The sequence below is a fragment of the Pteronotus mesoamericanus genome, unplaced genomic scaffold (genome assembly GCF_021234165.1).
Source record: "Pteronotus mesoamericanus isolate MK-2021 breed Mesoamerican mustached bat unplaced genomic scaffold, CSHL_Meso_final contig_20, whole genome shotgun sequence".
Classification (NCBI taxonomy): Eukaryota; Metazoa; Chordata; class Mammalia; order Chiroptera; family Mormoopidae; genus Pteronotus; species Pteronotus mesoamericanus.
In genome coordinates, this window is record NW_026555085.1 from 12,912,777 (window position 1) to 13,194,891 (window position 282,115).

The following is a 282,115-nucleotide window of genomic DNA, read 5'->3' on the forward strand; positions in this document are numbered from 1 at the left end:
TAAGCCAGGAATCTTGAGGTGATTTCTCATGTGCAGTGGCAGAAAACTGAAACAAAGGAAGTGACAAAATGTCAGTGGTATTCACTGGGTAAATCCCAGGTTTCTGGGCTCAAGTTTCCCTTGTAAACAGCGGGCCTTAACTCAGTGATCTCTAAGGATGGTTTCAGCCCTGACGTTTGGTACTTATTCATAACATCGCCACACTCCCGCTGTCCATTTCCACGGCCTCTTTGATATCCAGTCAGTATCCCACCATTTTGTTACTCCTGCAGAAAAAAACTATAACCCCTGGGCACCAAGGGATGTCTGTGGATCTGCTGAGGAAAAGAGGCGGGCACCTCAGAAAGTCTCCTAGCCTTTTTGGGGCTCAGTTTCTTCATGTGTGAAATGGAGGGAGTAGTGCCAGCCTTAACCTCTAACAGGGTCATTGTGAGGGTGGAATGAGAGACTGTGTGAAAAAAGTGCAGTTCTGTGCGCAGGACGTGGCAGAGTGGGGGCTGGGGTGAGTGACTGCCGAGGCTTTAGGACGAGGGTCCCTGGGTAAAGTCCGTTTCCTGCCGTGGAGTAGGAGGGGGATCAGCGACAGGAGCCATGATGGGAAGTTGAACTGGGCTCTTTGGGGCTGTGATGGGGCTTGTTTAGCAACTGTTTCTTTTTAAATATCTTTCAGAATCCATCCACTACTAGGGGTGGAAGCCCCGTGATGTAAAAGTGATGTAAAAGGCATCGTGATCACAAGAACTGATAACCAAAGTAGCGACAATAAAATGAATAAATGGATAGGTTACAAACTTAATTTTATAAAACACACAAGAAAGGAAGAGAGTCAGGTGTAATATCAGAGAATTCAAAAAAGGAAACACTTTTACAGAGGAGGAGTGGGAGAGCGAAGCGGTTCAAGCCTATGCTTTGGCATCAGGCTGACTTGTACCTGACCACCACCTCCAGCTTTAACTAGCCCTACTTCCCTGGGGCAGGTATTTCTGAGGAATGAGGCTACACTCTAGATTAGTTAAGCACAGATGAACTTTGGAGGCATAAATGTCACAACTGACGCCACCTATCAGCTATGTTATCTTTGACTCTCAAAGCCTTGGTTTCATCACCACGGATAATAATATTTTGTGTCCTTATTTATTATCAGTTACTGTTCATGGGCCTGTTTTCTTTTGACATTGGCAAACATATTATTATACACTATAAATTGAAAATGTAAAATTATGATAAATGTTATAGAAGATACTTCTTGTGGTGAAAATAAAATAAAATAAAAGGCATCCTGTAGTCCAGGCTTCTGTCTCTGCAAAACAGTTTCTAACATATGCCTTCTCCATTTAACAACCACCCAAGAAAGAGGGCTGTCTCATTGCTTGGATTTCCAAGAACACCCTCATCCCAATCATCTGTCTCTGGCAGAGGCCTTGCTATCCCCTGGGTAACTAACTGATGCTTAAAACTTTAAGGCCATCCTTGCCTCCTCTCTAGGCCCCATTTCCTTGTTCCAGCTGCTCACCAAATTTTGTCTGAGTTCTCTCTCACTGCTTCAGCCCTCGTCAACTCCTTCGTCACCTTACTGGACTCATGACAAACGTTTTCTACGTGAGGACTCAGCCCCAGGACCACCCCTTTCTCCCATGCACCCACCTGCAGGGGGCCTTGAGGTTATAAGTTCTGATCCACCATCACTGCCATCTCATTTCCTGGCTCGTCAGCCTGGGACCACTCTTATTTCTCTGGCTCCATTGCCCATAGCCGGGTGATCCTCAAGACATATTTAACTTTTCTGAGGCTCAAGGTCCTCAGACAATATTCTATGGTAAACAGACAATATCCTATGTACCAGGAACTGTTCTAGCACTTTACATGCACGAACTCATTTGAGCCTCATGACAACTCCGTGAGGTAGGTATTATGCTTAACCCATTTTATAGATGGAGAAAGTGAGGCACAGAAAACTTTATCATTTGTCCATGTTCATGAAGCTTGTTAAGTGACAGAGCCAGGATATTAACCCAGGCAGTCTGCTTCAGAAACCCTGCTTTTAATTGCTGTCCTACCTTTGGGGAAAGAGACTGGTATCGGCTGTGTGGTGAGAGGGCCCTGGCTGATGCTAATCAACTCCGCTTTCATTTGGGAGACTTTAGAAACAGATTGGGCTGGAAGCCTGGTGACTTTAGGGTCTTCCTAAGCCTGCCTTAATAGTGGCCCTTTTTGGGGAGGGACTAGTAGACATATGAGGCTCATTTCTAGCTTTGATCCCAGATAGTAACTACTGCTCTAGAACACCCTAGTCTCACAACCCTCAGGATTCCTTGTTTCCCTGAGCATTTCTTTTCCGAGTACCTGCCAATAAATCCTTCTTCCCCAGCCACAGGGGTTCTTCCCCACCCCTTACCCAGAGGGGTTGGGTTCTCAAGTTCCCTTCTTCTCTCCCTAGCCTCCTTTCCAAACAAAAAGTTATGTGTACTACCAACACTAAATGAGGGTACAGAGGCAAGAGAGTGGGGAGAAGAAGAGACTCTTATTTATTTAATTATTCATTAAAGATTAAAAAAATTTACTTTTAGAGAGAAGAGAAGGAAGTGAGAAAGAGAAGGAGAGAAACACAGGAGAGATACTTCAATCAGTTGCCTCTCGCTCGCCCCCAACTGGGGACCACACCCGCACCCCAGGCGTGTGTCCTGACTGGGAATCAACCAGTGACCTCTCGGATTCACAGGCTGGCGTTCAATCCACCGAGCCACACCAGCCAGGATGACTCATTCATTTACACATTCATTGACCCACCCACTCCCTGTCAGAGCCTAGCACCATCTTAAGCACTACGGTCAGGAGCGGTCAGGAGCGAGGAAGGGATCCCAGACACCCAGTAGCATTAGCTGAATGAGTGGATGAGTTAATATGAATGAAAAAAGGTACTGGCCTTGGGAACTTATAGCATAGTATGGCAGATATACCCACTCACTGTTCACATACTCTAAGTAAACATGGGACCAGAAGTACCTGTGGGCTCTGGGTCTCATGAAGACCAAGGGACATGCAGGCCTGGCCCTTGTCCTCACCAGGTAAAGGGCAATAATCTACCTACCATCTCTCCAAGCCAACTCTTGCCGACCCAGCAAGAGGGGGCCCCAGGGGGGAGCTGAGTTAGAGCAGGTAGGGAGTCGATCCCTCACTGGGTTTTCTGCCAGCACAGGGACCTTTGGGTTCTGAAACAACTGTCCTCCCCCTCCGCTTGCTGGTTTCCTGTCCTCCACCCCCACCCTTATGGCAAGGCAGGAGTTGGAGCCAGCTGCTCCAGGGCTGAAATCCAAACCAGCCATTGTGCCCTACCTTTTGGCTGTGTTTGACTCTGTGTGTGTGTGTGTGTGTGTGTGTGTGTGTGTGTGTGTGTTGGCAGGGCTTATTGTGTGCCTCAGGGGTTGTTGTGTCAAGTCTTAGGCTCTGGATGTCGTGTTTGAGGTACCTGGAGATACCTGCCCAAGGAAAGGGAGGAAACTGGGCGAGGGCAGATCCCAACTGTGGGTTAGCTGAGAAGTGGCAGAGGGGGACACTTCACATACTGATGGGCCCAGTATGCAGTCATGTAGATAGTGTCCTAGATGTCAAGAGAAGGAACATGTCCATTTGGAACCATGAGAGTGTGCAGACACATGTGCGCAGGCCTGGAAGGACAAGGGGCTCACCCCCTCCAGAATTATGAGTGTAAGGCACAAACAGTTTCAAGGTTTCACATGCTTGTGAAGCCCCTGTCACCCTGGAACCACCCAGCAGCCATGAGGAGGCGGGGAAGGCATCCACAGCCCAGGCATACCATGCTCCGGCCTCTTTAGCAATGGCTAAAGGAGCCATCCCTGGAGGTTTACTTGAAGCTTCTGGAAGCTGAACCTCCTCTGTTAACCTTTTATGTATAAACAATTACTTAGTCTATTACATTCAAGGCCCAATTTCAGGTAATCATCCGGGATGGAGGGAAGCTCTCCTCATTCAGCAAAGAGATTTGGGACCGCAGACCTACCCAGTCTCTCCTGGGTCAGAGTGAAGCAGGACCTGCCAAGTGAGTCCCAGTGTGGTCCAGAAGGCAGAAGTGAATTGCTTCTTCGGTACTGCCCAAGCTTCCCCAGAACTCAGAATTAAAGTCTGAGAGGGGAGGCACAGGCTTTCACCTCAGGGTGCCCAAACTCCGAGAGGGGAGACAAGTCCCGCCCTTAGGGAGTCCCTGCCTTAGAGCTGGGAGAGGCAGGACCCTACCACATTCCAGAGAACAAGACTTGGAATCATGTGAAGATGTACGGGATGTACGTCCTTTTCACATGAAATAGTTTTTATGGTGCGTAACATTTACCATTTTAACCACTTTAATTGTAGAGGTCAGTGGCATTAACAGAGGTGGTCAACATTCACAGTGTTGGGCAACCATTGCCGCTATCCAGCTCCAGGACTTTTTCCTTTTCCCAAACTGAAACTCTGTCCCTATTAAACATAACCCCCCGTCCTTACTTCCCCCAACACCTGGCAACCACCACTCTATTTTCTGTCTCTATGAATTTGACTACTCTAGGTACCTCATATAAATGGATTCATACAGTATTTTTCCTTTTGTGACTGGCTTATTGAACTCAGCATAACATCCTCAAAGCTCATCCATGTTGTAGCATGTGTCAGAATTTCCCTCCTCTTTATGGCTAAAAAATATTCCACTGTATTATATACCACATTATGTTTATCCATTTATCTGTCAATGGATGCTTGTGTTGCTTCCTCTTTTGGTTATTGTAATAATACTGCTATGAATAGCATTATTGCATATATGGGTATACAAATACTTGTTTGAGTTCCTGCCTTCATTATCTTTTAAAGGTTAAGTGGTTTTAAGAATATTAAAGAATGAGAGATCTCACCAACTTTCGGGGTCTTTAAAATTGCATTTCTTGCCCTGGCTGGAGTAGCTCAGTTGGTTGGAATGTTGTCCTGTAACCACAAGGCTGCAGGTTCAATTTCCGGTCAGGGCACATACCTAAGTTGTGGATTCAATCCCCAGTCTGGGTGCCTACAACTCCCGGTCCAGGAGTGTACAGGAGGCAACTGATTGATGCTTCTCTCTCACACTGATGTTTCTCTCTCTCCCTTCCTCTCTCTCTAAAAAACAATTTAAAAAAAGTCCTCTGGTGAGGATAAAAATAAAATTGTATTTCTTGAGCTCTTATCAAATTCGACATACCAAGTTAGGAAAAGGACGGTTACACATAATATTAGTTTATCCCCCAGGGTGGCAGCTGTGGACTTCTATTAATAGAAAGAAGAATCAGGAGATGTGTATAACTTAAATCTACGGAAGCAGACTAAGTTATTGCCTCTCGAAGTTTTGAAGTCATTGTCAAAACAACCATGTAACTAGGGTTCTGCCTGTCCAATCAGAGTCACAGATAAGAACATAGGCAGCCTCCTGGTTTCAAACTATCAGTAGACAATGTCAAGTGCAACTATAAAAGTTGCATATGGCTTTAAGGCCTTTCTCGCTGTCTTGATGAACAGCTCAAAGGACTTTGGGGTTGAGCCTAGGGTGGTTTCAACTCTTTAGCAGTTCTCTCCAACATCTGGAGGTCAAATTTCCATCTTCATTCAGGACCCACTTCTGTTCCAAGGCCCTGGACTGCACGCCAATGCCTCCATTCCAGCCGGGAGGCCAGGTCTCCATGAATAAAATCAGGAGAAAGAACTGTCTTCAGCCTGGGTGGACTGTGTCCTGGGAAGTACTTGACCATGCTTGTGCAGGTGGGTCCTGCAGCCGCTGCAGCCCTGTGGACACAAGGCAATAGCATATGAAAACTGCCATCAAAACGCAGTGAGCCTCTTTTGCCAACTGCAGCTACTTCATAAAATCCTGAAAGCCTAGAAGAGGTCTTTAATCCTCACCACCTTTCAGTTCTCTTCAGTGATGGTAAATAATTATGTAATTGTGGTCTAAGGAATATACAGGTATACATGAATCCACAGAGGGAGTGATGAGGTAAACCAGTCTCTTCCAAATAAAAAGATGTTTATCTCACGTATCCTAAAAGTTCAAAACTCTGGAGAACTGTGACTTCTTTTCTTTCCAAAGGCATGTTTATGTTTCCTGATACTTTCCCTGTTTACAAAATATGAACTTGGACCACTTTTCAAGTTTATATACCATAAGTTTTTTTACCTGACAGTTCATGGGTGTCCTTCCCTCTGTGGATCACAAAACAATTTCAGAAAATGTAAAGAAGAGGTCAGCCCTAAAAGGAAACCAGCTTCCTCATTTCTTCTTTTAGGCAGACTCCTTTTAGTAAACAGTAAAAGTCTTATTTCCAAAAAATCTGAGTTTGTGGTCTTTTCTTTTTAATTTTTAAAAGATTTTATTTATTTATTTATTTATAGGGGAAGGGAGGGAGAAAGAGAGGGAGAGAAACATACATCTCTTGGCCCTCACATGCCTCCAACCCCAAACAGGGGACCTGGCTTGAAACCTAGGCATGTGTCTAGATGGGGAATCAGAGCCAGTGACCTTTGGGTCTGCAGGATGACACCCAACCCACTCAGCCACACCAGTCAGGGCTGAATCTGTGGTTTTATATCACAACAAATGTCACATTTTGAAAGTACTGTACTGGCAAATTAAGAAGAACGATGCTGAAATGTATAACAATTAGGACCCCTTATTTTAAGCTCTCCAAGAACCAATATGATCTATTTGTTTAGTGAACTTTTATTAAATTAACAATAATAAAAAGTTGTATGAGATTAAAAGTATGGACAGGATGGGAAATAAAGGTGGCTGAACTGTCCCTCCAGGGACCTGGGAGTCTCTGCAAAGGTTTGGTGTGTGTTGGTGGAGTGAGTTCTTCAGGCCCATTCCACCGAGGGACAGACCCAGATCCCATTCCCTAGGCCCAGGGAAATGGGACACCTCTCTGCTCTGAAATGTTCATGAGCTGTGGAGTGAAGAAGGGCAGGGGAACAGATGGAATTCCTGGACAATTGTTCCGGCTGTCACCAGAGAGGACAGGCAGGAGGGAGCACTGGATAATTTACAGAGGAACAGATGCTGAGGCGCCTCCGGAACCATCTGGCCAAGAGAGGCCTGGGCGCAGGGTGGATGTTGTCTTTAGATCTGAGTAAACTCCTCAGCCTCCAGCCCACACCATTTCCTCTACCTAAACTGTGGCTTTCCCAGGAGGACTCTGCTCCCTAAGGACCCAGTCCCCGAGTTCCACCTGGCTCTCATTCCACTCCTTTCTTTTCTGTTCTGTCTTTGCTACCATTCTTGATAGGTCCAAGTCTGGCCTTGAGGGCCTGAAATACATTTTATTCTGTAGTATTCTCTCTCTCTCTCTCTCTCTCTCTTTTTTTTTTTTTTTACTAATTTTTGAGAAATAGAGAGAGAGACAGGGACAGAGGCATCAATTTCTTGGTCCACTTATTTATGCATTCACTGGTTGACTCTTGCATGTGCCTTCACCAGAGAACTAACCCACAACCTTGGTGCATCAAGACACTGCTCTAACCAACTGAGCTATCCGGCCTAGGCCTATTTTGTAGTACTTTTAACCTCTCTCCTCACCACCCCCATATTCCAAAATCCCTTTGTCACTAATCTCCATGATATTTATTAATTCAATAACCATTTATTGAACACCTACTATGCTAGGAATTGTTTTAAACACTGGGGCTACCGTAATGAGAGAGAAAAAGTCCCAGACCTGTGGAATTTGCATTATAGAGGGAAATGGTAAATAAATAAAGATATATTTAATATGTCGGGTAAGAATAAGTGTTATGAAACAAAAAAATTAAGGCAGGGTAAGAAAGTGTGGCTGAGGATGCTGTTTAAGGTAGAGTGGCCAGGGAAGGCTTCTCTGAGGCAGTGACATATGAGCAGAGACGTGAAGGGGAGTGAATATCTGGAGGAATAACATTCCAGGCACAGGGAAGAGCAAAGTTAAAGCCCCGGAGGCAGAATTATGCTTAGTGCACTAGAGGATGTCATGCTATTTATTCGTTAAGCAAGTACTGTGTGCCAGGCACCCACTGGGAAATGGGAAATATGAAGATGCAATCAGACACAGTCTGCCTTGCAGGAGCGTCAGCTTAATAAGGGGTACAGCATGTAAATTAATAATGACAGCACAGGTCAACTACGATGAAATTTTGTGCAAGTGCAAAAGAAGCACCAAATCCAGGGGGTTTGGGGAAGGGTTTCTGGAGGAGGTGACAATTTGAGTTGAGGGCTGAAGGAGAGGCCTTGGGCATTTTGAGACCTGAATGCACACGACAACTGAGAACCTGCAGTCCCCGGGGGGGAAGTGGAAAATTAGGCTGGTGAATGTGAAAGAGGCTGGATTATGCGGATCTCTGTGTGACAATCTGAGAAGCTACTTTTATTCTTTGGATAATGGGGAAACAGTGCTAAGACTTCCCCACCATATTTTTATGCTGTTTTCCCCTATTCTCCCTCGTTCTCTCTCTCTCTTTTTTTTTTTTTTTGTGATTACCAGAATCTTTCCTCATCTTTCCCGCTATTGCCCTACTTCTACACTACCTTCCTGCTTCAGCGGCCAGACCTTCAAACCCTGCTCTTAGGAGGTACCTACCTTTCCGTAGCACCGGGTGCCCAGGCCGGGGCCACGCCCCCTACCACGCCCCCTACCACGCCCCCGGTGACGCACGGCGCCTAGTGCGTGGGGATTCCCGTGTCGTGGCTACTACCCGGCCTGCCCCGCGAGAAGATGGCGGCCTGAAGGCAGCGGGCAGCGGCAGAAAGTTTGTTGTGGGATTGGAGTAGTCGGGCTGGGAGGCTGGGGCTAGGGGAGGAAATTGTGGGAACACTAGCATGGAGTAGGGGCAGAGAAGAGACTAGCTCCGGAGTTGAGAAGAAGAAATGGAGTGGCGGAATGTTCTAGGGGGCAAAAAGAAAAAGGAGATTGGGTGGGAAGGGAGGGGCCCTAGGATCTAATGGCAGCCCTGGGGGAGGGGTCCAGGGCGGGGTACGAGAAGTAGGTATGCAGGCTATGGAGAAGCAGAGGCACAAATTGAAGGGGAATTTTTTTTTTTAACCGAGATTAAAGAAGCCTGGAGCTTGTGGCCGAGGTCCGACTGTACCCGGCTGGTGGGAGAGGAATGGGGTCTTCCCCGTGGAGGAGCTTAGTGGGGAAGGGGAAGGAGAAACCTGGAGGATGCTGGGTAGGTTTGGTAAGGGAGGAACTAAAGCCAGTCAAATGAACCTCTTCCACACTTAAATCAGCCTTTCCACAGTTCTTATAGAAGCATCTGTCCCAATTTCAGCCGAAGACTCAGGGGCCCCAGGGACTGGAAGAATCTCAGTGCCTGCTTGGAAGAAGAGGTAGCGACTTGCCCAAGCCCAACCCCAGAGCGGGTAAGGTGGCCTCTGGTGACAGGCTGTCATGCACCCCGGAAGCAGGATGCATGGGCTCCGAATGATGCTGAGAATCATTTAATCTGAGGAGGGCGCTCTTCTATAGAGGTTGCCCTTTGCCTGTGGTCCCTAAATTAGTGTTCTGCTTAGATTGCATGGTGATTTTTGAGAATTGGATGTAGAATTTAGCCTTGTGTGCCTTTAGCCATGCAAGCGAACATGGGCAAGGGCCTAGAGATCAGGTTGAAAATATTTTCATACATCCCTGTCACAAGCAGCTTCCTACATGTTCACTGTATCTTCTTCAGTCTTCCCGTCACATCTTCAGTTTGGCATCTTGCCTGAAGTGGAGATTTGTGGGTGACATGGGGATTCATGAGAAAACATTTTTGATGGTGTTCACTGACCAATTAAGTACCCACTGTCACCAACTCCTGAATTCACTCTTGCAGCATTTTTACTTTTTTTGATTTTTTTTCTTTTGGTAAGAAGGACTCATTAGTGTTCTTGCGAATGTGGATTTGGTGGTAGGTTGGGTCAGAGGAGGAAGACAGACAGGCAGGGATTAGGGAGACAAAATCCGGGTCAGTTAATGGTAAGATGTCACGCTGATTGGTGTAAAGCTCTAGGAATGTTTATTACCTAACTCTCTGAGACCCCTGTTACTTGAAAACTGCTTTACAGCCTGGATCAATGTGATGATGGAAAAAAAGGACTGTGGAACTTGCCCTTTTCTCTTCTGGTAGCTTGTTTTTCTTTTGTATTCTCCTCATCAGACCACATTTTTAAAAAACTCAAGTTTATTAGCCAGACTAAGCCTGGCTTTAGAGCTAGTGGACTTGGGGTTGGAGGAAAAGAAAGGGGTCTGGAGCCACAGAATGCAGTGAGTATGGTCCTCACTTGCTCTGATGCTGTGTTATTATACCCAAGCCAGAGTTGAAAGTAGGCTTCTTACTGAAGTCTGTTTCAGGGCTGACATCTGTTCTGTGACTGGACTGGAAGGTCAGGTTTGATCTAGGACATCTCACTAAGCATCTCCTGCTCCCTGCTCCCTCTCAGAATGTCTGACTCCAGACAGACCAGTGCAAATCACTGTTACTAGGCTAGCTTCGGTACTTTCAGGTACCTGAAGCACTGAAGCTATTTAGCTGTGATCCATTAGGAGGTTAGGAACCTTTGCTTTCTGAGGAAAGTTTGTGAATGTCCTCTTGGAAATTTTGATCAGCAAGGACAGTGTATTGAGTGCACCTATAGGTTAAGAACAGTGACTTAGGAGCCTGGCTGCGTAGTTCATGTCCTGGCTTTGCCATTTGTAGCTCTGTGACCTTTAGAAATTACATAGTGCTCTGTGGCTCAGCTTTTTCATCAACCAAATGGGTTTGGTAAAAGTACCTATCTTGTAGAGTTGTTATGAAGGTTAAATAAGTTAATACATTAATGCATTTAGAACAGTACCTGCCCCTCAAGATGTATTTGTTGTTTTTATGCTAGATCTCAGCACTAAATTCTGCTTCATGATCGAACTTGTAGTCTCTCTGTGAAGAACCTGTATTTGTTTGGGCTGCCATCCTGATGTTAGAGGAAGTACAGCTTTTTGATCTCTTTAAAGTGATGTTAAAATGCCAATGATTTCTTGCTGAAGCTTTGAAGCTGTAGAATTATCTTCTTTGCAGGTGAGAGATAATAATAATAGTGCTGATTGAGCACATTTTATGTGCCTGGCACTGTTGTGAGTGCTTTAAGTGTATTAACTAATTTTTTTAGCAACCCTATGAAGTAGATACTGCTATTTTCCCCATTTTACAGATGAGTAAATAGAGGTGCAGAATGGTTAAGTAATTTGCTCAAGATCCACAGGCTAATAAGTGGCAAATCTGGGATTTGATACCAGGCAATCTGGCTTGGCAATTGACCCCCTTTTTTGGGATCTACTATAAAGTGGACTTTTAAATATGCCTAGTGGCAGTTTGCCTCTGTGTTTGTAGTGATGGTTAGATGTATACCCATATGGTAGTAACATTTTTTTTGTTATTTAAAAAATGTTTTAGCCCTGGCTGGTGTGGCTTAGTGGATTGAGCTCAGGCCTGCAAACCAGAAGGTTGCCAGTTCAATTCCCAATCAGGGCACATGCCTGTGTTGCGAACTGAGAGGCAACCCATCAATGTTTCTCTCTCACATTGATGCTTCTCTACCTCTTTCCTTTCTCCTTCCACTCTCTCTAAAAATAAATAAAATATTTTTAAAAATAAAAAATGTTTTAGGAACTGAGCTCTTCATCACAGCTGTCTCCTTCCTCTTAGAGATAATAATTGTGCTGGGACTGTGGTGACAGAGACCTCTGTGCCATGTAAGCCAAATCTGGACTCTGTCTTCATGATTGAGCTCGGCCTGTGAAGAACCTTGGGCCTGGGTCGGGTGAGCAGACTGACGTTAGGACCCACTCTCAGCATGGCTTAACAGAGAGAGAGAGTGAGAGAGAGAGAGAGAGAGAGAGAATTAATGTACATATACATATAAGGCTCATTTCTGACTTTCATTACTGACATGAGCAGTTGAAACAGCTGTAGTGTTAAATTCACGAGCAGTCTGGAAGCATCTTTCTTTTAAAAATAGCAAGTAGCAAACGATATAGGAAAAAAAAACTACATGGCATTTTAAACAGTTCCTTCCTCCCACCTTAAAAGGAAAACGGAAAATGAATGTGTCTCTGCTGAGGCTTGTGTTGCTGAGAAAGACCGTGGCTCAGTGCTCAAGCCTTTTTTCCTTTAGCCAGGTGGGAGGCCTTAGTGCAGCCTTGGGGCAGAGGTGTGCCCAAGGTTTGATAGACTGGCTTTCCTTTGCCCTGTATTGAAGACTCACTCTTCCCGTCCTTCTGAGTCATGTCCTGTCTATTTAACTCACCCGCAGGGCCCATCTTTTTCTTTAGTAAATGACTCTCCACCCTGCCACGAGAGTAGGCACACGCCCAGTGTCTAACCAGATTTCAGAGAATTGGGGGGTCAGGAATTAGGGCTTTCCCTAGGAATTCCTACGCAGCCCTGTGATGAACTTTTTGTTGTGGCGCACGTGATTTTGTCAGTCTCTGCTGCCCTCCTCCATCAACTTGGGAGCCACATATCTCAGGATAGTGTACTTTATCTTGTGTTGCAGGAAGCATGCTGAGACATGTCATCTCCATAGAGCACATCTTTTTGTTTTGGTAGAAGCCCTCAGACTTTCTCAATTTGGGTCACATTTTAGCAAATAATTAAACTACAGGGTGAAGTCTGATGGATTTTTGAGCTGATTCTCCCCCTTTACTGTTTTCTTTTAGTTGTCTAAATCAGTTTCTTCCCATAACACCCCTTATTCATGTGTTAGCTTTGAATCTATACATTCACATCCTTACCACTTTGGGTGCCAAGGACCTCTGAGTAAACCAGCCCTTCATTTCTCACCTGGATTCAGCCTCTTAACAGTGCTCTGAACTTACCTCATTCTAGGTTCTGGGCATCTGCGAGTGCCGGTCCTGCTATCTGGAATGCATTCCCCCTCTTCCCTTTACTTTCCTTTTTGTCCTTCACATCTCAGTTTAAATGCCACTTCCTTTGGGACCCCACCCCCCATTAACTGCCCTTTTTCTGTGCTTCCGTTTTTAACATTTAGCCTGTATTGTAATTGTCTATTTACTTATCTGACTCTTATAAGACTGTAAGTGCCCTGAGAAGAGACTGTATTTTATTCATTATTGTATTTTCTTTTTTTAAATACGTATTTTATTGATTATGCTGTTAGAGTTGTCCCATTTTTTTTTCTCCTCTCCATTCCCCTCCTCCCTGCATACCCCCTCCCCGCTTCCACCAGCATGTCCTCCCCCCTCCCCCGCCCCCCAAGCCTTAGTTCAGGTCCATGGGTCCTACATATAAGTTCTTTGGCTTCTCCATTTCCTATACTATTCTTAACCTTCTCCTGTCTATTTTGTACCTACTATTTATGCTTCTTATTCCCTGTACCTTTTCCCCATTCTCCTCCCTACCCTCCCCTCTAATATCCATTCTGTGATTCTGTTCCTGTTCTAGTGGTTTGCTTAGTTTGCTTTTTTTTTTTTTAGGTTCAGTTGTTGATAGTAGTGAGTTTGTTGTCATTTTACTGTTCATAGTTCCTGATCTTCGTCTTTTTCTTAGATAAGTCCTTTAACATATCATATAACATGGGCTTGGTGATGAACTCCTTTAATTTTACCTTATCTGGGAAGCACTTTATCTGCCCTTCCATTCTAAATGATAGCTTCACTGGAGAGAGGAATCTTGGATCTAGGTCTTTGCCTTTCATGACTTTGAATACTTCTTGCCAGCCCCTTCTTGCCTGCAAGGTTTCTTTTGAGAAATCAGCTTATAGTCTTATGGGAACTCCTCTGTAGGTAACAGTCTCCTTTTCTCTTGCTCCTTTTAAGATCCTCTCCTTATCTTTAATCTTGGGTAACAATTATGATGTGCCTTGGTGTGTGCTTCCTTGGGTCCAAATTCCTTGGGACTCTCTGAGCTTCCTGGATCTCCTGGAAGTCTTATTTCCTTGGCCAGACTGGGGAAGTTCTCCTTCATTATTTTTTCAAATAATTTTTCAATTTCTTGCTCTTCCTCTTCTCCTTCTGACACCCCTTTGATTTGGATGTTGGAATGTTTAAGGTCCCAGAGGTTCCTAAGCCTTTCCTCATTTTTTTGAATTCATGTTTCTTCATTTGTTCTGGTTGAATGTTTATTTCTTCCTTATGCTCCCAATCGTTGATTTGAGTCCTGGTTTCCTTCCCTTCACTCTTGGTTCCCTAAACATTTTTCTTTATTTCACTTTGCATAGCCTTTACATTTTCCTCCATTTTGTGACCATTAAACTAATTCTGGAGCATCCAGATTACCAGTGTTTTGAACTGTGCATCTAATAGATAGGTTGGCTATCTTTTCATTGCTTAGTTCTATTTTTGGAGCTTTGATCTGTTCTTTCATTTGCACCATATTTTTTTGTCTCAGCATGCCTCTTACATTGGGAGGGACGGAGCCTTAGGTATTTATCAGGGCGGGGCAACCCAGGTCGCTGTGTTGTGGCACTGTATGTGGGGTAGGGGTCCGAGAGGGAACAATGCCAGTTGCTTGGATCTCCTCCAGCTTTCAGTCACTTCCCCTGCTACCCACAAGCAGAGTGGGCCCTTCTGGTGCTGATTCCTAGCTGAGTGGGTTTGTGTATGTTCTAGGACCCTGTGGATCTCTCCAGTGAACTCTCCTGTGAGGCTGGGAGTTTCTCCTGCTGCCGCATCCCTCACAGGTTTTTTATCTCCAGAGGTTAAGAGGCTTTCTTTTCTCACACAGAACCCTGGATTGCATGGTCTCTCTCACTCCCCAGCTGTTCCTCCTGGTTTATCTGCATACAAATGTGGGAGCACCCGGACTGCCAGCTGCCGCCTTGCTTGTCTGATCCTCCAGCCACTGCTTGGCTACAAATCCTCTCTGCTCTGGCCGCCTGTCTCCACCCCTCCTACTGGTCTGGATGAATGTTTCTTTAACTCCTTGGTTGGTAGACTTCCATACAGTTTGATTTTCTGGCAGTCTGGTTATTTTTTGTTGTTAAGTTTGCTGTTGTCCTTGTTTTGATTGTGTGAGGAGGCAAGGTGTATCTACCTACACCTCCATCTTGGCCGGAAGTTCATTATTGTATTTTTCTATTTAGGATAGTGCAGGGCACATGATGTGTGCTTTATAATGCTCTGGTGCATATAGAATAAATGAAATGTCAGGCGTAGTCGTGCCCCACTCCAGTCTGTTGTCTTTGCTGAAGTTATTTTTCTATTAAAAAAAAGATGTCTTTTCCCTTAGAGGTGCCATGAGTTCTACTTTTTTAGGACAAAGTCCATACTCTGGCTAGGCATGCAAAAACAGTTCTTTACACTCTGGCCTAAACCCCACCCTGTAGCCTGAGTTGCTGCTACTCCACTTCATCTGTCCCATTCTTCATTGCTTCTAAATTTCCTGCTGCTCCTGAACCTGTTGTGGCTATCCATTTATTTTATTCTTCTTTGCGTGTGCGCTGTACTGGCTGCATAATGCTCTCCATGTCTCTGAAACTGCCCATTCTGAAGAGCCAGCTTCTTGTCACCTTCCGTGAGAAGACTTCCCTGCTTTCCTTTCCTCCTCTTGGCTTCCAAAGCACTGTGGTTGAGCCTCTGTTCTGGTACTTACCTTGTTGTATGGTGACTTCTCTGTTTACCTGTCCATCCCTTTCCCTGAGTTGACCCCCTGGAGAGGAGGGACTCTCCCTCGTCACAGAGTGGGAGTAGGTAGATAGGGAAGGCTGGGAGTGTGGGGGTGTGTGGAGAGTTGGGAGTGCGGTGAACAGTGTGTGTAATAGAGTCTGATTTTAGAGCTAGGCAGGCCTGGTTTAAATCCACACTCTGCTGCTTACCAGCTATGGGAGTGAGGAAAGTTGCTTAACCAGTACAGTCCTTGGTCTTGTACCTTATAAAGTGTGACATTATTATTATTATTATTATTATTTTTTTTTTTTTTCTGCAGGAGTATTGAACATTAGAGAAAATGAGTTTACAGCATATTGCATGGTGCCTGGCATATGAAAGATAGTAAATATTTGTTGAATGAATCAATTCCATTTTGAAAAACTCAGTGTATAAGAAAAACCTTTGTTTTAGTCAAGCTAGAATAAGCCTTTTGCTTTCTGCCAGGTAGCCAGGAGCATTTTTGAGGTGGGAGTAAAATTGAGAGTCTCCTTTCTTGTGATGAAGCAATAAAAAAGGTGAGTTTGGGGACACAGTCAGTGAGTAGTCTGTGCAAAATAAGATTGTTGATGCTTCTCCACATTCTTGTGTTGTAATGACTCCTTTGATGGGTCATGACATGCATTCAAGATTTGTGGTGACTTTGGTGAATACAGGTGGGGGTGGGTAGATGGTGGATTTGTAATGTAGTTAAGGCTGTGGATGACTGGATGGCTCATTTGAGGATCCATGTCTCCTGGTGTATTTTTTTTCTCCTGGGTTTGTTAATTTTTTTTTTCCTCCTGGTGTTTTATGAACTGAAAAGTGTTGGCTGAAGCAGGCAGAACACACCTAGGCATTGAGGAAGCCAGATTTTGGGGGGCCTAGTTTTCTTAGATCTTTTTTGTTGTCATTGTTTCACTTATTTATGCATTCATTGGTTGATTCTTGTGTGTGCACTGATAGGGGATCAAATCTGCAACCTTGGTGTATCAGGACAGCACTCTAACCAACTGAGCTACCCAACCAGGGAATTAAGGCTTTAATGATCTTGTGCTACAGAACTGGCTTAACTCAGATACTCCCCAGAAATGGGACTAGTAGCTAAGAGAGTTGCTGTCTTTCCTTTGCCTTTTTATTTTTCATGTAGTTGATAGGGGATATTTCTTAGGGCACCAGTTCTCAGCAGACACCAAAGGAAGTTTTTTCCAGAAGTCTAGATCTCTTAATTGTATAATGCGAGGTGTTACTTCAGGGTGAATTGAAAATCAGAATGAGCCCTGGCTGGTGTGGCTCAGTAGATTGAGTACCGGCCTGCAAATCAAGGAGTCACTGGTTCAATTCCTGGTCAGGGCACATGCCTGGGTTGCTGGCCAGGTCCCTAGTAGGGGATGTGCAAGAGGCAGCCACACATTGATGTTTCTCTTCCTCTCTTTCTCCCTTCTTTCCCTTCTCTAAAAATAAATAAATAAAATATATTTTTTTAAATCCGATGAGGAAGCTGTGAAAGAAAAATGGAAAAAGGGAGGAAGTTTGGGTGGGAAGAAGCAAAGAGAAAAGGAAAAAAAAGGAAAAGAAGAATTGGGAAGGACAGAGGAAGAGAAGAAAAAGAAAACAGGTGGAAAGGCGGTAAGAGGAAAGAAAAAAGCAGAGTGAAGAGTGATGAATAAGAAACAAAAAATATGGAAGAAAGAGCAAGTGAGGAAGAATTTGCAAGAGGGAATAAAGGGGAGTAGTTTCTTGCTAGCTTCCTTTACTTTTTGATAATATCTTCATAAGGCTGAGAAACAAGTCTGCTCTGAGGCAGGCCTTCCTGCTCTTCACACTTCAGGTCCTGGGCAGGCAGGGCAGGCCGCCCTCAGAAGCTTCTTCATGGGCACTGACCCAGAAAGATCGCTGTGTGGCGATGCTCTTGGTATCCTCTTCAAATCAAACTTCTGCCTGTGTTTTATCTTGTCTGAATAGTACATCTCAAACTTTGTTACAAATGAATTAGAATGTTGATAAAATAATAGGTATTGCAAATACGACCTAACATTAATTCAAGTACTATGTTTATTTCAGAAGATAAATGCCTTTTTTTTTTTTTTTTAAAGAAGCTTTATCCTAAGGAATTGAGATCAAATATTCGTGTGGTCTCCAGTCTTTTAGAAGAATAAACTCTTTAATTCATCAGCCTTACTTCAAAACTCATCATCAGATTGCTTGGAACTTACTCTATTGTGATACTGTGATATATTAAAAAATATACAGGGTCCAGCAGAAGTAATGCCTGCTTGAGTATGGTCCATAGAGTAATAATATAGCTGTGATAATTTATAGTTTTAATTTGAACATTTCACCTAAAATATATGATGTGGCTGAGTGTAATATTGTTATGTTACAGAATTACATGCTTATGATTTTGTAATAAAGGATTTTGTTAAAAAAAAAAAAAAAAGACCTTCTCAGGAGGGCAGCCTTCTTGTCTGGTCCTTGAACCCCTGCCCCAGCCAGGCATCTCTCCTCCTAGCCCTCAAAGCACTGACCACACTCTAATGCCAGTGGTTCTTAACTCGTCTCTCCCCCATTAGGGGCAAGGTCTCCTATCTCTGAAGCTTTTTAGGGCCACGTTCTTTTACTGAAGGCATTTAGGCCCTACGTACCATATTTTGACATATATGATGTGTACTTACTTGTCCAAATTTTTGAGGGAAAAATAATGTGCATTGAAAAAATAAAGATGTGCTTTAAATACAGGTAGTACCTGAAATATCTTGTATCTGTTCTTGTGTTTTGTTATTTGTTACGTAAAATTTCTTGTACCATAGTATGTTAAAAAAATAAATGCTGAAATTCCTTTATAATATAGAAAGACAGGTATCTAAATATAAAGAAGTAAATAATTGAATTAATTAAAATGAAAGATTTTTTTCCCTAAAAGTTTGGGCCAAAAACATTGGTGTGCACTATACATGGGAGTGCATTATACACAGAAAAATACGGTAGTAGGTGCTGAACTGTCCTGGTTACAGTGTGACTCTACCCAGTCCTTAGGGAGACTAAAGCAAATAGGATTTATCTGGCACAACATTTTGATTTACTTAGGAAGAAAAGCCCTGCATAAACAAAAAGTGACAGTGTTAACAATAGCATTACTAACTTTTTCAAGGTTGAGTTAATGTGATTAAATGACCTTCCAGTTGCTTGGCTTCAGCCTTCACCCTTTTCAGCCTTCGTATTTCATCCGTAAGGCAGCAGGACAGGGTTAAAAGAGGAGGTGAAACACACCAGTTTGTTTTCTGTTTTTTAATCCTCACTTGAGGACTTACTGATTTTAGAGAGAGAGGAAGGGAGGTGGGGGGAGAGAGGGAGAGAAACGTCACTGTGAGAGAGAAACATTGATTGGTTATCTCTCCTGTGTGCCTCGACTGGGGACTGAACCTGCAACCTCTGCCCTGACCTGAAATTGAACCTGTGACTCTTCAGTTTACGGGATGATGTTCCATCCAACTGAGCCACATCAGTTAGGGTCACACCAGTGTATTTTCTTGCTGAATTAGCATCTTCAAGTCTGGCTGCTGGCATCCTCTTCGTTATTATCCTTGCTTTTCTGGTTGTAGCACTAGTCCTAGCTAGGTGTGTTCCAAGATCACACCCAGGTCTTGCTACAACCTCATAGTGCCTAGATAGTCAAAAGGATGAAACCAGTAGCTAAAAGTGGAGTCTCAGTTTGGGAGTGCACATTGCAATGTTACACATCTTCGATGATCACATCTTAGCAGGAGTGATAAACTACATTGTATGTTAAGCAGATTTGCGAGTCATTTGGGCAAGCCACCTGGACTAGGTCGTGTTGTATACTTTTAGCCTTCAAAGTGAGTCTTCTGGACTGGCCATGAGTAGAAGAGTGGGACCTCTTTGTTAGTTGCTGTCTCAAAAGTGTCAACTGTCTGCTCTCAGTGACATTTGGAATCTGTAAAGGACATGACAGAATTGTCACGGCTTTTCTGTTGCTCCCTAGGGATAACAGCTCTCTATCCTTTGCACTGGAATTGGAAACACAGCATTCTGTCCCAGTCTGTGGTTTTAGGCAAGTCACTTACCCTCTCTGTCACTTCAGAATGGGAGAACTCCGCTTGTTCTGTGGGCCTCATTAGGCTACAAGGATCAAAGGACACGTAGTGGAAAGGAGCGCTGTTCCAGAATGGCAAAGTGCGGTGCGGATAGAGGGCTTTTGTCTGTCTGTCTAGCAGTTGTATGTTTTTATCATAAACATATGTCCTTGTATAAAATACCAACCATACAGAAAAATGAACAAAATAAAAAGTAAAAAGACCTCCCCATTGCCCCTTTCTAAACCTATTCCCCGTAGACAAGGAACTAGTTTTAACAACAGTTACCCATTTATCACGTATCCTTCTAATCTTTTTTTTTGTACTTCTGGACAGTCCTAATAAGGTATTACTTATAAAATAAACAAAACTCAGTAATAACACATACTGTTCTTCAATTTGTTCTGTTCACCTATCAAGTTACTTAGGGTTGAGTAGTCCCTGTTGGAACATATGAGAAGCCTGGTTGTAGCCTCCTTCCCAGCTTGGGGTTTCTCTTTGGGGTAGCTAGCTTGTCGGATGGGATGCAGAGGCTTTCCTGCAGGTTCTGGGCACAGCAGCCCTCTGGTTACCTCTGAGGGACTGTTTTTGTTCTGAGCTGAAATTGTACGCAGGAGTGCCTCTGAGTGGGATTCAGAGTGGATATAGGCATCATGTGGGCATCAACACTTCATCTTATGCCTGTTTCCCCCTTCAGTCCTCTGTCATTTCTTGCTGGGAAGAGAGTAAAATTGCCTGATTTCTCAACCTCCGTTTCATTGCAGAGAGAGTCCCTGGTTTCTGAAACCTTGGATTAGCCAGGTCACTTGCTGCTCTACCTTTTGAAAGCAACGCAGTCCGACCCAGCTGGTGTATTATTATTAATAGTAGTAGTAGTAGTATAATTTTGTGGGTGAGGCTTCTGACGCTGGTGTGTCCGTGGCCGTGCTTTCTTATCAGTCCAAGGGAGAGGTCAGAGCCCACGGGAATCGTTCTTTCTCTTCTAGATGGTTATCTCACCCTCCGTGGTCAGGCCTTTGCCTTTTGAGCTTTGGGGCAGTTGTCACAGCAGTACGGGGAACCCCGTGAGTAGGCAGTTGGAAGCCTACTGGAGGCTCTCCTGCCTGCTTTAATCATTAACCTAGGCTTGGGAGCAGAGCCAGGCCCATACGTGGACCAGGGTGGCCACTATTCTCCCCTTTCTGTCCCAAGCCATCTCATCATCTGCAGTGCTGTCCGGACAGAAGGGGGAATCCCTCCCTGTTTTTTCCCCTAACAACATGGTGTCTTTCTCTTTTAAGCACAGGCAGTATTTGCTGATCTATTTGCTGAAGTTTTCCTATCCTGCCGCTCCAGGGGCCCCTTCTTGTGGGGTCTCTTGGGCTCTACTGCTGTCGCTGCATTTGTGTTGAGATCTGTAAGCCAAGGCATGTCATCTTCCCTTTGGGTGGTTCTGGGCTTGTTATGTTAAGAATGCTTGTCTTTCTGATCATTGCTCATTCTGAAAGGGTAGACTAGCCCCTGTTGGAGTCTGGGGAGGCCTGGCTGTAGCATAGCCTTTATCCTTGCTCTGTAGGATCCTTTGGGACCAGCTCCCTGGGAAGAGCCATCACCCTGGCCCTTTCAGAACTGAAAGGTGGCAGTGTTCTGCCCTTTCCCTTGACTGGCCCAGTGCTGGGCTGGGTCATACACAGCCCCATTGTACTGTGCTTTCCATGCAGCTCTTGTTGCAGTTTTGATCCCTGGGCAAGTTCTCTCCCAGTCCCTTTCCTCAGAGCCCGTGGGAGGTGGTGGGGTGGACTCTTCTAGCACAGGCATGGGATGGGTAGCAGCTGCAGCTGTGGGTGGCTTTGTTCTTAAGAAAAAAGCTTTAACAGAGCTTTCAGGGCTCTGGTGTAGCCTTGCGTCAGTGTTGGGGGAACAGGCAAGATAGGAGCTGCCCACCCCCAAGAAGTGACCTTTTTGCAACAGGTGACCTCTCTGTTGAGCAGCCAAAGAGCCTTGTTACGTGGGGTGAGCTGGACTCACTGGGTGGCAGGGGAGTGCTGCACCTCTGCCTGGCATGATTTCTGGGTGGGAGAAAGCCCCTGAGGGTCTAGTGCTAAGTCCAAAGGAGCCCTTCCTGTGAGGACAGTGTGGTGTGTGCCCTGGGCACCTGCAGCCTGGCATTCCTTCTGTTCTTTCTTTGCAGCTCCAGAGTTGGGAGTTGCACTGCTCACAAAGCAAGCTGTCTGTTTATATGGAGTGCCTGGAGGGTGTCTGCCATGAATCTGTCATTAACCGTGCTAACCAGGAGAGCTGGCTGGTTGGGGAGAAGACACTAACCCTGTGAGTCTGACCTGGGACAGCTAACCTACCCTGAGAATGCCACCAGCAGTGCCCCGTCCTCGCTCCCTCCCGACAGCCTAGCTACCTCCTCCTCCTAGCTTACCTAATGCCAGCTCCTCTGCTCTCTGGTCCTTATAACTGGGTTCCCTCCATCTTTCCCGTCTCCTTGCTCTGGGTGGAGACGTGCGCCCTTCATGGCCAGGAGAAGAGGTTTCCTAGGCATGGCCACCTGCGCATCGGCCATCCTGCTGCTGGACTTGGCCCCCCCTCAGTCTGTACCATGACTTCCCATTCTTTCTTAAAACAGACTTGAGTAGTTTCTGTTTAATATGCCTTTAGCACCATGGAGTTCAAAAATATCCCTCAGTTAGCATTCTGTTTCTCTTTCATGCCTCAGAGACAGATGGGAATTTTCTTTTAGACTGAATTTTTTTTTTCCCTTTTTCAAGAGGAGGAGATTGGATGGTGTCCCCATTATTCTCACTCCAGGTTAATAATTTAGAGTTAGCTGCAAGGTTCTCCTTGGGCTTGGGGAGGTTGAAAACCTTGGCCTGGTTGTGAGAATTTCCTTGGACAGAAGTGTGAAGCTACTTAAACTGAAATCTGGAGACCAGAACCAAGTACCCATTGGACTGTTACTCTGGGAGGTAGAGTGGGTGGAGTTTGGTCCCCCACTGTTTTCCATGGCTGGAGCTTCAGGTGGACTTTAGCCAAGAAGAGCTGGGAGGGGCACCTTAGTCCAAGGAAACAGGACCTGCTTTGGATTCGACAGTGGGCCTAGGAGAGGCCCTGGCCTCAGATTAGGAGACTGGTGAACGGCTTGCCATGGAGAAGCTCCCACCAAACTCCTTTCTCCCTCTAGGCTTGGAGAGGAGAAGGGGACTCTGGAAATAACAGGAAGGCTGATTGCTTGGAGCCTCTCGGTGTTCTGCACAGGTAACTCTTCAGACAGACTGTCTGTCTCCAGCCTCTGGAGACAGTACAGTACAGGGTAGTCTGGATAGGGAAGCTTGAGACCTGCAGACCCTTAAAATGGTTCTGTACCATGGGGCCAGAAGGGAAAAGGCAGGGGGCTGTGTACTAGCATGGGGTGGGAATGTATAAATATGAGGGCTGGTAGATGCTACTCAGACGTTTAGGGACCCTGAGTAGGGAGTGAGCAAGCTGGAGGGTTCGTGGCTTGACCCTGACCAGGAAAGCCAAAGGAGGCTGGAGTGGAGCCTTAGTTCAGGGCCTCTCACTTTGCTTTTCCAGGCTAGGGGAGGGTATGGGGACTAAGGTCAAGTGCTGGTTATGATCTTGGGGATTTTTTTGGCCCTTCCTTTATGAGGGGGGAGGTTTGGTTTGCTTGGATCTTCATCAGTAGTCTTCAGCCCCCTTATTCCGGTCTAGTGTTTGCTTGGATGAGGTCAGGTGACAGACTTGAAGTATTTGCTCAGGTGGGGAGCCAGGTGAGCACTCAAGGTCAACAGTGCTGGTTCTGAGTCCTCAGGATTACTCTGTGGCAGAAAAATACCCACCCTGTTGGCTTTTAAAAACTTGTCAATCTGTTCTCAGAGCAGGCAAAAGGCCAAGTCAGGGCTGCAGGCAGCTTGTCCCAAGCGGGTGAGGTTGCACTTGCCCAGAGGGGTGGCAGGCTTGGCTGTCGGAGGGGCAGCAGGGCTGGTCTGGGCACAGACTGGCATCTTCCAGCCTAGTCATCAGCCCAGAGCAGAGCCTGCCCAGGCCCCACCCTGTGAGCTGCTGGCTGCTTGCCTGCCACGCGCCCAGGATTGCTGAGGGCTTTGCTCATGTATCTCAGGAACAGCTGCATGCCGGAAACTGGGGGCTGATGGCAAGCGGGAGGGGCACCGGGGGTCGATGTGGGAAGACTGAGCCCCAACAGCTCCGGTAGGATCCACTCACTGTGCTGGAGGGCTGTTTTGCTGTTCAGTGAGAGCCCAGGTGGGGAGGGGCTGTGTTAATGGTAGTGGGGGTCCCTGCCACGTTGCCTGGTTACAGGGCTGGGCCTTGCAGGGTGGTAGTTTGTGCTTTTGGGCCTTGGTTGGAGGTAGAGCCCAGATTTCAGGGGCTTTCAGTGCAGCTTCCTCCAGGCTTACAGAGTTCAGAGACTACTTAAGCTGAGAACAGTAGCTTGTAGGTGAGGACAGCTCCCACAGGGGAGGCAGTAGTCCCGGTGCGATCAGACATTCATGCTTTAGCAGTTGCTTAGGGGTTTAAGGAAGGGCCTATATTTATTTTTATTGTTTATTTATATCTTGCTGGGTTCCAAGAGAATTAAGGCAGCAAACGGCACAGCTGGGGTATTCTGAAGACGGGCTGGTTTTCCTTTCACTTTAAAAGCAGTAGTGATTGCTGACTTGTTTGAATTTTCTTTCTTTCTTTCTTTCTTTTTTAAGATTTTATTTATTTATTTTTAAAGAGGAGAAGGGAGGGAGAAAGAGAGGGAGAGAAACAGTAATGTGTGGTTGCCTCTCATATGCCCCCTAATGGGGATGTGTCCTGCAACCCAGGTACGTTCCCAGTGGGAATCAAACTGGCAACCCTTTGGTTTGCAGGCCGGCACCCAGTCCACTGAGCCACACCAGCCAGGCTCTGTGTGAGTTTTCTTGAGTGAATTATGAAGAAGCGCTCTAATGGCTTTGGTGGTAACTTACTGGCCCTTCATGATCGAGAAGATTGCGTTCATTGACCCCCGAAGGTGCCCCACTTGCCTGGTTTGGTGACAACTATGATCAGAAAGGCATATTGTTAGGATCGGAAATGGCCTGAGCTCAGGTAAACTGTTGGTGCCATAATTTCCTAAAGAGAACATGGGTAATGTGGCAAGTGGGGTGGCATCCCGGCTTTCTAGGTCAGGGCTGTGGAATGAAGTCATAGAGCAGAACTTGGAAGCTAGAGGAGACGTCTCACGGGGGAAGGCAGAAGTTTGAAAAGCCGAAGAACCACACCCATTTTGGATTTAATCCAGTCTCCCTCTGCTGGGCCAGTGTTGAGGAGGTGGCCTCTGAACCCTCAGAGGGAAGCTTGGACCTCCCTTCCTCTCCTGCACCTTTAACTTTGCCCTGGGCCTTGAGCAAACCCACAGAAAAGATGGCAGACGGAACTGTGAGGGTGTCCTTGGCTCTTGAGCTTAAACCTTTTTGCTGTTGCCTCATGTGGGTCTTTGCTGGGAGGAGGAGTAAGGATAGCGGTTTAAAGAGAATAAGGACTCTGAAGAGTTTTCTCCTTATCTTACTCCATGTCTGGCAGCGGTGATCCCTGACCACAGTGGAAACCCTTGGTCACAAACACATACTTCATATCCACAGAAAGGAGCAGGTATGCTTGGCAAACTTTTTGTCCTTTGATTCAAGGATATTGCTCAGCCTACTTTTGGCACATATTTTTCCTTATATCTGTCTCTGTCTACACTCTCCGCTCAGCTGTTCAGGTTCACAGTGCAGGTTCACTGTGCGTGCGAGTCCCACTTCTAATGAAAGCAGACTTTGTTCTCTGGAGGCAGCTAATCGTGCCCCATGGGCTGTAATCAGGGAGAAGGTATTTAATACAGGACAGGCGGCAACAGGCAGCCTGCACCAACTGGCAGATTGCAACATGGCAATTAGGAAGCTAATCACCCCATTCCCCACCCCAGCAGATATGGGTTGAGTCTCTTCTCCAAACTGATTTTGAATAAGTGAAGAATGAGTACTATGCAGAAGAGGAAGGAGGGGGCGGGGTTGGAGGGGGCAGTAAGGGGTGAGGAGAGCTGCCTTTTCTTCGCACCTCACCTCCCTGAGATGGGGAGGGTTTCCTGCTGCTCTGGGTGTCCTCCTCAACAGTGCCTGCAGGTCCAGGCCAAGGAGCCTCAGGCCAGGCTGGGTCAGCCAGAGGTTTTTCCCCTAGGCCTCGGCCTCTCTCCCAGGGCACAGCTGTACTTGTAGGGCAAACCCAGCACATGATCTGGTAGCTTCACATCCTTAGTCATCTGCCCCCAATTTCTTGAAGCTCGGGTAGTTTAGGAGTGGGATTTTTCCCTGTCAATTTCTAGACCTTCCAGAGGACCATTTTCTTGGAGGCGGCCTGAAGGTGGGCACCGAGAGGCCCCAGAGGCGGCTTGTGGCTCGTGGCCCATTCTGAGCACCCAAGCTGCTTCCCCTGGAGTTCTCTCCACGCAAGGTTGGAGTCCTCCTTGGGCTGAAACACTACGAGGCCACCCGGCAGCCTCTGGGTGGAGGACATACGGCCAGTGGAGGCCCTACCTGGTAGCTGGGCTTCCTGGAGGGTCTGCTCGGCTGCCTTTCAGTGCGCCTGTCATCTTCTCCCTGCCTGTGGGCCTGGGGTCCAGCTGCTGCTCGTTTTGTACTCCACCTGGCATTGCTCTTACCCCAGCCTGTCCTTCCCTGTAGTGCTTCTGGTCAGGGACAGTGGCTTGCCGGGCTCTTTGGTCCCGCTCAGTGCTGGAATAGTGGGCCCCGGCAGGCTGCTCTGGGACACTTAGCAGATCTCAGGAGTTGGAGCAAGGGCCCGACATGCACTGGTATTTATGGACATAGGGCGGGGAGTGGCACAGTCTCCCGCGGACTTGTGTTGGCGACACTGCACGCTTCCTGTGGACTGTCTCCCTAGCGGGCATTGCCTGCGCTTCCTCAGTTAGGAGTGGCTCCCCTCACTGTGACTGACATGCGTGGAAAGAGAAAGCTTTGGCTGGGTGAGCGAACCCCTCCCCCCATCTCCCCACCATTCATCCCAGAGAGTCTGTGCCTGCATTTACTCCCTCGCTCACTGCCACCTGCATCCACACTGTCCCTCAGCCAGCCAGGCTGCCTGGCTGTGGAAGCCCTGGGAATACGTGCTGTGGGCTGTTGGCCAGGGAGCGGGGACTTGAGGTCAGGGTGAGGCAGGATGAGCTGGAGGATGTGGCAATTAGAAGGAGGGCTGCAGGGTGTGGAGTGAAGCCACTGTCCTTACAGGTAGAAAAACCAGATACCTGAGCGGTCAGTGTCCTCCCTGTCCACCCACTGCCCATAAACATGTCGTGGTGCCTAGAGGACAGTGCGGGCATCAGCAGGAATAGGGTAGGGAAGAAAAGCAGCAGCTGAGAATGGAGGAGGGTTCACAAAGGGGCCTGCAGGGAGAAAGGGGCCACTCAGCTGACAGGGTGAGATGGGGAGCAGTGGCCTGGACTCTCCACAGAGAAGGGGAGCAGGCAGAGGCCGGCACAAGAGCCTCCCCTGGGTTTTGCAGAATCTCTGGCCACCTGAAACGCTTACTCCTTTGCCTCTGGCTCTGCCCCTCTTCCAACTTATATACACACCCCATTTACACCCTCTGAGTATCACAACCCAGGTACACAGGCCGGTTTGGGCTTTCTGGGCCTCTCCCCGAGACCTTAGGAAGTCTCACCCTGGGGTTACCTGGAGGGGTGGCCCCGGGGAACCTGTGGGGGAGACTTGTTTGCTCCCACACCCCAGGAATGTACTGTCCCTTCAGGCCCGCCCGGATTCCTGCACAGGGAGTCAGCCCAACCCAGCATGCTGCTTGTGCCCTGTGGGGACACGTTCTGCCACACCATCGCAGGGGTGGAGGTTGGCGGCTCGTGCCTACTGTCACACCCCGGCTCCCCTAGAATCGCAAGCCAGAGCCCAGACTGTTCAGAGGAGGGAGGCCACTCCTGCTTCCCCGCGCTCTCTACCCCCTCCCCATTCCTCCTGCCTCAGGCCCTGTTGGAATGTGACAGGAGTCATGGCCAGGGCATGTCCCAACAGCAGGAACACACGCTTTAGCCCGTAAGGCTTCCCTCAGCTCCCAGCTCTCTTTAGGTGGATGGCAGCAGGAAGATTGTGTATGCCCAGAAGGCCGCCTGAGGTTACTGCCTCTGCTGGTCCCTGTGGTGGCTGCTGCCCCCCTGCTGTAGCCCAGCTTATTACAGGTCGGGGCAGAGCTAGGAACCCCAAGAACCTGGAGGGGGTCAGTCAGTGCAGCCACCTCGTGCAGATGACACACAGGCTTATCCAGCGAGGAAGGGCCACACAGTGTGTCAAAAGCACCACTGAGCCTGGAGCCTAGGTGTCTCAGCTCCCCAGACTTGGGTTTTCTATACCAGGGTTTCTCAGCCTTGCCGCGGTCAGCATTGTGTGCTGATACTTCTTTGTTGTGGGGACTGCCCTGTGCATTACAGGATGTGTAGCAGCAGCCCTGGCCTCCACCCATTAGCAGCCCTGGCCTCCACCCATTAGATGCCAGGAGCACCCACTTCTGTTGTGATAACCAGAAATGTCTTCAGACATTTGCCAGATATCTGAGAATGGTCAGAGGGGGATAAACATCACCCCGTTTGAGAACTGTAATTGCCCTAAACTGCTGCCTTTTTAGATTTTCTCTGCTGTAGCCAGCTAGCCCTCCGCATCGCAGAGTCTGTTTACCACCATTGAACACAGAGGTAATCTGTGGGCTCCTTCTGGAAGCATTGCAAGAGCTTTCTTTCCAGCATCTCCTTACATCTCTACTAGGCTTTTTCCTGGTATTCTCTTCTGCCACCCATGTTCTCCAAACCTCTTAGTTGTTTCTAGACTCCGAGAGGCCTGGGAGATGAACAGGACAGATGTGGGGTAGGATCAGGACAGGACCAGACGTATTTCAAAATTGGGCATGTGGGCACGCTGAGACCATGAACACACACACAGACACACTTGTGACAGTGCTCATGGAAACGGTAAGTGCTTCCAGCCGTCCCCACCTCCACTTCTTCCCCTGTAGCGCCCCGTCCGTGGCTCTCCTGCCTGACTCTCCCTGGGGGGCCTTCCAGGTCCCACACTGGGCAGGGTGGCCTGTGGCACTGACAGGCGGCTGACACCTGGTTTCCACTTTCTTCCCTTCTCCAGTTTCAGAAGCTGTTGGCTAGAGGAGGACGTGGCGGGGCCGGGGGATGCAGAGAGCCGAGGGCTAACTCCCGGACAGTGGAACAGAGCGAGCTGCCGACAGACAGACGGTACGTCCCTGTGAGGCCTGCGCTCCCCGTGTGGCTCTCTTCTTGGGAGGCCGGCAGGTGAGGGGGCAGGCAGGCGGCCCCTCCTGGCCAGCGGTTGGTGAAAGAAGAGTGGTGAGGCCAGTGGGGCTTGGCCTTTAGCGCGTTCAAGCTCAAAGACCCTCACCAAGGAGCATAGGTTGGTTGAATATCCTCAAACCCTTACTTTCTGGTTACAGTTATTTTTTAAAGCTAACGTTTATTGACCATTTTCTAAGTGCCAGGTACTGTTCTTAGTGCCTTACATAATGTCACAACGACCCGATGAAATGGGTGCTGTTCTCACCCCAATTTGGAGTGGAGGAAGCTGATGCATAGAGAGTGTTCCCTTTGGGGCTTTCTTCTGAATGAGGGCTGCCTTCAGACTCTGCCCTCTTGGGCCCAGTGCCCTCCTCCTGGTGCCCAGGCCCTGTGTCCTGCCGTTCCCACCCTCCGTTTCCATTGGACCCATGCCCCCCTGCCCCAGCGCTCTCCTGACTCCATAGGAACCAACACACCAGAATCCACCCTTGTAGTGGCCCCAGCAATGCCCAAGCCTGTCTGCCTGCCTAGTGGCTCCTGTATGTGTCCCCTTTTACCATCCTTTTCCTTTAGTCCAGAGGCCTCCTGTCCTTGTTTCTGAGGCTCCTCCTTCCTTGCTTTCCCTCAGCAGGTCACGGAGCCCTCACCTTCCAGAATGACCAGTGCAGCCCCTGCTAAGAAACCCTACCGTAAGGCACCGCCTGAGCATCGGGAGTTGCGCCTGGAAGTTCCTGGATCCCAGCTGGAGCAGGAGGTTAGCAAGGCCGGTAGCCCCACCCTGGCTGGCAGAGGCAGGCCCCTGAGGCTGGGTGTCTGGCTGACTTCTCTCACATGAGGGGACTTCTGGCCCCCAAAGTTGGGGTGAGAGTAAGGTATTGCTGGTGGGAGCTGTTAGGCTCATAGGGGTGTCCATGAGCACGTATTCCCATGTCTGGGGGTCCTAGAGTCTTGGTAGCTTAGTGGAAATGACCCCACGCCTGCAGTATTGTTCTTCCTGCAAGAAGCAACCCACCAGACTGAGGAGTCCTTACCTGCTGGAGGCTGGGCCTCTGGGCCTCCCCTAGTGGAGGAGAGCCATTCAACCTGCAGCCCCTCTGGGAGTTGCTGGGAGGCGGTGCTCTGGCTTCTTCCACCAGACCAGCTGTTCCTCACTGTCCCCAGAAGTCCGGCCCTTCCTCCAGCTTTGCTTTGTTTGGTTAGCATTTGTTAAATACATCAGTTCTCCTCCCACATTAGGCTTACTAACAGGAGGACAGAAATGCTGCAGTGACTTATTCTCCTTGCTACCAGGTTTCTATCCTATTGTAGTACATGGAGCACACTTATAGAACCTGAGAGATTGTCAGCAGATGCTGAGCAACAGGCACACCATGGCCACTTTGGTCAAATTCAGGGCACAGATGCCATGATTTACCCATTTCAGCTCAGAGAACAGTAAATGAAAAGGCCAGGTATTATGCTAGGTGCCATCCAAGGGGCCTTCTCCTGGTTTTGTAGATGAAGACCCTAAGGCTCAGTAAGGTTAATATAACCAGTGTGTGATAGAAAAGGATCAGATCCATGTATTAGTGGCTCCAAAGTCCCTGGTGTGGGCCACCCACCTCATTTTCTGACCCTGACTGGCATTTGGAGCAGTCAATTCAATCTGAAGTGGGCCTGTCAGCATTTCCCTCTTTCTGGCACATGCCTGCTCTGCTTTGTGTCTGGCTGAGCCCTGGCTCTTGGGCCATGAGCAACGAAGCGGTTTCAGGAGGATGGGGTGGGAGGTGAAAAGCAAGACAAGACACTTCACCCCTCAGTTGGAATTAGCCCGGCAGTTCTCCTTTACCCGTGCGCTTGTTCCTCCCAAGCCTCTGTAAGGTCCCAATTCTGCCTGATTATCAGAGCTCAGAACCCTGCTATATTTCAGCCGGATTTTTTCTCTGGCAGGTCTCTGCCGTGCCTGCAAGGCTCAGAGCATCCCAGTGAACAGCTGAGAGGCTCTCTATCCCTAGGAGAGGTAGCAGGGGTACCAGGATTTATGTGCAACTGGCTCTGGGCCTAAGAGAGGGATTGGAGCTGATATATATATAAGGGTGAGGGTTGGAAGGGGTTCCTGAATCTTCTAGTTGGCATGAGAGAGAGTGATCTAGGCTTGTTTGGGCATTGCTGGATTGCCTCCATCTCTGCAGGGCACTTACTCAGCCTGGTTCTGCTGTGAGAGTCTTTGGGCTTCAGAAATGTTCCTTTATAGGGCTTCTTGGAGGGTGGGCCAGCAGGAGGCCAGTGGTCTGGAGCTGAGCCTCAAACTTCTGTTCTTTTGTGTGCAGGAGTCCCTGACTGATGCAGAGAGGATGAAGTGAGTATCTGCTGCCTGAGAGCCTGCCCTGCCTCAACTCTGTCCCTCTTAGCTCCGGGAAAGGCTATTGGGATAGGTGGGCTTTTCCTTGGATTAGGTAGAGGTAAATGTTGGGGTGGGGAGAGGGCGTTTTAGGGACCCTGGGAGGAGGCTTGCTGTGGATATTCCTTCTGGAAAAAGAGGTTTGTTCCATGGGCTCCAAAAGAACTTGAAATCAAGGAGGAGATGGCTCTGAGGGCCTGTTCTTGGCAGCGAGCCCTTCCCCAGCTCCAGGCCCTCCTGTGCCAGCTGCCTCTCTGGAGCCCTCTCCGTCAGCCACGTGAGGCCTCTGGAGAGGAGGGCAGTGCTGGGCTGGATTTCCAGGAGATTAATAATGGAGCAGCCTGATTGTACTGTGGGGAAACTGGAGCTGCTGGGGGCTTGGTGGACGGCTGGCTTGGCTGTAACCAGAGACAGACTGGGAATACTGTCTTCTTATTCTTCTCTAATGAGTGGGGGGTTAAACTATCATCTACTGTCCCCTCTGCCTCCCCGACCCCCCAGCCAGGCTGTGTTCTCAGGGCCAGCAGGCCTATGGAATCTGCTGCCTCATACTCTGACCGAATCTAAAGGAGTCCCCTGCCCCCAGTTGTCTGTCTTCATGTCATTCCTACTCCTTCCTTCCTGACCAGCCTGGGGCTCCAGGGATGGTCCTTCTATCTCTGATGCCCCTCTGCCCTTGACCCCTCACCCTGCCAGGCTGTTGCAGCAGGAGAATGAGGAGCTTCGGAGGCGCCTTGCCTTGGCTACCAGGCGCACTGAGGCCCTGGAGCGCGAGCTGGAAATCGGACAGGACTGCCTGGAGCTGGAGCTGGGCCAGAGCCGGGAGGAGCTGGACAAATTTAAGGACAAGTTCCGCAGGTATGGGCATGAGGGGCTAGGACACACATGCATGCATCTTCCCATTCCCTGGGGTTAGCTGGAAGAGGCCTCAGAGATCATCTGATTCTGGCGAGAAAACAGAAGTTCTGGGAGGAGAATGACTTGCTCAAGATCCATTATAAAGGAGATGCTGAACAGGGTTTGAAGAACAGGATCAAGACCCAAAGGCCCACCTTGTATTCCTTTGCAGGCTGCAGAACAGCTACACAGCTTCCCAGAGGACCAACCAGGAGCTGGAGGACAAGCTGCACACGCTGGTAATCTGTCCAGGAGGGCAGTTTGGCTGGCACTGTGCTCAAAGCATAGCAGGGGGCTAGGACTTGCCAAGGGAATGCCATTCTGCCCTGGGGCTTGGGGAGGGGAGAGTGGCCAGTGGTGGGGAGGGGACCACAGTGTGCTGTGCAAGTTGGTACTGTCTTAATGCTCACACTGTTTCTCTTCTCTCCACGTCTCCCCCTCATGCTGCCACCGTTGCTGCCGCACTCTCCTCTCAGGCCTCTCTTAGCCACAGCTGGATTTTTGCAGTTGCGTCTGAGTTTGTGTGTTTTCTCCCTTATCCTGGCCGCCTCCTCTGTTGAGATCTGGGATAGCTGGGGCCCTGATCATTTCCCTCTGCCCATTCCTTTCCTCTTCCTTATGTGAGGCCCATTCAGTCGTCAGTGCCTCCTTCCTGGGGGACAGCTGGGAGCCTGCTCTTGGCCCAGGCAGAGGTACTGATTGATGTCACCGCTGAACACTCACAGCTTCTCGGCTGCAGTGGCAGCAAGCTGAAGCCACTGGGGGGAGGAGGGCTGTAGATCCGGTCTGTGAGCTGAAGATCAGAAGGCTGCTTTTGGGCCTGCAGCTCCCTCCCAGCTCAACTAGGTAATTTCACCGGCTCCCCCAGCTGCCACCCGGCCTACTCCTTCCTCCCTCTTCCTAACCTGGTCCTGGAAGCAGCTCCGTACATAGGCTTCAGTGCCTGGGTTTGTGGTTATCGCCTCTCGGGTACCAGCTGCCTTGCCCGGTATGTAGGGCTCCCTCAGCGGATGGGCAGCTCTTACACTGCCTGTTCTACCGCTGGGCCCAGGTGGCAGCAGCCCTGCTCAGAAAGCCCCCACCTCGCAGTCAGCCTGGAGAACAGGAGAGGTGTTTTGTCTCCTTCTGTCTGTTCTTTGTCTCTGTTCCGTTCGCCTTGGCTGCCCTAGCACCTGTGGCTTCCTGTGTCTCCAGGCTGGGAGGGGGTGGAAGGGCTAGCTAGGGTGTGGACCTGGTTCATCCCAAGCCTTGTGCCTCAGATCAAGAAGGCTGAGATGGATAGGAAGACACTGGACTGGGAGATTGTAGAGCTGACCAACAAGCTGCTGGATGCCAAGAACACCATCAATAAGCTGGAGGAGCTCAATGTATGTGCACCTCTGGGGCCGTCCTCGCCTGGGGCTGGCTCTGTCCTGGCCCAGCCCTGCTCCCTCGGGCAGGGCTGGACACTGAACCACATCTGTATCCGCAGGAACGGTACCGGCTGGACTGCAACCTGGCCGTGCAGCTCCTCAAGTGCAACAAATCCCACTTCCGTCACCACAAGTTTGCTGATGTGAGTACAATACCCGCCCCAACAATACCAGTCCAACCTTTTGGGGACTCCTCTAACTCCAGTTTCTACACCTCTCCCCATCCCCCTAGCCTCCATGTCTCCTCTCAAGTCAGTCAACTCTGTCACTGGCTGGTGTCCTCTGTGCTGTCCAGGGCCTATCACTATGGCTGGGGGCTGGCCCTGTTGGTATATTTGGAACAGAGACAGGGAGAGAGGGACTCCAGGATCCCATGCAGGAAGGAGGGAGTGGCCAGAGCTGTCAGCCATAAGAATATCGAGAGAGGATTAGGCTCAACTGACCCCCAACCCCAAGGGGCAGACTCTAGCCCCAGGATCCTCAGGCCCACGGATGAGGCCTATGGAAGGACTGAAGGTCAAGGCCGCCAGTCATTACAGATCCTCCAACTTATGTCTGGTTTGGGCAGAAGCTACTGCTAAGATGGGGCACATAGAAGTTTGAGCACGTATGGGCCTTAGCACCAATTCTGGGCTCAGATCTTGGCAGTGTTAATAAAAAGCTTCAAGTTATTTTACCCCTACTGAGCCTCAGTTTGTCTGTGAAATGAGGATATACCCTGGCATGCCGCAAGCACAAAACATAACAGTGCCGAGCACACAGTGGTACTCATACTCGTACGTGGTACCATGACTTTTGCCATAAGTCAGCCAGTCTTAGGTTGGGACCATTCATGTCTCTCTTCCTTTCTGCTCTTTTACCCTAGCTGCCCTGCGAGCTACAGGATATGGTCCGGAAACATCTGCACAGTGATCAGGAGGCTGCCAGCCCAGGCCCTGCCCACAGCCTGGCACCAGGGGCTGTGGTACCCACCTCGGTCATTGCCCGGGTGTTGGAGAAGCCAGAGTCTCTACTGCTCAATTCGGCCCAGTCAGGCAGTGCAGGGCGCCCCTTGGCTGAGGATGTCTTTGTGCACGTAGACATGAGTGGGGGTGCCCCAGGTGACCCAGCCAGCCTCCCTGTCCCTGGCAGCCCCATCCCCCAACCCAATGGGGAGTGCCACTCTCTGAGCACTGCTGGGGGCTCCCCAGAGGAGGACTTGCCTTTGCAGGCCTTTGAGAAGCTGAGCCCCTACCCGACCCCGTCTCCACCAAACCCTCTGTATCCTGGCCGAAAAGTAATAGAGTTCTCTGAGGATAAAGTGCGAATCCCCCGCAATAGCCCCCTGCCCAACTGCACTTACGCTACCCGCCAGGCCATTTCCCTGAGCCTGGTGGAGGAGGGGAGTGAGCGAGCTCGGCCCGGCCCCATGCCCAGCAGCCCTGCCTCAGCCCAAGCCTCACCGCACCACCAGCCCAGCCCTGCTCCCCCAGCACTCAGCGCTCCTGTCAGCTCCGCCAGCTCTGAAGAGGACCTGCTGGCCAGCTGGCAGCGGGCATTTGTGGACCGCATTCCACCACCGGCCACTGCGGCCCAGCGCACAGCCTTTGGACACGATGCACTGCCTGAGCTGCAGCGCCATTTTGCTCTTAACTCCGCTGACAGAGATGAGGTGGTTCAGGCACCTTCTTCCCCACCCTGTGAGAGTGGGCTTTTGCTGCCAACGGAACCTGACACTTGCCTGCCCAGGGAGGAGGAAGAGGAAGAGCTGAATCTGCCGGTCAGTCCCGAGGAAGAACAACAGAGCCTGCTGCCCACTGATAGTAGCACAGAAAAAGGGCCTGGCACATCCCACACTGAGGGCAGGACCTGGGCACTCCCCAGCTCCAGCCGCCCCCAGCGCAGCCCCAAGAGGATGGGGGTTCATCACCTGCACCGCAAGGACAGCCTGACCCAGGCCCAGGAGCAGGGCAACCTGCTCGACTAGGACCCCTGCTTGCCTTCCTGCCAGCGCTGCACTGGGACTGCAAGGACACCCGTACCCTTGCAGCTCAGGGCCCTCCACCCAGCCCGAGCCCTTGAACTTTCCTCCCTCTAGACCTGCACAGCCCTGTTCCCTGTGCGGTAGGGTCAGGCCGTGGGCCACACCAGGCCTTTCAGCTGCGTTGACTGACTGGCAGCAGCTTCCCTCATGGTTTACCCCCTTTTTGAAATATTTATTCTCCAAAGGTAACATGCAGCTGAGTTCAAGACCTTTCTTCAAATTGGTCCAGCCCAAATTAGGCTGTTCTGGGCAGCAGAAGGGTTTTATCACATCAGTGTTCGTCCTCCATCATCCGTTCATAGCCATGAGGGGTTTTTTTAGGGTGGAGGGGATGTCTGTGGGATTATTAACCTCTGTTTTCTGTTTTCTATTAACCTCTCTATTTTCTGTCTGTCTCCCTCTCTCCCCAAACCCTCTGCACAAGCGGTTGCCTTCAGGGGGCCTGGCACGGTGGGCCCTCCAGGGAGAGGGAGAGGGCTGACTCAGGGCTCTCTTCAGCTGTTTCTTCCTCTCTGCAAGGGAGTATGGGGTGGGACTCTGGGGCCTCAAGATGGGCTCCAGGTGAGGCCTGGCCCCCTCCCAGCCTTGGCTCTAGACTGTTACTCCCAGCTTTGGGAAATTTTCACATTGATGACTATTTTAAAATTAAACTATTTTACTGGTATGGACTAATTTGTCTATTAAATGATTATCCTTTACCCAATTCTTGAGTATTCCCGGTTCCTGTGATGTCCTACTCTTTTCTAGTGATCCTTCCTTGCCCCAACTCTGCCTCGGCCTTCCCTGGGCCCAAGAGCATCAGGCAGTTGGGAGAGGCTGCACCTTAAAAAAACGATGAGACCCCTAGTCTCCTTGGATGTAGGGTCCAGTCCAAACCAGCTCTGGAGATAAGCTCTTTACCTTAGTTGTATCTTTATAGAGCCTGTGTAAGGTGTCACCTCAGAACCCTAGGTTCTGGAAGTCCTAGGCCTGAGACTTTGAGACATTTGGGGGGGGGGGGGGGGGGGGGGTGGTCAGAGGACACTTTGGCTGTGGAGTGGCACTGCCCCCTAGTGGTGCTTAGCAGTTCCAATTCCTCCCCTACTGCCAGCCCCCAGTGACCACAGCCACACGCCAGGTTGCAGAGTTGATAAAATCTCTTCCGAGCCAGCGGGCTGCAGCCAGAGCTGCCAACAAGTCCAGAGCCAGTGCCTTGGGTTCAAGGCGATTCACAGCTTCCAGAGCCTCCCACCCCACTGCCGTGAGCTGCCAGAGCTCCAGGCCACCCCCTCCCTCCCAAGCCTTAGGGCCCGACCCTGGTATTTGGGGCAAAGTGCTCGGGACAGAGACAAATGTAATGATGTGCAGAAGCCCAAGTGGAGAGTCACATCTCGGTCTCAGCCAACAGACTGTCCCCTAGTCCTGACGTCATTAGCACCATCTGAGAGCTGGGATCTGTGGAAGGGCAGAGGGGTGTTCAGACGACCATTTGTTCCTCCAGTGGGGACCACAGGTAGGGAAAACAGTGGCCTAGGTTTCCCACACCCATCCTCCCAGGTCCCAAGCCTCATCAGGCCTGGTTCCAATTAACCCACAGGACTCTTACCACTAGGGCACATCCAGGAACTGCTTCCCCTCTGGTGGGCAGCAGGCTCCCGCCCCCTCTCTCGTTCCTGGGTGTCACCAGACCCTCCTGCCACCTCCTCCTCCTCCTCTCCCTCAGAAAGGAGGTCACAGATCTGTTGCTGCAGCTCTGGGCTAATGCTGTTCTCAGCCAACACCAGGCTCCGCAAAGCTGTGGGGTAATTTTCTACCATATCCAGCAGGGTCTGGGGCAGAAAAGAGTATGGAAAAGGATAAGCAAAGTTTTTAATGTGGCTTCCCCAGCTCCGACCTGCCACCCCTTGGGTATGACCACAGACACCCTGACTAACTTCCATTGCAACCCTTGGCCTTTCCCAAACATGAAGACGTCTCACCTGAGCTGACTGGTTGGTGAGCCCTGTGCTCTCCAAATCTAGAACCTCTAAGGTTCGACTGGAAGCCACAGCTACAGCCAGCATCCCTGCCACATGGTCACCTGGGGAGACAGCACACACTCACACACACACACACTCACCCGAGTTCATGCACAGGCCTGCTAACCCTTCCTCCCTGACAGCCTCCCCATTGCCCTGACAACCTTAGATCCCACCCTCAGGCCAGGAAATGCTGACAATTGGTAGATGGCCAGGAGGGGAACATTGTGATTTGTGAGTGAACGCATAAAGCAAGCCAGGCCCAGGGGTGGTGATGGATGCTTTGATCTACCTGTGATCATCTATTTGGTCATCTATTTGGTCCTCTACACAGGTGGCTCCTCTATTACTTTCCAGACCCCCCTCTATCTTCCCTCCCCTAATGTGGGGTTACCATGGCAGCTGATGGTCCCAGATTCTTGAATGGGGATGGGGTAGTAAGAGTCTGAGGGGGTTTTCTTGAGCCTCACCCAGGGGGTTGTAGTCCAAATTGAGGACGCGGACCTGGGAGCTGTGGGCCACAGCAATGGCGAGGCGACTCCAGCCCTTAGGGGTGATGCCGGGGTTAGCACTCAGCGTTAGCTCCTTCAAACCTGGGCAACATCATAAGGAGAAGCCAGGATGGAGAAGGTTAGGCCCTCTTAAGCTTCTACCCTGCCCTGGGTTTCTGGGGTGTCCCTAGTGGCTAGGAGCACCCCAACCCCCACCACAGAACCCCAATGCCCTTAGGGACCCTGCCTTCACTGACCACCAGAACTGGATTCCAGATTCTCCATCCTGCTCCTGCTCGGCCCCTAATCCTTCTCCTTCCCGAGGGGATTTAAAAACCATTCTCATCCACACTGTCAGAGCCCTCAGCTCTGGGCCAAGAGACCCTGCCCCTGCATTTAGTTTTTCATCACGGCTACACCAGCCCCTGCCCTTAGGAGGGCCCTGCTCACCAGACTTGGCCCCATCTGGGGGGAGGAGGCCACAGATGAGGTTGATGGCTTCATCACCCAGCATGCAGTCCCCCAGGTCCAGAGCCACAAGGGCAGGGTGGAGGGCCAGGGCTGGGTTCAGCAAGGCCAGCCCGGCATCTGTCAGGGGGCTCCCATGCAGGCTAGGGGGTGAGACCAGAGAGCAGAGGTTACCAGTCATCAGCCCTATCTGTAGCAGAAAGGGGTGAGCTCTAGGGATGATAAGGACACTCAGTCACAGTACTGAGGAAAGGTCTTGGAAAGGGAGATAGAAAATTCTAGATTCTAAAGGAATACAGGTAGAAGGGGAATTTGCTTTCTTTTCTGTAGCAGGGACTGGGACCCAGGACAGAATACAGAGAAGGAGCGGGTGGTGCATTAGGATTCTTCAGTAGGCAGAACATAGGGGCAGGGATCTAGTCCTCAGGGAAGTGTTCCTTCTTGGGAACTGAGAAACTGCCCCCAGAAGACAATGCCGGTGATTAGGTGGGAGGTACACCTGCCCTACCAGGAAGGGGTGGGTATCCCATCTCCTTTAGGGTAGCGCTGCGTGTGCGAAGTCGGGAGAGAAGGAATGTGCTGGGAGGGTTTTGTGGAGGCATGGGCAGAGCAATGAGGGGTGTGTGTGAGGGAAGAGGAAGGCTGGCGGAAAGAGGTACAGGAAGGTGTGTGGAGGAAGAGGTGGTGGCAGGGAGTGCGAGAAGGGGTGTAGTGCCCGGGACCCACTTGCGAGGGAGTGCACTCACAAGAGGGACTGGATGGAGCGGTTGGTCCGCAGCGCCTCCGCCAGCTGCTTGATGCGGCTGGGGCTGGACACGACACCCAGGTTAAGGTTGAGCTGCGCGAGGGACGTGGCCCCGGCCAGGGCCCGGCAGATGCGGCCGAAGTCGCGGTCGCAGAGGCGGCAGCCGCGTAGGGAGAGCAGACGCACGGCGTTGTCGCGCAGGCCGCGGCAGATGTCCCGCACCTCGGCGCCTGACAGCGGCTCCCCTGAAATCTGAATGGAGCTGGGCAGCATCGTACCTACGGCTGGGCCTCCGGGGCCGAGGCCCGGGCCGCGGGCGAGGTTGGCAGGGCGGCGGGCGGGGTTGGGGCTCAGGTCGGGGCCCGGGTTGGGGTCGCGGCCGGAGCGGGGGCAGAGGCGGCGGCAGAGGCGCAGGCGGCGGCGGAGGTGGCGGCGGCGGCGGCCACGAAGAGCGCCGGGGCCCAGACCGAAGCCGGCCGGGATGGGGCAGGCGCGGAGGTCGCCGAGGGGGCTGAGACAGCGCAGCGCTGGTGCCGGGGCGGACCGTGCCGTCTGTGTCAGGGCGGGGAGCCGGGGCAAGCGATCCGCGATCGACCGGGAGCTGCTCCGCGCTTGTACTCGTCCCTCGCAATTGCGGCGGCGGAGGCGGCGGAGGCTAAGGGGCCTCGGCTTAGGACGCACGGGACCCGTCCCAGCTCGGAGGCCGCATCTGCTCCCTGCCTTCCTCTAGCCTGGCTTCTCCTGCAGCGCCCGCAGGGAGAGCCCGAAGCGGGCGAGAGGGACAGCCGGCTGGCGGGCTGCGGGCGGCCTCTGGATCTTCGGCTCCGGAGCCGGAGCGGGCGGCGAGTTCCCATGGCAACGGCCGCGTCACTGCCGCTCGCCCCGCCCCTTGCCCGTCCCAAGCCGAGAGGGCCCACCAGGCTTCTGCGCGCCGGGTGGTTGAGGAGAGGTGGGCATACTCTTTCCCTAAATGTGGGGCCACGCAACAGGTAGAAAGGTATCAAGGTTGAGGCCAGCGACTGCCAGGGGTGGGGAGGGAATGGAGGCACGTGACATGGAGATAACCGGGCTCTGCTGCCCGTTCCCCAGTCGTTCCCCGTTCCTAAGGACCAGACCCTCTGGGCCTCCGCCTGGGTCCCAGGCGCGCCCTCCTGTCCTGTTTGGAAGTATCCAGGGCCTTTTAATCCTGGCTTTGCCCCGCCCCCGCGAGGGGAGGCACTGCACGCGCGAGGTCGAGCCCACGAGCACTTCCCGCGTGTCCCTCGCCAAGATGGCGGCTTCCCAGCTGCGGCCCCAAGGGTCTGATCAGGTAGAGACGGCCTGAGCTACTAGACACAAGGGAAGCCCAAAGGCTTTTTCCGGGGCAGGTGAACCGCAGGTAGATGCAAGATGCTGGTACTGCCCCTTTCCAGGTGCGTGGGGCACTGCTGATGCCGTGAGGCTCAGTACCAGTGAGACTGGGGTAGCCAAAATAAACGGGGTATCAGGGCCAGCGACCTGGAGCGGTGGTGAGGCCAAGGAACGAGCGCTGGCGCTTTCAGGGACACACACGACGGAGGCAGTAACGTTGGAACTTTGTCCAAGGGTGATAGTGTGGGGGACCTCACAAAACAGGCGGATGAAGGGCACGTCTTTCTTAGTTCCTTTATTAGGAAGGAAAGATACTGACCTAGATTTACTAGGATGACTTTTCTTTTTAATAAGTAATAGAAATGTAGTGAAGAGAGGTCAAAAATTACATTCCCTGTGAACGAACAGAGAGCAGATTGAATGAGTGGTGGAGGAGGTTTTTTAACAGTAGCCAGCACTCTTGCCTCGGCTGGTGTGGCTCAGTGGACTGAGTGCCTCGCAGCAAACCAAAGGGTCCCCGGTTCAATTCCCTGTCAGGGCACATGCCTGGGTTGTCGGCCAGGTCCCCAGTGGGCAGTGGGTGAGGCAACCACACATTGATTTTCTCTACCCCTTTCTAAAAATAAATAAATAAATAAATAATAGAAAAGAGTAACCAGCCTCCAAGAGGAAGGACAGAACTGGAGAGCTCTGTTCCTCTGGCCCCAGTATAACCCAGGCAAAGCCGTTTGGCTCCAAATATGAGCTCCCACAGGAAAATTATCCCTACACGATGGCCCATGTCTATAAAGGTCTTGTAATGACATGGGGTTGAGTCTGGAAGTTTTTGTCCAATTGCCATTGCCTCACTGGTGTCTGAAAAGTGCAGCTGAGCCCACACTCAAGCTGGGTGCCCTGCTTCACCACACTTAAAAGCTGTGTTCAAGGCCCCCTTGCTGCTCTGTGGGTGAGGTGTCCCCTGCAGTGAGGGACAGATTCCACATTCAATCACTGCCTTCAGAGTAGTCTGGGCTGCCCTACCTTTATCTTGCCTCTCTCACCTTACATCCTGAGGGTATAAGGGAACACAGGGCATTACCACCACTGACAGAACAGGAAAGTGTACAGGAAGTAGGGTGCCAGGGAGGACCCCTGGAAGGGTAGCTACAGTTCCAGACTTCAGTATTTTAATTGCCAAGTCTATATTTAGCAAGACAATGTGGGAGAAATAAAGAGGATGGTAAGGGTAGGTGGTAAGAGGGCCCCAGAGGCACCGACCCACTTTGTGCACTGGCTGCAGAGCCCTGCAGTCCTTGCCAGGGGTTCCTGGCCTGGTGCCCTTCAGAAGCCCCGACAGGTGTCAAAGGAGGTGCTTAAGTGGCTACAGTTCTGTGGCAGCTGCAGACCAACAAAGAGACATATGTCATCGGTTCTGTCCTTTAGTCTTCCTTCACTCTGCAGCTGGGTTAAAGGGGGCTGGCCAAGGATTTCAGGTGCGCTCAGTGTGACTGCAGGGTCACCACGGCAGCCTTGACTGTGGCGTTGAGCAAGGTGGCTGGAAGCCTAGCAGCAGGGAGCGCAGCGGGGATGTCTCTGGGGACCCTCTGCATGGGTGGGATGTTGGGGCCCTCCAGTGTGTCCAGGATCCCTGAAAGGAGGATGGAAAGTGAGCCAGAGTTGGGTGGACCTTGCCCTAGGCAGCTGTTCTCCCCTGTCCCCGTACCCAGACCTCCTGTTACTTACCCTCCACCACCTTGTGGTAGGCAAAATGCAGATAGAGCAGGAAGAGCATATGCAGGGCAGCCAGGGTGCCACAGAGGAGCAGCCGCTGTGTGGGGCCCACGGTCCGTGACACCAACACAGCCACCTAGGGCCACAGGAATACAGCTCAGAGGGCACGGCTCCAAACTGAGCAGTGTGAAGGAGATACTCCTCCCCAGAGCAGGGCCATCTTTGGGCTCTCCCCTGCCCGCCTCCCACTTCCTCGGAGCCCTTTGTGAGGCCTGGGCTGAGCTCTGGGCTGCTTCCCCCAACTCCCCAGGAGGATGGCCAGCTCCTGGAAATCTGCCCAGCTTACCATGCGCAGGGTGGACAGGCCCCCCACCAGCAGCCAGAAGAGGTAGAAGAGGGCATGGAGGTGGATGTTATAGGTGATGAAGAGGACGATGCAGTGCCCGAAGAGGCCATAGCCCTAGGAAGGAGGATGGTGGAGAGGAAAATCTCTCAGGTTGGGCTGGCCTCTAGAACCTCACAGAGACCCCGAGACAAATGGTCCACTGTCCAGCTTACCCCATTCCAGGCCCTGGAGCCCCCAGGACAGATGCAGACCAAGGCGTGGCTACTATTGTAAGGTCACCCTTGCCCACCACCATGCTGGACTCCTTACCAGCAGTGCCAGCATCTGGAGCATGGTGATCTGGGCGTTGCACAGGTAGGCGAGGAAATAAATGAAGGATGAGACGCCCAGCCAGTATCCAAAGCAGGTGCCAATGGCTGTGCCCATCAGGGTGCCCTCCCGCTGTGGGGTGAAGGCTGTACTTAGTCCTGGGAGGCCTCTGATCTCAGCCTCACCCAGGGGTGTCCTCAGGGCTGCTTCTAAGTCACTCCACCACCTCCTCCTTGGGCAGCTTTCTACTTAATCCAGCCACCCCCCAAAGTCCTCTGTCCGGCTTACGATAATGGTGTCAGATGTCTTCATCCCATGGAGGAGGATGGCAACCAACGTGAAGACCAGCATGAGAGGTCCGTAGAGCTCACCTGCGATTTTCTGTCAATATACCAACTCACTCAGGCTGGAGAGTACCCTGGCTCTTCTGTTTATTCCTTCCCAGGCTTTGCCTGGTGACCCCACCCTCTGCCCTAAGGCTTTCCCCCTGCTCTTCCAGTCATGCTACCCTCTATTCACCTGGGGGAAGTTGACCATCTTGATAGGGATCATGGACTCCAGGAGCCTGGGAGAGGAGAGGAGAGATGAGAGCAGAGGCAGCACTTATGAGGTTCTGGAGGGCCTGAATCTTATTCATCTCTCTAACTCCAGAGAACATGCTAGATGGTAAAGGGAGAAGAAGGTAGTAAAGACAGGCAGGGAATGAGGAAATCACTTCCTTTCCCCTAAACGTATTTCCAGGAAGGACAACCCTCTGATGCTGTGCTGACTGATGCAGCGGCAATATGGAGAATTCAGGGAGCCTAGCTGGGTCTTTGGAAAGGGCTTGACAATTTACCTATTTGACCTGATCCCCTATAAAAGGCCGACCTCAGCAGGGAATGCCCAGAATGCTGAACTGTGATGGTGGAGCCTGGGGAAAGGTTTCAAAGGAAAGGTAGGATTTGAGGGAACCAGTGTGCCTCCTGCCTCTTCCCGCTTACCTTTCCTCCAGGCACTGCTGAGCATTTCCTTGAAATATACTTGAAGTGGTATGAAAATTCCAGGCAGAAGAAAAGAAAAGTCCAAGTCCCCATTCTCTTCTTAAGTGGCTAGCTCCTAATAATACCTTGCAATTTGGCTAGATTTTACTCACTCTAGGAAATTCACCCTATCCCACTCTCCAGCCTACTCTGGGTCAGGTGTCCCCACTGTGTGTCCCTTTATAGCAAATGAATGCTGTACTATAACTACTGGAGGGCAAGGCTCCCATCTGCCTCCACCACTAACTCAGACGCAACCAGCAGAGTGCCTGGTGCAGACCAAAAGCTTAATAAGTACTTGTGGAGTATACTGGGTATTTGGTAAGCATTGGTTACGTTAAAGGATGAACAAAGAACCAAACCAAGATTAATTCCAGTTCTTGAAGTCATTCAACAATTATGTACTGATACTGTGGTTCAGAGACTGTTCTTGTGCTGGGAATAAAAAGATAAAACATAGAGTCTCCTTTTGAGGAGGTCTCTGAGGAGACAGAACCAAGAAAAGAAGTACAGCATTGCTGAAGTGCTATCCATAAGAGCAAAGCAAAGGGCTCTGTGGGAGCACCAAGAAAGGACAAACTGGGGAAGGGGTTGAGGAATGCAGAACAAAGGAAATGACATTTGAGCTAGGTTTCGAGGAAGGATGAGTAGTTTACTGGATGGAAAAGAAGAGGAAGGCGATGTGTTATCACCAACTCCTGTGCTGGGACTGTAAGAGGAACGGTGTAGCTGGAGTACGGACATAATGCTGAGGGCTGGTGAGGTCAAGGAGAGGGGAGTCCAAGGGCATGGTCTCGGGCTGCAGTTTGGATGAAGGACTAGGTGTGAGGAGGGTAGCTTCTGTCAGGAGAAGGATCCTCACCTGCTTCGCACCTGGGCAGGCTCCACATCAAAGTAGGGTCTCAGGATGTCGATGTTGGCATACAAGCTGAAGGCCCTAGAGGCTTGTCTCTTCCCTGCCTGCCACATCTGAAGTAAGGAAGACAAGGATGGGTGGGTGGGTATTGTGACACTGTTAGCTCTAGGCTCTGTTGCTTATTTTCTGTTGGATTTCTACATGGTTCTAACTGGACAAATGGGTGACCTTCACCAACATCAGCTTCAGAACCTGTGGCCTCCTAGCTATACTTTTATACCTGCCAGGGATCCAGTTTTGCTTACCTGATCAGCCACCTGCCGGCTCAGCTGTCCCTTAAAGCCCTTCATGCCCAGGAACTCCCCATCCTCATCTTCAGCAGCAGCTGCGTCAGCATCTACTTCTTCCTCACGCAGGCGCTGGTGCAGCTCACCCATATCCTCGAAGCTAGAGCCTGAAGTATCGTCCATGTTCTCCATGTCAATCACAGCTGAGCCCCCACCCTGTGAAGACAATAAGCTCCTAGTGTTCAGGACCTTTCTGCTCCATCCATTAAGTCCTTCTCTGTTTGTCCCTGGGCTTGAGGCTCTATTCTTCCACTGCTGGGGATATGGCTTGGAATCACCAGAGATCATGCCATTCCTTCCCCTCATTCGCTCTCAGGACTTTGGTTGTCTCCCTTTTCTAGCTTAAGAAACCTACTCCCTGTCTCCCACACACGTCTTTCTCCTACCTTCTCTATCAAAGCTCTAAAGGACTATGAAATTGTCTACTTCCTTTGTCTTTCCCAACCCCCAAACAAGACTGTGCACACAGTATGGTTTTAGCCAGTGCAATACTCCCTCAGCCCCCGCCATGCCTGACCCCTATCGACCTTCTAAATTGTCCCGAAATAAAGAGCGGGTGGGCCCACACACCCGAGGCCCTTTGGCTGGAGTGCAAGTCCGGCCCCTTCAGGTCAGCACTGGTTCTACTGACTTTCGTGTGCACGAAGAGCCAAAGAAGAGGAAAAGTGCTGCAAATGGAGCAAACTTCCAGGCCCCGGAGAAGAGTCCCCACGACACTTCAGGACGACTGCCAGCCCTGGGGCTGGGGCAATCGGAACCTTGAGGCCATTACCTGGATGTTTTCTTCGAACCCTCCCCATTCCGGGGCAGCCCCATTTCGGGAGCCGCCGGCCGGCGCGGCCGTAGTTGCCATGTCCCTCAGGGGCTCCCGTCGCTGAAGGCCGCGCTACTCCCGCACGCGGAGGAGGAGTGGGAGAAATGTGGGCCTGGTAGAAGAAGAGATATAGGGACGAGAGAAAGGTGGGATCAGCCGGAATGCAAAAAAACAGAAACCCGGATGTTTGGCCCATACTAACTTCCGGAAGCTGGGGCCATGCACGTAGACAGGTCAAAGTCTCGCGATATTTAACCTTCCCGGCGGTGTTGTGTTGCCACGGACACGGAGGAGGTCGACTAAAACGCAAGCGCCAGTTGCTACCTTAGTCACGTGGAGGGTCGAAGATGGCGGCTGCTCAGGCGGTGGAAGAAATGCGGAGCCGCGTGATTCTAGGGGAGTTCGGGGTTCGCAATGTAAGCTGTGTGGCCTTGAGGTCGGGAAGAGAAATGAGAATGGAAAGGGGATGAGTTGGGGTCGAACTAGGGATGGGCTTGTCCTCCCTGCCTCTTCGAAGACAACCTCGTCTCTCTTTGCTTTAGGTTCACACCACCGACTTTCCCGGCAACTATTCGGGCTATGATGATGCTTGGGACCAGGACCGTTTCGAGAAGGTGGGTGGAGCTGGAGGTGTCCAGAGAGGGCTGTGAGTCTCGGACCATGTGGTCAGAGCAGCCTGTGCCTCAGAAGCTGTCTTTGGGGTTCTCTCCGTTTACACAACGTTTATTGAGCACTGTTAGGAGCTGTGTGTATACACGGTTTCCAGCTTGTTCTGCGCTGTTCAGTCTTGTTGGAAAAGAGCACGCGCAAACAAAAGGTTACCGTATAATATGGTAAAGGCGGTTGGTGGCCGTAAGGATGACGAGGGATGGGCTGCGGTGGGGGTTATCCCTTCCCGCAGAGGCACTTAATCTAGAATGAGAAGGAGGGCATACGTACGGAAGTGTTCCCGAGAGAACATCCGAATTGATCCTAGAACGATGAGAAGTTGAGAACAGCGAAGGGTGAGGAGGAACTAACAACAGAAGCCAAATCACAAAGGCCTGTGTGATCTGTGCTGTGGGGATGTCCAAACAGTTCGTTGTTGCTAAAATCTAAAGTGGGTGGGCAAGAATGGCAGGCGAGATTGAAGTATGTTTTAAGGACTGTAGGCGATAGAGCAGAGGGGAGATACAAGGTAAGTTTGGTGATTGCTTTGATATGGGTTATGAGGGGGTAGTGTAAAACGATCTAGCTTGGGGACTTGTGCATCATTTATTGATGAGAAATGGGTTTGGAAAATGATGCATTCAGTTTCCTACAGGTGGAGAAGTCTGTCAGGCTAGTGGAATGTATGTTTGAATTGAGATCAGAAATAATAAATAATTTTGGGAGTAGTTGGTGCAGGTAGTTGCTAAAACCATGAGTGTGATTGAGGTCACTCTGGAGGGAAAAGTAAAGTTAAAGTTACTTAAGGTTCTGGAGGGAAAACTTGGGAGATAGTAAGGTGAGTTTAGAAAGATTCATCAGACAAGGAAAAAACCCAAAAGATTGGTGCTCAGAAACCAAGGCACTACATTTTGAAAATGAGGGATCCTATCAGCAATGCCAAATACTATACAACAGAATAGTCAGCAAAATAAGGATCGAGTAGTGTCAGCTGGACTAAGCAGTATGGAAGCATGTTCTCTAGTAGAATTTTCTCTGGATATTCTGGCTAGAAGCCATAGTGCAGAAAGACATGGAAACAACTGAAGTGTCCGTTGATAGATGATTGGATAGAGGAGATGTGGTACAGATATACAAGAATACTATGTAGCCATAAGAAAAGATGAAATTCTGCCATTTGCGATAATGTGGATGGATCTTGAGAATATCATGCTAAACAAAGTAAGACAGAAAAAGTTAAGCGTATGATTTCATTCATGTGGGATAGAAAACTGAAAACAACAGATGAAGAAACAAGAAAAAACTCAGACAACAGTATGGTGATTACCAGAGGAAAGGGGGTGGCGAGGGGATAATAAAGTGTAAAAGGGGTCAAACATATGATGATGGAAGACGATATGACTCTGGTTGGTGGGCACACAGTGCAGTGTACTCATCATATATCACAGAAATGTACACTTGAAACTTACATAACCTTACCATTGTCACACAGTAAATTTAATAAAAAAAGAATATGCAAAGAAAGTCCTATTAAAAGAGATTTAATTTGACCAAATAAGGGGGAGGGGACTGCAAAAACAAAACAAACTAATAAAGGATTGGAGGAAGAAATGAACATCTAATGAGGGACATCTAGGCAAAGGAAGGCTTTTGGATGAGAGGGAATGTTAATACCTTAAGGGAAGTATCCGGGGAGGGGGGCAGGTATTGACTATACTATACAGAGAGGAAGCATCATGTAGTGTTTTTCCAATTTTTTTAGAATTTCCACGTGGATGTGATCCACATGGATGAAAACACACTGGAGTTTGACATGGTGGGAATTGACGCAGCCATTGCCAACGCTTTTCGACGTATTCTATTAGCTGAGGTATTGGTGGGCACGGTGGCAGGGTGGAGTTGTGTGAGGAAACCTTGCCATTACCCCACTTGTAGAACTGTCTCAAGGTTTATTTTTTTTCTGGAATTTTGATGAGCATTTCTCCTGCTCATTTGTAAACTTTTAATCAAGCATTCTTCTAGGAAGCGGACACAGATAGGGAGTAGATGGGAAATCTATAGGGTCTTGGTAGATGAGTGATTGTTTCATTGGGCAGGTGCCAACCATGGCTGTGGAAAAGGTCTTGGTGTACAACAACACATCCATTGTCCAGGACGAGATCCTTGCTCATCGCTTGGGACTCATTCCCATTCATGCTGATCCCCGTCTTTTTGAATATCGGAACCAAGGTGAGGATTTGAGTAAATGAAATTTTGGGAAAACGGGAGCAGCTCTCTTCTGTAGTTATTCTGGAATCAGAATGGCTGTTTTCAGATCCTGAATTGATTACACTGTACGACCTTGGCAAGTTACTATTCTTTTGGTGCATCAGTGTCCTTGTATGTGAGAACACTTGCTCTGGTCTGTCTTTAGTTGGTTAAGAGGGTTAAATGAGAAGTGTAATGAATGCACTCAGTATGGTGCCTGGCATTCAAATGTATACTAGTCCTCTAAAAATGCATGTCTTTGTGCAGGGGATGAAGAAGGCACAGAAATTGACACACTGCAGTTTCGTCTGCAAGTCAGGTGCACTAGGAATCCCCATGCCGCTAAAGATTCCTCTGACCCCAATGAACTCTATGTGAACCACAAAGGTAAGTACCGGTAGGGTGAGAAAGAGGGCCCACCTGTTTGTGGGAGCTAGTTTTAGGGGCCCAGGTCTTCTGCTCTGCTTCTTCCTCCAGTGTACACCAGGCACATGACATGGGTTCCCCTGGGGAACCAAGCTGACCTCTTCCCGGAGGGCACCATCCGACCAGTGCACGATGATATCCTCATTGCTCAGCTGCGGCCTGGCCAGGAGATTGACCTACTCATGCACTGTGTCAAGGGCATTGGTGAGAATCCTCTGGGCTGCCCTGGGGAGTAAGGTGGTTCGAATACAGTGGGGTAAAGTGTGATTAAGGGACCCAGCTAAGATGTCACTACAGGCAGAGAGAATCAGTGGGCCTTTGGGAATGTCAAGAAGGGCTTCCCCAGAGTTTCTGATTTCCCTCTAGGCAAAGATCATGCCAAGTTTTCACCTGTGGCAACAGCCAGTTACAGGCTTCTGCCAGACATCACCTTATTGGAGCCAGTGGAAGGGGAGGCAGCTGAGGAGCTGAGCCGGTGCTTCTCACCCGGTGTTATCGAGGTGCATGAAATCCAAGGTATGGCATTTGGGATGCTGTTCAGGTCAGGACCTAAAGCATATTTTCTTTGAAGATAGCAGAGAGAGATGAAAACTCTGAGCTTACATGTTTATAACATGGTTTGTTTTCATTAGGTAAAAAGGTGGCCAGAGTTGCCAATCCCCGGCTAGATACCTTCAGCCGGGAAGTCTTCCGGAATGAGAAGCTAAAGAAGGTTGTACGGCTTGCTCGTGTTCGGGACCATTATATCTGTAAGTGTGCAGTTGGCGAGGGTTAGATCTTTGGTGCTACAGCTTTCTTGCAAAGTCCAGATGTGAAATCTAGCAGTAACTTGTACGGGGGCTTTTGCAAGCCCTGTCTGGGCTGAAATGTCTCTTTGCTTCCCAGTCTCTGTCGAGTCAACGGGAGTACTGCCACCAGATGTGCTAGTGAGCGAAGCCATCAAGGTACTGATGGGGAAGTGCCGGAGGTTCTTGGATGAACTAGATGCAGTTCAGATGGACTGAGGCTTGCACTAGACTTAACTGGCTTGGCTGGGCTTGGCTGCTCCTGAAGCTGAAGATTTTGGGTTCTGACCTGCCAACAGGACTGCTATGGAGAGCCCAGTATGACTGGATGTCCTGAGTTTCTGGGACAATTGCAGCTTTATTTCAGTCAATACATTTTGTTAAATGTGCCACAAAATGTGACTCTGCCTTTATAAGGCCTTCATGTAAATAAATTCATGTCCAAACACAAACTGTTTTGTTTGAAACTTCTTCAGCTTTGATCCACAAATACTGGGCCTTTTCTCAAAGCATGTTTGGCATTAGCAGTTAGGAACATTGGGCTCAGAAGTCACTGCAGGTTTGGGCCAAGTCCCTCTGAAACCTTATAAGAAATGCCAAATTGAGGTGGTCACAATCAGACCTTACAAAAATACTTTGTGCCAGTTAAGCTATCTCTTGGATACTGGAAGAAGTTGCTTATAGAAAAAAAGGGTGTTCCTAGCAGTCAGGTTACACTGTTATCAAGAAATACGAGGAAGAGCAGCAATTCCCTTTGGACTGTCCCAGGGTCAGATCCAGAGGCCACAAAGACAATGCTGAGAATAGTATGGGCTGCGTGGCCTACATGTGTCAAGGATAGAAGTCTTTTTCTAGCTGGCATACTGGTTCAGAAAGCTTGACAGAGCAGGTCCATCAGTCCACTCGAGGAACAGTGACCCTGAAATATGTCACTAGTTTGAAAAAGACAGATGGGGCTCTTTCCATATGAAATCGAGATTTTTACTGACATGCAGATGTGCTTTAGAGTTATGTTTCTACAAAAAGTTTCTATAAACAATAGAAAACTTCTAGCATGAAGTCACAAGATGTTAAAAATAGTACAACACAATAAATACAACTATGCCCTCCACAGCCCCAACTACAAGAGAGAAGTAGGCAGCTAACAAGTTTGGAGGGAACCGTGCTTTGAGATGGTCTTCATAGCTGCTAAGCCCAGAGCACCACTCAGCAGGGTATAGGACAAGTCTGTGCCACAGAAACAGCTACACTGGACACCAAGTTCTGCTTCCCCAGCTTCACCCCTTCCTAAGCCTCTGCTGCCTGGGGACCAACACGAGCTAAAAGCTGTAGCTTCTGTCCATGCTGCTCCACTCAGTCCTCACTGAAACCCTCTCCAGTGGGTTGGACTGATGACGGGCCTGTCTTTGTGCAGAGTACATGGACACACACACCATATGGTTTCTGTAGGAATTAAGCTTGTCTATGGTGAGCAGCGACCTCAAGGTTAGGGTGCTGCATCCATGTCTCACGCTTATAGGACCATCCAGTGATCTCTAGAATGGGCTGGAGACTCACAACAGGAAGGCATATTTTCTTTTGGAAATGGCCCATGAGAGAAGTGACCAGGGACCTGAAAGACTATGAGATTTTTGAAGGCACCTGGACTCAGCTAGTCCTTGGAGAGACCAGTGGCTTTGCTAGCTGCTTGTCACAGATGTAGCCTAGCTTATCCTCAGATGTCAGTGGCATCACGTGACACTAGATAGGGTACTGTGGCTCTTGTGCCTGAGTGGACCCTGGGGCTGGAAAATCCACATTGAGAGGTCATTCATGGAAGGGCATGTGTGGGTTCTAAGCGGGACGTGAGCACTATAGATGCTGACTCAGCCCCAGTCCCTGGAGGTACTACACTTAATACTGCGTCCAAAGCTTAGAGGCCTGACCACGGATCCCACTAGCTGACCAGATTCTTGCTTAAAATAGGGAACTGGCCAAATTCAGTTCAGTACTCAGCACCTGACCTAGACATGCCCCTGGGGGACAGGAAAGACTCCCTGTCAGCCCAGCAGCATACGGGCTCAGTGGGACTTGCAATGGTCCAGGAGAAACACTCGAGCACAAGTACTTCAGGGTTGAGCCCTTGCCACAAGGCCGGCTAGTTGCAGTGCTGGGTATAGCACCCTTAGTTACCACTCTGCACAGGTGTATGGCTGCATGGGGCCGCAGGGCTTGGGGAGAAGGGCTGCTCTGCTCTAGCTCTTCTCTCTTGGAAAAGCCAAAACTCCAAGTAGAATGGGAGATACCTGGGAGGTCTAGACAGTGTGGTGTAAGCCCTGACTCCCTTTCTTGATACTTGAGTATAATTACTTCTGGCCCTGCACAGGGCCCACTCTCCAGCTCCAGACCTGGGTCTCTCCAGGCCAACAATGGTCGTAAGTGGGGTGGCAGTGAAGAGGGGCCTAGAGATCAGCTACGAAGGAGAAGAAGAGATGACAATAAAGGCCAAGAAAGGATGCCCAAAAGCTTGATTCAGGGTTCAAAGATGGTGGCCAGGCCACCCTCCTCATTGTCCAGCACCTCCGTCTCCAATACTGGCTTTGATTTTTTGAAAAGTGAGGGAAGATTCTTAATGTGAACTTCTTTTCGGAACTGCTCTCCCAAGGGTTTCTGTGGAAAACAAATGAGAAAGAACTAGTTCTGGACCCTGAGTAGTGGGTTGTTTTGAAGATCATCTCACCATAATGGCCAGTAACTACAGCTGGTTTCTGGTTTGCCTGAACCCATGGTCTGAAAAGACCACAAGGTGTCGGGAGCACAAAGGAAGGTGCATGACCTACCCCAATGCAACCAGCAATGAGGCGTTTGAATTGGTCCTTCCGGCGCTTATCAGCAGCTTTCTGCAGAGAGGGGTTCAAAAGCTTGCAGTCAAACTGGTCCAGAGAATCTTTCTGTATTTCAGGGATCTGCTCCATAACAGCTCTTATCTCCAGGTACCTAGGACGCTGAGAGGTGAGGACAAACCCACTCAGTGGAGTAGGTTTGGGCCTTGCCACTTTCCCCATTCTGTGCCACACCTGCTCCTCAGGCAGCACTGGCAACTTGGCAGCTGCCTGCATTCAGGATAAGGCCCCTAAGAGTGGGAGCAGCTGTGAAGGGTGAAGCCATGGCTGTCCTCCCCCACTCACCAGTGCCTCGTAGATCTGGAAAGCCAGGTGCACCAGGGAAGCCATGCAGCCGTCGTGCTGCCCATGCGTCTGCAAGCCTTTCAGCACGCTGCTGAAAAGCCACGTCACAGCATCTGAGAGCAGTGTCCCTGACAACACCTGGGGAGACAGCTGTGCTCAGGTCCAAAGCGGGACTCTGAAGGCCCCAGTAACCCCAATTCTTCCAAATGATTCAGTCAATCCTTATGACCCAAACTTTTCAAGAAGTGGCAAATAACCATACTTGTTTGAGGAGGGGCCAGCAGAGCTGTGTGGTCGTCCTCTGGCAGGACAAAGTATCCTTCCAGGCCAGGGAATTGAAGGCTGTAATTAATAGCGCCGTACAAACATCCTGATGGAAAAAGGATGAAGGATTACCATGGGAAAGTAAGCACAACTTTCTGAGTATTCTTAGGCACCAGGAGCTGGCGTTTTAATACTAGGTGAGCAGAAAAATGATAAAAGTGAGTTTATTTCCTCGCTATGAAATCAGGCAGTCAAGGCCCTGGCTGGGTAGCTCAGTTGGTCAGAGCATCGTCCCAACATGCCAAGGTTGTGGGTTCGATTCCCCGGTCAGGGCACAAACAAGAGTCAACCAATGAATGCATCAACAAGTGGAACAACAAATTGAAGTCTCTCTCTGTCCCCCTTCCTCCCCCCCTCTCAAATCAATAAATAAAATTAAAAAAAAAAAAATCAGGCAGTCACAAAGAAGAAAAAGCAATCAATAAAGAAGAGGAAACCGGATGTGAGGGCGATCTGGCTGCGACATCTGTCACCCCATTGATCGCCAGGGTTGATTAGGCTGATCTGGCTGGCTAGGCGGGTGTCCCTTTCCTCCCTCACCGATCCATGTGCGTCCCTCCCGAAGCTGCGCGCTCGGTCGAAGAGGATGACCTTCCCAACTAGAGGAGAGGACCGGTCTTCGGTCAAGGGTATACGAGTAGCTGCGCTCCCCTGCTAGAACCTCCAAACAAGCTCTCAAGAAGAGGAAACCTATGTGTAGGAAGGAGCCAAAGCTCGGGCTTGGAAGAGGCCAAATATGAGAAACTGGCATCAATGTGCCACTGAGTTTTTCTGAGAGTCTTTGCCCATATCAACAGGGGAGATACCACAGCTTTGCATTTTTACCACTGCTCTCTGGGGCTTTAGGAATCAGGAACTTAACTCATACAAAGGAGCATCGCCCCCAAAACTTTTTTGAAGGCATCACAGAGTGAGGATAGTGGAAGCTGGCTACGCAGCCAGCAGAGGAGGAAAACATCACCTGTGTCCTCCACCCACCTCATGCTTCATTAGGCATTTGCCCAGGTCTGTAAGCTCCGCCATGGTTGAGGGGGTTACCTCTGTGGCCATCATCTCTTCATCTGTAAGCAGAGAGCAGAACGTTAAACTCCGTCCTCTTAGAACAGAGAAAAATATCCTGTCCTGACAGAAGCCCACAGAGAGTTGAGTATGGAAAGGGTATGGAAGCCATTGTCCATGGTATGGAGCTGTACATTTTGGGAAACAGTGGGAAATGAGGTTTTCTGGACAGTTACTTAAAAAGGTGCAAATGGGCCCTGGTTGGTGTAGCTCAGTGGTTTGAGTGCCCACCTGCAAACTCAAGGGTTGTTGATTTGATTCCCAGTCAGGGCACATGCCTGGGTTGAGGGCCAGGTCCCCAGTAGGGGGTGATCAAAAGGCAACTACACACTGATGTTTCGTTTTTTCTTCCTCCCTTCCCCTCTCTCTAAAAATACATTTTAAAAATCTTTTAAAAAAAAAGGTCATTTGGAAAAAAAAGCTGCAAATGGTGAGGATCTTTTGTCATTGAACAAGCATTTGACGACCCACTGTAGTGGACACTGATTTAGTTACTGGGGCTGTTGACATTCTAGTGAGGGAGTCAAATAATAAATGAATACATAAATAAATTGTAATATCATTAAGAAGTCATTAAACAACAACAAAAATGTAATGTCAGGTAGTGATAAGTGCCCTGAAGAAAAATAGAACAGAAGGGAATATAGCATGGCTGTTTGCTATTTTTGATAAGTTGTTCACTGAAGGCCTGTCAGAGGTGACATTTGGGCAGAGACACAAATAAAGCAAGGGAACAGGCCATGTATGTAGTTGAGAAGACAAAGCATTCTATACAAAACAGCCAGTGCAAAGGCTCTGAGGTGGGAGTATAGTGAAGGAATGGAGTAAAAGGGCCAGCAGAGATGAAAGCTACATGTACAAATTCCATCCACATCAGACTGAAGGAAAAAGTTTCTACAGGAACTGACCTGGCTACGGAAAGGACAATATTTAGGAGCCTAAGTTAAGGGCAGGCCTCCGAGAGTCACGCAACAGACTCACCATCTCCATCTGCTGGGGGAGCAGTATTATGATCAGCACCTTTCTTTGAAACACAGCACACCGCTAGAGCAAGAAAGCAGAGTTACTGGGCTTGCTACCACTAAAAAAGTTGCCTCAGACCAACAGATCCCAAACTGTCCCTGGGCAGGTGAGGAGGAAGGTGGGGTACTGTCCAGGAACAGCATCAGCTTCACCAACAGAAACAGGCATTTGACCAGACTGCTTGGTCCCTTTTCAAGTTCAATTAACTGGAGGGAAATTACAGAATTCTTTGAGACTAAGTGGCCTGGAGAGGATATCTGATAACTCTTTGGTCTACTCTGTATTTCAAACCATCAACATGACAAAAATTAAAAGAGAAAATTAACCACCTTCATGTCCAAGAATTAAATTTGTTCCTTATTTTGATAAAAAAAAGGAAGTTTTCCTACCATTAATCCAAATTCCTCCTGCTATTTTAGACCATTTCCTTATATTTTGGCCTTAGTATGAACAAATACAATTCAGATTGCCACTTAAAAATGTCTATAGGTTGATTTAAGGACTACCTATTTTCTACCTAGTTTATTTTCTCTCATCAATCTGTTAGTATTGCTGCAAACATGCCTTAATGGGGATGGGTGGCTGACCAGTTCTTTCTCCAGAAAAATTCTTCTCTAGTAGTCCTGGTTTCCATATGTCACTTACTGATTAGGTCCATGACTTCTCGGGTTAACATCCTCACCAGTTGTTCCTCTAGCATTTCTTGAGACTCTGGGTTTTCATCTGCAGTCTCATCTTCTCCACTGCAGACCACCAGGGGGCCAAGTTCCACGGGAGTGCAAAAAAGGGAAGGACAAGGAAAGCAGGGACCCTTACCAGACTTTCTGTGCCCAGTTCCTTCTCTTGGCTTCCTTCTGGCCTACATTCCATACAAATGTTGGGAATGGGCAGCAATGATCCACTGAGGGACATTATGAGTTGTGACTATATCCAGTTGGCAAATGGCACTGAGTCAAAATCCTAAGTGGGTAAGGTGTTTCAGCATTCTCCTAAGGCAGCTGAAGGTACACCCTGTGAAGTCTGAGTCTGACCTGAGTCTGCCTAATGGTCATCTAGGCTGAGAACGACTATAACCTACTGCTGTTCTAGTCCTGGGACAGCAGAAAACGCCCTCCCTGCTTCCGACCTTCTCCCACCCCAAGACTGGCTCCAGCTCATCCACCAAGGAGAAGAGATGTTCCTTACCACAGCAGGCTCCTCTGGTTGATGACTTGCCATTTTTGGGAAAGCCTCTGGGAAAACAGAAAGGAAGTAAGTGCTAGTATTGGGGAAAAGGTTGGAACAGATAACATCTACTTCATGATTAGAATTCGCCAAGGATGATTGCAGTTATCAATGACAGAGCCCTGGGAGGCCCACAAGGCTCAAAAACCAGGGAGAGTTTCTGTAACCTCCTATACCCATAATGAGGGCAGCAGATCAAACACTTCTTTGCTTGGAAAGGATGAACAATTTTAGAATTCCTGGGTCAGTCTGGGCACATCTGTTCTCCACCCAGCTGGTCCCCCTTCTTAATTCCAGAGTCAGTGAAACAGATCCAGGGGAAGCCCTGGTCACCTTCCCCCAGATAACAGGACGTCAGGAGCAGAAGCTGACTCTGCAGGTGCTTCATAGACAATTAAACCAGTTTAGTTCTTGGGGGCTGCTCAATCTGCTGAAGGAAAGGTGGGACGGCTATACAGCCATCCTGCTTGCAGGAGCTCCTGACTTGCAAGACTCATGAGAGGCCAGGCACCCTAGGAGTCCACTTTGTTACCCTTTCTTGACTAATCTCTTACCATATGGAGGTAGGTGAAAAGAGGTCCAAGGATGGGAGACACAAGGGCTTCATAGTGCTCTGGGGGACAGAAGAGCACCAGAGGCTTCACAAAGACCCATGCCACAGCAGGTTAAGAAATTTTAGCACATGAGCACACATCCCTTTCATTCTAAAGTACCCCTTATCTGACAGGCAATAGGTTGAGCCCTTGGACAGGGTCAACCCACAATGGACTTGCAAGAACATACTGTGTTAATCTTCATGTTCTTTTCTGAAAACTCTAAGCTGCATGGATACTCATTTCCATTATATTTTTACCTTCACTGTCCTTTCTACCAGGCTGCACGTTATGGGCAGTGGGTTGCCTGAAAGTAGGGAGGAAAATAGGAGGGGACCCTTGTCATAAACTCTCCTTTACCAGTCTCCTTATAACTCAAGGAAAAAAGATATTAAAAAAAAAAATCCAAATGATGATGAGGTATTAGAGTGCAATTTCAAGGAGGAAGCGCCTGTCAAAATATATAAATGGGATGAAAGTAGGACGGTAAAGAGTTGCTCCTAAGAAGAGCTTTCAAGCCCCCTGGACTGCCTTACTGTTTTTCCTGCATTTACTTCAATTTTCTTGCCCTTTTAATGTGGTGGTTATACACTTTAGATATATGATTCCATCTGTTCCATACAGCTCAGCTCTGCCTCCTCTGGTGCCTATGAACTGCTCCTGTGTTCAGTCTTCTGGGTTACCTAGGGACCTTTGAAAGGATATGAAGCATGGGTCTGAGTCGATAGTCAGGAATATTGTTCAGATTGACGAAGGCTGAGCTGAGAAGCTGGGTTGCCAGGTCCTCCACGGTGTAAAAGTCCTGCTGCATGGAAGGGCCTGCCTTCCCCAGGATATGGAAACTGCAAGGGAAATCAGGGCAATGAGAAATCCAACATCTATTACTGCCAGCAATGACTGCCCCAGGAAATCTCTGTGCTGTGGTGGTACAGAGACTTCTAGTATACAATAAGCTAGAAAAGTGATTGTATTTACTTCTTAAGAGAACTTTAGCTAATCAGTATATTTTAAAGGTGTGGACTTAATCTTTTGTCAAAAGTGAAAGTAACACTCCTTTGCTTCCCACTCTTAAGGAAACTTCCTGATAGCAGATTCAGCATCTTCTGAAAGTCAGCTTTTGGTATATTTTGGTACCCAAGATCAGCAGTAGTCTTTATTACTTCGTAAGTAATACGGACTTACCACGGAGTATCTTGTTAGTTTGGCTGATTAGGCTCTGGGTTATGAGGCCAGTGGCCTGGGTAAGGCAGTGCAGAGGAGGGCCTCTTTGCCTCCCCATTCCACAACCAGGACCTGGAGACAAAATCTGACCAGCCCCGTCCCATTGCCCCATAAAAGGCAGGCTTTGAGTGGCGAGGGATATGAGAAAAGGCATCCCCACCACTGTATCTTCTGCTTGGTCTCATCATTTTATGCACCAGAACGGACAAGTTGTGCATAAGATATCAAGTCATGGCTAGGACTGGGACACATATGACAATTATAAAAAAGCAACTGTAAGAAAACTGTTAATTTTAATTGAAACTGGAATTATTAGTTCCCTGTCAAATTCTTGCTTCATCTTACCTGACTTTAATTCTAGATCAAAAGTCCAACCCATGGTCATTCCTATACAACACATGCCTAGGAAGAGAATGTGAAGAGGCTGCATTGGTTCATTACCAGTTTTCATAGAGAGTGGAGAAGAAACGCTGCATTCTCTCCAAGACTGTTTTGTAAACAGGAGAATCATTCAGTTCCAAGAGAGGCTGAGGTAATCCTATAGAGAAAGAAAGGTCAGGTACACACTGCTCCACTTCCAAGAGTCTCAATGTACCAACCCCTACTGCAGGCATGGTTTGGGGGTGGGGGATGGGGAGTGTTATAAATGCCAAGCAGCTGGCCAAGTCTTCCACCAGCTGGAGGTGCCAAGAGCTACACTGTCTGGGTAGGAAAAGGCGAAAGCTATTTAAGTACTCAGGACTTCAGACTAGACCGGGGTACTCCAACTTTTGCTTGGGATTCTCCAGGCAAGGTGATGGGAATTGTACCAAAACACACAATGAGAGCTCAAAATGATCTCTCCATAATGAAGTGGGGCCTCCCTTTTTAAGCTGTAGAACCTCTTTTTCAAGCAAAATTTAACGCAAAGCCCAAGATGTGTAACAGATCAAAATGAAACTCACTTACCTCAGTATAATAATTGCCTAAAAAGAGCTATACTTCTAATCAGAGGAAATTTTATATTCCAAGTCTTGTTCATGGTTGGAAGCTGTCAGAAGGAACTGTCTGTCCATTCTAGTATGTTTGGCTGGCCGTACATTTCTATAGCAGGAGTTCATGGTTTAATTTGAATAATAATTGAATGTGTGTGTGTGTGTATGTGCATGCGTGTGTGCGCGTGCACATAGCAACACCTACTTTTTATAACGGCAAGACATTCTTTGGAAGTTTTATTTTTACTGGTTTCTGCAACATGGACCTTAAGTGTAGTGGTGCCAAAGGAAATGGCCAAGGACTTTGTAGGCCCAGACAGACCTAAGCTCTGGAAAGGTAAACTAACACCCTTCCTTTCATTAACATGCTTACTGGTTTGCTTAACCACAGCCAGGCCCAGGCAGAGGTTATGGGTGGGAATGAAGAGATACTGTGGGAGGAGTGATGAAGTTTCAGAGCCAGCATGAAGCTTCAGAGATGGGCACAAAGTTTACACAAGTCTGGATGTCTCTAGCTCTAAGTTCTAATTATCATGGCCTTGCTCCCTTTGGTTCCAGCCACGCGAGTCACTCTCTACTCCCTGGACATACCGAGCTCTTTCTTGCATGCCTCAGCATCTTGTTCCTGCCAGTCTGTTTGGCCAGAATGCTCAGCATCTCCTCTTGCCCCCAACCTGGTGAGCTCCTACTGATCCTTCAAGTCTCCACTGGGGGGACAATCTTCTGGCTCCTCCCCAAGACACAGTCTAACAGTCACTTTCCTTCACAGCACATGTTACAGTTAGGATTGCATAGTTACTTGTTAATGGGAAAAATGAGTTAAGGCAACATTCTAATCCAGGAAACATAGCTTAGAAATGATTTCTTTAAAATTTTTGATATATTACTGCTAAGAGCTATCTAAGCTTAATTGTTGTAATACCTTTTTAGCTCCATACATACAAGGCAGGAAATTATGTTAATATCCTTCAGGTCAAAAAAACCATGGTTTCTTTATAACCTAAAGACTCTGACACGCACCCCTCCCTGGAGGAGTTACTATGGGGTAGGGGGTGGCAGTGGGGAAAAACTGCCTCTGAAGACCTTCTCTGCTTGCTACGATAATGAAGTAAATGCACTTGTTCCAAGAGAGGCTGTAGGAACTCCATACATGCATTTCTGAACAAACAGGTAGTCAAGGTAGTGCCAGGTGACAAAGAGGAGACAGTGTGCCTTCACACTGAGGCTGCCTGAGGAGCCCATTAGAGGTAAGGTGAGCTTCAAGGAAAAAAAAAAAAAGGCTAGATTTCTTACCTAAAATAGCAGATTTTTCCACTTCAAGCATATCCAGAGCCTTTGTGAAAGGCTCTACCATTTTGGCTAGCATTTCTGGTGCATATAAAGTATTGTGAGTTCTAAAAGAAAAAAAGGATGCTATGTGAACTTTTCCTAGTCTGTTGCAGAAGGCCAAGACCGGGTTTCACCTTGTCATTCAGTGATACTACACTTCCACATAGACAAATCTCCCTGTCAACACTACTCCTGGCAGGGGAAAAAAGGACGGTATAAACATTTAAATATTTCCCTGGAAAAGAGAACAGACTCAAAGCTATTAAGTACAGTTGTATAGTATACCAGCCTAAAAGCAATCAAGATGAGAAACAAATCCTGAGATAGCTGGATAATATCACAGTCTGAACTAGAAAGCAAAATTCTTTTAAACTTGAGACCATGCTTGGCGCTCTATTTTCTGATTGCCAGCGATACAGGGTGCAATGTCGAGGCACTGTGCAGCCACCGACAGGAACAGAGAGCAAGTGGTAATATTCTCCCATTTTTTCAGATGTTCTGTCTCCATCCCAAGAACAAAGACTATTTGCTCTGACAGCTGTCTCAGCGTCCTGAAGGAACATCCACAATTCCCACAGGTGCATCTGTTCCCCAGCAAAATGACTTACCTGAGCAGTCACTGGCTTTGTATGACTGAGGAGGAATGACTGTGGACCTCATCTACCTGCCGCCCACAGTAGTCCCTCTTAACCACAACAATGGCACACTGAACAATCTATAGCCAGAGAACATGACTACCTATTTTTCTTTTAAAAGTTAATTATAAAACATCTTAAACATACAGAAAATTACAAAATATAACAGACACCAGTAAGGTTACATATTTAAGATGCACACTGACCAGATCTTTTTAGACTGTGCTTAAAAAAAAAAACAACAAAAAACCTCAACATTATTTTTAAAATCTAACCATGTACACTTATTAGTACACTCAAACTGTCTTTTAGAATGCCACTTAGTATTGTCTCCACTCTTTTGCTTACACAAAGAGCCTAATGATGAGCTTTTGGCAGAGGTCTCCTTGGGTACACATGTGAGTTTCCCTATGGTGGACATAAACACATAGAATCACAGGCAACTGGTCCTTTGCAACTCACAGGTGCAAATATGTTCTCCCAGTCAGTGGCCTGACTTGCTTACACTGACATCTGCAATAGGCTATGCTTTTTTTCTTTTTTAATTGTGCTAAAATAAAATACATACAACACAAAATTTACCATTTTTAAGTGTAGAGTTTAAATGGTATTACTCAAACTGTTGTGCAATCATCACCATTACCCATCCCCACAACTATTTTCACCTTGTAAAACAAACTCTGCATATATTAAGCACAAATTCCCCATTCCTCCCTTCCCCAAGCCCCTGGCAACCACCATTATTACACTTTCTATTCTTATGATTTTGTCTATGTTAATTACCTCATCTAAGTGGAATCATACAGTATACGGACAAAAATGGGGCTACTTGTAAGCCTAGCAGGATCAGTAACCGAATGTAATACACAGGATCATATAAAATTTCCTAACTCAACAGATTTTAATGGGAAGTCATGTCCTAAAGCCTATATAATAAATTCATCTCTACCTTGAGCAAGTCCTGTCCATTGTTTTTATCCATAACATACTTAAAACACCAAAATGATCTCTTCTCCAAACCTCCAAAGATAACCACCGAGTACGGTGGGGCAATCCCAACATTCTTCATTATGATCTTTGATCTGCACACCTCTGCAAACTATGTGTGTTAAATGTTAACTATCCTGCACCCACCAATGTAAAAGAATTATGTATTTCTCTACTTTATTTTGTACCTAATCCTAGAGATTTGCCTTGCTTTACTTTCTCCCTCCTTAATCTGCCATCACTGCATTTCCTGTAACCTTCCCTATGTCTTCTTTGATTCTAATGTACAAAATGAACTGCAAAACTGCTTACTCCCTGGAGCACTGTATCTCAATCCTTTAAGATTTTGGTTCCAGGACTGGCCCCAAAACCTTTGCTCCAATAAACTCTTTAAACCTTTCTTTAGGTTTGGAATTTCTTTCATTGAACATGTATTTGTCTTTTTGTCACTGGCTTATTTCACTTAGCATTATGTCCTCAAGATTCATCCATGTTGTAGCATATTGCATAATTTTCTTCTTTTTATGGGCTGAGTAATATTCTATTAGCATATGAATGCCACATTTTGCTTATCTACTCATCCATCAGTAAATAACTTAGGTTGCTTTCATGTTTTAGCTATTGTAAATAATGCTGTTATGAACACAGACATATATATCTCTCTTTAATATCTTTTCTTTTTTTCTAAAGGCAATACCAATGGCTTTTTTAAAAAAAAAGATTTTATTTATATCTTAGAGACAGAGAAGGGAGGGAGAAAGACAGGGAGAGAAACATCATTTAGGGGCCTCTCAAAGCCCCCAACTGGGGACCTGGCTTGCAACCCAGACATATGCCCTGACTGGGAATCAAACCTGTGACCTTTTGGTTTGCAGCCCAGTGCTCAACCCACTGAGCCACACCAGCCAGGGCACTGACACCCTACTTTCAATTCTTTTGACTATGTACCTAAAATTGAAATTGCTGGATAATACGGTAATTGTTTTTAATTTTTTGAGGAATCACCAAATATTTTAGGAACCATTTTCCACAGTGGCTGTACAATTTTACATTCCCACCAACAGTGCACAAGTGTTCCAATTTTTCCCCAACACCTTTTTCTGATTCTTTTGATAGTAGCAATCTTAATGGGTATGAAATGATACCCCATTACAGTTTAAATTTGCATTTCCCTAACAATAGGTGATTTTTAAGCATCTTTTCATTTGCTCATGGCCTTTCTGTTCAAGTCCTTTGTTCCTTTTTGAATTGTTTTGTTATGAAGGAGCAGACGCCATGCAGAGGAAAGGGTATAGAGAAGGGCGCGGTCTGCCATGAGGTCTGAGGGTGTAGAGAGAAGCCATACAGGTTGAGAGAAAGAAAGAAGCCATGCAGGAGGAAAGGGTGTAAGAAGAGAGCTGATGGAGCTGTGCAAGGACCTGTCTAACCAAACACGGATTTGTGGGAGATGTCTGGAGCTGAACTGACCAGGAATGCTGACTTCTGCTTCTCTGACAACATACAGAGAAGCCACTCTCTTGGGATATGTGCCTCCCTGGACTCCACTATGATCCAGTGTAACACGGCGCATGTTTTCCTGGACCATTACATGAAGGCTGAGAACAATGTACCCCAGATCCTGAAGGAGAGAGCTGCTGCGAGAGGATGGAGACTCTAAAACCCAGAAGTGCACCTTCCTGAAAGGATGGAGACCTGTTTGCTCAGTGGGCTTAAAATCAGATAAGGGTATGGGGAACTTCAGGGGATGGTGTTGGCTTATAGCCTTTGGAGAGCGTGCGAAGTGCTGGGTTTCGTGGGAGAACAGGGCTCTGAGCAGGCGTGCTCTCAGCCCCCCGAGATTGGAATCCTATTAATAAAACACCTTTTCCTTCAAAAAAATAAGACAAAAAAGTTTTGTTGTTAGGGTGGCATATATAGAAAATATATTCTGAACATTAATCTCTTATCAGATATGTGATATGTAAATATTTCTCCCATTCTATGGGTTGCCTTTTTATTTTGCGGAATAATGTCTTTTAATGCACAAAATTTAAAATGTTCTCATGAAATCTATTTTTTTCAATTTTTATGTTACCAGTGCCATTGGTGTCATAGCTAAGAAATCATTGCCAAATCCACTGTGAAGTGGATTTCTATGATTTCATTGAAGAGTTTTATTGTTTTAAGTCTTATATTAGGTTCTTGATCCCCTCTGACTTAATTTTTGTACATGGTGTTAAGTAAGGGTCCAACTTTACTCATCTGCACGAGGATATCCAGTTCTCCTAGCACCATTTATCGAAACTACTGTCCTTTCCCCATTGAATAGTGTTGATATTCTTATTTTTTAAAGATTTTATTTATTTATTTTTAGAGAGAGGAGAAGGGAAGGAGGAAGAGAGGGAGAGAAACATTGATATATGAGAGATACATCCATTGGCTGCCTCTCATATGCCCCCAACTGGGGACCTGGCCCGCAACCCAGGCATGTGCCCTGACTAGGAATAGAAGTGATGACCTCTCGGTTCTCAGGCTGGCACTCAATCCACTGAGCCACACCATCCAGGGCTTGACATTCTTGTCAAAAATCATTTGACCATATATATGAGGGTTTATTTCTGGGTTTTTTACTCTATTCTATTGGTCTGTATGTCTTTATGCCCATATTATGCTGTTTTGATGATGGTAGCTTTGTAGTGGTTTTTGAAATCAGAAAGAGTGAGTCCTCCAATTTGTTTTTCACGATTGTTTTTGGGGACTTCCAGTCAAGATAGAGGTGTAGGTAGACATGCTTCTCCTCTTTGCACAAACAGAGAAAGAATTAAAACTAGATCTCAAAACAACACCCATAACTGTCATAAAATTGAACAGTATGGAAGTCCAACAACCAAGGATTTGAAGACACATTCATTTAGATGGGTAGGAGGAGGGGCAGAGTAGTGTGGAGAGGCAGTGGCAGCAGTGGAATGAACCATCCCACATTCATGTGTGGTGGATGAAAATTGGGAGGGATACCTTGGGAGCAAGTGATCCCAGCCTCAGGCCAGACCACACAGCCCAGAGTTCCAGTGCCAGCAAGATAAATACCCATAACTCCTGGCTATAAAAACCAGTGGGGGTTGGGGTCGTGGAAGAAACTACCAGATTTTCAGGAGACTCAGCTTAAAGGGCCCTAATGCATTTAGAACATACACAAGTGCACATGCTCTGGGATTCACCATTAGGGCAACAGCTGGAAGGGCACCGATTGCCACCACTGTCCCCTCTTCTAGCCCTCCTCCCACACAGAACCACAAAGTGGTGAAGTGGGTTGCCTCACCTTTGTGATTGCCTAAAGCTCTGACTCACACAATTTACAGGTGCCTTTTCTACAATAGGCCACACTACTGAGACAGGGAGTCAAAACAGCTCTACCTAATACACAGAAACAAACACAGGGAGGCTGCCAAATTGAGGAGACAAAGAAATATGACCCAAATAAAAGAACAGAATAAAACGAAATGGAGATAACCATCCTCTCAGAGGTAGAGTTCAAAACACTGGTGATCAGGATGCTCAAAGAACTCACTGAGTACAGCAACAACATAAAGGAAGAAACACTAAGGTTACACTAAGTGAAATAAAGAAAAATCTACAGGCAACCATCAGTGGAGGGAAGGAAGCTGGAATTCAAATCGACGATTTGGAACATAAGGAATATTCAACCAGAACAGCCAGAAGAAAAAAAGAATTAGGAAAAAAAAAGAGGCTAGTATAAAGATTCTCTGGGACTTCTCCAAATGTACCAATATCCGAATCATAGGGATGCCAGGAGGAGAGGAGAAAGAGCAAGAAGTTGAAAACTTATTTGAAAAAATAATGAAAGAAAACTTCCCTAATTTGGTGAAGGAAATAGACATGCAAGTCCAGGAAACACAGACAGCCCCAAACAATTTGGATCCAAAGAGGACCACAGCAAGACACATCATAATTAAAATGCCACAGGTTAAAGATAAAGAGAATCTTAAAAGCATCAAGAGAAAAGCAGTTAGTTCCTACAGGGGAGTTCCCATAAGACTGTCAGCTGATTTCTCAAAAGAAACTTTGCAGGCAAGAAGGGACTGGCAAGAAGTATTCAAAGTGAGGAAATGCAACCTAGACTACTCTATCCAGCAAAGCTATCATTTATAATAGAAAGTCAGATAAATGCTTCCCAGACAAGGTAAAGCTAAAGGAGTTCATCATCACCAAGCCATTATTACATGAAATGTTAAAGGGACTTATTTAAGAAGAAGAAGAGCAAAACTATTAACATTAAAATGGCAACAAATTCACAATTATTAACAACTGAAACTAAAAAAAAACCAAACTAAGCAAACAACCAGAACAGGAACAGAATCATAGAATGCGGGGAAAAAAAAGGTGCATGGATTAAGAAGCATAATTGGCCCCGGCTGGTGTGACTCAGTGTGTTGAGTGCCAGCCTGCAAACCAGTTCAATTCTCAGGGCACGTGCCTGGGTTGCAGGCCAGGTTCCCGGTTGGGGGCAAGTGAGAGGCAGCCAATTGATGTTTCTCTCCCTCTCTTTCTCTCTCTATTCCCCTGTCTCTAAAAATATATACATAAACCCTAAAAAAAAAAAAAAAAAAAAAAAAGAGAGAGAGAGAGAGAGAGAGTCATAATTGGTAGGTACAAAATAGACAGGGAGATGTTAAGAATAGTACAGGAGCCCTGGCTGGTGTGGCCCAGTGGATTGAGTGCTGGCCAGTGACCTGAAAGGTTGCTGGTTTGATTCCCAATCAGGGCACATGCCTGGGTTGTGGGCCAGGTCCCTGGTTGGGGGTGTGCAAGAGGCAGCCAACTGATGTTCTTCTTGCACATCAATGTTTCTCTCCCTCTTTCTCACTCCCTTCCACTCTCTCTGAAAATAAATAAATAACATCTTAAAAAAAAAATAATAGCATAGGAAACAGAGAAGCCAAGAGTTTATATGCACAACCCAGGGACATGAACTAAGGGAAGCGGGTACTGGGTGGAGGAGGGCAAAGGGGGAAAAATTGGGACAACTGTAATAGCATAATCAATAAAATATATTTTAAAAAAGAGATTGTTTTGAGTATTTGGGGTCCCTTGAAATTCCACATGAATTTCAGGATGAGTTTTTCTATTTCTGTAAGAAAGTATTATTGGGATTTTGAAAGAGGAGAGTGAATATGTAGATCGTATTGGGTATTATCAACATTTTAATAATATTGTCTTCTAATCCATGAACATGGGGTGTGTTTCCATGCACATGGCTTTTTAAATTTTTTTCAGCAATGTTTTGTAGTATTCAATGTGCAAGCCTTTCAACTTCCTTGGATGCTAATTCCTAAGTATTTTATTATCTTTGATGTTATTATAAATGCAACTGTTTTTGCAATTTCCTTTTTAAATTGTTTCTTTTTAGAATATAGAAATGCAACAGATTTTTGTGTGTTGATTTTCTATCCTGCTACTTTGTGAAATTCATGTACAGTTGATCCTTGAGCAACACAGGTTTGAACTGTGCAAGTCTACTTACACACAGATATTTTTCAATTGGGATTTTCTTTGTCATTTGTGAATAGAGATAGTCTTACTTCTTTTCCACTTTGAATGCCTTTATTTCTTTTTCTTGCCTAACTGCTCTGTGTGGGGTTTCCAGTACACAATGTTGAATAGCAGTGGTGAAAGTGGGCATCCCTGCTTGTTCCTGATGGTAGGGCGAGAGCTTTCCATCTGTCACCATTGAATATGATAAAAGCTGTGGATTTTTTATAAAAATCATTTTTCATGTTGAGGAAGTTCCTTACTAGTCCAAGTTAGCAGAGTGTTTCTTTTTTCATGAGAGGATGTTGGATTTTGTCAAATGCTTTTTCTGTGTCAGTTAAGATGTTTGCATGGTTTTTTTCCCCCTTCGTTCTATTAATATGGTATATTACACTTATTTTTGTATGTTGAACCACTCTTAACATCCCCAGGATAAATCCTACTTGGTCATGGTGTATAATCTTTTCAACATGCTGTTACTGTCAGTCTGCTTGTACTCTATGATGCTGTCTAAAACTCTGCCTTAGCTTTTATATCCTGCTGTGCAGAGCCCAAAGATAGGTAACAAGTGCCATTTACTTTCAAAAACTGCAGTGTGTCATTTTTTTAGTTCCTGAATTAAGGTTTCTTTGGAAGATGTCTGATACTATGAAATGATTTCTGATAAAATCAGTTTCCAGAAAAAATTCAGTGTAAGTTTGACAGAGAGCAGATGAGCAGTTTCTTATTCTTTAACTGTGTCTGTGACCCAAAGAGATAACTTAGAAAACAGAAGTTAATGGGTCATATGTCAAATGTCCCTGGAGCTACAACAGAATCTTGTATTCATCATATCCTTTCCTCCTCCTCAAGGAGGTGGTACTATGGTAACTGCACCTCTACCTCATAAGCAGAGGAGGACTCCGAGTACGGACTGCTCTGGTATCTCTGACTCCAGGTCAATTTTTCATAAGCAGAGACACCTACAACTCTTAGTTATATTCAGGTTCCTGAAATATCACCCTTCCTGACACACTTGCAAGTCAGAGCTCTGTGCTTCCACATTAAGAGGGACCAGTTAGTGCTTGGCAAAGAAAAAGACAACTACCACATTTTGCCATGTATAATGTGCTCTCACGTTTTCGGCCCAAACTTTCAGGAAAAAAAAATCTTTTGTTTTAATTTTTTAATTCAATTTTTTATTTACTTATATTTAGAAACAAAACTGATTCCCATATTCCAGGGTATTATTTTGCATACAGAAATCGCTATTGCTTTCTAGAGTTACACTTTTAATGCACAAGCATAAATAAAAGAATTAAAAACATTTATATAGATAAGGAATTAGTACTACCCATGTATAATATGCATCCTTATTTTTCCCTCAAAAGTTTGGTCAAAAAAGTGTGCATTATCCATGGCAAAAAGTGGTAGGTAATAAAAGTTTTAAGTTTTGGACAATCTGTACCTATCTGAAATACAGGAGTTGGCAAAAATAGGTTTACAGTTGTAATACAAATAAATAATACAATGATTAATACATAATAATATCAGAATAAACTGTTTCATGTACTCAGTATTGTAAAGTTCCTTTTGCCAACCCCTTTATTCTTAGTATCACCAGCTAAGAGTATAATCCTTATGCTAAATAAGACTTTACACACACAAAGATTTCAGCAGAACATATAGATGACATATAGAAACAATGTAACAAACTTCAAGTTAGCAGAAAAGCTATAATTATAAACAGATATTAATGACAATGTACCTTTCAGGATTCAGAGAGTTCTGTTCCCCACATTTGTCTTTTGGTTATGGCAAATACTTAACCAAATGCAATACTTACTTTTTGGTTATTTCTCTACCAACCCAATAGAAATAACACTGTCCAATAGAAATACAATGTAAGCCACATAAGCCACTGACAATTTTCTAGCCAACCAAACTTAAAAATTTGAAAAGAAACAGGTTAAATTAATATTTTATTTAATCCAATGCATCAGAAGAAATCATTTCAACATGTTATCAACAATTCAAAATTACTGAGATATTTTATTCTTTTTTTTGTAATAAGTTTTCAAAATCTGATGTGTATTTTATACTTACAGCTTATCTCAGTTCAAACTAGCCATATTTCAAGTGCTCAAGAGCCAACTACAGTAGTGGCTACCACACTGGATAGCATAGCTCTAACACCTTCTTTGCTTATCAGACAACTTGACACAGAGTTAAACCTTACAGCTCCAGTATACAACTGGTAGAAATGTACATTGTAACTTAATTGGTTCTACTGATGAAAACTGAAAACAGGCATGCATACCTTATAAACCAGGAATTCTACTCTTACCTGTAGGATTCTACTTCTGTTCAACAGAAATGAAGTATTAAGTAAGTATTTGCATAACCAAAAGACATTTACAAGAATGTTAGCAGCACTGTTTCTAGTAACAAAACACTAGGAACTACCCAAAAGTCCATCAACACTAAATGGATAAATAATTTACAGCATATTCACACCATAAAATACCACTCAAGCAATGGGAATAAACACACAACTATGTGCAATAACATGGATGACTCTTACAAATATAATATTGAGCAAGAGAAGCCTGACATGAAGTAGTGCATGCTTCTGACGCCATTCATTAAAGGTAAAACAACCAGGCAAAACGTTAAACGTCAGAACAGTGATTACCCTTGAGGAGCAGGTAATGATTTGAAAAGAATTGATGAATACGGTTGTTTCTTGATCTGGGTGCTGATTACATAGGTGTATCCACTTTGTGAAAATCCATCACACTCTTAATTTGTATCCTTTAATTATATATTTTGTGTCCTTATGTTATACTTCAAGATAAAATTTACTACAAAACTCTAACTACTCAAAGAATCTAACTGCTCCATAACTACAGTCAACATTTTTCAAAATACCTTTTAACCGACTTTGGGATTTCCCCAAAGCACTGAACACTTAGAAAAACATCAACATGACAACTATGCTGTTCTTGTGGCCTCCTCGCGCAACCAGGAATGAACCCTATGTCCAGGTCTGGGTTCTCAACACATGGGCTCTGGCCATGGTCCAAAAACGGCTAGATCGTTAAGTCTGTTGATATCTGACTTAATCACTTTCACATTTCTCTAAGCTAAAGAAGAGCCTTGTGGTTTTAAAAACAGTATGGGAACAAACCTTTCCTTGACTAAATATTTCACTGCCCTCTCGACATGCAAGTCATATTTCTTCACTGAAATCTTTTTTTCTTTATATCAGTACACAAAATATTGCGTATATTTCCAGACACACCCATAACAACAGCTCTTTCAGACACTCCACACTTCCAAAGTGGTTAACAAGCTCTTTACACCTTTGATTCTTAAGTTTATGATCTCAAGTGTCCGTTGCCAGCAGAGCGTCTCTGAGACATGAGTAATTTGTTTTGCTCAGTTGAGACTCTGCTCTTACACCCTGTAAAAGAGGCCAAAAAGCACTGTAACACAGCTCTAACCTGTAACTCAGAAATAATGATTATGAAAAGCAATCAAATTTTGCTTTGGCCAGTAAGAACTGAATTCTATCCAAAGCCTATCTTTCTAGAGAGCATCTCTGAATCATCAAACATACATCAGGTAACTAACAAGGCTAGACTTGGCATATTTCAATTTGAATATACTAGCTCATGTGATTTATAACGGTGATTCTGAACCTTTGATATGTGTAAGAACCACCTTGGGATCTTGTTTTAATACAGATTCTGATATAATGCCTGGGGTGGGACCCCAATTCTGCATTTCAAACAAGCTGATGCTGCTGGTCTGAGGACTCAACTTTGAGAAGTAAACACCTAGGAAAGGGAGGTGGAACAGGTATCATGCCTTCCTTTGGCATGATCAGCCACTGGATGTTTGGTCCATTTGACATTGAGTCATTATTGATTAATTCAGATTAGCTTATTTGAATATCACCCAGAAAGCATCACTAGAGAAAGCAACCGTCCTGTTCCCAATGAGTAATTTCTTTAGTGGCAAAAATTTAGACCAAATAAAACTTAGCAAAAAAGTTAAGGATAAGGTATAAAAAAGTAGGAAAAAAAAACACAGAGGAGATTTAAATTGAGAAAAGCCATTTTGGGATTAGCACCCATGTGTTCACTTGAAATGCAAGATTTAATGCAAGTGAGAGCTAATGTTATTTTTAAAAAGAAACTTTCCCCCCATGGAAGTAAACAACACCTAATGCCTTATTTACCACCATCATGATCTGAAGAAATATAAACAGACTTTCAACTTTTGAGATTCTTAGAGAAAAAAAAAAAAGAAAGAAAAACCATTATTCTGACTCACCTTATAAGGGCAAGCAAATTGTCAAGAAGTTTCAGAATCTGCTCTGTGCAGGGGTTACGGAAGATTGGATTTCCAGTGGGCGTATAACCCACCACAAATCCCCCAGCTTTGGCCTCTTCAAGGTCGGTGGGCCAGCAAGTTCGTTTCACAACACCCAGAATGCTATACACACAAAAGCTCATCTACAGAAAAACAAAAATGAAAGGTATACATAAAAGGGGAAGAAAAGACAAAAGTGCTATTAGATATATGCAAGGTGATACAGAGACCAGAAAGAAGGAAAAGACTCCTGCCCCCATCCCTGTCCCTTCCTTTAGGGTCAAGTCCTTTCACTGCCATCTTCAAGTGCAGTGGTAGGCTCTAGAAACTTCTCTGTCATGAGGAGGTCCTTCCAGAGGCTGCAGTGGCCCTCTCACAGGACTCCAATTAGAAGGTGGCTTAGACATGCTTCAAAGCAAAGTACTTAGACAGACATTTCATCTACTCTTTGAGTTGACCCTATACCCTCCAGCTTAAGCCTCGACAGTTTCTGACCCCCACTCATGGTATTCTCAACCAACCTGTTACTTGCCAGGTTAATTAACGTGATTTTTGCCATAATAGAGACAAAAACAATGCTTATTTGAATAGCAAAGAACTGAAAAATCTCAGATTTGCAAGTCAGATCATCATTTAGGATTTTACATGCCAGAGAGCAATGGCAGGGAGGACTCACCCTGCTGACCAAGTTCTGACCTACTTCCTCATTACACCTTCAGTCTTCAGAGCTATTTAGAGATCCTTAAAGCCAAAATAATGACTTCATAGAAAAGACCATCTGCTCTGCTGTGGGAACTAACTCAAGAATTCAAGACTAAAGAAGAAAAGAAAGGAGAAGCTTAGGAAAGTGAAGAGCCCAGGTTTCTGACCCATATAGAAAAAACGTAAATGACAACACCCCTACTCCTACCCATGTCAAATTCAACTTCCCATTCCCAGGAAAGGCTTACTCACTCGTGCACGGTTTAAGCCACAGGAATCCTCCACAGCAGGGTCACAGCTTTTCCGATCTGCACCCACATAGGCAAGAAATGCATCAACATCTGACAGCACTCTGAAGGTTGAGGGGAAAGACAAGCTATACCATGATTTTAAGCAAGGACAGTTTCTTCCACAAGAGCTATGGTTATTTGGCCCCAAAGAACAGTTGTTAAGAGTGAGAGCAGCTTAATCATACTGTCAGCTTTCATTTGACAGTTTAAACTCCTCTTCTCACTTCTAAATGTTATTAGTGACACTTTTAAGAATACAAGCTTGGACCCTGGCTGGTGTGGCTCAGTGGATTGAGTGCCAGCCTGTGAGCCAAAAGGTTGCCTGTTTGATTCCCCATCAGGGCACATGCCTGAGTTGCACGCCAGGTCCCCAGCTGGGGGTGTGCGAGAGGCAACCGATCATGTATCTCTTGCACATCGATGTTTCCCTCCTTCTCTTTCTCCTTCCCTTTCCCTTTCTCAAAAATAAACAAAATCTTAAAAAAAAATACAAATTTGGCCTAATTGGTTAGAGCATCATCTGATAGAGGTTTGATCTCCAGACAGGGCACATACAAGAATCAACCAATAAATATACATAACGAAGTGGAACAACAAACCTATGTTTACTCCTCCCTCCCTCCCTCCCTCCCTTTCTCCCTTCCTCCCTCCCTCCGTCTCCCTCCCTCCCTACTTCCTTTCTTCTCTCTAAAATCAATTTTAAAAAATAAAAAGAAAGAAAGAAAAATACAAGTTTTGATGGCACTCTTCCTCTTGGGAGCACGCCAGCACCTTCCCCTCCTCTTTCCCGGTGTGGTGTGCTGTCTCTCAGGAGTGTGCCTGTGCCTTTCCCTTCCCCTTCTTCTTCCCACCAGGTGCGGTACCTTTGCCTTTCTCTCTCCTAAGCTCCAAGGGCCCTTCTTTTGTCTCTGTAATTTGTTTCCTGGGCCTAAGCAGCCCAGTTGGCTCACTTCGACTACCTATGTAACTTTCTAAATAACCTTTCTCTTATTAAGAAAAAAAAAGAATACAAGCTTGAGAATGCTATGTGGGCACAGGTGAGTGTCTGTGCGGCTCCTACTCAGTACTACCCATAATGGCTGTTCTTATTTTTCTACATATACTGGTGCTGCAACACAGACACACTGCAGATTTCACTGTGGCCTCCCAAACCATACAATCCATTTTTTATTCTCTCTCCCCTACGCCTCTGCTCAGCAAGGGGTTATTTTCAACAATTAGAATACAGGCTGCTTTCATATATCACTGATTGTGCCATTACATCTTGATATCCTTACCCTCCCGTTCTGGGCATAGCATGCTCACTCTCTCTTTTTTTTTAGTTAATTACAGTTGACATTCAATATTATTTTATATTAGTTTCAAGTATACAGCATAGTGGTTAGACATTTATATAAATTATGAAGTGATCCTCCTGATGAGTCTAGTACCCACCTGGCACAATATTACTGACTATATATTCCCTATGCTGTACTTTGCATTCCCATGACCAGCATAGCTCCTGAAAGAGAATGGGTACTTGAGTGCAGTGCCAGTCAGCGGCAAAGGATCTCCTCTACCTGTGCATGTCTTCAGAAAGCCAGATGCTGGCCACTGGTGCCATCAGCTCCTCTAGGAACATCTTCTGACGCTCATAGTTCTTGAATTGGTTGCTAATGAGAACCAGGGCTTCCATGAGGGCACACTTCTCCATTTGTGTCAGGAGTAGCTCATTGGAGAGGAGTTGTTTCACATGGTTATAAAGCATGTCAAAATTGGGCTGCAGATCACAAAGGAAAAAAAAAGTACTAGAGGTGGTGAAGGGGTGATTTTCAGGGAGAGGTGAGTCACTCAGGGAAGCTGGAAGGAGAACCAAGGCACTCATTCCCAAGAAGGTCAAGCTTATAACACTGTCCTTAGTAATTTAGCTATAGCGTTCTTTTCCTTGAGCAAACAAGGCAATTTAGGCAGAGGGCGCTTATCTTGAGTATTTGTGTAACTGCAATTTCCCATACTACAACTGTAAAAACAATTTGTCTGTCTTCTACATCAACTTTTACAGTATGTTCGCAAAGATCAGTTTGTTTTCTACATATACACACATTCATACAACACCGCTATTTGTTCATAAATTTATGGTTAATTTGTCATCTGGAGTAGTGCTAAATTTCTTCTAAAAACCATCCAAAAATATTGGGGTTCACATCTGGCTTCTCTCAAAATTAGGCACATCATTTGGCAGTAGTAGTTAAGAACATCACATAGTACAGTAAAGAGGTTTATACACTGATGGGAAAAATTTGGTCTCATCTATATGGAAGAGAACTATTTATTTCAAGGGAATATTTTGCATTTTTAACTCCATTATTAAGTAGAAGAAGACACCCATTCAAGGATGCTTATCTTAAGCAACAACATAGTTCCTAGTTTTCCATTTATGTGAGGTAAAAATAAAACTGAATTTACAAAAAAATATAACCAAACTCAACACGTCTCAGTGACTACTTGGCCGAAGCCCAGTGGCTTACCAGAGCGAGATGGGGGTAGTCTCGACATATCTTGATGATGGAGGAACAAGCATGTCTTCTCACGTTCCTCACTGCCCGGGTTCTGGGGGCCTGGGAAGAAATATTCAACAAACGTGGAGCCATTTTTAATATAATTTACAGATCCTGCATATTACCATGTAAGTATTTCCTTCAGAGGCAAATTCACAATCATATTGTACAACTGTAAGAGTATTAAGGAATGACGTTTATAGTCACCATGAATCCACATATTTACTGTTTGTCCTAGGGTATCTCTGGTACAACACACCTTATCATATGACCATCTCCTGCTTTTACTTACCCTTTCTACTTAATAAAAAAAAAATCTAGACTGTTAGGTATTCATACTTTTGCTCTCAAGAACAATTTGTTGGTTGAATTAATGGTCTTACCTTACTTTCTTCAACAGTTTCAAAAGTGACAGATGAAAATAGCTAAGAGGAAGGAGAAAAAGGTCATTTATCAATAACAATTCTGTGAAGTTTTTTTAAACAGTAGTTATAAAATTTCCAAAAAAAAATCCTACAAGTGTTACAATATGGCTGTGAAAGGGCTTTCAACTGGTATTACAAAGTTTTAGATGTTTGTTTTCTCAGCTAAGTAGAAAGGATTTGAGGTTGACAATTTTACCATCAAACATTTTACAAAGATAAAGGCCACAGAGTCCCAGAACAATCCATGACATCACGCAAACACTCAGCTACAGTGATGCCTCTCCCTTCTCCACTTTTTATTAGAAGTTAAGTGATCGACTTCCCTAACTCCACTGCATAACTTCCCATTTACTCTTTAGCCCAATGCAATATGACTACTGCCCTAATCACTATAATGGAATAAAGCTCCAACAAAGGTCTAATAGAGAAACCTAATGAACCTTCTCCAGTTCTTAAGAGAATTTCAGCTGCAACAAATGAGTCCACCTTGTCAAAGTTATACTGGCCTTTGTCACACATTTTCTCCACTCCTCTGGCTCTTCCCCCACCCCTTTGGGGCTTCTTATTCTTTGTTCCCTTCCTCCAACGATAGTGACCTCCAGGGTTCCCTGCTTGAGCCACCTGTCTAACTCTACAGATCCTCTTCCCTAGGGCTTCACCTCTACTCTTGGTACTTCCATGATGACACTGTCTTAAGTTTATCTTGTAACTTTCTAAAGTCTAGACCTTAAACCTCAAATAGCCAATTTAATTTGAGGTGCCTCCATCTAGCTATTGTACATATATTTCAAACACACTATTGCAAAACAGAACTCACTCCCTTTTCTTCCTTACTCCTACTTCGCCTAATGATCCACTATTCTCCCTCAGGTGGCACTCTACTGCTCACCTTGTCACCTAACTGGAAACCCCAAAACCCTCTCACAAATCCTCTCTCAGACTGACAGCATTCTCTGATACCCTCTCAGGAGTGTCCAACCTTTTGGCATCTCTGGACCACACTGGAAGAAGAGTGGTCTTGGGACACACTTTAAATAAACGCTAACAAAAACTTGTGAGCAAAAAAAGGTTTTAAGTAAATTTACAATTTTGTATTGGGTCACATTCATAGCCATCCTGTGCTGCAGAGCTGCAGATTGGATGCCCCTGCTTCTTTTCCACTGCTCAGTGTACACGTCTATTAATTGCAGTGCCACACGGGTACACCTGTTTATGTGGCTTTCTTCCCAAACAGAGTGTTCCTAAAGGATAAGGCTTTTCCACTAGTATGGTGCCTGATCCACAGTAAGTACAGAGTAAATATTGGATAAACAAATAAATGACTATTTGTTTATTAGCTTGTTTCACACATTTTCAAAAGCAATTTACATATATTAGCTTAGAAATGCCAAACTATTTACAAAGCAGTTGAAATTTACCTTAGAGAAGACCTGGGGCAGGAACTCTGGTCTGTAGGTGACAAATGGAAAGAGCGCTGAGACATCAGTGAGGACACAAGACAGAATGAGAGGGTCCTTGGTGTCAAAGTTCAGGACCATCTGCAATAGCTCTAGTCCATCAGTAACAGGGATTGCCTGTAATACAGACATGAAAAGGCATTTGACATGGCTGATAACTTTTCCTTTGGACTCTAGTTTATAATTACATATTATAGTTGCCACATATGGTCTTACATACACAGCTTTTTAACTCTTAAAATTTGAAGCTTTACTCAAATTATTAAAAAGCATTATTATTTAATAGCATTATTAAAAATTTTCATATATGCCATCTTAAAGATACAGCATCTCCTACTACGAGAAAAGGAGACTATTTTTAGTTCTTTATCATTAGTAAATAATGCTAATATAGATCTTTGCCAAAAATTTGGCTACTTCTCAGTTATTGCACTTGAATAAAAGATTTCTGGGGATGGTTAGAATCACTGGATCAAAAGATGTAAATATATTTAAGTCAAGTTGCTTTTCTTCTTTACAGGTTTTATCAATTGACTTTTTAAAAAAATTTATTGATTTTACAGGGTGGGGGGGAGAGAGAGAGAGATAGAGAAAGAGAGGGGGAGAGAGACAGAAACATTAATTTGTTGTTACCCTTATTTATGCAATCATTGGTTGATTCTTTTATGTGCCCTGACTGGGGACTGAACCCACAACCTTGGCATACTGGGACGACACTCTAGCCAACTCAGCTACCCAGCCTGGGCATCAATTGATTCTTGATCCATTAATGTGCCTTTCTTACCATGTTCTCAGAAGCAGTAAGTTAATTCTCTAAAACTTTTACTTATTTAAAAGTAAAAAAAGTTTATTTAAATTTGCATTTCTTAAATTACTGAGGCTTTTTTCATATTTATTAACTACTTTAGTTTCTCCTCTATATATTATCTGATCACATCTTTTATCTATGTCTCCACTGGATTCTAGTGTTTTCATCAATTTACACAAACCTCTTATTTTGTAAGTAGTAGGTACAAAATAGGCAGGGGGAAGTTAAGAATAGCATAGGAAATGGAGAAGCCAAAGATCTTGTTTGTACGACCCATGGACATTAACTAAGAGGAGAGGGGTACTAGTGATGAGGGGGTGCAGGGCAGAGGGGAATAAAGAGGAGAAAAAATGGGACAGCTGTAATAGCATAATCAATATATTTATAAAAAACCTCTTATTGTGAAATATCTCAGGTCTTTAAAACAGTATAAATAATACTTTTATGACCCTCTATACAACTACTTTGAGAAGTACGATGTTACTGATACAGTGGTTGCTTAATGCACATAACCTCCTTTTCAGCCATACAGGCAGCCCCCATCCTGAATCTGGCGTTCATAATTTCAGATTCCTTCATTTCTGTATACCTTTGCCCCAAATGTATACATTCCTAATTACACAGTATTGTATATTCACTTTTGTAGCTTGCTATTTTGGGTCAACGTATGTTTATGAGAATTATCCCTATTTCTTGTATAATCCTAACTCATTTTCACTGGTCTATAATAAATATATTACAATCTATTCTATACAATATATTGGTGAATATTAAGTATTTTTCTTGGCTTAACACACAAGGCCTCTACACGGGTCACTCAGTACACATGTGGGGTTTCCCCTGAGTCCAGACTTAGAAGTAGAGGTGCTCGGTTGTAGGGCTACATGTCTTCAACTAGATATTGCCAAATTATTCTCCAAAATTGTGACATCAATTGTACTCCATAAGTGATGATTAAGATATAAGCTATTTTTTTTAAATCCTTACCTGAGGGCATTTTTTTTCATTGTTTTTTAGAGAGAGAGGAAGGGAGGGAGAGAGACTGATTGGTAGCTTTCTCGTATGTGCCCCAACTGGGGACCAAACCTGCAACCTGGGTATGTGTCCTGACCGGCAATTGAACCCACAACCTTTTAGTCTGTGGGATGACAATCCAACCAACTGAGCCTTACTGGCTAGGGCAAGAGGTAAGCTTTTTAGGGTAAGAATTATCAACCCCATAAATACTTATTGCAAATACTGTTCCCAGTTTGCCTTTTAAAAGTTAATTTTATAAGTTAAAAACCATATGCAATTAAAGCCATTAATTTTTGGGGGATTACTTAAATTGTTTTTCAACTTTTAGGAACCTTTCCCTAAGCAGTTAACTTTCCCTAATGCTATTTATTAAATGATCCAATCCTTCTCATTCATCGTATATGCTCCAGATTGTTTCTGGACTTTACTCCAATGAGCTGTGTCTAATGCCAGTTCCACACTGCTTTAAAATATTGTAGGTTTACATTTTACTATCTCAGGCAAATCAATTTCCATCTCTTTCAAAATGTCATTTTTTTCTCCTCCAAATCTCTTCCCTACATTAATCCAGTGCTAAAGCAACTAAAGTAGGGTTTTACCCAATGTTCTTGGATCCATACAAATGGGAATACAAGCTCAGCTAATGTCACTAAGAACAAGATGAATAGCTTTTCAACCTTTTTAGCCAAAGAAGCTCTCAGTCAAATTCTCACATAATAGAAGCTGATCTGCTCTGACTGACCCATGTTTAGAGTAGGTATTGAGGGCAGAAACTAAGTAGTCTGTAAAACCATCAGACTTAGGTAATACTCTGCCAAGTAAGAAACTGATAACAACAAGTGGGAATGTACCAAGCTATCTGTCACATGCACAGTCCTGAGACATAAAATTGTTACAACTTCATTAAATAAGCCGGTGAATAATTTAATAATATTTTCAAATATTCATCTCTCTTGATTAGGAATGCTTATTCTGACCCATCTGTTTTTGAAGGGGTGGGGGGAGGTCTTAGAGTCAAGTTTACTTTAAGTAATTAACATGCCTAAATACCACCACCTAGGATTCTCCTGAAGAAAAAAGTATTTATTGCTATTTGTTTTTCTCCCTACCACTGGTTATGAATCTTACCAAATTTCTAATTGTCATGTAGCCCACATCTTTCTTGTATATACATTCCAAACTTTTTCTGTATATTTCAACTAACTAGTATTTAGTATTTTCACCAAATACCATCATATTCAAGGACTTACTGCAAAGTCCAACATACAACCAACCAGACACTCCCCTCTCACCTCCCCCAGTATTACCAGTCCCTTGCATACAACTTAAAAACAAGTGCTTGACAAACCCTGACCTTCTCTTTCTCCTGCCTTCAAGCAGGATTATACCAACATATCTGGATCAATTTCAAGATGTCTAACTTAAAAAAATGCCAGGCAAGGAAACAGCAGGGTCATTACCATTGATTTAATAAAGGGCTTTTTTGATTTGCCATACTTACTAATATAAGTCTCATCTAAACGTAAAAAAGTACTAACAGTGAAAAACACAGGATCCAAGTAGGGTTTTCCACTTACATTTTGGAATAAACTCAGACTGCCATCATTTCAAACTGAAATGAATCAATATAAAAACTGATGAAGTTAATGACCTTAAGATTTAATATCTTATTATGCACTTGTAAGAGAAAAACACTATATCCACCTTTCTTCAAGAGACTTAGATTCTTTCTACAACTAACCTAGGATACACTAAAATGTAATTAATGCCAAAAGACTGATTCAGTCATTTTAATTTAATTAACATAATTAATATATATGTGCTATTATCCAATTCATTATAGCTTCAGCTAAGGTAATGTTTTAAGAGGGTGATAGGTGACAAGAAGTATAGAAAAACAAGACCTATTTATTCAGTTATTCAGAGAAGAAAGACACTGATCATCCAACATGAATATTCTGGTCTATCTGCCATAAACTGAAAAAGAGGCTTAATGACAAGTATTTCAAGATTTTCCAATTCAAGGTTTGGAATAGTTACCCTACTTGTGGTTCAATGTACTATCAGGGTCATATCATGCCCTTAAAATGAACACTAAACATTGTAGGGCTTAGAGTCAGGGAGACCTGAGTTAGCTCTGCTATTGACTAGCCATCTGAACTTGAGTATGTTATTTAACCTTTCTGAATCTCAGTTCCCTCTTCTGTAAGATCCACATCCACAGATTTTCTGACCCTTCTGTAAGTTTTTTTTTTAAAAAGATCCAAATCATTACACAATCAGCATGGGAAACAGTTACTTACTTCTTTATCTAGTGTTCGAAACATCTGGTTGATTACACTTTCCAAAAAAAAGGTCATGGCTTCCCACTGCACAAAGGAAGGTGAGAAGATGGAGCAGAGGCCACCTTCTCCAGTTCCAGCTGTAGGAAAACAGGGTTTTAAAACACACTCACAAACACGCCAACACTGTACGTGGGATCACAGAACGCAAAGAAAGACAATGGAGCCTTAGGGACTACTTAGTAATTTCACAATTAAAGGTACAAAATAATCTAATCCCTCGCAGTTTAGAAAAAGAACAAAAAGGAAAAGGAGTCTTTATCCTGCTTCCACCTCTTCTAACGAGCTGTCTGAATTCAGCTCTGTAAGCCTTGTCTATAAAACCATTTTGAATACTGAATGAGAATATACATGTAAGCATCAAAAACAGTGCTTGGCCAATTACAGGCAATTGATAAATATTAAGTTCTCCCTTCCTCTTCCTTTATAATCTGTTCATGGGAATCTAACTAATTAAGATATTTGAGACCATAAATAATTCTTCCAACAAAGAACTGATGTAAGATACAAAATGCTGCCTCACATCTGAAGCCTCAGGACAATTGCAAGGGCTATGTCTAGAGACCTGCGCCACCCTCCAAGATGACAAGAATCATCAACCCACATCACTCAAACAGCAAGGCACAGGCAAAAAGAATTACAAATTACTTTTATTGCTTCCATTAACGTTCCTATTTACTAGCTTCATCTTGGTGCAACAGACTGAGCCACTGCAAACATTCAAGTTACTACATACCTAGGACCTTCAAAATCAATTGTGAATATGCAAAACTGAAAGCTAAGTCCCTTGATTGTTAATTAATTAATGTACTTGGTAATTGACCATTACTATGGACCTTTTTTTTAAAAAAGATTTTTTTAATTATTTATTTTTAGAGAGAGGGAGGGAAACATCAATGTGTGGTTGCCTCTCCCATGCCCCCGACTGGGGGCCTGGCCCACAACCCAGACATGTGCCCTGACTGGGAATTGAACCAGCGACCCTTTGGTTTGCAGGCCAGCACTCAATAATCCACTGAGCCACACCAGCCAGGGCATTATGGACCTTTTTTAAAGCAGTGATTTACAATTCTCTCCTGCTCTATAAGTCCCACTGCCCACAGTATGCATGCATTAAGGACAGACAGAAGATACGGAGAACAGAGAAATTACCTCACTTATGCATTTGGGTAGAGGGGGGTGATTTTGATTTTATATAAAGTGGCATTTTCCAAAGGCTTTGAAGTGGCCAAGTGGGGAGGCCTTGTACTGCTCCTGTTATACCTGACTAACAGGACATCCCTTCTGAGTTTAGGAATGGTGTTATGCAAAGCTTGGTTGAAAAGCTTTAAAAAGTTAGGCCAAGACATGCAATCTAAGATAGTACCTGAAGTGAAATTATGAAATCAACAGTAAACAATTAGTTGATTTAGTTAAGAAAGAAAAATGAAAGCAAAACTGAACACAGATTTACATTTATTTATCTATTTATTTATTTATTTTACCCTAATTTAAACAGACCAAAAATTTGGTGTTATTTACTTTCTCTGTGTGCAAATGAAAAGGCTCACTTCTGAGAATGGAACTGGGCAGTGAGCACAGCTATTTTTGAACACTATTAGCATATTGTTCTGAAGTGTTACTCGGAAGGTTTACTTTCTATGTAGTTTTGATACAATATTTCACTAATGTTCAGACATTTAAAAAAAAACACAACTTACAGTTTATGGACCCAGTATCAACAGAAGTTGACAGTTGATATTTTAGCCATTCCCCAGCCATCTGGAAGCTAGTCTTGGGATCCAAACGACACGCTAACCTCATTACCTCTCCTTGTTGGGCCCGGGAGGCTGCCAAGAGAAAGATAACTCTGGAAACTGATATATAATAGGTACTTTGTTAATGTTCATTCATTTATCCATCCCAGGGGGAAAATGTTTGAAGAAACTGTTTTGTAGACTTGTGCTCTGAATGTAACAAATATTCAATAAAGCTTTGTTAACAAATCCAGACATTTCTAAATATAAACCATCTCTGGAAACTGCCCTATAAACTAGCTCCTGTAAGTGGCAAACTAAAAATGGTCTCTCAATTCTTTTGGAAATTAAAAGATCAGGATGCTACAGATGTAAAATGGTGTGACTGCTGTGGAAAAACAGTTTGACAGTTCCTCAAATCATTAAACATGAAATTACAACATGACCCAGTAATTCCTTTTCTAGGCATACACTGAAGAGAAATAAAAACATATGTATACTAAAAAACTTGTACTCCAATGGTATAGCAGCATTATTCTAAATAGCCAAAAAGTGGAAACTCAAATATGCATCAATTTATGAATGGATGGATAAAAGGAATATATCCATACAATGAAATATTGGAAAAAAGAAATGAAGTACTGATACATGCATGCCATACCACATATGAATATTTAAAACATTATGCTAAGTATAAGAAAGCAGTTATAAAATAACACATTATATAATTTCATTTATATAAAATGTTCAGAATAGAGAAATATAAAGTGAATTAGTGATTGATTGAGGCAGGGGAAGAAAGAGGTGATTGGGAGCTGACTGCTAAAGGGTACAGGGTTTCCTGGGGTCATGAAAATATCCTAAAATTTTGGTGATGGTTGTACAACTCTGAAAATACTAAAAAGCATTGAATTGTATACTACAAATGGATGAACTGTATGGTAAATGAATTACATCTCAATAAAGCTGGCATTTAAAAAAAAAAAGGGAAACCAGACTACGGAAAACTCAGAATGTAATTAGAATATTAAGTTATATGGGTTTTCTTTTCTTTCTTAGACTACCCACAAGGTAAGATGGTATTTAAAAAAAAAATTCAAGACTTACATACAGTTACTATCTTATAAAAATCAACATCCTAAGGCAGTATTTGTGCACGTGTGTGTGTGTGTGTGTGTGTGTGTGTGAGAGAGAGAGAGAGAGAGAGAGAGAGAGAGAGACACACACACACAATGACAATACTAGGCTTTTGAAATAACTGCAGTTCCAGCACTCTCTGCAACATGAAACTAGAGATTAAATAGAATGTTGTCCAGTTTTGGGGCTCCTGAGTATAAAACCCTAAGGGTCATGCACCATGCTTTGCAACACTAGATACATTCTGAGACTGTTGGGAGGAATTCTGGGTCACTTACAGTTGAAGAAAGCATTGAAGTCCTCATCACTGTCAAAATCAAATCGAGAATATTCACAACTAGGGCTATCTGTTTTAGAAGGAAAGCCCATCTGGAAAACGAAAAATATTTGGGGTAAGGGACGAAAACTGATCTACCAAGAGTCTTGAACTGCAGGAATTCAAGCACTTAGATGAGTTACAGTTTACATGAGATATTTTATGACAAATAACTGCTCTCGCCCTTCTGCTATGTTAGGACACAGTGAGGAGGTGGCCACTATGAACCAGGAAGTGGGTTCTCATCAGACCCGAGTCTGTCAACCCCTTTGATCTTTGACTTGCAGATCCCAGAACAGTGAGGAATAAATGTCTGTTGTTTATGGGGAAAAAAAAACCCCCAACTGCTTCTGGTCTATCCCAAGCCCACAATTTGCTCCTAATTCCAATAATTGTAAAAGTTGTAGAAAAGAGAACACTTTTATTTGGTACTCTTTTCCAGATTCCTCAAGGAGAATTTCAACTACAGATTTTGTTAAGGGTCTGAGTACAAAAATGTCCCAACATAAAGTGCTAATACAGTATGAAATCGGTAAAAAAGAATTGAGAACTATTTGTTTCCTTAAATGTTGAACACTGAGAATAAGCATGGAACTTTTTATGTTTCATTCAAAAAGTAAAGAAGACCATGGCAGACAAGTAGGACCCAAGTGCTACGTGCTAAGCGAATGCCTTGAGGAAATAAAAAATTCCTTGAGCAAAGCCCATTCTCCAATTTTACAATTTAAGATTAAGCACCTGTCAGCTGCAAGAGACCTTAGCAGGTCTCGGGGACTGCATAAGTAACACTCTACTGCGGTAATGAGCAATTTGGTTGCCATCTCCCTTCCTTTACATTCACCTTCCTCTCACTTGACCTTCAAACACAACCAGATATTAATTCCTCTTGGAATCTTCTTCACTCCACTCTTTCCACTTGTAACCTCTGAAAAGCAACTACCCCATCGCATGGTCATGGTCACGATCACTGCTCTTGCCCTATCACTTCTTTTCCATAGCATCTAGTCCAAGAGGTGGTATATAAGTATTCCAAGACAAAGTAGATATAATAATCAGTACGGATTGCTTTCTTCTTGAGGAATAAGAGAATACACCCAAGGAAGGGATCTTAGTGACCAAGGTAGGGATGGTAATGATGTCAATCTAAGTCATATTCTGTGTGTTCATCTACATCCCACATGTTTAGATTCCCACTACATACCTTGACCAAATTCGTCATAGAAGCACGAAGATATTTTGGTATTATTGCTAATAGCAAAGGGTCACGGGATAGAATCTCATGCCGAAAGAGGGCTCCCCAAGTCATTTGAGTTGAAGAACGCAGAAACTGAAGGGAAAAAAAAGAAAAGTAAAACCTGTTTGCCCTGACTGGTGTGGCTCAGTGAGTTGGGTGTGGTCTCGCTAACTAAAAGGTGGCCAGTTCAAGTCCCGGAAAAGGCACATGCCTGGGTTGTGGGACAGGTCCCCAGTTGTGGAGTGTGCGAGAGGCAACCAATTGATGTTTCTCTTGCACACCAATGTTTCTCTCTCTCTCTTTCTCTCTCCCTTCTCTTCTCTCTAAAAATACATAAAAAATCTTATATATAAAAAAATATAAAAAGATCTGTTTAAGGATTTGGACTTTATATAACCAGGATTGTTGCTTAGCCCGGCAATTATCAAGTTTATTTTTACATGGAAATAAACATTTATAATACTTTGAGCTGTCCATACTATATACATCAGTAACGACTGACCATTCATTATGAACCATACATTAATAAGACAGACTGTGTGTCAGGTGGAATTCCTGGAGTGTGAGCTGAAATCTACTACTTTCTCTTTTATGCAAGAAAGGTCATAGGAATCTCAGGGTGGTATTATAAGAAAAATATTGAATTGGATGAAATTAATTTGTATTTAAATTATCTTTAGTAGCAAATCACCTGCGACATACCTCATATCTGATTGAGCATTATCAAAAAGGTATTACCAGAGGGGAAAAGCTATTGACCTTGATGGTGCAATGGTGGTTCAGGAAGAAGATTCAGTAATTCTCTTAATGAAATGATACTACAGGTATTTTAGCCCTGGCTGGTGTGGCGCAGTGGACTGAGTGCTGGCCTGCGAACCAAAGGGTGGCTGGTTCGATTCCCAGTCTAGGGAGCAACATGCCTGGGTTGCAGGCCAGATCCCCTGTAGCGGGGTATGCAAGAGACAATCACTCATTGATGTTTCTTTCCCTCTCTTCCTCCCTCCCTCCCTCCCTTCCTTCCTCTCTCTAGAAAAAAATAAATAAAATCTTAAAAAAAAAAAAGTCATATTTTATATATGAGCTGCTAATTACTGCAGGCCGAAGTGCTTGGTTTTGGCTTACCTAACAAGAATTTTTGAAAAGTTACCTGCATAAAGTTTACCTGACTTGGATGAGTTGTGAAAGCAAGAAAAGATTCCAGGTATTTCCCGAAGTTTGCTGGTGTTTCTACATTAGAATCCACACCCTGTTGGACAAAAGTCCATTACATTAATGATACTGATTAGGGGAGGGGAGTGGGAAGAGTGGAATAACAAATACAGATAACTTAAACCCTCAAAAAATTTCAGTTCTGAAATGACTATATACTTTGTTGTGGTCTGAGGAAGACCTCCTTTCAGGACTTAAAAACAGAAAAGTTACTTTACCTCCCTAATCATCATTAAAATCCATCTTGTGGTCAAACAGTAAAATAAAAAAAAGTATTCATTTCAGAAATCACAGAAAGAAGAAATCCATATTATTTCTTTATATCTGGTCTACTTACATCTCTGTGACCCATTAAATAACCACCCAATGGTATGTGTTTTATGCCTGAAGCTGTATCCTCTAACTATTCAAGCTACCACAAAAAGACATAATATCAAATATAAATGTCTGTACCAATAGCCTATCTTTCAGCTTATAAGACTGAGTACCAAATATTTCCCTAAAGATATTTATAGGTAAAGCAGACTAAATCTATACTGTTTCATAATCTAATAGGACTTTAAGGGATAATGCACTTAGCAGACTGTTTTTTACAACTACCAAAATTCACAAGAATAGCAATGCTGACTTTATGGAATAACATATGTGGATGTCTGCTGTTGATATTAATAATTGACCTGTGAAAAGAAATTTATATCATCTAAACCCTGTTAAAAGAATTTAATCTATAGAGCCATGTGAAACAGTCCACAGGGCAATGTTCCATGAGGCTAAAATCAATGGCATGTGTCAGCCCTAACACAAATACAACTTTCTAAATGCTCTCCTCAAACAGCTCTGAAAGTAGTGCTCCAGGAAGGAAGCGCTCACCAGCAATGCACAGAGCTGATTGCCCAGGGCACACAGCACCTGACAGAGTCTCTTCAGGAAGACATAGTGTTTTTCCACCAAGCCTCCTCCGTCAGCAGTCCTGTAAAGATGAGAAAATAGTGTGATTTGTTGCACATCACGAGAACAAAAGGGATTCCCATCAAATGGAAATGCATGTGGTCTATGCTTCAACATTGAAATTTGTTATTAAAGTTAAAAACAAAACAATCAAAAAAAGACCGTCCAAACTGAGAGATCAATGAAGAATAGTATTCAATGCCATCTCATCCCTTAAGAGACACTCTCATTTGGGGCATTATATGGTCCTTGGGTATTCTGGAATAGTAACATAAACTCTGAGTATGACTCCAGATAACAATGTATATACTTATATACATAAAAAAGCTGCACAAAGACATTGGTTGATACCTAGTGAGAACTCAGAGAGATCCCTAAGGGAGCATGTGTAACAGCTTCTTTTACCATGACAAAATTAAAAGGACTATAATCCAGAGAATGAAAAGACAAGTCACAGACTGGGAAAAAAATATTTGTAAAAGATACATCTGATAAAGGACTATTTATCCAAAATATACAATAAACTCTTAAAACTCTACAGCAAAAAAAATAACCTAACTAAAAAATGGGCTAAAGGCATCTCCTCAGATACACAGATGGCAACTAAATATATGAAAAGATGCTCCACAGACTTCTGACCAAGATAGTGGCATAGGTAAACAAGGCTTGCCTTCTAACACAACCATATCAAAATTAAAACTAAAATATAGAACCACCATTACTCAGAATGGTCAGAAATTGAGATGAATGGAAGCCTGACAATTTCAGAATTAAAGAAACCATATCCATCCAGACTGGTTTCACATCCATGTGTGGTGGATAAAAATTCAGGAGGGATATCTTGAAAGCAAGTCCCAGCCCCACACCAGGCCACCCAGCCCAGGGTTCCAGTGCCAGAAAGTTAAGTCCACATAACTTCTGGTTGTGAAACCAGCAGGGAGTGAGTTGATGGAAGAACTACCAGAGCCCTAAGCAGTTCCTCTTAAAGCACCCCCACACGCACTTACTCAGACTCCCTCCCTCTGAGCTCCAGCACCAGGGTGGCAGCTTGAAAGGCACCAGTGGCATACTGGGAGGAACGGAAGTATCTGGCATCAAGGTGAGAGCTGGGGACAGCTTTCTCCTAGACAGACAGGCAGAGGCCATTGTCCCTTTTATGAACTCTCCCCCAACAGAGCCACAGAGCTGGCAGGCTGCCATATCTGACACTCTATCAACCTGGCTAACACTGTTTGCCTCACCATGGAGATTCCCTGAGGCTTGGTCCCAGTCAACTCACAGCTGTTAACAGTGGCTTTTCCACATGAATGGCTAGTCTTGGCTCAGGCTTCACAACTCTTAAGTAACAGCTGGTGTAAGTGAGCCCTCAGCTCTATACTTATAGCTAAGTGGCCCCAGGCACGACACTAGCAGCAGCCAGACTAGATGCAGAGCTTGGCTTCAACTGGGTATCGCCAAGCCCTGCACAAGTAGCAGCCATCTCAGATTGCTTTATAGTTCAGGCAAAGTGGTCCCGACAAAACACAAGTTGGGGCAGACCTTGGCCTGTACCACCCAGGAAGCTCCAGGGCCTGAGCACTCAGTGGACAGCCACAGACCACATCGGAGCACAGCTGCTCTGCACAGCTGGTCCTTCACGGAGGGCAGAGGTTGGTGGTCTGTGGTCACAGCCAGTCCTTGCAGCTGATTAGAAGGTAAATCTTTCCCATTGACCTGCCAATAGGAAACAAGGCTCAACTACAAGAGGAGGGTATACTCAGCTCACATGAAGGGTGCACCTCAAGTACCCAACTTAGATGATGGGGAGGCTGTGCCACTGGACTCTACAGGACACCTACTACATCAAACCATGCTACCAAAACCTAATAACATAGAAACAAACACAGGGAGACAAAGAAATATGGCCCAAATGAAAAACAGATCAAAACTCCAGAAAAAGAACTAAACAAAATGGAGATAAGCAAACTATCACATGTAGAGTTCAAAACACTGGTTATAAGGATACTCAAGGAACTTAGTGAGGACCTCAACAGCGTAAAAAAGATCCAGTCAGAAATGAAGGATGTACTAATTGAAATAAAGAACAATCTACGGGGAAACAACAGTAGAGTGAATGAAGCCAAGAATCAAATCAATGATTTGGAATATAAGGAAAAAAGACCAACCAACCAATCAGAACAAGAAGAAGAAAAAAGATTCTAAAAAAAACAAGGATAGTGTAAACAGCCTCTGGGGCACCTTCAAGAGGTCCAACACTCACATCATAGGGGCACCAGAAGGAGAAGAGAAAGAGCAAGAGATTGCAAATTTATTTGAAAAAATAATGAAAGAAAACTTCCCTAATTTGGTGAAGGAAATAGACATGCAAGTCCATGAAGCACAGAGTCCCAAACAAAATGGATGCAAAGAGGTCCACTCCAAGACACATCATAATTAAAATGCTAAAGGTAAAGATAAAGAGAGAATCTTAAGAGTGGCAAGAGAAAAGCAGTTAGTTACCTGCTGGGGAGTTCCCATAAGACTGTCAGCTGATTTCTCAAAAGAAACTTTGCAGGCTAGAAGGGATTGGCAAGAAATATTTAAAGTCATGAGAAGCAGGAACCTACAGCCAAGGCTGTTCTATCCAGCAAAGCTATCATTTAGAATGGAAGGGCAGATAAAGAGTTTCCCAGATAACAAAAAACTAAAGGAGTTCATCATTACCATACCATTATTATATGAAATTTTAAAGGGACTTACTTTATAAAAAGATCAAAACTATGAAAAATAGAAATGGCAATAAATCCATATCTATCAACTACTGAATCTAAAAAATAAATTAAGCAAACAAGAACAGAGGCAGAATTATGGATATGGAGAGTATTTTGATGGTTGCCAGATGGGAGAGGAGTGTAGAAGAACAGGTGAAGAGGTGAGGTGATTAAGAAGTACAAACAGGTAGTTACAGAATAGCCATGGGGATGTAAAGTACAGTATAGGAAATAGAGTAGTTCAGGGAAGGAAGTAGCCAAAGAACTTATAAGCATGACCGATGGACATGAACAATGGTATGGGTATTGCCTAAGGTAGTGGGGGTGCTGGGTGGAGGATGGCAAAGGGGGGAAAATTGGGACAACTGTAATAGCATAATCAATAAAATATAATTAAAAAAAAAAAAAGATGTTCCATAGGCCATCAGAGAAATGCAAATTAAAACAAGATATGACCCCACATCTATTAGAATGGCCAAAATCCAACAATGAGAAACCAAATACTGTCAAGAATGTGGAGCAATAGAAACTCATTGCTTTTGGGAATGGTATACCCACTTTGGAAGACTGTTTGACAGTTTCTTACAAAACTAAGGATACTCTTACCATATAATCCAGTAATCATCCTTCTTGGTAATTACCCAAAGGAGTTGAAAACTTGTGTTCACATAAAAGCCTGCATGTGTATAGCATCCTAAATTTGGAAGTTTTTAGCAGTTTTATTCACAATCCCCAAAACTTGGAAGCAACCAAGATGTCCTTTGATAGGTGAATGGATAAATAAACCCTGGTATATCTAGACAATGGGATATCATTCAGTACTAACAATCTATAGAACATAAAACACCAAGAGTAAACCCTAAGGTAAACTATGGAGTTTTGATGATTTTATGCATCAATGTAGGTTTTTCAATTGTAACAAATGTACCACCCTGGTACAGTGATGTGGATAATGGGGGAGACTATGCATGTGTTGAGAGAGGGGGTATAGGGGAAATCGCTGTACCTTCCCCTGAATTTCACTGTGAACCTTAAATCGCTCTAAAAAAGAAAGTTTTTTTTAAAACTATAATAAAAGCATGACTTTGTGTCTCATTTTCATTTAGTTCTGATTGTAATCCCTTATCTGCTATTTTAGACTCCAAATAACTCTTAAAAAAAAAAATAAAAGTTATAACTTACTTAGTGGCAAAACCTGACCTGTAGTGATGCAAAACTACTTACAGTAACAAGAATTAATAATGAGGCCCTGGCCGGGTATCTCAGTTGATTAGCGCATTGTCCCCATACACCAAGGTTATAGGTTCAATCCCTGGTTAGGGCACATACAAGAATCAATGTTTTTCTCTCTCTCCATTAAATAAGGGGGAAAAAAAAAGGAATGAATGATGACTACTGTGGACAGCAGCCACATTAGCTGTGTTCTGGAGATAGTAGAGTATAATGTAAAAAGTTGTGGCCTTGAAACAAGTAAGACCTAGGCTATAATAATACTGAAGGACAGTATGGCATTATGGTTTCCAATGCAGGCTTTGGTGTCTGATTGCTTGGGTTTGGATCATAGTTTTGCTAATCATTATCAGCAGCACAAATGGAGATACAACACCTCAGGGTGCATCTCATGGTCTCTACGTAACTAATGGGTCTTGAAGACAGTAACTACAGTGGCTACTCAAAGACCTATATCACTCATTTAATTAACAGGACCCCTTAAAAACAGAGCAGTAGTCTCCATAGGAAAGCCATCATAAAAGCTACCTTAGAACAGACAGTAAGAGATTTTAAGTAATACATATGTGTCTCATATCTTTTCACTTGTCCTTGGGACTAAGAATCAGTGATAAGTATTGAAAAGATACTTATCTTAGTCATACAACAGCTTCAGCTATTGGTAGGACATGGTTCTACATGACTCTGGTAAGAAACATAGTATCAGGAATGCCTTAATATTTTCCAGAGCAATGGGAAGAAAACAAGCAGAAGCCACTATTTTAGGACATTGAATATGTTTATAGGTTTTATGCACACATTTCTTATTGAACACATTTGCTCCTGCTGTTTCCAAAAGCCTCAACACTTCAGGCATTAACTATTTTGATAAGGAAATCAGGGAGGAATGTCTGAAGTTCTATAGTTAAAGCAGGCCCTGGGACAGACTCACATCCAGATCTAAGCAGTCTCAGGCATAGTCACCAAGGCGACTAGGAGGCTTAGGGATCATCAGAAGCAGACAAAGAGAATCATGGAGATGAACTGTCTGGAGAAAATGGGGGAAATTATGACTGTGAATCGGTGCTGAGTCAGTGGCCACAACTTATTTCCAGTATAATGTCTTCAAAAAGAACCAACAGTCCTTTTAAGACTGCCTGATTTTCTTATTAGAAATACTGTCAATTCACTGCCAGCGTTCAGATAGCAACTTCAGATATATCCAGGAATGATATAGGAATAACAAAGGAATTAGAAAAAACATACAAAAGTAGATACTCACTGTGCAGCAGAGAGTATATAATGCATGGCAACATCTCCAAATAAGACCATTAAGGGCTTCCGGTCTTCCAACTTGCCCTAGACACAATTTTAGGGAAACACAGGTAGTACAAAAACTATATTATTAAAAGCCTCCAATTACTAACATCTTCTTTATATAATCAAATATAATGTCTTCATAATTTCTCATATAGTCCCTGGGCTGGCTGAACCCTAGAGCAAAGCTGGCTTTTCAAAACCTAAACTGGAGCCTTGACTGGTGTGGCTCAGTGGACTGAGCACCTGGGAACCGGAAGGTCACCGTTTGCATTCCTAGTCAGGGCACATGCCTGGGTTGTGGGCCAGGCCCCCAGTTGAGGGTGTGTGAGAGGCAGCCAGTCGATATTGATGTTTCTCTCCCTCTCTTTCTCCCTCCCTTTCCCTCTCTCTAAAAAGTAAGTAATAAAATCTTTTAAACAATTTTTTAAAAACTTAAATCTAGATAAAACTTATATTTTTAAATGGGATATGACAGCAAATATAGAAACAAAGTAAGTGACATCTGAAGATAGCATTCCTATGGGGAAAAGAGTCATAGTCATGGTCCCATTAGTTAGTGGCCACCATCTAAGATTCTTTGACATAAACATTGAGTTTTAAACTTTATTCTACTTTTATCTCCTAAGTGTGAAGTGCCAAGATTCACAGGTGTTTCAAGAACCAACTAGCCTGACAAACCTCTGCATATTTTGCCAATAAATGCCTAGAATATTGGCAAACTGTTGTTCGAAAGGGTTGAAGAGTTAGTTGACCAAAAAACAAAAACAAAACAAACGTTTAAGTGTTTTTCTGCCGCAACAGACAAGCACACAAACACACCACTCAGAGACTTCAAGGATAAAAGTCATTTCGAAGTGGTAACCTACTTTTCTGCTGACTGCAATGAGAAGACATTCAGCTGCTCCCAACTGAAGCTCCTGTTCATTCAGAAGCAGGCACAGCACCTCCAGGAGTTTACAGTTTTCAGCAGTAATGTGACTCATGGACACCCAGTCAATGTAACCTGCTAGGGTGTTTAATGCTGCCACTCCTACTCGACAGTTGGCTTGAGCCTGAATAAAGAAGAAGTAACTTTTTAACCATTAAGTTCTCACTAATAGACAAGGAAGCAGTGGTTATACCTGAGCTCCTTCTATTTTCTAATTCTAAAAAGAAAATGATTTTTTAAAAATATACTCATATAACAGTCGCTAATAAGAGATTAAAAAGTATTTTTTTTCCTGATGAAAACTTTCACTTCTTAAACACTGGCATTCTTAACAAATCAATAAGACCATGTTGATATAAGTCCACTAAATTTCCTTCAAGAAATCTCAAATATTCTAATTTTAACTCCCTTCCACCTTAGCTCAGTAATCAAATAAACCAGGCTAAGGGCATCCTCCACTAAACGGATACATCCTGTACCTCAAAAAAGTCTCCTTCCAACTCCACAAAGAGCTCTTACCTTTGGCTCCTGAGAATTATCTGTATTCTGAAAGAAAAGAAGTATAAGGATCCAATGTTTTTAATGAGTAAAAGGCTATGTAATAACTTTCCATCCCCATAATCAAGGCTTTCAAATAGATTCTCAAATATAGACTCAACTTTCAATCTTGGAAAGAATATGCCTTTACCAAGAACACATAACTGATATCCCTCCTAAGAAGAACAAGTCATTTTAATTTTAGCAATATGACTAAAAGTTAGTATGTAAAGAGCTTACACAAATTTGTCAGAACATTCAGATCTGCAAATATAGTTTCAAAGCACACGATTTACAAAGAAAACTGAAAGATGAACAATAAATAAGACTCAACATTGCTAGTGATGAAAGAAATACAGTTTAAAACAATGTTTTAGCATGTTTTCCAAGTTAAAATAAAGACAAATTATAACGGGCAAAGGTACATTGAAATGATGTAAGTTAATGGAAAAAGCAAGAAACGAGACTGAATCAGTACAATGTATTACCATGTATGAATGGACAAAAAGGAAAAAAGCGTGTACACAAAAATATTAGCTGCTAATCAAAATGTTTAGTAAATGTACAATTATGACTAATTTTTACTTATATTCCAAATTCTGTAAAAATATTACATGCCTATAATTTACAATTGTATAAAATTAATATTTTCCTGAGGAATTTTTGAAATTAAAATTAAGAGTAACTCCTGAAGACCATTAACAGAAAACTACAAGCAGGCATAGCAACTTCTGAAGTACCTGAAAACTTTCCACCATGAAGATCATAAAGGACTTGTTTTACAATTCCTTTTCTCAACTATCAAAACTACTTTTTTCGCCCTAGCCTATGTGGCTCAGTTGGTTGGGCATCGTCCCGTGAACCAAAAGGTTGCCAGTTTGATTCCCAGTCAGGGAACAGGCCTGGGTTGCAGTTTGCTTCCCAGTCAGGCTGTGAACACTGTTTCTTTCCCTTTCTCTCTCCCTTCCCCTCTCTCTAAAATCAATCATGTCAAGTGAGAATAAAAAAAGTTTTTTTTCACAAAGAACAAATATTAAGCCTTCATTATTAATAGTGATCATACAGATGTGTAAATAGGGTAGAGATGAATAGAACATCATCTTTCTCATCAGCATCTACTAATGCTGCCCAAGGAGCAAAAGGGATCCAAGTGACAAGAGCAAAGTCCAGTCTCTCTTCTCCACTCCTACCAATCCTTCATTCTTGTCTGGGTCCTCCACACCCCTGGGACCAGTGCAGGAGCCAGATGATGGGACAGGGAAAGTGAGCCTACTCATCCCATCATTGTTTACCATTCAACCTACTCTCCAATTGGGAAGGTGAAAGGATAGAAGAAGAGAAGCAAGTACGAGCAAACTGAGAACTTCAAGGTCAAAGAGATGGCTCTGGGTGTGCCCTGGTCCTGTGCACAGGTGGTAGCCAGTCTAACAGATGACAGAAACTAAAACCGAGGCTAAAGAAAAACCCAACAGTAGGTGTTTCTAACATATTTCAGACTGTCACTAATCAGCCCTGTTATGGCACATTGGCTAGTTTTCTAGGGCAACTAAGTTTTCATAATTTGTTCTCTATCTCCTAGGTATTAAATCTCCCAGGAGAAAACAAAAGAATACCTCTTCACCCTCAATACATAGGTGTTTTGTTTTCTTTTTAAGAAAGAAATTTTGAGTTTATTTATTTTAAACAATTATTTTTCTTCTTGAATGAATGAAATAATCGATCCCTTTGGATCCATGCCGCCAAATCCAATCAGGCTTAGCTGTGGGCAAAGAATGTGAAAATACTGAAACTTTTTCTTTTATTAAACAATACACAGCCAGGTCAGTTCAGTTGGTTCATATTAAAGAAATTCTGAGAGGGAGAGATCCTTTCATTCCCTGAGGAGGGCTGGAGGTTCAGACACTGGGAACTCCAGACTAATAATCTCGGCACAGGCTCCAGGCCTGTGTGATATCATCCAACTGATATCAGACGGGAACCTGGCCCAGAGCAGGTCTGCCCAGGGGAAGCCTATATAGTGTGTGGGTTCTTGACTTCATGAAGGAAAGATTTCACAGCACGATCCCAGGTGATTTTGACAGCACATTTATTAAACCTGGGGACAGTGAAAAAGGAAGGGCTCAGAAGAGGAGAAGCAACAGGAGAGGGCCTAGGTGGGTTGCTTTGGCTCTCTAGAGATGTTATAGGAAAGAAATGAGCCTAGGCACAGCTTCTTTTGCTCACTGGGAAGTCAGAGAAAAGGGGGCCTTGGAGACAGGCCTGGGGAGTTAGTACGCAATGAGCTGCTGCTGCCCACTGTGCCCCCGGTTGCAAGTCTCATTGGGCCTTTAGAGTTTAGGAGATGCATGTCTCAGAGGGAAGAAAGGCATGGGCATGCTCCCGGGAGGGAGAGTGTGCCCATGTAGGATTTTAATGCAAGTATTTCCTTGATACTTTCTTTTGAAAAATCTCAGAGAGATTTTTTTTTTTGTGGAAAAGTCCATTCTAATAAAAAAGAATGGGGCTTGAATTCTACCCAAACCACTTATTAGGAGGTCTTTCATAATTACCCCCTGAACCTTGGTTTTCCTCATCTGCAAAATGGAAACAATATTTTCTGATTCTTAGGGCTGTTTTGAGGATTAAATAACGTAGAAAGTGTAAAGAAGTACAGGGGGTGGCAAAAGTAGGTATACAGTTTTTCTTATGGAAAATAATACAATAATTAATAGCCTTGGCAACCCTATCTGGAGACACGTTTGTTGTGGGGGCAATGCACCAACCACAGGCAAGACCATTTCACAGACAAGCTACACTGGCATTCAAGAACAAGGCTCCTGGCTTCAAGTTTAAGATGGTGGAGTAGGAAGATCCTCTGACTCCTCTCATCGACACTAAAACTGCAACTACATATGGAACATCTATCTCTAAGAATGACCTTAGAAGACTAGCAGAACAGATTTTCTATAACTACATATATAAAGAAAACACCACACTGCAACAGGTAGGAGGAGTAGAGACTAAGTCTAGTTGGGATCTACCCTAACCCCTACTCCCCATGCAGTGACTCACAAGTGGGAAGAATATCACAACTCAGAAATCATCCCTGAAGAGCAAGGGGGTCCGAGTCCTAGCCTAGGGAACCTGCATCAGGAAGATAAACCCCCAGTGGGGCTTACACCTGGGAGAGACAAAGGGTTATGGGAAACTTGCATTGCATTCTTTTTGAGTCCTGGCACGGAGGCAGCAGTTTGAAAAAGCACCTAGGTGACATGTGAATGTGATAAATTGACTAATTTTAGGGTGTCTGCTAGAGGGACAGGGATCTGTTGGAACTTTCTCCTTAGTCAGAGGTGCCAGCAGGCACCATTTCCCCTCTTTTTCTTTACTCTAGATGATCTGACACTGGCAGGCACAACTTGTGACACTCTCCATTAACCTTGCTAATGTTGTTCACCCCACGCTGGCATTTTCCTGAGTTCTCATTCAGACTAGCATGCCGCCAAAGTGGCTCCTGCCCTGCCACCCGCAGTGGGAAGCCTCAGCTAGCACCAGCACACAGCAGTGTCTCTGCAACAGCATGGCTGGGCCTTGCAGCCAGCGACACCAAAGGCTTGCCTTGCACACCAGTGAGTCCTCAACAGTGTGGCCAGGCCTCTAGCCAGTGGGCCAGGGACCAGCCAGTGTGTCCACAGAGGTTGTGGCCCAGCCACAATAGGAAGCCACACTAGTCCACCCAGGTAACACCTCTGGAGCACCTGGCTCTGGTGACAAGGGGGATTCCACCAAGGGGCCCCACAGGATACCTTCTAAACAAGGCCACTTTTTCAAGAGCAGGAGATTTAGCTGAACTATCTAATACATACAAACAGGCAAAATGAGATGAGAAGATAATATATTCCAAACAAAAAAAGAGGACAAACCCCAGAAGAATTAAATGAAACTGAGGTAAGCTGTCCACTAGATAAACAGTTCAAAGGAATAGCCATAAAGATGCTCATCAAACGCTGTACACAATGGATAAACTCAGTGAGAACTTTAACAAAGAGATAAAAATTATTTTAAAAAAAGGACCTATCAGAACTAAAGACTATAACAACTGAAATGAAAAATACACTAGAGGAAATCAACAGCAGATCAGATGATAGAGAAGAATGGGTCAGCAATCTGGAAGACAGGATAGTGGTAATCACCCAATTGAAAGATCAAAGAGAAAAAAATTTAGGAAGAATGAGGATAGCATAAGAGACCTTTGGAACAACATCAAGTGTACATTTGAATCATATGGGTCCCTGAAGAAGAGAGAGAAAGAGGGATATAAAATCCATTTCAAGAAATAATGGCTGAAAACTTTTCTATCCTGGTGAAGGAAAACAGACTTTGAAGTCCAGGAACTACAGAGAGTCCCAAACAAGATGAATCCAAAGAGATCCAACCCAAGACACATTATAATTAAACTGTTAAAAGTTAAAGATAAATCCCTGATTGGTGTGGCTCAGTGGGTTGGGCCCTGTCCTGGAAACCAAAAGGTCATTGGTTTGATTCCTGGTCAGGGCACATGCCTTGGTTGCAGGCCAGTTCCCCAGATGGGGATGAGCAAGAGGCAACCAATCGATGTTTCTCTTGCACATTGATGTTTCTCTATCTCCCTCCCTTCCCCTCTCTAAAAATAAATTTAAAAAATCTTTTTTAAAAAGTTAAAGAGAGAATCTTAAAAGCAGAAAGTGAAAAAACACCTAGTTACATAAAAGGAAATGCCCATAAGACTATCAACTGACTTCAACAGAAACTTTGCAGGCTAGAAGGGAGTGGCACAATATATTCAACATCGCGAGAGGGGAAAACGTACAACCAAGAATACTCCACCCAGCAAAATAATAATTCAGAATTAAAGGAGAGATCAAGATGTTCCTAGACAAACAAAAGCTAAAGGAGTTCAATCACCAGTAAACCAGCATTATAAGAAATGTTAAAGGGAATTCTTTAAGTAGAAAAGAAAAAGCCAAAGCTAGAAATAAGAAAATATATAAAAGAAAATAATCTTGTCCTTGCTGTTGTAGCTCAGTGGATTGAACGATGCCCTGTGGAATGGAAGGTCACTGGTTCAATTTCCAGTCAAGGCACATGTTTGGGTTGCAAGCCAGGTCTCTGGTTGGGGGCATGTGAGAGGCAACTGATCAATGTTTCTCTCGCACATCAATATTTCTCTCCCTCTCTTTCTCCTTCCTTTCCCCTCTCTCTAAAAGTAAATAAATTAAAAAAAAATCTCACTAGTAAAGGCAAACATATAGTAAAGGTAGTAGACCAACCACTTATAAATCTAGTATGAAAACAATTAAAATGGCAATAAGTACATACCTATCAATACTTACTTTAAATGTAAATTGACTAAATGATTCATTGAAAATACATAAGATGACTGAATGGATTAAAAAACAAGACCTTAGCTCTGGCTGGTGGGGCTCAGTGGACTGAGTGCTGGCCTGGAAACCAAAGGGTTGCCAGTTGAATTCCCAGTCAGGGCACATGCCTGGGTTGCAGGCCAGTCCCCTAGTAGGGGGTATGCGAGAGGCAACCACACACTGATGTTCCTCTCCCTCTCCTCCTACCTCCCTTCACCTCTCTCTAAAAATAAATAAATAAAATCTTTAAACAAACAAATAAGACCTTTACATTTACTGCTTACATGAGACTCCAGACTGAAAGACACACGCAAGCTGAAAGTAAAGGATGGAAAAAGGTATTTTGTGAAAATGGTAATGAGAAGAAGCAGCTGCAGCAGCAGGGACAGAAATACTTATATCATATAAAACACACTTTAAAACAATGGCTATAACAAGAGACAAAGAAGGACCCACAATTTGACTTCTGGACACTTATCTGAAAAACAAAACAAAACACTAATTTGAAATGATATATGCACCCTTTTGTTCAATGCAACATTATTTACAATAGCCAAAATATTTTATGAAAACAATCTAGGTATTCATCAATAGGTGGATGAGTAAAGAAGAAGTGAATATATATTCATATACACACACATACAGGAACATTACTCAGCCATGGGAAAAAAATGAAATCCTGCCATTTGCAACAACATGGAGAGACCTGGAGGAGATTATGTTGAGTGAAGGAAGTCAAAGAAAGGCAAATACTGTTATCATTTCACTTATGTGTGGAATCTAAAAAACTAAACAAATGAACAAAACAGACTCATAGATACAGGAAAACTGACAGTTGCCAGAGGGTTGGGTGGTTTGGGTATGAGCAAAATGGTGAAGGGAACTAAAAGGTAGGAGCTTAACAGTTATAAATAAGTCACAAGGATATAAAGTACAACAGAGGAAATACGGTTAGTAATGTCAAAATAACTTTGGTGACAGATGGATAGTGGACTTTCTGTGGTGATCCCTTTGTAAGGTGTATAAATGTGAAATATCACTATGCTATACACCTGAAACTAATATAATATTGTATGTCAACTCTACTTTAATTAAAAAGAGCTTTATGCCCTGACCAGGTAGCTCAGTTGGTTAGAGCACTATCCTGACAGGCCAAGGTTGTAGGTTTGATCTCTGGTCAGGGCACATACAAGAATCAACCAATGAATGCATAAATAAGTGGAACAAAAAATTGATGTTTCCCTCCCTTCCTCTCTAAAAATCAAAACCAAAAAAGAAGAGCCTTATATTTCAGAATGAAAAAATACAATAATTAATAAATAATCATACAAAAATAAATTCTGCCCTAGCTGGTGTGGCTCAGTGTGGACTGAGCACCAGCCTGCAAACCAAAGGGTCACTGGTTCAACTCCCTACGTGCCCGGGTTGCAGGCCAGCTCCTCAGCAGGGGAAATGTGAAATGCAACCACACATTGATGTTTCTCTCCCTCTCTTCCCCTCTCCAAAAATAAATTTAAAAAATCTTTACAAAAAGAAAGAAAAGAAATTGTTTTGTGTACTCACAACTGTAAACCAACTTTTGTCCCATCCCGTATATGGTATCTCTGTATATTACATATACACTGTGAGTGCCTCCCCACCCAAACAGCTCATAGTACCTTCTCCCATTGGTGTTAGTTATCTAGTGCTTCTCTGAGAATAGGTCTAATGAAGCAGCCAGGGACATAAAGACAACCAATTTTAATTCATCCTGTTTTGTGAAATTAGCCCATGTGAGAATTCTAGAGCAGGGTTTTTCAACCTAGCACCTTTTACATTTTGGGTTGGATAACTCTTTATTGTGGTGACTGTGTATTATATAATGTTTAACAGCATCCCTGGTCCCTACCCAGTAGATGCTAGTAGCAATCCCATCTTGTTAAAATCTGGGGAGCTAAATTGCCCCCGCAGTGAGGACTAGATTAATGTTCTGTACTAGGTTAACTTTCATACTGCCTTCTTCTGAAGGCTCTCTGATAAAAGTGACAATGATTGGAAAGAGAATATCTGGCCTGCCTTTTTCTGCAGAAGGGGAAAATTAAGATTAAGAGTAACTCTACCTCATCAGGAAGAACAAAATACCAAGAATTATGTAGTTGAAATTAATAAAACTTGGCACAGTTTACACTAAAAAAGGGACCAGGACTAATGGAAGCTCAAATTTTAATAGGGATACTACCCTGACCTATCGGACATCTGGACTTTCAAATATTAAGAATTATCCTTCATTTTTATACCATTTAAAGAATTTTCTTACTGTTCTAGTAGTTCTAATAGAATTATTTGTTCTAGTAGAAAATCAGCTCTTTAAAAAAAAATCAGTCCTAGTTTTTCCTGTAACCTATTTCTTTTTTACTCATAAAATGGCCTTTTCTTTTGCTGAGCTAGACACCTTAGTTCCTTGCTCATTTTAACTTTAAACAAACAAAAAAAGACTCATTAAAAAATACAACTTTGGAGAGGTGAGGTATCCCTTACCACTTGCCGGTACTTGTTTACATTTTCTTGAAGTGTGTTAAGTAGAAAACTGAAGATCCTTTCCATGTTCTGGGTTAATGTTTGCTGGATGTCCCTTCTTCTTTGAAAGGGCAGTGTATGAAAGGTTACTACATCCTCTGCCAGTCGCAAAAGGATGAACATCACTAATTCTGTCTGTGTTTCCTGTATCAACAGAAATAAGCTAGTTAAATTAAACTAAAACATCTTTTCCATTACTGGTATGCCTAAAAGCTCTTCTCTGTTGACAAAACAAAGAAACCCGTGAGGAGCCAAAAAACCCCTAACAACAAAAACTGAACTGGTACTACTGCACTTCATACCCCTTGTTTGGAAAGAGTATCCAATTCTATTAGCATGTCAGGCCAGTGCTGGGGCCACTCCCGCTTGATCATTTCTACTACAATTCGAGACAGAACATCTTTAATATGGTTCTCCTCTTCCAAGATGTTCAGTGTTCCCTGAAAAAGAATATGAGATATTAAAAGGTCAGCAAGGCTGGATTCAAGGAGAAAACTGGGCTATAAAAGTATAAAAACTCATCAGTAGGCCTGCTTTTAAACTAAACAGAATAAACAAACCTGTTCTCCATGTCTGAGTCATTTGTCCTGCATTCTTGCTAATCATTCCTCCCACTTAAAGCTTAAGTGAGGGTTTTACTAGCTAATAAAATGGCTGTCACACACAGCAAGGAAGACATCACTGTTCTCCTTTTGAAACTGAAGAGACTCTCACATTGATGGTTTCATTTTGTAAGAGGGCCAGGGTGGAAGACAATAGAAATAAGGAACATGTCGAGGGGCTGATAAAATGGGAGAGTTAGGAGGAGTGCCTAAATATTTTACCAATAGTTCTAGTACGAGAAGATACAGAAAGACTATTATGATTTTTATCAAGTTTCCCCAGAACTAACAATTACAGATCCTAAGTTAATTAATAATTTTAAAGGAAAATTTTTTTCTATTAAACACACCAGACTTCGGGGATGAACAAAGGTGGGAATTCCACTTTATATGCCCTTTAAGAAGAAAAAAGGTACTGGCTGGTGTGGCTCAGTGGACTGAGTGCCAGCCTGTGAACCAAAAGGCTGCTGGTTCAACACCTAGTCAGGGCACATGCCTGGGTTGTGGGCTAGGTCCCCAGTTGGGGGCGTGCAAGCGGCAACCATCTCACATGGATGTTTCTCTCCCTCTCTTTCTCCTACCCTTTCCCTCTTTCACTAAAGATAAATAAGTAAAATCTTTTTTTAAAAAGAAAAAGAAAAAAAGGCTACAGATTTTAAACATGTTTATAGTCATATTCTAACTCCTGAAACAAATTTATTCTGCTTATTTTTTACTGTTATTATCATACAGTGCGTTTGTGAAGAATTACAATTCCTTGTGATGGTGGTTCTTCTTACCTTGAAGATAACATTTAAAGTCATACAAAGCAGGCTGTCTGATATTTGTAGAACCACTGAATTTTTACACAAATGTTACATTGAAGAAGTCACTCTGTCTAAACTACATTGGAAACACAAGTCATCCAAGCAACAATTCCTTACATTTTCAATCAGTTCCATGACACTGTTCTTCAGATACACCTTCTCCAATCGAGACATGCTGTTCCACCGAAACCTGGCCACCAAAATGCAAAAGTCAACAAAACCACATCAGAAGTCTTCTCTTTATGAGACTAGCTTTCAGTCTTGTGTTAGATTATGTTGGCAATTTCATTAAGAAATTAAATTTTTTATTTCATATTCTTCAAAGAACAGACAAAACAGTCGACACTTAACCAAAATGCTAACAACAGAAAAATTTGGGGGAAATAGTTTTATTTAGACAGGGGTCCATTATCAGCTTTCCCCTCCATTTTCCTGACAGACTAAAAGCAAATGTATACACCTGGAAGAACTGCAACAATGTAATTGTTTTTCAGAAGATACAATCTTGATAGCTAACTCCATTTCTGTGATGGTTTACAAAGTAATACCACAACTCCAGAAAAACTGGCTACTACTTAACTAATTGATTCCTCTGATAAGCTCTGGGGGTAGAGGACTCAAATTAGTGTTTTTAGTTATTCTCATATGATTCTGCTTTGGAGTTGCCACTGAGAGAAAGCACATGTTCAAACTTAAAAAAAAAAAAAAATTAAAGGCAAAATGCCTAATCAGAGATTTGTTTCCTTACACATCGCATCGTTCTAAAAAGGCTTGGAAGATGTATGGCATATTGTAGGAACTCAATAAATGCTGGCTGAATGACAATCAGCTAATATTTGAACGCTTTGTATCTACTATGAAGAAACTGAAGAAGAGAAACATTAAGTCCTGAATGAGAGCTTCAGTGAGGCTGTGATAATCTCTTGGAGATCAGTCCTTTCTTCTTGGGATTGCTCTTTCCTACTCACCTAAAGAGTACCTCTATGAGTTATATAAGAAATAAAGATTTGCTCTCTCATGACTTCAATGGTCACGCCCCAAAGCTCCTTACTTGACAACGTGTTCCAGGATCTGAAGGCCAAAATGTCTGACGATGGCAATTTGTGTCTTTTCAGCCAACCTCAAGCCACAGGGGACACAGACAGGGCACTTTTCTTTAAACTCCTCACAAAACTGAAAGAAGAAAAGTTAATATTCTCCTTAGAAGCCAAGAGAGCAGGGACTAAAAAAAAAAAAACTTCATCTTAACTCCAACCTGAGCTATATTTTTAAATTGCAAAATGTAGATCAATATTATGAGTAAAGAACCCATTAACATTCTTTACACTTTCACAGTTCTAGATTTTCCATGCAACATCCAACTAATAATGTTGAAAGAAAAATGACCTAAAAGACTAAAAAAATGTGTTAGAGATACACCCCTGAAGTATATAGGAGTGAAATGACAATTTCTAGGATTTGTTTGAAAAACTTTTGCTGAAGGAGAGGGATAAAGCAAATTAAAATCTTTGTAACACCTGAGTTTATGCGACAGGTATACACAAAATCACTGTAGTCTACTTTTGTGTCTATTATTAATATTTTATAATTAAAAAAACAAGTACAATCCAACTGTTTGATTCCAAATTCTGTGACACTCACCTATATATTGTAAAGTTTCTTCCAAGTGATGCTCACTGTATATAACAAACTATGCACAGCACAAGTATTCTTTCCTAATGGTTATTTCATTTCTCACAGCCCACACACATTGTTTGATGGGGGAATATGCTCATATTGCATTAGCATTCCCACTTGTATTAGCATCCCCAAACTGCAGCACAAGAGTCAGTCCTAGGAGCAGAGCGACCGGGACTCAAGAAAACTACTTTCAGGAAATCAAAGTGCCCTTGCTAAAATGCAAAGCAAGTGGTTGGAAATTCATCTTTGCGCAAAATAGCCTAAGAATATCACACAATAAAAAAAATATGGGGGGAGGGAGTGTGAGAATTAGCCCAGAAATACCCGACCCATAAGAGGTTAGGGAGGGGTGTAAAGATGTAAATAAAAGGACACTATGGGTCTGGCGATCATTTAGGGCGGCTCAAGAGTGCAGGTTAGCCGGGAAACACCTAGGGCTGGGGAGACCGTAAAGAATGTAGCTGGTGCTGGGTACGGGATGGACACGTGCGCCACGGCAAGGCGAGGGGATGCGGGGATGTGGGGCTCGGGGGAATAAAGTAAATGCAGCCAGCTGTGGAGGGGGGCGTCGGAGTGCGAATAGTGAACAGAAGTGGGGAAAGGGGGAGGACAGGGCAATGCGAAGTGGTGGTGCGATGAGACCGCCAAAAGCAGTTAGGGACCGACAAGTCCCGGGAAAAGGGCAGGCGCGGCCAGCAGAAAAGGCTGGCAGTGGGAAGAGCCGGGGAGAGCGGTGAAAGAAGGCCCCTCGGGGTTGGGGGGGGAGGTCCAAGGGCCGCGTGGGCAGGAGACGACCAGGGTTGTGGGCGGCGCCAGAACAGCTAGGCTAAGGGAGGGTCTCGGGGCAGGCCCCGCGCGCCAGACCCCAGCTACCTTGAGGGCTTCCAGCCGGTAGCGCTGGGTGGAGCTGGGGTCCATCATGACCGTCACCGCTTTCACCAGCTGCTCGCACAGTGCGTTCACTTGATCCATTGCCATGGCTACTGCCACGCGCCGGGAGAGAGTACTACGGCCGTCCCGGGAGCACAGGGTACAGACGGCTCCCTCGCCGTGATAACACGCTAGTACCGGGCCGCGGCAGGGTGGGGGGGAGAGGGGGAGGAGGAGCCGTGTGCGGCAGAAGATCCAGCCGGGAAAGAACCGGCGGGGCACACGCGCCCGATCCTCCACTACGCACGCGCCGGCGGAAGTAGCGGCTGACTAGTGACGGTTGCCCCTGGGTGGGCGAAGCTGGAGACGGAAGGGCCGCCGTGCGCAGGCGCGTCAACGCCCTTCGCGGCGAGCGCGCAGACTGATATCTGTCAAGAGAGCCAGCTGCAGAGCCCGGTGGCCTCGGCTGAACCAACTGGGGTGTGCGGGGCGCTGCCCGGGCAAGGATCCTGTGCGACCCTTGATCTGTTTCTTCATCCTTACGAGGAATAAACCTCTCGATACTAGCTGACTTGCTCCTGGAAAGGGGACGGATATTCAAGACCCATTCATCTTCCAGTGGACACATAGCCCACCATTTGCGGCGTCCGCAGTTGGCAGTTTTGGCAGGTGTTTGCCACATTGGTAAGAGACTTCGGAAAGGTTAGATATCATTGTTTTCAAATTTTTCGTGTTTCCTTGGCTATTGGTTTTATGATATAGCAGTGAATGGAGACAACAGTGGGCCAAAATTACATGAAATGGAAATACGTGCTCACAGAGCTATACGACCCTGGTATTCTCCTCTAAGAGGATTTTTCTTGTGAGAAAAAAAAAAAAACAAACACCATTTTTCTCTCTAGCTCTTAAACCTCCCTCTTTACTTGTACTTAGTTTCCTTGGATGTGGTATCACCTGATTGGCACCACACTTGTTTTGTACAGATTGGGATAAGTTGAGATATTTAAAGACGAATAATTATTTCAATTATTAAAAGTTTGAGCAGTGTTGATCTTTTAAAGTGCTTGCTGTATGTGACTTCACAAGTAGTATAACCCTTATGCTGAAAAATAGGGTTTTGGCAGAGTGTGTTTCATTTTCCATCTTTTAAAAAGCTCTTGCTTTCTCCAGCAAAATATGTAAACTGAAAACTTGAACAGCTTCATGATCTGTTAAAGTGTGCGCGTCGGTTTTTGCGTTTTTGTTCTAATATGTTTGCTGGACTTAAATCACTGCTTCCTATTCATACTCCATTTTTGGTATTTGTGTCTAGTATAGTGCATACCTGTTGGTTTTTTGGGTGAGAAAAATGCATTTACTATTTTTACTCTGGCATCTGTTCCAGTGCTACACAAAAGGCACTTCAAGGTAAAGTGATTTCTGACATCAGATCACTTTATGGTTAGTCAATGTATTACATTCTGCCTGTTTTGGGTAAGTAGAATTTATAGGGAATTAATGCCTTGACTCTCTGATTTTTAAAAATTCATTGTTTTCTTTCCACTAATCTTCCACTTTGTCGTTGCATGCCACTTTTTTCAAGGTTTATGTAAATTTTTTATACTTTAAAAAAATACAGTTGAGTGCTCACTCAACTGTATAACCTGTGTTTCTCATATTTAAATCATGAATTACTGGTATTGCCATAAGTATCTTACATACTTGAGATCAGTGTTTTTCACTCTCTGCTACATGTTAAAAGGGCCTGGAGAGCTTGTAAAAATCACAATGCCCAGGCCATATCCATACCAATTAAATTAGGATGTCTGGTGGTCAATCATAAAAGCCAATATCAATATTATTTAAATGTTCCTAGGTGATTCCAGTATGCAGCAAAGGTTGGGAGCTGCTTCTTTGGTTTACATTCCTTCTTCTAAATTTCTAACATTGTTAAATGATACTATTAGTCTGTATCCACTCTCAAGTATATAAGTTTTATTCTCCCAATCTACTCTCTGTACCTTCATATATGTCTATCCTTGAATAGTATGTAACATTGCTTTCAGAAATTTACATGAATGAGTAGAAAATCACCATTGAAACACTGCAAAATAATGGGTCCAGGAAGGATTCACTGATGGGTGCTTAGTGGTTGAAAGTTTGAGGAGCTCACAGTATCTCCCCTAAGGTTAGTTACAAAGGGAAAACACTAACTTTACAATGAGAAACCTGGCAAACACTCTCAACTAAATGATCATGGTTAATATCATTAATAATAAGACATATTGACATTGTGTACCTCCCAATATGATACACTGAGAAGAGCATATAACTTATGTAATATTCTTGGCAAAAATGCATAACCTTGATCTAATCAATAGAAAACATCAGACCAACTTAAATTGAGAAATATATTGTCAAAGTAACTGACTAGTTTTCTTCAAAAGTGTTAAGGTAATGAAAAACAAGGGAAGACTTAGGAGGTATCACAGATTGGAGAAGATTAAGCAGACATGATGGCTAAGATTGGGTCCTAGATTGGATCCTGGAAGAGAAAAAGGGTATTAGTGGAATAGCTGGTGAAATTCAAGTAGTTGAATATTATACCAATGTTCTTTTCTTTTTTAGCTTTGATAATTGTGTTATGTAAAATATTAACATTAGAGGGAACTGGGTGTAGGAGAGTCCTACTAATTTTGAGTATTTTTTAAGTCTAAAATTATTTTCAAAATAGAAAGTTAAAGAAATTCCTATGAATGCTGTGTTGATGTACTTCACTTTCTGTTTCTCTTTTCCCTGAATTTATACTTGAGACTTGTCTATGAACTAGATTAACTGTTGGCTTAATCCCTCTGTTGACGTGCATTTTGGTTTTCATTCGCATTTCCCTAAGACTAATGATGTTGAGTTCATTTTCATGTGCCTACTGACTATTTGTATATCTTTTGTGAAGTGTTCAATTCTTTTGGGAGATGGATATTTTTAAAGCTTTTAATACTTATTACCTTCCTAAAATTGTACCAATTTATTGTGCTCCTTCTAGCAGTAAATGAAAATGCCCATTTCATTCTTGTTAGTTTCCAGTCTCTCATGCTCATGGTAACTCAGCACTGGAAGAAAGGAAATACAGTTTTCCTTGGCACTTTGGATTAGCTATCCTTTTTAACTGTCTATAAAATATTATCTTACAGAAACATGGCTAATGGACAAGACCGGGTAGTAGCTTTACTGGACATGGACTGCTTTTTTGTTCAAGTGGAGCAGCGGCAAAATCCTCATTTGAGGAATAAACCTTGTGCAGTCGTACAGTACAAATCATGGAAGGGTGGTGGGTATGTATCATAATTATTGTTATAACTGTCAATTATTGTTTTAATTTATAAGAATGCATGGCACTATAGTAGGCACTATTTTTGAGATTAATGAACTGCTGTGTTTGAGATCAAATAGTGGCACCTATGGTCAAAAAGTTTCCACCGTTAATGTGTATAACCTGTACATGTTAAATTTTAGTTACTTTTGCCTGTGATCATGTAGTAGTTTTGTTTCTTTTTTTCTAACCTTAGAATAGTTGCGGTGAGTTATGAAGCCCGTGCATTTGGGGTCACTAGAAACATGTGGGCAGATGATGCTAAGAAGTTATGCCCAGATCTTCTACTGGCACAAGTTCGTGAATGCCGTGGGAAAGCTAACCTCACAAAGTAAGAAGAAAAGATTGTTTAAGGGGAATGGAAGGGTTGGAAATAATATTCCATGAGGCTAGGAACTGAGGTTGCAAGTTAGTTTTGTGTAAATAACATCTGAAAGTTAGCTTTGATCAGCCAATTTTTAAAAATTTATTTCTTTATTTTTAGAGAGAGGGGAAGGGAGTGAGAAAGACAGGGAGAGAAACATCCATTTGAGAGAGAAACATTGATCAGTTGTCTCTCACATGCACCTCTGCTGGGACTGAACCCGAAATCTAGGCATGTGCCTTGAGCAGGCATCAAACTGATGACCTTTTGCTTTGCAGGATGACATCCAGCCAACTGAGCCACACTACCCAGGGTGGTCAGCCAACTTTTCAATGGGACATGACAACGGGCTCTGATACTGTATTTCAGGATCAGTTCAGAGTCATTATAATCTGTAACAATTGCTGTTCTTGACACCCTCTCAGTTTCTTATTTAAAAATTGGTTGAATCTAATGAACAAAATAAACCAATGAGCAAAACAGAACCAGAGACATGAAAACATGGGACAGACTGACAGCTACCAGAGGAACCGGGGGTGGGGGATGGAGCGAGGGGGACTGGGGGAAAGAAGGTGAAGGGATGAGTCAAAGAACATGTATGAATGACCCATGTACTTGAACAACTATGTGAGGATGGACTGTGGGAGCGGGGAGTGGGCTGAACAGAGGAGGACAAAGGGGGAAAATTGGGACAACTGTAACAGAATAAACAAGAATTAAAAAATAAATTTTAAAAGATGGATTGTTATAATTAAAACTCAGGATCAACTTCTATGTTGTCAAGCCAAATCTGAAGTATTTGAAGTAATTGACTGTGCAGCTAAGAGTTTTTCCAGAAAAGGCTGAGTCAAATTGACATTCTAATCCGATATCTGGAATTATTTGCCAGAATTGAACAATCTCAAAGGACAGTACCATCTCTGTTTTTGAACTGGCCTGTCTCTTCCCAAATTTTAGAAGGTTAGCCTTGAAGTGGGAGATATGTATAGGCATAGCCAACTTAGAGGTAGATAGAAGCCCAAACCAGTGTAATATCCCAATAGTTTGTATTGAGCATATGTCATATGTCAGGCACTGTGTTAAGCTCTCCATAGGCAGTATCTTAAATTTTACATTGTTACATAGTATGTTCTAGTAGTATGCTCCCTTCCTACCAACATACATACACAGACGAGGAAACAAGTTTAGAGAGGTTAAATAATTCTCTACAGAAAGTAGAAGACTTAGAAGATCAGGTTTTGGTTTTTGTTTTCATATTCCACTATCCTCCACATTGTCATAGTACACTATACCATGTGGTGTGGTGTGTAGAGATCATGCCTTGACTTGGGACTTGAGATATTCCTGAATTCACCTATGAATTGGAAGTCTAAAGGTGGAGTGCCACATTGAAATTATTGCCAGAAAAAAAGACAGATTTGATTGGAACTTAATACCTTAACCCTAAATTAGAATTAATTCAGCTAATGGACATACGCAGCATTGCATTGAATAGAATTTTATGCTGGTAAAGACAATGTAACTTTCCAGAAATATAATTGACTTCAGAGTGTGCATGCAAAAGTCACATGCTACCAACTTTAAACTTTTTGAACAAAAGCAGTTTTAGAAAATTTAGGAGTAAGTTTATAGACCAGAGGATTACTAAGACCTGATGATTTAAAATTATTAGTTTAGCCCTGGCTGGTGTGGGTCAGTGGATTGAGCATTGACCTATGAGCTGAAAGGTCCCTGGTTCAGTTCCCAGGCAGGGCACATGCCCGAGTTGTGGGCCAGGTCCCGAGCTGGGGACATGTGAGAGGCAACCGATTGGTGAATGTCTCACACTGATATTTCTCCCACTCTTTCTCCCTCCCTTCCCCTCTCTCTAAAAATAAAATCTTTAAGATTATTTTAATAATTAACTGGAGATACCAGGTTATTCAAAATAAAAATGTGATCTGCAGAAGTGTATGTACACTAAGTTTATCAAGTATTCTTAAAAGTACTTTGGAGCAATTTGCTCAAGAGGCTGTGAAGGAACTCTAATCAATACAATAGAATATCCTTTCCTTGCTCTGGATATGGGTGAGCATATTACACTCTCATGTTCTTGCACACACTTGAGCTCTCTTTAATTTTTTTCTTTGAGGTCTCTCTCTCCCCAGCCCAAATAATAACAAAAACAAACAAACAAAAAAACACCATCTTTCTCTAATTTCTCTAATTCTCTCATTTGAAAATGTTTTAGAACAAACTTTACTAGTTTTGATAGATGCCTTGGTGAAGGGGTGCACATCTTATTTCCAATTTTATTATAAATAGGTTCAACAGGAATAAAGAACTTGCTTTAATTCCATAGTAAGTGTAAAACAAAGCAAATGTCCACATATTACCATAGAAAACTAGCTACATACAGCCAGAAGAGCTGCTTGTTATGGTTTGAATAGGCAGTATATGGTGAGGTTGGTATCCCCTAGGGGAGGCTATGTGCCTGTCCAGGTGCACTACCACATTCTAGGAGCTTATCTTCAGCTTTATAATCTGAATGCTATTATATTCAGAAGTGATTGGTCTTGACTCTGTGTGTGTGTGTGTGTGCGCGTGCGCGTGCATGCGCACGCGCATGTATGTGTATAGCAAGGACCAGTTCACATGTTAATCAAACTCACCACTGAGTATAAAATCCACATGTCACTTGGTTAATTTATAATGAAAAATACCATCCTGAGGAGAAGAGGATAGTTGGGTTCACTAATCAGTGCAGTGTTCCCTATAAGTTACCTCTTTTTTTTTTTTTTAATATGCTACCTCTTATTTGAAGACAAAAGTAGAAGCAGAATACTATGTGGTACATATGTGAAAATTAAAAAAGGAATGGATGGTCATAGTAAAATGTTTTCTAGTTAAACTAGTTTGAAGCATTTCTTTCCTCGTTAGAGAGATTTTTGTCACATACACATATTCATGGTCTGAATGCTTTTTACCTTAGTGTGCTAGAGTTGCACTACAAATGTTTGCCTCTGTGGTTCTTTTTCCTTGCTTCTGTTACTGACCATCTTCCTGCTTTTTGACCCCTTTATTTGAGTTACTATCTAGTCTCTGACAAGCCATTCCTTCCTTGAAGGAGGTCTTACACTGATTATGTATATTATTATTGTATTATGAGGGAGGGATGGGGCCCACAATCTCAGTGCTGCCCCCCTTTATTGCCTGCATGTATAACCCTTATACTCCTTAGGTACCGGGAAGCCAGTGTGGAAGTAATGGAGGTAATGTCTCGTTTTGCTGGGATTGAACGTGCCAGCATTGATGAAGCTTTTGTAGACCTGACCAGTGCTGTACAAGAGAGACTACAAAAGCTACAAGGTCAGCCTATCTCAGCAGATTTGTTGCCAACCACCTACATTGAAGGGTTGCCCCAAGGCCCTACACCAGCAGAAGAGACTGTTCAGAAAGGTACTTCTGTCGCATCATTTGCTTCTGCTTCCTGCCTTTGGAACCTGCTTTGCTTGGTCACACTGATACTCTTGGATTGACTGAAAAGAAACTTAAACTGCAACCTGAATGAATTACAAGGCTCACATGGAAGGATATGCAAATTCTCTTATCTTTCCAGGTATATAGATTTTTAGAAGCTTGAGATCTGTATGAAATCAAGTTTCTCTTTAGATATGATTAGGACAGGTTAGGGTTATCAACAGAAGTCTGGCACTTCCATTGTTTACAGGGTAATTATATTATTTTAACTTGGTTTCTTTATCATAAGAAAGGTGAAGGGTTTTTTTTGTTTGTTTGTTTTTGTGTTTTTAAGGTTGACCTCAAGTACTGGGAGTTGTGAAAGGCTTCTCTTATTTTATTTTACTTCTTTTTCTCTTTATGGGGACTCCTCCCACTCTCTCCCAACTTCATGCACCCTTTGGCACTACCAATGTATTTTGTCTATCTTAAATATGTTTATGTCTTTATAGTTATACATCGTTGCTTTGTGTATGTGCTTTTAAAATTTGTGCCTTTCAATTACAATATAGTATTGTGTTATAGAGCTCGTTTTTTTTCTTAATTTTCTTTCAGTGGTAATTTTATAGCTTTATCTATATAGCTGTATTTATGCATATTTGGTTGCTTTTACTTATTGCAGCATAATCCATAGTATAGATCTACCAGGTTTACAGACCATTCTCCTGGTGATGAACTCATTGATTGCTTCTAGCTTCCTACTGTTTCTGTGATGACTGTCCTCATTCATGCTCTTCGGGACCTATGCAAGTGTTTCTCTGGGTAATGTTTTCAAGAGTGGACTGCTAGGTGATAGGGTATACACATATACCTAGTTTCACTAAATACTGCCAATTTGCCCCCCAGAATCGCTACAGTGGTTTACCCTACCACCCATAGCAGTACAAAAGAACTCCTTTTTCCCCCATACCCTCATCGGCAATTGACATTATCTAATGTTTAAAAATCTTTGCCAGTGTGATGGCTATAAAGTGGTGTTTTGTTTTTTTTTTTTGTATTTTTAGTTTGCTTTATTTTATTAATTGAGGTTGAGCATCTCTTCTTATACTTGTTGGCCAACTGAGTTTCTACTTTCTGTGAATTGCTTATTTATAATTTTTACCCAATTTGCCATTGGAGTTCATGCCTTTTTTTCCCCCCAGGAGTTCCTTGTGTATCCCAGTGATTAATCAGTCCTTTGTCTGTTTTGACATTGCAAATGTCTTTGTTTATGTCATAATTTGTTGAACAAAATTCTTTAGTTCATCAGTTTTTCACCTTATGGTTTGTGCATTTTGAATCTCATTTTAGACATTCATTTTCTACTAGAATTTCACACAAATATTTTTCTACATTTTCTTCTATTTGCCTTCTAGTTTATTTTTAGGTTTTCGGTGATATGGAGTTCACCTTTTTTATTTCAGTTAGGGAGTCACCTAATTATTATTTTTGGTGTGAGCTAGTTTTGGCAACAATTATATATTAAACAATTCATTCTTCCTCAACTCGCATATAGAAGTGGGTCTGTTTTTGCAGTGTCACTTCAGTCTGTCTGCTCCTGCTCCAGAAACGCACTGTTGTTATTATTGTTTGTAATATGTCATAATATTTGATAAGGACTCCCCTCTGCTTTTATTTTTCAAAACTTTCTTAACTATTTATGCACCTTTATTGTTGAGTATGTATTTTAGAATACATTAGGTGAATTCCTCAAAGAAATCTTGGTGGAATTACATTAAATTTACATATTTAGAGAGAATAGTTATCTTAATGTTAAATTATCCCATCAGTAACCATATCTCACCAATGTTTTAGGTCTTCATTTATATTCCTTTTAATACATTTAAAAATGTTTATTTATTGACTTTTGAGAGATAAACATCGATTTTTTTTCCACTCATTTATACATTCAATGGTTGATACTTATATGTGTCCTGACCAGGGGTTGAACCTGCAACCTTGGCATATTGGGATGGTCCTCTAACCAACTGAGCTACTTGGCCAGGGCACTTTTAATGAATTTTTTAAATAAAAAATTTTCACTTACCTGTTGCAATATATGAGCTTCTTCTGAGATCTGGAATCTAGTATGTTTCCTTTTTTTTTTTTTTTTTTATCATCTGAACTTTTGATAGATATAAAATACACAAATTGTAAGTGTACACCCTGACTAATTTTCACAAAGTAAACCAATTTGAGTAAGCATCACCCAGATCAAAAAATGTCAGAACCCTAGGAACCACCCTTGCCTGACCTTCCAATCACCACCTATCCCTCCCCTGCCCCCCCTCCTTTTCTACGATAACTTTATAAAATTGACCATATGCAGTATGTCCTTGAGTCTGGCTTCATTCACTCAGCATTTTCTTTGTGAGATTCATCCACTCTTTTGTATGGAGTTGAGGTTGTTTACTCTCATTGCTGTGCATAATTCTATGATATGAATATACTACAATTTACCCATTCTAATATTGATGAGTATTTGGATTGTTTCCAGTCTTAGGCTACTAAGAATAGTGCTGTTATGAACATTTTTGTAAATATCTTTGGTGAACAAAATGTATGCTTTTCTGTTGGGTATGTGACTAGAAGTGCTCAGTTGTAGGGCTTACCTAATTTAGCTTTAGTTTGTCTATAGTCAGCTTTCATAGATAGTACCAAATAGTTTTCAAAATGATTGTACCAATTTATAATCTCAGTAGCAGCATATGAGAGTTCCAGTTATTCCATATCCTTGCTTCTTTTCTCTTTTGTTTTTTAGTCTTTTTGATAGGTATAGAGTGATACCACATTATGGTTTTAGTTTGTATGTCCCTTACACCTTTTTGTAAGTTTATTGACCTTTTAGAGATCTCCTTTCAGTAGAGTGTGTGTTTTAGTCTTTTGCTCATTTTTTTCTTGGATTGTCTTTTCTCCTCCTATAGGACTTTTTTATACTAGATGTGCATCCTTTGTCAAATATTCATATGGTAAATATCTCCAGTCTGTGGCTTTTTTTCTCCCCCACTCTCTTAATGGTGGATTTTGATGAAAAGAGGTTTTTCATTTTAATTTGGTCCAATTTCTTTTTCTTTTCCCTTATGGATAGCATTTTTTTATATCCTATTTAAGAAATCTTTTCCTATTTCAAGGTTTTGAAGAAATTCTCTGTCTTATTCTAGAAGCTTTATTGTTTTGCTTTTCACATTTAGATTTACAATCCATTGTGTAAATGTCTGTAGGGTATGAGGTAGGAATCGAGATTCCTTTTTTTATTATATGAATAACCAATTATAACATCTTTATTAAAGCTTTAATTTTTCTGTAAAGATCTTGTGCATTCATTTGTCATAGTTCCTAGATGTTTTAATTTTTTTATTGCTATCATGATTTTTTTCATTTTCTACTTGATATATGGGGAATGAGAAATTATTCTTTTAAAATGAGTTATCTTTATTTACTTTACCTACTTGGCAAAAACTTGTGATATAATCTGTATGAAAGAAAAAGAAAATGTACTTGATGGTTAAAAATATTTTTTTAGACGAGTAAAATTAGGGCAATACAAAAATTGCTTTTGTGGTAATATTAGATTATGATGGTTCTAGATATCAGATCTAAGAGCATCTGGATCTTACTTTTTTTAATCAAATATTATGAAAATAGAATTCAGCTGATTTCCCAAAAAAATCTGTGTCTAGAGCTTTTCAACTGGGTGTTCACACTTTTTACTTAGACATTTTCTAGTACTTTTGATCATGGCTATATTCAAAACAGTGTATCTATTCTCCTCTTTGTAACATGTAGTTTTAGATTATTTTGTAACATTGTTCTTATTCAGAACAGCTTTCAGTTAAAAAAAAGAAAAAGAAAATAAAAAGAAACACCTTTAACTATTGGACATTAGCCAAAAGGAAACTGGATACAAATCTGTGGCAAGTTAACTTCTTGGGGGGAAAATAAGGCAATCTGTTATTACTTGTTGAAACAATACAGATTTCTCCAGAAATTAGCTTATTTCTAGTTACAGTGGTGAATTTCCCATGGGTTTAATGTTTTTAAAAAAAGATGTAAAGTATTAAAATAAGTATTAAAGTTTCCTTTGCTGTATAATTTGCCATTAACATGTTGTGTTGAAGGGTAGTAGAACTGTCTAGGGAATCTTGTGGGAATGAGCATTTAGAAATTTTTTTATTCTCTGATTCTGATATAGAAGAGTTTATCAAGCTGGAGTCTGTAGATCCTTTAGTTCTGTACGGAAAATACAATGGACAATAAAAATGTGCCACTTAAAAGAGACAAAGTTATCATACATAACCATTTGATGATGAAACATGTCATGAATCTTTATTATTCTGGAACCAGAGTCAGAGATCCTACTGATCATAATAAGGAAGGTTTTCTTTGGTCTTAGCTTTGTGTATCACATTTTATTGTGTAGCCTTTTTTTTTTTTTAAATAAACATTTGGAATTTCTTTTACAATGCTTTAAATCATCAGATCTTTAAAGGTTTTTTTTTTTTTTTTTGAGGGCTACATATCATTTTGAAAACCTGTCTTGTCTCAGAAAAATACAAATCTACACATAAGACAGTTTAGTGTGCAATTTTCAGGAGATTCACAGATCCTCTGAAACCCATATACCTCAGAATGAGAACTGTTATTACACATTCCATTGGTATTTGGCTGAGACTCAAACAGCTTTCTGGCTGAAGATGATGGAATATAACTTTTGTTGGTGGTCCAATATTAACTCAAATGGACATGCTCCTCTCTCTTCTTCACCTATCTTTCTTACCCATATACATTTTTATTTTAAATGCCAGTGTTTATTTAGAAGTTAAAGAAGTCATATTTCTATGTGTTAGGTATCTGTTGCTTTAGAGTGTATAGTTTAAATATTAAGCTTACAGATAGATGCAATGATACCATCTTATTATTTATAGTGTTCAGAATATTGCTATGTCTAATAAATGGTTTATGAAATTGCATATAATATTCCTGAGTCATCTGATGTTGCAACAACAAAAAACTGGTAACAGAAGTTAGCTGATCTATGTGCATATAACCTTCACCATCTTGCCCTTTTTTTTTTTCCTTTTTGGAGAGAGAAAGAGAGAGAGGGAGGGCTGGGGGAGGGAGAGAAAGAAACATCAGTTTTTGTTCATTCCACTTATTCATGCACTCATTGGCTGTTTCCCATATGTGCCCTGACTGGGGATCAAAGCCCCAACCCTGGCGTATCAGCTGATGCTCTAATCAACTGAGTCATCCAGCCAGGGCACTGTCCTGCCTCTTAATGAATTCAAAGCTAGCAGTCCTGCTCAGCCAAGTTGCTTTTGCAACTTTATATTTTCTGTTTCTGAAATAGTTATGTGTGTGTGTGTAAAGTTTAAGGTGTGGGGTTACTTAAAAATAATACTCAAAAATTGCCACAGTAAAAATATTTCCCTTCAGAACCAATTTGTAACTAGTCTGTGTTAGCTAAGGAACTCATTTGTTCTTTCCTCCCTTTGCTTGCTCTTAATTCTTTTCTTTCTAAGCACACATTGGATATCTTCTGAATGTACATGAAATGAAACAGTAGGGTATTGATATAAAAAGTTATAAATCAGCTGTGAAAGGTAGAGTCCTTGCTGGCTTTGAAAGAAGCAAGCAGCCATGTTGTGACAGGGCCTTTGGAGAAGGCCTCACGGCTAGGCTCTGATGGCTGCCTTTTGCAGACAAGCCAGCAAGAAAACAGGGACCTCAGTCCTATAACCTGCAAGATGATAAATTCTGCCAACAACTCGATGGAGCTTGGAAGGCACTAATCAGCTTGTAGCAGAGAGGAGGGCACACCTGTTATCAGTACAGAGGCTTCTTTTTTTGTAGTTATGGTTCCTGGAGTTGTAGGGTCTAGCCAGAGATTTATCAGTCTAACCCTGAAGTTTTGACACAAGTCATCAACACTCTTAGGCCTGTTCTTATTAAACATTATACTGAGTACAAGAAACATGGTCCAATCAGAACAGAAGAGGAAATAAAGGATACTTAGATATGAAGGAAAAAGTAAACTTTCTTCGCAGGTGACATGACTGTATTTGTAAAAAGTCTACTTCACCCCCTGCCCCTGAAAAAAACTAGAATAAGTAAGATCAGCAAGATTACAGGGGAGAAAGTCAATATTAGAATCAGTTTTATTTCTATATACTAAAATTAAAAAATGGGAAATTGAAATTTAAAAAGCAATATCATTTGCAGTAGCATTAAAATCATTATCAGCAGTAATTTTAACAATACATGTGAAAAACTAGTGAAAATTACAAAACATTACTGATAAATGAAAGACAGTGACATCAATGGAGAGACATACTATGCTCATAGATTAAAAGACTAAATACCATTAGAGCTCATCTCCCCAAATTTGCCTACAGATTTTTAATTTTTATTTTTACTGATTTTAGAGAGCAGAAGTGGGGGAGAGAGAGAGAGAAACATCAACTTTATTGTTCTACTTATTCGTGCAGTCCCTGGTCCTTCCTTGTATGTATCCTGACCAGGGATTGAGCCCTCAGCCTTGGTATATGAGGGCAATGCTCTGACCAACCGAACTACCCAGCCAGGGCTGGCCTACAGATATATTGCATTCTCTTCCAAAATCCTTACTGGATTTTGTAGAAATTGATAAACTGATTCTAAAATTTGTATGGAAATGCAACGGATGTAGAATAGGTAAACAACTTTGAAAAAGAACTAAATTGGAAGACTTATACTAGTGCCCCCAACTTGTTGGCACCAGGGACCGGTTTCATGGAAGACAATTTTTCCAGGGACTGGGGCAGAAGGATGGTGGGATTGTTTTGGGATGATTCAAGCACATTACATTCCAGCTCACCTCCTTTTGTGGGCTTGGTTCCTAACAGGCCCGGACCACCGGTCCATAGTCTGCAGCCCGGCGGTTGGGGGTCCCTGACTTATAGTACCTAACTTTAAGATTTAACTACAATTTTACAGTAAATAGGGCAGTGTGGTGTTGGTATCAGATGAGATATACAGATAAATGGTACAGAATAGAAAACACACCAATAGGTTCCCACATTTTTTTTTTAATCAATTGGTTCCCACAAAGGTACCTAGATAATTCAATAGAAAGGATGAAAGTCTTTTCTCATTGTAGTAGTGAATCTTCTCCTTTTATCTCAGTGTATCAAAGAAATGCCAATTTTTTTATAGGTTCTTATCAACTAGAGAAGAGAAGGAAACAAAGGAATGTTGCTAATCTGTGGTCCTGTTCAACTGACATGGATACAGAGTAACAGAGGTTTGCAACATTACCAAACCCAGGAGAGCAATAACGAAGAAATCTAAAACAGGGAAATGTTGCTCTACTAATTAAGAAAAAGAGCCCATCACTTCTTGGCCTTTTGGCTAAGATCAGGTGAAGAAAACAAGCCCAGAAAACCCTACAACTTCAATAAATTATATTGTTTCCCAAACCTAATACTAAACACTAATATATGGTTTTAAATGATGTTGTACTTATTGTTCTATGAGGTACAGTATACAGTCCTATGAGGGACAGTACTCTCATGTTTATAGACAACAAAACTAAAGCTTGGAGAATTATGTAACTTGCTCAAAGTCACACAGTAAGTTGTGAAGGCAATATTTGAATCTGTCCTGACTGCAGAATGTGTTCTCTTAACAGTTATGCTATACTTGTTACAGATAAGAACTAAAGGACTTTCTTTAGCTAGAATAGTTGAAGAGGACCTCCTCATAGGTAAGACTTGAGATAAGCCCTGAAGTATAGATAAGATTTATTTAAGCAAAGGGGAGAAGAACAGAATTAAAGAGTAAGAACAGGAAGATAGAATAAGTGATGTCTTGAGATAGAAACATGGTATGTTCAGGAAATTGAAAGGATATAACAAATTTGGGATTAGTGGAAGACAAATCGAAAAGGGCAGATAGTCTTCAAAGCCCATTTACAGAGTTGGTACTTTATTTCATAAGTGTGAGACAGCCAATGGCAATTTTGAATAGGCAGTTAAGATTGATAACACTGGTATTTGAGAATATTTAATTTGTTAGCACTGTGTAGAATGCATTCAGGGTCGTCTAAGCAAGAATGAAAAAAAAATGGAATAAAACAAGGTGGGTTGAGATGGATATGTGAAGTATTTTGAAGTGGGTTTTGTTAACTAAATAATGAGGAATAAAAGAAAAAAAGAAGACAATATTATTTGGATTTTAAACCATTAATAGAAATAAGGAGTTGTCACCCTGCCTGGTGTAGCTTAGTGGACTGAGTGCAGGCCTGCAAACCAAAGGGTTGCCAGTTCAATTCCCAGTCAGGTACATGCCTGGGTTGCAGGCCAGGCTGCTAGTAGGGGGCATGCAAGGGGCAACCACACATTGATGTTTCTCTTCCTCTCTTTCTCCTTCCCTTCTCTTCTCTCTAAAAATAAATCTTTTTTTTTTTTATTAAGAAATGGGTTGTTTCAGAAAAGAATCTTTGAGGAGAAAGACAATAAAGATTGATTTTAGTTATGTTTAGTTTGAAACTATAGTGGAACATTCAAGAATTTTTTTCCTTTTTTGTAGGGAGGTAGAGATAAGGGATTAGTGTTTTTTTTTGGCAGGATTGAGATTAAGATTTGTACATACTCATCTTAAGTAAATTGAAACATAAGCCAGTACCAGTTCACCAACAGAAAAAGAAGATATACCAAGAAGAGCAGAAGGTTGTTCAGTATCCACAATTAGGGTGTTAGAAGAGGAAGACAAGCCAGCAAAGGAGAGAAGCTTAGCAGCCCTCAACTTTTGGGAGATATTTCCTTCTAGGTGCTCATCTTTCTCTTCTATATATTTGAACCTTCATTCTACCTTTCCAAGATACTTTGAGTATATTATTTTGCCTTATTCATACCTCATTACTGCCACTTTAAATCAGCACGTCTATATTCCCTATGTACCTGTCTTCCTCGCTATATAATTATGTATATAATTATGTTTATGCTTTTTCAAAATTGTGACTACTTCTAAATTAGTAAGCTATTTTCAAGGCCCTGAGTCCAAAGCTATATCTAATTTAAACAGCTTGTCAGGAGAATAAATCTTCTTGTGTTTCTGATGGGATTTTAAGATACTCAATTGGAACGTACCTCTAAAAATATATACAACATACTGACTTAAGTTTACACTGAAGTGTGAGTTAATTCTGAATGTATTCTAACTGATTAAAATGATAGAATTTTGGGGGAAGTACAAGGAGAAATTGGAGGAAGAAAGTTCAAGAGAACTGGAGAGAAAAAACAGATATACTTTTAAATCATTTATTAAAGATAATATAAAATATTTACGACATATTAAAACAATAAGGTTCAGCCTACGCTGAAGCTAAGGCTGATGGAATCAGTATAAAGGAGAAATTGATCTCTCTTGTAAGTACCAAGTAGTCTTCTAAAATGGCTGCCATTTCTGTGAAAACCTACATATCTAAAGTACCTTAAATCCAAGCATTTCTGCATTAGATAACAAAAATTCTGATTTAGAAACTGTCTAAATGTGACCTCTCAAATTTTTTCAGAGGAGCTGCGAAAACAAGGCTTACTGCAATGGCTCAGCTCTCTTGAGACTGAGAACACCGCCTCTCCAGACCTACAGCTCACCGTGGGGGCAGTGATTGTGGAGGAAATGAGAGCGGCCATCGAGAGGCACACTGGGTTTCAGTGTTCGGCTGGAATTTCACACAATAAGGTGAAGGCTAATGGTAGATTTCCAAGAGAAACGTAGATACCTGTAGTTAAATACAGCAAGGACAGACATGAGGGGCATTTAAATCATTACCCCTATGGTTTGCAATGGGTTTCTATTTAAAATCCACATTGAGGGCTTAAAAAAAAGCGTAAGTAATTCTTTCATATGGGAATCAACGTTGAAAATATATTTTCCTAAGAAGCAGGCTGAAAAAATTTGCAGAAAATGCTTATTTATATAGTTGCATCCAAAGCAGTTCCTTAATGACTGAACTATGTAGGAAGGAGGAGGCTATTCTTCGAATTTTATGTATGAATCTATTTTCATTTGCTGAATATTCTAGTAACATCTCATTTCTTATGTGGAGAGGCCTAGGTGTTCTATGCTTTGATTATTGCCCCTTTCCTAATGAAAGCACTAAGAGAAATGCAATAGTAAAACGTTATGGTTTGAACACTATTCTGATTATGGAATACAATTCTCAATCCAGGGGCGGAATACCTGGCTTTCTGACTACAGTGCGGTGAGGGCCTGGGGTCCTCATCCCCTGATTGGGCTCAATAATTGGGCAGCGACCGATTACTAGTTACTACCTTCTCCCCCTCCCTCCAATAAGAGCAAAGTGACAAACTACTCAGCGAGTTTGGATGTTTGGTTTTTTTATTTTTTGTTTTTATTTTCCTGGTTGAGTAGAGGGAAGGAAAACAAAAGTCCTCATGTGGTAACATAAACCAGACTAAATGTTGCCCAGGACTTCCAGAGAATTTGTCCAATGAATTTAAAGAATGGTTTTATGTTTTCCCTACCAATTTTAATTTGTGAAATGACACCACTGAAATATTTTATTCTTTGAAAAGAATTCTCAAGGATTTAAATTTTTTTCATTTTGAAGTCTTGTTTATAGTATATTTGCTATTGGAGGGTGATTCTGAGCCCGATCTCTACCAGAGATACTAACTTATGGTAGCATGTATTAAATCCAGGACTCAAAGTAGACTAACCATTAATCAAGAAATGTAAATAAATTGGTAAAACAAGTGTGTTCAGAATTTTCATGTGAATATGTTAAGAAGTGCACCATAAGTTTCTTCTGCAGCTTCTCTGCCTTTTACCCTCTTGAAGTGGGAGAAACTTAGGAATACATGTGGGTGGAAAAGTGACTAAAGGAAAACCAAGAATAGATGTAGAAAGAACAATGCCAATGACGATGGTGGTTCATATTTTCTGGTGAAGATGTTGTAGGAAACCAAGGTTTAGAGATGTCTTGAGTTTCTGGTTTTGTTTGTTTTTAATGTGAACACCACTAGGTATAGCCCTTAAGTTGTACCTGTGTGTGTATGTGTATGTTAATATTCACCAATTCTCTGTGTGGGTGTTGACAGCAATGATGTTTTTACACTTTCCATATTCCAGGTCCTGGCAAAACTGGCCTGTGGACTAAACAAGCCCAACCACCAGACCCTGGTCTCACATGGGTCAGTCCCGCAGCTCTTCAAGCACATGCCTATTAACAAAGTGTAAGTATTTGGGAAGCCCCTTAAATTTCATATGCAGGCACACTCTGGTTGCAGTTTCTTCTGTTCCTTACGAAGGATTGGAGCCATGGAAAATTGGTACCAGGAAGGTGGGAGAGAGATAATGCAAGAAATTTTGAGAAACACAGAATTTTTCTTAATGAAACTTCAATTCTAGATTATCTATGGAAGATACTTAATACTGATTTTTTTTTTTTTAATGAACTGATTTTTAGATGTATGTTTAACTTCCCTCTAGGCTTTTTATTCAAGTCTGTTACTAAATAACAAAATAAATAGGAGTTTTACCTCTTTTCTTCTAATGTCCTATCGAGGTGTTCAGGACTACTGACTTGCTCCCAAACTAGGCATGAAAGCAGCCAAATAAAATGATTAACTAGGTTGTGCCTACCAGTTGTTGTGTGTCTCTGTCAAGGGCTTATAATACTGTTGAAGGGACAAAATACAACAGTTCAAAGTAACGGTAAAAATGGTATCACAAGACTATATGTAATTGCTAAATGAATTGTACAAGTAGTGACCAAAGTTCATAGAAGAGAAGAGTAATCTGAGAAGGATTTATGAAAGAGGCATGGGATTTATTTTGAGATTTGGCAAATTTGGAGAGTCAGATGAGATAGAAGAGCAGTAGTGATTTGGACAATGCTTTGAGTACAAAGAGGGAAAAAGTATGAGGTATTTTCAGTGAAATAGGACATAACTAGTTTAGCTGGACCATATTGAGGAAGAGAAGTGAGGGAAATAGTACTGAAAAGATTGGTTGAAGACAGATTATAGGAAGCCTCAAAGGCCAGGCTGAAGATTTTTTATTCTTAAATATAAAAAGTTTTAGCTATAGAAGGGATTTGTTGGAGGGTTGGAATTTTAATCCCCAAATGGGACAATAGATTCTGTACAATTAGTTTTATGTACAGTTGGCTTAATGATAATTAATGACTTTAACCTTTTGTTTTTGCTATTGTTAGTCTTATTCCCAGGTCCTAACTCCCAGAATATCTGAGTTCCCAGAATCATCTAGTCTTACAGTACAATATTAATAGTCTACAGGGCCAATATTTGCTCTCATTTTCCTTGAACCTTCTGGAGAGCTACTTATACAAGCCAAATATTTTGTACCTGCTATTAACTAGATATTTGGGAAATGAACTATAAATTCTTTGTCTTTTTTGTTAGCCGTAATCTCGGAGGAAAGCTGGGAGCCTCTGTCACTGAAATCCTGGGGATAGAATACATGGGTGAACTGACCCAGTTCACTGAATCTCAGCTCCAGAGTCACTTTGGGGAGAAGAATGGGTAAGTAATCCCTAATATTTTTCAATCATAACCATTATGGAAATACTAAATTCAAATATAGACTAAAACATTTAGTAAAACCTAAGCCTAGCTTTAAGTTAGCATTTGTCCCTCAAGGTAATTTTATTGCTCCTTTTGCTTTAAAATATTAGATAACTGCCCTGGCTGGTGTGGCTCAGTAGATTGAGCGCCAGCCTGCAAACTGAAAGGCCTCCGGTTCAATTCCCAGTCAGGGCAGATGCCTGGGTTGCAGGTAAGGTCCCCAGTTGGGGGTGTGAGACAGGTAACCAATAGAGATGTTCCTCTCACACATCGATGTTTCTCTCCCTCTCTTTCTCCTTCCCTTCCTCTCTCTCTAAAAATGAAATCTTTAAAGAAATCAAATATTAGATAGCCATGACCTGTCAGTCTAGTTTTTTTCATGTATTTTAATAGGTTCATTGGAACTGTTACTTCTTTTTCAATTTTTTTTTTGAGAGAGAAACATTGATTTGTTGTTCCACTTATTTATGCATTCAGTGGTTGATTCTTATATATGCCCTTATAACCCACAACCTTGGCTTACTGGGATGATGCTCTAACCAACTGAGCTACTGGCCAGGGCCAAGGAACTGTCACTTTGAAGCTTGGATATATGAGGTCTGTCCAGAAAAAGACCAGCCATTGTTAATATAACAAGAATAGTCTGTGTGACATCAATGTAACTTGGCAGCCAAGGAGAGTGGACTGGAATGCACATGTATGAACAATGATGACTTCACTGTACTAGTCAGTGGGGGTGGTAGACGCAGCTGAGTGAGCATGTGTGCCGTGTGGCCATCACATTCAAAATGACTGAGCAAGTAGAGCAACAAACTTGCATCAGATTTTATGTTAAGCTTGAACATTCCTCCATGGAAACTATTCAGATGATTCAGAAGGCCGCAGCTATGGGCAACTGGTGATTGGCAGTTTCATCACAACACTGCTTCCGCTCATGCATCACATCTCATGCAGTTTTTTTGAGAAACATCAAATCACCCAGGTGACTTGGTTCCCCTACAGCCCAGATTTGGTGCCCTGTGATTTTTGGCTTTTCCCAAAACTAAAATCACCTTTGAAAGGGGAGAGATTTCAGACCGTCGATGAGATTCAGGGGAATGTGATGGGGCAGCTAATGGCAATTGGGAGAACTGTGTGAAGCCCTAGGGTGCTACTTTGAAGGGGACTGAGGCGTCATTGTCCTATGTACAGTGTTTCTTGTATCTTTTATCTTCTCCAATAAATGTCTCTATTTTTCATATTACATGGCTGAATACCTTCTGGACAGACCTTGTATCTATGTATGCTAATATTTCCTTAAAATCCTTCTATTTAGGCTTATTAAGTATCAAAAAACTTGGGGATATTAATCAGTGGTTTGCTCGGCACTTTTCAAAAATACAAATGATGACTTGGCTTTGGAAAGTGTAACCAGCATTCCTCTCCTCGGCAATTGATATATTGCATTGGAGTTCATTAGGAAGGGCAGGGATTCTGTCAAAGGCAAGGTATACTTAATTTTGGACAAACTTTACCTTTTTCCTGAAGGGGATAAAGGGGTAATATCATATACATATATTGTTTAAACAAGAATAATCATTAACTTTTACCTTAAAGAGTTTTGCTGGTTTTATTAGATCTTGGCTATATGCCATGTGCCGTGGAATTGAACATGATCCAGTTAGACCCAGGCAAATTCCCAAAAGCATTGGCTGTGGCAAGAACTTCCCAGGACAAACAGCTCTGGTTACTCGGGAACAGGTAGGCAGACATTCTTGACAGAACATTGCCTCTTCTAAGGGGGTTAGTGGGTACGTTTTGGTAACTGCACAGGGTTTAATTAGATGGAATTAGTATTAGATGAAACTTTTATGCTGTAAAGTATGAAGAGGATAGTTGTTTTTTGTGTCCTGAAAGTTGACAAGTTTGTTTATTTTTCCTTTTTTTCCACCTAAAAAGAAGTAAAATGGAAATGACTGAAATTTGAAATGGAATTGCTTATTTTTTAGTAAATGAAAACTTGGAAGGCCTAGGGTATTGTGCCTCAAATATGTGTGTTTTTTTTTTTTTCTTTCTCAGGGCTGGAACATGCCTGAAATTCACCTGATGGCATGCCAGCAGGGGGAAGAAAAAAGAAAATTTTGAGCTAGGGCAGGTTAGAGTTCTGAAAATTTCTATGATCTGTTGATCCTTTGGTTTTGGGGAAAAATTTATTGCATACTTCCATTTGGGAGAGAGATTAACAAATCCACCATCTAGTTCTAGAATAAACCTGTGGCTTTTAAGTGAACAGTTAAAGTCTCAATACTTTTTTTTTAGGTACAATGGTGGCTTTTGCAATTAGCCCAGGAATTAGAGGAGAGACTAATAAAGGACCGAAATGACGTAAGATTTTTTCTTTATTCCTGGGGTGAGATTTGGGATTTAAATACCAGTTTAAAATATCTTACTTTATAGAGTAGAAGGAAAGATGCAAAAAGATATCAGCTAAAAAATTTTAAGAAACCTTTTGCCTTCTTCCATAAAACTCAACATGATCTTCAAAAGCCTGGATCTGTGAATGTAAAGACTATTCCTTCATTACTATGTACCTCAACCTTTTTGTGGATCTTTATCAGAGGAAAGAGCCATTAAGCAGAACATTTAGGTATTAGACTGTAAATTACTGGACTTAAACCTAATCCATGTGACCCTGGCTGGTATAGCTCAGTGGATTGAGCATCAGCCTGTGAACCAAAAGGTTGCTGGTTTAATTCCCAGTCAGAGCACACGTCTGGGTTGCAGGCCAGGTCCCCAGTTGGGGCCGTGCAAGAGGCAATCAGTTGATGTTCCTCTCATACTTCTCTCATCTTTCTTCCCCCCCTCTCTCTAAAAATTAATTAATTAAAAAATCATATGCAAGTAAAAACCTAGACCATGTGAGAAAGAAGTACTGACAGTTTTAGAGACAGAGTATTAACTCAGAGACTTGACATCTGATGGTTTGTTTCTTTATCCACTTTTCTGGGAAAAAAAGAACAAAACCATTTTTTACTGATGTATATTTTACATACCATAAAATTCACTTGTTTAAAAAAGTTCACCCATTTACAATATATAGTTCAGTAGTTTTAGTGTTTTCCAGTTGTTCAACTAGTTGACAGTTTAAGAACATTTTCATCACCCAAAAATAAATCCTGTACCTATTAGCAGTTGCTCCCCATCCCTAGGCAATCACTAAGTCTCCTTTCTGTCTGTATAGGCTTAGTATTCTGGACAGTTCATAGAAATGGAATAATACAGTATGTAGCCTTTTTGAGTGGCTTGACATCTTTAAGTTATCGTAATATTTTTAAGTTTTACCCACATTGTAGCATGTATCAGCACTTTATTTCTTTATGTAACTGAATAATATTCTATTGTGTAAATATTTCTATATTTTGTTTACCCATTCATCAGTGAATAGCTATTTGAGTTGTTTCTACTTTTTGGCTATTATGAATAATGTTGCTATGAATGTTCATTTATAGCTTTTTTTGTAGACATGGTTTTCATTTCTCTTGCTCCTCTATCCCTAGGAGTAGAATTACTGGGTCACATGGTAACTCCGTTTAGTATTTTGAGGTTGTTGCTGCACTATTTTACATTCCCAGCCATGTGAGAGGGTTCTAATTTCTCTACATTTTTGTTATTGCCTTTTAAAAATTTTTAGCCCTATTAGTGGGTGTGAAGTTTGTGGTTTTCAGGTGCTTATTGGCCATATTCTTTCTTATCCTTTGGGGAGAAATGTCTATGGAGATCCTTTACTCAATTTTGAAATAGGTTGTCTCCTCATTGTGTTTTAAGAGTTCTTTATATATTGTGGGTACAAATCACTTGTCAGATATATAAGTTGCAATTTTTTTTTCCCATTCTGTGAGGTTTTGTTTTTTTAATTTTTTTTCTTCTTGATGGTATTGTTTGATGTGTCCGTCCCTTTTGAAACATCTAGGAGTCCTACACATCAACTGTATACTGTCAGGAATCATCCAAAACTACTTTTATGTGCTCCCTTTTAGCTGAATGGGTTGTAATTGTTCTTTGGTAAGTAACATAAAGAGGGGTGTGATCCAGGTTGTATTGGGGGCCTATTTGACTTTGCCCAGCAGGTGTCGCCCCGTTCTCATCTCTATTAGCCTCTGGGACTTCCCAAGGCAGTCGCTATACCTGAGAAAGTGAATCTGTCTTTAAGCTTAAAAGAGCTTTATGCCAAAATTAATTCTGGACATAGAATAAATGGGCATGTAACTTTATTTAAAAATATTCTACTGGCTTTCCTTTACACATAAGTCATGTGTGGATTTCTTCTTTTATTCTATAATGATCAATATGATTTGGTCTCTGGCTTCTTCTCTGATCTCATTTCCTATCCTCTCTCCCTTCCTCCTCTTTAGCCTCCATTCCACTGGCCTCTTTCCCTTTTATTTAACACCCCAAGCAAACTCTCACCTTAGTACTTTTGCACTTGCTGTTCCTTCAACCTGGAGAATCTTTGCTCTTATATTCTTATTGACTCAGGTCTTGGCTTAAATTTCACCTTCTTCAAGAGGCCATCCCTAGCTACCCTCTTATATAGGCAGCCTCCAGCACTCTCTGCCTTACTCTGCTTTTTTCCCATAGCACTTTGTAGTAATTTCTATTACATGTCTACTTGTTCATTAACTATAGCTCCTACTACAAGGTAAGATCCATTAGGGCTTGGATTTTACTTTGTTCTATCCTGTATATCTAGATAGTAGCTGATAAGTTGTAGGCATTCTGTTATGTTTAAATGGTTTTAGTCAACAAGAACTCCTTTGTAATTGCCAATTTGTATTCTCTCAAGATATACAAATCTGTAGGAATAGTGTTTACAAAATGCACAAAAATGCAAATTGTACTTTTATCCCCTAAAATAGCTGCTCCTGACTGGTTTTGCCTAGGGGTATTTCTTCTCATTAATATCGTTTCATTTTGAGGGGATCCCAATAATAGACTTTTTAAATCTTCTTCTATTTCTGCCTCTTGACCTTTGTTTCTTAGTTTGTTTTGCATCAAGAGTATTCAGATGCTTAGACTTCAGATGCTAGACTTGAATTGATGATCTTGTTTTCTAGAGGCAGGCTCACTACACTTTATCTTCTAGTGATAGGCTGTAAGCAGGAGGTGCCAGTGAAAACTTCTGCTCTTATTAAATATAAGAGCATCAGGGCAGACTAAAGAATAGATCCACTGCTCAATCTGATATCCTAGCTTAGCACTTCCTTTCAGACAATTACTTATAAGAGCTCTTCCTTCAGTCACAAAATAGAATATAGTACTGTAGGTATTTGTTATAATCTTCCTACATAGACACTATTAAAAAAGCATTCAGAAGAGTCCATTTTCATTTATTCTGTCCTCTTCCCCTCTCCTATCAAAATTTCCTAGATATTCTAATAATCCATCATCCAAATTATATTTTCTCCAATATCTTCTTACACTCCAAAATAGCACAATTTAAAAAAAAGTTAGATTAAACTTGACTATTTCCAAACCATTCTGTCACCCTAGCTCTTTTAATGTCCTCTTGAAACAGAACCACTCTGGGTCTGTTCCTCTGGGTTCTATTGCCCACAGATGGTAAAACCGTGTCTCCCAATGCCAGAGTCTTATGAAAAGGAAAGGAACTATTTATTCAAAAGTTATATACATTTAGAATAATGGTGGAATTCTGCCATTAAATCCTATTCTCTTTAGAAACAAAAAAACACCCATAGTCACTCAGTTCTGCCTCCCCTTACCAAACTAGGCCAGTCAGGGGTACTATCTCTCAGGAAAAAAAAAATAGAAGTCTGTAACTTAGCTGGGCAGATTCGCATCTGTATTCTGGCTTCTTCCAGTCATCTGTGCTTGGCTAGGCTTCTGCTCTTAATACAAAACTGCATGGCCCCTCCTCATGGTGGGCCAGTGGGGGTCCTTCTGCCTCCTTTCAAACCACGTGGCCAAGACAGCCTTCTCCTCTCCCAAGCCACATGGTTAAAAGAACATGGCTGCCCCACACTTGGGTTTAAATCCTGGCATGGATCTTCTTCAATAACCCCATTTCTGACTCCTCCCACAAAGGGTTACACATGCCAGTACTCTGGTTTCTTCTGTCTTTCTCTGCTTCCATTGTTAGCCTGGGCAGGCTTGGTCCCGTCCTGTGGGGACCACCTCCAAACTGCAAGCACAGATGCAGTAACCAGGGGGCCTGCTCTTCGACTCCTAGCTGCATCACAGGTTAGAGTCACGCCCATGCCCCTGGCTCCAAGAGCAGCAAGCACAGCTATTAGCATTACTAAAATACTGGCCAAGTTTTTTAGATACACAAAGTAACTCTCAATGGCCCTGCTCCGATTCTGCTTCCCAAAAGCCAGATTAGTAGGGGATTTGGGGACCTCTTGCTCAGCACCCTGTTACATTCTCACGCAGTTCAGTATACAGAATCCAGATGTTCACGGTAACTTTCATTCTGTTCTCAATCCTTTTACACCCACAGAATGACAGGGTAGCCACCCAGTTGGCCGTGAGCATTCGTGTGCAAGGAGACAAACGTCTCAGCAGTCTGCGCCGCTGCTGTGCCCTTACCCGCTATGAAGCTCACAAAATGAGCCAGGATGCATTTGCTGCCATCAGGAACTGTAATACTTCAGGAGTACAAACCAGATGGTGAGTTTTTTCCTAGCTCATCTTCTTAGAAGAGACTTATACCCTGTCTTGCTCTAAAATTAGTGGGTATATAAGCTTTCCAGCTGAGATAGGTTCTTTGTGACTCTGGCTCCAGGACCTATTACAGAGGGGAATAGTCATGCACAAAGGAGAGAACACAGTAGAAACAACAGGAAAAAAAAGGCAGCTCGGCTGCAACCTCTTTGCCTATGTTTGGTGTAGTCCAGTTCCCAGGGATAGGCTTGAGATTCAGAGTGAACCAATATCATCCTGCCCTAGCTATGTAGCTCAGTTGGTTAGAGGGTTGCCTTGATAGGCCAAGGCTGCCAGTTCATTCCCCAGTCAGGGCACATACAGGAAACAACCAATGAACACATAAATAAGTGGAACAACAAATCGGTGTTTCTCTCTCCCTCTTTCTCAAATCAATAATTTTTTTAAAAATTCAAAACAAGAATAAATACCATCCTTACCTGCATGAATTTGCAATAGTCTGGGGAACGACCAGTTGCACTTGGGAGTGCAGAATTCAAGTTTTAAGAATATAGCCACCACACTTGGGAACTTCTTTCTCAACTCCTTCATTTTTCTATCTTAAAAGTATCTTCCTTGATAATGAAACTGACCCATATTCATCGATAATCTCTTTCTAACATCCCAACTTAGTTACAAGCTCCACTAGTATAATACCAAATGTCATATAATAAACTTCAGTTGGTCATGTAAAATAACCAAATATATGATTGGAGTGTGTTCATTTACTGTCCAGATATTATTTTCAGTGTTGGAATCCTTTAACTATTTTAACATAGTCTGTTACATTAAAAAAAGGTACTCCAAATTCACAATGGAAATATAATTATGCAAGAAAAGTAAATTGGTTATTTATTTATAGATCTATATTGAAGATTATAAGAAATAAGTTTAGTTAATCACCTAAGTTATTGCTTATCTAAATATATGGGCCAATCACTACTATGTTTACAGACATTCAATATAAGGGGGTCTCTAAGGTTGGAGTCTTTGTTTTTAGAATAATTTACTTAACTTTTACTACCTAGTATATTTATTTATTCTCAAAGATTGAACATTTTTACTGAACAAAATGATAATGGTGATATTGTATTCATATGAAACCTTATAAATTGACAGACTATAATAGATATTATTCACCAAGAGCATGAAACTTATTGATAGAGAAGCATCAAAATGATCTGATTGTAAGACTGTCCCCACGCATGAGACTGGAGGACAGTGAGATACTATACTGTTGTAATAACTTAAAAATAGCATTTACTCTTTACCTCATCGAGGGACTAATCTGTATATAAAAGCACATTTCATCTTCTGAAATTCAACTCATGAAAATTTATTTTGGTAATAGACATAATGAGGAACTTTAAGGGAGAAATTTCTTAAAATGTTTTTGTGACTAGGAGAGATAACCAAAAGCCATTGTGGAATTTCATTTTCCAGAAATTCCAGAGTTGAAAGCCTCTCAGTGTTAGTGTTAGGTGGTGCCCTCTTAAAAACAGGAGAATGGGGGAGATGGTATTTTTCAGGAGTCTTTCTAATCTAAATATTCTAAAAGCTTTTTTGTTGCCCTGAGTAAAATTTCTTGCCCTAATCCTGAATTAAAGCAGTTCTAAGGCAGTTATGTTACAAAAATAATAATACCTAGCTGTCAGGGGATCTAGCTTACACACATGCGACTTGGTTCACCAAGTCAGCGATTTTCAAGGTGTGTGGCCCTAGGGTCAGCAACATCAACATTACCTAGGAACTTGTTAGAAAGGCAAATTCTCTGCCCATCCGAGATTTGTTGAATCGATATTAATTTAATAACCCTAAATTTTGAGAATCAATGCAGTAATAATTGCCTCTTGTGGCAGAACCAGAATCCATTATTTGTAATTCAAATCTGTGACCTGGTGCTAATCTTGTTCTTGTACTTTCCATACAGGTCCCCTCCCCTCACAATGCTTTTCCTCTGTGCTACCAAATTCTCTGCCCCTGCCCCTTCATCTTGCACAGACATCACCGTCTTCTTGAGTAACGACTCAAGTTCTCTGCCAAAGGTGCCAGTTACCAGTCCAGAAACTAAGACCCAGGGAAGTGGCCCATCGGTGACAGCCACTAAGAAAGCAACCACTTCTCTGGAATCATTTTTCCAAAAAGCTACAGAAAAGCAGGTGGTCAAAGAAGTTCCACTTTCATCTCTTACTACCACTACCCAGGCCCTCAAGAGCAATTCACCACGCAAGCCCTCGTTATCTTTCCAAACCAGCTGTACTACAGGAATTGAGCCCTTCTTTAAGCAGAAAAGCGTGCTTCTAAAGGAGAAACAGCTTAATGATCCTTCAGTCATCCCTACACCAAATCTACAGTCTAGCCCTAAAAAGTTACCAAACTATTTTCCAAAAAAATATCCAGATTCTGCCCCTGTCTGTGAAGAGGTTTCCAAGCTCGAATCCTTTAAAGCAACTCCTGCAGAGATGGATTTGACCCAGAACAGCCCAAGCAGGCCTGCCTCTTTCACATCCCAGGCTGCTCCGGAGAGGGCTCAGAAGGCAACTACCACCCCAAGTCTGCTGGCTACTGAGGACCAAGTGGCCTGTGAGAAGTGTGGCTCTCTGGTACCTGTATGGGAGATGCCGGAACATACGGACTATCATTTTGCACTGGAGTTACAGAAATCCTTTTTGCAGCCCCATTCCTCAAACCCCCAGCTTGTTCCTGCCATTTCTCCTCAAGGCAAAAGAAATCCCAAGAGCCCTTTGGCCTCTAGTAATAAACGCCCTAGGCCTGAAGGCATGCAGACCTTGGAATCATTTTTTAAGCCATTAACACCCTAGTGCTGTCCTCAGGCTTGCTGCAGGGTTTTAATATTTTATCGATAATGTGGGAAATGTTTACTTTTTAAAGATATTCATAACTATAAAAATTTTTATAAGAAAAACTATCCAGTTAAATGCAGAGTTTAGGCTCGCATCTCTTCATGGGTATGGATTGTAATTTCATTGCTACTAGAAATGTAAAAATTTACCTTCCAGAGATACAACTGCTCTGAGTTTTTAATCATGAAGTGTTTAGGGAGGCAGTGTCATCGAGTAAAAAATGTGTGGGCCTTGGAGACTAAGAGGTCTGGTTCCAAACCTGATACTGCCTCTTACATGGTAGTGTATGACCTTGGGCAAGTCACTTCCTTCACTTTTCCTCATCTTTGAGATAATGCCCTACAGGTTATTGAAGATTAAGAACAATTTCTTGAAGTACTGTAGCACAGAAGGAACTGAGTTTTTTTTTTAAAATGTTCACCCTACCTGTGTGACAGGCTACTCAAAAGGTACTGAGTTTCATATAAGCTTTTGCTTGAATTATAAGCGTATGATAGCCACAGTTATAGCCATTAGCCCTTCTACCCCTTGCATCTTGTCCTAATGTACAAGATTGTTACTGGACCACTTCTGGAGCCCTGTTTAGACTGGATAAGTCATGACCAGAACCAGATGATCTGTAGAACTTTGCCATTCTGAGTGTGATGTGCAGCAGCAGGAAACTTGTTAAAATCGTCTTGGCTTCACCGCCACAACTGAATCAGAATCTGCGTATTAACCATATTCCTCACGGTGTATCTCAAAGTTTGAGAAATACTGATCTAGAAGATACCAACAGCTGGCGGGGTTTGTAGAGAGCATTTTCTTAAACCCTAAAGTATAAATTTAAGGGGTGAGTACTTGGGCCTTCAGGGTCACTGATGTCTTCACCTCTTTCCTATTTAAGTGACTGTTTAGTTTAGGATTTTAAATTACTGTAGCTTTTTGCACTTGTCCATGTTTATAGTACTATATTACTAATCTCTGCTCTTATATATGGAAAGTCAGTTTTTTTGCTCTTATATGTGGACAGTTTTTTTTTTTTTCTTTTCTTTTCAGATATGGGGAACCTTGAATAAAACTGAAGATGAACTGAGTTAGGTGGCGGTGAGGTAGTGGAGAAGTAGGGAGAATAGCCCTTCAATACATACACACAAACTAATTGCTTTTTAAGCTTATTTATAAACTGAGGGGTATTTAGTTTGAAGGAGGGAAACAATTGAAAATCACTAGGTGTAATGGGAAATTTCCTCCTCCAAAGATACTTTCTTTTTTTATGGCAGTTAGATGTTAATAAAAGACAATATTTACTCTGTACATGATCCTTTGCCTACTAGGTCTGTAGTTTCTTGGAGGCAAGAATCCTTCACAGTGCCTTGCACATAATACATGCTTAATACTAATTGGATGAAACATCTATAATGAAAAATTTTAGATGCTTACCAGAACTGGAAAAATAAAAACATACATACTACTGGGGGACGGGGACAGGGGGCTTGCCTTACATACCTTTTTATCCTCTTAAATGTTCCCTTGACAAAAAGTGGCTCCCTGGAGATGTGTCATTAAGTACTGAGACGATTTCCCAAAATTTCCATTCTTAATCCAGGGAAAGGTTTTAGAAATTTTTTAAAAATTTTTTAAATTAAAAAATGCACATTTGTTTTTTAACAGGTGATTGTGTATAGGTTTTATATTTCAAATCCACTTATGACCTAAGTGAAATTGTTTAATTCAGTTGTTTATAAGGATGAATTACGCCAAGATGTCATCATTCTGCACCTGTTGTCATTGATAGCAGGCCAGATGCCCAACTGGGGTCCTGCTGGGGGCTTATCGATAGGAACATGTGAAGAAGCAACGATGGCAAGAGGGTATTTAGACTATAAATAATGAGAGTTTATGAGGATCATTTGAATTTTAATTTGGGTGAGGCAACTCTTCACTAACCTACACTCTGAAGGCCTTTGAGACATTTGCTCCTACTCATCCACAGTGGTGTCAAACCCGTGGCGGGGCCTCAGAAGTGATGATCCTCACAGCAGCTCAGCCCTCCTGCTAACACTTCTGTCCTCCTTCCCTAGCAATGTGCTCTAAGCAACAGGGGACTTTTACTTTTGTGCCAGCAGCTGGAAATAGGCTCTTTGGTGGCTCTGCTGCCAACTTTCTGGAGTTCCCTTGGTATAAAAAGGTACACTTTGTATTAAGTTTGGAATTTATTCCTTTACCTCCCCTTGACTGGAAAAATAATGTGATTAATCTGTTTGTTTGGTGTATGTTCTTTCTTTACTTGGCTTATTAAGAGAACTATTGTACCCTGGCGGTGTAGCTCAGTAGACTGAATGCCAAAAGGTCGCCAGTTCAATTCCCAGTCAGGGCACATGCCTGGGTTTCAGGCTGGGTCTCCAGTTGGGGGTGTGAGAGAGGCAACCTACCGATGTTTCTGTCGCACACTGATATTTCTCTCCCTCTTTCTCCCTCCCTTCCCCTCTCTCCAAAAATAAATAAATAAAATGTAAAAAAAAATACTGTATGCTACTCACTGGCTTATGAAATTGTAACTCCCACAATGAACTTGTGCTAAGTAAATTGTTGGCAAAGACAGAAGTCAGTCTCGGAGCATAACTTTGCTGCCTGCCCAAAAAGGCGGGGCGGGGGGAATACACACACACACCCCTTTCCTCATAGCTCAGCAACTGTACAGAAGGAAGTAAACTCTCCCTTAGTTCCCAACACAGGAGGAAGTTCTTCAACCATAGGCTTCTTAGCAGCAAGTTAAACCAGTGATATTTTTAAAAGCAGCTAAGCTTGAGATGTAGGGAAACTATCACTTTAATACCCCAGGCAGAATGCTCCTGGGGACCTCAGGCCTCATTTATCATTAAATTTCTTTTGAAAAGTTCAGTACTTAAAATGCAGCCCCTGCTTTCTGTAGCTGACTTTAACATTGGCCCCTATTTCTCTACCCATAAACTGTGATAATCAGGTACTCTGAACACAGAAACAGGAAGAAGGGACTAAGGTTTAGCTAGGTGGACCTCTTAACTCCAAGAAGCCAGTTTAATACATAAACCTCACTTCAGACTACTTTGCATTGCTAGAAAAAGCATGAGGCTCAGGTTACCACATCTCTAAATTATATTCTTCATTAAGTAGCTGGCGTACTAATCTCCAAATCTCTGACACAGTAGTGGGCTCCTAACCATTGCAACCATTAGTGAGTGACTAATTCCTTAAGGGGTGGTCACCTATTTCGACTAAAAAGGTGACAGTTTGCTTTCTGTTTTGTTCACTCAAAGAACAATGCAAAACAGGCCTGAATACATGATCACAGTATTGGAACACTGATCACATGGCAGAGAGGAAAGGAAGAACAGCAAATGAGATACTAGATGAGTTCTTTCCTCATTCAGTGCTCAGCAGTGGTAAGGTCTCACTTATCTTTAATCCTGGAGAGGAATCTAGCTCTGGAAGCTAAACCTGTCTCTTAAGCATAAGCACAGTGTGTTCAATAAAACATTTTTATTCTGTACAATATATATGTATATTTAAATATATATATGTATGTACATATATATATATGCAGAGAAACCTCAACCAACAAATCCCTGAGTCCACGGGAACCCAGGACACTGACAAAGGGAAATGAAGGAGTCCATGCCCTAAAGAGTAGGAAACATGGCAACATCTTTCCCTTTTCTCCAGGTTCCCAGCAACAGAGGGAAGGGATAGTCACTGCAAATTACTAAAACAAGAGAGGACTTATGTAGGAGCAGGAAGCAGGGTGAAGGTGGCGGGAATGGGAGCTGCGGGTCAGTCTGGAAAAGTAAAACATACTGTTTGATCCAGCATTACAACCAACAGATCACTGCAGGGGAGGGGACAAAACTGACACGCGGCTGACCTTTGGTATGCCAAGCCTTAGCTCGGCAGTCCAGGCCTGGGCCAGCACAACGAATAGCACCTGTGGGGCCTATGCGAGGAGAGACTGGGGAAATGGCCCTTGAGTGAATAAGGGAAGGGACTTAAAGCCGAGAAATAGGCTGCATGTCTCAGTACAGAATGGGAACATTGCCATTAGCTGTCCCTGTGCCATTTCTTCAGACCCTGGGCCACCGGATAGCCAGGAGCAGATGTCTTCTGTCCATAGTCAGGTAGAGATGGCAACTTACATGGTCTTCAGAAGAGGTATAGAAAAAGAAGTGCTTGTGAGGACCACCCCCAGTAGCTGTGACAATTCTTGAAATGCAGGGACCACACCGGTGCATCATGCCCAGTCCTGACAGTGGGGCCGAGGTGGTGGCGGTCAGCTCCCTCCAGTAGACAGGCCAGGGGGTTTCCGGGGTTGATGAACCAACCAGGTGCACACACGGCTGCTGGGCACTGCCCTGAATTCTCCTGTCTTCTCCCTCGGGGCTGCCCCTCCCTGGCCACACCAAGCTTGGCACCTCTCCAGAATGGCGGCAGGGAGCACCCCTCTCTCCCTAGCCTATTAACACACACAGCCGCCGACAGGGGGCAGCAGGGCCAGAGTCACCTTGTGTATTGTAGGGACAGCAACGGAGCTGTGCCTGCCTGGAGGACTTCAGAAGCCCACGTTGGCCTGGGCTTCTCCTGCTGCAATGGCTTGTACATCAGTGACATGGCCGATGCCCTTGGTGACACCCTCCCGGAACAGCAGCTTGGCGCCCACCTTCAGGTACTCTGGGTGTTTCAGGAAGCGGAAACGTACCACTGCCTTCTCCCCTGTCCGCAGCTTGTCCTGCAGCAGATATGCAGTCACTGGCCCTGGACAGTGCCTCCCGTCCCATCTCTACCAGCCTGGGTTCTCCACCCTTGGGGGCCTATCAGGCTTCTACCCACCCTAAGTGAGTCTTTGTCCCTTTTGTAGGATCAGGGAGTTCTCTATGAGTCTGGGGCCAGGCCTTCCTGGAGGCAGGAGAATTCTGACTTTTCCCTGGAAAAACAGGCATGGCTGGGTCCCTCTCACCTTGGCATGGATCTTTTCCACCACTGCCGTTTGACGGACATTGCCCACGTGTACTGTCACCTGGAAGCCTCGCCGGAATGTGGTGGCATGGAACAGTAGGACTATTTCTGCCTCGAACACTGAGCAGATGGTGGGATTCATCTCGGGGCTCACCATCACCATGCCCTGGGGAGGCACAGCCCCCAGACCTTGCATTAGTCTCCCGCATCCTCAGAGCTCCTAAGGTTCCTCTTCCTCTAGGACTTCAACCACAGGACCTCAGAAGCCAAAATTCAAAACTCTTCTCTTAGAGAGAACCCCTCCTTACCCTCCTCCCAGGTCCTCTAACCCTTCTAATCACTTTTATTTCTTGGGTCCTGGACACTGGGGCTGCACCACAGTGATTCATATTTAGTGATCTGTGCTTTATGAGTATTCTAAGCCTTTTCAAACATGGATAGTCTGTGAAAGCAGCTTCTTAGGGTAGAGGCCATGTTTCCTTTGAGTCCCCCTTAGACAGGTGCTTGTCTTCCCTCTCCAACCCTCCCTCCCACCTCACCTTGCGAAGGAGCGCACGGTCAAAGTCCCCGAGGGCCAGCGTAGCAGCCTGCCCGGCTCGCAGCACACGACAGGCAGAGCGGTTGCGCTGGATGCTGCATACTCTCAGCTCCAGGAAGCAGCCATCATCCGTGGGGCCCACCACCAGCTGGTCGCCCTCACGGCAAATCCCACTGCAGCCCAGAGGGCGGATGGCACAGCGTCAGCCTAGGCTTCCTTCCTTCCTTCTCTGCTAGGGTCACCCAGAGCATTCCTTCCCTTCCAGGGTGAGTCCCTCAGGACGGGGAAGGAGACCCTAAATTCTGACTTGGAGATAGGGGAGATGACTGCTTTGCCCCAGTTCAGAGTTCAGACTCTGAAGGGTAATACCAGGAAGGGCAATGATGGCTGGCAGAGCACCTGCTGGTTTGATACTGAACACCTGATCCCTGAAAGAGCAAGATATCCCCTTGAGTTTCAGCCTCTGCTTTAGAAAGAGTCTGAAGGGACCTCTCATTTCCCTACTTGAAGGTCAAGTCAGCTGAATACGCTCTAGTTATCTTCCTGGGGCCCAGGACCCACACTTCTCCCTCAGGGACCTGGAGGTTCCCAGTAAAGCAGCAATACTGTTTCTTCCCTCATGAGCCAACAGACTAGCTTTCTCCTGCTCTTCTGATGGTGAAAGCCTAATCTGCAGACAAGTACATCTGTTAGCTGGGCTCTGCTCGACTCCAGAGTATCCTTTGGGCCATGTCTTCCAGTGTATGGGCATGTGAGGGCTGAGTGGGGCGGGTAGCAAGCAAGGAAGTTCACCTGGAAAGTGTCCCTCCAACTACTGTCCCCACTTCTGGTACAGTGTAGATTTCATCCACCTGAAGCCAAAGAAAATTCTATCAATGGTCTGGCAAGTAGCGCTGGCAGGTCCAAAATCCCTAAAGAGATTTGGGGCTTGGCCAGAATGAGTCCTTCCTAGCTCCCCAGCTCACTGCCTGTCAGGGTGGACAATCACCTGAAACTCTGTCAGCTGCTGCATGAGTTCCTCCTGCTCTTTGCTGTTGGTGAGCGGTGGCAGGATATTCAGAAAGACTTTGAGCAGGTCCAGACTCTCTCCAGACACGCTGGACAGGGTGAAGATCGGGGTGACACTGCAGAGGGAGGCATGGGATAGACGGAGGAGTCAAGTTCTAACAGGAAGCAGACGCGTCAGCCCTGCACATGGAAAGGTCAGCTCTTCTCAGGGTGGCTAGGGGCCCCTCTCCTGATAACCTTCGCAGGAGCCCTGGGACCTCTCTCTGTGAGCCAGCCAAGGACCATCCCAGAGCTCAAGGGAATTCCTGACATAGCGCTTTGTCTCCAGGGTCCCGGGCATCAAGAAAGTTCCAGGCTGGCTTGGTGGAGGGGTCAACCCTTTAGCAAAGATTCCCTTCCACAGTCCCAACCTGCAAAACCACAGAACTGAGCCAGAACTGGTTTGGTCCTGAGGTGGGACACCATTCTCTGGGTCCCTTTGGCAGCCTTCCCTATGGACCAGGGCTCTGCAGTGAGAAAGACTTACTTGGGTGACTGGGCAAACTGCTGGGCGGCAGTGACGGCATCATCCTCGGAGGTGACCAGCATAGGTACTTTGTGGCAGCCAGGCTGCTTGAGGACCCGCTCTAGCTGGCGTACCGTCCTCTCCACTGTGGTCTTGGCACACAGGTCCACCTTGCTGACCACGATGAAGAAGGGCACTTTCAGGGCCAGGGCCAGCCCCAGATGTTCCCTTGTCGTGCCGGCTGCCTCAGGGAAGGAAGGCAGGCAGACATCAGAGAGAATGTGGGGGGCGGAAGAGGGAAAAGAGCAGAGTTCATCTGGCTCCCAGATTTGCGGAGGTCCGGGGTAGGAGAGACTCGGAACCCCTCTTCGGACCCACCCCTGCCCCAGTGCCTCATACCGATCCCAGTGTTAGCACTGACGAGGAGCAGGGCACAGTCAGGGCAGTAAGAGGTGAGGCCAAAGATGGTGGTGTGTAGGTACTTGTGGTGGCCAGCCAGGTCGATGAAGGTGATCATCTTGGAGCTGCTCTCACAGATCTCTTCTGCCGTCCGTGAGTCACTGTAATTCACCACCTGGCCCAGAGCCCAGGGCTCTCAGTGTCCCCTGCCAGCCTCCCCAACCCTTCAAGAGTCGCCAGGACCTAAACCAGTCCCTGGGTGACTCTGCCTTTTAACCCTGAGTCCCATTTATGATTTAATTCAGTTGATTCCCCATTTGCTTTCTAAGGACAGCGCTTGTTCACTGCCCTCAGGGCCTTCATCTACTCTCCAAAGTCTCCACACTCTGCCCTCGGACTCTGTCCCTCACCACTGCCATCCCATCCATACAGTCTGGCCCCACTGGGTCCCGCTGATTGCATGCACCTCTCCCTTGCTGTTAAAGCCCAGGATCTCGAAGCTGATGCTGGAGGTTCGGCCAGACTGAATCTCATGCAGGTGGCGGAAAAGGTTGAGCCGAGCCCGGCCCCGCCCATTGTCCAGCTCCCCTTGGGTCAGCACTCCAAGCAGAGTTGACTTCCCTGAGTCCACATTCCCCAGGACAGCCACACGAAGGTCCAGAAACTGTGGATGAATTGTTAGAGGTTAGGGCTCCAATCCTTTACCTCCCTCCACTGAAGGTTGGGTAAAGGGCAGTGCGGCTCCCTGGGGACCAAATGATAAACTGGATGCCCTCGGTACCCCAGGTCAGGAGAGAGCCTGCCACCACAGGGGCCTCTCAGGGAGCATGGGTATGAAAGGCAGGGAAGGGTATGTGCTCACCTGTTGGTTGTCAGGGACCTTTCGTACCAGCACCTCAGTGATCTTCCGGGGCATGTCACTATCATAATCCACTTCTCGCTCCCGGAGAACAGTGATGTCTGCTCCAACCCTATCACAGCAAGGCCACAGCTTCCACATCTCACCTGTACTCCCTCACCCCCAACCTTCCATCCTAGCTCTGGACCAATGGCTTTCCTGCACGTCCCAAAGAGCTCCCAACACCTTACTTCCTCCCCTACCACACTCCAATCTATCCCATGTCCACAGCTCCCTCTAAACAAACAAACAAACAAACCCTAAGTCACGGAGCCAAACAAACTAGGTCTAAATGTGAAGGGGCCCCGAACATTAGCACTCCCCACTGTCAAGAGAAGACAGCAGAAGAAAAGTTCCTTCTTGGTCCTTAGGCCCTAGGTGACTGGATACAGGTGGGCTCTCCCCAGCGTTAGGGAAAAGGGAACTGAGAGGGGAGAGGGAAGCATACTTCTCTGCCATCCGGTGCAGGGTCTTGAGGGAAGCCCGCATCTCCTCCTCAGCCAGCCCCACCAGCAGCCCATTGTCCTCCACCCCAATCTGGTAGACTGCCTCACCGCGGCCCTCCTGGAGTCGCCACTTCATCTGTGTCACCAGATGCTCAAAGCGGTACTGAGATGGATTCACCAGCTTCAGCTTAGGGCAGGTGAGGTATCATGAGAAGGTGAAATCAGAGATGCTCCTCCTAAACCCATATGCTCTCCAACTGTCTTGCTGCAAGGACCAGGACCTTCCCATTTAAACCCCCTCATACCTGATTCCCTCTAACAAAGCCCCTACCCTGAACCATATCCCTAAATTACTATAGAACATGAAGTTGGAAAGATCTGAGAAATTGTCATCCCATGCCAGCAAGGACAACCCAACCCGCCCCTCCCCACCCTAAGACTCACTTTATACTCGATGTTTCCATCTTCAGCCTGAAAAGAAACAGGGAGCAGTTACCAAACACGCCCAGACCCAACCTTTACTTCCCCGTTTCCTGCTGAGGCCCAGGCAGCAGCTAACCTGAGAGAGCAGCAAGGCTCATGGCACCTGCCTAGGCACATGCCTGCCAAAGTTCACTGGCAGACAAGCCCTCTGTTCAGGCCCAATGTGACCTCTCTCAAGGAAACGCCTCTAAGAACACAGTCACCCATCTCAGCCAGGAACAGAACCCTGAGTCCCTGCTTTCTTCGATCACTGGCAGTATGTTCTTCCTAGATACAAGGTCACCCCTTCTTTCTCCTCAGGCCCTCAAACTGCCGTCCTCAGAAACCTATGTCTCCCCTGCCTGGGCTGCTGAGGCCATTGTTTGCCACTGCTCTGGGAGACACCACTTCCTTCCTGCCCACCCCTCTCAGCTGATGTAATCAAGAGTAGGAAGATGCAAGAAGTTCTGGACCAGGGCCAAAGGGTTAACTCAGCACTGGTCACTGCCAACCCGGTGAAAGAGAAGCCCAGGTGAGACAGGGGCAGGGCTTCAAAGTTGGGGCTGAGGCGAAGAGAAGTAACTCAGGAAATATAATTAAGGGGACAGACTCACTGTGGCTTTTATCTCCTATCCCCTAACCTTTGTGCCTCAGCTGAGATGAAATCCTGAGTCCACCCCACAGTCTCCTCTACCTCTTCCCTATATTAGGTGACCCAAAACAGAAGTATGCTATTGCCTGAGCCTTTCCCTCTCAGATGCAAAAGGATATGAGATTTGCTTGTTCTGCCTCTTCTGCATTTCTGCATTCCTCCTCCCTGGCCATTTTTCTTTTTCCCTTCCTGTCATCATTTCATCCTTTCAAGGCCCTCTGACTACAGGTCTTCACCAATAATCTCTACCTCATTTTGATGGAGATGAAGAAATAGAATGAATGACTTCAGAAAAGTGGTACAACGATGATTCAAAGTGCTGGTCCTAGGACCAGCAGCATTAGCATCACCCAGTAACTTGTAATAAATGCAGATTATCAGCCGATGTCTGATCTACTGAATCAGAAATCCTAGGGGTGGGGCGGCAGTCCAAGGGATTCTGATATATGCTAAAGTTTGATACCACTGGTGTAGAGGCTCTTCCTCTGGGTCCATCTTTCCTAAGGTGGGCAAAGTAGCAGTTACTCTCTGCCTTAGGGAGTAGATGAAGTAGGTATATGGAGGCTGTCCCCACTTCCTTATAGGACAGGCACAGGACTGGAGGACTATCTGACTGTTCTCTGGATGTGTGTTGTGTGTGTGTACTCAGGGATAGGTACAGAACATACTGCTCTTTTCCTGGGTACTGCCCTCCTCCCCATGGAACAAGTTTAGAAAACTCTGCCTCCTCGTCCCAGGATGTATTCTCCCTTCCCTTCATGCAGCTCAGGGATGGAACCTGGGCATTCCACTCTGCTCTTCCCAAGGGGGTGGGAGTGGGATTTCATTTCCCCATTTTTCCTAGTGGCGTAATGTTATCTGTATGGGGGTATCCTTGTCCCCACTCTTCCTCCCTTGGGTTCTGACCCTGGAAGGGAGGGCCAGTCTGTCTATCCTTCCTTCCCGGTGGTCCTAGGGCCGGAAGGGGGTTTCAATTCTCTCGGTCCCGCCTTCCTGGAGTCCTGGGACCGGAAAGAAGTGGTTTTCTCTCAACCCGCCACATCTCAGGTGCTCACCTCGGGAGGCAGGTACGGGGGGTTGTTGGCTTTGCTCCCTCTGTTTCTTCCGTTCTTCTTCTTTCCCTTCGGGCCCCCGCAGCCGCTGCTGCCCCCGGCCCCCCTAGCCTTGAGGGTTCCGCCCATGGCCGGGCCCCCTCCGGGCCGGCAGCAGCCGCCGAACAGCTCCGATACCCGCGAGTCCATCCGCCGCTGCCGCCAGCCCCCCGCCCAACCCCTCCCCCCCGTCACTGCTGCCGCCGCCGCCGCCCCTACTGCCACCGCCGCGTCCGGCCAGCCAGGGTAGAGCGGGGTGGGGCCACGCCCAGGCCACGCCCCCACCCTTATCTGGCTCCGGGCGCGTCAGAAACAGCCGCGGTGCACCACGGGATATAGAGTCCTCAAGGCCGGGATCTCCCTCGAAAGAGGTCACCGCAGCCCTACAACTCACAGGAATCATCGCGGCGCACCGGACCGCGGGTGGCTTCGGGGCGTAGACAAGGAGCGCGCCTTTGTGCGCAAAGGTCTAAGGGAGCTGTAGTCTGGTTCCCAGTTTCTGCGCTCTGAACAGGTCCTTTTCTAAAGCTTTGGAGTCGGGGGTCACTGGAGGGCTTACTTCAGAATCAAGCTTTAAGGGCGCTCTTCGGTGTGGCCCCTTAGCGCGATCCCAGACAACAGGTTTTGGACCTGGAGAGTTGCAAATTCACGGCGACGGGTCCCTCCAGCCTGCTGGCTCCTCCCCTGCCTCAGTTTCTTCCCCGATGGTGCGCGTGCCGTGGGGGTGAGTCAGGGCGAATGCCAGGGCGGAGGTGGACGATGGTTAGCCTAATTATGGCTGTTATTGTTACGATGATTTTGTCATCTTTACACAGTAGTCACTGCTTTATTACCTGGCCGGCACCCTCCGGGGGCTGGTTTTAGCAGTGCAAGACACCGCGGTGGCCCCGACACGAGGCCCGAAGCCGTAAACCAGCTTTGCTCCCTACGGGCTACAAGGATGCCTGCAGCGAGTACTTCCTCTCCTTTTTGTTTTGAAGCAGAACCAATAGGGGAGGACCGAGCTTGGTTTTAAAACAGCAAGGGCTATAGGAGGGGCCTCGTCACTACTTGGGGCGGGGCTGGGACTGAGGCTCAGGTTACGTCTAGCACTATGACGAGGTCGGGGAAGTGGCTGGGAATAGAAACTTGGCCCAGGGCCCCAGAGGATTGCTGACTTTTGATTTTCTTGCCAAGCCATCCGTCTTGCTCTTTAGGGCTCTGGCAGTCAGCAAAGAGTAAACACATTTAGCGACATAAACCAGTGTACAAGACACTAGAAAGGCAGAGTGGAGAAGCCTTAGTGTTGCTGGCTAGGGAGTCAGGACGCCAGGGTTCAATTCCCAACCCATGGCTATATTATGACTCACTACTCATAGTATGTCCACTTCCCCCTCTTCACAAACAGCAAGATGCTCACACACAGTCAAGAAATAAAATGGCCTATTCCTCCAGACCTCAGTTTTCCTTGGAAAATTAGAAGCAGCAACAGTGGCTTACCTCTGGTGATCCTTTTAGGGATTCAGACCTGGTAGAATCCATGGCTTCCCTCCAAGACGACAAGGAAAGGGGCAGTTTGCTAATCATAGAGTTGCTGTCCACATGGCGTAACTTGCCAAAACCAAAACTGTGGGAGCAGAAGGACCAAAATCTGCACAAGAACCTAGCAGACCCAGCCAATTATGTGGTCTTCACAGATCGAAAGCACATGTGACTTCTCTCTTCTCAATCCCCTTCAGCTAAAGAAAGGCTATGCTGCAAAAGCCAACCCTAGCCAGGGGCACAACCTTACCAGGAAAACTGCTATTTAGAGGCTGAGACCGAGGCACTCAATGACAGGTCTCAAGAAGGGTGGGGATTGGAAGGGAGAGCTAGGACAATCCCAAATCGCTCACCACCAGCTGCTCTGGACTCCTGTGATAAGCAGGAAAGGCCTGCTGCACTTTCCTGATAAAACTTGTTCTCTGATCTTCCTGGATCTTTCAACTACCCCAACACACAGTTTCACTTTATTCATTCTAATCCCATTGTCTCCTAAGTGGAGAACTTCTGAGAGATGGGAAGGGATAACTCATTTTGATACCCCATTCTTGAACAACCTAGCCTAACACAAACAGGAGTGAAGCCTGGCAGAGAAGTAGGCTGAACAGGGATATCTGCCCAGTAGGAGATCAGGGTCCTGGGAGATGGAAGGTGGTGTATGTGTTTAGTTTCCTGGAAGAGTTGCTTATGAGGCGGTTGACTATGGGGGTGTACATTTATATACACCATAGCTATGTATATTTATATATACATGCAAACTTTTTTTTCTGGTATATAACTAGTTATTTATATGTGTATAGTACTTTTACATAAGATTTTAATTTATTTGGAAGTTATCTTTATGTAGGATGTGTGGTAGAAAGTAATTTGATTTTTTCCCCTTCTAATTGGATAGAGGGAGTTGTCTCAGATTATTTGCTTTGAAAAGTCATATCCTCGACATACACTAAGATTTACCTATACATGGATCTGTTTCTGGGCTCTCTTCTGTTTTATTATTTGTTTATCCCTGAGTGAATACCACAGTATTTTAATCATTGTAGTTTTATAGTGTGTTTTAATCTCTAGTTCCTGCTTCCTGAAACACACCCTTTTCTTGGCCTCCATGACTTGATACTTACCTATTTTTCTTGATACTTCTCTGGCAACTCCTCAGTCTCCTTCACAGCTTCTTCTCTCCCTCTGCTCATCTCCTAAACGTTAGTGTCTTGGGATCCTAGCTCATCCTTACTCTATACACTCTTTCTGGGTGATCTAATCCAATCCCATGCTGATGACACTCACATACTTATGTCTATTCCTAACGATTTCTAAATATCTGTCCAATTAAATGGCAAACCAACCTATCAAAAGTGGAACTCATCTTTTCTCCTTACCCACACCCCAATAAATCTCCTTCATTGAATGGCACAATTGGCCAGAGACATTGAAGTGAAAATCCTGCTTGTCTTCTTGGAAGCCTCTCTTGAGCTCTCCTCTTCTTCCTGGGATCAATCACCAAGTAATGCTCATTGGGCCTCCAAACTATCTCTAGCCCTCTCCACCCCAGTGTGACTACTCTAGTTCAGGCCTCTTTCACCATGCAGTTGGGTAACTGCAGTTGCTAGATCTAACTGCTATCCCTCCCTCCTCTCTTGTATCCTACTTGTAATCTAATCGCTACACTGCAGCCAGTGTAGAGATAAAATTTATAAAATGTAAATTTAATCATGCTGCTCCCCTACTTAAACCTTTCAAAGCTTCTCCATCCCCTACAGGATCAAGTTAAAACTCTTTAACATGAAGCCTTGTCATGATCTCGCTCCTGTTTGTCCACCACAACCTTAACTCTTTATAACCTGAATTCTTTTCATTCCTTTGTGTTTTTTAAAGATATTTATTTATTTCTAGAGAGAGGGGATGAGAGGGAAACGGGGGTAGGGGGAGACATCAATGTGTGCTTGCCTCTTACTCCCCCTACTGGGGACCTAGCCCGCAACCCAGGCATGTGCCCTGACTGGGAATCCAACAGATGACCCTTTGGTTGGCAGGTCGGCGCTCAATCCACTGAACCACACCGACCAGGGCTCGTTCCTTCAATAGAGGATGTACTTGTCTCTAACGTTCTCCAGGACCACTAGGTCCTCCTCTTTACCTTTACTCATCCTCCAGGTCAGCGTCTTGGGCACATTCCCTCTGGACTACCCCTTGCTCCCACCCCTTCTAGGTTAGGCACCCGTGTTGTTCACGTCCACAGCCTGTGTAAACCCACTGTATAATCCATCACATTGTATTGTATCTATAGGCAGTGAACCTTGAGGACAGCGTTTCTTGGGCTTATTTGCCACAGAGCGTCCAGCACCTAGGACAGGGCCTGGCACGAAGAATAGTGTCCAATGAACAGTGAACGCTCTAGAGAAAGGATGCGGGGAGGCGGGTGTCCTCTGGAAGGCAGCGCTCAGCTGCTGAGAACGCGTGGGTGTCCGTGTGCGGGGCGCTTTCTGCTTGCCGGCGCGAGCGGGTTTGGGAGGGAGCGCAAGGCTCAAATCCCGCCCCAGCCCAGCGTACACCACACTGTGGCGGCGCCGCGTCCCTTCCGGCCCTACCGAGCAGACTTCCCATGATGCCGCGCGGGGCGCCTATTCAAACCGCACCGTGAAGAGGAAGGAGGTCGTAATGGCAGCCCCGGAGCCGGAAGTGTTGTCCCCGGCCGCAGTCCCTGGTAAGGCATGGGGTCCGGATCTCGGGGTACCTGGGGGACCTGTTTATTCCCTGCCGCCATTCCCTCCCATTATTTGTACCTTGGCCCTTTCTCTGGCCGGTCTTCCTTTGTCCGCATTTCTCGGCGTCCCTTCCGGTTCTGGCTCGGCCAGAGTGACTCTGTGGCCCCACGGCCCTGGATCCCACTGGTTCACCCCGACTTTGCCTTCATTTCGGCGGCGTTCTGTACCCCGCTTGACTATACTTTCTTTCAACTCTGATCAGGGCCTCCTCTTTCCGAGTGTAGTATCAGTTCCCTGCCTCAGAAATTCCACCCCCCTCGGTCCCCGTCCCCTCATTCTCACCATCCGCCGTCTCTTAAATCACTGTAGGCGACTGGGATTAGGAATTTCCCTGCCTCCGCGCTCACAGGAGTTTGCGGAGGGAATGTACGTGTGTCCGGGTTAGGGTGGCTGATAGGGAATGAGAAGACTAGTTTTGGCCTTTGAATTTTTAACTTTTCTCTCTTGTCCCTCTGTGCGCCTACCAGATTTGGAGTGGTATGAGGAGTCGGAGGAAACCCACGCCCCCCAGATAGAACTGCTTGAGACTACCTCTGCCCAGGAACCTCCCAACCCTTCGGAGTCTTTTTGTCCCCGAGACTGCCTGGTGCCGGTGGTGTTTCCCGGGCCTGTTAGCCGGGAAGGCTGCTGTCGATTTACTTGTGAACTTCTAAAGCATGTCATGTACCAACGCCAGCAACTCCCTCTGCCCTATGAACAGCTTAAGCACTTCTACCGAAAATCTTCTTCCCAGGTAGGCACAGGCTTTGGGAGAAAGTTGGTGTTGAGACTTTGTGGTTGTTAGATGGTAGTCCGGTAAAAAGGGAGTCGAAGGAATCTCCTGGGCTTGTCAGCCTAAGCAGCTTTAAGGAACATGTTTCAACCCATGGCTTTGGTCACTTTCTCCACACTCTAATCTTTGATAGTCTAACCCTCACCACGTTATCTCTTGTTTTATTTTTTTGAAACTTCTATGGTGTTGCATTTGGACTTAATGAATTGACCTTTTAATTTTAATGTCTTCTCTCTCCAAATTTTTCTTTGTTTTTATTTTCTACTTTCTGGGGGACTTCTTTGACTTTCTATTCCAACACTTCTATTACTTTTTTTTTCTTTTTCTTTTTGGGCAGTCATAGTGTTAAGAGCTCTTACGGTTTGCATGTAGCATCTTGTTGTGTCATGTCTGTATGAACTTCTCTTGCCTGTGGATATTAATTATTGTATTTTCGGGGCTTTCCTCTGTTTCTTTTCTTCGTTTTTTCAGAGAGAAGGGAAAGGAGGGAGAAAGAGGGAGAGAAATATTGGGTCAGTTTCCTCTTGCAGGTCCCCAACCAGAGACCTGGCCCATGACCCAGACGTGTGCCCTGACCAGGAATCCAACCAGTGGTGACCATTCATTTGGTTGGTAGGTCAGCACTCAATCCACTGAGCCACACCAGCCAGGGCTCCTCTCTTTCTTGCAGTGTCTCAGTTTCTTCCAGAGTCCTTTTCCTATCTAAGTCATTGAAAGCTCTGTATGCATGGCTCATAGACCCAAGGATATTCGGTGGGAAGCTAGTGGTCTCTTTGGAGGAGCTCCAAAACATCAGTATTGGAAAGTCTCTCTAGATGGAGGAGGCTGGCAGGTGATCTAAGGGTCCTCATGTTTTCACTCAGTCCCCATGCATTCACTCTTGCCTTTCTCAGTGCCTTAATCAGTAATTCCTGAGTCTGGGGTTTTGCTGTGTGAATCAGTTTGCTTCTCATGGGAGTCTCCGCTGTCAGCACTTAAACTCTTCCATCTGCTTTCTGTCCTCCAATAATTTGTTATTGCCTTTGGCTACTCTTATCTATTCTCCAGGTTTCTTTGTCCTTGAGCATCCTCCTTCCCTGTCTTGCACCCTCCCTTCACCCCTCCTTTCTCCTTCCTTCTTTCCCATCTTTTCCCTTTCATTTAGTAGTATTCCATTCAGATGGGAGCACAAATAAGCATGTGTTCAATTGGAAGACCAATTCAAGAATCACCTTTATTAAACCAGATAATCTTTGTTCCTATTTTCAACCCTAGTACAGCAAAAATTTGCCACATATTATACCACCAAATCTCCTTGAATGTTTTAGCTACTTATTTCTGGATGCCCTCCTACTTCAAAACACTATCTTGTGGGGAAGTTTGGTTTTACACAGGAATGCATTTTCCTTTTTGACATATTGCCTTCTGATAGAACCCAGTGTCTTGGCTGTAGCAGTTCATTGAATTGGAAATCCAGTCCCATAGTTTACTGTACAACAGGGTTCTTAAAGGACATTAACTCTCCCCTACCTTGCCTTCTTTCTCACCATTCCTTGTCTTCATAGGTAGAGGACATGGTGAAGAAGAAACCTTGGGCCACCGCTGAGGCAAGCAACAGGAAATGCCAACAAACCCTGGCAGAACTGGAGAGTGTCCTCAGTCACCTAGAGGGTCTCTTTGCCCGGACACTAGTGCCGCGAGTGCTGATCCTTCTTGGGGGCAGTGTTCTAAATCCAAAGGAATTCTATGAGCTTGACTTATCCCGCTTGGCCCCCAACAGCATGGACCAGAGCCTGAGCACAGCAGCTTGTTTGCGCCGTATCTTCCGAGCCATTTTTATGGCTGATGCCTTCAGTGAGCTGCAGGCTCCTCCGCTCATGGGCACCATTGTCATGGCACAGGGGCATCGTGACTGTGGAGAAGATTGGTTTCGACCAAAGCTAAACTACAGAGTGCCCATACGGGGCCACAAACTGACTGTGACCCTGTCCTGTGGCAGACCCTCCATCCCAGTAACGGCCTGGGAAGATTACATTTGGTTCCAGGCACCGGTGACATTGAAAGGCTTTCACGAGTGAATGGTGATGCTTCTTAATCATGAACACAATGGCTAAATTACTTTTCCTTCTGTGGCACCAAGTCACCCATCTTTTGCTTGGAAGTATAATTGCTTCGTGATGAGAGGAAGGTGCTGTCCTGGCTTCCTGCTTTCCGTCCACAGACTTCCCGGTGGGCTGATGGTGTGACTGGGATTGTAATAATCATCATTGAACAACATCTCTTTGAATCAAGGGTTGATTTTCCCAGAGGGTGCTGGACAGACTTTTCTGTTTGGGGTTGGAGAACAAATGTGGGCCTATAGACACGATTATGGAGGTGTCCCTTTTCTGTGGCTTTTCAGAATTTTTACCTGGAATATAATGTGGGTGTAACTCATGAACTTCAATATAAAGAATGAATTGATATTAAATTTTCCTGAAACTCTTGGCTTAAAGAGACTTTCCAGGCTTGAGGCTAAGAGTATTTTGTCTTTTTCCTTGGTCTCTTTATTTCTTATTTTTTTTTTCTAGTGGCTCTTTCTCTTAATCAGCCCTAGGCTAGTCTGGGAAGTTAAGTGACTTGGCCAAGGTTCTGTAATGGTTTGGTGTCAGTTGGGACTAGAGTCCTCATTAGCTAACTCCTAGCCCGATGTTCTTTCCTTTCACATACTGGACATACTGTTCATTTCTTTTTTTTTTTTTTTTTAAAGATTTTACTTATTTATTTTTAGAGAGGAGATGGGAGGGAGAAAGGGTGAGAAACATCAATGTGTGGTTGCCTCTTGAGCGCCCCCTCCTGGGGTCCTGGGTCTGCAACCCAGGCATGTTCCCTGATTGGGAATCCAACCAGCGACCCATTGGTTCACAGTCCAGAGCTCAATCCACTGAGCCACACCAGCTAGAGCTATATCCTGGTTTTGTTATCCTTAAAATGTGTGCCCAAAGCAGAGGTCACTCAAGGGAATGGGGGGGCTGAAAAAAGAAAACAGAGGGCCTTTGTAAATGTTGATTGAATTGTAGGCTGAGACCCCAGGCCTGCCTTGTGGGATCAGCTCCCTGAGGCCAAATGTCCCTTCTGAAATTCAGCCCTTCCTGTGCCATTGCAGTTGTCTGATGGTTATTGGTGGTTACTTTTGTTCTTAGGCAAACCCTACCTTCTTACCTGAGGCAATTCCTAAGCTGCATCTCTGACTGAGCTATCCTGATTCTTACTGTTATCCTCTCTGATGCTGTTCTGACCACTAAGGATTAATACTCTTTGTCCCTAAGAACACCTGTTTATTTCTTGGAAGTAAGTTGAATACCTAATCTTCACCCTGCTGGTGTTGGAGTGAGGAGTATCTCTATAAATGGGGACAGTATAAATATATACTATTTATTTTTATGTTTTAAGAATTTTTATGTTAAGAAAACATTAAAAAAAATTAGCTCTGGATGGGTAGCTCAATTCGTTAGAGCAGTGTCTCTATATGCCTATGTTGTAGATTTGATCTCCAGTCAGGGTACATATAAAAAAATCAACCAATGAATGTATGAAAAAATAAGTAGGACAACAAATTGGTATTTCCCTCCCTCTAAAATCAATAAATTGAAAATAAAAATAGTTTGTATTTTATGCTCTCTTTTTTTTACTTCACATGCATTTTACCTAATCTTACAAATTTTCAAAGTTTGTATCATTGTCCCCATTTTGACTGGGAAGATTGAATAACTTGACTGAGAGTGGAAAACTGGATTCAGACCCAGTCTACCTGGAACTAGAGGCTGGTGCTTTACACTGCTGTGCATCCTGTGTGGTTTTACTGTGGAATAACTAATAGGATTTGCCTTGCCAAAGGCGGTGTGTTGGAAAGCTGCAGGGCACCCCTCTCTGGCTTCATTTTGTGCTTCCCCACAGGGACCTGGCATTCATGGCTGTTAGTAAATACAGGATCAATGGAAACAAAAGGTTTGAGTTCTTTTCTGTGCTGTGACCACTTGAAGCATATTCCACCAGCTAGAATTTTGGCTGTTTCTCTGCCTGATGATACTACCTTACAGAAGAGGAATAAGGCCATATCTCCCACTTGGGAAGGGACAGGCTCAGTGAGGGGGTCTGACTAAAGGGAGAGAGAGTTTAGAACAGGGAGTAAGAAATTGTTTTGTGATGGAAGACACATCAAGACATGTTAGCTCCCTCAAATACTGATTTTAAAAGCCTTCATAAACAATATTTAGACAACCAAAACAAAGTAATTATCTGGGTAATTTAGACAATTATTTTTCTGTCGGTTTGGCATTGGGGCCCAGGTCATTTTGATTTCATAAGCCCTTTCCAAAGGAATCCAAAATTAAAAGATCAGCTAATGTTAACAATAAATCCCACTTCCTTCCCTGACAAGAAGCTTGCTAAGGCACCTATGTTTGACCGTGGCTGGGGACTCCACGGGTGGGTGTGAAGAAGTAGCCAGTCTTTAGCCCATGGAGTGAAGATCCCCCCGTTCCAGTGGGTTCTGTCTTTTCATCTGTTGCTACCATTTGGGCCTAAAAGCTGCTGTTGTGGGAACCAGGTAGAAAAATAGGTGGTAATTGATGGGAAAGTGTAGTTTGTAAAATGCCCCCCTTTTTGTATCCCTCTTCACAGCCCCTTTTTCCAAGGTGACTCTATGCCTTCCCCCATTGCCTTGATCTCTATTTGCCACTTAGGTCAAATAGTACTATGGAAGGGGTCAAGAAGGAAACATCTGAAGATTGAAGAGGATGGAATGGATGGACCCCATCATGTGAGAGCTGTATTTGGTGGGGATGGTCTTAAATGCCTAGACTTAGCCCCAAGAGTATCTTATTTTCTCCATAGATAATTCTGAGGCCAAGAAGGGGCATGACTGAAGTGAAATAAGACAGCTTGTGTCACTGTGGTGTTGTCTTCCCAAGCCGCGATTGCATATACAGGGAGGACTCAATGTAGCCTATGTGGAAGGACTCAGGAAAGGCAAAAAAGTACCTATGGCATTGGTCTGTGTTGGGACCTCCAGCCTCACACTGTAGACTATCCTCTTTTTTTTTTAGGGGAAACCACGCCGATACTGTGGCAACTGAACACATGCTGTTACCCACTCGGGAAAGAAAGAGGGAGGGAGCTAGTGAACGCCCACGCTTTTAGTAAGGGCTCCGAGGGAATCAGGGCTGTCTTGTGGCCCCGGAAGAGCAGGGTCACAGGTGGGTGTAGTCCTACTTCCCGCCTGAGGGAAGGGCGGAGCTTTGGGTCTCCATGGAGACGGCTTCACGTAGCAACCCGGCGAGCGTTGAGCTGGGCAGTGGGCGCGATGGACGCGGAGAGCCTCCTGCTGTCCCTGGAGCTGGCGTCGGGCAGTGGGCAGGGCCTCAGCCCCGACCGTCGGGCCTCGCTGCTCACTTCCCTTTTGCTGGTTAAGCGCGACTACCGCTACAGTCGGGTGCTCTTCTGGGGCCGCATCCTTGGCCTCGCCGCCGATTACTACATCGCTCAGGGCCTGAGTGAGGACCACCTCGCACCGCGCAAGACACTGTACAGGTGGAGGCGGCGCCCGGGAGGGAGGGCCACTGGGGGTCCTGGAAGGGTGGGCAGTGGTAGGACCCAGGAGGGGCGGGGCCTACGGGGTCGGGGAGGCTGGTGGAGATGGGGTTTGTGGGGGAGGGAATGGGGAAAGGCCTGGAGAGCGAGGCCGAGGACCTGAGAACCAAGTGGAGCCTAAAGGGGCGGGGAAGGGAGTGGGTGAAGTCTGAGAGGGCGTGGCTCCGGGAGGACACACAATTCTTGAGGCAAAGAGGGATGCAGGAGAGAGTTAGAGGCTAGTGGGTTTACAGCAGAGTCTGGGCCAAGGACGGAGGCAGAACAAGGGAAAAGTTCCAGTGTAATGGAGACCTGGAGTAGAAGCCAGGTGCAAGCCTGGTGCGGGCGGGTCTGGCTTTTCGAAGAGGTCAGCTTGGAGAAGGGTCAGAAGCCCCAGGCGGTGGTGCTATTTGGAAGCGTGTCCAGGGCATCCTCCATGGAGATGTTGGCTTACAGCAGGAGGCGCTCTAGGGAGTAGTGAAGGAAAGCAGAATGGGAGAGAAGGGATTCAGAACTGGGGAAAATTGCCTGGACACTACCATAGAGGACCATGCAGCTGCTTCTTGCCCACCCCCAGCGTCGATGGGGAGCTCAGTACCTTACAAAGCAGTCCGTTAGGCATAGGAAGTTGGAAATTTCACGTGTCTCTCCGTGTATCAGTCCATGCTTGGCAAAGGCCCTGAGGCAGGTGTGTGCCTAGTATGTTTGTGGAATCTCATACAGGCTAGTATGTCCAGAGAGGAGTGAAGGAGGGGGACGTTGTAGGACATGAGGTCAGAGGGATAAGGGACCGGAGATAAGGGGCACGTGCATTGCCTTGTGGGGCATTGTAAAGATCTGACTTTATAGGAAGTCATTCAAAGGTCTGCAGCGCTCTCCCCACAGGGAGCAGGCCCACGCCTTTCTACGCCTACAGGTGTGCATCTTTTCTCTCCTAATCTCTAAGGGTGCCCCTGAAACTTGCAACCAGGGGAGCTGTGGGCGGCAGCAGCTCATCTCTGGCTAACCCCTTGAACCTGTCTCTAAGGCCCGTTTTCTTTGACTTTCCAGTGAGCCAACACAACCCCACTTAGGCTCTCCTGTTGCCTTTCCCCCTAAGCCCTTCCTTGTTTCATTGTCCCCAGCAGTAACAAACATACTCTAAAAATAAATAAATAAATAAGAAGAAGAAAGAAAGAAAGGAAGAAAGAAAGAAAAAAAGAAAGAAAGGTGCACAGAAGCATGATCTGGCTTAGGTTTTAACAGTTGTGCAGGGACTAGGCTGAAAGGGGAGTATGGAAGTGGTGAGACCAGTTGGAGTGTCCAGGCCTTCGCCCAAGGGGGAACCAGTGGAGGTTGTGAGAGGTGGGTGGTTGGATTCTGGATACCAACTAGTAGCTGGGGCTCTGGGAGTCAGTTGAGTGAGACTACAAAGAGAAAAGAGGGGTGAGACAAGATCCCTAGAAATACTTAAGGCACTGACAGAGGGAGAAGGAAATATTAAAATAAGTAGGAATAGGGCCCTGGCTGGTGTGGCTCAGTGGATTGAGTGCCGGCCTGCAAACCAAAGGGTTACTGGTTTGATTCCCAGTCAGGGCACCTGCCTGGGTTGTTGGCCAGGTCCCCTGTGGGGGACATGCGAGAGACAACCACACGTTGATGTTTCTCTTCCTCCCTTTCTCCTTCCCTCCCCCATCTCTGAAAATAAATATGTTTTTTTCTTTTAAAAATGTAGGAATGGAAATGCATTTGTTGTCTTTCAGGTCATCCCACGGATGATCTCCTAAGCAGTTTCTTGGGATGATGTAGGCAAAAATCATGGTGCATTGGGCAAAGAGTGAAAGTGACAGAGGGTTCCCACAGTGCAAATTGTTCTCAGATTATTGTTCAGAGTTGGGGCAGAGAAGGTAAGGACAGGAAAGGGGCATTTTCTACAGGGGCATGGATTTTGAGGGCTGTTGCTTTCGAAAGCTGAGAAGTTTTTATGTTGAGAGTAAGGCAGTAGAGAGTGACAGAAGGAAAGGTGAGCAGAGAGCAGGCTGGGGACACGGGTCCTGAGTGGATCAGAGGGGAGCGGGAGTATGTCCTCTCCTGATGGGAAGTGAGAAAGAAGGGACGGGGCTGGCTAGTGCTCCTGAAGCCTTCAAAGGAGGAGAGGTCCTGGAGCCTGGGCCCGGCTTTCCTGAGAAATGGGGAAAGATGGCGCTGCCGTGGGCTCAGTAGGCGGACTGAGCATGAATTAGGGGCTCACCAAAACAGAGGCACCTGCAACAGGAAAATTCAGCTTCCAGAACTCATCCAGAATCTTACAGATATCTAGGAAGGCTCTTGGAATTTTGGCATACATGAACCTTTTATGACCTTTTAAGAAAGAAAATGGAATTTGCATCACATTCTGGGGTGGGTGCACCATTAGGCAATTAGGGCGGTGTTTCTTGGGTTTCACCCTTTTGAGAGAAGGGGTGGTGACAGGAAGCTGGAGTGAGAGAGGGAGTTGGAAACCAGGGGGATGTGGATGTTGTTGACAGCCTGAACTGCATGGAGTGGAGCCTCCTGCCCCCTGCCACAGAGGAGATGGTGGTGCAGACGTCTGTGGTGAAGGGCCGCTTCATGGGGGACCCCTCACATGAGTATGAACACACCAAGGTGCAGAAAGTGAACGAGGGTGATAAGGTCTTTGAAGAAGAAGTAGTGGTGAGTGCATATGAGGAGGGCGGTCTGAGGGAAGAGGGCCTGGGCCATCCAAAACCCAGCCCAACAGAAATTATGATGACAACAACAGAACAACACTGTTCCTGAGCAACAGGGTGGGGAGTGGATGGGCAGCTCTTGTGAAGCCTGGCTCTGGGGCAGGGCCAAGGAAGAAGGGATCTGTGCTGAGCTCTGGGGTAAGGGCATGGGTACAGGTGCTTATATTTTTGTATCAATTTTTGTTTTTCTAGATAGTACATCCACATGGTTCAAAATCCAAAGGTACAAAAAAGAATATAGTAAAATGTCCCTCCCATCTCTCTTCCAGTCACCCAGGTCCTTTTTCTGGAGGGCAGTAATGTAACCGTTTTGAGTGTGTATGTCCAAATCTTGCTCTTCAAAGAGCAGCCCGGATCAGAAGCGTCATTAAGCCCTGGCAGTTTGAAATGCGGAATAATGGTGGGCAGGGCACCAGGATCTGCACTTGAGCACATTCCCAGGGGACACGGAATTCACATTTAAGTATGGAAGCTCTGTTTCTAGAGACATCTTATGTAAATACAAACCTCAGCAAACACCTTACCTTTACATATTCTCTTTTTATCTTAAGAGCAAAACAAAAAACAATGGCAGCATGTTATAAACACAGTTCTGTTACCTAACATTTTGGAGACCTTTCTACATCAGTGCCTAAAAGAGCCTCCCCATTCTTTTTACCATCATGTGAATGTACCATAATTTAACCAGTGTTTTTTTTTTTGTTTGTTTTTTAAATATATTTTATTGATTATGATGTTATAGTTGTCTCAATTTTTCCCTTTGCCCCACTCCTCCTGGTACCCCCCTTCCCTCCAGCAAACCCCCCCTTAGTTCATGTCCATGGGTTGTGTGTGTAAGTTTTTTGGCTTCTCCCTTTTCTCTACTATTCTTAACCTTCCCCCATCTGTTTTGTTCCTTGCAATTATGCTTTCTGACACCTGCACCATTTCCCCCTGTCTTCCGCTTCACCTTCCCAGCTGATGACCCTCCAAATGATCCCCATATCTATGATTCTGTTCCTGTTTTGGTTGTTTGCTTAGTTTGTTTTTGTTTTTTATTTTTTAGATTCAGTTGTGGATAGTTATGAGTTTGTTGTCATTTTAATGTTCAGAGTTTTGATCTTCTTTTTCTTAAATAAGTCCCTTTAACATTTCGTATAATAAGGGCTTGGTGATGATGAACTCCTTTAGCTTTACCTTGTCTGGGAAGCACTTTATCTGTCCTTCCATTCTAAATGATAGCTTTGCTGGAGAGTAATCTTGGTTGTAGGTCCTTGCTTTTCATCACTTGGAATACTTCCTGCCAGCCCCTTCTTGCCTGCAAAGTTTCTTTTGAGAGATCAGATAACCAGTGTCTTTTTCATGGAAATGGAGGTTTCCAAGGTTTAGCTCTGACACAGTGAGTGACCTTGTACATACATCATTTCCAGCACATGCAGTCTATCTGAATGATCAATTCCTAGAACTGGAAAGCTAGGTCAAAAAGCAAGGAGCCTGAGTTTTGAACACAAAAGTCTGGGTCCAAGTCTGTGATGCCTCAACACCCACCCCCTCCCACCTGACAACCCTAACTTCCTTTCAGTTTTATTTTCTGTAAAATTGGGATAATTACATTTATTCCTCAGGCTTGTGCAGATTAAATGAGGTGATATATTTAAAGCCCTTGGCCTAGACACTTATAAATATTAATTTCCATTTCTCCCTTTGTAAATAATTTCAGTTGATAGCCCACGGGAAATAGGTGGCTGAATAACTCTGGGGACCCCTGGTGACATGTTTTTCCTTGTCAAATGCTGCTTTTTCCCAAAATATCTATGAAATCCTTTTGCTCAGAGATGCCCTTGGTATTAATTATGACATTTAATCTGCATAAACATGTTATAATAATGGGATGATGCTTGGGAAATAATATTAAGCCAAAGAGTAGAATATGAAGCCATATGCCCTGGCTGGTGCAGCTCAGTTGCTTGAGTGCTGCTGGTCTGTCAACCGAAAGGTCACCAGTTAGGCTCCCGGTCAGGGCACATGCCTGGGTTGTAGGCCGGGTACCCAGTTGGGCTCATGCAAGAGGCAACCAATCAATGTATCTCTCGCACATTGATATTTCTCTCCCTCTCTTTCTCCCTCCCTTCCCTCTCTCTAAAAATAAACAAATAAAATCTTAAAAAAAAAGACACTATATAAACTCAAATTGTGCTTTAAATATATGCATTTAAAAAAGGGTAAAAGGAAGTACACCAAAATATCAATGATAATCTTTAGGAGGTGGAATTATGAATGGTTTTAATTCTCTTAGGTATGCTATATAATATTTCTGATTGCCCAAATAGTTTATAGTGAACATGATTGCTTTTATATTTTCAAAAGGCAAAATAAGCAGCATTTAAATCTGATGATAGGATGGTATGTTTCTGGAAAGGTACATAAGAAACCACTAACCATGTTCGCCCCCGGTGAGGGCAAGTGAGGGATTGAGAGAAGTGGTGAGAGAGACTGCTTTTTTTTTTTTTTTTTTTTGTAGTTTTAAACATTGTACCACCAGTATGTATTACAAATGTAAAAAAAGAGAGAAAATCTTTATAGGAAGAAATGGAGGACTCGCCAGTGTGGTTTTCCATGGACCTGGTATCTACACTGTGGTAACCCAGGTCAGGTGGTTATGCAGAGGTCCCTGCACCAGAGGGGAGTGGGCACAGCACCCTGGCAGGAAGGCTTGTTTCCTGTCTCCTCAGGTCCGGATCAAGGAAGAGACCCGCTTGGTGTCCATCATTGACCAGATCGACAAAGCTGTGGCTATTATCCCCCGAGGTGCCCTCTTTAAGACCCCTTTCGGACCTACCCATGTCAATCGGACCTTTGAAGGTGAGTTCTCCGGGGCCTCTCATGGGCGGGAGAGTATCCCTTCCCCAACATAGTCAGACACATATCTGGGAGTGTGGGCGAGCCTGCCTACTTCCTCAGCAAAGAAATAGCCGTAACCCCATCAGTTGGGAGAATGTGTCCAATGACCTGGCATTGGTGTTTGGCATGGGTTACCCAGTCCCTGGACGCTGACAGTTTTCTGCCTGAGGGTGGCAGAGCATGTGGCCACCTGGTCCTCAGGGTTTTGGGTGGGTCTGGCCTCCCCGCCTTTTCCCACCTTCCTCCCCCTTGGTCTCTCTTCACTGCAGGATCTGGGCCAAATTTGGGCTGAGGAAACACTATTCCCTTTTCTCCCTTTAGTTCTCTGTCAGTAAACTGAGTCATTTGCAAACTCTTCTTTGTGATCGCCATGCACAGAGAAAGTAAAAGTAGGAAAAGGCTCCCTTTCTACCTGCTACCTCTTTTTAGGACTGTCCTTGTCTGAAGCCAAGAAGCTCAGTTCCTACTTCCACTTCAGGGAGCCTATTGAGCTGAAGAACAAGACCTTGCTTGAGAAGGCTGACTTAGACCCCTCCCTGGACTTCATGGACTCTTTGGAGCATGACATCCCCAAAGGTAATAATAGCCTATTACTTCGAGGGCATTGGATCTGCCGCCAGGCCAAAGCAGTGGGCCATGCACCTGCCATTTTCCTCTGCAAATGGAACCAAGGGCCTGGGTGAGAGGTGGTGGTTTCGAGTGAGTCCTTGAAGGTGGGGCTTCCCCGGGGTCCAATACAAGTTTCAGTTTATAGTAAACAGTCTGTAAATGTTTGCAGACAAAAGGTACGATTGTCTTCCATATGCTTTCACAGACAGCAAGTCTCTCAGAGTCTTTTGATTTTCATGCTAATCTAGAATAGAAGCATACATTCATTTCTGTTAGTCTGGGGTTAGATCCAGTGCTTGGCACATAGCTGGTGCTCAACAAGTTGGTGCTAAATGACTGAATAGCAAAGCACCTGCTAAGGATATAAGTTCTGTATACTTGCTTCCTCCTAGGTGTATGAAACTTCTAAATCTTTTTTTTTTTTTTTAAAGAGGTTATTCATTTATTTTTAGAGGGAGGGGTAGGGAGGGAGAAAAAGAGGGAGAGAAACATCAATGTGTGGTTGCCTCTCACATGCCCCTAACTGGGGACCTGGCCTGCAGTCCAGGCTGTGCCCTGACTGGAAATTGAACTGGTGGCCTTTAGTTCACAGGCCAGCCCTCAATCCACTGAGCCACACCAGCCAGGGTGGGACCTCTAAATCTTAAAACACAGCTTCAGGCGTCTTCCTATGCTTCAGGGCCCAGCTGGCCCAGGCACATATCCTTGGGTGGTAGAGTCACAGAGACCGCATTTTTCCTTTCCCTGAGCTTCACAGGTAGAGAACGTGTTCTGGGAAGATGCTCTTGCTTGGATACTATACCCCAGGATAGGTGCCAGGCTCTGGGCAATCTGGTGCGGACCCAGGATACTGACTCAGTTCCCCTGCCTCTTTCGCACCCCATGTTTGGTGTTTCTGAGAACTGGAGGGATTTGTTGAGGAGGGCAATGATAATGATAAATGATAATCATAAGAACTCATAAAAGCAGTAGCACTGCTTATTTTTTGCTAGGCACTTCACCCAGCCTTTTCTATAACTTATCTCATTTTAATAGTCACAGCCAACCTAAGAGGTAGATACTGTTGTTATCCCCATTTTATAGAAGAAGAGACAGAGACTCAGAGAGTTAAACCCAAGGGCACAGTGTTAGAGCATTTGACTCCAGGGCTCCAGCATTATCTGTGGTGTCCAATAGATGGTGTTTCTTTTTAACTGGACAGTGGGGATGGTGGGACCACTAGAGGACACACTTCTGAGGAGCAAATGAGCCACCCAGTTGCGATGGAACTCAGGATGGAGGTGGGATGGCAGCAGTGGTTAAGATGAGGGCTCTGGAATTAGCCTGGGTTGGAATTCTGAATCTGCCACTTACTAGCTGAGCGATCTTGGGCAAGTCCCTCAACTGCCTTGTGCCTCAATTTTCCTCATTTCTAAAAGAGGAATAATGTCATTTTCTACTTCAATGGGTCATTATGACAATTAATGCATGTACAAAATGCTTCTAACAATGCCTGACACATAACTCCTATAAAAATTAATAATTATTATTAACATATTTTTAGTGCCAAAAAGGCCTTAGAGGTGGGCTGGGCAGGCCTAGAAGGGCCTACAGGGCCGAGGGTAGGAGGCCTGCCTAGATCAAGGCAGTAGGAGCTTCTGGTGGCTTGTGAACAGGCCTGTGACAAGAGAGTGGTGCATGGATGGGTCGAGGAGGGACTAGCCCGGGATTACTGCAGCGCCCCAGGGCCAGACTGGATTCCCAGTGGGCACGGGATGCCAGCAAGGAATGGCTACTCGGGCCTTGGCCACATGGGGGCGCTTGAGGCAAGCCTCCCTAAGCATGGAAATGAGCTCCTGGACCTGTCGGTGGAGATAAAAGTTTATATGGGTTGGGGCATTTCTCACCCATGAGACACACTTTCCAGACTGCAGTTATCTCCTCCAACTCTGTGTTCCCAGCCACATATCCCTGGGAGGTTGATAAAGGGAACCAGGAATGTTGTGATGGTGGGACCCAGTGTCAGGGGCTGAGGGGTTGGTGGGGGAAAAAAGTTGTCTTAATACCTCTAATCTGGGGGCAGCCACCCCATCTCCTGATTCAAGGTGAGGCTGGAAAACCCTGCTCGATGTTGACTTCTCAGTCCTCTCACCTGTAGCTGGATACTCCAGGGCCAGTGGATGAGGCCCTTTTCCCACACTGCTGGATGCTTAGGGGCCTCACACAAGAGCACCTCCCACTCTTGCAGCCTCATCCTCTGTGTGGTGGGAGGGACAAGGAGGGGGCTAGTGCCTTTGCAGCCAAGACGAAAGCCAGCCACATGGGCTGTGGGGGTCCAGCAGTCTTCCTACGAGAATCCCATTAACCCTGTGTGCCTTGCCATGTGGGGTAAAGGGAACGCAGGAGGAAGCTGTCTCTCCCTGCAGCAGGCGGTGTAAGATATGGAGCATTGGGGGTCTTTCTAAAGGATGCTGGGGCCACCCTGATATGTCCATTCAGCAAGTGAATTTATAATATCAGGCCCCTGGGAGGTACAGGATCTGGGACATAGGTGAGTAGCAGTGGCCTGAGGCCCTAGACATGCTACCATAATGGTGGGTCTCAGGGCTGAAGGAGCAACTGGTGGTTTGACATCTCAGTCCACCCCAGCCTGTTGCTTTGTCCTCAGTGCTGGAGCCTTGGGGGTTGAGGGCTCCTGGCATCTCCTATGTGTGTGTGTGTGTAGGGGGGGGGCGGCTAAAATGGGAGGGATGCTCTTCGCCTGACCTTGGGAAACCTCACAGCTTCTGGGCCCTCAGTTCCCTTCATCCCAGAGCCACCACCAGAAAGCCTCCGGGAAGTCAGGCCCAGTTTTTTCTCAGGATGGCTTCGTGGGGGCTATGGCATAGGGATGGAAGTGTGGTCAGGGAGAGCAGACACTATGATTTAGCTCCCAGACTCCCTTCCTTATCTGCCAGTTAAAGAGCAGAAGGAGCTGCTGGGAGGCTGCCCTTCCAGGCGGAGAGCAGCCAGAATGGGCTTGGCTGCTAAGGAGGCCAAAATCCCAAGGAAGAGTTAGTTCCCTGGGACACCAGTACCGGCTGGCGGGGTGAAATGTGGCAGGTGGAATTAGGTGGGATGTAACTTTCTGCCCAGATTATTATTTCCTTTCTGGGTCTGAGGCAGTTGTTCAGGGGGACTTGGTGTCACCTCTGAGCAGGTGTGGTATAGGTTGGCCCTGTTCCTGGGACTCTTGCTCTGTGCTGATGGAGGTAGCTCAGGAGATCAGCAGCTTGTCCCTGGGCCAGCCTGGGGCCACAAATGCCCTCCTGAGCTGTTCAGCCGTGTTCTGGGGTCTGTGGAGTTTTGTGGGAGTGAGTAGTTTGTCGGCAGATACGTCCTCCTCGTGGATGCAGGGAAACAGCTAAAAATTCTCTGAGTTTGAGCTACAGCCAGGTGAGAAAGATGGAGCACCAGGTCCGGAGGCCAGATTTCTAGATAATACTCTGCCATTCCATCCTCCTTAACCATGGAGCAGGTATTATGTACCAAGCCCTGGGGATATCTTTGTGAACAAGACAGGCACCGTCCTTGGCTCACAGAGGTTTGGGAAGATCAAATAAAACAGGATGAAAAGTGGAAATGTAAAACAGAAGGTGCTTCACCAATGAAGTCGTTTTGTCCTGGGAAGCAGAGAATGGCAGGCAGAGCAGTGAGGGAAGAGCAGGAGGGTGGAGGGCAGGGACCCTCTCCTTGCTGCACTCTGCTCCACTAAGGAACTGTGGGGGCCTGCCAGGCCCGGGGCTGCTGGGGCTCCAGCTCAAGTGAGCTCTCAGCAGCAATGCCCAGTTCAGGCAGGAGAGGGCAGCAAGGGACCTGCCTGCTTGGGAAGGGGCCTTTAAAATGTGGTGGTGATAGTTGGGGAAGGGTTAGGGGACAGGGGAGCCAGAGGGACAGGAGCATTGGAGAGTGGGGGCGGGGAACATGGTACCCTTGATCAGCTTTCTCTTGGGGGTGTATGCAGGTGGCCCCTTCTGCACAGTCCTTTGGAAGCCTGGCTGACAGGTGCTTGGCCTTTTGGACTGCGGGGAGGGGCCGGAGGGCTGGCCTTACCCATCAGACATGGCACTCTTCCATCGCTCCCCCTCAGCCTCTAGGGGATTTGACCATACCTTATGGCCCTGGTGTGGTGGAAGTGGCCACTCTGAGGAACCCATGCCGTTTTTGTGTACAACAAGTTGTGTCGTGCTGGTCTGAGAAGGTTTAAGCCACCTGCTGCCCCTGGACAGTCCTGACCCCCAGCCTGGCCCACTGTCCCCCTCAAACTGAACCTCAGGGCTTTGCTGTCTTTCTCCCTGGAGGGCGGAAGAATGTAATTAAGAGAAGCATACCCTAGCCTGATGTTTCCACACTAGCAAGGCGGGTGACACCCTGGGACCCTGGACTTCCTGCTGATTGCAGTAGGCGCTGTTCCTGGTTACCAGTGCGTTCCCCTACAACTGCCTCAAAAAAAGAGCTGGCAGAGAGAGTGGGTGCCAAGGGGCGGGGGGTGGTGGAGGTTTGAGGGAACTTGGGAGGGGCTGGGCTGTGACCTGGAACAGCAGGCAGGGCCACAGGAGGCTGCTTCTCCTGGAATCCTAGGGGCAGAGGCAGAAGCTGCTGGCTGGGCCCAGCCTTTCCAGCAGCTGCAAAAAGAAAAGTGGGTGAAGGTGGCAGCAAATGCCTGGCTTCCCAGGTAGACACTACGTGACTCCTGGCACGTTGAGAGTCTGTGTGTTTCCTGGGCAACCAGCTGAGCCAGGAACAAGGAGAGGAGGACAGGAGTGTGACAGGAATGCAAGGGAGGGAGGGAGGCAGTGTTGTTGGCTGGCTGGCCCCTCACATGCCACTTCCACACTTGGCCAGCACCCTCCTACCCGCTTGGCGCTGCTGCCCTCCTGCCCCCGTGGGGTCAGTGTATTTCTCTAGCATCCCTATCAGCCTCTCCTTACCCTCTGGAGGCGCGAGTGGTGGAGGGGAGCCCCTGCTGATAAGCCTGGGCCCCTTCATCTGCTTCAGGAGAGAGGTGGCCAAACCCTAAGAGGGCAGGCTGGTGTGAGGGAAGGTCAGGGCCCAGCCCTTGTCCAGGGTGTGCCAAGATGCTAACAGTGAACTGGTGAGCAGTCTAGGCTGGGGGACCCCAGGACTCCTTTTCTGCAGGACAGCATTTAGCCTAGGCAGGCTGTGAGCTGCCTTCCACGGGGGGCAGAGTGAGGCAGAGCGAGGCAGAGCCTGACCTCAGTTCAAGGAGGCTGTGTGACTGTGAGCCCCAGGGCAGGGGGGACTGTTCCCAGGTGATGTTCTGGGGACTGGGGTGGGGGTGTGTGACTAAGGGATGCTAGAGGATGTACCTTCCTGGGGTCTGTGCTTCTGGCCAAAGGCTGAATGCAGCGCACTGTACTCTGTTCTGTCACAACCTACTCCAATTATCCCTGGGCGATGTTTTTTGGAATGAGTGACTAGGAAGGCAACAGGCTAGGGCCTTAGGCCTCTGAGGGCAGATGGAGGACTTCAGGTGCCCAGAGAAGAAAGCTGCAGGAGCCAGAGGAAATACTCTTCTCTGACCAGGAAAGCGCCCCTCGCCCTCCTAAGCAGTAACCCAGCCAGAGCTCTGGTGACGCAGGGACATTTTTCTTGATGCTGTCTGGCCAGCACTGTGTGGTCCCAGGGGAGTGGAATCAGGCTCACACTGTAGCTTCCACTTCATCATCTCATGCATGGGCAGTGACAACTGGTGCAGGCCACTGCAGTGCTGTGGTGGCTCCCAGCCAGCCTCTTCCTGAGCAGGCAGGGCCAGCTGACCTGCATGCACCAGAAGGCTCTGGCTTTGATTTGGGCAGATGACGGTCCCCTCAACAGGGCTGAGCTGCTGTCAGGGTCAGGGGTTCCTGGTGACAAGGTCTCCTGGATGCAGGGTGGCCCCTGTTGGGTAGAGATTGAGACGTGAGGCTGGTTGTGGAGTGAACAGGGTGGGCCATGGTTGGAGGAGGCCTGTGGGAAGCGGGGGCAGCAGGAGCCAAGCAGCCGGGTTGAGCTGGCAATCGATGAAGGTCTGAGTGTAGCCCTCAGTGCATCACTGGCTGGTCCAACACCAAAACCTTCAAAGCATTTGCCTTTCTGGAAGAGCCTGGAACAGAACTGTGGCTGGGCCCGGGAGGGGCCTTGGTACGCAAGGGAATAGAAGCTCCAGATCTGCATCCAGAGGCGATTTTCCCAGGCTCCTTCCTCCCACACATCGGCTCCCTCCCTCAGTTCTGGAGAAGGATCAGGTCCTTTCCGCCAAGTCCTAATGGCTGCACAACTCAGCCCTGGGCTGGGCTGCTCCTGTCTGGGGAGCAAAAACCAGGGCAGGACCCAGGACAGACAAAGGCAAATTAGCTATAGCCCAGGTCTCCTCCTGCCAAGGATGGCTCCCAGTCCACCAGTGGCCAGTAAGGGCTATTGAGCTGGGAGAACTGAAATGTCCAAGCTTCTATATGAGCCCTTGGTCAGGTCTAATCTGTCTCAGAGCAGAGGATTCTGGGACTAGGGAAGAGAGCAAAATAGCAAGTGGGAGCAAACTGCACTAGGACTGAAGGCCACTAGTGATTACCCTTAGTAGAAGGAGAGAGGGAGCCCGGAGAGTCTCCCCAAGCCTGGCCCCAACTCCTGTGGATTCGGCTTCCTCCCCCACTCAACCTTTAACTAGACTTGCTGACAGGAACAAAATGCACGCGTTTGAGTTTCACCTCTTTTCATTTCCTTTGCCCTCCCCCTGGAAGTGGTTTTAATGAACAGTGAAATGGCTAAAAGGCAATCAGGAGGAGTAAAGCGCCAGGATAATTAAACCGTCTTCCCTTTTCCCATGGAACCTTAGCACCTGGGCCTGGCTGCCCAAGAAGCTGGGGCCTCTGCACACCGGGCAGAGCTGTGGCTCCACAGCACCCAGGCCTCACTTGCTCCCCAGGGTCCTGGAGCATCCAGATGGAGAGGGGCAACGCCCTGGTGGTGCTGCGCAGTCTGCTCTGGCCAGGCCTCACCTTCTACCACACCCCCGGAACCAAGAACTGTGGCTATATCTACGTGGGCACTGGTGAGAAGAACATAGACCTGCCTTTCATGCTGTAGGAGGGGCTGGCCTGGGAACTTTTCATGTAGAGCATAAACATTATTTTCATACATTCCAGTGAATTTGGTCTGTTTGTTCTGTCCTGCCGCTTTCCCTCATCTCCACCTCCATCTGGTGTCCAGGCCCTGAGGACAGGCCCAAGGAACCACAATGCCAAAGCAAGTGGCAGAGGGTCAGAATGTGCTAATGAGTGAGAATGGCGGGTGGAAATGGCGGTGGGAGGTGATGGCCAGGAGCCCTTTGAGGAAGGCAGCTCTTAGACTCAGGTTAGAGTTGTACACGGGCCAGGCTGCCCGTCTCGCCTCCTTGGAGCCCCTAGGCCCAAGACTAACAGCTGTCCAAACGGAGGATGGGAACCCTTTGGCCCAGGAACTCCCTTCCGTCCCATTCACGTAGCCCATCACAAGACTCAATGCTCAGTAGCTGCCAGAAATGGGCCCAAGCCCCCCGCACTTCCCAAGCAGAGAGCACACACCCAGTGGGTGAGACATGAGCCTGGTTTATGACATTCGTTTCAGGAAAACTCCTGTCCCCTAGCACAGAGCGTGGCCCCAGCCAGTCTCACAGATGCCAAGGAACCCAACTGAACCACGTGCCCCCAGCTGTTGGCAGGCCAAGGGCACTGGAGGTGGTCTCACTGCCACTTGTGCTGTTCATGTTGGAGGAGCTGGGCCACCCTGGTAGAAAGGGGTGAGAGAGCAGGAGGCTGTCTAGCCAGGTTCTCAGGAAGCCCTGCTCAGTCAGTGATATAACACCAAAGGTCTTCTGGAGTAGCAGACGTTGTCTTTCAGGAGGGGTGATCCCACAGCCATTCGCACCTTATTCCAGCGGTGGCCTTTATTGTAGATGGGCCTGACGGAGCGGGGGGACCAGCGGGTCAGGTACCTGTGGAGGGAGGACCAGGAAGTGTGGCTGAGGCCTGGGAGCCCTGCTGGAGCTGGGAGGGTGGGCACTGCCTCCTCAGGCCAAAGCTGTAGTTGTCCGACCAAACCCTTTCTCTAGTTTTCCTTCCTTGAGGAGCAGGGGCTTTTCCTGGGAGCAACCACTGAGTGTGCTGTAAACAGATGGGCTGGGTTTTTGTTGCCACAAGCGTGTGTGGCCAGGGTCAGGCAGCCCGGGGCCACGTGGGCTCCCTTGATCTTTATGAGTTGTCAATGTTTGTGTGTATTTTCTGGGGGAGGAGGCGGAGGAAGAGGCTGATGTAAGAGCCTGGAGGAATCCTTCCCTCTCCCCCATTTGGCTCATTCTGCCACCCAGCCTTCAGGGAGCTCCCCTGGGCAGCCATATTTGGTGTAGGACCCCTGCCCCTCACTCAACCCACGATGGGAGTCAAGGGTGAGTACACATGGTGGGTATGTAGGAGGGGGTGGGGAAAAATGGCTGCCGCCCACAGTCCTTTGGCCTCCTTTGGGGATGGCCAGGGCGCTGACAGTTCCCAGAAAAGTGGCTCATGCCGGCTGGGATTGGGGTTTACTCCATTCAGAAGTGCAACCTGGATTCTGTCCAGAGAGGCCCACCCTGCATCCTGAAAGCTCAGCTATGCCAAAGGCCAGGATCCTCCTCTGCTTCCACTCCAGGTCACAATTTAACCCAGCCACCTCTAAAAACCATCCAATGAGAGATTTTTAATATAAAAAAAAACAAAACGAAAACTCTTGGATGAAAATTTTTAGATAAAAGTGAAAAGTGGTTGCTAATTTATATGTTTCAATTGTGCTCCCCTGGGCCTTGGTCTTCTCTGCGCAAAGGAAACAGCTCTGAGAGGAGTAAAAAGCTGGGGGCGGTGCTGGCCTGCACAAGTGTGAGGCGGGCAGGCAGTGGAGGGCTTCCCTGAGTCTCCCATCAATGTCAGTGCCCCCAACAAGGAGACTTCTGAGGAGTGGACTGGCCGCAGAGACTGCTTTTTCTATGGCTGGTAGTAGTGCTGGGACCGCAGGAGAGTCAAGGATAAAGGAAGGAACACCTGGCAGGCCCCTGCGCTGGCATCTCCCAGTCTCCAGAGGGGATGGGTGAAGAGATGGGGTGTGGGAGCTGGTTCTCCAAAAGGAGTGTTCACTGGAATTCCAGGACCTCAGAAGATCCCCAGGCTGACCAGGTTGTCCAGAACTGCTGCCCAGAACAGAAAACTGTTCTTCCTCAACCCTGCCCTGGAGAGACCCGAGGAAACTGGGCTTCGGCTTGCTCTGGGCCTGACGCCTGTGCCTCATGGAGCAGCCTACTAACTGCGGGGGGTGGGGAGGAGTGCCTGGGTGGCCTCTAGTCAGCCCTTTGGGAAGACTCCAGCTCTGGGAAGAACCAAGGTTCCTTCCTACCTCTCCTGAAGCAACAGGAGAAGGAGGAAGTGGGGCTCCCTTGGGGCTCAAAGCTCAAGGGCCTCTGGATTGAATCATAAAGTCCCTTATAAGTGAAGCAACCTCCCTCGTAGCGAGGACTCCCCCTCTACCAGCCCCCCAGAGTGGCCTTTTGCAACCCAAGAGCCCCCACACATCATCAATCCTGTGTCACGTTAAAGGACACCGGATATATGGGAGGGAGCCTGGCTTCACTTCAAAGGCCTGAGGGCAGGATGGATTGTGTCCTTAGGCCTGCTGCGGTCTCTTAACAAGTCAAGGGGGTGGGGGAAGGCTCAACCCCCAAATGGCTATCACACATTTGGGAAAGACAGGAAGAGGTTACTAGGTCCTGATCCGCCCGGGCTGCTGGAGGATGGCCCAGCTAGCAGTGTGGCAAGGACAGGTGGAGATGGGCATGGGGCCAGGGTGCTGGCGAGGTGTCAATGAAGACCCAGCTCTGTCTTGCACCCCTAGCTCAGCGCACTGTGGCTGGTATCTGCCAGGACTCCTACCCTCATGCCTGGGTTCTGTTGGGGATCAGACTAGGTGGTTTGCTAGGGGGTGGGATAAATCTTGCTTTGCTTTAGTCCCACATAGACAGCAGTTCCAGTGGCAGCTGGACAGGCTGAAAGAGGGAAGGGCCACTGAACAGGGGAGACCAAGAATAAAAACCTAAATCAATTTTACAGACCTGGCTCTACTATCGACAAGGGTGTGTTACAGATCTAGGAGTACGTGAGTGTGGTAATGTCAGAGACGGGGGAGGGAAAGGAACATACAGTAGGAGGGCTGAGCATCAGATAGGTCTGCTCCTCCATCAGAGAGTGCCACCCTGCCTAGCCTGAAAGGCAGATTGATTGATTCCAGGATCGAGGGGCCTCCCTCTTCTCTAAAACCTCAGGACCTCCTGGGTCACCATGTGCAGCTATGCAGGTTAGGTACACAACTCTAGGGAGCACCATTCACAATCTAGCCTACGCAGATACTGCCTTGAATTTTTGCAGTGTATGACTTGTAGAGCTATATACAGGGGCTCTACCCCCAGAGAGCCCTCCCAGTTTTAAGGCCTCATTTTGCCCTTTAATAACCCCAGTGCCCGGATACTAAAAGTCTGAAGTGCTCTGAGGTTCCCATAGCAACCTAGTATGATGTCATAAACAGGGGATTAGCACATTCTAATGCCCAACCAGCAGACCTCCTCACCCTCCTTGTCCCTGTGCTAAGTGCCCTACTGGTGAGGGAAGAGAAAAGAAGCTGAGGGCAGCAAGGGAGGGTGACAGAAACGTGTGCACCATCAACTGCAGCAGTGGTGGGACTGCTGGGGATGGGTGCTCAAGTTGGAGGGGGATGGAACAGAGAGCCAAAGGGCACACTAGCTTTCCTGGGCTGTGGGATAAGCTCCAAGAAATGGCTTCCCCAGCAGAATACAGTGAGAACTGAGGGCCCACAGAATGCTTTGGGTGTTGACACCCAAGTTTGCTTACCGGTTAAGTTGGGGTTTTCTTTTTGGAACAAATCCTTCAGGAAGCGGAGGCTTGTGATTTGGCAACAGACCTGAATGGAGGGAGGAGCACATGAGGAGATGGTCTCTGCAGCTCCCTCTGCAGCTTTTGGGGGCCACAGAGACAAAGCCCAAGGGGGTGGAAGGCTGGCATTGAGAGGAGTATAATGAAGACTCTGAATGTCTATTTCTCTTCAAGGAGGGGCTGCAGCATGGGGCAGCTGGGGGTGGAATGGTGTCTACGGTCCCCCGCCCCCTTAGCCTCTAGAGGAACTTCTACCTGCTCGGTGGGCCATCTTCACACACTCCTCAATCTTGCGGTGTTCTTCCTGGCACAGGCCTGTGATCTTTCGGGGTAGCATGCCTCCATGAGGCCGGATGAACTGACTGAGCAGCAGAACATCCTAGTGGAAATAGAGAACAGGAGATGAGGGTCAGCTGGGTGGGCGTTTGATACCGGGGAGCCAAATCACATGACCCAGAGAGGAGGCTGTCGACCCAGCACTCCAAGAGGTTGAGGTCTCCTTTGGGAACTGACCTGAGACCACTCCCTCCACAGAGCTTTGCACACTGGTCTCCGACCCTAACAAAAGTTAAATCCCAACTTAGTAAGATTTTCTGACCCTATTACCAATCCCAAGAGCTTTTAGCTCCTGCATGAGATAATCTTTTGATAGAGTAGGTTAGAGAACAGAAACACTTCAAAAAATGTGAACAATCTTTCATGCACTTGCAATATCTTTCCTGGTGACACAAAGTCCGTTATCCTTCTAGGGTGAGGTAGAGGGTATGTCATATATTTCCACACAAGAGAGAAAATCTGTATCATTTCTGCTCCCAAAGCCTATGTGCCACAGGCCACAATATGCGTAGGTAGTCCCTCCACCTTCTGCCGTTCCCTCCGAAGTGCTAAGCAGGATACAAGCTGAGGAAGGGACTAAGGCTGTGAAATTAAATCCGACATCTTCTAAGCCCCCTGTGACCACATGTGAATGGATTCTCAGGCTTCCTTTGGACCATGAGACTGCTTTGGAAGAGTCAAAGAAATAAGGATAAACAGAGCCAGAATCAAGGCAAGAAACCCTCCCTGCCCCGCCGCCGCAGCTCTCACAGGATGGTTGAGGGGTTAGATAAAAGCCACCATCTCCCACCCCTCCGACCCCCCTGAGGGGCCTGGCAAGCCAGCCTTAGCAGTCATGTCCACAAACTGACTTGCTGCCCTGGCAGGCGCCTTGCTGTATAACCGCAGATTTGTTTTAATCACTGGAGAGCTCCTGAGGGACCCAGACCCCCAATTCCCACCCCTATAATCTTCAGAATCTGATGAAAAGAACTTGGATTAGATTATCCAGGGCTAATAAACTGGGCTCTCAGCCCCAGCCTCCCCCACTGCAGGCTGCCCAGCAAGCTGACGGCTTTGTGCAGCTCAGGCTAATGATGTCCTGAGTGAAAAGGGGTAAAAGGAAAACAACTTTAGCCTTTACCTTGGAGGGGATTGGATTTCTTCTGCTGGATAAACAGAAGCAAGTCTATTTCCTGGAAACGGTTGGTAGAAAGAGTGCCCCGTGGTGGTCAGGCAGGTTCACCTCCCCACCTTCAGCTGAGATTCCAAGTATGGCCCAACCCCACCAACTTCCATGTAAGAAGCAGCTGTGAATACGGCCCTGTGGCCTGCAAGCTTCCTATTACTCCACGCGGCCATCAGCAGAAAGGCCCAGGGCAGAGTAAAAGAACACCCCCCCTCCCTACCCGGGGTGGCCTAAAGCCAAGGCTCCCAGCCCGGGGGATTAGTTGGGTCATTCTGTTCAGATCCCATGGGCATGTGGCCTCTCCTGCTCTTACCACCTGACCGGGATCTCTCCCTTGGTCATCCCATTCCACAGAGGGGCACAGGGACAACCTGCAGGTCAAGTTGGCTCAGAGCCTGAATCACCTGAAACCTAAAAATAGGGTGCTTAATGTTACCAATAGAACTCTGAAGGACATGTATGGGTTTCTCCAGGGCTGTGTCCTTTTCCCCAGGCCCTCCCCACTTCTAGAAGGGATGCAGAGTAATGGGGTCATAGTCTCGCGTGGGTTTTGTATCCCTAGAGTTTGAATCCCAGTTATGATTCTTACTACGTGGGTGATGAGGCAAGTTCATTTACTATTCCATGCTTTAAATTTCCTTACCTGTAAAACAAGGATGAAAAAGTACCGACTTCATAGAGATATTGTGAAAACTAAGTGAATAAAGACACGTAAATGCTTACTATAGTGCCTGACACAGAACATGCACTAAACACAGGGTACCTATTGTTATTCACTATCCTCATCCTTCCGTGCAAACAGATGAAGAGCTAGAAAAGCTAGAGCAAACAGGGGTCTCCGTAGCTCCACTATGGAAAGAGACAATAATGTGTCCCCAGATCACAGTAAGGCTTCTTCAAATAGCCTCTCATTATAAAAGAAAGCAAGCCAAACTCAGATCCTGATTCCATCCCCTTGGAAACACAACTCTGCAAGACTGGGGTACAGGGCCCTGGTGGTCTGAATGGCACACAACCAGACCATGAACTAAGTGACTCTCAACCCTGGCTGCACATGAGAATCACCTGGGGAGCTTTAAAAAATAATGATGGCCAAGCGTTACCCCGACTGAATCAATGTCTGGGGGTGGGGCCTGAGTGTTCTTTTAAAGCTTCCCTGTATTTCTAATGTGCAGCCAAGGTTGAGAGCCACTTGGACAAATGCTTGCCTTTGGTGGCTCCACGAGATGCAGCAGTGGCTATGGGAGAAGGGGGAGTGAAGGGGAGCGATGCTATGTAAGTTAACCAGTGAAAAACGACCGCCATAACACGCACAGCTCCATGTCTTTGCACACTCACCTCATAGCTATACTTGTGCTTCAGGTTCCACCTGCAGATGGGGCACTGGCCAGAGGGGTTAGGAGGATTTAGACTTTCCTGGGGAGTCTCTGTGATACGGCCTTCGATCTAGGAGGCAGAGAAGGAGAGCCAGTGAGGGAAAGGGCCATGCAGAATCTCTAATCTCTGAGCAACCCCCAAAATGGTGAGGATGGTAGTGTAACATCACCTCTCCTAGGTAATAGGTCTCTCTGCTGCCAACTATAGTGGTGGCTCTGCCGTTGCTTTATAATGGGCCCTGGGGTGTCCACAGAGAGGTGATCTGGTGGCCTTCAAGGGTAGTGGAAACTGAACTTAATGCTGGTGACAAGAGGGAGGCGTTGGCTGTTTCAGCTGCTACCTTTCCTTCCTCAAACAAACAAAAACCACCTTTGGGAAAAAGTAGTAAATGCACATGGTAAAAAGTTTCAAACTGAACAGGGATGTGGAGTCCCGAGTAAGTCTCCCTCCCATCCCACACAGTCTTCTCAGCGGAAACTTCAGTTTCCACCTTTATCTTACAGAGCAAGTCTGTGCCAGTGGTTCTTAGCCTGCCATGATTTTGCCTCCCCAGGGCAGAGTGGATAATGTCAGATATACATGTGACTGTCACAACTGGGAGATGGGGTGCTAATGGCATCTAGCAGGGAAGCTAACCATCCGACAATGCACAGGACAGCCTCTACAACAAAGAATTAGCAGCCTGGGATGCCAGCAGTGCCAAGGCGAGAAGCCTCGTTTCTGCTGAGATGAGCAGATATCCGCTTCTTCACTTTCTCTTGTCATTATTTACTTATTTATTTTTAGAGAGAGGGGAAGGGAAGGAGAAGGAGAGGGAGAGAAACATCCATCAGTTGCTTCTTGCACGCGCCCAACTGGGGACCTGGCTGGCAACCCAAGCCTGTGTGTGGACAGGGAATCGAATCAGAGACCTTTTGGTTCACAAGCCAGCACTCAACCCAATGAGCCACAACAGCCAGAGTGTGTGCGTGCTCTTTCTCTCTTTAAAAAAACACTGATGGGAGGATATAGTCCTGTCTTTCCCCTTGCTTTTGTTATTTAGGATGCCACCTTTCCAATCATGCTGAGGCCACATGCAAAATGACCTCTGCTGTGGCTGTTGTATCCTGTGACACAGCCTTGGAATTACTGAGTGCAATACACCAATGCTCTGGGAGTCAGCTCCAATTGCAAGAGGGTGAGCTTAGAAAGCCTTCCTGACTGAAGCCATGGATTATGAGAATGAGGTTGGGACATGGCTGAGAGGTTTTGGGAGTGAAGCAACACTCTCCAGGGGTAGAAACAGCAAACAGCAAAGAGGCTAGAAGCAATGCTTGCCTGTGCAAGGCACTGCTACCTACCTTTCTGCCAAGGCAACCATAACTACTTCAGAAATAGTGTGTTAGGGAAAGTGTGTAGGTGTGTGGTAGGCTCGGGAGGGAATTAAAGTGGACTGTGGGGACAGAGCTAACATTTACTCACTCCCCATTAAGTGCCTGGTTTTGTGATAATCACTGTTCACATGTATCATCTCATTTAAACCCCACAACCTAGTGAGGGAGGCATCATGATCTTGCTTTATAATGAAGTGAGACCCCAGAGAGTGAGTGATACCCAGTCAGCCATGGCAGTGCCTCTCCAGGCAGGGATGGTTCCCTCCCCCAAGGCCTGTAAATGCTTACAATGTCACCATGTCTCCAGGTTCATTCTACAAATAGCAAATTCATGGCCCACATGAAAAACAGTCTTCACACTCAAAAGCCAGATGTGTTTTCTCTTCACCAGCATGGAGTTCACGGGGTGAATGCTTGTTTTAGCTTTGAATGAGGGAATAAACAAGGTGCTCTAAGGGGATGTGGGCCCCCCTCAAAAGATCTATTTTGAGGTTAAGCAGTGCAAAAGCTGAGGGACTATTTTGGGGAAGACCCAAAGGGAACCCAAACGCCTTGTCCTGGGAATAAGACTGTCTAGGGAGGACTGAGTGTGGCTGGCAGCCAGAACAGTTAAATCCCTAGTTGACATGGAAGTTATACAGGCTTCTGGAAGCTCTGTGGAGTGGCTGCAGATTTCTTGGAGGCATGGAAAGCCATGTGAAAACAACATTGTCTTTTACGGATTATGGGATAATCTAGGTCCCATGACTCTTGGAGGAAGGGAGGTGAGATGGGCCCAATGAGGGAAAGGAGGGAGTCGGGGGGGTAAAGTCATTCTAGCTTTCTTACCAGCAGACAAGTCAGGGTGCTTGGTCGTGAATCCAGGGTGGATAGAGTGTCACCTTTTAACTGCATCACTTAAAGAATAGCTTAGTCATTCTGAACAGAAAGGAAAGGAGGTGAGAGCCAGGACCCTGGCCCTGGATCAGCTGGCTTTGGCTCTCTAGTCCTGCCATTGCCTTAGTTTCCCCTTTGAAAAACTAATTTATCATTCTCCAAAGAATGTATCAGCAAAGACCTCTGAATTCCTGTCATACAAAAGGCCACTTTAATCAAAAAGTAGATGCTTCAACCCAGGTATAAGTGACCGTTCCTGATGAACCAAACTATAGCAAACAGCTTGAAAAGTAGTAGACTGTGAGATTTATAGTCAAAGAAGGAGCCAGGAGTCCAGTTTGGGCCTCCCTCCCTCCCTCAGAGGAGCAGTCAGGCGGCTCCAAGTGTTGAAGAGGTTATAAGTGGCCAACTTGATGATACTTACTATAGTTGTCTTCCCTTCTTGGATCTCCACCACTACAGAGATAAAGGGGAAAAGTAGGTCAGCCATTTAATAAGGAACAGGGAGTTTCAAATAATAGCTCTAACTCTACGCATGCAGAACAGAGCCTTCAGTCTGCGCTCTCCCACAGTCCACACCTAGAAAAGAAAGTGTGCAGGGTTCACCTCCAAATGCTTTATGCCCTTGAGGCTGGATGGGGGCAAGCCCAGATACCCAAGTAATATCATCTCTCTGGGATCAAGGGTCCCCACACTGTTTTTGCCTTTCCAAGCCAAGATTCATCTTGGTTCTATCTAAGGAAATTGGCAAGATCCTGCCCTCTTATGGCTAGCAATAATGACCTCAGAGTGGGGAGTTGGGGGCAGAAGCAGGTAAAGGGCCTTCAAAAGTACCTACTGCATGTGTCCTTTTACTAAAAGAGTCAGACAAACATAGTTTGCAATACAGTACTGAACTAAATAAAATGACTCCAGTGGCCCTGGGTAGATAAGCACTGAGACAAATTCACTCCCAAAATTCACCCTGAGAGCCTTGTATTACAGCTGCATGAGGACAGCTGTGTGAGTTAAAGCCTCTTCTCCATTCCTCCCTGCAGGGCTGCAATTTGTTGTCTACACTGGAGAGATGTGATGAAAGAGGTTGGAATAAGGGGCCTGCAGATCCTGGGTCTAGGCAGAACTTCAAGAGAGTACTGCAATTCCAAAAGGAGAGGGACTCTCTCAGCTCTTTCCCTAGTTAGGTCTGGCAGCCTAAAGAGAACCTGAGGGAAAGACAGCAAGTCACACACATCTGTCAGGCTGTACGTATTTCCTATCTTACTTGACTAGGATGCAGAATGACAACTTCAACAATATTCAAAGGAAGAACCAAGCTAAAAGCCCACATTTGGCAAACATAATCAAATAGAAAGTTCTGGGAGATCCTTGCTTGTTCCTTCAGTTTCTTTAGAAAGGGAGAAGCCATAGCGTTAGCATAGGAACTGGCACACAGCAGATGCTCAGTTAATGCTAGCTAGCATTTGGGAGCAGAATAATCGTCACGGTCTCCTTCTGCCTACTAATTACTGTAATAGAAAACTTGGGCCCACATAGCTGCTAACTGTCTCCCCACATACTAAAATCATATTGTAACAGCAGCTTGGCTACACGATTAGTTTTACTCAGCTCTAGCCAAGGCAAGAATACAGATTAGAAAGAGCCTAAGGTTTTTAACTTTGACAATCTAGTGAAAGTTATGGATCTCTCCCTAGAAATATGTCCATAAGCGTACATACAATTAAACACGGATTTAGAAGACTCACAGACCCCTGAAGCTATGTACTCAAATGGCAATACTGGTCTCTCAGAGGTGGAGGTAGGTAATTTTAGTTTCTTCTTTATGCCTGTCTGTATTTTCTAAAGTTTCTAAAACAAATGTGTACTGCTTTTGCAATAAAAAATAAATAGAAAGAGAAAGAGTATATCTAAGGAAAAAAAGTGAGGCAATCCTAATCCAACCAGAGTCCCACAGCAGCATCTGTGACCACTGAGCTCTGTGACTGACACCTAATTGGATACAGACTGCCTGCAATTTTCCCCCGTTTGTTTTCTGGGCAAGGCCATTCATAAAGACTCATTACTTCTAAATAACCAACCTGAGAGCCCCTCAGTGTCCTACTCAGGCACACACAGTTGTAACAATGACCAGAGAGGCCCTGAGGCTTTCTCCCTAACACGGTAGTTACCAACTCAAAGACAAACTAGGTTTCTCCCTGTAAAAGGAAATGTGTCACCCCACACATGGATCTACTTGTCCAGAACAGAGACCAGGCTAAACAAGCAGTGAGTGAGACTCAACCTGGTGCCCAGCCTGGAGGCCAGCGCAGTTGCAGAGGGACCGTCACTGCAATGTGTCAACTATAAACGTGGGGATGCAATGGAGGGCACAGCTCCAGCCCAATAGGGCTTCTAGGCACCCCAGAAACCGCAGATTTGCAAAAACCAATTTGGACCGAGGGTGACCAAATCTGAGCAACGACAGGTAGGAAAAAAGATTTTAAGAAACAGAGAAATATTCCAGTACCACTCGAACAGAGTCCGCACTAGAACAATGCCCTGAAACACAAAGCGAATAAACATGTGGTTCCCTTCTCTCCATGGAGGCACTTGGGTCCTAATCATGAGGTAAACAAGTCTAACAAAACACACATCACTCCCGGCAAAGAACCAAACCCTGAAGTCATCCCACTGGCCCCTGGAAAAGAGATCAAAGACCATGGCAAGCTCCACTGTTCACAAGCTCCCCACACAGCAACTCAGAGCCAGTGAATCATCTTACTATAAGCCAGTGGGTAAAACATTAGGCACATGCTTATCTAATAGAGACAATTTGTCAAACCAGAAGAAATGACCTGAGAATTCACAGGAGACTGAAATTAATCAGGGCGGTGTCTCAGGGCTGGGACAGAAGGCCTGGCTGGAGCCTGAGGAAGCTCTGATAGATTTTAAGCCTCTCAAAACAGGAGATAGGAATCAAAATCGTATTGATTTTCAGTGTGCATACAAAAACATGTCAAAACCAAACAAAACCTCAGATCCATTTTGTCCCTGGTCTGCACTCCATTAGGAGAAGTGGGGGTAGCTAAGAAAAACTGTACTAAGACATTTAAGCACTAACAGAAAACTTGTTTAGAAAAAGATAGAATCCTCTTCCTTGTGTTCTGAGAAATGGCTATTATCAAGTAAACTCAGGAAAGAAAAAAGCATTTTCTAAACTAGAATTAAGGGCCAAAATCTTCGAAGATAAGGCACTTCTCATACAAATCAAATAATCCGTTTCACAGAAGGCATACATTTGCCGAGCACGCGCAGTGTACAGCTCAGCTCCACCTACTGTGGAGAGTTACAACAGAATAGGAAGACAGGGCCTTTGCCCTAGGGGAGAAAAGGGAACTAACCAAGTATGGGAACTTTACTATAATAAAGTCCAGGCCTTGTAAAGAGGTCCTTTGAGTGCTTCAGTAAATACTCGCCTAGGATGGAGTCCAAGATAACTGAATTATAACAGTCTAGAGCAAACAGCATTGCGGTGAGATTGCAGTGAACACAGAAAGACCTTGATGGCCACATAAACACAGACAGAGTGAACTGCAGCAGTATAAAGAGCCAACTGTTTAGTAAAGGAGGAAGTGAGGAAAGATGAATGATGAGGAGTGTAGGCACTAAGTGCCCGGAGACCAAGGTCCTTCTTGGAAAGTATCCATGGAAACCAAGTCCCAAGCAGAATATGAAGGAATGGAGGAACTGAATGGCAGGATGGCCAAGAGAAGGCACTGACAGGCTTATGTAGGGTCAGGGGGTAAAGTGCATGCTTGGGATGTGCCTGCACTTCTGGTTATTAACTACTTTTCTCAAATTCCTTCCTCATTCAAGTACCACTCCCTTCTATTCATCTTTTTCCTTTCTTAAAGATTTTATCTATTTATTTTTAGAAAGAGGGGAAGGGATGGAGAAAGAGGGAGAGAAATATGTGCGAGAGAAACATCGATGTGTGGTTGCCTCTCACCCACCCCCAACTGGGGACCCGGCTCACAACCCAGGCATGTGCCCTGACCAGGAATCAAATATGCGACCTTCCAGCTTGTAGTCCGGCACTTAATCCACTGAGCTGCACAAGCCGGGGCCCTTCTGTTCATCTTCACGTTTACCACTGAAATTTTCTGATTCTCTCATCACCTCCCCACTTCTTTACCCTTGGATCCCTGAGGCGATGTCCCTGTGCACTGTGCTTTAGAATGAGGAGTCTTACTGCTGCACAAAAACCTCTTTCCACTAGTAGGTTACTCTTAATTCTTTAAAGCCCCCAACTCACTCACTTCTCTCTCACAGCTTTTAGCTATAGGGCTGGGCTGCCCATCCTTGTCTGAGATGCTATACCTAATTGGAAAAGATGAAGAAAATTCCCTTCAGCCTTGACTTGTTTCAACACATTCTGACCTAGGTGTCTGACAGATCATTCCTTTAAATTCAGATAATCATAAGTATTTATTTTTCTTGTTTTAAATACATTTCCTTCATAGGAGCTCGAAATGTGATAAGGCAGGAATGAGGTCTAACGCAATTTTTGCTAAGTCTGGCAGTGCCAATCATAAAAATACTAATGGTCTTCAGCAAGTTAACTGATGAGGGCTTTCAGGGAAGGGAGGGCACCACGGGGATGCCCTGCCATGGACTGTAAGGCGATACTATTGGTGGAGAGGGAAGAGTGCTGCTGGCTCTACTTCCAAGTCCACCACTCACTAGCTGGGAGATGTAGGGCAACTACTGAGGATCTCTGGACCTGATTTCATCATTTGTAAAAATGTCAGTAATATCCTTTAAGGATTGTTGAAAAGACTGAATAAATTTATGTGGAAAACATGGCAAAGTTTGAAGCGGGTACTTAATAAACTACAATTTCCATTTCTGTCTTCCTTCAGTGTTGCTTCTTCCATAAGAGTGTTTTTGTTTTGTTTTGTTTTGTTTTGTTTTGTTTTGTTTTTGGCTTTGTGTGTCACTCTTGTTAAACTTTAGACCAGGGTTTCTCAACAGCAGCATGACTCACATTTTGGGCCAGGTGGTTCTTTGCCATGTGGGGCTGTCCAGTGCACTATAAGATCATAGCAGCATCTCTGGACTCTACCCACAAGATGCCAGGAGTACTTGTTGTACCAGTTGTGACAACCAAAAATGTCTCTAGACATTGCCAAAACTGCCCCCAATTGAGAACCACTGCTTTAGAATGAGGGTCTTTTTTAAAAAAAATTAATTTAAGAGGGAGGAGGGGGAGGGAGAGAGAAACATCAATTTGTTGTTCCACTTACTTCTGCATTCATTAGTTGATTCTCGTATGTGCCCTTACCAAAGATCAGACCTGCAACCTTGACACATTGGGATGGTGCTCCAACAGAGCTGCCTGGCCTGGGCGTACTCTGAGAGTCTGTCTTTACAGGCAGGAGCACAGATGCTGAGTGCTCATGAACTCTGACTAAAATTTAGTACTATCTGATACTTTGAAAAGTAGGAACTTTGGCTGTTTTCAGCAAAACATCCAGCTTTCTCCCTAGGACTACAAATTATACGTGCACTCTATTATTTAGGTGTCAAATATCCTGTTGGGACCAGTCAAAATTAGGTATATGTGAACAATTTTACACCAAAGGGGTAGAATATCAAGGAAAAAATTTTTCATTTAAAGGCTTTGGAGACAAGTGGTTCTCCTTTGTTTAAGATCACATCAATTCAATTATTTAGCTTTTAAGTCCGACAGTGAGCAACAAAGAGCAACCAACCCAAGTATTTACGGAAAGGAGGACTTCAAAGACCCATCTGATTACACAGTCCATTATTTCACAAACTCTCCAACAGAAAAAATTCAAATCTAAAAATATTCCTTTGTAAAAGAACAAAACTATTTCTCTTGCCTGTCCTCTGGGAATATAGCAAAGCACTGTTTTCAACTTTGAATTTCATAAAGGATATGTAAATTGTGGCTATTAGTGTTTGACACTTGGTGGACACCTTCAAAAATGTTATGGGCATATGCTAATTTTGCAGCATGGGAATAGATGAAAAACCTTTTCCAAGTCCTTTGTATTAGCAGCCTGCTGTCTTTGGTGTCCTTCTTTATTAATGGGTTAGTTTACCTACTATTAACCAGGCAGCATCCAGATTTTATTGTTCTTTCTAGCAAATGTTCCATCTTCCCTTCATAGCTAAATTCTTCACACTACCTGATATTTCCATTTTTTCATGAACTGTCTCTTTGATTTCCCATTCTATTGAAATTGCTGTTTGAAAGTTAAAAAAAGAGACCACTTCTGAAACAAATCGAATGGCCTCTTCATTAGACTCTTTTTGGACTTTTCTGCTCCCTCTGAAAACAATGACCACTCTTCTTCTCTGGATATGTCTTAGCTTTAAAAGATGTACTGGCCAATACTGCGCCAGAATCTTAAAATAAACCCCCGCATCACTTCTGCACATCACTCATCTTTTCCTGCTTCCAGCAGTGCACAAAGGAAGGCTGTGTCCTGAAAGGCCTTTTTCACTCTCCATCAGATCCCCTCCTCTTGTAAGCCCGCTCAAGACATCCTCCTTATGAAAACTTGCCATTGGGTTTGCTGCTTCCTGTAACCGAATCTCCCTGTACTTTACTGCAGCCTATGTATACATATCATCTTATTAGAACCAACTTCTCAGGAAAAGGGCTGTATTTTTTTCCTCCAGAATCCCTCGACAGCCTGAAGTTCAGCACTTGGCCTTTTTAATAAAAAGCTCTCAGTTCAATGCTAGAATGAGGCTGCCTTTTCAGACTTAAGGTTAATTTAAAGCAAAAATACCATCCAGCGTTTGCCTCTGTTTCAGCTGTTCAATAGCCTTTCCACCTTAGCTTCCACCTCTCAGGGAGACTAAAGGCCCAGGTAGAAAAGGCCGCCATCGGATTACAGTACTTTCAAATGAAAAACTGGAAAAGACGACGCTTTTGGCCATCCTTTATGATCCAGGGATTCTTTATTAAACGAGGCGGCCTTTCGGAGAATATGGAAGGGAGAATTAACATGCGGACCCTTCCCGAAAAATTCTGAATCCTCGGACAGGTAATTCTTTTCTGCCCTCGCTAACGAAGTAAGTCTTTTTCTCCGTCTTCCCTATCTGCCACCGCCCCTGTCCGAGAGGACACTCAGAGAAGTGGAAGTCAAGATAACAGCATCAGGGTCCAGAAGAAGCTTTCGAGCACCTGGGGCGCGCCCGCATCTCCGACGTTTCAGTACCGCGCGAAGAAAAGGGAGGGAAGGAACACGGGGACTGGAGGAAGCAACCGCGCCGCTCTTCTCTTTAGCTTCGGAAGGTCGCCAGGACCCACGACTCACCTTCCCTGTACCCGCGATCTGGAGGCCGAGCACAGCTGGTCGCGGCGGGACGTGGCAGGAGCCCTCGGAACAGCCGCCCACAACCGGACACCAGCACACTGAGGGCCGCCATCTTGAACACCGATGACCTCTTGGGCACTTCCGCTTCCGGAACGGCACAGGCGCAACCGCAGTGGTGGGCGAGAAGTGTGTGGGTTGTGGGCTTCCCGGTCCGTTACTCTGTCACTAACTTTCCCCCCACCTCTCCCGCTGATCTAAACGGAGTGGCCCCTGTGCCAAGGTTGTGCTTCATTTCGAGGATTTAAGGGAGGGCTTCTAACTCCTGTTTGCCAGTCCTCGAAATCTCCAGGGTCGTTTTCTTTCTTGGCAGGCTTCCTCGGTAAAATCCTACGCAGTACCCTTAAGTCTTTAAAGCTTTTCCTTCTCTGTAAGTCAGATGCAGATTTTCAGCTTCTTGTGGCTGGAGCTAGACATGTACAGGAGAGATTGAAATGGTTAGGAACTCTGAGTCTGCAGCGTCAGGTATCAGGCAAACCTAGGATAGGATTAACACCCACTCCTACCCCCCGTCTCTTCACTTTTATTTACTTAGCACTTATCTTTGGCCAGGGCTTTTGCGCAGCTATTTCCTCCATCTGCTCTTTGCCTACCTGCTAAACTCCTTATTTCTCAGAGCTCAGCTCATTCTTCACTTCCACAATGGGGTCTTCCTTAGAAACCTCCGTGTTGCTGTTTTTCAGCACCAGACACCTCTTCATCTTAGGACTTGGCACACATACAGTTTTACATTTACTTGTATAGTATATGTTTCCCACCAGACTGTGTGCTCCATGAAGGCAAGGACCTTGTTTTTTGTTGACTCTCATATCTTCAGCACATAACACAGAGCCTAACACATAGTGAGTGCAATATATACTTGTTAAATGAATGTAGAACCTGTTTTATAGGGTTGCTGCGAAAGTTAAATGAGGTACAACATAAGTGCACAATAAACATAGACTAATTGATATGGCCTTTGTGCTACATACTCTTAACAAGTTTGATGTATTTGCCTAATAAGGAAGTATATAATACCAAAAAGAAAACACTAGTGCTCAATTTTCCCTCTTTTGGAATTGCAGGACAAAACAGAATGTTCTGGAGCTACATAAGAAAGAAAAGCCATTCACAGCTCAATTCTTCCCCTTGGTGGTTAGGATATTCTTTTCCACATTCCACGATAAACCTGAACGGGGATTTTCTAGTTATCCCACTCTGATTCATAGACGGGAAAATCAGGCTCATTAAATGGCACAGCATGCTCTCTGCTGAGGGTGGGGAAGGAGCCTGTCTTTCAGTTGACTGTCACCCTGGTGGACCAGGAGGATGCAGAGCGGCTGCTGCATGGGGAGCTTGAGTGGCATTATCATAGACAAACGAGCAGGAGAAATGTGGCATTGAAGGACCTTAAAACATTGCATTTAGCAAGGGCAGATCCTGGGAAGGGGAACTTGTGAGGAAGATCAATCTAGATGGGTGAGACTGACGTATGGCTAGGTGGGACAGAGAGTTTTGGTTGGGTATAGGTCTGGGTATCCTGGCCAGGATCAGGAAATCAGGAAAGTTTGGCTTTCCCTATAGCTTCCACTTTCCTTCTACACAAACGACCTTGATTTCTTCCTGCTTATACCATACTCTCTGTTTCTTCACAAGTCTCCAACTTCTGGCAATCCAGTAGGGAGCAGGGTAGTAACAGAGCTGCACCCAAGGCTTGTTGTGGACATAGTGAACTAAATATTGGAGTGCCAGCCCTTTCATTATCTTTTCCTAACTTATCATAATCAAATTTTATTTAAGGAAAACAACTTGTACTTTTTACAATGACAAGTAACATGGGATCATTGTAGAAAAATGAAATAAAGTAAAAGGAAAAATATCCATAATTCAGAGATAAGCACTATTTACATTTACCAAATGAAGTAATACTGTGCATATTCTTCATTTTTTAATATTTTATTTTCTGAGTCCATTTATTATTTGTTCCTACATGAAAAAAACAATTCTGTAAAACCAGATTTTTCTCAGAAGACTAGCCTCTTTAAATTAAAGAATGAAATTCTTTAAATTAAAGAATGACCTATATAAGGAAGTACACAAATTATCAGTGTACACTTTCGTGAGTTTTCACAAAGGGAAACACTACTCTCACCAACAAGTAGAACATTACTAGCACTCCAGGAAACTCCCAGGTGTCCCCTTCCAGGTACTAGAAGTCATTATCTGACTTTTAGCACCATAAATTATTTTTTCCTGCATTTGAACTGCATATAAATAGGATCTTATATAGCATGTACTCTTTTGTGTCTGCTTTCATCTGCTCATCATCATGTTTGAGATTTACCCATAATGTTATACAGAGTTATCATTCATTCATTCTGATTGCTGTGTGATATTCTACTGTGATTTAACTACAATTTACTTACCCTTTTTTTGTTGATAGAATTTGGACACTTTCCAGTTAGGGCTATTATAAATACTGTTATGATGAACATTCTTCTATATGATTTTTGGTGAGCACAAGACCAAACTTCTCTCAGGAATCTATCTAGGAGTGGAACTGTTGGCTTATGTAAATACTCAGATTTAGTAGATACCACCAAACTCTTTTGCATAGTAATTTTACCTGTTTACTCTGGTACCATCTGTCTATGAGAGTTCCAGTTGCTCTCCATACTTATCACTATTTTTTTTGTATTTTTGTCTTATGATTCTTTTGTACTCTTCATGTTGGTCATTCTGGTGAGTATGTATAGGTTCTCATTGTGTATTTAAGATATATTTCTCTGATGGCTAGTGGAGATGAATCACTTTATAAGCCGTTTAGATATCCTCTTTTGTAAAATGTTCAAGTTTTGGCCCAATTTATATTGGGTTTCCTGTCTTTTTCTTATTTATTTGTAGAAGTTCTTTATATATTCTAGATACTTGTCCTTTGTTGGATATATTTGATGCAGGTGTCATCTTCCTCTTTGTGGGTAGCCTTTTCATTTGTCTGTAGTATATTTTTTTTAAAAAGGGTTTTATTTATTTTTAGAGAGAGAGGAAGGGAGGGAGAATGGGAAGGAGAGAAACATTGTGTGAGAGAATCGATCAGTTGCCCTCTCACATGCCCCCAACTGGGGACCCAACCCATAACCCAGGCATGTGCCCTGACTGGGAATCGAACTGACGACCTTTAGGTTCACAGATCAACACTCAATCCCCTGAGCCACACCAGTCAGGGCATGTAGTATATTTTTTGATAAGCAGTATTTTAAATTTTAACATAGTGCAACTTACAAGGTTTTCTCCTTTATAGTTGGCATTTTTTTGTTTGTTATTTAAAATTTTTACCTTTCAAGGGCATGAAGATATTTTATATTTTTTTCCCAAAGCTTTATTGTTTTACCTTTCATATTAGATCTAAACTCATCTGGGACTGTTTTATTATGTGGCCTGAGACTGGGATTAAGATTCATTTTTTTCCCTTAGAGATATCTGACTGACACAGCACCATTTATTAACAATATTATACTTTCCTTTATGGTATTTTACCTGGTGTGTATCTGTTTCTGGAATTTCTATGGGATTTCATTGGTCCTTTAGCACCATTTTTAATGGCTTTATACTCTTTCATTGTTTGGAAGTGCTGTAATTTAGTCAGCCAATCCCCAGTTGCTAGGCATTTAGGTTGCTTTTAATGTGAATATATTTTCTAAGACCTATCTCCCTATTTCAAAAATAGCATCTCCTATTTCATCAATGGGTCTTATATACCCCCCTCCCCAGGTGGGTATGTTGTGGATTTTTTTTTTTCATGTAGTATAACCTCTGTGAAATAAAAGGGAGTCCGGGCTCTTTTCTGGGGGCTGCAAATGGTAGCTGCCACCCATTAGAAGGGCCTTTTCAAGAGCCAGAGTTTCTGGGGCTGTTGGCAGAGTCACTCTCTTGCGTGGGAAAAACTATTTCCAGTTCCAATAGTGACACTGAAACATGAAGAGCATCAGTGACATTGTATGCACATGTATGGGGAAAGGGAGGCTGATGAACCACTTCTTACCCTGGCAAAATCTTCTATCCACCCCATCTGAGGAGCCCAGCCCCCTTGGTTCCACACATTTCCCAAGGAAATCATTCTTTCCTCTACCCCTTGTCCTGGACCCTATTCTTAAAGCGGGAAATAACTCAAGTCCCAAGTAAACCATCCAAATGAAGATGTTTAGGGTAACATTCACAATAGACAAATCCAGAAATGTTCATTTTGCCAAGAAAAACTTACACTCCCAGCAGAAATGATCTGGTCTGGTGACTCGCTTCTGGCCAACAGGACAGCGTGCTCAGGCCAGAGCAAAGGCAAGAGTTAGGAGGTGCCCTGGCCGGTGTGGCTCGGTTGGAGTGTCGTCCTGTAAACTGAAAGGTCGCGGGTTCAATTCATGATCAGAGCACATGCCTAGGTTGTGTGTTCAGACAAGTCTTTGGTTGAAGAATAAAAAAAAAAAAAAAAAAAAAAAAAGAGGAGGCCATGGGCGGGTCAGCCTGTCTACAGCTTTGGAGCTGAGGAAGTTCTTGGTCCCAGCTGTGGATGAATGTGCTCTTCCAGCCTTCCTCCCACCTCGCCCAGGAAGAGTGGGTCAGAGCCAAGAGCCACACAGATGTTCACTATGAACGAGCTGAGGCAATGGCAATGAAAAGGCGCGGGAAGTGGAGAGAGTTGATCTGGTAGAGACCGTGACGGGAGGGAGCTGCAAGAGAAACCAGGAGAAAGGACTGGTGGAGTGAGTGACTGTCAGGTTTGCTTTCTCCTAATTAATGTGGTTTCCTTACAGACCCCCTACTGATTCCCAGCTGGCTGAAGCAACTGTAACAACATGTGGACTGCCCTGACGGGGCCAGAAGCTGAGGCTGTGAGCCTCCCAAGCAGGGTCTGGTTTCATTTGCAGCTTCTGCCCCTCCTCCCTGACGGGCTTTGTGCAGATGAGGAAGGGACAGTACCTCAACTGGGGGAGAATGTGGTGTTGCAGGGACAACCAGGATGGTTGTTTTGGGCTTGCCCGGCTGATCCCCTTGGGTTCCCATGACCTTTAGAAAAGGGCAGTTCCTGCTTGTTTGGGCTGCTGCCTCCAAACAGGTATGAATGAGGGAGGGTCAGGAGACCTTGGACAAAGAACCCCCGCCCTGTTTGACGCAACGGGCCTGGAAACAATTGTGGTATGTCTAGAGTCCTTGTTAATTTAGTGTTTTCCATCGATTTTTCAGGGTTGCTTCCTTTCCTCACTAGCGCTCTTACTCTGTCCAAGTTATTCATCCTAAACCCTCATTTGTTCATCGATTCATTTCACATACAAGTATCAGTTGAGCAGGTATGATGTGCCTTTTGTAAACAAATGCTTACAGGCATGGGCTGGGGTTGGGGTGGCGGGCAGAAACTCTCCAGGGGTGAAAGTTCTTGTCTGACAAAGAAACATTTTGTTAACTGGGTGATGGCCCTGGGATTTATTTACTTTCCCTCCACCTACCCCCTCTCCTGCCCTGTTTAAAGAAAAAAAAATTTTTAATAGTTAAATAAAACACAGGCAGAAGAAGTACATAAAATCTAAATGTACCATAGGATAGGTTAATTGTAAAGCAAAACTGATTTATTTCTATACTGGATCAATATAGATAAAGGTGGGAAAATACAAAAAAAAGTGAAATTAGTACGAGGCTGCTTTAGGGGTCTTTAGAACCCCAAAACCTTGCCGGAAACTGAGGCCAGAGGAAAGAGGCCCCAAACAAAACTGCCAAAGGCGAGAAAGCCTGCTTTGCCCTCTGTGCGCACTCCCTAGGCCGGCCGGAATCCTCTCCAAGTGAGTGCGCCCTGGTAGGGACCCCCAGCACTTGGCTGACATTCGCCTCGCCCCAGCTTCAGGCAGTCGTTGGAGCCAGTAAGAAATGCTTAACTCCGTTTCCTCCCAAACTAGGCAAGCCCTGGACATGGCGGGGCACTTCAGCAGAGGGCTGGATGCCTTTTCTAAAAGGGCCTTCATGTCCCTGTCAGGCTGAGAAACTCATCAGATTTTTTTCTCCTGGTGCCCGAATTCCAATTCTTGCATAAGGAGAAGATTTTAACCTTTTAAAGCATTTGGGAATTATTGGCACACTTTTGCTAAGGGGTTCAAAATGGCATCCTTGGCAGATGCTGTCCCCAGTACGTACATGGGGACACACATAAAGCAAAGGGGAAGAGCTGCAGCCTGAAAACCAGCTCTGCTCTACGCAACTGGCAACCTGAAGTCAGAAATGCTTTCTGGGCCTCAGTTTCTCCATCTGTAAAGAATCCTGTCTGGTTCTAGAATTCTGATTCTATAAACTCTTCCGTCCTTGTACCCAAAATGATAAAGTTCAGTCTTTAGTTTCCTCCTCCCCACTCTGCTCGCCTTTAGAGAGCTCGCTCACTTTTACTCCTTGGCTCTCACCTTGAAGCCAATAAGTCCAAAATTCATAGCAATGCTTCTTTGAGTTCCAGTCTCTGACTGTCTATAGAAGTTTCTATTTGGTTGTTCTGAAGGCGCTTCTATGTGCTTTGTGTCTAAGTAAGGCCACTGCCTTCCTCATAAATTTCATCAATACCGTTCATCTCTCTCTCATTCAGTGTCACCATTGACTGCCCCTCCATCTAGTGTCCAAAGTTTTTATAAATTTCACAGATTTCAAAGTAACCTCACAGTTACCTCCTCTTCCTTACTGTTTCAATTTCCACCTCTTCCAATACCTCAACTTTCCTATTGACCTACTCTACTGTCTCTGTCTCATTTTTCTAAACACCCCGGGTCACCTTCCTGCTCAATGGCATCTCACTCCTTACCCCCTCCCCCCACCTCCCACACAGCTGGCCTCTGAATCTGAATTTTAAAGAAACTCCTGGAAGACTTAAGTCAGAACTGCTGCTGACCAAGAGGACTAAAGTCCTAACTCCACAGCCTGACGAGTGGGGCCTTCCATGATGTGGCGTCCCCTGCCTTTCCCACTTTTTCTCCCCTCTTTCCCCACATAGATTCTCAAAACCCACCCCAGGTTTATTTCTTTCCCTCCTTTACTCCCGCCGTGTTCCTCTTCAGGGGTGTCCTCCTTCCTTCCCTAACCAGAGGACCCCCCTTCTTTCAGGGCCTGGCCCGCTTCCCCTTTGTCAGGACTTCCTCCATCTGATTTTCTGCATAGTCTCTCCTTTCCTGCCTCTGCCTGTGTAGAATAGGATTACATGCTATTCCACATTTGCCAGGACTCTCTGAGTGGTAAGGGACAGTTATCCAACTTGCAAAAGGACATTTGCAAGCTCTTAGATCCAACCCAGGTTGGGCAGGGTTCAGCGGGGTCTTGGGGCAACTGGAGCCAGAGTCTCAGACATCAGCAGGCTCTTTCTCTTCTCTTTTCTCTGTTTCCCTCCGCATTTTGCCTTTATTCCCTTGTTGCTCTCTCCACATGAGGCTGCCTGCAATTCCTAGCTTTGAGGCAGGGAAAGTGGTACTAAGATTGGCAGGCCACAGGGAGCTATATAGAGAGGCTACAGGAAAGGCAGAGGAGTTTCCCTAAAGGAAGGAAGTACTGTTTCAAGAAAAAGGGAATGTGTTGACAGAAAAACCAACAAATGTTTACCCCTGTGTTAGCAGTTTTGTCAGCTATGGATGACAGAACCCGCCCCCCCCCCCCCCCCGCCCTGCAAAGCAGTGACATAAATAAGAAGACAAAGGACTCTGGAAGCAGTAAGAGACCCAGGATCCTTCTAGCATGATGCTCTGCCACCTCATAGTCCTAGATGACTGCTTGAGCTCCACTCATTCTGCTCAGATAACCTAGGGAGCAGACAGGAGAAAGAAAAGAAGAATGGCCTAACCTGTCATCTGTTAAAGATGCCTTCTGGCAGTTGTATACACTTGAGCTTATATCTCTTATATTGCCAGGACTTAGTTATATAGCTATAGCTAGCTGTAAGGGCTTCTGGGAAATGTCTTAATTCTGGGTAGCCATATGCACAGCTAAAAATCAGAGGTGCTACTTATTACACACTAAGGTGAAGGAGAGAATGGATGTTGGACCTTAGCAGCCTGTGCCATAATTCATGATATGCTTTAAGGGGTCATTTCCCCAAAGATGGGGAATACACTGCTATGCAAGGTGACCTTCATTTTTGGATAGTCCAAATCTGCCTCTCTGTGACTTACATCTGCTGGTCCTTGCTCTGCCCTCTAATGCTTTTCCGCACTGTGGCATTTAAATTATTGGAAGACAACACTGGCACCCAAGTCTGTTTTGCTCCAGTCATTTTTCACTTCTGTTTTTCCCTCTTAAAAAAAATTTTTTTTTTATCCTTACATGAGGACATTTTTTTAATTGTCTTTAGAGAATGAGGAGGGGAGGGAAAGAGAGACAGATAGAGAGAAACATTGAAATAAGAAACACGCACCCTGACCAGGGATTGAACCTGCAACCAGGTTATGTGCGCTGACCGGGAATCAAACCTGCCACCATTTGGTTTACAGGATGACACTCCAATCAACTGAGCCACACTGACCAGGGCCTATTTTTCTCTTCTAAGTTCCTGCCCTGGTGTGCAGCTGAGGTTGGTCAGTAATGTGACTTCCTAAGGTAGGCCTCGTGTCCCAGATGTTGTGTGACCAGTAGAGGATATAACTGGGCTATTGGCACCCCATTCCAACAATGCACAACTGTTACTGTGGCCAGGAGAGAAGGACAATGTGTCATCTCTGATCTGATGGGCTTGTTGTCACCTGACCTTGTGGTTGTCTTCATGTGGACATCTGGTGCCAAAGCACTCAAACTCGGTAATCTGCTCCCTGGCAGACTGATCCCAAAGCAGGTCTCTACAAGCATCCATGACAATTGCCATCTTACTCTTGTGGAGCCTTCATTTATTATCGTGATTGTCAGCTGGTGGATTTGCTTTTTCTTCCAACTGCTGCCAGGATCAGGAGCCGTGTCCTTTTCATCTTTCATGTTCCCATGGAGCTGTTTATTTTTTGTCTGCCTTGGTTAGGTTTATTTCCCTAAGTAAGGTTCAAGGTCTCTCAGAGTGGTGGGAGGCGCCCTGACCTCCGAATACGTAGAGTTAGGGTTCCTGAGAAGTGGGCTCAGAAAAAAGGTGAGCCTGAGGTGGGTTTTTTAGGGAGTGATCTTAGGATCAACGTCTGATAAAGGGAAGGGAAGCAAGGAGGATCAGGCAAAGGGAGGGATCAAGCTGCATTGGGGTCTCAGTGGAATTTTCCTGCCTCCTACAGGGAGTTCTGAAGTTGGGATGATTCTTCAACGTTGTCTCAAGTGGAGAAAAAGAGGGCCAGATTCTCATATTCCCATGACAATCAGCCATGGATGTGGGCAGGGCACCCCCTGTTCAGCCAGGCAGTCTCCACAGGGATTGGCAGCACGGGGCTTTCTGCCTGTAGTGCTCTCAGCAGCTGGAAAAAGAAGTTCTTTATGCCTGGAGCAGAGTGTGAACAATGCATCATGGTGTCCAGCAGAGTGGAAGAAGTGGGGGTTCTAGAGTTGCCACTGACCAGCTGGCCCAGTCTGGACCAGTCCATTCACCATGCTGAGCCTCAGTTTCTCTTCTCATAAAAAATCATGTGTGGGGAGTCACCCAGGGTGATGGGCTGAGGGTGGCAGTTGGGTATGGAAGGCACTCTGCTAAAGGGCCTGATGTGAACCCAGAGGTGATCTCTGGCTGCTCCCATTAATTCTCATCCCTACCTGGGTTGCTGTGCATGTTATCAGAGGGCCAGGAGATCACTTGGGTCTCAGGTCAGGGATGGCATCTAGGTGAAAGAAGGCTACCTTGGAATAGTTTTTCTTAGAGTCCTGAAAGGCCAGGTGAGGTTCAAAAGCCACAGAGTAGTTGTCAGGGACTGAATGTTTGTGTCACGCCCCCCCCCCCCCAATTTTTACATTGGAGCTTAACCAGTAGTGTGATGGTATTAGGAGGTGGGGCCTCTGGGGAGTGATTAGGTTTAGATGAGTCATGAAGGTAGGGTCCCAAGGATGAGATTAGTGCCCTTATAAGAATAGGAAGAGACCAGAACTTCCTCTCTCCCTTGTAACCATACAGTAAGAATAGGGCCACCTGTAAGCCAGGAAGTGGTCCCTCAGCAAGAACCAAATCTGTTGGCTGCTTGATCTTGGACTGCCCAGCCTCCAGAACTGTGAAAAATACATGTCTGTTGTCTTTGTCTGCTATTTTGTCATAGCAGCCCGAAATGACTAAGACAGTAGTAATGGCAGAGGGAAGAAGGAGGCAGCCGAAGAAAGCCTGGGGAGTCGTTGCTGATGAGTCGGGTCGGGAGACCTGGGTCTCAGTGCGAAGTCTGCCCCTGCTGGCCGTGTGACCTGGGCATGGCCTGGACTGCTCTGGACTCCTCATCTGCAGAGGGAAAGGTTGGGCGGGGACTCTCTGAGCTTTTCTCTAACTGTGTGGTCCCATCACTCTAGAGCTAAAGTATTTCCTTTGCACCTCCATCTTTAGAGCAAGGATGGGCAGAAGGGAGACTCTGGGAGCCAGGGAGCTAAGCTTCCTCCTCTTTTCCTTTGTTCTGGCCCTGCTGGTCTTACAGAAGCCACGGCAGACACTTCAGGAAGACTGTCTTTAGGTGGAGGTGGGTAGGGCTGGGGGTTGGAGGGTAGGAGTGGTGAGAAGACTGCAGGGGCCAGGAAGGGGCAGTCGTGACGCTCCCTCAGGACTGTCCTTCTGGACTTGTGACAATTTCTGTAAAATTTATATCTATTTCTGGGTGGATTTATTAAAGTTAAGGTCATTAATAATCAAAGAGTGTAAACTAGATTTTACCTGACAAGGGTACTCATGATCACATGCGTGGTATATACTTTATGCGCAGCTTGTGTGTGTGTGTGTGTGTGTGTGTGTGTGTGTGTGTGAGAGAGAGAGAGAGAGAGAGAGAGAGAGAGAGAGATCCGTCATAACTTGATGTTTGGAAAATGGCACCTTCCCCTTTGCTCACAGTTTCCTTTGACCCCTGAGAAATTTTCAGTTGTATTTATCACCACAAGCTGCCAGCCTTGGAATGTGAGAACCCAGGGGATGAAGTGGAGCCAGCCTCTCCGCTCATTCCTTTGGGTCATTGGAAGGCACCCGAGCAGAGGGAGAGGGAGAATGCTTCCTTTCCTTTTCCCTTTCTAGCCCATCTGACCTTGCAAAGGGACGCATGTCCCTGCTACCCTCCTCTCTGCGGAATGGCATGAGGCTCGAGTGGAGGCAGGGGAATGGATGGGGTGCCCTTAGTGGGGCATCTAGCGCATGGCTTCCAGGCCAGGGTGGTCTTGGGATCTGAGTGAGGGCCCAGGATACTGGTCTGTTCCACAGCCCAGATACCCTTCCCTGAAGGCCTGTGCATGTCATGTGCCTCCGACCTCCAGGCTTCCAAATCTGAGGGTCTCTGACTGCTGGAATCACCCCTCATTCACACACTTTTCCTGGGATGCAGGGGAGGGCAGGCAGAGGGGTTTTTCTCTCTGTAATGACCTCTCAGTTCCAGAGAGGACAAGCGACTTGCCCAAAATGACATAGCAAATTAGAGAGTCCTAGTCAATCAAGCAACCTGACATCTAGAATAGGATTATAGTATTTACTTTCTTTGGTGGTGAGGTCGGAGGGGCTGGAAAAATTCATTTTGAGGGTCAGGTAGTCCTGGGTGACAGGATATCCCTTGTGGTCCTGCCTGTGGTGACCTGCTGAGACTGAGAAACCCCTGCTCTGCTCCCCCAACCCTGGAATCTGTCCTGGGAGCTTGTAGTGCGAGGGAGCAGAGCCCGGGAAGGAGGGAGAGAGAGGCCAAGACAGGGAAGGCAGAAAGGGAGGGAAAGGGCTTGGGGACAGAGGGAGCTGGAGAATGAACAAACAAACAATGTCCTGGAAAATGACTTGTTTCCCCTTTCCAGGCTCCCTGCCTGCCTGCCTTCTCCACTGGAGACAGTAATTTAGAATAACGAGTCATAATTTGATAACATTCTCTTCCAGCTACAGGGTAAACAAGGATCTCCCGTGGAAGGAAGGAACGCACGGCTCGGGCTCCTGGCGCACTCCCGGGGCCTGGACAGGCCCCCCCCCCCCCCCCCCGCCGTGGCTGTCGCTCTCTCCCTGGGTGTGCTTGAAACGTGTTTGGGCAGCTTCAACCTCTGTTTTCTACTAAGGTTTACATTCTCCTTACGTCTCCTGCCCCCTCCTCCCCCTCTTTCTCTCAGCCCTCACTGCTAATGTCCTCACCCTGAAGCCTGTCTATTGTTTAAATATTTAAAGCCATCTATGATTTCCTGTTTCTTAGCGTTGAAAGTCCTGAGTTCATTCGTTGTGGGTGTGATCTGCTCTACGTGCCTCAGAAGGGGAGGACTGAAGGCAGTGGCTTCCCTGGGAACAGCCTTGCTCAGGCCTGTGGGCAGCTACGTTACCAATTCTGGCTCTGATGTTACCTTTTTCCACTTTTTCTTTATTGTGGTAAAATATGCATAAAATTAACCATTTTAAAATGTACAGTTCATTGGTGTTAAATACATTCATAGCGTTGTGCACCCATCACCACCATCCACCCTCAGAACTCTTTTCATCTTGCAAAACTGAAACTCTGTACCCATTACACACTAACTCTCCATTCCCCTCTCCCCCTGGACCCTGGCAACCACCATTCTACTTTCTGTCTCTATACTATTGATTACGGCAAGTATCTCATGTAAGTGGTATTGTACAATATTTATTTCATTTAGTACAATGTCCTTAAGGTTTATCCATGTTGTAGCATACATTAGAATTTCCTTCCTTTTTAAGGATGAAAGATGTTCCATTGTGTGTATATACCACATTTTGCATATTCATTCATCTGTCCATGGACACGGGATTGCTTCCATGTTTTAGCTATTGTGAATAATGCTGCTATGAACATGGGTGTACAAATTAGCTTTCATTTTTTATAATAAAAGGCTACCTTTTATTGATTGCTCACTATATGCCCGGGACTGTGTAGACTTAATTATTTAATCATCACAGGTACCTCCCAGGTGGCAACTATTCTGTCCATTTTATGGATGAAGAAGTTGAGCCGCCAAATAATTTGCCCAAGGCGAGGAAAGGGGAGAGCAAGGACCAGCATCTGCTCATGATAAAGCCATGACCTTTTTACTGCACTGATGATGGACTTGAAAGAGGAGTCTCAGGGTTTATTACCTGCTCTGCCTCCCCAGGAAGGGCAGGTTCTTCCCCTGACCCTCTGCCTAGTGACGGGATCCATCCTCATGTCTGCATGATCCTGTTAGGCAGGAGTTCTGCTCCTGGCTGCGTGTTAGAATCATCAGCAAGGAACTTTAAAAGCAAACAATGCCTTTGCCTCTCCTCAGAGTTAAATCTAACAGTTAAATTGAACTCCCTGGAGCCAGAGCCCAGGCACCAGCATTTAAACAACCTCCCCAGGTGCTTCATTGTGTTGCAAACATTGAGAAACACTGGATTAGAAGACTGGAGAGGAAGGGGGCAGAAAAACCTACTCCCCTGTCAGCCTCTCGTTCTTTCCCTGCAACATTCCCCACAAGACCCATCAACTGCTATGGGCCCTGGCTTCCCTGCTTCCTGTCACCCTGAAGCGTGCATCCAATGGCTCAGAACCGTAGGGATACCTCCTCTTCTGTCTCCAGAAGTTCTGTTTGGTGTATGTGTGCTCTGTAGACAGGATGGCCTGCACACAGGGCACAGCGGAGGTCCCTGGATGGACTGATCAAGACCAGCCAGATCCCAGAAGGAGGACAGTTGACCAGCATTTCTGTCAGCTCCCCATCAGGGGTGAAGGCAGTGAGGTGGAGGAGAGGGGTCAGCGGTCATTTAACAGATGGAGAGCGGAGGGAGCGGGAGTACCAGGACTCCACAGGATGGAGCCGGGTAAGTCATCATCCATCCCCACCCTCAGCTCTTCTGCCTGTGACTATAGCACATCTCCCCTTGGTGTCCCTGCCACGAACCTCACCTGTCCCCCAGTCTCCCTTAACTCCTGTTTATACCAGGGTGTCGTGTAGGCCTGGAGAATTTCCAGGTGGGGCTCTGCCCTAAGGTGTCCAGTTTCAGGGCCTGCTTGAATGAGGCACATTGGGGTGAGGGGGCTCTGTCAGCCTGTCTTAGAGCTCTTCTGAGCCAGCCTGCAGTCAAGAACTCCAAGGTTCACGTGGCAGTAGCGGTTGGCCAGCTAGCTCGGTTCCCACAGGAACATGGAGAACAGGGCCGGGGTGTAGCAGGAGGTCTGCCTTGAGCACTGCAAGACTTGGGTTCAGTCACTGCCATGCTTGTGACCTTGGCCCATTGCTTTTTTTCCTTTCTTTTTTATTTGTTTAAAAATTGATCTGAAAGAGAGAGGAGAGAAACATTGATTTGTTGTTCTACTTATTTATGCATTCATTCGTTGATTCTTGTATGTGCTGTGATTAGAGATCAAACCTGTAACCATAGTGTATCAGGATGACGCTCTAACTGACTGAGATATGGCCAGCGCTTGGCCCCCTGCTTGTCCTCCTTGGGTCTCAGCATCCCCATCTGCACTATAAAGGGGTTGGCCTAGATCACTTGTTCTCAAACTCAGCTCACATTGGAATCTTTGAGGAACCCTAAAAACTACCCGTGACTCAATTTCATTCTTAGAGATGCTGGTTTAACTGGTATTGGTTGTGGCCTGGGCATCAGGATTTTTAGAAGACCCTCAGGTGATTCTAATTTACAGCCAATTTTGAAAACCACTGTACTAGATAATTGCTCCCGAACCACAAGTCACATCATGGCAGTCATAGAACGAGATAGTATTTGAGCAGTGCCCTGTTAACAGAGGCAACCACAGAGAGGGCTCCAACCGCACACCTGCCTGACTGCCCTTAAGGACCACAGAGCCTAAGGGCTCCGTACTAGCAAGCAGATCTTGTGTCCGTCCTGCTGAGGCATATTGCCTTATCAGCCCTCCAGTTGTGGTACGCATGATGTTTGTGCTGAAGTCCAAGTGGTTCACAAAGTTACAGGTTAATTTAAACACGGGGTGTCTTCATGGAGCATCAGTTTCCTAGAAGATTTTAGGAGAAAAATTATTCACCTCATAAGTAACTTATGTTAAAAATATAGTAAGATATGGCTATATCCTGGAGTAGAATGCAAAAATATATTTGAAGCTAAAAGATCAGATGTGAAAGAAATTTGACCATTGTGCCAGGAGGCCTGGGCCTGCATGTGGATAGAGGGCCGTACTCCCTGACTTGGGGTGGAAGTTTGAGGGGCTTGCTGGAGAAGCCCTGAGTCAGTCTCTACATTAGCACATGGATCAGGGACAAGGAAGAGCATTAAGTTCTGTGAGTTCAGGAACGCTTCTTGAAGGAGTCAGCATTTCAGGGAGGTTCTTGGGGAAAGGGAAGGAAGAGAGGAACTTGGTGGGAAAAGGTCATGGGCAGGGGCTCTGTAGCACCTGCAGCAGTAACACAAGTCAGACAATGTCTTCCTTGCCCTTTGTCAATGAATTCAAGAAAGCCCCCAAAGATACCTTCAACACAGAAGCTTGCCCTGTCCACACCCTTGAGGCTGGCCTGGCCTCCAGCCAGCCTGCCTGGAGCATCTGGTGGAAGGTTGCAACACCAAAGCTCTCTTCCTTGCTCTGGCTTTAGCAGCCTGCGGCTGAGTCATTATTGCAGAAGTAGCCGCTGACCACCCAGGCAGGAGAGCAGCGCAGCTGCCCCAGTATCCTGCCATTTCCCCCTGCATTCTTGCTCTGGTCCTCAGGCCTGAGAGAGGCCCCTGAGCTGCAGGGTCAGGAGCAGGCTCGGGGAGGGAGAAAAGGAGTCTCCCCTGTTTCCTCTGCAATGCCTGCCTGGCAGACTGCCCTTTGCCCTTCTCACCCACTGCCCGTCCCCAGCGGCTTCTAAGAGCCCAAAGAGTCTCTAGGATGGGTACTCTCTTCAGTGGTGATGGCGCCTCAGGGCCTGAGCCCTGGGTCCTCTGTTCAGTAGCCTGTCAGAGAGTGGGTCACGAGCCCCAGAACACCAGCTTCTCAGCAGAGTGGCTGTTCTTTCTCTTTGGCAACTAGGCCAATAGTGCCTTGGGACACCAAGCATCTTCTCCAAGCATAGGACTGACCATTGCTTCTGTTCACCCCAACCTGGGAGGTAGCACGGCATAGTTGTTGACAACATGGACTATTGAAATCCACTATTTATTGACCATTGTGTCCCAAGTGCCTAGACAGTGCCTGGCACAAAGTAGGTGCTCAGTAAGTATTTACTGAGTAAACAGAAGGAGCCAGACTGGCTTTGAATCCCCATGGTAGACACTGTGGGATATCTCTGTGTTTTATTTGCTTCATTTTGTAAAATAGGGACAGGAATAGAACCTACTTCATATGATTAATATGTATAAAGCCTGAGGCAGTGCCTAACATATGCTAAACACTCAATAAGTGTTTGCTGTCCTCTTAAATTTTTAACCTTATTTTCCAGTCCCACCTCCCTCATGAAAAACTTTCTCTTGCTCATTTCTAAGCCTTTGCTGGGGTTACAGTGTTTGGACCCAGCATCACACACAATTGGGGCCTAGGACAGTGTCCAGATCAGCCATCTGTGGGGCCCTCTTCCTTTCCTTTCCCTTAACATACCAGTGGGTGAAATGTGGTTCAAACATAAGGAGAGAGAGGCTTGTTGGTGTGAAGGGCAGGAGGGGCTCACAGGTTGATTGACAAGGCCCAGGGTTCCCCTCTTTAGAGCTTTCCTTTCCCTGCCAAAATGGTCTTTCTAAGCCAGAACGGAGGACATGTCCCTTGCGTATTGTCCCTGCATGGCTCTCTGTTTCTTGCAATGAAAGCCCAGGACCCTGCAGGGACCTGTGTGGCTCCCAGCCTTATGCTCCCTTCTCCTCTCCATTTTGCCTCTGGCTGTTACTCTTGGGCTCCATAAGCCAGTCACCCCAGATGACCTACCCTCCCCGGCTGGCCCGCCATGATCCAGAGAGACGCTGGCCTGGCTATCAGACAGACTAGATGGTCTCAGCTGCTGCCTGGAAAGTTCATCCCCACCCCTGCTGTCCCTGATCTCATTTACTTTTCTTTTAAGGTTCATCCTAAACATTATCTCCTTTAAGTAGTCTTTGCTGCTTCCTGCATCCATTGGGCTCACATATTTCACATATTCCCTTTCTCCCTGTCTAACTGACCAGGACCTTTACCGTGCTTCCTTGTTTGGGTGCCACTTTCTCTACTAGATGGGTAACTCCTCTCCCTTTTTTTTAAATTATATTTTTAAATTAAAAAAAATATGTTTATTGATTTTAGAGAGAGGAAGGGAGAGAGCCAGTAAGAGAAATATTAGGGTGAAAGAGAAACTTTGGATTGGCTGCTTCCCACATGCACCCTGACTGGGGATCGGACCTGCAGCATTTTGGTGTATGTGATGACACAACAACCGACTGAGCCAGGCTTGATGGGTAACTTCTAAGTGAGCCTGCACCCCTAGTGCCTCACATGGGGCTTGTCACTTAGCAAGCTCAGTGAAAACATGTGAAATGAAGGATGAATGTGTGGATCGACTTCTTGCGGTGTGTACATACTGGTACACATCAAAGATGAGGGTTGTTGTACCCCAAGGGGAAGAAGGGTACATTTCCTTGGACTGAGACTTCTGTGTACACACACCTGGGAGGACAGGCAGTGGGGAGGGGGGTTGACCCTCTCTGGGCTGGGGTTGGCGGCTTGGGAGCTGGAAGGCCAGCCTTCTCCTGCCCCCTGCCTGCTTCCTGGTAGCCTCATTGGGGCCTCCGACTGCTAGGCAGGGATTTGGGGTCAGACTAAAATCTGTCTTTCTTCAGGACATGTTGCTCTCTGCCTTAACCTATGGCATTGGTGGCTGCTTCAAGCTGTACCCATTGTGGGTCCCCCAAACATAGACTTCTATCCTCAGGCATCTGAGGCAAGAATCAGAAGACAGTGAAGACCTTGGAAAGTGATCTGGTCCAGCCCCCCACCTCCAGGAAGGCCTAGACTGAGAGTGGCCTGCCCTTTCCTTCAAAAATCTCTGTAGAAGGAGACTCCATAAGGTCTTCACCCACTTCTCAGCTCTGGACTCTTGCTGGGCCAGGCACCTCCATCTCATTCCTGTGGTGGCCAGGCCAGCCTTTCATTGGACAGCATATGCTTTACACTGTGGTCATGTAAGACAGTTTAAATAGTTGGGAACATATATTCTGCATTAAGACTGTATTCAAACCTTAGATTTAGATTACTTTTTGGCTGTGATGTTGGGCAAACTCCTTAATCTTCTCTGTGCCTCAGTTTCCTCATCTCTGTTAGGGTTGTTGGTAGGGTCGGTAGGTTGTTGTGACAATTAAATGAGTTAATGTATGAAAAGCATTTACAGGAGGACATGACACTTAGTAAAACACTCAGTAAATGCAAGCTGTTTTTGTTGCACAGCAACTGCCTTTCTGCTCCAGATCAGCCCCATCTTGTCTGCCTTTCTGTGGCCGCACACTTACCTCATCAAACCAATTCAATTTGACAGACATTTACTAGGGGTCCTTGCTGTGAGCCATTCTGTGCCAGGCACTGAGGGACAGATGAGAATTAGTTGGAGCCCCTGTCCTTGGTATGCTAAGGGTGCCTTGGAGGCTTGATGTGGTGCTCATGTGGGCGCCTGCGCTGCTGGCGATAAAGAATGAATAAGACAGGTTTATCGGAGTCCTTGGCGCACACACACAGTGAAACCCTGTGCAGGTGTAAAAAAAAGAAAGAAAGAAAGAAAAAAAACATCGAAGAAACTCGAAGCCTTTTTGCTCCAGATCAGACCCATCTTCCTGAAGAAACTAGAAGTCCAGATGGGAAACACGTGGGAGAAAAACAAAAGGGTCATGTAATGCAGAAGCTGCTGCCACCCTTTCTGCTTTCTAGGAACGTGCTGTTTCATCTTGGGGAAGTGGTTCTTTTGTGGGGAAAACACAGCGATGGGCCCTGCGGGTGAGAAAGGCATGGCCTGAGTGGGTGAAGATGAGGTCAAGAGACAAAGTTTTGCATAATATAAGATGTTGAGGGAACTGGCATTTCTGAGGCAGCTGGGCAGAGAGGGTGCAAGTAGGGCCCTTGAAAGATTTCTAGGCTTAATTAAATCTCATCTTGACTTTTAAGAAATTGTCATATTTTGGTTACTAGGTAATATATTTGCATATTTTGAAATTTTAAGTGTATGAAAATGTATGCAATTAAACTTTCCCTTCACCTCTGCCCCTAGCCACTAAAGTTACCACAAGTTTCTTATGTGGCTTCCCAGAGATATTCTATGCATATATAGCAAATGAATATAAACATATTTTCCCTTCCCCCAGCTCCCTTTTTATTTCACAAATATGTCATTCATAGTATCCTGCACCTAGGTTTGTTTTTATTTAGTGATCATTCCATGAGCAGCAAACGATTTCATATGACTTTTTTTTATAGCTACACAGGGTTTCACTGTGTGTGTGTGTGTGTGTGTGTGTACCAAGGTTTATTTACCTAGCCTCCTATTGTTTCACCTTGATGTTGAAGTTGCTTCCTGCTCTCTGCTGTAGTTTCCTGCTATACACGTGAATCTTCAGGGAAATCTGCCATACAGATGTGGGCCTGGTGAAGCTTGGGAGTAGACCACCACGTAGCAGAGGTCTTCATGAGGAAAGACTTGGGGGAATCCCCCTGCCCCTGCCCTCAGAAATGCTGGGAAGAACTCTGCACCTTCCACAGCATGTGCATGGGGCTCCAGCCTTCCCGATGGATGCTGTAAGAATGAGCATGTCAAGGAGGCCCAAGGTCAAGAAGTCATCCAGATTTGAAATGCCTGGGTTACTCAAATAATGGTGACATGGTAAGAAATGCAGCCCTTTGGGGCATCATTCTGTGAACCAAAAGAAAAGAAAAAGAAGAACGGAAAGAAAAAAAAAGAAAGGGAAGAAAAAAAAGGAGAAGAAATGAAGCCCTGGCTGGGTAACAGTTGGTTAGAGCATCATCCTTGCACACCAAGGTTGTGAGTTAAATCCATGGTCAGGGCATGTACAAGAATTAACCAATGAATGCATAAATAAGTGAAACAACAAATCAATGTGTTTCTGTCTCTGTCTCTCCCCCCTGCTCTAAAATCAATAAATTAAAAAAAATAAATGCAGACAAATATGGTAGTACAGGCAGGATCCCAAGGTCATAGAACACTAGCGCAGGAAGTGACCTCAGAGACCCCTGGGCACTCCTCCCTCATTGTCACGATAATACAAACAGTTAACATTGACCGAGCCCTTACTCAGTGCCAGGCAGCATTCCAGGTGCTTTATAGCCATTAACCTGTTTAATCCTCACACAGCCTTTGAGGTAGATACTACCACTATCCCCGGTTTAGATAAAGAAACTGAGAAACAAAGAGGACACATAACAATCCTAAGTTCACAAAGCTAGTAAGTGGCAACTGGGACTCAAAACCCAGGAATCTGGCCTGGAGACCATGCTCGGAACCTTCACATGTTCTGCCACACAAGTGAGGAGGCAGAGCCCAGAGGGGAGGTCGGTGGCAGAGTCTGGGGGTTAGAACCCGGGACCCCTTTTAGGACTTTCCCTCCAACACAGTGCCTCAGTTAGCCTTGACGAGTTCAGAGGAGGGCAGACAGTATAGGAAGAGGACCCAGCAGGGATAGGTGTGGCTTTTTGGGGATGAAGAAAAAGGTTGTGATTAGTTCAAGGTGGTGGTCACGGAGACACCCTGGTGCCTGGGGACGGATGTGCTGAGCACCTGACATAGCTGGTGGGTCTGGGTGTGTCTGGAAGACCATAAATGCTTTTACGGGTCCCAGTGTGGAGGTTTCTTGGAAGTGATTTGGGGTGATGGTTTCAGGACTCTTTCTGACGTCTTCCACAATTGGGTACTCCCAACAACTGTCCCAGTTAGGCTATGGAGTTCCCCACCTTGCTGGTCCCCACTGTCCCAGTCACAGCCCAAGCATCTGTCTGCTAAAGTTCTGAGCCCACCTGGGAGTCTATCTCAGATTGCGAGATCAACTCCACCAGCTGCCGAAGATGGTGAGGTGGGACAGGGCGTCCGTCCCGGCTCTGCTCTTGTTTGTTCCTCCTGATTCCACCACGCTTTGTGTACCTTCTCGTAGCTGTGCTCATGTTGAACTCATCCAGGCCCTGGGAGCAACTCCAGGGCATCTCAGCCTCCCGGCCCTTGACCCAGTGCCTGGCACTTAGTAGGTACTCATTAAAGCACATGGAACTGATGAGTGACTCCGCCAACCTGCCGTTCTGCCTTGGAGGGATGCTGTGTCCTCCGCTGTTCGAGTCTGGCCCTCACCCAAGTCCCTCCTTCCTGATTCCCAAAGGAGCTTGTGGTTGTATCCAGCCTGATTTTTAAAAAACAGCTTTATTGGGCTATAATTCACATACCGTACAATTTACCCACTTAAAGTGACGATTCCATGGTTTTAGCCTATTCTCCGAGTTGTGCAACTTTCAATTTTAGAGCATTTTCATCATCAGCCTGCTCATCTTTTGGCACCTCCCATCCTCCTCAGCTTTCCAACACCCATAGGTCTTCCTCGGCTTTAAAAAAAAAAAAGAAAAAACAAAAAAAGCCTCCCTTGACCCTGCTCTGCACTCTCTGGCCATTGTGCAATGTGTTTCCCTCTTTCCGTGACTAAATCTCTTGAATGAGCAGTTCACACCCACTGCCTTCATTTTCTCAGATTCAATAAATGCCTTTTTTAAAAAAGCATCCCCAAGGCACTATGCCAGAAGTTTTCATATATATCATCTTATTTAATTCTCGCAAATACTCCGTGAACTGGAAATTATTATCTCTATTTGAGAGGCAAGAAATCCAAGTCAGAGAGGAGCTTGGCTGGGACTTGAACCCAGACCTGCACCAATTCAGAGTTGATACTTCTCTGCTGCTGCTGTCCCTGCACATCAACTGTTGACCTTCTCACTCATCACTTGGGCTGGGTGCTTCTCAAATCTCACCATCCTTCAGATGACCTTTCTCTTCCAATCAGATCGATGCCCTTTATGTAGGCTGATTCTCTTCTCAAAGCCTTTGTTCAAGTTCTTCCTTCCACCTGGCCTCATTTTCCTTCCTTCTTTCTATCATCAATATCCAGACTGCAATCCAGCACCCCCGCCCTTTTTAAATTTTTGCCCATATCTACTTTTTGCCTAAGGACTCCCTGTATCTTTGATTGAGCCTATCTGCTCTTGAGAGCTATGGCTTATTGGTTTGTTTTGTTCCATACCTAACAGCCTGACCTTGTTACTGAAATTGTTGTGAGTGCAGTTGTATATCTCCTGGGACTCTGGAACCACAGTGGCACCCTGCCACCTGCGCCTTGCTGTGTTATGAATGGAGCAGGTTCTCCGTAAGTGTTCCGGAAGAAAGGAAAGAGAGAGGAAAGGAAGGGAGGGAAAACAGGAAGGAGGAAGGAAGAATTTGGGGGGTGAAATGGTGGTAGTGATAGTGAGGGTCCCAGGAGATGTGGATATGAAGGTGCTTTCAATCCTGACACCTACTGTAAGGTCAGAGTAAAGCTGCTGTTTTATGAAGGGGACTCCCACATTTTATGTACATAATGATTCCTGCTTGTATAAAGATGAATGACTCTCAGTCCCACCCTCCTGCCAAAGGTGGCAGAGGTGGTGCTTTTGTTGTTTTCTCAATAAGGAGTCTCCAGAGCAGGGAGCACACCAGGCTCTGGTCACTTTCCTGGACTCAGCTCAGGGTCTGACACATGGCAGGTCTCTAAAACTGTTCAGCAAAAGAACGGATTTACCTGTGGTCCCCCTGAATCCCCCAACATATGCTGTCCCTGAAGTGTTTTAAGGATATATACCATCTCAGTCACTTCATTTATTCAAGAAATATTTATTAAGCACCCACTATGTGCTAAACATAGTTTTAGATACTTGGGATATAGCAGTCAACAGAAGAGATAGATTTGCCTACCTATGTGGAGCTGACATTCTAGTGGAGGAGAGGGACAATAAATAAGAAAACATACAAAATAAATACACTATAAGGTGTGTAAGAAACCGATAAAGGCTTTGGAAATTGAGAAAGAAAAGGGGAGAAGATTGGGAATGTTGAGGAAAGGTGGTTACAGAAAACCAGTTGGGTCAGTAAGCCTAATTGAGAGGTGAGATTTAGGATCATAACCTGAAGTAGGTGAGGGAGTGAGCCATGAGGGCAGAGCATTCAAGGCAAAGAAAACAGCTGGAGCAAAGGCCCTGAGTCAGGAATGTGTCTTGTGTGTTTGAGGCCCATATGGCTGGAGCAAAAGGAACAGGGAAAGCGGTGGGAGGAGAGAGAGACGGCCGAGGTTAGATGGCCTGGGTCCTGGAGGTCATTGTGAGGGCCTGTCTTTTCCTCCAAGTGGGAACTAACACTGGCAGGGGTAGAGCAGAGGACGGATGAGGTTGGCTTAAAAAGGGTCATTGGAAGGATAGAGTTGCTCTTAGCTGTGATGAGGAAGCTGTGAGTGAAGTTCCTTCAGAGGGAAAGATCAGAGGTTTGGTTTTGGACATGCTGAGTTTGAGACATCTAGTGGGCACCCAGGTGGCGTTGACCCATGGGTCATTGACTCTATAGGTCTGCAATCCTTTGACTTGACTCTGCTCTCTAACATCTACGCAGGGCTGCTACCAGGAACAGAGGGTGCTGATCCCCTAGACTGGGACTGTGCAGTGCATGGGCGGTCCTGTTTCTGAGGCTTGGCTTCCTCATATGCAAGGTTGGTATAGTAATACTCATTTTGGGGGGCGGGTTGCTGGGGAAGATGAAATGAGACCGTAGACACAAAGCACTTAGCACAGAGTCTGGCACAAAAGTGCTTGAAAGGTAGTAAAAAAAATAAGAAGGAGCCAACCTGGGCTGGCTCCTGGGGGCCAGTCATCAGATAGGTTATGGATGTAAGGACCAGGGAGTGGGGAGAGGGAAAGGCTGGGAATGAGGCTGGAGTCTGGAGGATGCGATTTCCCTGTTCCAGGAGGACTGGAGCTTGTTGGGCAGCAGGAAGAGGACAGACTTGTGGGAGGATATAGGGGCCATCCAACCCCAGGTGACAGAACAGCTACTGGGCTTGGGACTCAGCAGCTGTTCTCCGAGTGTCTCAGCCAAGATGATGGGGACCGGCTGTCTGGTTGCCTGGGGACACTGTCCCTTTGCAGTAGTACCCATAGGAGATGTTAACCAGTCTTTGGCATTTTAAAGGCCACGTCTTCTAAGTGGAGAACCCAGGATTTCCTTGGTGTTTCTTTCAGGCCCAGCATATGGCTTGGTGTGCAGCAAGTCTTTAACGAATGTTAACCTTTCCCTCCACGTCTATAAAACAGTGGCTAAGAAACCTTATTTTCTGGAATTAACATAAAGATGACATTCAATAGCATATAAGAAACCGTCTTCACAGCAGCTAACACTTAACCCACTGGTTAATTGAGTCTCAGAGATGTTCAGTGATCTCCCTAGGCCTTGGGTATTATGGGGTGAAGGGAGATGTGGGCAGTCTCCCTCAGCGAGTTTAGAAAGTGAGGAGGGCAGAAGTGGGCAGGGAGAAAGGAGAGTCAGGTGCCACCTGGGTAGGGCATGGCTTTCAGAGCAGGTCCAGGCATGGGCGGGTGTGCTGGGTATAGGCACGGGAGACTGAGACCTCAGAAAGTGGAGCCGCGAGAGGAGCGGGGGCAAGGTGCCCTGTGCAGCTTTCTGCAGCTCTTAGAGAGGAGGGAGTGAATGTTTTTGGGCGTGGACTCAACCACAGGGTCCTCCTGCTGGGGAGGTTCCATCCTCCCATTGCACAGATGAGGCTGCTCAACCCCAGAGAGGTGAGACCTTGCTCAAGGTCACACATCCAACAGTGACGGAGCCAGGATTGTGCCCCAGCTCTGCTCAACTACAAAGGCTGCCCTCTCTCCACTACACCAGTGGGCATTGTGACCCCCAGGAGATAGGGAGATGGACAGCATTAGATGACCTTTTGATGATGTCTTCCAGCAGAAACAGTCTCTCCAATTCTGCTCCTTGTTCTGCTTCCACACTCATCCTTGCCTCTTTTTCTTTTCTCTATTCTTTACTCAACCCTTAGTAACCCCGCCGGCTGTCTGCAGGGCTGCGGGAGGAGGAGACCAGCTCCTCTGGGTAACCCAGATTAACTCTGCAGCTGGCCCGTTTCCCTCCCACCCCGCCAACAGGGTGGTGAGGACCCCTCCCCCACCCTACCCTCTGCAAGCACAGCTGAGGGGTACTTCCCAGAATTAGCCACCCGAGAACAGCTGGAGCAGAGAGGGGGAGGTGGGAGAGGAGATGGAGGCTAACAGCTTCCAGATGTGCCAGGGCACGAGAGAGCCTTGGCTCCAGTGGCCTCCTGCCATGGCTGGGAGGCTGGGGCGGGCTGGCCCCCACGTCCAGGACTTCAGAATTGCCAAGGCAGCTGGGCAGATCTTCGCTCAAAAACTGCATGCAAATGCATGTGGGCAGGGTGAGGGAGACCCCTATGCCGCACCTGTGGGGGCTCCTGGGAAAACCCCTGCAGTCCAGCTGCTCTCTCTGGCTTTTTTTCCCCCAACATCCAACTATTACTTTATTTATATTTCTATGCCTAAGTTACATGGAAGAGACAATCAAGCAGTTCTGCCCCATTTCAGGAAAAGTTTTGAATCAACACCAATTATGTGTGACAAATAACTAGGAATGGTGACATCTTTGGGTCAAGACTGACAGGAAAAACAAGCTCTGGTGCTTTGGTTCATCTCCAAAAAGACTATGGCCCAACGGTCAGCACAAGCCATACTAACACCAGCCTTTAGTGCTGGTCACATGTTCATATCTCTTCTCTGCAGCGAGTGAATCAAGTGAAACAACTGCGTTTAAAAAAGTCTTAAAATGAAACCCAAATAAGTTGAAGAACCATGTTTTGAACATATTTTCCTTCTAAAATTAATATAAAACACACTTTTCTCCTAGTAATATTACTGCTACTGCTGTCTACCTTGGCTATACTGCCCGTGGCGCAGGTGGGGGACACAGTGGCTCAGCGAGCAGGTCTGGGTTCACAGTGCTCGGAACCACACCCCAGCTCAGCCACTTACCAGCTCCTGGACCCCAGGCCAACTGCTCAGCTCCCTTTACCATAGATCAGTTTCTATTTCATGTACCTATTATTAGGGTTAAGTGAGATAATCTATGCAAAACACTTCACACAGTGCCTGGCATGTAGTAAGTCATTACCATTTAGAGAATACTTACCTTGTTTCAGAAGCCATGTCATTTGATCTTTGCAACCTGGAAGTTAACCACGAGTACCCCCATTTTTATGAAAGGAAATCAAGGCTCAGGAAAGCTAAATCATCTGTCTGAGGTTACATGTGTTAAGTGGCAGAAGTGGCAGGGTTGTGTCATATACTCAGGTCTATTAGACCCTGAAACCTAGGCTCATTGTACAGTGCCCCTCCCTGGGTGTTTCTTGACTATTTTCCCATCAGGGGTAAAAAGTCATTAGACTTGCTGGGAGCTGTGGGCTAGGGACATCATTTTCAGTCTGTCTTATATGAAGAGATGACTGAGTAAAAAAAAAAAGGGCAACAGTTTGGGGTTCAGAGGGACCCCAGAAGAAGGCAAGTGCCCTAGAGGGGGCATTAAGGGTAGGGGATTTCAGGAATGTGGAAGGAGCAGGGAACAGGGTATCCACAGGCTGGAAGGAGTCCCGGTTGTCCTAGGGTGCCCTCGAAGAAGACCCAGAGCCCCCCTGAGCAAAGCCTCAATGTGCTGACTGCACTCTCAGTACGTGTTCCTTACTTTGCCAATTGCTGCTCCCTTCTGCACGTCTTCTCCTTGGCTGGGGTGGGTGGTGGAGGGTCTCCAGAATTCCCCTTTGTGGAATGGAGAGGACAGGACTGCCGGGAGGAGGAGAACCAGGAGTGAGGGGGCTGGAGCTGCCCAGCAGGGAGGCCCGCCATTGGCTCGGCTCCCAGGGCCTGGGCTTGAGTAGGGAGCTGCCTGCCCCTCACCATTCCCTCCCCCTGCCCCCCAGGGCTCCTTGGCTGCTGAGCCTGCCAGCTGGGCCCCTGCCAAGTCAAACAGCTGCCAGGGGGAGAGGAAGAAGCATTTCCGAGCAGAGAGGCCCCTGTGGGCTCCAATTCCAGCCTAGAATCCCCCTTTTTTACCGCCAAGTGAAAAGGGGAGTCTGTGCACAGGAACACAGGCATGCGTGCATGGCATCAGGGCACCGGGTCACAGGGCCGGAGGGCTCGGGCTGCTCCAGGGACACGGTTGGAATGAGGGTGTCCAGGCGCGGGCTCCAGGAGGGACAGAGAGACAGGGCCTGCATCACTGTGCCAGGTGGTGGTGGCGTTGGAGAAATAGGTTTGGCTCAGTCAGGGGCTGGGGGTTGTGTAGTGGGTTAAATGGTCTCCTCTCCCCCTCAAATTTACATCCCCTGAAAACCTCAGAATATGATCTTATTTGTAAAAAGGGTCTTTGCATATGTAACTCAGGTAAGGGTTGAGATGAAATTATGCTGCATTAGGGTGGGCCCTAAATCCAATGAGAATGTCTTTGTAAGAAACAGAAAAACAAACAAACCCCAAACCCACACAGAAACCCAGGGGGCAAGATGCAGTGAGGACGGAGGCAGAGATCGGAGCTCCAGGCCAGGGAACCCCTGGGACCACTGGAAGCTGGAAGAGACTTGAAGGCTTCTCCCTCAGGGCCTTGGGAGGGAACGTGACCCGGCCAACACCTTGATTTCAGACTTCTGGCTTCCAGAACTGCAAGAGAATACATTTCTGTTGTTTTAAGCCACACAGTTTGTGGTAATTTGTTACGGCAGCCCTCGAAAACTAATACAGGAAGGCAAAAGGGATGGGTGGGTATGCCAGGGCTTGATAAGAAAGCCTTGGAAAAAGATCTATTATTTATCATGCTGCTCCTCTGTGCCAGACAGTTTCAAAGATACTTATCTCAGTCCTTACAATGACCCTGCCAGTAAGAATTATGATTCCCGTTCCACAGTGAGCTTCAGACCCAACGTTGTTCCAACTGTTGGGGATTCCAATATTGGATCCTCTGTCTTCTAAGTCTGGCCTCTTCCCACCTTTGCTCAAGGGAAGCCTCAGCAGTTTCTAGGTCAGATGGTATGCTCTTCAAGTTGGAGGGAATGTCTCCAGAGGCCTGGAAGGGGAACATATTATACCTCACTGGGAGCTGGGGAGGAGTCACTGCCGTGTCGCTCTGGGGACCATCTGTGAGTGGATGCCCTGGACAATATGTACTCACCACTGTTCTGGTGATCCTCAGGGACAGACATGCCTGATGGTCCAGTCACATCCCTGAGCCTTCGTGAGGGAAGGAAGACACACCTACCTGTCTCACTGCCGCCGCCACCCCTGCCACCACCACCTCCACTGTCGCCACCATCTCCAGCTGTACCGCCACCTCTGCCATCACCACCAGCCCCTGTGTCACCACGCCCAGCGCTCCTACACTGTAATAACCATCACCATGGCCGCCACCACCACCGCTGAAACTGCTAGTACTATCACCACCAGCACTTCCGGGCCCACGTAGCCACCTCCATCGCTTCCCCTCTACCCCTTCACCACCCCAACCACAACCGCCCTTACTAGGTGAAATAATGGAGAGGTTAGAGGCGGACAGGGTGACTTGGGGGATTTCCTGTGACAGGACAGCTGACCAGGACTGAGCAGGAAAGGAGCAGAGGTGGGCTATGTCTGGCCAACAGATGTGGTCAGTTGTAGAGGATTACCCCAAGTTCACCCTTGTTGAGAGGGGAGGTGAGCCTGCCTGGCTGGAGTAAACTCTCAACAGGACAGTCTGTCTTTGAAGGCGTGGGTTTGGAAGGGTGGAGGTTGCCTGGCTTGTGCTAGTTTCTGGGGAGTGTGGATTTTGGCGGGTCCCTGGCTCCTGGCCACCTGCTTGGCCCGACCGTGGCAGTGAGGTCATGAGAGTGGCTGTGCTGGGAGGAGTGGGGAGCGGAGGGGGCCCACCCTGGCTACGAGAGAAAGAGGGCCTCTCTGCACAGGCTGCCCCTATCAAAAATGATGAAGTCAGCACGTCCTGACACTCCATTCCCCCCACTCCCCTCCCCTCTGCCTGCCCAGCTCCTCACGCTGCAAGCTCTCTCTGCCATGGCTTGACTCTCTCTTTTCCAGAGACACTTGGCTAGTCAGTACGGCCACCTGAGGGGATACAGCAACCAGCAGGCTCTAGTGGAAGGGGGAAAATTGACCTTTGGATAGGGATGTCCCATTTCTCCGCTCAGTTGGGCAGCCCCTTCTTCCACGTTAGGCCAAGCGTGTGCGTGAGTATGTGTGCGTGGTGGTAGCAGTGGTGGAGGAGAGGGTGGCAGAATAGTCCAGATGCGAGGCCACAGGTGCTCCCCTCACCTCTTCCCTGCAAGCCCAGCCACCTCCACTGCCTTAAAAGACAGGACTGGATGGCTCTGGGAACAGCCTCTCTCAATCCTCCCAAACCCCTAAGCTGCCCAAGTACCAGACTAATCCCACTCTTTAAGATCACACTTGAGAGCTTCGGGAAGTGGGAAACAATACTACTGAAGGATGTGTTTATCTCTGCATCAGGCGTGAGAGCCGGGCAGACAGGCTGGCGACTGGAGAGGCTGAGGGGCCACTGAGTCCCACACAGGGGATTGGAGGGTGGGGTCAGTGAGAGCACTGGGGAGGGACCCAGGCGCCCCACTCCCCCAGGGAAGAGGGTGTGGCTGAGCCACCTCCCACTTGCCCCTGCAAATTGCTCCTCTGGGGAAGACCTTTTGCTGGGTTAGGAAAGACTTTGGCAGGACACGGAGACCTTTTGATGAATAATATGATACAATAGTGACCCAATACATGACACAAAAGACACGATAGATGATACAATAGTGATAGCAGGTTTTTACTGAGTGCATACTACATATCAGGCCCTTTCTAAGCACTTTATATATATCAACTAATTTAACTCACCAATATCACTAGGATTAGTATAATTACTGTTCTCTGTATTTTGCTGGAGGTCACCCTGTTGATAAGAAGGGGGCCCGGGAACTGTATGCAGTCTGTCTGGCTCCAGAACGCATGCTCTTCTTCACTTCAGGGTGTCGGGGGAGGATTTCCTCTTCTGAAGTGGGGAGTCCCCGCCTCAAACCTGCAGACCTCTTCTTCCCCAGCATCCCCACCTGGTGTGGCAAACAGCACAGAAATGGGAGCCAGGAGCCTTGGCGTCTTGAGCATGCTCGTAGTTTCAGGCAAATCCTTGCTCTCTGGCCTCAGTTTCCTCATCTGCCCAGTGCAAGCATTGCACTGAGCCTGCCGCTCCCTGAAGGCCCTTCCAGGTCCCATCAGAAGTTGAGCTTCCTCAGCTTAGGACCCCTCATGGGCGCTGGGCCTCCGCAGGATCAGTCTGGCTCTGAGCTGCCTGGGGCGGGGGACCACAGCGGCCCGGAAGGCTCCTGCGTGTCTGGACCGCTCTTGCACGGCCCTGCAGCAGCCACCTCTTTGATTTTGCTCTATCAAGAGGAGCAGCAGTGTCACGGATCAGAGACAACCATGTGCTCACTTGCCCACAGACCCCTGTCGAGGTGTGGGGGCGGCAGCAGGAAGAGGGTCTGCGGGGTCCAGTTCTCACCAACCCTGGACCCCCCCCCCCGGCCACCCCTGATTGTGACCCCCACCCCAGAGGTAGTGGTAGGGTTAGAGACAGGCCCTTGGCTCTCACTATCCTCCCATCTCACTCTCTCCTCCAGTCCTCTGAACACCCAGTGGGCAGCATCTCAAATTACCCTTCACACTCCACCAAGCCCTTTCTTCCCCTCCAAAACATATCCTGATGGCCTATTTATCCAGGAGACATTGACAGAGTGCCTGCCATGTGCTAGGCACCATGCCAGGTGCAGGAAGACAGCTTGATCCCTGCCCTACAGAGCTCACAGACTAGTGGAGATTAACCCCAAACCAGGCCCTCGTTCCTTACCCTCTGTACTTTATCACTTAGGCACACTCTCACACCTCCAGAGCATCACCAAAGGGGAAGAGCAGAGAGGTAGAGAGGGATCCTCTGGGGCCTGGAGGCCAGAGAAGGTCGGGGGGCACCAAAGCAGGCAGCAAGAGTGGGAGCTGGAGACAGCGGGCCCCAGGAGGGGTGCACCTGAACCTGGGACCCCTTTCTTCTGACAGCTGCCTGGGCTAATGCCTGAGTGGGAGGAAGGTGGTGGGTGCCATCTTTCTCCTTGCTGGAGGAGACTTCCAGCAAGATAAGAGCCTGTTTGCTGAGCTGGACTCCTGAGACTCATTTATGCCCACATGGCTGTGGTGAGTAGATGATCCCAGAATTTTAAGAGAAAGAGGATTACAGAACCACGGAGGCTGGCATAAAGGCAGGGGAAGGCAAATTTCCATGTGGGGGATTTAGACTCTGTTAGAGAAGCCAGCGAACCTGAGGAGGTGGGTCTGGCTGGTCTACCCTGATGTGGAAAGTATCTGCAAGGGCTTGTAAAATGGGGAATACTCATTTCATTTAAAATATTAAGGGTATTCATTCAGTCACATCATCAACACAGCTTATTGAGTGACTACTATACAGGGTGGGACAAAAGTAGGTTTATAGTGAATATGGAAAATAATGCCATAATTAATAGATATGATACAAGAATAAACTCTGTGTTTCACACGTTCACAGCTGTATACCTCCTTTTGCCCCACCTTGTAGTCCAAGTACTGTATCAGAAGCTGAGGATTCAGTGGTAAAAAGACAGATTCAGTTCCTGCCCATTTGGAAACTGTGTTCAAGTATAGAGAAAGACAATAAGCTGATTACTATATGAAAATATTATTTCAATACAAATTTGAAAAGCATTAGAGAGAAATGCAGGATGCTTTGCTATGAGAATTTATAGCATTTCATCTACCTGAGTCTGTGTGATTGGGGAAGGCTTCCCTGAGGAAACGACATTTAAGCTGAGGCTTACACGATGAGAGCAGTGAGTTAGGGTTAGGTTCAACTGTGAGTGACAGAACCCCACTCCTCCCCAGGAATGGTTATGCAAACGAGAGAAAAGTTTATTTTTATCTGCCGCATAAGTGAAGCCCAGGGCTAGCTCATCCAGGGCTCATAGGGCATTTCCACAGCCATCAGGGACCCAGGCTCCTTCTATCTAATGATGTTGTTTGACCACTTTCAGATACACAGATTCTGTCTCATAGTCCGGAATGGCTGCTCCGGCTCCAGCCATTACACCCCCAGTCCGCTCAGTGGGAAGGAGAAATGAAGAGAGAGAATGGCATGCCTCTTCCCTTAAGTATACATCTTTTTAGGTAGCTCACACCATTTCTGCTTTTACATACCATGTCCAGAGCTTAGTTTTATACTTAGCTGCAAGGGAGGGTGGGTAGTTTGTTTTTATTCTGGGCAGCAGTGCGCCTAGCTACAGATCAACAGTTTTATTACTAAAGAAGAGGAGATGGATAGGAGTCGATGCCACAAAGAATTAGCTGAGTGAGAGGTGGGGTGATGGAGATTACAGTGTCAGAGAGAGGGACCGGCATGTGGGAAGGCCCTTAGGTAGATAGGGCATTGACAACGACTTAATGACTCCTGGTTTCTGGTGTGATCAGCTGGTGGTTGCATTTGCTGAGCTAAGGGACCCTGAAGAAGGAGAAGGTTTGGCGAGTAGGACAAGTTCCGTGTTGGACCCACTGAATTGAAGGGCCTGTGAACTGTCCATGTAGAGAGGCTCATGAATATACATGAGTCTGGACTCAGGAGATAGGTCTCTGTTGGGAATGACAGGCATGTTAGTGGCAGCCCTCATTATAGGAGGGAATGAGAAGGCCCAGGGAGCAGAGTAGAGGGAGAAGAGAAGACACCTACAGTGCAAACCTGAGAACCCTGGGAAGACATTCACACTTATTTTGTGGTCTCTTGGTCTCTGGTTCCCTTTGGGGCATCATCTCTCTGCCATCTTGTGGGGTTATAACTCAGATGATCCACTCTCCCACCCCAGAGTTTGGAAGAATCCCTAGAGACCTATTCCAGCAGACTCTGCCTTCTCACTTCCATGGGACAGCACAGGGGTGACCAGGTGACCTAAGCTCAGACACTGGGCAGCTTGAGCATCTTGACACTGGCATGGAAGAGCCCTTCAAAGTTCAACGAAGTGATTTCTGTTCCATTTTTGAGCAATGTACTTCTGCTTCCCAGTTGATTCCCTGAGGTAGTTCCTCAATATATTTCCAATAAATTATTATTATTATTATTATTATTATTAGGCTTTCAAATGTCAGAGCTGGTTTCTGTTACTTGCAAACAAAGAGGAGCCAGCAAAGGCAACTGAGCTGGGCAGGACTGCAGAGGGGCCAGAGGAAAATTAGGAGGGCAAGTTTTCACAAAAATCGGCGAAAGGGTCTATCTTGAAGGAAGGAATAGCCAGTGGTGTCCATTTTTATTTCAAAAATGTCCGGGATGTCTAAATAAGCATAGGAGAAAAAGGCAAGAAGGAGACACAGCTGTTAACAATGATTAATAATGGGGGGCAGGCTTTCATAGATCTTCTGTTTCAAAGGAAGGAACTCTATTCTACTTGCTTAAGACAAGAATAACAAAAAGGTAATTTATTGGCTATGGTCACCGAAAAGTCCAGGGGTGGACCTGTCTTTGGCACAGCATGAATACTGTCACCAGGACTGGTCACTGCTCTCCTGTCTCGGCTTTCTCCTCAGGCACGATCTCCTCAGGCAGCAGTTTTGGCAGCTCCTGACAGACGCATACCCAGTTAGCATACCCAGAGCAGAAAACCACTGTCTTTCCCAGTGGCCCCAGTGAAAGCCTGAGACTGGCTCTCTTGGCCTGGTTTGGGTAATCTGTCCTTTCCGAACCAATCGCGATGGACAGCACGTTTTAGGAGTCCAATGCGCTATCCATTGCACAACTGAACCTGCTTATGGACAACACGTTTCAGTGCTTGACTGGCCAGGCCTGAATCACATGCTTCTCCCTGGAGATGGGAGGTGGAGTGCAGTCATCTCCACCCATCCTTTTACTAAGGGCCTGGGTATTGTCCAACGAAATTCAAACAGACTTACAAGAAGATGGGATGGGTCTTGGTCGTGAACACCAAATCTACAGCCCAGATTGCCAGGGGAAGGCTACAACTGCTTAGGTTTGGCTCAGAGGTCTGTTCCTGGAGGGCATGGGGCAAGGCTCACTGAGGCCCACTTCCCCAGAGCAGGGGTGTTGGACAGACAAAACACCCCCTGAACATGCGTGTGGTTTTGGTGGTAGGCAGATGCAAAGATAACAGAACAGCAGAGTGGACAAGCGGGTGGGCTCTGCAGCTGGGGACCTGGATTTGAATCCAAGCTTTGCCATTTGCTAACGTTTTTACTTCTGAGTCTCAGTTTCTTATCTGAAAACTGGATTAATATAGGAATAGTGCGAATCTCTTAGAATTCTTATGAGATTTAAAGGGTTTAGCTATGTTCCTAAAAGATAGTAAGTACTCAGTGAATGTTTGCTATTATTATAGTGAACTTGGGGGTGTTCTGTGCCCTTGATGGGGGAAGCAGGCAGCCCTGGGAGCCCCCTCCCTCATGCCATCAACAGTGCTCCGGTTCAGGCCCCAGAGTTCACTAACGGGCTCTATCAAAGGTCAGCTAGAGTCCAACCCCAGGGGTGGGGAAACCTGTTGGTCAGGGTACCTGGGAGTGGGCTATGGTTGGGGTGCATTCTGATTGGGCTGGGTCAAGGCAAGTGGGAAAGATCCTGGAAGGCTGGGGACTGGGAAGCAGGAGGGTAAGGAGGGTGAGGTAGACCAGGAAGGTGAGCACTAGAGAGAGGAATGATTTTGGGCAGAACCAGCAGGGGTCACTGCAGATCTAAGTAACCTCAGGGTGGCTTCTGGCCACCCCAGGGCCCTCTCACGTTACTACCTGCTTTCATAACTGTCATCGCTGGGAGTTGGGGTCAGGCCACTTCTAGGCCGAAGGGTTGGGAGTGGGTTGGGAGTGGGACTCGTGCAGTTGCAGGCGGCCTTCTCAGGCCGCTGCCTCCGTGCCCTCCTGGGCAGGCCCTCCTCTGACAGAGGCCCTTCATGGTTGGGTGTATAGCTGGCTTTCCTCTTCACTGGGCTCTGAGCTCCCACAGTACCTAGAAAGGGTCTCTGGAGATGCTTCTCTGTTAAAGAGCTGAGATCAAGCGTGTCTCCTGGTCTCATTCCTCCTCTCAGAAGGCTGTGGCCCGGATTAGCACGTTAGAAGCTTAGAGAAGTCCTGCAGTCAAGAAAAGCAGTCAGACTTTGTTTAGCTTAGGCTTCCTATGATTATTTGAGTCCTGTCACCATAGCGCACTTAAGGGAACACTGGTTTCAGGCATGTCCGGGACAGAGGGCAAATGCTCCAGGGAAAGTTAATGCATCAAGTCCAACCTCCTGTCTCCACCTTTTATTGCAAAGTAAAATGTAACACATGTTTGTAGAGAAACAGGAAAAAGAATTGAAAAATGCAAAGAAGATAATTACCTCCCTCACCTCCTACTCCTTAGACTCCCCTCAAAAAGCTCTGGCTACTGGCCGCCCTCTTTCTGAAGAGGAGGAGGTGACCATGGGGCTCCCCTCAAGGCACATACACTTCTACTGGTTGGGGGGGAGCCCCACCAGAAAAGAGCTCTCTCAGAGGTCATTGCATCCAACCCTCTGTGTCCACCTAGAGGAAAGGAGGATATTGGTGGTGGTGTTCAGAGGAGGGTAAGTGGGTATCCAGATCACCAGGGTAGAAGGAGAACTTCCTTTAAAGGTGGGGAAACAGGCTCCAAAAAGGGACATGACTTATTGAAGCTTCGCAAAGGTAGGGCGTGCAGAACTCTTGCTCCTGGCCGGGCGCCCTCCCCACCTCCCCCTAGCTCTAAATGCCAGAAGGCTGTAGAGGGGCCTGTGCCCTTTCAGCAGGGCTGTGGTTTCCTCTGTGGAACAGTCAGGCCACCTGGGGTGTGTGGGTGCCGTGTGCGCGCACCACAGTTGTGTAACAAGCTCTGGGGTTTGTGCACGCGCTCAGTAACCTGATGCAACAGGGAAGTTGCGGTCCCGTGAGCTAGGGTGTGGGCGCTTGGCTGGGGCCCAAACCACAAGGAGTATTTGGCTTGTGGCTGTGGAGGCCGGGCACGGGGGTCGCCGAGTTGTCTACGTCAGGGCTTGTCCATCTCTGGTGCCCACATCCTGGTCCTTGTGGGCACAGGGCTTGAAATGGGACTGCCTGGCCAGCTGATGGTGGGGGGTGGGAGCAGTGAGGGAGACATTGTCCTGTCCTCATCCTGTTTGCCAGAATGCCTATTGTGATGGGGTGTAGGGGCAGATGGGGTTTTCTCCCTGTGGTTCCATCTCTTCCATCTCTTCCTGGTTGTAAAGCCTCCCCTGACACTGCCCACCCACCCAACAATCCTGGATCCCTCACCTCCGTTCCAGGTCGTTCTGTACAGCAACACTGTCTCTTGCTCCCTCGGCTCTCCTGAGTCCCCCTGCCCTGCCCTCCCCCAACCCCATGGTCTTTCCTGCACAATCCCTGTTTTCCTGTTGAGGAGAAGCAAAAGAGAGGAGGGGGGGCGATGAAACAGCAGCCTCATTGCAGCCAGGCCACATTCTAACCGCCCACTGCTCTTTCTGAACTGAATGACTGGGAATGACCTGTGTCCTTCCTCAGCCTCTGTGTGTTCGTCTGAGAGATGGGCACAAAGATACTTCCACCACACAGCTGTTGGAAGGGACCCTAGGATCTAGGAAGAAACCCCTTAATGAGAATTGCTCCTTCATTTCATCTCGCATAGATTGAGTGTCGGGGCACCTTCTCCCCCAGCGTCTCTCAGACCAGATGGAGAACTGGCACTTGGGAGAGCCAGGGGCCCTGGAAGGGGGTGAGCAGTGAAAGCAGGCACTACCTTCCCCCGTTGTTCCTGGTGTCTCAGTGGCCACCTGCAAACCTCCCCTCCCTCCTCCTGGAGAGGTGTGAGGCGTGTGTGTTCCTTCTGTCCATCTCGCCTGCTGCAGTCCCTCAGAGAGGCAACATCTTGGGGGGTGGCCCAAGGGTGGAGGGCTGGTGGGGGGAGGAAGGGCATCGGTGCCCAGTGTCCTCATCTCCTTCCCTGGCTGGGCTGCTTTTGGCCCTCTGGGGTTCCTCCCCAGTGCTCCCAGATTTCCTTGCATCTGTATCACTTTATCCTGCACTAACTGTCTAGTATTTTGATGATCTTTTAATGTACCTACCGGTATTTAAAAAAATAACATATAGTACTTACTGTGTGTTAGGCTTCACGTGTATTAACTCATTTCCTGCTCACAGCAGAGGTAGGTGTAATTGTTATTTGTGAAGAAACTGAAGCTCAGAGAAGGGAAGTGTCCCTCTCACATTCAAATAGCTTGTGTTGTCTAACTTCAGTTACTATCATATCACCCTATTTCATTTTCTTCAGAGCCTTGATCCTAAATAGTTGTATATCTTTATGTATTTGCTTGCCCATTGCCTATCACCCTGTCTAGACTCCAAGCTCCATGAGGGCAAAGACTTTGTCTTTCTTTCTTTTTTTTATTATTAAATTTATTGGAGGTGACATTGGTTCACAAAACCATACAGGGTTCCAGTGTACAACTCAACAAAACATCATCTTCACACTGTATCATGCGCCTGTTGCCCAAAGCAAAGTCTCTTTTTGCCCCCTTTTATCCCTCCTTTGCTCACCAAGACTTTGTTTTTCTTATTTACATTCTCAAAGCCTGGACTGGTGCCTGGTGCCCTACACACTTTTTAAATTTACTAGATACTCAGTAAATACTCATGGGAAGAGGGAGCCACTGACCGACACAGTGGAGACTCTTTGAGGGTATGCTTTGTGGTTATTCATGTCTCTTGCCCCCAAGCTGCCTAGAACAGGGCCTGGCCCAGATACGTGCTCAGTAAGAAATCTGCTGAATGAATAAATGAATGAATAAACAAATGGAAGATTCTAGGAATGTGGAAGCTCTTCAGTCACAGGAAATATAGGTGAAGAATTTATTCTTCCTGGATCTCTGGTTTGGTTTTACTATGTGATTTTGTGTGTAGACACAGAGTGGGTACACAGGGGGAAGATAGAAAAAGGTGGGAAACATAACAACCCCTGGGAAATGACTCCTTGAATAATTGCTTCACATCCAGAGGCAGGAGGAGATATAAACAGAGAGTATGTATACAGCTCAGAGGAGGCTCCTAGTAAGTGATGAATGAGTGAGCGGGCGAGTGAGTAAGAAAGTGAGCGAGTTGAGTCAACTACACAGGGAGCTCCTTGAAGGCAGGCCCAGGTTGTAAAATTTTTTTGCAGCCCCAGTCCTCAGCACAGGCCCAGATCAGGATTTGGTATGTCTGTTGAACGAATAAATGAATGAATAATTTAGTATCAAGGGATGTGGAAATGAATAGAAGGGGTGGGTGCTGCAAAAGGCCCCAGAGCCCTAGTTGAGTCTTACTAAGGATGCAGATTCCAGCCTCTGGGTCTTTTTCACAGGACTCAGGGTCTGAGAGATAGAAAGGGGCCTGTTGAATGCCAGAAGCTTGGTTTCCCCCCATTCATTCTTTCCAGGTGATCTGTCTGGGGTACTGTGTAGATACTAATAATAATTATAAAAACATGATAAGGCCATATATTTACCAAGCACTTACTATGTGCCAGGCTCTGAGGTCTTTACACGTGTAAGTAATTTAATCCTTTCAGCAACCATATGAGGTAGGTGTACTACTTCTCCCATTTTATAGAAGAGGAAGCTGAGGCACAAAGAGATTATATAAATTGTTCAAGATCCCACGGCTGAAAGCGAGCACAGTCATTGCCCATGCTCTCCGGAAGACAGTGCCTGCCCACGGGCCTTGTGAATGATGCTCTCCGGGTCTCACTCTGGTTCTATCACCTCTCTAGGCCTCAGTTTGTTCACCTGGAGAAAGGGAACAGGCCATGTGATGTGCTAGGAGATGGAGGTTTGAAGACTTTGAAAGCTGTAAAGGAACTGCTGGGCTCTTTTAATGGGATTTTCCTCCTCATGAATCACCATCACCTTAATTATGATCATGATCATAATCACCTCTAGACCTGGCTTCCTGCCATTAGTGTGCCAGGCGAGCCTATAGCACTGAAGACCCTGGTGACACAGACAAATCCACCTCCTATTCATGGACAATCGTTGTCTGATTTGGCCTCCACCTTTCTCCTATCTCCATTTCTATTCTCTACCCTTTAAACCTTTCCTCAGCTCCAGTCCTGTCTTCTCTTCCCTCAGTTATTGCAACACCCTCCTCCCAGCCTCTGGGCTCTTCCCCACCCCCATTCATTAATTTGTTTAATATGTAAATCAAAACCTGTCACTCTCCTCCCCTCCTGCCAAGAACTGATGCTAAACTTTTTTTTTTTTTTTAAACAAAATGAGAGACCCTTGGTAATGAGGACTTTTCCAGCCACTCCCAATGCCCTCCAGCCCTCCAGCCAGGCCACATGGCTGGCAGTTCCTGTAACTGAGCATGGTTTTCATGCTTCCTTGCCTTTGCCTGTGTTGTTCCCTCTGCCTAGCACATCCCTCCTAACTTTCTTTCCACAGTGAATGCCGACTCACTCGTTTTTACCCATCAGAAGAAAAAAAAGACGTCGTTGCTTTTCATGGTTATAAAAATGATGCATGCTCATTGTAAATAATTCAAACAACATAGAATGCACTAGAAGAAAGGAAATGTCTTCTTACCATAGTTCTAACAATCGGTGATAACCACTGTTAAAGTGCTACGAGTATAATCACGAATGTTTTTCTATGCATATATAAACATATATCTTTGAATATGTAGAAGTATATACATACTTATAAGAGTGAGATCATGCATGGAATTTGATAACCTAGTTTTTGCCCTAAATAAAACATTTTGGACACACTTTCCTGTGAATAAGCAGTTTTACACAGTAATTTTTTGTTCTTCAAAACTCAATTCCAATTCAAATGTTTACTGTCTTGGAAGGCTCTTCTGGTTTCCTCCTCCTCCAGTCCCCACCCCCAGGGCCTGTCGTCTGAGGATTCATCATACCATGTACCTCTTTCTTTGAAACTGTTTCTACTTGTATGATCATTATTTGATTTAAAAGACAAATGTGTAAAACAATAATTATAAATGATGAACACGCAATGTATAAAGATATCATCTGACAATAACACAAAGGGGGAGAGATGGAGCTATAAAGAAGCAGTGCTTGTATATTAAAACTAAGTTGGTATTAAAACCAAGTTGTTATAAGTTTAAGATGTTAATTGTGATATCAAGGTAACCACTAAGAAAATAATGAAAAATATCTGAAAGAGGAAAAAATAAGGGTATCAAAATCATATATACTACAACAAATTAACTAAATACAGAAAAAGAGCATTAATGAAGGAATTGGGGAACAAAATCATATAAGACATTTAGAAAACAGCTAAATGCAGAAATAAATCATTGTTTATCAGTAATTACAGTAAATGTAAATGGATCAAACTCTTCTGTTAAAAGGCAGAGATTGGATTTAAAACCATGATAAACAGGGTCTACAACAGGTTCACTTTAGTTATAAGGGCACAGAGGGATTGAGAGTAAGAGGATGGAAAAAGATATCCCATGCAAATGGTATCCAAAAGAGAGCTGGGGGGGCTATATTATTGTCATACAAGATATACTATAAGTCAAAAAACATTGTAAGAGATAAAGAAGGGCATTATATATTAATGAAAGTTTCAATTCGGCAAGAAGATACAATAGTTACAAAACTATACACACCTAAAAACAGAGCCCCAAAATATATGAAGCAAAAATAGACATGATTGAAAGGAGAACTAGACGATTCTATAATAATAGTTGGAAACTTCAGTAATGGATATAACAAATAGAAATTCAGTAAAGAAACAAGGCACTTGGACAGCACTATGAATCAATTTTACCTTACAGACATATACTGAAAACTCCAACCAATAATAGCAGGATGCACATTCTTCTCAAGTACACATTATGATCATGATGGAACATTCTCTAGGATAGACCATATGTTAGCCACAAAACAAGTCATAATACATTTTAAAATATTGAAATCCTAGGAAGTGTCTTTTCTAATCACAATGCGATGAAACTAGAAATAAATAACAGGAGGAAATCTAAAATATTCACAAATATGCAGAAATCAAACAATATACTCTTAAACAACCATTGGGTCAAAGAATAAATCGCAAGGAAAATTAGAGAATACTTTGAGATAAATGAAACTGAAAACACAACATAGCAGAACTATGGGATGCAGAGAAAGCAGTGCTCAGAGAGAAATTTATAGCAGTAAATGCTTATATGAAAAAAAGAGAAAGATCTCAAGTTAGTAACCTAAGTGTACATCTTAAGGAACTAGAAAAAGAAGAACAAAAGAACCCCAAAGCTAACAGAAAAAGGAACTAATAAATATTAGAAATAAATGAAGAGAATAGGAAAGCAATAGAGAAAATAAACAATTCTTTGCAAAGATCAACAAAGTTGACAAAACTTTGACTAGATTTGACTAAGAAAAAAAGAGTAGACTCAAATTACTGAAATTAGAAACAAAAGTGGACCTCACTACTGACCTTACAGAAATGAGAAGGATTATAACAGGATGTTATGAATAATTATATACCACAAATTGGATAACCTAGGTGAAATGGATAAATTCCCAGAAACACACAAACTTCCAAAACTGATTTAAAGAGAGACAGAAAATCTCAATAGATTTATAAAAATTAAAAATAGTTGAATTAATAACTAAGCCCCCTCCAACAAAGAAAAATTCAGGACATGGACCTGGTGGTTTCACTGGTGAATTCTACCAAACATCTAAAAAAGAATTAACACTAATCTTTCCCAAATTTTTTCAAACATAGAAGAGGAGAGAACATTTCTAACTCATTGTATGAAGCCATTACCCTGATACCAAAACCAAAAAATAAAACACATAACAAAACAATCAAACAAACAAATAAACAAAAACCACTGTAAGAAAACTATAGACCAATAGAGCTTATGCACACAGGCAAAAATCCTCAACAAAAAATTCTAGCAAACCGAATTCAGCAGCTTGTTAAAGGGATTATACATCATGACTGTCTGGGATTTATGGTTGGGATGAAATGATTGTTCAATATATGAAAATCAGTCAATGTAATATGCCACATTAATAGAATGAAGGAAAGAAAGACGCATGATCATCTCAACTGATGTGGAAAAAGAATTCGACAAAATACAATACAAGAATTTCATGGCAAAAACACTCAGTAAACTAGGAGTAGCAGGGGACTTTCTCAATTTGACAAAGGCCATAAATGAAAAACCCACAGCCAACATCAGATTCAATGGTAAAAGACAGAAAGCGTCTCCCTTACATTCAGAAACAAGACAGGATGCTTGCTTTTTTTTACTTTTATTCAACACAGTCATGGAAGTTTGAGCTAGAGCAATTAGACAAGAAAAAGAAATCAATGACTTCGGGTTGGAATGGAGCAAGTGAAATAATCTCTGTTTGCAGATGATGTATCTTTCCTTACCTTACACTATTTATAAAACCTCAAAATGAATTAGTGACCTCAATTTAAGAGCTAAAGCTTTAAAATCCTTAGAAGAAAACATAGGGGGAAATCTCCAAGACCTCAGATTAAGCAGTGATTTTTTTAGTATGACACCATAAACACAGGCAACAGATGAAAAAAGAGATTAATTGGACTTCATCAAACTGGTAACAAGCAAAACAGAGATAGACTCATAGAAGGAGAGCAGATGACAGCTAATGTCAGGGGAAAGGTGGTGGGGTGGAGGGATTGAGCGAAAAAGGGAAAAGGACTCATGCACATGGACAACAGTGTGGTGATTGCTGGGGGGAGGGGAGCATAATGGGACTGAATGGTAATGGAAAACAATACAATAAAGATTAAATTTTAAAAAATAAAAGAAAAAGAAAAAAATTATAAACTGCCACTGAACTGTACACTTAAAATGATTAAAATGGTAAAATTTATTTATTTACTTAGTTATAGAAAGAGAGAAAGGAAGGGGGGAGAGAGAGAAAGATTTGTTGATTTGTTTTCCCACTTATTTGTGCATTCAGTGGGTGCGTCTTGTATGTGCCCTGACCAGAGATGGAACCCATGACCTTGGTGTATCAGGATGATGCTCTAACCAATGGAGCTATCCAGCCAGGGCTAAATTAGTAAATTTTCTGCTATGTATATTTTACTATAATAAAAAAAAGTTGAAAAATAATTTTTTTTTAAAGTAGAAAAACCTCTTTAATTCCAATTCAAATGTTTATGTCCTGGAAACCTCTCCTGGTTCTCCCTTTACTCCCCTACCTGCCCCCCACCCCACAGTGCCCCTCCTCTGAGGACTCATCATACCTTGCACATCTCTATTTGAAACCCTTCCCATTTATCAGGTCTTTATTTATTTACAAGTTGGTTACAAGACGGCCCTGTCTCCCCGACCCTACCATGAGTCCCCTGCAGGCAATGCGCACAGTGGTTAGGACCTCCAGCCCTGGAGGCTGAGTTCACATCTCATTCCGCCTCTGACCACTGTGTGACCACTGGCAAGTTTCTTAACCACTCTGGTCCCCTATATCCTCATCTATGAAACAAGGGTGGTGATAACACCTACCTCACAGGGCTGTGGTGAAGAGTCGATGAGGTCATGTGCTTCAAGGTCTTAGAAGGGTGCTTGGTACACAGGACTTGCTCACAGATGTTAGTTATTACTTTGCGGGCCTGGCAAAAGGCAGATGGCTAGACGGTTTGTAAAATGAATAGTTCCTCAACAATCTCTGGCTTCCAACCTGCGAGCCCCGGAGGACAGGCAGAATTGATCTCTGTGTGCATGTATTTGAATATTCTAAAGTCTGTGTATGCACCCTAGGATGGGGAGAGGAGGGAGCAAGCCCCTTGCCCCTCTTCCCTGGCCCTGTCCTCTTGGGCCCTGACTTAGTCCACCTCCCTGAACTCCATGAGCCTGTGCCCTGGCCCAGCCCTACCTCCCCTCCCTGCTGGGCTGGGGCAGGGCAGGCTAGACAAGCCTCCTCCTTCATGACCTTGGGTATGGTCCCCAGTGGCAGCAGGAGCTGCGCTTTTCTCTTCTTCCTGGCTTCTGCCTGTCCTTAAAGCGGGCCCCTGGGCCTGTCCAGCTTGGGGAGGATGGGAAGAGCTCAGGTTTGGGGGTTAGTGTCAGTCACTGCTGCCATATCAATCAGGGCCCTTTCATCAGCCGGAAATAGCTGCACCCAGCTGCCCCAGCAAGTCCAGACGGGGGTTCCCTGCCCCTCCCCAGTCTGCCCCTCTTGCCCCCCTTTCCCACCTGACAGTCACTCTCACCCTTCCCCGGATACAGGGGACAGGCTGGGGCAAGTCAGGGACACACTCAGTTTCCCTTCCCTGCTGCCCCTCCCTGGGGTGACACCCACCTCCTCCCCTTCCTTCACCCCTGCTGCCTTAAGTCCCCAAGACCTGGTTGGGGTTAGGGGCTGGGGAGTAGTCAGGAGAAGAGTCCACAGGAGGCTGAATGCTGTCGGCCTGAGCTCCTCAGGCAAGAGGGTTTAACCAGAACTTTGATACAACAAGGCTGGGGAGAGGAGGGGACCACAGAGCACAGAGTGGGAAATACACTTATCCGAGGTCACACAGTGGCTGAGGCTGTATAGCAAGCCAAAGATTTGGATGCCTGCTTTTCTGTCCCTTATCCCACAACCTCAGTTTCCCATCTTGTGTGTTGAAGGGGTGCCCAGGGCTCACCCGACTCCCTTCCAGCTCCGACACTGTGGGCCCGCTCAGAGTCTTTCTTCTTTCCCACCCTGTTTCTCCCTGCTGAGGTGCCCAGGGCCACTGATGGAGGTGGTTGGGAGGTAGGGTGAGGGAAGGGGGCCCTTCCAGCAGGTTCAGCCTCTGTTTCCAACAACATGACCTTCTCTGTCAACAGAGCAGAGGCTGTTGGGTGGGGAGTGCCTGGTTTGGATAGTGGCCAGATTGGTTGTGCTGGGTTCACAGCCTGGTGCTTTGTCCACTGGACAGTCCAGCCTAGAGAGTGACAGATGCCTGATGTGTTTGACTTTGGCCAGCGTCTGTTCAAGGCAAGCCCAAGGTATGGGGAGGCTGCGCATGCATACGGAGCCGATGACCTGGGCAGGACCCATGGGGGTCAGAAGTCAGGATCCCCACTAGGGGAGAGCTACCTGAACCAAACTCAGGACTGGCTTCCAGGTGTCCAGATATGGTGTTGCCCCGCCCCAGCCCACTCTGAGGATCAGGACCTAAGCAGGAGTGAAGAAGCGTCCATGAGGCCAGAGAAATGCTTCTCTTCTCCCTCTGCTTGGAGGAGTAAGAGGGCCAACGTCTGCTCTTTCGGCCGGCGTCAGCAGGCAGTCCAGGAGGGTGGGCGGATGGGGGAAGGCAGGCTGCAGGAGCCCTCGAGGGTGCTCTGGGACCCTGGGCTCTTCTCTGGGCTCCACCCTCTCATCATGGGCTGTGTGACTTCAGTTGAGTCACTGGGACTTGGCCTCTGCATGTGGACAATGGGTCCCAGCCAGGCCCTCCCTGTATTGCAGGTGGGTGTGGAAATGTCCAGGAAGGAGAGGGTGAGTTTCTGGGATAAGATGGTCCTTCAGCATTACCCACCCCTTACCCCAGGGCCTAGGACACCTGATGCCAAAAAGACAATTATCAGTCAATCCTGAGTCAGACACCTCCATCTCTAGAGAGTATCTGACACAGCAGCCGGCAGGTGGCCCTGCCCTCAGGGAGCTTACTGTCAGATCCAACCACCCTAAACAGGCTAGGGCAGACAGAGACCCAATTTAAATCCCAGGAAGAGGAGGGGAAGGAGGAGCCCTTGCAACCACAGCCTAGACACAGTGTCTGGCTGGGGCATCTGGCTCATAAAACTGCAGAAGGACTTCTCTGACCAGTCCTGGAGGTAGCCTGTCCTTTGTTCTTCTCTCCTCTCTGTCTGCCCCTCCCTCACTGCCAGGTGAATGTCCTCTGCCTCCCCGCAGGCTGGGAGCACATGAGGATGGCACCGCTGCTGTCCTGGGGCCTAGCAGCGTCTGCCATGAGAGGTGCTCATTTGGGGCAGGCAGAGATGGCTGGTAGAATCCCATCCCCTGCCTGGCTCCTGTTCCCTGGACATAGCCCCTGGGCTGGGCTTAAATACTTCAGTGCGGGGGCGGGGGGCCGCATTACAAGGTCACTGGTGAGTGTGTTTTGGGAGGGATGTGGGGTCCCTCACAAAGGGGAGAAGAGAGGGAAAGATCCTGGTGGTGGGGGATAGTCCGGCCGAACTCCCTTCTTTCCGCCATCCTCCTAGCTTGAAGCTGAATGCTGTGGGGGTGTGGTGTCCTCAGACATAGACCATCTGGCATGGGGGTTGAGGTCCCAGGACTGTCTCTTTGAAGAAAGAACCAGGAGCCTGAAAACTTAGAAGGTCTGAGAGAGGCCTCAATTGAGGCCGAAGGGAGCATAGTAAGGTCTAGCCGGGGCACGTGGGGAGGGGCAGGGACAGGGAAAGTCTTGGACACGGGTGGGTCGAGTGGCAGTGGGAGTGGTGGCAGGGGGTGCCTTGGGTTGCTGGATAAAATTCAGGGTTCCCAGTTAAATTTGAATTTCAGAGTCCTTGGTTCTGGGGCTCCTTTCTGTACAAAGAAAGAGAATAAATAATGAATAATTTTCTAGTATATTTCATATATTGCATGGGGCAGTGAGTGTCCTGTACTTTTATTTGTTAAATCTGACAACCCTACCCCCACCATGGCCTTCATCTGGGACGCCTGTCTCCCTTGGCTTCCTGGACGTGGGCTGGTCGCCCTGGGGAGGTGCTGGCTCCATGGCTGTCAGTGCAGGTACAAACAGTGGCTGTGGAGAGCAGCAAGGCGGGGTGTGTGTGGAATGGGGGAGGAGAACTGGGCAGTGGCATAGCCAGAGAGACAAGGGAACATTTTTCTGTGGTTCCTGTCTCGTCCCCTCCCCAGACTCACCGCCACCAGGGGCCTGAGTCACTGGGGGAAGGGGATGGGACAGACCAAATTTTTCCACTCATCCCCCAGCCCTGTAACATGGCTCACCTGATCGGCCCCGCCCATCCAGAGGGAAATTCCAGTCCTAAATCCTGTCCAGAATTCTCACTCTGGTCAGCCAGCTCTGCACTGGGGGCTGGGGTGCTTCTTGGGGCCAGGGGCGGTCTCTTAGGCTCCTTTCATCATAAAGATGAGAGAGGCTTGCTGAGGGCGAGCTGGTGTGGGCAGCTGGGACAAATGGGGGGCCGGGCATGGTGGCAGCAGGAATGTGAAATCAGAAGCCGAGGCCTTGCCCTGGCTGGTGTGGCTCAGTGGATTGAGTGCCGGCCTGGGAACCAAAGGGCTGCTGGTTGGATTCCCAGTCAGGGCACTGCCTGGGTTGCGGGCCAGGTCCCCAGTAGCGGGCGCATGAAAGGCAACCACACATTGATGTTTCTCTCCCTCTCTTTCTCCCTCCCTTCTGCTCTCTAAAAAGAAACAAAGAAAATCTTAAAAAAAAAAAAAAGAAGGTGGGGCCAGGACAATGTGTGTAAAATTTTTCCTTGAGCACCATCACCATCCCTGCCACCCCATTCATTTGACACCAATGTCGACTGCCCCCAGTGACTGTGTGTGCGTGTGTGTGTGTGTGTGTGTTCACGTGCATGCATGCAGGCATGCCCTTCTCACCCAACTGCTGGCGATGAAAGGGCTGTAATTACGGAGATATTGCACAAAGCCCATATTCTTTAGCCTGATGTTCAAGGCCCTTTGTGTTCAGACCTCAAGGCACCTTTCCATGGACTGGCACCCAGCTGCTCCTTTTGGTGTCCTGGGCTCTCTTCCAGGTCCTCAAACTTAAATGTTTGCAGGGGCCAGACAGGTAACTGGGGATAAGGGAAGTGGACTGAACTGAGGGGGGAGGTGTGGTGCGCGGCTTCTCAATGGTTGTTGCATTTCTGGAATTTTAGACTCCAAAGCCCATGCTCCTCCACCCCCAACCTCATTGTTTACCTTCTGGCTCTGGAGGTGGATTGTACCTTTTTCGAGGACTCTGTGCAGGCCAGTGCAGATGGGCCAGACAGAACATGTCTGAGGACCGGATGTGGTCCACAGGGTGCCAGTCTGCAAACTTCCCATCTAGCCAGATTGCATCTTTTATGCTTTCTTGAAGAGGCTCCTCCCATTCCTGCCTCTATACCTTTGCTTAAGCTGTTCCGTCTTCCTGGACTGCCCTCTGCCATCTCTAGGGTTTCCAAATTCAATGTTCAGCTCACAGGCCACCTCACCCATGAAGCCTCCATCACCCTTGCCTTGCGTTCCCTCCGTGTTCTGTCTGTACATCTTTTATGACCCAAATCATTTCCTGCCTTATGTTAAGATTATTTGTAGTCCTGCTGAATCATCTGTGGGGCTTTGTTCTATGGTCAGTTAATCTGACTGTTTGGCCCAGAGCAGCAGTCCAATAAATAATTATTGAATGAATGTCATATGTATGAATGTAAAAAGCCCACCCACTCCTCTGAATCATAATGAAGCTTAGATTGTGTCTCTGTCATTTATTATAGTTGTGTGACTTAGGGCAAGTTACTTTGTTTAAGCCTCAGTTTCCTCATCCTGTAAAATGGGTATATTAATAGCACCTATATCTGGTGAGAGTATGAAGCATAATCATGTTAATGCACAAAAATCACTGAGAAGTGTGCCAGACACATCTAATAAATACAACCACCATCATCATCATCCTATTATTATTATTATTACAAAGTTCAAATACTGCCTCCTCCATTCTTTCCCTCTGTTGAGTTGGCACTGTACTTGGTTTGCCTTGTGTTAGAATTAGTAGTACATAACTGACTGTCCCATCACATTGTTATCTCTTGGTGGGCAGGCCCAAACCCCAGTGATCTCTGTGTTTCTCAGTCACGCATGGAGCAGTTACTGAATGTCTTTGAAAGTGAGGCACTGTGCTAGAGGGCTGCAGATGTTCTGGTGAGAAGTCCTTTATAGCACTTGGCACTGTGCGTAGGTTCACAGAGTCACCTTCTTTCTGCTACCTGGGACCCCCTTGCGTCACTGAAGTGGGCTGGAATGGGGTGGAGCAGTCAGGGCCCAGCAGAGCCCAAGCTCAGCTGACCACCGAGGGCAGCTCTATGTGGCCCTACTCTGTTCGAAGGGCAGGGTCGGTCTGGCACCCCAGTAGCAGTGAGCAGACTGGACACAGATGTACCGGGTGACCCCACCTGCCTCGGGTCCTCCCGCTGGGGGTTGGGATGGTCCTGGCAGGGTAAGGACCAGCTCTGTGCCTAAGTCAGGGGGGACCCGCAGCACTCCTGGGTCAGCGCCCAGTTCCTGCACCCCTGCATCCCCAGAGATGTTCAGCTTCAACTTCAGGATACAGTCCTTCTAGCCAAGACGCCACCTTGAGAGAGGCTGTGAACCAGATGTATCCAAATTCTAGAGCCAGACTCCTAACTATGACTTGCAGCTAGTTACTTGGTTTCTCTGGGCCTCAGTTTCTTCGTAAGAGGAAGTACGTGAGTTAATTCCTGTACAGCTCTTAGCATTATTATGGGTTAGTCGGACCCGCTCTCTGGGTCTGCGTCTCCCAGGCTGTAACGTAAAGAGCGGTGTGTACAGATCTCCAAGGCTCCTCTTATCTCTGAGACCCTTTGAGCATAAGATCCTGTCCCTGGGATCCAGCCCCTGAAAGTAGGCCTTGGCCTCCCTACTTCTGGGGGCCAATTTCTCTCTGAGAAATGGAGGGTCATTATCCACTCAGGTCCCAGCGGTCCCGGCCCCAATTCCCCAGTTCCAGCTTCAGTTTTGGGACTTGAGTCTTCAGTCCCTGACCTAAACCCCTGACATGATCCTCTTTTACCACCTCCATTTGCATGTGGGGCTAAACGCAATGTTACCTCAGCCAGGAGTTTGGTCCCCCTACCCGCACAGCTCATCCTCCCACCCCTTTTTGTCAGAGGGCATTGACTCTGTCGAAGGCCTACACCGGGAGGCAGAGAGAAGGGAGATGCCTGGGAAATCTGCGTGCAGGGGTAGGTGGTATAAGATGAACAGGAGGGATAGGCTTTGTCTTTAAGGCCCTCAGCTGTGAGAGGGGATTCTGAGCGTGTGTGGCTGTGGCAGGCCTTGGCTGAGAGTCCTGCTGCACCGTGGACAGGAGGGGCAGCCATTGTTTTGGCCTCCCACCTTCACCCCAGCAGGATCAATCAGTGGGCCTCCCAGGCCGGGGTGGGGGTGCGTGTGGAAAGGGGAATGGTGCTGAGAGGGCTTGGGAAACCCAGCAGGAGATCCTGGGTTCCCCTCCCCTCCGCAAGCCTGGATGAACGCTCCCTTCCTTAACCCGTCAGTCCCTGGTCCTCATTAAAGACCCTAATCCTGCAGCCCCCGCTACAGATTCAGAGGCCTCCACCCTGAGGTCCGGTGGGAAGGGGACAAGTGATATTTTCTCTTTCCCTTTCCCCACTAAGCAGGCTGGGCCTGGGCACCTGACTGAGTGGTCGTTGTACATCTGGGGGCCACTAGAACCCCAGGATGGAGCTCTGGGAAGTGGAAGAAGGAGAATGCAGGCCTCTGAGGGGAGAAGTCCTGGGAAAAGAGGGAAAAGAGGGGGAGGTGGTGGCAATGTTCTGAGCAAGTGGGAGAGTCCCTGGCAAGAGACACTTCTCCCTTCCCCTTGCCCCTTGCCACCCCGGAGATCCCCCGCTGAGGGGTGCCTAAAGGGCAGGCATGGGGATCCAGCTCAGCACCTCCGCTGGAGCACAGTAGTGAGGGGCCAAGAGCCAGGCCCCGGGCCTTCCGGCCTCAGTTTCCTAGGCTCTCCACTGGGGCAGATCACTCTCTCACCCCTTCTTGCCTCCCCTCCTGGGGCCAGTATGAGGGCAGAGGGAAAGGCCGGGGGGAACACACTTTGGCAGGTAAGCACCGCAAGGGTTGGAAGAGGCTGGCGCCAGTGTTTGCAATTGGCTCCTGGTCCGGATGGCCTAGTGCCGGTTTGCGTTGTTTCCACTGGCTCAGAGCTTCCTGGTGGAGTGTGGAGCAACCCTGTTCCTTCCCTTTTACCTCCATTCCTCCCAGGGCTGCTGACAGCAGCTTCCCAGTGCTCTTCTTTCTATGCTGCCTAAAAAGGGCTTATCGCGAGGCCCATGGTGTTCTGTGCCCACCCATTCTTTATGTCTACTTGGCCACCCAGATGAAGGGGCTGGGCTGGAGGCTGCTGGGAACGCTGGGAACAGAAGACAGCCTGTCCTCAGGCAGCTCCCAGGCTGATGGACAAGACACAACCTCCAACCCCCGCAAAACAGGCTTGGAAACAGAGAAACAGATGCTCTATAATATTCACTGTTGATTGAAAGGGGCAGGTGGTCAGTTACACACACCACGGATATGATCAGCTCTATTTCATCCAAAGTGAGACACACAATTCAATTACGTACCACCGAGAAGAAAGAATACTGCTAATTAAACTATGACACAGTGCCTTCTTGTTAGTGATTACAAGGCACATTCTGATTTCCGAGATGTTCAAATGTGAAAAATGTGTGTCAGGGAACCAAGATAAAGTTAAAAACATTTCTCTTGGACACATTTTTTTCCCCTGCATCTAATAGCATTTACTTAGAAGGGGTGTTCTGAGGTTTACAAGATTAGACATGTCATGTAATCAGCAGAGTGACTGGCAAATAGTAAACAATCACTAAACCTTAGTTATTGTTGCCATTGCTCTTATATGTACATGAATTTAATATGCACATAAAAGTGCTTTTCACTAATTTCGTACTATTCTAGAGGCTAGGGTCTCTGAGAACACAAGCGGCTAGAGGCAGAGGAGCCAGAAGAGCTGAGGAGGCAGCTTGGAGGGCTTGTTCCATGGGTGCAACCTGCCATGTACCAGAAGGAGACTGAGCCCAAAGACTGTGTTTACAACTCTCATGAAAGCGCTGCCCCTGATTCATAATGCCTATCGATCGATCGGTCAATATTCAATCAACTCATTCATTAAGACATTTAACCAGCCCTTGTGCCTTAACAGTCACTCTGCTAAGTCCCTGCCTCCAGCATTCCCCACATGGCCCCCACCTATTAGGAGCATCCAGGCTTGAGCTACTTGAATTGGCACATCAAATGTGGGTTGGCCCTGACCCCTCCTCAAGGGCTTTTTCCTGTGGGTCAGGTGGAGAGGTATCAGCTCCTCCCCCTCTCTCATCATCCCTCATCTCACCCACAACAGGGGGAGAGATCTTTGTTTCCCACATGCGCCTGGGCCTTTGTAGAGGCTCTTCTCTCTACCAGGACACCCTCTGCCCTGTACTGTGCAAAGCCTCACTCTTTCCCCTTTGTTACAAAGAGGTTTCAAGCCCCTTCTCTAGGATGTCTTCTCTGAGATGCCTGCTCCCACCCCTCCCACCCCCTGCTCCTGTGCCGTATTTCTTAGTGCATTCAAGACATAGCCTGTGCCCTGCGAACTAGACTCCTGTGGTTTGGGCTTCTCTCTTGTCTCTTTGTCCCAGCTCAGGTGGCCAGATGCCCGCTGTGCAAGAATAAGTCACCAGGGATGGGTATCTCTAGGATACTCCCACCCTTGACTTTTAATTCTGAGTTTTTACCTCCTAAACTCATATGGTGTGCTCATGGGAACCAGGCACTGGGACAGGCTCTGGGGTGGCTCTGTCCTCAGAGTCCCCTCTCAGCCTAAAGGGCTATGGAGTCCTCCGCTGTCACACCACATTCCTCAAGCCTCAAGTCCTTGAATCCCATTCCTCTCTGGTGGGGACGGATCCCTGTGCCCCCGACAGATTGGGGCATTCCCCTTGAATGAGGGAGGCTGTGTGGAAGCTATTTGGGAGACCCTTATTTCCCCTCAGCCACCGAGCACTGGCTAAACCATGTCCCTATACCCCCTCCTACCCAAGCAGGCCCTCGGTTGTTTATTGTTCAAGTGCAGACCTCAGGGGCCCAGGCCTTTCCCACACCCAGGACTGAGCTGTCCCGTCCCCAGCTTTCCAAGAACAGGCTCCATCCAGTGCACAGTGCACACAGTTGTGAAACCATCTTGCTGGGCTCTCCAAGAGATGAGGCCATTCGTAGACTGAGTGGACTGCTGCTGGCTGCCAAGGGTCAGGCTGGGGACGTACATGCACATGCGTTGGGAGCCAGGGCTCAGGCCTCTGCTTTGGGGAGGGCCCATCTCCTGCCTCACGCAGCCTCTGGGAGCAGGGAGCACCTGGGCAGTGGGGAGCCAAGCCCCTTCAGGCCGCCCTCCTGTTTTCTTTACCACTAGGGCTTGTTCAGAAGAGAAGACACAGGGAGGAAAATAGACCTTCCAAGCTGGGGGACGAGACCACTGCATAATCTGTGGGCCCAGTGCAAAATGAAAATGCAGGTCCTTTGTTTGACAGCAGAGCATTAAGCCGAGCATGGGGGCGCATCGCACACCCTGCTGGAGGCTGCCTAGGAGACCTACGGTGCAAGTCCCCAAACTCTGCATTGTACCTGACAGGGCAGGACCTCGGTCACTGTCAACCCAGAAGCAGAGCCTGGGACTCCTGCTCCCTGTCCAGTGCTCATTCCCAGCCCCACTGCCCTAGGGAGGCCTTCTTTCTCTCCTGAGCCTTCCCACCCACCTCGTCCTCCTTGCATACTCCTGAGCCTCCAGAAAAGTTCTCTGTTCCCCAAGCGCTCCTCTTCCAGGAAGCCTTCCTTTCCTGTTTAGACCAGTTTAACCGGCTCATTGTTCTTGTGCTTCTTACCCCTTCCAGGCTCAGTCACATTGCTTTGACCTTGAACTTCTGAGTCACTGTTTATTTTTATGTTAGTATATGTTTGTGAGAGGGAAGAGCCTCCTCACCTTGCCCACCAGTTTTTTGGGGTCTCCCTCATGAGACTAGGTGCTCCATGAGAATAGGGCAAGCCTCGGGGCTCCCTGGGATTGGAGATCTTTCCTGGGGCCTCTCTCTAGACCTTCCTCTGTACATTGGGGGCTGTCCTGAGAAGACTGCACCAAAGGGGTGACCATGTCCCCGTGTGGTACTCAGTTGGCTCTGTGTTGGTGGGGGGGGGTTGCCTGCTCCTGGTTTCCTACCACCTTTGCTCTCCTTTCCTGACCGGGGACAGCAGATTCTGTGAGTGGTTGGGGGAGATGGAGCCTGGGTGAGGGAGGGGCAGCAGGAGGCGGTGTCACCCCCCCCCCCCCCCCCCCCCCGTGTCCTGAAGGAGAGTGACCTCCTTCCTGTGTGACCTCCCCTCAGGGTGAGAGGGAGGAGGGCTGGTCTTGGGCTGGGGTCAGGGTGGGGAGAGCAGCCACTTAGCTGAGGCTGGTCACTCAGAGGCAGGGTTTGTGGCATTTGGGCCAGCAGGGGAGAAGGGAGGGAATGTGAGGAATATCCTGACTCAGCAGTCACCCCCCTCCCACCGTCCCCCGCCCCCCCCCTGCCTGAGAGGCGTTGGGGGAGGACTGATTGCTGAAAACACACAGATGGTGGAGGCCTGTCTATCCCTCCCTCCCCCTCCCTCTGTTCTAAGCCCCCCAGCCCCCCGCGCTGTGTTTGGGGAGGGGGCTGGGGATAGAGAGCAGTCAGAAACACTGGAGCCCCCCTGAAGATGCTGGAGGGAATGGAGGAAGCTAAGGGAGGGGGCCAGGCTGGTGGGTGCTTTTGACATTGTCATAGCTAAGAATATCAGTGACATGCAAAGGAATGTTCCAAACATGAAGAGGATTACTTCTCTGTGGGGACAAGCTGGGGGACAGTATAAGGAGAGAACTTGGCTAGAGAATAATGGGGGGGAGGGGGAGGGGTATTAAGTGAACAGTGGCCTGAACCCCTAGCCCAGCCGAGTGTGAGGCAGATGGAAGCCGGCTTTAGTGGAATCTAGAGCTCCTGTACACAGCTTGATTATAAGCTTCATTGAGGTAGGGACCATCTCATAACATCTCTTAATTATCTGACAACCCCTCCACAGGGCTGGGTTCATAGCAGGCATCCTGCCTAAGCTTGACTTTGAGTATGCTTAAATTATTTTTAAAGCGGCGTTGCAGTATCAGTTACTCCAAATTAAACTCACACCCATTACTCTTGGCTATTTACATTTCTCCTTGTACCTTCCACCTCTTTATAGGTACACACTTCCGTAAGGCCGACTTACGTAACCTGTAACCCGGCGTGAGTCAAGCTTTTCCGGCAGCCTTGGTGAGAGGGCGCTGCCTGACGGGTGTAAGCAGGTGTCACCTGGCAAGGAGAGCGGGTGGCACCCTCACAGGGCAGGCTTCCCTCCTCTCTCCTGTGTTTGCATTGCTGCCAGGCAGATACCTGCTTCGTTTATCTCCAGATTTGAAAGGATTCTGACTTACATAAAAATGGGTTTATGTAAAATTTGCCAGAATGTGATACTAACCTGATTGGGGAACTACTTGTGTGTGGCAATGGTTGGTTGTCTTCATGTATAGATACCCGTCCATTTTGAGTTGGAAAACCTTGTTTGAACACTAAAAAACTTCAAAACATAGCAGAGTTCCAAAGGAGGGTTGTTCTATGATAGGTATCCATCATTTGAGAAAATCTGTTAAGGCAACAGCTATGGTGAAGTTAGGAATACAGTTGTCCTTTGGGTCTGTGGGTCCCACATCCTGGATTCACCCAACTGCAGATGGAAAATACTCAGAAAAAGTTACGCTGCTGTTGGCATGTACTTTTATTTGGTCTCTGAGGGTTACGTCTATACTGAACACGTACAGACCTTTATTATTCCCTAAACAGTATAGTGTGACAACTATTTACATAATATTTTACACAGTATTAAGTATTGTAAGTAATTTAGCCATGATTTAAAGTAGAGGGGAAGCTGTGCATGGGCCATATGCAAATACTATACCATTTTATATAAGGGACTTGAGCATCTGTGGATTTTGGTCCTGGAACCAATCCCCCAGCAAATACTGAGGGATGACTGCAATTTGAAATGAAATCACTTATCTTTAATCTCTGTAGTATCTAAACAAGTTTGAAAGAACAACAGCAAAAGTATTCAGGAATAATATCCTCTCAACTATGTGAACAAAGATGTCCATGGCAGTATTATTTAAAGTGAAAGAACAAGGTTTCCTTGGGAGAAATCATCCATAATCTGGGTACATGATGCTACCGTTTAACTATACTGTGTGGAACTGGGCGGGGGAGGGGGGTGGTACATGTGGCAAATGGGAAGGGAAGACATTAGAACCCAGTATCTTGCTTGTGAAAATCTAGTGGTCCTTGGGGGATGAGGGGGAGGGCGAGGGAGGGGAGGAGCTTCGCCAATGGGCTCGAATCTGTAGGTGCCGGGAAGCCTGGTCTGAGAGCATCGAGGTTAGTGTCAGGCCTCGAGTTCTGGGTGGGGGTGAGGAGAGGAGGCAGGCAGGGGCCAGGTCACAGAGATTCCTGTGGGCGGTGCTAAGCCGAGGCTCCTTAGCCTGAGAGAGGAGGCTGTCTCTCTGGGCCGGGTGAAAGACAGCTGGGCAATTCTTCCTTGCAATAACGGAGATCCTTCTTGCTGTGGGGTTGATCCATCCCCTCTTTGTCCCTCTTGATTGTACATAATTGCTCACTGTGCAAGGCAGCTGAGTGTTTATCTTCAATCTACGGTTCCAGAGACCCTATTTCCCAGACTCTGCATCTTGGCCTGAGTTCTGACAAGTCCCAGAAGAGCTGTGGGGACTATGAAGCAGGATATATAAAATAATTAGGGCTGTCCAGAAAGCCAGAGCAGGAGCAGAGAAGCTGGGGCCCACACTCACTTCCGCTGCTACAGCCCCCTGCCTACCCCTTTAAGGGGCTGGGAGCAGTCAGCCCAGGCACTCTGTGTGTTCACAGCATCCTCCGCTGGGTGCTTCTCCAAGAGCAACGTGCTGAGGGAGCACTTGTGAGCCATGGGGGCAGGGGTGGGGGCAGGGGTGGGGGCAGGGGTCAGGGTGCTTTTTAATTTCTCGTTAGCGATGACAGCTGTAGAACTCAAGCAATTAAGGAGGAAGACTCCTCCAGGATGCCAGAGGGCCAGTCCCCTCACCCAGCTGCGCAATCTTCCTCCCTTCCTCCTAGTCCATTACCACCCGCCAATCCCTATACCCCATGTGTGTGTGCATGCAGGCGTGTGGGCACACACGCACATGCGCACGCGTGTGCGCGCGCACACACGGAGGCTTCCCGTGTCTGGGCCCAGGAAGTTGTGGGCTGCAATTATGTGAGGAAAAGGTTGCAAAGGGGTCCCTTCCTCTGGGCTTCAGTGGGGAGAACAGGACAGACAGAAAAGGGAGAGACTGCTGAATCTAGAAGATGCCTTTTTCCTCATTTACTCCTGGAAGTGGGCTGGGCTTATGGAAAAGGGGTCCACTCTCTTTGGAGTTGGTATCGAGGATGAAGGCATAAAAATGACCAAGGCCATAGGAGCTTTCTCTGTGCTTCTAGACTAAGTGATCCTCCCCAATTAGCCTGACCTTTAGGGGTGCAGGAGAAGGGTTTCAGGTGGGGAGGACGGGGAGAAGCTTTTCCTTTATTCTGTTCACATCTCCACATTTCATATCGAACAGATTTCCTCTCCATCATCTCGTGGGGATTCCTTCCAGCAGCCCACTCTGAATCTTGCCCATTTTGTGGATTCTGGTTCTGTCCCCGGTTGTGGGGGAGGGTGCATGTGTTTGATGCCATTCTTTTATTAGCATCGGTCCCACCACATGGACCCCCGTTTTTGGATACAGGAGCAAAACTTTATATCCCCGTTCAAATGTCTCACTCCACCCACCAATTGATACTTGAAACCCCACCATTAACTTTTGCTTCTTTAAGGCTGTCTGCTTATTAAATTGCAAACACCCCTGGGCAGGGAACCCCTTTAACATTAATAAAAGATCTGACAGCTGATATTGATAAAGAAGTAACTGGCGTGGGTGCATGCTGGCCAGGATTCCAAGTTTGGGGAGGGGTTGAGGCAGTAGGTTTATAGAGAAGAGTAGATACGCTCCACAGCTTTCCCCTGCTTCTCATTAAGTCTTTAGAGCGTGGGAGAATGACAGCCCAGGCTGGTCTTCTCTGACCCAAAAGGAAAGGAGGCCTCCAAATTCTCATGGTCAGGACCATTATCATTAATAGCCTCGTACAGACATGGAACGCCAACGATGCTCCAAAGATGTACAACACAGGGCCCTTGCTCTCAGGATGCTTACAGACTGGTTTGGGACACCCAGCTCACCTGAGTGACCAATGAGGAGTGTCTGAGGTTTTAGAGAGAGGGTGAATGTGTGCCAAGTGTTATTTTAGGGATTGACCAGGGGGTGGTGACCAAAGAGGATCTGAGGCAGGAAAGGGGAGAGATGGTGGAGCTCTTCGTGAGCCCTTGCCATCATGCAGGTGAGAGCTAAAGAGGCCTCAGTTAGCCTGACAGTGGTGGGAACGCAGAGGCTGGGATCTACGGGGAGGCATTTTGGAAAATGAATATCTAGGACTCCAACCATGGGGAGGATGGGAGAGGGAGAAATTGAGTGTGAGTCTAAGGTTCAGAGCTTGCTTACTTGGGCAAGCGGGTGTTATTGGCAGCAGAAGGGAAAGCCTGGGGAGCTGTGTTTGGACGAAAGGTGAATTCTATTAGCCTGTTGCGCTTGAAGAGAAGCCATTCCTCCCAGAAGAGGGCAAGCCTGAAGGCAGGCCATGCACATACAGAGTGCAACTTTTTCTTAAAGAACTTATACAAGCATCAGCAGTCCTTCAAAGTGGTCAGTATAAGAGGCTAGAAAATTTTCTCAAATAGCTTGCCTTTGATCAAAACATTTTACCCATTTGTGGGATAGTTCCTGGGTGTCCAGTAGTCTTGTGTAAGGACATGGAAACTGTGGGTTTATGCCTTCCAGGAGCTTATTATCTAATTGGGGTGAGATTAAAGTAAAACTCGTAAAAAAGCTTATATAAATCTATAACTTCTCATCATACTGGGCATATTCATTGTCTATTGCTGTATAATAAATTACCACAAACTTAGCACCTCAAAAAATATTTCTTTATTAGCCCACAGTTCTGTGGGTCAGAAGTTTGGCATAGCACGGCTGGGTTCTCTGCTCAGAGTATCAAAAGACTGAAATCAAGGTGTTGGCTGGACCAAGTTTTTATCTGGAGGCTCTGAAGGAAAAATCCACTTCCAAGCTCATTCTTATTGTTGGCAGAATTCAGCTCTTTGTGACTGTAGTACTGAGATTCTGTTTCCTTGCTGGCTGTCAGCCAGGGCTGCTTGCAGAATCTAAAGGCTACCTGTGTTTCTTGCCACAGGGCCCTCCATGTTAAAGTCAGCGGTGGCACATCAACTCCTTCTCATGCTTTAAACCTCTAACTTCCTCTTCTTTGATCAGCCAAAGAAAACTCTTTGCTTTTTCTCTTTTTCAATATTGTTTTATTGTGGTAAAATACACATAGCATAAAATTTACCATCCTAACTATATTTTAAGTGTATAGTTCAGCTGTGCTAAATACACTCATACATTGTACAACCATTCACCTCCAGAACTCTTTTCATCCTGTAAAACTGAAACTCAGTACCCATTAAACAGTAACTCCCATTCTTTCCTCCTCCTAGCCCCTGGCAACCACCATGACAGTTTGTGTCTGATTTTGACTACTCTAAGTACTTTATATAAGTGGAACCATGCAGTATTTGTCTTTTTGTACTGGTTTATTTCATTCAGTGTAACATCCACAGGGTTCATCCACATTGTAACATGTTGCAGAATTTCCTTCCATTTTTAGGCTGAATGATATTCCCTTGTATAACTATACCACAATTTGCTTATCCATTCATTGTCAATGGATACTTGGGTTGCTTCCTTATTTTATTTATTATTTTGTTTTATTTTATTTTGGATTCTAGAGAGAAAGGAAGGGTAGGGGAGGGAGAGGACAGAGAGAGAGAGAGAGAGAGAGAGAGAGAGAGAGAGAGAGATCGGCTGTCTCCTGTATCTACCAACAGGGGACGAACCCGCAACCTAGGTATGTGCCCTGACTGGGAATCAAACCTGTGATGTTTTGGTTTATGGGATGATGCTCCAACCAACTGAGCCACACTGGCCAGGGCTGCTTCTGCATTTCGCTACTGTGAATAATGCTCCTGTGAACACAGGTGTACAAATATCTGTTCAACACCCTGTTTTCAATTTTTTCAGGTAAATGTCCAGAGGTAAAATTGCTGGATCACATGATAATTCTATTTTTAAGTTTTTAAGGAACCTATGTACTATAAAGTGACTGTACCATTTTAAATACCCAACAAGGGTTCCAATTTTTCCTCATCCTTGTCAACACTTGTTATTTTCTATTGTTGTTGTCTTTAATAGTAACCATTTTAATGGATTTGAAGTGGTATTTCGTTAGTTTTGATTTGCAATTCTCTAATGATTAGTGATGTTGAGCACCTTTTCAGGTGGTTGTTGGCCATTTGTATATCTTCTTTGGAGAAATATCTCTTCAAGCCTTTTGAATTAGTTGTTTTTTGTTGCTGAGAGGACTCTTTTAAAGCCCTTTTAAAGGGTGTGTGTGAGTAGGTCGAGCCCATTGAAACAGTCTCCCATTTCCACAGCCATTGTGCCATATAACATAACCTAATCACAGAGATAGCTTTCGTATTCACAGTCCTGGAATTATGAAAGTCACACTTTATTTGACGGGGATATATTCTAAGACCCCCAGAAGATGCCTGAAATTGCAGATAGCACTGAATTCTAGAAATTATGGGAATGTGGGTCTCTTTCTCTGATAACTGAGACAGCTACTAAATGACTAATGGGAGGGTAGTGTATACAGCACAGATACTCTGGACCAAGGGATGATTCCCATCCCTGGTGGCATGGGGCTGGGCGGCGCAGGATTTCATCACACTACTCAGAACAGCACGCATTTTAAAACTTAGGAATTTTTTATTTCTGAAATTTTCCACTTAATATCTTTGGACCATAGTCGACTTTGGGTAACTGAAACCGTGGAAAGCAAAATCACGGATATGGGGGTACAACTGTACACAGAGCGTGTATGAGGGGGCAGGGGAGGGAGGCAGGGACCCTTCAAGGCCATCGTAGAATCCCCCCTACCACATCCCATTAAATGTGAAGTTTCTACAGCAGCCTATCAGATTTTACATGTTCTGACCCCTAGCTACCTCTCTCTCCAGCCATTTAGACAGTCTCACCTTTCCTCTAAAAGACAATCATATTCCAACTTCAGGGACATTGTGTTTGCTTCTCTCTCAGACTGGGGCACACTTCCCCAGACATGTCCATGCCTTCCTCCTTATTTCCTCCAGGTCTCTGTCTGGAGACAGCACTATGCTGACTCCCTCTAAAATAGAAATAGTCCCACCCAGAATGCTCAGTCTCTATCTCCCTACCTTGCTTTGCTTCTCTGCGTGGTATTTTTGACCACCTGACGTATTATATGTTTATCTGCCTATTTATTTATTGCCTGTGTTCTCCAACTAGAAGTAAGGTGAGGGCATTGACTTTGTTTACTCTTCTATTTCCAGCGCCTAGAATAGTGCCTAATGCATAGTAAGTGCTGAATAAATATTTGATGAATGAATTATTGGATGTGTTTTATACCTACTGAGAGTTTTTGAAACAAAGGTTATTTTAGAGCACAAAATAAATGAAAAATTGTTCCTGTGTTCTTATAGTCTAAATTTTAATGGATTAAAAACTTTAACCAGAGCAAATTAAGCACAAAGTAAGTGAAGAAAGGAACTAATAAATATCAGAGAAATTAATACAATAGAAAACAGAAAAATATTAGAGGAGATCAATAAAACCAAAAGCTGTTTTTTCAAGATCAGTTAAATTGATAAACCTCTAGCCAGACTGAGCAAGAAAAAAAGAGAGGACACAAGTTACTAATATCGAGAATGAAAGTGGTAACTTCACTACAGATTATACAAATATTAAATGATAATAAGAGAACATTATAAACAATTTTTAAAGTAAATTTTATTGATTATGTCTCATTTTTCTCCCCTTTATTACCCTCTGCCCTGAACTCCCCTTCCCACAAGCATTTCCCCAGCTGCCTTAGTTCATGTCTGTAGGTCGTACACATAAGATCTTTGGCTTCTCCACCTTCTATACTATTCTTAACCTCCCCCTGTCTATCTTGTACCTACCATATACGCTTTTTATTCCCTGTACCTCTTCCCCCTTTCTTCCTGCCCCCCCTCCCTGGTGATAACCCTCCATGTGATCTCCATTTCTGTGATTCTGTTCCTGTTCTAGTTATTTGCTTAGTTTTGTTTTGTTTTGTTTTGTTTTTAGGTTCAGTTGTTGATAGTTGTGAGTTTGTTGTCATTTTACTGTTCATAGTTTCGATTTTCTTCTTTTTCTTAGTTAAGTCCCTTTAACATTTCATGTAATAAGCACTTGGCGATGATGAACTCCTTTAATTTTAACTTACCTGGGAAGCACCTTATCTGCCCTTCCTTTCTAAACGATAGCTTTGCTGGATAGAGGAATCTTGGATGCAGGTCCTTGCCTTTCATGACTTTGAATACTTCTTTCCAAAGCCAGACTGAGCAAGAAAAAAAAAAAAAACCTTCTTGCCTGTAAGGTTTCTTTTGAGAAATCAGCTGATAGTCATATGGGCACTCCTTTGTAGATAACTGTCTCCTTTTCTTTTGCTGCTTTACAGATTCTCTCCTAGGCAACCCCACACTGATGTTTCTCTCTCTCGCTTTCTCCCTGCCTTCCCGTCTCTCTAAAAATAAATAAATAAATAAATAAATTCTTTTTTTAAAAAAGATTCTCTTCCTATCTTTAATCTTGGATAGTTTAATTATGATGTGCCTTGGTGTGTGCTTCCTTGGGCCCACCTTCTTTGGGACTCTCTGGGCTTCCTGGGTCTCCTGGAAGTCTATTTCTTTTGCCACATTGGGGAAGTTCTCCATTATTTTTTTCAAATAAGTTTTCAATTTCTTGTTCTTCCACTTCTCCTTCTGGCACCCCTCTGATTTGGATGTTGGAATGTTTAAATTTTTCCCAGAGGTTCCTAAGGCTCTCCTCATATTTTTGAATTCCTGTTTCTTCATTCTGTTCTGGTTGAATGTTTATGTCTTCCTTCCGCTTCAAATCGTTGATTTGAGTACCAGTTTCCTTCCCCTTGTTGTTGGTTCCCTGTATATTTTTCTTTATTTCACTTTGCATAGCCTTCACTTTTTCCTCTATTTTGTGACCATACTCGACCATTTCTGTGATCATCCTGATTACCAGTGTTTTGAATTCTGCATCTGATAGGTTGGCTATCTCTTCATTGCTTAAATGTATTTTTTCTGGAGTTTTGATCTGTTCTTTCATTTGGGCCATATTTCTTTGTCTCACTCCTCCTATTCAGTTATAAGGGGTGGAGCCTTAGGAATTCACCAGGATGGGACAACCCAGGTCACTGTGTTGTGACGCTGTATGTGGGGGAAGGGTCAGAGAGGGAACAATGCCACTTGCCCAACTCTTGCCCCGCTTTCAGTCACTTCCCCCACTACCCACAAGCAAATTCTTGTGCCCTTCTAGTGCTGATTCCTGGGTAAGAATGTTTGTGTACGTTCTAGGACCCTGTGGTTCTCTCCAGTGAATTTTCCTGTGAGGCTGGGAGTTTCTCCTGCTGCTGCAACCCCTACTGATTTTTACAGACAGAGGTTTTGAAGCTTTCTTTTCCCCCCCGCTGGAACCCTGGGTTGTGTGGTCTGTCTTGCTCCCTAGTTGTTCCCCTGTTTATCTACATGTAAATGTGGGACCACCTGGTCTGCCAGCTGCCGTCTTGCCTGCCTGGTCCTCCAGCTGCTGCATTGCTGAGTCCTCTCTGCCTCAGCTGCCCATCTCCGCCCCTCCTACCGGCCTGGATGAATGTTTCTTCTTTAGCTCCTTGGTTGTTGGACTTCCACACAGTTTGATTTTCTGGCAGTTCTGGTTGTTTTTTGTTTTTAAATTTGTTGTTGTCCTTCTTTTGGTTGTATGAGGAGGCAAAGTGTATCTACCTATGCCTCCATCTTGGTTGGACGTACATTATGAACAATTTTAATGCAATAATTTTAATAACTTAAATGAAATAAACAAATTTCTTGAAAGACACAAACTACAGAAGTTTACTCAAGGAGAAATAGGTAACCTGAATAGACCTACATCTATTTTTTAAAAAGTTGGATTTTTAGTTAAAAGAATTTCCACAAAGAGAACTCCAGGTCTAGATAACTTTACTGATAAAATTTGCCAAACATTTATGGAAGAAATAATACCAATTCTACACAAACTTTTCTAGAAGGTTATAGGGGAGGAAATACTTCTCAACACATTCTATGGGGCCAACATTACCCTGATACCAAAACCAGACCAAGATATTACAAGAAAACTATAGACTAGTATCTCTCATGATTATTGATGCAAAAATTCTAAACAAAGTTTTCATAAGTTGAATCTAGCTATATTTCTATCTCCATTTCTATCTATATGATGATACATCATGATCAAGTGGGATTTAGCCTAGGAATGCAAAGTTGGTAACATTAAAAAAAATCAATCAATGTCGTTCATCATATTACCACATTAAAAGAAAAGAAATCATCTTGAGAGATGAACAAAAAAGCATTGGACAAAATCCAATATCAATTCCAGATAAAAGAATTTCAGCAAGCCAAGAATAGAAAGGAACTTCCACAACCTGATAATGAGCCTCTACATAAAGTGTATGATGGTGAAAGATGGAATGTTTTTCCTTTAAAATCAGGACTAAGACATTGATGTCTACTCTTACCGTTTCTATTCAACATTACACTAGAGGTTCTAACCAGCGCAATGAGGCAAGAAAAATAAATACACAATATTAAATGGGAAAGGAAGAAGTAAAACTGTTATTATTTGATGACAACATGATCGTCCATGTAGAAAATCTGATGGGATATACTAGAACCAATAAATGGAATTAGTAAGTTTGCAAGATATAAGATAGATATACAAAAATCAATTATATTCCTATGTATTAGTAATGAATAACTGGAAACTGAAATTTAAAGATGATACTTAAAAAATGATTATCCATTGCACTGGGTTATGAGTTCTTCAGTTCTAGGAAGTTTCCTTAGATTATGTCATTGATGATGCCTTCCTTTTAGTTTCTCTGTTTCTTCTACTATTTGGATGTTTTCCTATTATTTGAATATTATTGCCTAAACTAATTATTTAATTTTATGGTATAATCATTCATAGTTTTTCATCTTTTTGTTAACTTCCTTCTACTTTATGGACATTTCCTCAGCTTTATCTTCCAAGCTTCTACTGATTTCTTTATTTCTGCTAGCACATGTATGATTTCCAAGACCTCTCATCCTCTTTTTAGAAAACACTATCCTGTTTATGTTTTATTTTACAATATTTTTCCTTACCATTCTCAGGATATAATAATAATGTCTTATTATTTTTAAGCTTTCTTCTTGCTACACAGTCTTGGCTTCCTCCAAGTCACTTATTTTGTGTTGGTCTTTTTATCTTGTGTTAGAAGCTTTCTTCAGATATCTCATAATCCTTAGTTGTTTGCTTATTTTTAAGTGTGGAGATCTGAAAAGCTGGTTGGAAGCTCTGAGTGTGTGTGTTTGTATGTGTGAACATGTATGGTTTGTCATCTATGAGCCTCACACTAGGGCAATTTGACTGGGGTGTTTCATTGTGAAGTCTTTGGTGTTAGTATCTTTAGTTCTTCCTTTCAGGCTGGTCAGATTCCACAGAGGTGCATCCTCCAGTTCTTAGCCCGGAGGACAAAGACCAGCATTCTGGGATTTCGGTAGGTAGGAGGACCCAGGTCTCAGCATCCTCCATGTGAACATTTTCAATAAGATACTTCTGCCTTCAGTGTCCTGGGGTTCCCCTATCAGAGACCCTCTGTTTTCCACTCACCAGGGAATAAGCCTCTAGCCTTTCACCTGGCTGTATGGGATAGGGGAAGAATCCAAGCATTTGACTGCTTCTTAAAACCACTTTCTACCTGTGTTCTTTATTTACTTAATTCCCCTCATCCTCACTTCCAGAGGTAACTAGTGTCATTAATTCCTGAGAATTTTGGAGATTCTGAGGTATAGATTAAGTGGTTATGGCTTTTCCCATCTCCTGCTCCATGTTCTTTAGTGCTCTTTCACCTGCTTTCTAGCTTCCAATAGTGTGCTGATGTTATCTCCCCTCACATTCTTCCTGCCTTTGTGGGTGTATAGCTTGAGAAATCAAAATGAGAGAAAAACTTAGGTAGCCTTTAACTTTGCTTTAGCAGAGTTTCAAGAAAGAACAAAAGTGGATGCAAGTGTTCGGGCTGCCATTTTTTCCCAGGAGTCTCTTAACCCATTATAAGAAGGCTTTATTTTTACTAATTCTCTGTATCATGTAAGTTCTGCTCGGGAGCTAACTTGTACATTCCATGAGACAGGAATTGTGTCCATCTGGTGCACTGTGGTATTTTATCCTCCAGCACAGGGATTGGCATATAAGAAAGTATCAATAAATACTTACTAAATTTATGATTCAACAAATGAGCTGCCTTTAGAGCTTTTATTACATTAAAAATTTCCCTCAATGCATACAGATGACCAATAGACATATGAAAAAATGCTCAATGTCACTAATCATTAGAGAAATACAAATCAAAACCACAATGAGATTTCAGCTCACACCTGTCAAGGGCTATCATCAATAAATCAACAAACACGAGTGTTGTCAAGAGTGTGGAGAAAAGGGAACCTTTGTGCATTGTTGGTGGATTGCAAATGGGTGCAACCACTATGGAAAACAGTATGGAGGTTCCTCAAACAATTAAAAGTAAAACTATCTTATGACACAGCAATCCCACGTCTTAGTATTTATTCAAAGAAATCCAAAACACTAATTTGAAAAGATATATGCATCCCTATATTCATTATTTATACTAGCCAAGATATAGAAGCAACTTAATTTTCCATCAATAGACAATTGGATAGAGAAGATGTGGTACATATATACAATGGAATGAAATGTTACCATTTGTGATCGCATGGATGAACCTAGAGGATATTAAGCTAAGTGAAATAGGTTAGACAGAGAAAGACAAATACCATATGATTTCACTTATGTGTGGAATCTAAAAAACAAAATAAACAAAACAGAAACAAACTCATAGACACATAGGAGGGGGCTTGGGGGACGGGGTGAAAAAGGTGAAGGAATTAAGAAGTACGAATTGGCAGTTACAAAATAGTCGTGGGGATATAAAGTCCATGGTCAATATAAATTCCATATTGACCACAGGGAATATGGTCAATAATAATGTAATAACTATTATAGTGTTGGGTGGGTACTAGACTTTGTAAGTTATATAAATACCTAACTACTATGCTGTACACATGAAATAACATAATACTGAATGGCGACTGTAATTAAAAAAATTTTTTTAAAGAAAAAAATTTCCTCAATGATGTCAAGATTTCATCTTTGGGAACTGAATAGTATGTGGAAAGAGCCAAAAGTTGTTTAATGCCAAGACATATGACCTAGGGGAGTGGGTGAACTGAGCAAGTAATGACAACACTTTTTTTTTGGTCCCAAACAATCATATTATGAGATTGATTTCCTTGTTTGGTGCACAAGAAAGTCTGATATCAATTCACAAAAAGAAGTAAAGTTCAAAAGTGTTTTGAGCAAACTTGGTTTTGTTGGTTTTGGTGTGTAGGGCCCAGTTTTTGGCTTGTAAGATTTTGCAGGTACTTTGGAAGCAAACAGTATACGCTGTGGGGCAAACCATTTGGGTTTCTGAAGATTTCGCCTCCTCAATCAGAACAAATGAACTGGGTGAACTCCACTACCTTTTAAGCCACGAAGTTTAATTGATTCTAAGTCTTGGTTGAGTATGAAGTGTGACTTTGGGGGCAACAGAGCGCAGAAGGTGATTCTAGGGGACATGCATCCAAGTAGGCAGGAGGGAAGGGGTGCTGGGAGTAGCAGCTTCCCCACAGTTGGAGTGGGGTCAGACATCTGGGCACCTCTTCCTCGCTTGAAATGACAACACTAACAGCTACAAACTTTTATTATGTACTCACTCCATGCCAGCACCATGCTTTGCACACATCGCCTTATTAAGTCCTTGCAATAGCCATGTCGAGTCAGTAGTGTTATTATCCCCATTTTCCACGTAAGAAAACTAAGTCACAGGGAGAGGAATGTAGTGTAGACTTTCAAAGTCAGTTTCGCCACAGAATGACAAAAGGCAGACGGCAAAGGAGGCCAGAAGGGAACACATCTGCAATGGCCAGATTTTATTATGGCAGCTGAGGGTTGATGGTGGTATATGTGAAGATCAAACAGCAGGTGGATTTCTGGTGGTTACTCCATGTACTATTTGCTGACTGACCAAAGTTGTCCATTTCATTATCAGAAAGTTGCTAAACTGTTGATCAACAAAGGGAGAGAAAATAAGTTTCTCCTATAGACAGTTAAAATAGAGCTGAGATCAACCAGAATATTCTGGTGATTGAGCGATCAAGGTAAATAATTTCTCTGACTCACCCCTGGATGAGTATTTTTTCAACCTCATTTGCTAAAAATCATTCTAAAACCCTAGTAAGTCAAGACCACCCTGGTGCCTCTTTCTGCAACGACAGGTGCCCTGGCTGAATTCTGCACAGGGTGTGATGGGACTCGACCTCTAAGGGACTCTGATTTGGAACCTTGAAAGCATTTAACTAAAGTTTTGGTATCATCTTGCTTTACTGTTATTTCCTTCTTTGAGTACAGAAAGGAAATTCTGGTTTTTGGCTTATTCTTTCACTCAAACCAGAATGCAGGATTTGGAGCCAGCCAGTCAGTTTAAATCCCAGCTCTGTTTTTCATTTGCTGCATAACCTTGGGCAAGTTACTTAAAGTCTCCAAGCTGTAGTTTTACAATTATAATCTACGTCACAGGGTTACTGTGGGGATTAATGCGATAATGTTAGTGACACTGTAGGGGTGCCATCAAAGGCAGTATCTACTGTTATTATCATCATTTCTTTCACAAAGAGGACTGTATAGCTTCTCAGGCTGGGGTGGAGGGCGATACAGGTCACTGAAAAATAGTGCTTGGAGATCTCTCTCTCTCTCTCACACACACACACACACACACACACATACACACACACCCTCACAAAGTTAAATACACTGAATAGCAATTTGAGGCTGGCATCAGAGGTAGAGACAAATGCTGTAGCAATTTTGAGGAGACTACTGAGCCCAAGTGGTTCAGTAAGTCTTGTCATAAGGGTTTGCAGTTTTATGGCTGTTGGGGCCTAGACCAGGATAAAGAAATAAGCAATGTGTGTGTTTGGGGCCATCAGAAGACCTGTTTGGCTGAAGTGCAGTGCGTGTGTAGGGAGTCAGAGGGCAACAAGGCTTCAGGGTAAGCTGGGGCCATAGGCAATAATAATGTTATTAACAATGGCAATAGCAATCACTATTTATTTAGCTTTTACTGTGTGCAGGCCAGGTGCTTATATTACACTCTTTCCATATGTTATCGCATTTAATCCTCATGACAGCGCTATGAGGTAGGTCTTATCATCACAAGTTTTCAAGGACACTGAGACCCAGAGAGGGTGGGTAACCTGTCCAAGGACACAGAGCCAGAAATTGGCAGATCCCCAATTTGGGCGCACAAATATACACACAGACACTGACCTAGACAGACGCGCAGGGGCCCAGACTCAGGTGAGAGTTGTGTCCCTCCGCATCCTTTGCTCCCCTTCCCTCTAGCTGAGTTAGGGGCTACTGCTTTCCTTTGAGGGGTCCAGTGTGAAAAAGGGACCCCTCTGCTCATCTATCCTGCTTCTGCGGAAAATATTCCTGTGGATTTAGTTCTTATGACAGGCAGGCCAGAGGCCACGGGGCTGGGACTACGATGAGGGGAGTGAGGTGACAGGGTGCAGCATTTAAGGAGGCACTGACTCTTGGAGCTGATGCTGCACTTGAGAGTAAGCCCCTTCTTAAATCCTGTGCCGTGACCACCTCATTTGCCTCACCCTAGTGCATGGGAGTGGGGGGTTTTGCAGCGTTGCTGTGTGGGCCAAAAGCTCTTCTTTATCCAAAGTCTGGCAGAAATTCCCAGAGCCAGGTCACTGCTCTCCTTTTTGTCCCCAATTTAACGGAGTGTTGGGGGGAGGGCAGACAGGTTCAGTCTCAGATAATCTTTCCACTATTCCAACCCTCTCTTCTTATCCCTGTGTTCTCCGAGCCACCCCCTCCAGGTCTGGCCCACACTCTCTGCGCCTAGATGGCTAGGCCTGGCTGCCCAGCCTCCAGCATGGTGCTCCTCCCCCTGGGGCAAGGGGTGGGGACAGCTGGTTGGTCCCAGAGGCCTGTGCTGAGAGCCACCTGGTTATGCCCCAGGGGCTGGGAAGTTGAGCACTGCTCTCCCTCGCCCTCTGGAGGCTTGGGGTGGCACTGGGTGAGGCACCCAGGAGGGGTCCTGATTGAGCTGGGGGCCCTGGGCTTCCAGGAATGTGTGGAAAGTGTCTACAGTCAGAAAACAGCCTCGAAGCTTGCTGATGGAAAGTGCCTAGCAAGGTGGGTGGTGCTGTCAGCTCAGGCAGAAGGAGGTTCAAGGCCCCCCCACCTCCGTCTGGGTGGGTGTGGAAGGTTCTCCCTCCTCGCCTGTGCCCTGCCAGCTCAACTGGACAGTCTCTCTCACTTCTCATCTTCCCTTTGGGCAGCTTCAAGGAGGCTGGAGGCTGCCCCTGCCAGCCCTGGGGTGTGTGGGGACACCTGCAAGCTATCTTTGGACAGCTAGGCGTCTCCAGAGGGGCTTTAGTCAGAAGGGGAGGATGGCGAGCAGTGTGTCCCGGGTGGCTGTGTGAGGACAGAGCCGGGGACCATGGTGGGGGAAGTCTTCAACTCCTGGTTGGGTAGGATGCACAGAGAAGGGGGACGATGACGTGGAGAGAGCCTGGGAGGATGGACAGAGGTGTGAAATCACTAAATAAACCTTTTTAGGTGCTGGGCTCGTAGAGGAGACTGGGTGGGCCACCCAGCTTCCTTGTAATACATAAATCATTTGCACAGCAGCGTATCTGCTCACCTGGCCCCATCAAGGTACTGTGGCCTCACCTCAAATTGTCCACTATCTGACTATGGCGTTTGGGGATGCTTGGCCCCACTCTCTTACTCATTCTTCTACTTACTTGGTCCTCATCGCAGCAAAAAGGAAGGTGGATAGAGGGGGGAAAAGGGACTTCCTTCTTGAATGGTTTTTCAGCCTCAGTTCCCCTAGGAGACCAGAGATTCTTGGGTTTTGGACAGCGGAGGAGGAGGGACTACGGAATGAGTTACAGATTTGCCCCATCTGCCCAAGTGCCAGGCCAGGAGTAGAGCAGGGGCTGATTCTCTCCTAGAGCCTTACCAGCTGCCCCCAGGTGAGGGATGGAGGGAGAACACCCAGAGGAGAAGCAGGCCTGGCCGTCCTGGGGGAAGGAGGGCCCCTGTCCTCACAGCCTGCTCTGTGCATATCCCAGCCTTACCCTCCCCAGTGCCTGGTGGGTGTCATTTCTACTTCTCAAACAGGGCTCTGGGTCTCCTGCCCAAGCTGATGTCACAGCGGAGGCTTAGGTTCTGCCCCAGTGAGGTTCTGTTGAGCCTGGAGGCTTCGGGTGCCTGGGGCAGGGGGCCCGGGGCTGAGGTGCCGACTCATCCCCTCCCATCAGGGAACGGTCTTTCCCTCCATTTCCACAAACACTTGCTTTGCCACTTGACAGCCTTCTCATTCCATTCCCCTGCTGCCCTGTTCTCGGCCCCACCACACCCCTGACAAATTCCTTCCTCCACTTCAGTTCCCAGATCAGAGGCACAGGCACCCCACCCACCTCCACTCCCAAAGGGGGGGTGGCCTGGGAGCTGACACCCTTTCTTGCTTTTTCCTCCTTTCTCCTCCCTCTCCCCTTCTCTCCTACTCCCTGACATGTCATCCAGGCCAGGAATGGGCCTAGAAGTCTCTAGATAAACATCCTGCTGCTCTCATCCCATAAATCCTCCAGAGACGCCGAGTTTGGTAGGCCTCCGCTTATCTAACTTAAATCCCTGCTACAGTCCCAGCTGTTCTGGTAGATGGCAAAAGGCAAACTCAGGTTGTTTATCAAACAATGGGTGGAAGGGTATGCTCTTCTCCGCCTCCCCACCCACCTGCGCTCCAGTAATCTTTATAGCACCTGAAGCTGGTCCCGAGCGAGCGGGGCTCCCGGGTCCTCCCTCCTTCTCTTTCAGTCAGCCAGGCCACAGGCCAGAGTGTCCACCACTCGCATCCTTACAGCTTCCTCCCAATCCCCTACAGCCGTGGCCTGGGAGCCCTGACAGGGCTTTAGAAATCAGCCCACCCCTTCGCTCTTTGGAGAGGACATTAAGGCCAGAGATGGGCAGTACCTTGCTCCAGGTCACACAGCCACACAGCAACACAGCAACAGTTCCTGGTTTTGGACTTAGGTGCCCTGACCTCCAGCCGTGGCCCCGTGTGCGGACATCTGAGGAGCTGCTCAGGAAGCAGCAGCGTTTAATGCCAGGGCTTTAGAGACACTCTTCGTGTGAGGAGCTTTCAGGGCGACTCCTCTGGCAGTATTGGCGGGGAGTGCTCACGAGACGTCCGGCCTCGCAACAGCCCTGATCAGCTTGCCTGAAGCAGCGTGAGTTCTGGGAACACACGTCTCTCCTCTGTGGGGCCCCATCTGTGGCGGTGGCAGGTGTGGGGGTGTGTGTGTGTGCACGCGCGCGCGCACGCAATTTATTAGTTCCTATGGCCTTCAGCCTGCTGGAGACCTGAGGAGTGGTGGAGAGGAGACTGGTGGATGAACGGTGGGGAGAGGGTCACTCTGTGGGGGAGGAGCAGCTCGCTGGGGGCGATGGTGAGTCTGGTGAAGGCAGACTCACTGTGCCTGCCTCTGTTCTCTTTAAAGCCTCAGCTCAGGCAGGGATTCGGGGGTGAGGGGTGATGCCCCTCACTGCACTCGCTGCTCTCTCTAGAGTTGCCACCCCAACTCCCCTAGCATCCAGATGGGTAGAAGTGTGTCTCACCTCCTCAGAAATCTCTCTTCTGCCGGTTCTCCTTTAGCCTCTGGAAGTCCAGGGGAATTGGGGAGATGAGAAGACCATCTTTTCCCCCAGCTTGTCCCCCAGTTCCCGGCCTGGCCCCCAACAGTGAGTGGCAGTGGAGAGCAGTCACTTTCAGGAGGCTCTGAGAAGCTTAGGCTTCTGACAGGCACAGAGGAGCATGCAGCCAACAGGACTGGTGGGGAGTTCTCCTGGGATAATGGGGTCTGGCAGAAAGCAGGGAGAGAGAAGGAGAGGAGGGATGGAGATTCCAAGGAAAGAGAAAGGAGGAAAGAAAGGGAAGTACTTTGATTACTCATAACTGCCTGTGATCTGGGCAACTGGGGTTGGAATTCCAGCCCAAGGCTGGGCTTGACCATCTCTGCCATTTTTTTTTTTTTGTTTTTACCAGTGGCTGGAACCTGTGAGGCCCCTGCTATGGTGGGTGTGGGCTACACTTATGTATGGAGATTCGGGGGTTTCCTGACATCATCTTCCCAGGAGCAGAGGAGGTATGGAGGCATGGAGATCAGGGCCCCAGATAGGCCTCATTCTCAGCTGGGAACTGCACATTCCAGCCTAGAGTTGAGAGTGGACTGAGGTAGGGCAGACATTCAGCTGGTACAGCCCGACACGGTCACCTGATTGGCAAATAGCTGCTGTTCCAGCCCCTGAGTCCCCTGCATGCCTCTCAGACCACCCCTGCCCCTTCCTGGGTCCCTGGGACCTCCCCACAATCTGGAAATGGAGGGGTTTATGCCTAGCTCAGCACATGCCCCCAGCTCTATGTGAACTATGCCAGGGATATAATGGGTGTTAAAGACTATTTTAGCTGTCACCCTCAGCTGGGGGACAGGTGTCTCAGAAGTGGAACTGCCCCGGGCCAGGTCTTGGGACCCGGGGAAGCTGGCAGCAGGCAGAGCAGCCTGGAGCATGCCCTACCTTACCTTTCCTGCTGCTTCCAGCTGTGTTCTGGAAGGAGATGGGTGTGAGCAGGCTGGTGTGAGGGGAGAAGTAGGCGGAGGACCATCTCTCCAAGGGATGCTGGGGGGTATAGTTCATACTAGCTGCACATACCCTGTGCAGGGCACTGCTGAGCCCCTCCACGTGGGCAGGAGGAATAAACACTGGATCCTTGGGCCCAACCGCAGACCTGCTCCAGATGCACATGGCACCCAGTGCTAGTACCCTCCCCCGGCACTGCCTGGCTCCCCTACTAGCTAGTCAGTTCTTGGGGGCAGAAGCCCTATGTATCTAAATGTACTTGGCTCAGTTGCGGACCCCGAGCAAGTGCAGAAAGGGCACCGAGCTATGGGTCAAGAGATCTGAGTTTAGATGTTGTCTCTGTATGGCTGTTTGGCTTTGGACAACTCTGGGCCTCATTCTGTTCATCTGGCCAGTGAAGGGATTTGCAAACTTCTTTAGCAGCAAACTTCTTAAAACTTTTTTAAATGCAAGTCCTGTTAACTCCAATCAGTGAGGCAGATAAAACTGGGTGTGGTTTGCCTGCCCACTCTCACCCCTTCCGGACCTGTCCCACCTCTGAGGACCCCCAAGGCGGGCCCTCAAGATCATGGTCCGATGTACGCCTCATGTGGATACCCCTCACCTAATTATCTGCTTCACTGACTATGTTGAGGACATTAGGCCAGGGTGCGCCTGGGAGCCGAGGGGAGGTCTTCCCCATGCCCTGTGGCCCGCCCTGCTCTTCTGGGTCCAGGAAGGCAGGTAGGATGGTGGGGGTGACCCCTCCCAAGGGGCCAATCATTAACCGGCTTTATCTTTGTGAACTGTCCTGGGGGGCTTGGGTTATGGGCCAGGCTCTGGTGGCCAAGGCACAGGCGGTCACTGGATGGGGAGGGAAAGGTCTCTTCTTGCGAAGAAGTAGGGGGCCCTTTGGGTCCCTGTCTCTTTTATTTTTTTCCTAGGATTTCCCTGAAGGACTCTATGTTGCAGCCAACTCAGTGACAACCTGGTGACACAATGGCTCTGAAGAAAGGCTACAGCAGGAATCATGCCAACATACTCCCACCCCTAGTCATCTTTGGCAGGCATCGTGTGATTTCTTTTCCTCCTTTTCCTTCTTTCTCTTCCTCTTCCTCACCTTTTCCTTCTCATTCTCCTTCTTCTTTTTAACAGGGGGATGGGATAAACCCATTTCCTTGTTTCTTTCTGTTTGACTTTAGCCAAATGATAGCGGGTTTGCATTCTCTGAAAGTGTCCTCTCAGATGGGGGTAGAGACAGGAGAAAGGGAAGGGAAGTAACATGATGAGACACCTACTCTAGCTAGGCCAGAAGCTTTGCTTGTATTCGCTGTCCCTCAGTATCCATAAGGGGATCAGTTCCAAAATCCTCCATGCCAAACCCCTGTGCATATGGAGGGCAGACTGTATCTCCCTACAACCTTGGGCAGTAGGCACCATGACTTCCATTTTATAGATGAGGAGGCTGAGGCTCAGACAGATGAAATGACCTGTGCAAAGTCACAGCTTGGAGAGAGTGAACCAAGATTGAGCCCGGACTGACTGGCCGTTTCTACTGCATTCTATGTGGGTGGAGGGTAGTTCAGGGGAGCTCGTGGGGGCTTTTTGCAGTGAGGATTCACCAAGCCAATGTTTTTTTTTTTTTTTTTTTTTTTTTTTTAAAAAGAGGTCCTGGCTTCCCAGGTAAGAGGAATCAGTTCCCTGACTGATGAAATTTGAGGGGTTCCTTGGAACCACATCTCCTCTCTACCACTTGGTGCTCTGCCTCAGATTTCAGCATTTGTGCTGGATTTCTTTGAGTTAAGCATTGTCCTCTCTAGGAGCCTTTAAGAATGCACAAGCCCTGGAGGATGCGACACTTTGTGTCAGTGATCTCAGCTGGAGTGCTTGACGGAGCTGGTGCAGAGACTTAAACCTTAGGGGATGTAACCTCATGCTCTGACCTAGGAAAACCCTAAGGTTCAGAAGTGGGTACTGACTTGGCCAAGGTCACACCACATGCAACAGACTTGACTTTTTTGCCCAGTGCTGTTTCCAGGTCTTTGCCTCTCTGTGGCAGGCAGACAGGAAAGCTCTGGGCACCTGCTGGGGGTAGGGAGAAGGCAAGCCGGTGAAAAGATGTTTCTGCTTTGTGCCTTGCCCCAGGTGGGTGGCCCTGTGCTCGCCACTGGCTGGTGTCTTTCTCCTCTCACCCCCAAGCAAACAGCAGTAGTGCTGGACCTATCTCTAGTGACTGCTTGTTTGTTTAAATTCTCTGGCAGAGACGTGCTGTCCCAGAGGGCGGGGAAACCAGTGTGGGGCTTGCCCCCTGAGGGAGAGTCATTGTCCCTGTGGGCTTTTTGCGGGGAAGTTCATGAAAGAGCCTAATCCCCTTCCCTGCCTAGCCTCCTAGTCTCTGTCACCCAGAGGAGAAGTGGGAGAACTTTGCGGGCCATCAGAATCCCCCAGGCCTCACTTCCCCTGCCTGTTCTCCATCTGGGCTCCACTTAGCTGCTAACTCTTACTCTTTCATTAAGACTCCCGTGCCACTTCCTCCAGGAAGTCTTCCCCTATTTCCAGCAATCATGTGCCCCCTTTGGAGAGCTTCTATTTTCAGTTTATTGTTTTGTTCACCTCCACATAGGAAGCCTCTTCCACACTGCTGTAGTCCCAGGGCCCAGCCCAAAACAGGGCTCATGGGCTGACTTCTGTGCTTGCTTATGGAGTAAGTCCCATGCTACCTCCTGCAAAAAGTTCTTCCTTACGCCCATTTCAACCAGTTTGACTGCTCTGCCTCAGAAACTTCATATCACTCTGTGCCTTTCTCGGGGCCTCTTTTCCATCTTACCCTCTGCAGTAACTGTGTGCATAACTGTCTGTGTGGAGCAACTCTCCCAGGCACGTTTTTCACTCCTGTTTTACAGACAAGGGGTTGAGTAACTTGTCTATGGTCACACAGTTATAAAGTGGCAGAGCTAGGCCTTGGCTGGTGTGGCTCAGTTGATTGGAGCATTGTCCTGTAAACCAAAAGGTCATGGGTTCGATTCCCAGTCGGGGCACATGCCTAAATTGCAAGTTTGGTCCCCTGTTGAGGTGCATACAAGAGGAAACCAACTGATGTTTTTCTCTTGCATCGATGTTTCTCTCCCTTTCTTTCCCTCCCTTCCCCTCTCTCTAAAATGAATAAGCATGTCCTCCAGTGAGGATATAAAAAAAAAAAATGACAGAGACAGGCGTGCCACTTGGGTCCATTTGGATCCAAAGCCCTTGTGCTTTCCACTGCCCTACTTAGGTGTGTCTGCATCTCCTGTAATATCAGCACAGTGCCTGGTGCCTGGTAGGCCTTGGAAAAGATCCACACCTTGGAATGAAGCTTGGCTCCCAGGCAGTGCCCAGGTTGGGAGGGAGAATGTATCTTTAAGACCTTAGCTGTCACCTCGTGCCATCACCTTCTTCCCAGAAGAGACTCCCTCCAAGGCTGGGCAGGTGTGTGAACATGAGCAGCAGTGGGCAGGATGGGGGTCTGACCTGGAGGGTTAGCAAAGACAGGGAAGCAACGCCAGCAAGTGGACATGCCTGGGGCTCCCTGTCAGGAAGAAGCAACCCAAGGAGATAGCCTGGTATTGGGTTAAACGGAGGCCCAGGAAGGAGAGGCAGAGAGATTTGGCTGCTGGGGCAGAAAGTATTGTGGGTAAGTGTGCTCTCCCAGATAGATGGTGACCCTGTCTGGCCCCTCTGCCCCCTCTTCTGATTGCTTCCCATCCCACTTTTGTCCCTTTTCCTGATTGGATTCTCAAGGGAGTTAACTTCTCTGGCCCCCATCTTGTTACCAGTTGGCACTGTTACCTGTCATTACCTGAGTCAAACTTCCAGATCCAGAGGTGGATATGATGTTGGTACTGGAAAAGAGGCCCTTCTTCCTGGCTTTTGCTTTGTCTCTCCATTGCCTTGCTGCAGAGACCTAGTGAGAGACAGAGAGAGAGAGAGAGACTGACCCATAGTCAGACAGAGAATTGAAGGGAACCAACTCAATTCTCTCTCCTTCAATTCAAGTGGTTCATATTCCTGCCGTTGCTGTGGATCAGATCTGTGTCCCACCCTGTGACTGAGGGTGGGGGAATTGCGTGAGGGAGAAGCCCTCCTTCCATCCCAGAGAAACCACTTGGAGAAATGTTTAGACAACAGCAAGACTTTCTCCTTACTTCAGAGGGGCGCTGTCCCTTTATTCATGGGCTTGGAGGTTAACTGCCCACGCCCACAGAGGCACGGGCCAGAGCTTCCCTGAACATCGGAGGTGACAGGACCTCAGGACAAAGTACAACTATTGTGCTTTGGGCCGATCACTACTTCCTTTGTTTGGGGCCACAGCTGGTTACTGGCCACCTTTTACGCTCTTCTCCACCCCACCCCTGCCCCTCTCTCCCCTTCCCCCTCACCTGGAACATCTTCCCCTTCCTCTTAGGCACCCTTTGAACTGTGCAGAGCCTTATGCTGAGGCCTCCCCTGCCCCGAGTGTGGCTGAGGTTGTCTCTTTAGGGGACCAAGCATGACCTCTGTTTGGACTGCTCTCTGCTCCGTGCCCCATCCCACACCATGTTGTTGGGTGATCTTGGATCCCTCTGTGCCCTTGGGATTCTCTGGAGGGACAGTTTGCCCTGACATTCGCTGCCCTGAAGCCGCCTACGGAAGGAGGATAAGTGAAATTAAGTCTGTGGATTAAGCTGGTGAGAAAAGAAGGTGGTATAGAGACAGGAGGTGGTCTTATGATTTTGATTTGTGTTTCTTGTTCCCACTTTTGAAGACCCAGGCGTATTGGGTTTTCCGTTCAGTGACAACATAGGCATTGGCTGGGTCCATGATTGTGTGTTATTGTGAAAGCTGGTGATACCACATTGGGGGATGGGATCCAGAGTCGACCCCCTGCTCTGAGTCACTACCGGGTTGTGTCTCTGAAATAAATGGTGGATATGGGAGACTCCCCCACCCCTCCCCGGTCAAGGGTGCTCAAAATCCCGCAGGCCAGCCTGCACTTCTGCTCCCCTCTTTCCTCTGCTTCCCTGGGTATAGCTCACAAAGGGAACCTCAAATAGGTCATTTGTAACACACGTCACTGAATGCCAGCCAGAGGGATGGTTGGCTTAGTTTGGGGAGAGCCCTGTGGCTGTTAAGTGATGATTAATGGCCACACCTCCTTGGAACTCCTTCATCTTTCTCCCAACTCCAGGGTCCTTTATTAAGACCTCCTCTTCAGGCCTCTCCAGGGGCTGAGGAAGGCTGAAATGAGAAGGGATATGGAAGTAATGCCACTAGTAGCCCCCGCCCTGGTCTCTGCCAGTTGCAGCATAGGGTTGAGGGAGGGAGACTCTGCCCAGGTGCCCTCATTTTGTGCTCTGGGGGTACAAGAAGTGGACCAGTTTGGGCAAGGAGGAAGTCTAGCAGACTGCCTTCCATATCCCTTGCAGCAGCTTGGAGCATGAAGCCTAGGTGAGGAGGTCTGCCTGTGAGGGGAGCCTTGAGCAAGCAAATAAATGTTTGCTAAAAAGTAAACTACAAAAAGATCTTGTCCCTGATGCTGGGAAGCCTGCCAGGTGGCGGAGACAGGACTGGAGGCATGAATGATGGAAAGGGTAGGATAGGGTTGGGGCGGGGAGCAAGCTCCTTTGCTCATAAGGGCCTCAGAACTCCAGTTCTGTGGAAGCGGGGTCGAAAGGGGTAGCCTAGCACTTCCACCAAAACATAGCACCATGTGCTGAGGTGGGGGCTGGCTAAGTAACCTCTTTGGATCATTTTGGTCAGTTTGGGGAAAGTTGCTGTATTCCCACTCTCTCTCAGCCCGGCTTTCATTCACAGCCTAGGTCTCCACAGAGGCCTAGGAGACAGCCTTTGGATGCACCCTGGCCAGATTTAGATAAATAATGAGACCGGCTGGCCCCTCTCTTCCCACAGGTATCAGAGTCCCCCTTTGTTCCCTGGGGGAGCCTGGGAGCTGCTGGGTCAAAACCCAACCAGAAAATTTTCAAGGCTGGTTCCTATGTGCAAGGGTGGGGTGAGGGGCCTTGGGGGGCGCTTAGAGAAGACGTAGGGGGTTGGGAGAGTGCAGGGCTTTGAGGGAAGGGAGGGGCGGAGAGTGGAAGAAAGAGAAGAGAGGCCGCGAACCGGAAGAAGGCAAGGGATCCTGGGGGGTCTGGGGGTGCTGAGGACAACTTCCCAATTCTGTTCAGAAGAGAAGATGTGAGTCTGGATTGGAGCTGATGGAAGCCTTGGCCCCCAGCCTGGTGGGAGCTCCGGGCAGCTGGCCTACAGACGTTCCTTAGTGCTGGTGAGTAGGTTTGAATCATCACTTAGGCCCTGGCCTCCATCCGCCCCAGCAGCCCCCCCTGGCCTCAGTTCCCTGGCAACATCTGGGTGGGGGGAGCAGAAACAAGGGCCTCTGTCTGCCCAGCTGCCTTTCCTTTTGGGCTCTGCCAGACTCCGCTGTGCATACGTGGTCTCCAACAGGTCCTCTTCCATCTGGGCTACTGACTAACCTCAGAACCACATGCTTTTCGTTCTCAGACCCACACACTTGGTGCCAAATAATTCTCCCCAGGAAGCCTCCCTGGATACTTCCCAAAGGACCCCAGTCACCCCAGCCTGTTGGCTGCAGCTAACTCTGATGAGGGCTCCAGAAGGGCACATTGTCTAGATGGATATACACCAGGCCCTCTGTGCCTATCACTGGGCTCTCTGCACGTGGGACCATTCGAGTGCCACTAAAAAATGCCACTGTTTGAGAAGTCAGAAATGGGGGCGGTCGGGGGGTAATCCTTCACCCTGATCCTGAGGTCCTCTCCCTCTTGAGCCCGAGCTAGGGTGTACAGACGGTAATCACTAGGGGGCGCTCGGTCACCACAGGGAAGCTGGGTGAACTTGTTTGAGCAGTGTCTGCCTGAGTGAGGACGCGTGAGAGTGTGAGTGTGTGCTTGTGGGGAGAGGGAGCTGAGAGTGCTAGCGAGTGGAAGAAGGCCAGGGGTTACCCCAGGATTCCAGTAGATCTGTGTTTCCCTATCTCCACTTTTTCCTGTCCGATCCCCACGCCCCTTCCAATATTCCCAGCAAAGGAGAATAGCTGTCTACTCCTTTCCGCACATAACCTCACTTTCCCGTTCCCGCTCCGCAAATGCCGCGAGTCAGTCTCTGGGCAAAAGGGGGCGTATGGGTAAGGGTAATTTTCAGGCTGTGAAGCTCGGTGGGAGCCAAGCTTTCCCTTCACTGGGGCGGATCGGGGGGGGGCGGCCTAGGCTTCACTAGGTGTCCCCAGGGGAAGGAAGCCCCGGGGGGTCGAGCCGAACACGGCTGGAGGCAGCCGGGTAAGTCTCCGCCTCGGGGGCGTGCCAGAGGCGGGGTCAGGCGGCCGGGGAGGAGCCAGACCTTTTTTTTGGGCGGCTGGTAGCGGTGAAGAGCGCAGAGGCTTGGGGCAGCCAGGCTGCGGGGAGGCCGCAGCGCCGGGGGCGAGTGGAACCGGCAGCAGCGGCGCTTGGTCGGGAGAGGCGGCGGCGAGGTAGACGAACCCGCGGAGTCACCAGTCAGGGGGTCTCCGCACTGGAATATGATATTCATTTATCCAGGGTTTATCCTCCTCCTTTTTTCTTAAACATTTTTAAAAACCGTATTCTTTTCCGTTTTAATTTATTTTTGCTTCCTATTCCCCGCTTAAATCGGGCCGACCGTTTCGGGAGATTGTTTCTGTACTCCCCAAATCACTCCGGATTTTGGAAACCAGCAGAGAGAAGAAAGAGATAGCAAGAGCTCCGGAGAGAAGTCGAGGAAGAGAGAGAGAGAGAGATCGGGTCAGAGAGCGCGCGCGGGAGAGCGAGCAACGAGAGGGACAGGGGTAAAGTGAGTGACCTGCTTTTGGGGTGACCGCCAGAGCGCGGCGTGAGCCCTCTCAGGATCCCGCAGCAGACCAGCAGCGCTGACCGACAGACAGACAGACACCGCCCCCCGCCCCAGCGCCCACCTCCTCCGCGGCCAGCAGCCGACAGTGGACGCGGCGGCGAGCCGCGGGCTGGAGCCGGAGGCCGCGTTCGGAGGCGAGGTGGAGGGGGTCGGGGCTCGCGGCTTTGCACTGAAACTTTTGGTCCAACTTCTGGGCTGTTCTCGCTCCGGAGGAGCTGTGGTCCGCACCGGGGCAGCCGAGCCGAGCGGAACCGGGAGAAGTACTAACTCGAGCCGGGAGGAGCCTCAGTCCGAGGAGGGGGAGGAGGAAGAAGAGAAGGAAGAGGAGAGGGGGCCGCGGTGGCGACTCGGCTCTCGGAAGCCGGGCTCATGGACGGGTGAGGCGGCTGTGTGCGCAGACAGTGCTCCAGCCGCGCGCGCGCCCCAGGCCCTGGCCCGGGCCTCGGATAGGGGAGGAAGAGGAGCTCGCCCAGGCGACGAAGAGAGCGGGCCGCCCCGCAGCCCGAGCCGGAGAGGGAGCTCGAGCCGCGCCGGCCCCGGCCGGGCCTCCGAAACCATGAACTTTCTGCTCTCTTGGGTGCATTGGAGCCTTGCCTTGCTGCTCTACCTCCATCATGCCAAGGTAAGCGGCCGTACCCGCCTGGCGCCGCGGGCAGCTGCGAGCGCCTCTCCCGGCTGGGGACGTGCGTGCGAGCGCGCGCGTGGGGGTTCTGTGCCCCACGCGGGTCCTTGGGCACCGGGCGCGCGGCTTCCCACTCTGTTCTCGTACGTGTAGGGGGAGGGGGCGCGCGCTAGGTGGGAGGGCACCAGGATAGAGTCTCACCGCCCACGCGGGCCCTGCCCACCCACCAGAGTCACCGCACGTACGATCTGGGCCGACCAGCGGAGGGCGGGAGCCGCTGGAGGAGGCCGAGGGGGCTGGGCTTGAGCTGTCGCCGGCTGCTGAAGTTTGCTCCCCGCCGCTTGTCCCCGGCGAACTGGAAGTCCGGGCAGCGGGGGCGGGAGCCGGAGCCCAGCGGGCAGGAGTGTGCTCGGACCTTGGACCGAAGGAGGGCTGAGAGCGTGGAGGGGGCAGGGCGCAGGCGCAAGAGGGGGCTTGCTGTCACTGCCGCCCGATCTCTTCGGCTCTCTCCACGAGTTTAGGAAAAGTTTTGGGGTGGATTACTGCTGAGACCCTCCCTCCCCCCACCTCCGCCGGGCCACCTGCGCGGCAGCAACCCCGTCGGTCCCGCTCGCGTCCCGCTCGGTGCCCGCCCTCCCCCGCCCGGCCGGGCGCGCGCGGCGCGGAGCCGATTACATCAGCCCGGGCCTGGCCGGCCGCGTGTTCTCGGAGCCGCCGCGGCCCGAGCGGGGAGTCCCGGGCAGCGAGAGGCGCCCCTCCCCCCGCCGGCCCTCCGCGGGAAGGTGACCTCTCGAGGTAGCCCCAGCGGGAGGACCCGGAGAACCACCCTGTCCCTTCCAGTCGTTCACAGCCCTAACTCCCTGTGCTAGGAGGAATTTCCTGACGCCCCTTCCCCATTTCCTCCCTAGCGTGGGGAGAAGCCCCGGCCCACCTCTTTATTTGTTTAATTTTTATTCCTCTCTGCTGAGAAGACCCACCTAAACCTCTCTCCAGCCCCATAGTCCAGGGAAAGGATGACCTCTATCCGAGATGCCAGGTCAGGGTGCCAGGGCCCACCGGCTGCATTGTCGAGACTCTACCTAAAGTCCCAACTTAGTGACAGTCAGCTTCCCTCCCTTCCCCCACACTTCCGAGTGAGCCGCGAGTAAGCTTTTATGCGAATGGGTCAAGGGAGGGTTTAAAGAGTGTCATTACCCCACTTTACACAGTTTGGAAAAATGGTTTGAAATTTGCTGTTAAATAGTGCGGAACTAACCCTCCCTGAACCTTTGAAAGGAGCTCCTGCCAGCCTTGCAAACACTTTGTCCTAGTGAAATTAGACGTTGGAGCAGGAGCAGGTGGTTTTTTGGAACTTCAGACTTCCCACCCAATATGATTCACAAAGCCACCTAGGAGGTCATTTTTCCACCTCTCCCTTAGACCTTCCCTCAGCCCGAGATCCCTTGGAGAGAGGCAGAAGGAAGGAAATGGGCTGGGGTCCCTGCTGCCACCTGAGTTCTTCAGACCCTGGCACAAAGGCCTCGGCTCCAGGCCTGTAAGTAGGGGGCGGGGGGAAGGAGTGGCCGACTGGCCACAGTGTGACCTTCAGAGGCCCCCAGAGAAGGGCACCTGGCCGCTCCCTGCACAGAACTGCACCTCCGTGTGCCCCCTGGCCTTCGAGGGGTATGAAGTTTCTGTTCCCTTTCCTGGCTGGGACCCAGGAGGAGTGGAGGGTATACCTGGTTGGTAGAGGGAAGCTAGGAGATGTCCTGGGATGGGTGAGGGGCTGAGTTGGAGACTGAGTGGCCCCTTAAGGGAGCTGCGATTGGAGACTATCCAGCTGGGAGTCTGGAAACTGTTATCTGACCTTGGCCCTGGGGGCAAGGCTGGGGGACCTGAGGTGCACCGGGGGTGTGTGGGAAGGATAGGGAGCCGGACAGACTGTAAGACTTCCTCTCAGTGGGTCTGCTGTTCTCTGGGCTAGGAGGTGGCTCTGCTGTTCAGAATCTGCCTGAAAGAGGGGCAGGTGGGTGGGCAGTTGGTGAGAATTGGAGACCCTCTGGAAAGGCTGGGAGAAGTCTTTACCCAGTGCTGTCAGGCCCACGTGGTTGGGCTTGTTGACCTTCACAGCTTCTGGGGAGAGGAAGAATCATCTGGTGGGGGTGGGGAGGGATGGGGGAGGCCTCAGGCCTTGGTAGTACAGGGGGCCCCCTAGGGGCTGGGCAATGCTAAGGCATAGAAGGCTTCCCCTGTGGCATTTGAGGAAGGTGCCCAGGTGAGAGGGACTTGCGGACCCTTTCAGCCTGGGAGGGAGGAGGAACCAGGGAACAAGATAGGAAAGTGAAGCTAGAGGTGTAGGAGATACATTCAGGCCCTGGTGAGATCTGCGTATGGGGTGAAATGGGGCTCTACCCTCCCCCGGGGCTTCCTTCCAGGTTTTACCCTCCAGGCAACCTGTGGGTTTGTTGAATATTCCTGAAGCCTGAAGAGTCTGGAGGGGGGAGGGTGGTTGGTGCCCTTCAGTCCTCTGCACCCCCTCCCTTCCCAGCAACAGCTCACCCTGGTATTTGTCATGTCAGCAGGAGAAGGTCACCATGTTGTTTTTCTGGCCCCCAGTCCTTCCTTCTTGCCCCAGTCCAAATTTGTCCTTTTTGACCTTAATACTTACCTGTGGCTTTGGACCAGGGAGTGGGGTGGGGGGTGCTGAGAGGATTCACTTCTCTTAGCCCGGCAGTGGGCCAGTGAGAATGGGGAGAGGAAAATGTGGGGAAGGGGGCGAGGATGTGGGTATTCTGCTGTTTTCCTACTGCATTTGGAGCAAACCCCCCGCCCCCGCCATATCTGGTCAGTCTTTATCTTCTTTTGCTTCAGAATTGGAGCAGTCCAGGGGTGGTGGGTGGGTGGGCTCCGTGCTTTGGGGAGCCTTGGAGAAGCCAGAGGCTGTGGGCTGGGAGGGCCGAAGGCTGGGAGGAGGGAGCAGGGGCAGGGTGGCTAGGCCTGTGTCTCCCTGCACAGGCGCATGTCTCACTCTTTTGTTTTGTCCTCAGTGGTCCCAGGCTGCGCCCATGGCAGAAGGAGAGCAGAAAGCCCACCAAGGTGAGTCCCCTGACCCTTAGATAGGGTCCCCTGACTCCTCCCAGAGTTGTGTGGGGAGGCCCAGTTCCTTCTTTTACGGTCTGTGATAGGGATCAGGAAAGGATGAGATTAACCCTTCATTCTGGAGGACTCTCTTTCCTGTTCAGGCTTCTCTTAGGGATAGGACTTGTGGCCTTTGTCTTCCGTTCTTTCCAGTAAAGTTTTCTTTGGAGAGGGAACTGTGAGCACAGACCAGGAAGACAAACAATGTTCAAGGATCCCAGGTGTCCATCTGTCTCCCCAGGGAGGATGGATACTCCGTGTCACTTCCAACCCAGCATGTCTCCCCAGTGGGGCCTTTGTGGAGGGGCTGTGACACGTCCAGAGACCTGGCTGTGCGTGAGCTGGAGGTGCAGAGGGCCCAGTCTCATGGGATCCCATCCCCCAGTTTGCATTCCTTTGGAGATGGAGAGAGAAAGCCCTAAGGCCTCCCTCTGCCCTCCTGGTGGAGGAGGTTTGGGTGCTGTGAACTTCCTTCCTGGGCCAGCAGAGGGCTGACTGTAGCACCAAGGCGCCCCGCCCCCCCTGCCCAAGCCCCGCCGGCCTGCCTGGCCTGCCTTTTGTTTGCCTCGTTTGGAGTAAGGAGCCTCCCATTTCTCTAGGGATGTCCAGGCTCTCTCCACCACTGCATGTGGCCTCTGCTCCAGCTGCGGGGAGGAGTGCCCAATGCTACTTCCCCAGCTCCCCACCTCTGAGGAGGGCAGGCCCTGGGGTCTTCCTCCAGGTCACTTTCCCTGACCTAAATCCCTTAGGCCCAGCCAAGTGGCCAAGGGCTGGTAGTGATGCACAGCCAGTTTAACCTCCTTCCTGGCCCAGGGCTTGGCTTTCTGGCCACTCCAAGGCCTGGGGCACTGACAAGCCACCCGCTCCCAGTGTTTCCACCCGCTCAGCCTCCTGGTGGTCTCTGTGGCCTGGGAGAAGCAAGACAAATGGCCTTTGTTTGTTGGGGAAAATTGTCTTCGAGAACTGAGGAAAACCACGGAAACCTGAGGGTGGAGTGCGTGTGTGCCTGTGCTCCCTGCCACAGCAGGACGGCGGTCTTCGGAGGCAGTGGCTAGGGTGCTAAGGGTGCTGGTGAAGGTGCCCCCTTCGCCTCCCACAGGCCTTAAGGATTCTAGGGAGCTTTTCCAGGGAATTCTCATCCAGGGTCTTTTACCCTCAGCTCTCAGCCACCATGGCCCAGGCCAGACTATTCTGCTCTCCTGTCCTGGGTAGGACCTGTGGCCCTGAAGCCCGGGCTGCCTCTGTCCCCAGCCATGACAAAATATCAGAGGTCAAGACTTCTTGAGTAGTCATCTTCTTCAGTATAGACTTGGCTTAAAAAAGGACTTCTTCAGATCCCTGGTCTTGCTTGTACCCTATTTGATGACACTTTAAGGCTTTTGGGGTTGAAGAAGAATTCTGTGTCCACGGCCTGGATAGGGGAAGTAGAGACGTCAGGCAGGGCCTGGGGCTGGCTTGGGGGCCCTCACTGTTCTCTTCTCTGTTTCCATACCTGTGGCCTCCCCCACCCACTTCCCCTCAACATTCCAAATTCTCTTCAGCCCACCTGTGGTAAACACAGCCGCCGGGCTCCTCTTCTTTTGCTCATCTGGAGTGTGGAGGGAGGGGAGGCTCAGCTCCAGTCTCTCGGGAGAGGCAGCCTTGGTGAGGTTCCAAACATTGTGTTACCTGGGCTAAGAAAAGGGAGCTTGTTTGGGGGGCTGGAAATGGAAGACAAAACCCCATATTTCTGCCTCTGTTTCAGTATCTTTAGAGATCAGCCCAGCCCACTTACATGGATGTGCAGAGTCTGAGGCACAGGGAGGGAGGGACTGGCCCATGGTCACACCAAGTCATGGCCGGAGCCCTGCCTCTCGCTGACTGGGTGCTGCTCTTTCTTCCTGTCTAAGGGAAATTCATTTCAGGGACAGGATTGCTGCGTGTGGGGGGTGGGAGGCGGGATGTGATAGGGAGTGGCAGGCTGGGCCACAATTTGGAGTAGTCATTCCAGAGTCCTGAGTTTATTTATTCTCAAGGGCCCGCCCCTGTGGCCCAGAATTACCCCTTCATGCTCCGATGCACCTCAGGCTCCACCGCCAGCCTGGGAAGCTGTCTTTGCCCTGGTCTCCCTCCAGATCAGCTTCTAGATGTGCTCCGTGGCTGCAGTGGCAGCACCGTTTTTTCCATGATGCAAGCAGTTTGCCCTCTTGGGCGGGGTTATCGGTGGCTGGCAGCGCCTGCACTGCATGCCCGCCCACTGCCACCTGCTGATTCCAGGCAGCCCTGGACCTGGGCTAATGCCCCCTGCCCCCTCCACCTGTGTCTGGGGAGGGGTCTTGCAAGTGACAGGGTGCCCTAAAGCTTCCCCTCTGTTTTCCTATGGCAATGGTTAGGGAAGGCTTTGATGTTCCAGCTGATTTTAACTCTACCACTTACTAGCAGTGTGGCCTTGGGGCAAGTTACTCAGCCTCTCAGAGCCTCCAGTTCCACACTTGTAAAATGGAGGTCCTACTGGAGCCTCACAGTAGAGAATTGTTTGAGATGGAAGCTATAAACTGCTGGACATGGTGCCCACCCCACTATATGTTTGGTGAATGACTGCCGGCAGGTTGGTAGGGTATGGCAGTGGCTGTGGAGAGGTTGTGCGGAAACGGGGAGCGGGCTGGCTGTTTCCTTTTTCATGGGATGCTTAGAGCACCCCAACGGGTATGCTCCTACCCAAACCCTCCCCTGGCAGCAAGGTAGACCCAGGAGTTAGCTCGGCTGTCATGGTGAGGCAGGCGGATCCGATATGGCAGGCCACCTCCCTCGGAAGCTGACAGCATCCTGTGATCTTTGGCACAAGAGCAGGCCTTCAGCAGTGTTGATAGACAGCTTAGGGGAGGACTTCAACCACAGTTGGAGGGACTTAAGTTAGAATTGTGGACGGGCTTGCCCAAGAGTTGGTCTTCTCACAGCAGCCCTGAGGAGCGGCCTTAAAAAGCCGGGTGGAGATAGGGGTTGGCCATCTTTTGTGTGACCTGCTGGTCTGATGTTTCATCCCCTCCCATGCAGTGGTGAAGTTCATGGATGTCTACCAGCGCAGCTACTGCCGCCCAATCGAGACCCTGGTGGACATCTTCCAGGAGTACCCCGACGAGATCGAGTACATCTTCAAGCCGTCCTGTGTGCCCCTGATGCGGTGTGGGGGCTGCTGCAACGACGAGGCCCTGGAGTGTGTGCCCACAGAGGAGTTCAACGTCACCATGCAGGTGGGCACCTGTGAGGAGGAGGGGCAGGAGGACAGTTGAGAGGAACAGCCAGACTTGCCTTGTTCAGCTCCTGACCCTGAGTCAGTCCGGGAAGGTGTGGGGGCTCTTGTCACTCTGGCGGAAGGGATACCTGCTTTTCCCAGTCCAGGTCCCCAGCAAGCCCCAACCGCCTCCTCTTCCTCCCTGACCTTTGCCCCCTGGGTTCAAGAGGAGGGTGACATCTGAGATGGGAGCCTGTCTTGCCCTCCATCCCTCTTTGGGGCTCTGTTTGGGAAACTGGATGAGCATGGTTTGTGGAGCATTTCAAAGCCAGTTTTTTGGTGCTGCCTGGTGACAGGGTCCATATCAGCCTGGACAGGGCGGGCGGGAGGGAGCTCTGAGACCCCGGGGTGAGGGTCTCTTGGGTTGCGACTAGGGGTCAGGGTGAGGCCCAGAGGGGATGAAAGGAGGGGAGGGATGGGGAATGGCAAGAACCTAGGACCTGAATTCCCAGCCTGGCCAACCCTAGTAGCCATGTCTGCCCTCAAGAGGAGCAGGGGCTCCTTGAGGTCAGCAGGGTTGGGGGAGTTGGGATGGGCCTGAGGCTCTTTCTGGTAGAGCCCCCGGTCCCCCTACCTCCACCACCCATCCCTGCTCTGCAGAACCCCTCGGTGCTGAGTGGCAGGAGCCACAGGGGTGTCCCATCTGGGTATGGCTGGCTGGGTCACTAACCTCTGTGATATGCTTTCTTTTCTAGATTATGCGGATCAGGATTCACAAAGTCCAGCACATAGGAGAGATGAGCTTCTTACAGCACAGCAAATGTGAATGCAGGTGAGGGTGGAGTCACAGATTTATTCGTTCAGAAAATGTCCGTCTGCTCTATGCTAGGGTTAAGCATATTCCGCTTGTTAGCCCATTTCCACCTTTCAGCTGTGTAGCCTTGGGCATTTCAATTTTGCTTCAGTGTGCCTCAGTTTCCACATCTGTAAAGCAGGTACAATAATAGAATGTACCTCATAGCGTTGGTATAAGGATTGAGTCATATGTAAAGAGATTAAAACTGTATGTATATCATAAATACTATATTAAGTTTTCTGTTAATATTGGTATTGTTATTGTTATCATCATCACTAGCATCGCCATCTGAACCACTCTCTGTTTTGTTCTTTTCTCTTTTACCCACTGCAGACCAAAGAAAGATAGAGCAAGGCAAGAAAAGTAAGTGACCATGACTTTAGTTCTCCTTCTCCTTGCCTGGTTTTCTTGGTTTGGGGCTCTTGGCTTCCTCTGCCAGGGGGTCTGATAGCTCCACTGGGTCAGGGAGTTGGTCCCATGAGGACATGTGGTGGCAGCAGTGGGATGGAGCAAACTCCAGGATTATGGCTCTAGACTTAGAAACAAAACCCAGCTTGGAACCTGGAGCCTGGAGCTTTCTTTGGGAGAGCCGACGCGTTCCAGGTCTCCAGCTCATCCCTGGCCAGCACTTGCGGTTTGGTGTGCAAGGGGCAGCATGAACACTGGCTCCCGGGCTTGCTGCAGCCTCCCGCCACCCACCCACAGTGGGGAGAGGGAGTGGGTGGCAGAGAGGCCAGCTCTTGTGCGTCAGGGGAAATGGCCTCTCTGGTGGCTCCTGTGGCGGTGCAGTCGGCTTTGGGGCTGGCCGGGGTGTTTTCTTGGTGCATGCCCTCCTTGTGGGAGTGAGGCAGGCCGAGACCCTCAGCCCTCTTGGCCAGGGAGAAAGTTGCTTGAACTGAGTTGGTCATTTTCTGAGGTTTCCATTGCCCGGTGGAGGGTTGAGAACAGGATGGAGCAGGGGCAGAGGGCAAGGTCTGGGGGCAGTGAGCCTTCAAGGCAGGGTGAGCAGCTCGCCTGGGGGGATGAGTCTGCAGGAAGTGCCTTCCCCTCCCCACTCCCCCACTGTCCTTTCTGCCCAGTGTTCTGAAGACATCGAAGCCCTCTAGGCCTCGACCCCTTGCCTCTTCTTTAAGTCCCCAACTTCCAGGATTTCTCCGGCTACTAGAGAGAGGGAGGGAGGGAGGGAGGAAGGAGGGGAAATGGGTGTATGAGTGTCAAGATCCTCCTCCTTCTAGCATTTTCTCTCAACAAGAGGGAACAGCCTTGCCCCTCTCCTCAGCCCTTTTCCCCTCTTTCTTCTGTGGTAGACATTCTGAGGAACATTCTCAGGGGTCTGTCCGCTATTTCCCTTGACGGCAACAGGCTTCAGCCTGCCCCCTTTGCCCATTCCCCAAATGCCTGCTTTGCCCACAGGGAGAGTGAGGGGCTTGCCTGGGCTCAGAAGAAAGTCTGGTGAGATGGTGTAGCAGGCTTTGACAGGCTGGGGAGAGAGCTCCCTGCCAAGCGACGCCCAGGCCTCTCCTCCCCACGCCTCCCTAACTCCCACTCCACCCTCCTGCCAGCATGCCTGGGGCTCTGAGGACACACAGCCCCACCTCTCAGCCCAGGTTATGGCTCAGGCGGGCTGATGCCTTTTATGTGCCATCCTTGGTTTTGTGCCAGCCCCCAGTGGAGCTGCTCCCCCACACTCACAGAGGCAGGGCCTCTGGCGAGACCCTTTTGCTATTGCACTTGGAAATGAAGACAGAAGGTGCCTGAAGCACAGCCAACAAGCCCCCCCCCCCCCCCCCCCCCCCCGCAACCACCCATCAAATCAGGTCTCTGACCTCACCCAACTCTGGCGTACCCCCTGGCTGTTAGGGTCAGACTTACACAGGGTTGCTGGGCAAAGGGCCTGGCCTTGGCGCTTTGCCCCCTGCCTGGGACCAGGAGCCACCGTGAGCATGGAGGCCTTTGGGGCCTGTGCACTCCAGCCAGCCTCTGCTCCGCACCAAAAGCCTTGCCCGGGGCTGGGTTTGCCACCCCAGGGTGGCCGAAGTGAGCAGAAGGAGCCACCCAATGCTTGCGGCCCCAACTCGTGTGTGCGTGCAAGCTCTTTCCTGGAGCCTGCCTGCCTCCCACCCCTGAGCATGCCCTGTACCCTACCTTCCTCACAGCTTCTCTTCCTCTCCCCTGCCCCCACTCCTCTGGCTCTGTTTTTTTATTTTCCAGAAAATCAGTTCGAGGAAAGGGAAAGGGGCAAAAAAGAAAGCGCAAGAAATCCCGGTATAAATCCTGGAACTTGTACGTGGTGCCTCTGCTGTCTCATTCCCTGGAGCCTCCCCAGAGCCCCGAGTCTAACTCCCGCTCACAGGACCTCTTAATCCTCCACTCCTCTGCCCTCCCTCTCTCCCCCCAGCTGTTATCCTTCCCTCTGCCCCAGCGTCTCTCTCTCTCTCTCTCACACTCCACTAATTGGCACCAATGGGTAGATGTGGTGGCGTTGCTGGTCCCAGGCTGGGGGTGGGTGGGTAGGCAGAGCGGGCCTGGAGGAATCGGGGAGGGAGCTCTGGCTCGGCTGGGCACTGCCTTTCTCTCACCCACTGGGCATTGGTGGCGGGCCCATGTTGGCATGGGTGCCCGGCACTGGTGCCTGCTCGCCCCACTGATTTCACTGCTCTAGGCTTCTGTGCATGTCTGGAAGCTGAGGGTGGTGAGGAGGGCAGACGTGGTGTGAGGAATGGGCTTGACTGACATGAGGCAGCTTGTTGTTGGCTGGAGGAGGAGGTTGGGTGGGGTCAAGCACCATCTGGTGCCCCCTATCTTGGACTTGGAGCTCCTGGAGGGGATGCCCCTATTCCAGCCCAACCCATGGCACCCACGGAAGCCTCCCTGTAGGGTGGCAGCTTCCTCTGGGTTGGAGGCTGTGGTGGGCCCTGCTCTGGGCCCTTTGGCCACCAGTGGCTGGGCCTGTGGACAGGGCCTCTGGGCTGAACCTGTTGTCACACCGTATTTCAGCCCACCTTTGGTGGAGGGGCCTGGGTATGAGCCCTCACACCAGGAGAAGGCAGCCCCCGATAGCTGTCCCCAGCAGGCGAAGAGTCAGGTGTGCTCTTTTTGGGGCAGTAACTGTTGGGGCCCTGTGGACTGAGACTTGCACGTGTCCCCTTGGGACAGCCCTCCCCTTACGGCGGCCCTTTCCTTGCACTCTCTGCCCGTCTGTGTCTGCCTCTTCCCTCGGGCAGGCTTCCTAGCCAGTGCTGCCTCTTTCCGCCGCGCTCTCTGTCTTCCACTGTAGCACTTGGATCCTTCCAGGGCATGGAAGGGTGTGGGGTCCCACAAGCCAGGTGGGGGCCCTGCTGCACATGTGTTAGAGGGTGTTGCATGGTTTTTTTCTCTCTCTCTGCTGACGCTCTAGCTTAGATGTCTTTCCTTTTGCCTTTTTGCAGTCCCTGTGGGCCTTGCTCAGAGCGGAGAAAGCATTTGTTTGTACAAGATCCGCAGACGTGTAAATGTTCCTGCAAAAACACAGACTCACGTTGCAAGGCGAGGCAGCTTGAGTTAAACGAACGTACTTGCAGGTTGGTTCCCAGAGGGCAAGAGAGTCAGAGAGGGGCTTCACACAGAGATGGAGAGAGAGAGAGAGAGAGAAAGAAAGAGAGAGAGAGAGAGAGAGAGAGAGCGCGCGCGAGCGAGAGAGCCAGAGAGAAAGCGGGTACCTGAGAGGGGCCAGCTGCTTGCTTGGCTTCTAGCTGCCTGCCTGGTGACTACTACCTTCTTGGCTCTTGCAGTGGGTGGCAGGTGCTGGCCTGGCCTGACAGGTCCCCTTCAGAGGTTGTCTTGATTGACTGAGTGGGTAGACTGATGTGGCTTAATGTGGTGTGGACGCAAGCTGAGTGTTGTGTCCTGTGGTCCTGCTCACGGTGGCTGTTGGTCCTGACATCGTGATCACTACCTTCGCTATTAATATTGAGAACGCTTCCCGGTATGGGAGATGTAGCCAAATACAAAGCACAAACACCCTCC

The 282,115-nt window shown here is 46.4% G+C and overlaps 11 protein-coding genes across 18 annotated transcripts in view; 6 read left to right on the plus strand and 5 right to left on the minus strand.

Moving 5' to 3' along the window:
* The first annotated feature begins 8,716 nt into the window (after nt 1–8,716).
* On the plus strand, nt 8,717–36,587 carry TJAP1 (tight junction associated protein 1). Of its 6 annotated transcripts, XM_054569405.1 has the most exons (14): nt 8,717–8,787; nt 9,310–9,400; nt 22,902–22,975; nt 25,292–25,360; nt 28,584–28,736; nt 28,906–29,012; nt 29,698–29,823; nt 31,379–31,407; nt 32,146–32,307; nt 32,519–32,585; nt 32,823–32,852; nt 33,606–33,713; nt 33,818–33,901; nt 34,624–36,587. In XM_054569405.1, exons 7-14 carry the CDS (start codon nt 29,725–29,727, stop codon nt 35,722–35,724), a joined length of 1,680 nt encoding a protein of 559 aa, XP_054425380.1. In that variant the 5' UTR covers nt 8,717–8,787; nt 9,310–9,400; nt 22,902–22,975; nt 25,292–25,360; nt 28,584–28,736; nt 28,906–29,012; nt 29,698–29,724; the 3' UTR covers nt 35,725–36,587. The 6 variants fall into 6 exon arrangements, with proteins under 6 accessions (XP_054425380.1, XP_054425378.1, XP_054425379.1 ...); XM_054569403.1 differs by lacking the exons at nt 25,292–25,360; nt 28,584–28,736; XM_054569404.1 differs by lacking the exons at nt 25,292–25,360; nt 28,584–28,736 and having other exon boundaries at nt 29,701–29,823.
* A 389-nt stretch (nt 36,588–36,976) lies between these two features.
* LRRC73 (leucine rich repeat containing 73) lies at nt 36,977–39,784 on the minus strand. Its single transcript, XM_054568779.1, has 6 exons — nt 39,484–39,784; nt 38,720–38,880; nt 38,249–38,371; nt 37,740–37,840; nt 37,367–37,589; nt 36,977–37,215 (listed from the first exon to the last, which is right to left on the minus strand). Exons 1-6 carry the CDS (start codon nt 39,753–39,755, stop codon nt 37,145–37,147), a joined length of 951 nt encoding a protein of 316 aa, XP_054424754.1. The 5' UTR covers nt 39,756–39,784; the 3' UTR covers nt 36,977–37,144.
* Nucleotides 39,785–41,154: 1,370 nt separating this feature from the next.
* Nucleotides 41,155–46,443, minus strand: YIPF3 (Yip1 domain family member 3). Its single transcript, XM_054569410.1, has 9 exons — nt 46,195–46,443; nt 45,381–45,578; nt 45,082–45,188; nt 43,717–43,762; nt 43,486–43,578; nt 43,198–43,329; nt 42,889–43,002; nt 42,555–42,678; nt 41,155–42,459 (listed from the first exon to the last, which is right to left on the minus strand). Exons 1-9 carry the CDS (start codon nt 46,273–46,275, stop codon nt 42,311–42,313), a joined length of 1,044 nt encoding a protein of 347 aa, XP_054425385.1. The 5' UTR covers nt 46,276–46,443; the 3' UTR covers nt 41,155–42,310.
* A 126-nt stretch (nt 46,444–46,569) lies between these two features.
* Nucleotides 46,570–50,794, plus strand: POLR1C (RNA polymerase I and III subunit C). Its single transcript, XM_054569412.1, has 9 exons — nt 46,570–46,652; nt 46,779–46,850; nt 48,647–48,754; nt 48,981–49,113; nt 49,399–49,518; nt 49,609–49,761; nt 49,924–50,073; nt 50,190–50,306; nt 50,443–50,794. Exons 1-9 carry the CDS (start codon nt 46,584–46,586, stop codon nt 50,559–50,561), a joined length of 1,041 nt encoding a protein of 346 aa, XP_054425387.1. The 5' UTR covers nt 46,570–46,583; the 3' UTR covers nt 50,562–50,794.
* A 213-nt stretch (nt 50,795–51,007) lies between these two features.
* XPO5 (exportin 5) lies at nt 51,008–107,854 on the minus strand. The gene is made up of 32 exons (XM_054569411.1): nt 107,567–107,854; nt 106,065–106,186; nt 105,131–105,203; nt 103,908–104,045; nt 103,567–103,749; nt 95,651–95,677; nt 95,070–95,255; nt 94,166–94,242; nt 88,847–88,946; nt 87,930–88,013; nt 86,735–86,860; nt 85,496–85,586; nt 84,045–84,173; nt 82,306–82,424; nt 78,139–78,294; nt 76,679–76,720; nt 76,266–76,355; nt 75,318–75,517; nt 73,721–73,820; nt 72,728–72,909; nt 61,221–61,321; nt 59,395–59,491; nt 58,438–58,574; nt 57,694–57,791; nt 57,101–57,147; nt 56,561–56,658; nt 55,874–55,936; nt 54,812–54,894; nt 53,772–53,879; nt 53,510–53,647; nt 53,162–53,326; nt 51,008–52,991 (listed from the first exon to the last, which is right to left on the minus strand). Exons 1-32 carry the CDS (start codon nt 107,669–107,671, stop codon nt 52,854–52,856), a joined length of 3,603 nt encoding a protein of 1,200 aa, XP_054425386.1. The 5' UTR covers nt 107,672–107,854; the 3' UTR covers nt 51,008–52,853.
* Nucleotides 107,855–107,974: 120 nt separating this feature from the next.
* POLH (DNA polymerase eta) lies at nt 107,975–136,912 on the plus strand. Its single transcript, XM_054569413.1, has 11 exons — nt 107,975–108,265; nt 110,734–110,874; nt 111,109–111,243; nt 114,497–114,714; nt 124,307–124,476; nt 125,890–125,993; nt 127,185–127,304; nt 128,963–129,086; nt 129,645–129,710; nt 133,843–134,012; nt 135,976–136,912. The coding sequence occupies exons 2-11, from the start codon at nt 110,738–110,740 to the stop codon at nt 136,865–136,867; spliced, it is 2,136 nt and encodes a 711-aa protein (XP_054425388.1). The 5' UTR covers nt 107,975–108,265; nt 110,734–110,737; the 3' UTR covers nt 136,868–136,912.
* Nucleotides 136,913–140,412: 3,500 nt separating this feature from the next.
* Nucleotides 140,413–148,046, minus strand: GTPBP2 (GTP binding protein 2). The gene is made up of 12 exons (XM_054569414.1): nt 147,841–148,046; nt 146,116–146,142; nt 145,674–145,858; nt 145,190–145,298; nt 144,794–144,991; nt 144,328–144,502; nt 143,950–144,169; nt 143,404–143,539; nt 143,208–143,266; nt 142,417–142,588; nt 141,879–142,043; nt 140,413–141,650 (listed from the first exon to the last, which is right to left on the minus strand). Exons 1-12 carry the CDS (start codon nt 148,024–148,026, stop codon nt 141,474–141,476), a joined length of 1,809 nt encoding a protein of 602 aa, XP_054425389.1. The 5' UTR covers nt 148,027–148,046; the 3' UTR covers nt 140,413–141,473.
* A 3,994-nt stretch (nt 148,047–152,040) lies between these two features.
* On the plus strand, nt 152,041–156,512 carry MAD2L1BP (MAD2L1 binding protein). The gene is made up of 3 exons (XM_054569416.1): nt 152,041–152,098; nt 152,627–152,892; nt 154,476–156,512. Exons 1-3 carry the CDS (start codon nt 152,053–152,055, stop codon nt 154,986–154,988), a joined length of 825 nt encoding a protein of 274 aa, XP_054425391.1. The 5' UTR covers nt 152,041–152,052; the 3' UTR covers nt 154,989–156,512.
* Nucleotides 156,513–158,254: 1,742 nt separating this feature from the next.
* Nucleotides 158,255–171,911, plus strand: RSPH9 (radial spoke head component 9). The gene is made up of 5 exons (XM_054569417.1): nt 158,255–158,481; nt 161,028–161,193; nt 163,961–164,090; nt 164,559–164,705; nt 171,682–171,911. The coding sequence occupies exons 1-5, from the start codon at nt 158,255–158,257 to the stop codon at nt 171,840–171,842; spliced, it is 831 nt and encodes a 276-aa protein (XP_054425392.1). The 3' UTR covers nt 171,843–171,911.
* Nucleotides 171,912–172,326: 415 nt separating this feature from the next.
* Nucleotides 172,327–188,306, minus strand: MRPS18A (mitochondrial ribosomal protein S18A). Of its 2 annotated transcripts, XM_054569418.1 has the most exons (6): nt 188,164–188,306; nt 181,257–181,288; nt 178,545–178,652; nt 175,958–176,081; nt 175,661–175,730; nt 172,327–172,728 (listed from the first exon to the last, which is right to left on the minus strand). In XM_054569418.1, exons 1-6 carry the CDS (start codon nt 188,273–188,275, stop codon nt 172,584–172,586), a joined length of 591 nt encoding a protein of 196 aa, XP_054425393.1. In that variant the 5' UTR covers nt 188,276–188,306; the 3' UTR covers nt 172,327–172,583. The 2 variants fall into 2 exon arrangements, with proteins under 2 accessions (XP_054425393.1, XP_054425394.1); XM_054569419.1 differs by lacking the exons at nt 181,257–181,288; nt 188,164–188,306 and adding an exon at nt 180,785–180,865.
* An 84,054-nt stretch (nt 188,307–272,360) lies between these two features.
* VEGFA (vascular endothelial growth factor A) overlaps nt 272,361–282,115 on the plus strand; it is a 12,869-nt gene continuing 3,114 nt past the window's right edge. Inside the window, exons 1-7 of one of the 2 annotated variants that reach the window (XM_054569421.1) lie at nt 272,361–272,460; nt 273,953–274,001; nt 277,077–277,273; nt 278,010–278,086; nt 278,444–278,473; nt 280,322–280,393; nt 281,539–281,670. In XM_054569421.1, coding sequence (XP_054425396.1) covers nt 273,971–274,001; nt 277,077–277,273; nt 278,010–278,086; nt 278,444–278,473; nt 280,322–280,393; nt 281,539–281,670 — 539 coding nt within the window. In that variant the 5' untranslated portion in view covers nt 272,361–272,460; nt 273,953–273,970. Of the gene's footprint in view, nt 272,461–272,536; nt 272,589–273,952; nt 274,002–277,076; nt 277,274–278,009; nt 278,087–278,443; nt 278,474–280,321; nt 280,394–281,538; nt 281,671–282,115 lie in introns of those variants that run through there. The other variant, XM_054569420.1, reaches the window with a different exon arrangement.

Bases quoted from the DNA above. Each gene is read 5' to 3' on its own strand.
- MAD2L1BP (XM_054569416.1), top strand. From the start codon at position 152,053: ATGGCAGCCCCGGAGCCGGAAGTGTTGTCCCCGGCCGCAGTCCCTG. The intron at 152,099-152,626 runs GTAAGGCATGGG...TGCGCCTACCAG, and splicing joins GTCCCCGGCCGCAGTCCCTG to ATTTGGAGTGGTATGAGGAG. The intron at 152,893-154,475 runs GTAGGCACAGGC...TTGTCTTCATAG, and splicing joins ACCGAAAATCTTCTTCCCAG to GTAGAGGACATGGTGAAGAA.
- GTPBP2 (XM_054569414.1), bottom strand. From the start codon at position 148,026: ATGGACTCGCGGGTATCGGAGCTGTTCGGCGGCTGCTGCCGGCCCGGA. The intron at 145,859-146,115 runs GTGAGTCTTAGG...ACCTGCCCTAAG, and splicing joins ATGGAAACATCGAGTATAAA to CTGAAGCTGGTGAATCCATC. The intron at 142,589-143,207 runs GTGAACTTCCTT...TCTGGGCTGCAG, and splicing joins GTTGGAGGGACACTTTCCAG to TGGGATTTGCCGTGAGGGCG.
- POLH (XM_054569413.1), top strand. From the start codon at position 110,738: ATGGCTAATGGACAAGACCGGGTAGTAGCTTTACTGGACATGGACTGC. The intron at 124,477-125,889 runs GTGAAGGCTAAT...TCCATATTCCAG, and splicing joins CTGGAATTTCACACAATAAG to GTCCTGGCAAAACTGGCCTG. The intron at 129,711-133,842 runs GTAAGATTTTTT...TTACACCCACAG, and splicing joins TAATAAAGGACCGAAATGAC to AATGACAGGGTAGCCACCCA.
- YIPF3 (XM_054569410.1), bottom strand. From the start codon at position 46,275: ATGGCAACTACGGCCGCGCCGGCCGGCGGCTCCCGAAATGGGGCTGCC. The intron at 45,189-45,380 runs GTAAGCAAAACT...TCCTTACTTCAG, and splicing joins GCCGGCAGGTGGCTGATCAG to ATGTGGCAGGCAGGGAAGAG. The intron at 43,330-43,485 runs GTAAGCCGGACA...TTCACCCCACAG, and splicing joins AGACATCTGACACCATTATC to CGGGAGGGCACCCTGATGGG.
- POLR1C (XM_054569412.1), top strand. From the start codon at position 46,584: ATGGCGGCTGCTCAGGCGGTGGAAGAAATGCGGAGCCGCGTGATTCTA. The intron at 46,653-46,778 runs GTAAGCTGTGTG...TCTTTGCTTTAG, and splicing joins GGGAGTTCGGGGTTCGCAAT to GTTCACACCACCGACTTTCC. The intron at 49,114-49,398 runs GTGAGGATTTGA...GTCTTTGTGCAG, and splicing joins TTTTGAATATCGGAACCAAG to GGGATGAAGAAGGCACAGAA.
- MRPS18A (XM_054569418.1), bottom strand. From the start codon at position 188,275: ATGGCGGCCCTCAGTGTGCTGGTGTCCGGTTGTGGGCGGCTGTTCCGA. The intron at 175,731-175,957 runs GTAGAAGTTCCT...CCCTCCATTCAG, and splicing joins GAAGATGGCCCACCGAGCAG to GTCTGTTGCCAAATCACAAG. The intron at 172,729-175,660 runs GTAAGCAAACTT...CTCCCTCCACAG, and splicing joins AGAAAACCCCAACTTAACCG to GTACCTGACCCGCTGGTCCC.
- XPO5 (XM_054569411.1), bottom strand. From the start codon at position 107,671: ATGGCAATGGATCAAGTGAACGCACTGTGCGAGCAGCTGGTGAAAGCG. The intron at 76,721-78,138 runs GTAAATTTCAAC...CCTTCCTCTTAG, and splicing joins TGCCCCAGGTCTTCTCTAAG to CTATTTTCATCTGTCACTTT. The intron at 52,992-53,161 runs GTAGGTCATGCA...TGTTTTCCACAG, and splicing joins TCATTGCTGGTTGCATTGGG to AAACCCTTGGGAGAGCAGTT.
- TJAP1 (XM_054569405.1), top strand. From the start codon at position 29,725: ATGACCAGTGCAGCCCCTGCTAAGAAACCCTACCGTAAGGCACCGCCT. The intron at 32,586-32,822 runs GTAATCTGTCCA...CTCTCCTCTCAG, and splicing joins AGGACAAGCTGCACACGCTG to GCCTCTCTTAGCCACAGCTG. The intron at 33,714-33,817 runs GTATGTGCACCT...CTGTATCCGCAG, and splicing joins ATAAGCTGGAGGAGCTCAAT to GAACGGTACCGGCTGGACTG.
- LRRC73 (XM_054568779.1), bottom strand. From the start codon at position 39,755: ATGCTGCCCAGCTCCATTCAGATTTCAGGGGAGCCGCTGTCAGGCGCC. The intron at 38,372-38,719 runs GTGAGCAGGGCC...GATGTTGCCCAG, and splicing joins CCCAGATGGGGCCAAGTCTG to GTTTGAAGGAGCTAACGCTG. The intron at 37,841-38,248 runs GTGAGGCTCAAG...CTGTCTCCCCAG, and splicing joins TTTGGACTACAACCCCCTGG to GTGACCATGTGGCAGGGATG.
- RSPH9 (XM_054569417.1), top strand. From the start codon at position 158,255: ATGGACGCGGAGAGCCTCCTGCTGTCCCTGGAGCTGGCGTCGGGCAGT. The intron at 161,194-163,960 runs GTGAGTGCATAT...CTGTCTCCTCAG, and splicing joins TCTTTGAAGAAGAAGTAGTG to GTCCGGATCAAGGAAGAGAC. The intron at 164,706-171,681 runs GTAATAATAGCC...CTTGCTCCCCAG, and splicing joins GGAGCATGACATCCCCAAAG to GGTCCTGGAGCATCCAGATG.